The sequence below is a fragment of the Cydia amplana genome, chromosome 20, assembly GCF_948474715.1.
Source record: "Cydia amplana chromosome 20, ilCydAmpl1.1, whole genome shotgun sequence".
Lineage (NCBI taxonomy): Eukaryota > Metazoa > Arthropoda > Insecta > Lepidoptera > Tortricidae > Cydia > Cydia amplana.
In genome coordinates, this window is record NC_086088.1 from 3,730,108 (window position 1) to 3,979,549 (window position 249,442).

The following is a 249,442-nucleotide window of genomic DNA, read 5'->3' on the forward strand; positions in this document are numbered from 1 at the left end:
TGCGGGCAAACAATACATTATGACTTAAAACTGTTTGGGAAACAATTGAGACTCGTTACTAAAATTTCAACCTGTATATCTGTTGGTAGCTTGGTACCTAATTGTAAAATCTTGAGAGCCAGTTGAAAGTGCAAAGTTTTCATCAAATTACAAAACTAATGCCCCCTAAGTTGTTATTGCATATTTAAAGTTATTCAAATGATCTACGGAAAGTTGCTGAAATGGGTAAACTTGTTGAAAACTTTAACTGCTGTAGTTTCCATGAAAATGGCTCTGGAAAATCCAAGTTCTCAATTAAACACTAGGGAAATAGAAAGATGATTTAATGATTCATAATATAAAAGTAACTTTGCTATTTCCAAAGTTATGAGACGTTCAATCGGTTCATAGTATAATAATTAAATAGTGTTGAATAAACGAATACTTTATTATAGTACTTAGTCCCGTGAAACTAACTATGTAACGTCTTTTGAGCGTCGGTCGGAACTATGTAACGTCTAGTCAGCGCTATGGAAAATGGGGTCCTTTCCCATTATTTTATTTGTAAAATTTTGGAATGATTTGGCATGATTTTTTATTTTTCGTAATCAGTCGTTTAGTAGCTGTTACTCACCGTTCGTTAGGCAAATGCTTTTTTTATTCCAAATTTAAATTCTATCTCCATAGATAGAACCACCATTAACCATTAGATGAACCATTTAGGCCCACCGTTAACCCAGTGTCAAATTATATTGGTAAACATGGTAACTCCAGGTTTAACCGGTTAACCCCGGGTTAGGGGAATGGTGCAAGTGGGCCTTAGTGAGTTAAATACTTATAAGAAATGTATTCAAATAGGTATTCCATGACTATAATGATGATGATGACTACTCGAGCTATGTCATTCCGCAAAATACTTATTGTCAAGCACCGTTTTCAGCAATCTCAATAGGCTTCGTTAACTGCTCCGACCATTGACGTATATCTCAGGACGGGCCTTACGGGCACTAAAATGGTATTAGTTCAGCGGTGTTACTCACGAATTCGAGCCAATCGTGCAGTCTAACGCAACTAGTTGCGACCAATCGCGCACGTGATGCGAACTCCTCAACCAATCGCGTTGTAGCAGTGTCACACCGCTGTACTGGCCCCCATTCTTATTGCCGGCCATTCCTGAGATATACGTCAATGGCTCCGAAAAGTCCGCGCGCTGAGCCGCAGGAACAGCAAACAGTTTCCTGTCAAACTCCTGCCAGAAGCTTTTAGAAGAAAATAAATATCAACAAGTATGAGTAATATGTACCTACAGATACAAGACGCGGAAAGTCTCCAGAAAGATCCAAAAGTTCTCGGAAATTTCATAGAAAATACTAACATTTTGGAAAGGGGTGATGTCGACCTCAATACAAAATTTTAAGAGGTATACGAAAGTTTTCAATGCGAAATTTTCATAATTTTTGAAACTTTCCGACGGTAAATCAGTAATATTTATTTACATACTATGAACTACACTCCTGCGAGACTAAAAGGAGTCACTCACGTTTTATAAGCAAAAAATGCTTGATATGTTGTTGACGGGCTAAATATCGAATGATGGCTGACCAGCGTGAGTGACCGATTTAAATATATTAATCGTAATTACTATAAACCATAAGATGATGCATATGGATCAAATTTTTATCATAATATATAAGTACTATGAACCATACACATTGATAAAGCGCATTTTGCATATGGATTATATTTTTATCATAATTATGTAAATCTAATGTTGTATGTATGTATGAACGTATGTACTCGGCCACTAATGTTTTCTCATTCGCTATCACGCAAACAAAACCTGTAAAATAACGGTAAGCGTTGTTTCAAAACATTTGTAACACAGTGCCAGTGAACAATGGAACACAGTATTAGCAGCGTTCAGTCCAATTTACGTGGAAACAGTGAATAAATCCGTTTACTGTGAAATAAACAGCTGAGGTAAGTATGTTATAGTTTTCATTTATTAACCTCTTTTTAACAAAAATCCTGAACAACTTTTTAGAGTGTGTGGAAAGAGAAGAGTCGTGGAATGTATGGGAACCGGAAATTAAATGAAATGAAATTTATTAATGTATGATCAAAATGGGTTACATTTTAAGCTTAAATTAATTGCTTCTCTAGTAGTGTCACCAGACTCTACCTTTTCAGGCATACAAATACATTTCGCACACAATCACATTATACAGTGTGTAAGTCAAATACGGGCAATAAATTAAACCAGATATAGAATTTACCCGTCTTATCATTAATTAAGATGTTTTTTTAAGTTACACTTAATTATGACCCCGTGATTAATTTTTTCCACATGTACCGAGCAGCAATGTACTGTAAACATTAAGAAACAGAAGATGATAATGACATTACGAGATACGAGCTTTTCATAGTAACTGCCAACAAGCGTTGACAATTACTTTAAAAAGCTCGTATCCCGTAACGTGTGTGGTGTATTACATTGCGGGCCGAATTATTTTGTATGGTTAAAATTTTCAATGCATTTCTAAGTAAAATCTATCTCAATATACTTTTTAGGTCCTATGCTAACCACCGTTTAAATATTCGCCCATATTGGATTTACACACTGTATAATAGGTATCGATTTAAAATACTTATAACTAACTTAAATAAATATATTTAGTGTGTATTTATATTTAAGTTTTTGCAATAAATGTTGTTTTTTACTTAAATAAATAAAATAATATGGAATGGGAATAAATACACTGTATGCCTCTTCTCCATACAGACTCAAGTCATCTTTTTCTTCTTCCCTAAATGAACCCAGACACGATTTTAGACCGCAACATATATATATATGAAATATATTCGAAATATAAAATGTATCGTCAAGTTTCCAATTTTAGGTATTTCAAATGTAAAATGTATCGTTGTAACTTTTAAGCTTAGAAAGGGCCTAGGTTCGGATTTGGACTTATATCGCCCACACAGTTAACTGACACTTCGTAAACCTTATTACCATAATAGGCATAAGGTCCACCGATGGACAGTTAAGAGTGTTTCTGTTTGTACACTAAATAAGTACTTACCTAACTATAATACTTATCTTTCTCTATATGTTAAAACTTTTTAAAATTATTATATTAAAAGTCTATGTTGTATGTATGTATGCATTTTTGCAGGTAATATCTTCTGAATCACGGCCTGATTCTTCTAAAACTGCCCTCAGCTGGAAATGGGACAAATTCTAGCTATTATCCTGTTTATTTGTTTCATCGGCACTTCTGGTGAGAATTTGTCAAGAAATAAAGTAAGTAGCTAGATCATAATTATAACACAACTTAGTTTTTAGGGTTCCGTACCTCAAAAGGAAAAAACGAAACCCTTGTATAATAGGATCACTCGTGCGTCTGTCTGTCTGTCTGTCCGACCATTCGGCCCTTTATCTCCGAAACTACTGGGACTAAAATTTTGAACAAAATACACAAAATTGTTCTTTACCTATAGATGACAGGAAAACCTATTATAAATGTGCAGTCAAATGTTAGTCGGACTTAATGTACGGAACCCTTGGACAGCGAGTCCGACTCGTAACTGGCCGGTTTTTTTTGAAAATGCCAACCGTGCTCTAATGGAATTAAGCTCAAATTAAATAAAATGTAACTAAAAAAAATCCTTACAAAATTTTTGCCATGTTTAAGCATTTTACTTAAAAATATAACAGTTACGAAGAAAGTGGCACCCTCATTTAATTTCTACTCTTCCATGTCGCACTGTACCTACTAGCCAATCAACTTAATGAAAGGAAATTTTAATTTCAGGAGGACTCGTTGAATGAGATATTGACGGTCGAATCTAAATTACAAAATAATGGTGCTGCTTTGGAGCATGACAGAGTAAGCAAATATTTATTTCTGTCAAGCCCTCTCTGCAATTGGCGCCTGAGGTGAAGTCAAGTCAAAAGATTTTTCTATTCACGACGGCACATTGCAACTACATTTCAGGTTTAGCGACATTGTTATGACTGGGAAGCCATGATTACGGGAAATATTCAAATGTGCTTTAAGGATGACTCACGTTACACCGGGCCGTGTCCGGGCCGGAGCTTCCGGCGCTTATATTTCTATGACAGATGACAGGTGATCACGTGACGCTTTCCATAGAAAACGAAGCTCCGGAAGGTCCGGCCTGTACACGGCCCGGTCTAACATGAACCATCCTTTAAGTATTGAAAATCCTTGACAAATTGGATGACAGTAAAACTCCCTAACTTCAGATCCTCACTTTTTATCAACGACATCGAATTTTCTCGAGATAGTTCAGCCGAGCACAATGCGACACGACAATGTAGTTGAATCAGGAATATCACCTTAAATTAAATGAACTGCAGCTGCATTATAGTTGCAACGTTATACTGCGGCGGCGGCGTAATGCCGGCACTGTATCTGTCAGTTTCCTTGATAAAAATGAGTGACAGATTTAATATTATAAATTTATAATCGTGGCACTAATGCGGCGACGTCACTTTATTTCTCAAGGAAATAGATACAGCGGCGACAATAACGCAACAGCAATGCAGCTGCATTTGACATCTGAATGTCGCCTTAAGTCTTATTTTTCTTTTCAGTTTGCTCGTCACGCGGCAATGGAAATGACAGTGACAGAATCAGTAATCAATCATCTCATGAAAGAACTTGGCCGACGCTACCCCCAGGCAAAGAAACAACCCAAATCATTGAAAAAGGTCATCAGAAATCTCAAGCAGAAACTCGAAGACTATGTTCACGTGAAGAAACCACTACGTACGAGACCATTTGGAAGCATTAATGGAAATAAAGGAAGAAAAGAGAAAGGAAGAAAAACGAAAAGGATACGTAAAGTGAAGAGAAATAGACAGAAACCAAAGAGTGTCTTCAATAAGGTTTACAATTAAATATGATTTGTAACAATTTTGAGGGAATTTTAAAAAGAAGAGGAAACACATTAAGTGCAATAAAAAAACAGTGATTTTATATGGCTTTGTGTTCATTGCTTAACCTACACCTAGATTTCTATTGAGGTTAGATTAGAACGTTCAAATTAGACCAAGTAGACTAGGATAGCAAAGCCTGAGCTACTTTAGAAGATGAGAAGAAGTGTAAGCTGAATGTATTTACAGTTATAAATTCAGTTGAGAAAAGAATAACAAAAGAGGTTGGTAAATAGTTAATGAAGGAGCTAACGCTTTTAATTAATGAGGATGAATCACAATACAATAATAGGTACAATACAAATCCTCTTTATTGCACAACCTCAATAAAACATTTGTTACAAATCACATTTGTTATTATGATTTAGAATCGCTTGAAATCGATATAGATACCACTTGAATCGATATTTAACTAACCACAAGCACTAATACGTATTTGCCCCCGAAAACCCGGGTTATGTTGATGATTAGGTATATTGATCAAAGGTACAAAGTTAGTAGTTACTCGTCGTTTAACATTTTCTATGCTTTAATATGAACAACAATATCAAATAGATTCCTTTCTTCCACCCATTCCGCAGCCTTAATTATCTCTTTTCTCGGTTTTGTTTTCTCCATGTTCCTTGTTTTGTCGCGTTGTTGTATTTTGCCTCTTCTATATTTCACTGTTTTAGGCATTTTCGTATCTCTATTTTCATTCGTTTCTATCAGTGTTGGCCGTAATGTGTAATTCTAATTAACAATTAATCATTTCCATTAACCATTAAATCCGCAATTAGTCAATTGCATTACGCATCAATTTAAATTAAGTTAATTAGAATTGAATTTTGAGACGTTTAATTACATTGATTGTCAATCTAAATTAACGTTTAATGCAATTAAATCATTTTTTTCATAAACTAATAATTAATGTTACTATTGCTTAGAAACTTGGAGCTAGGTATTAAAATTAAAAATAAGCATATGAATACAAGCTTCAGTGAATTACGAGTCAGGTCGTGATATTTTAAAATGAGACAACAAAATGACCCTGAAACCTGGCAGTAGGTACCTACTGGAACTCAGGTTTGGTGCAACATAGACACACGCCGTTTAGGCTATTCGACTCGTCACAATGAGCACTTGGGAGAGCAGTACCCAAGATGGAGCTGATGCTGAACCTTGGCTGTACCTAGCGGAACTCAGGTTTGGTGCAACATAGACACACGCCGTTTTGGTCATCCGACTCGTCTTGATGAGCACTTGGGAGAGCAGTACCCAAGATAGAGCTGATGCTGAACCCTGGCAGTACCTAATGGAACTCAGGTTTGGTGCAACATAGACAAACGCCGTTTTAGTCATCCGACTCGTCTTGATGAGCACTTGGGAGAGCAGTACCCAAGATAGAGCTGATGCTGAACCCTGGCAGTACCTAATGGAACTCAGGTTTGGTGCAACATAGACAAACGCCGTTTTGGTCATCCGACTCGTCTTGATGAGCACTTGGGAGAGCAGTACCCAAGATAGAGCTGATGCTGAACCCTGGCAGTACCTAATGGACCTCAGGTTTGGTGCAACATAGACAAACGCCGTTTTGGTCATCCGACTTGTCTTGATGAGCACTTGGGAGAGCAGTATCCAAGATAGAGCTGATGCTGAACCCTGGCAGTACCTAATGGAACTCAGGTTGGTGCAACATAGACAAACGCCGGTTTGGTCATCCGACTCGTCTTGATGAGCACTTGGGAGAGCAGTACTAAAGATAGAGCTGATGCTGAACCCTGGCAGTACCTAATGGAACTCAGGTTTGGTGCAACATAGACAAACGCCGTTTTGGTCATCCGACTCGTCTTGATGAGCACTTGGGAGAGCAGTACCCAAGATAGAGCTGATGCTGAACCCTGGCAGTACCTAGTGGAACTCAGGTTTGGTGCAACATAGACACACGCCGTTTTGGTCATCCGACTCGTCTTGATGAGCACTTGGGAGAGCAGTACCCAAGATTGAGCTGATGCTGAACCCTGGCAGTACCTAATGGAACTCAGGTTTGGTGCAACATAGACAAACGCCGTTTTGGTCATCCGACTCGTCTTGATGAGCACTTGGGGTAGCAGTGCCCAAGATAGAGCTGATGCTAAACCCTGGCAGTACCTAATGGAACTCAGGTCTGGTGCAACATAGACAAACGCCGTTTTGGTCATCCGACTCGTCTTGATGAGCACTTGGGAGAGCAGTACCCAAGATAGAGCTGATGCTGAACCCTGGCAGTACCTAGTGGAACTCAGGTTTGGTGCAACATAGACAAACGCCGTTTTAGTCATCCGACTCGTCTTGATGAGCACTTGGGAGAGCAGTATCCAAGATAGAGCTGATGCTGAACCCTGGCAGTACCTAATGGAACTCAGGTTTGGTGCAACATAGACAAACGCCGTTTTGGTCATCCGACTCGTCTTGATGAGCACTTGGGAGAGCAGTACCCAAGATAGAGCTGATGCTAAACCCTGGCAGTACCTAATGGAACTCAGGTTTGGTGCAACATAGACAAACGCCGGTTTGGTCATCCGACTCGTCTTGATGAGCACTTGGGAGAGCAGTACCCAAGATAGAGCTGATGCTGAACCCTGGCAGTACCTAATGGAACTCAGGTTTGGTGCAACATAGACAAACGCCGTTTTGGTCATCCGACTCGTCTTGATGAGCACTTGGGAGAGCAGTACCCAAGATAGAGCTGATGCTGAACCCTGGCAGTACCTAGTGGAACTCAGGTTTGGTGCAACATAGACACACGCCGTTTTGGTCATCCGACTCGTCTTGATGAGCACTTGGGAGAGCAGTACCCAAGATAGAGCTGATGCTGAACCCTGGCAGTACCTAGTGGAACTCAGGTTTGGTGCAACATAGACACACGCCGTTTTGGTCATCCGACTCGTCTTGATGAGCACTTGGGAGAGCAGTACCCAAGATTGAGCTGATGCTGAACCCTGGCAGTACCTAATGGAACTCAGGTTTGGTGCAACATAGACAAACGCCGTTTTGGTCATCCGACTCGTCTTGATGAGCACTTGGGAGAGCAGTGCCCAAGATAGAGCTGATGCTAAACCCTGGCAGTACCTAATGGAACTCAGGTCTGGTGCAACATAGACAAACGCCGTTTTGGTCATCCGACTCGTCTTGATGAGCACTTGGGAGAGCAGTACCCAAGATAGAGCTGATGCTGAACCCTGGCAGTACCTAGTGGAACTCAGGTTTGGTGCAACATAGACACACGCCGTTTTGGTCATCCGACTCGTCTTGATGAGCACTTGGGAGAGCAGTACCCAAGATAGAGCTGATGCTGAACCCTGGCAGTACCTAGTGGAACTCAGGTTTGGTGCAACATAGACACACGCCGTTTTGGTCATCCGACTCGTCTTGATGAGCACTTGGGAGAGCAGTACCCAAGATTGAGCTGATGCTGAACCCTGGCAGTACCTAATGGAACTCAGGTTTGGTGCAACATAGACAAACGCCGTTTTGGTCATCCGACTCGTCTTGATGAGCACTTGGGAGAGCAGTGCCCAAGATAGAGCTGATGCTAAACCCTGGCAGTACCTAATGGAACTCAGGTCTGGTGCAACATAGACAAACGCCGTTTTGGTCATCCGACTCGTCTTGATGAGCACTTGGGAGAGCAGTACCCAAGATAGAGCTGATGCTGAACCCTGGCAGTACCTAGTGGAACTCAGGTTTGGTGCAACATAGACAAACGCCGTTTTAGTCATCCCACTCGTCTTGATGAGCACTTGGGAGAGCAGTACCCAAGATAGAGCTGATGCTGAACCCTGGCAGTACCTAATGGAACTCAGGTTTGGTGCAACATAGACAAACGCCGTTTTGGTCATCCGACTCGTCTTGATGAGCACTTGGGAGAGCAGTACCCAAGATAGAGCTGATGCTAAACCCTGGCAGTACCTAATGGAACTCAGGTTTGGTGCAACATAGACAAACGCCGGTTTGGTCATCCGACTCGTCTTGATGAGCACTTGGGAGAGCAGTACCCAAGATAGAGCTGATGCTGAACCCTGGCAGTACCTAATGGAACTCAGGTTTGGTGCAACATAGACAAACGCCGTTTTGGTCATCCGACTCGTCTTGATGAGCACTTGGGAGAGCAGTACCCAAGATAGAGCTGATGCTGAACCCTGGCACTACCTAGTGGAACTCAGGTTTGGTGCAACATAGACACACGCCGTTTTGGTCATCCGACTCGTCTTGATGAGCACTTGGGAGAGCAGTACCCAAGATTGAGCTGATGCTGAACCCTGGCAGTACCTAATAGAACTCAGATTTGGTGCAACATAGACAAACGCCGTTTTGGTCATCCGACTCGTCTTGATGAGCACTTGGGAGAGCAGTGCCCAAGATAGAGCTGATGCTAAACCCTGGCAGTACCTAATGGAACTCAGGTCTGGTGCAACATAAACAAACGCCGTTTTGGTCATCCGACTCGTCTTGATGAGCACTTGGGACAGCAGTACCCAAGATAGAGCTGATGCTGAACCCTGGCAGTACCTAGTGAAACTCAGGTTTGGTGCAACATAGACAAACGCCGTTTTGGTCATCCGTCACATCTTGACGAGCACTTGGGAGAGCAGTACCCAAGATAGAGCTGATGCTGAACCCTGGCAGTACCCGCAGGTTCAAGATGTGACGGATGACCTAAATAGCGTGGGCCTATGTTGCACCAAACCTGAGTTCCACTAGGTACAGCCAGGGTTCAGCATCAGCTCTATCTTGGGTACTGCTCTCCCAAGTGCTCATCAAGACGAGTCGGATGACCAAAACGGCGTTTGTCTATGTTGCACCAAACCTGAGGTCCATTAGGTACTGCCAAGGTTCAGCATCAGCTCTATCTTGGGTACTGCTCTCCCAAGTGCTCATCAAGACAAGTCGGATGACCAAAACGACGTGTGTCTATGTTGCACCAAACCTGAGTTCCACTAGGTACAGCCAGGGTTCAGCATCAGCTCTATCTTGGGTACTGCTCTCCCAAGTGCTCATCAAGACGAGTCGGATGACTAAAACGGCATGTGTCTATGTTGCACCAAACCTGAGTTCCACTAGGTATAGCCAGGGTTCAGCATCAGCTCTATCTTGGGTACGGTCTCCCAAGTGCTCATCAAGACGAGTCGGATGACCAAAACGGCGTGTGTCTATGTTGCACCCAACCTGAGTTCCACTAGGTACAGCCAGGGTTCAGCATTAGCTCTATCTTGGGTACTGCTCTCCCAAGTGCTCATCAAGACGAGTCGGATGACCAAAACGGCGTTTGTCTATGTTGCACCAAACCTGAGTTCCACTAAGTACAGCCAGGGTTCAGCATCAGCTCTATCTTGGGTACTGCTCTCCTAAGTGCTCATCAAGACGGGTCGGATGACTAAAACGGCATGTGTCTATGTTGCACCAAACCTGAGTTCCACTAGGTATAGCCAGGGTTCAGCATCAGCTCAATCTTGGGTACTGCTCTCCCAAGTGCTCATCAAGACGAGTCGGATGACCAAAACGGCGTGTTTCTATGTTGCACCAAACCTGAGTTCCACTAGGTACAGCCAGCTGTTCAGCATCAGCTCTATCTTGGTTACTGCTCTCCCAAGTGCTCATCAAGACAAGTCGGATGACCAAAACGGCGTGTGTCTATGTTGCACCAAACCTGAGTTCCACTAGGTACAGCCAGGGTTCAGCATCAGCTCTATCTTGGGTACTGCTCTCCCAAGTGCTCATCAAGACGAGTCGGATGACCAAAACGGCATGTGTCTATGTTGCACCAAACCTGAGTTCCACTAGGTACAGCCAGGGTTCAGCATCAGCTCTATCTTGGGTACTGGTCTCCCAAGTGCTCATCAAGACAAGTCGGATGACCAAAACGGCGTTTGTCTATGTTGCACCGAACCTGTGTTCCATTAGGTACTGCCAGGGTTCAGCATCAGCTCTATCTTGGGTACTGCTCTCCCAAGTGCTCATCAAGACAAGTCGGATGACCAAAACGGCGGGTGTCTATGTTGCACCAAACCTGAGTTCCACTAGGTACAGCCAGGGTTCAGCATCAGCTCTATCTTGGGTACTGCTCTCCCAAGTGCTCATCAAGACGAGTCGGATGACCAAAACGGCGTGTGTCTATGTTGCACCAAACCTGAGTTCCACTAAGTACAGCCAGGGTTCAGCATCAGCTCTAACATGGGTACTGCTCCCCCAAGTGCTCATCAAGACGAGTCGGATGACCAAAACGGCGTTTGTCTATGTTGCACCAAACCTGAGTTCCATTAGGTACTGCTAGGGTTCAGCATCAGCTCTATCTTGGGTACTGCTCTCCCAAGTGCTCATCAAGACGAGTCGGATGACCAAAACGGCGTGTGTCTATGTTGCACCAAACCTGAGTTCCACTAGGTACTGCCAGGGTTCAGCATTAGCTCTATCTTAGGTACTGCTCTCCAAGTTCTCATCAAGACGAGTCGGATGACCAAAACGGCGTTTGTCTATGTTGCACCAAACCTGAGTTCCATTAGGTACTGCCAGGGTTCAGCATCAGCTCTATCTTGGGTACTGCTCTCCCAAGTGCTCACCAAGACGAGTCGGATGACCAAAACGGCGTTTGTCTATGTTGCACCAAACCTGAGTTCCACTAGGTACAGCCAAGGTTCAGCATCAGCTCCATCTTGGGTACTGCTCTCCCAAGTGCTCATTGTGACGAGTCGAATAGCCTAAACGGCGTGTGTCTATGTTGCACCAAACCTGAGTTCCACTAGGTACAGCCAGGGTTCAGCATCAGCTCTATCTTGGGAACTGCTCTCCTAAGTGCTCACCAAGTCGAGTCGGATGACTAAAACGGCGTTTGTCTATGTTGCACCAAACCTGAGTTCCATTAGGTACTGCCAGGGTTCAGCATCAGCTCTACCTTGGGTACTGCTCTCCAAGTGCTCATCAAGACGAGTCGGATGACCAAAACGGCGTTTGTCTATGTTGCACCAAACCTGAGTTCCATTAGGTACTGCCAGGGTTCAGCATGAGCTCTATCTTGGGCACTGCTCTCCCAAGTGCTCACCAAGATGAGTCGGATGACCAAAACGGCGTTTGTCTATGTTGCACCAAACCTGAGTTCCACTAGGTACAGCCAAGGTTCAGCATCAGCTCCATCTTGGGTACTGCTCTCCCAAGTGCTCATTGTGACGAGTCGAATAGCCTAAACGGCGTGTGTCTATGTTGCACCAAACCTGAGTTCCACTAGGTACAGCCAGGGTTCAGCATCAGCTCCATCTTGGGTACTGCTCTCCCAAGTGCTCATTGTGACAAGTCGAATAGCCTAAACGGCGTGTGTGTATGTTGCACCAAACCTGAATTCCACTAGGTACACCCAGGGTTCAGCATCAGCTCTATCTTGGGTACTGGTCTCCCAAGTGCTCATCAAGACGAGTCGGATGACCAAACGGCGTGTTTCTATGTTGCACCAAACCTGAGGTCCACTAGCTAGATAAAAATTACGGGCGCCTTTATAAAATTACGATATATTTTTGTTAATTGATAATTATCAATAATATTTTTAATTGTCATTAAAAATTGATTTAATTTTTAATGGTTTGTGAAGCATTAACCATTAATTCTTTTTAATTTTTAATGGTTCGAAATAAATTAATATTAATGCAAATTGATGTTAATGCGAATTGACAATTAATTTTCCTTCAATGGTTAATGGTTAATTCGAATTAACCTTTTCAATGGTTAATTTTTAATGGTAATTGGGATTAACGTTCGGCCAACACTGGTTTCTATGATGTTATCTCTTCTTGATTCTGTCAGCTCATTCGATGACGAAACAGCTATGTCGTTTGTTTTAACGATATTATCTCTGCTTCTAGATTCCACCGGCTTAGGCACTCTTTTGTCATACTCTAATGAAACAACGTTTTCATTCGTTTCTACAACATTGTCTCTTCTTTTAGATTCCACTAGACTATTCACTCTTGTCTCATAGTCGTTTGTAATGGCTCTATTGTCAGGTCTTCTTGTGTGATATTCCAACGAAATAACTTTGTCGTTCGTTTTAACAATATTATTTCTTCTATTAGATTCCATGGGAACTTTTGGGTCATACTTTTTCTTTTTTCTTTTTCTTCTTATTACTTTCTCTTTCGTTTTCACGATATTATATTTTCTCGATTCCAACAGACTGTTCATTATTGTGTCATAGTCTAATGAAAAATCATTTTCGTTTGTTATTGTCATATCATCTCGTCTTTCAGATTCAGGTCTAGGCAGTCTTGTGTCATACTCTAAAGAAACAACTTTATCGTTCGTTCGTACGTCTAGTTCCTGAAACAATAATTATTTACGAGTGTCATAATCATAATATCATAAATCCTTTAAGATGATTTCGATAAAACAATATAAATAGCGTTCATATACATTTTCATAAATACCTCCAAATGACTCCCCGTTAATCCTTTGTTTTGCTTGTACCTGGAAAAGGATAAAAACCTCTTTATAAAGAATTATTGGCATCCTATACATAGGTAAATTTCCATTATGTTTAACACCATACTTAGGGTGTGAGCCCTAATTTCAAATATTTTTTTTTTTTGGTGTTTGTCGGTTATTTGCTTTGCTGTGAATAAAAATGGATGGTGCCAACTAAACAATTTCAACTATAAAACTCCAATGAGAATTAAACAGATTACAATTTTATAATTATGATATTTAAAAATGGGTCACTCACGGACTTTTAGTCGATTATCACTGTATCGTTCCGTATCCAAAAAAAATTAACTGGAGACCCACCTAGAGCCAGTACAGGGATAACCGCGAAAATCGGAGTTCGCACATTGCGGGCATTTTTTTCTGTCACTCTAATTACGCCTTCATTGGAGTAAAACAGAAAGATCCCCGCAATTTGTGAAATTCGGTTTTCGCGGTAGCCCCTCAGGCTTGTCTACTCGCTGCAGGCGCCGGCATGTCGAGCGATTATTGATTAAAAATACGTGAGTTACTTGACTCAAACTATTTCAATATAATGAAATAAGCACTGGGGTATTTTCTTATCTGTTACACATGTACCTAAATAAAATAAAATTAATAAAACTGTAACATGTACTCATACTTTACTTACTTGATAATCTTCATTATTACACAGAATGTATAAATTAAGCACTAAAATCGTTTCAAACACCTTTAAAATTGTCATTTACAGGTCTCCTTTGCAGTTACGAACGATACAGGAAAACCGTCATAAAATCAGGTTTAGTGATGTTTTGAAAACATCGAGTTAGTTCGGAAGGCGAATTCAACTTCTTTGAATTGGGGCGAGTGACATGCCCATATAAAATTTAATCAAATTAGCACTGTCACCGGTAACTGTCAAGTTCTGATATTTAAAATGTAGATAGACTAACCCGTTAACCGGTTAAACCTGGAGTTACCATGGTTACTAGTACAATTTGACACTGGGTTAACGATTTAACCGCTTAACCCCGGGTAGTGTGATTGTGCAAGTGGCCCTAAGCGCCACTTGCACCATCCCACTAAACCGGGGTTAACCAGTTAAACCTGGAGTTACCATGGTTACCAGTACAATTTGACACTGTGTTGACGGTTTAACTGCTTAACCCCGGGTTAGTGGGATGGTGCAAGTGGCGCTTAAGTTATTTTATATTAGCATAATTGAGGTAATTTCATGGATTTTTAACATATTTTTATATTTATCAGTGTCTATTGAACAAGTCCCTGCTGTATTTAAGTAAAATTTTACTGAATTTTATTCAATCGCGTACAAGATTTAAAAAGCGGCCAAGTGCGAGTCGGACTCGCCCATGAAGGGTTCCGTATTTAGGCGATTTATGACGTATAAAAAAAAACTACTTACTAGATCTCGTTCAAACCAATTTTCGGTGGAAGTTTACATGGTAATGTATATCATATATTTTTTTTAATTTTATCATTCTCTTATTTTAGAAGTTACAGGGGGGGGGACACACATTTTACCACTTTGGAAGTGTCTCTCGCGCAAACTATTCAGTTTAGAAAAAAATGATATTAGAAACGTCAATATCATTTTTGAAGACCTATCCCATACGTATGGGTTTGATGAAAAAAAAAATTTTGAGTTTCAGTTCGAAGTATGGGGAACCCCAAAAATTTATTGTTTTTTTCTATTTTTGTGTGAAAATCTTGATGCGGTTCACAGAATACATCTACTTACCAAGTTTCAACAGTATAGTTCTTATAGTTTCGGAGAAAAGTGGCTGTGACATACGGACGGACAGACAGACGGACGGACAGACAGACAGACATGACGAATCTATAAGGGTTCCGTTTTTTGCCATTTGGCTACGGAACCCTAAAAATAAAGACATTGTTTTGACACCTCGTAGCGATAAATTAAGTTTGGAGGTGCAAAAATATATACCCACGTCTCTAATTCATAAAATAATTTTAACTAAGCGGAATTGGGAAATGATAAAGCATTTTAAAGAAATATAATCACCCCGTCTCCCATAGGTCGCCATTAAGGAGTTATGTGTGTAAGTCAAATACGGGCAATAAATTAAACCAGATATAGAATTTACCCGTCTTATCATTAATTAAGATGTTTTTTTAAGTTACACTTAATTATGACCCCGTGATTAATTTTTTCCACATGTACCGAGCAGCAATGTACTGTAAACATTAAGAAACAGAAGATGATAATGACATTACGAGATACGAGCTTTTCATAGTAACTGCCAACAAGCGTTGACAGTTACTTTAAAAAGCTCGTATCCCGTAACGTGTGTGGTGTATTACATTGCGGGCCGAATTATTTTGTATGGTTAAAATTTTCAATGCATTTCTAAGTAAAATCTATCTCAATATACTTTTTAGGTCCTATGCTAACCACCGTTTAAATATTCGCCCGTATTGGATTTACACACTGTATATACTTTATCATCATATATATCTATTCAAAGATTGCGATTTTCTAATATCTTAAGGATCTCGTCATTTTTAGTGTACCGCACAAACTTTGTTCGCGGTACACTTATTTATCTTCAATGAAAACATTTTTCAGACGCCGATGACACCGGGTGTTATTCTGAAATTTTAATTTAAGTAATATCATGAATAATTTGAATAGTGTATTATTCGAGTAAGACTAACCTTAACTTTTAATAACGTACACAGAGCCCGCACCATGAGTCACTGACAGTGTCAAAATCAAAACTAATATAATATACGCCATCGACAACGTAATTTACTTTCTATACATCTCGCTCGCACTAATATGCGAGTACGAGCGAGATGCATAGAAAGTAAATTACGTTCTCGATGGCGTTTATGTCAGTGCCAAACTGGTGGTAGCCACACAGGTCAGACAATTATTATACTTACTTAAAAAGTAAGTTGCCTTGCCTGTAAGGTGGAGGTATTTCCAAAGTTGGACTGTTCCAGATTCTAGAGAGATACTCGTACCATTCCGCTATAAAAATTAGGACAAATTTTTTTTAGGAGTTATACATACTCGTATCCTGCCGCTGGATACATTCTACTGAGGGGGATAGAGACAGATAATATGTTATTTCAGTATTGTTCTTATTAGGAAGATAGCCGAAGGCATAGAGCAGAGCAGCATGCAGTTAGCATGAGTGGCATTCTCGCGCGCGAGGCCTACTTGAAGTCTCGCTAGGTGTACGGGAGAACGCAACTCATGCTAGCAGGTTAGGTAGATATAGGTCACATTCGTATTAGCGGCTGTATTCGTCATTGGTGGTTGGTGGTGAATTAGTGATCATTTTTCGCTGTATGGTGATCATATTTTTCGTCGTTTTGTGGATAGAGCGTCGAGTGTTGGCCTGCTTTTACTACTAGGCTTTATCCAATCCCACGATTCCTAGCACGATGACACCGTTTGAGTGGGGCCGGGTTTCGGACCGCAGTAAAGGCCGGATACCGGTAGCAAAGCTGTTGTGTGCGGCGTAGGGCTCTATTCAGTGTACTGTAAAAAGGGCGAACTAATACGGAGGATGTAGAAGATTAAATAGGTTTATGATGAACTTCGGTATATTCTTTTAATAGATTTAGCTAATTTACATCAATAACGACTATTCTGGATGGCTGTCTCTTTAGGAATGCCCATCAGCACACCCGTTCCATCTGACAGCGAGATCGATTCGACGGGTGGGCTCTCTAACACCCTTCCATATTAGTGTGACAGTGACAGTTGCGTTTCGTTCGCTACGGAGCGTTAGCGATTGGCATGTTGTCTACGGGGCGGGGCCAGTTAGACCAAATAGGTAACCCTTTTATACTAAGGTATAAAAGGGTTACCTATTTGGTCTAACTGGCTGGGTCTAACTACGAGAGAGGCTTACCTCTCTCGTAGTTTTTAGACTGAGTTAAATAACATAGCCGGGGTTTGTTCCTGATTCGTCGTATTCCTGTTTTGTCGGATTCCTGATTCGTCGAAATGTGCTAAGAATGCTAGAAAAAGTTCGATCACTGGTGATTACATTAAATATTCATATTTAGGTAGTAAATACTGGTTTACTGCACGACATATTTATTTATATGTATATAATTCCGACGAAACAAGAATACGACGAATCAGGAATCCGACGAAACAGGAATACGACGAAACAGGAATACGACGAACCAGGAACAAACCATAGCCGGGTATCTCAAAGTCCAACGAAATCGGGAACTGAACAAGATTTTGGCGATATTTTTAGAATAATGCCCTGTCCATTTGTATGATTAATCTGCTCCGAGCCAGTGGTGACAGTCGGATGAATGGATAGTCGCCGACCGAGACCGTTTTGGGTGTTTTAATCACGACTCTGTAACGCCCGCTAGATTGATAGCTAAGAAAGGAATTTAAAACGAATTGGGTCTTTGTTTTAGCCACCCACTTAATATTTGGGTAACCTATAAATAGTTATTTTTGTTTCTACTTCAGATTATGTAATAAAAAGTCCGTACTTGTTCTTTGTGTTGATATTGTTTGTAGTTAATTTTAATTTACAAGAACGCGTATCAGGGTATTCAGGGTATTGGTTCCCTACAAAAATACACACTATGGTGCGGCTGCGCAGTTTACTTGAACAGTTCAACTGCACAGGTACCTAAAGCTGGTTAGAAAACTGCACCGTCGAATGCTACGCTACGCTACGTTTTATCTGTGCAATTGGCAAAACTGTGCAGGCATACCCTATTGCAGGGGTCACCAAATAGCGGACCGCGGGCCGCATCCTGACCGCCGACCTATATTATTTATTTAGTTATTTAATAAACTCAAAAAGAAACGGACCGCGATGGTCATTTTATTCTAAAAACCGGACCCCTGAAGAAACTAATTCTCCCAGAAAGTTATCAGACTACGAGTGTGGTACTTTCCTATTAAACGTTCACGTTCATAAATCCAGTTTTAAACAATTTAAATTCACAACACGGGAGCGGTAAAGCGGGTTTCATAAGGTATGCAGAGACGGTTCCGGAAACTATTCCGTAAATTTAATATCGCTAGCTTAGACTTCGCTAGGCTGCCATTTTAGTACCTAGTGCCTAACTTTCTTATTGTGTTCTTAAGTAGGTACTATAAATGTGGGTCTCTATTGTTTTCCAAATAGTTTTAAGCCATAATGTATTGTTTGCCCGCATTTTCGTCAGTCATAATTCATTTGGTTCAGAAACGCGTCACTTTTCAGGATTACCATAAAACCAACCTAACCTTACCTAACCTACGAGGGGCGTTCAAAATATTCTCGGTATTGATATCTTACGACCTCTTCTAAAATTTCTTTCGTTACTGGCCGCTAAGGTTTATTCATTGACATTAAAAAAAAGTATAATTCGAACCGAGATAGTCTTTTGTTTTTCTGCAATTGCTGAACAAACATGAACATCCTGTGCGAATTGACAATGTTAACTAAATTAGAACATCGATGCGTGATAAAATTCTTGACAAAACAGGGTAAAAATCAAAAAACCATAAAAGAGGAAATGGATTGTGTTTACCGTGAGTCTGCTCCTTCTTTATCTACCATTCAAAAGTGGTCAAGCGAGTTTAAACGCGGAAGGGAGAGTATTGAAGATGACCCTAGACCTGGCCGGCCTGTAGTAGCTACTTCACAAGAAAATATTGATAAAGTGGAAAAACTTATATTGGAAGATGGTCGAGTGAAGGTAAAATCTATAGCACAAGTAACCAATCTCTCTATTGGTACCGTACATGATATTATACATGACCATCTTAATATGTCAAAAGTAAGTGCAAGATGGGTTCCGCGAATGCTGACTCGGCTTCAAAAAGACATGCGTGTAGCTTGTTGTTCCGATTTTATTGACCTGTGCGGTGAAAATCCTGATGAGGTGCTGCAAAGAATAGTTACTGGAGATGAAACCTGGGTTCATCATTATGACCCAGAGAGTAAACAAGAGTCCATGCAGTGGCACATTAAGGGTTCAGCTCATCCCAAGAAGTTGAAGGTCATCCCTTCAGCTGGCAAGGTCATGGCCACGATATTTTGGGATTGTGAAGGAGTATTACTAATCGATTATAAAGAAAAAGGTGTAAATATCACAGGACAGTACTACGCTAACATTCTACGTCAATTAAAGGATGTAATTAAAGAAAAGAGGCGAGGAAAGTTAACCAAAGGTATTCTGCTTCTGCATGACAACGCCCCCGTCTATACTGCTCATATTGCCAAGGCAGCTATTGTTGAACGTGGGTTTAAAACTGTTACTCACCCACCGTATAGTCCGGACTTAGCCCCCAGCGACTTCTTTTTGCTCCCCAATCTTAAAAAGGATCTGCGTGGAAATAAATTTTCTGACGATGAAGCATTGAAGGCGGCAGTGGAGGAGCATTTTTACACGAAAGATAAAAAATATTTTTACGAGGGATTAAAAAAAATAATTGATCGATCTTTTAAGTGTATGAACATAGGGGGGGAGTATATTGAAAAATAAAAATATCAAACTTTTCGTACTTGTTTGTTTTCATTCTCATACCGAGAATATTTTGAATACCCCTCGTATCTATAGATAGATATAAAATGACAAACAATACATTATGACGTAAAACTTTATGGGACCCCTAAATAACAACGGGACCCCTATAAACGTACGTACAAAGCCAGATCCTCAGTGACTAGTACGAAATTACGACAAAATATTTTTGACCGAGCGAAAACAAAGGTCTTAGTTTCAGGTTGGGCAATTGTTCCGAATTTTTCTCATTTTTTTCGACCGATTCTCCTGATTTTTTTTAGGGATTTTATCAAAATGGCTTAGCCGTTGGGGGTTCGCCAGGTTTACAGCTCACAGAGCCACTAGTAAATATTATCTGTGTAGTCTACATAATTATATACCGCAGACTGTAGTATATAGTATATACTATATACTCAGCAAAATTACTTACAATCGCGATGCAATAAAGTACCTACGCGTAAGTACACACACATAATTAATTACCATTAGCACCCATCACGCGTGTCCTCATTCGGATCCTGTTAGATGGGTACACGTTGTATAGGTCATACTGAGCAACTTTTACTATGGGACCACCCCGAATCCGCGAAAAATAAATTGACTCTCCCATACATTTTGGCTGGCTGATGTTGATATCTTGTATCGGAGAGTCAATTTTCTTATCGCAATTTCGGGGTTGGTCCCATAGTAAAAGTTGCTCAGTATAACCTGTACAACGAGTACCCACCCCACTTTCAGTGGCTGGTGTAACACGTTGTATATATAATCAGAATGCTTTATTTGTAAAACATAGGTATACATGGGTCTTAGGTTACATTTGAGCGCTATGTTTTGCCGGTTGGCATACAAATGTCAAAATACTGACTAGCCTAGGTCCCTAACATAATAAAATAACAGATGAAAAAATCTATTTAAAAGACTGTATTGATAAATGACAAAACAGAACAACATTCTTACTAGTTACATACAATAGGTATCCCAAAACTAACTAGATTGAAAATCGAATTTATATTTATTGGCCTCATTCCATCTTGTCTTATGGTGCTCCCACATTAACTGTTATAAAATGTTTATATCATCGTGTAAAAGATAAATTTCTGCTGTCACCATTAAATACCAAGATTATGCATGACCTCAAGCAAAGCTAAGGTGCCTACAATGTACAATCATGCTCGTTGACGGTAAACATTACTAAAATTTGAGGTTATGATAATTCACTCGAACTGACGTATGAAGGGCGGAAAAAGGAACACGTTTTGGTTCGATGTACATTGCCGCTTTTCTTAGCGCAATTCTGCTCTTTGAGTGTTACATGGTGTTACCCTACTTTAATTTGCAGTACATTGCTACTGACAAGATTTGCTTGACGCACTATACCTAACATTTTATAACAGCCAGTGTTGAACCACCAAAAGGATATAAATACCTATTTTAGATTATGTGAGTGTCAGATTTACCACCAGTATAATCATTAATAATTATTTTCCTAAGTCCAGTTAGTTATTGGTCAAAGTAATGTATTTATTATAGGGACAACTACAAGGTTTAGAATATAAAAAAGCGGCCAAGTGCGAGTCGGACTCGCCCAAGAAGGGTTCCGTATTTAGGCGATTTATGACGTATAAAAAAAAACTACTTACTAGATCTCGTTCAAACCAATTTTCGGTGGAAGTTTACATGGTAATGTACATCATATATTTTTTTTAGTTTTATCATTCTCTTATTTTAGAAGTTACAGGGGGGGGGACACACATTTTACCACTTTGGAAGTGTCTCTCGCGCAAACTATTCAGTTTAGAAAAAAATGATATTAGAAACCTCAATATCATTTTTGAAGACCTATCCATAGATACCCCACACGTATGGGTTTGATGAAAAAAAAAATTTTGAGTTTCAGTTCGAAGTATGGGGAACCCCAAAAATGTATTGTTTTTTTTTCTATTTTTGTGTGAAAATCTTAATGCGGTTCACAGAATACATCTACTTACCAAGTTTCAACAGTATAGTTCTTATAGTTTCGGAGAAAAGTGGCTGTGACATACGGACGGACAGACAGACGGACAGACGGACAGACAGACAGACAGACATGACGAATCTATAAGGGTTCCGTTTTTTGCCATTTGGCTACGGAACCCTAAAAATGGTAAACATTATTTAAGTAATATATTTATATAAGAAGATTGTAAGTAAAAGTATATTGTAGTAGATTTACTGAACAATTAATCGGCTTTATTTACCACACAATTCACAAAAATCTTAATATTGTATTGCTAAATTAGTCAAGTAGGTACGCTGCGTAATAGATATTGGTAGCTTATAGTTAGCACTGGCTACCTTAACGTACACACTGATATAATTCAAAACAGTAATAAAGATCTAGCAATAAGCTACATGATGTATTACCCCGTAATCAGTTGGAATATACGTTACATAGCAATTGTTAATTAAAAGGTCATCAAAGGTTTATATTCACATTAAAGGTTGTAACGTACATACCATCAGACTATAACACAAAGAAAACATACAAGTCATAAAAACACAATAAAATAAAATGGACACTTAGCTTCGTTTGTCGTCGTTAGCTCTCCAACTGAGAAGTGAGCCACAACTGTCAGACACCCGCTTATATTCGATCAGACTTCACCCCTTCCACCACTTCTTGGTAGGAATAACAAGTAAGATGTTTCCTGCACATCCGGTTATCATAATAATTCAATTTAACAAATGTATTTGCTACATTTTAATTTAATTTATTATAGAATAATTAATAGCAAATTAATATGAATTTAATATCATGGCTTATTATTATAGGATACTTTATTTACGTTACTAATGTTCTGACAGTTATGGTCAAGAAATATACATGGAGGGTAGTTGTGTAATTAAACAGCAGTTCTAACTTATTATTTCGATATACGTATTAGCTTAGCAAAAGTGGCCTATTTCGTGAAAATGTAAGTGTGATCTTTGTTTTTATACTACGTATCTCACATGAGCGTTTCTTTTATTTTTTGTCATTTTTATTTATTGTGACCTTTTTTGCCACTTTTGTGTTATTTCTACTCAGAATCACGAGCTCTTTCGATCCTACTAGGGTAAAAAAGTGTCCCTGAGTTTTTTTCCTATTGTGTTACCAGTTCCCCATATAGGTACTTTGTATGGTGGTAACAAAAAGGAAAGTTTGAAAAATGTATGGAAATTTTAGGACACTTTTTTTCTCCTATAAGGATGAAAAGGGCTCGCGATCCTGACAAGAAATAACGCTAAAGTGGCAAAAAATTTCACAATATATAAAAATGACAAAAAAAAAGAAACGCTCTTGTAAGGTGTAACGTACCTAGTTTATCTCTGTTAAAATATTTCCTAAACCCAGATTTTTTAAGTCACTTAGGTACAAATAGTAAGTGCCATATTATGCCGTGTCCAAAACTTCTAGTAAATGTTCGGAACACATTGGTTCTAGTTTGGACAGTATCGGCAGGTGTCCGGTTCCTTGCTAGACTGACCTTCCCACAGACCACTGTATTTTATAGTTTTTTTTGTTGTTCTATCATTGAATTTATTTTAGTATGTTAGTATTTTATTTTTTTATTTTTATTTTATTTTATTTTATTTATTTGGGGCATCAACAGCAATACAAAAAGTACATGATACATAGCACAATGAACAGAAAACAAAGCCAGTAACAGATGTCCACAATAATACAGCTAACATGCAATAACAAGTGGCAATAATATAAACATCTTTAGGAAAAATGAAGGGAGAGAAAAAAAAAATATACAAAGTAGGTGTGGGCTTGCGTAACGTGTGTGTGTGTGTGTGTTTACTTTGTGTGATTGTGTTTGTGTATGTGTGTATGTGTCTGTGATAGTGTGTATGATGTGAGACGAATGAGGTGTATGATTTACTTACCTAGTTATATTTATTCAAGTTGTCGCTCTTTTTGATTTCAGTAACAGTGATCGAACACGATTTTTTAAGGTTGATTTTGTGCAGTCGAACAAGTCGATGCTACTAAATTGTTTATTATATAGTTTAAGGATACGATTGATGGACGAATTTTGAGCATAATTGGTATGAGTTCTGGGTAGACTAAACAGGCAACGCTCTGCATTCCGCGTTCTGATTGACGGCACTGATAATTTGATCTCCGATAGCAAAGGAGAACTGTCAATGCGCCCCGAGAGTATATCGTACAATACAGAAATGTCTAATAAAACTCTTCTGTCCTGGAGACTTAGTAAGCGGTGACGAATACATCTGGACTCGTAATCTGATACGGATAATGATCCCATTGTCTGATACGGAAGCCCAGGTGGCGCAAGAAGGAGCGCTGAATTTTTTCTATTTTTTCTTTATGGATAATATACTGGTGAGACCAAACGCAGCTAGCGTATTCAAGGACGCTACGGACATAGGCATAGTATACTACTTTGATGCATCCGACATCTTCAAAGTCACCACAGACGCGTAACACGAAACCCAGATTTTTATAAGCACGGTTCACAATATCGTCGATATGTTGAACATATGTTAATTTAGAATCAAGGGTCACCCCAAGGTCCCTCACTGAGTATACACGCTCAATAGCTTCACCTCCGATGCTATACTGAAATTTAATTGGACACGGACTACGGGTGAAGGAGATCTGGGCGCATTTTGTAATGTTAACAGTTATACGATTGTTAATGTAATACTGAGATAAACGGTCCAGATCCCCCTGCAGCTGTTGACAGTCACTCAAACTACTAACATCCGCGAAGATTTTTTTGTCATCAGCATACATAAGAAACTTCGAAGATCCAAATACAGAGTAAATATCAAAGAGATATGCGTTGTAAAGTTGTAAACAACTTCCGTTAGACACACAACATTTTATTAAAAGCATAATAAAATCACTACACCTTTTAAAACAAATTGCCCCGCCGCGTCCGCCGTATACGTACCTATGTTCGCAATAAACTCAAAAATGACTGAACGGATTTTCATGAGGTTTTCACCTATCAATAGATTGATTCTTGAGGAAGGTTTAGGTGTATAATTTTTTAGGGTTTTGTGTAACCCGTGCGAAGCCGGGGCGGGTCGCTAATTATTTATAATACGTACCTGGAAATGAGATATTAACCTACATTAAAACATTAGAGAGGCAATTATGCTCTTAAAACATTCCCTGCTATTATTCTATTTCAGGCGTTAAGTTTATTTGAAGGCATTTAATGAATGTCGCAACTGACATGAATATTTGACTAATGACATTATATAAAATTAATTAATTAAAAATTAAAAAACACGACTGCAGTTTAAAAGCGAACTGAAAAGCTAAAAATAATTTTTAGTTATGTTAGGTACTCAACTTAATGAATGTAAAATATAATATATAGGTAAGTGTTCTGTCAGGGTCGTAAACAGCAAACGGAAAAGTTTAGGCTCATTTAGGATCGTGACTGTACCTGTATATTTTATTTCGATTGCAGTCGGGGACCTTGATATGTTGAATTTTTTCCCATTCACAGGTCCCCGACTGCATCGAAATAAAATATACAGGTACAGTCACGATCCTAAATGAGCCTAAACTTTTCCGTTTGCTGTTTACGACCCTGACAGAACACTTACCTATATATTATATTTTACATTCATTAAGTTGAGTACCTAACATAACTAAAAATTATTTTTAGCTTTTCAGTTCGCTTTTAAACTGCAGTCGTGTTTTTTAATTTTTAATTAATTAATTTTATTTTATACATTTTAGTGACCATCATACAAACCAACCACATTTTTTATATGATTTAAAGCACTTAAGTTGCTTCAAGGAGCTTTCATCATTATTAAATTATACAACGGGACTTAATCGCGTATCTAAGTTTTAAGATTTAACTCCGACGTTTCGAGGACGGCGTTGTCCCCGTGGTCTCGGAGAAGACTGGCTTAAGTTGACATCAGCATCGTCTAACCGCGCGAGTTTTTCGAACTACCCGCACTTGGTCTTGTTTATCCGCTTGAAACAAGACCAAGTGCAAGAGCAAGTTCGAAAAACTCGCGCGGTTAGACGATGCTGATGTCAACTTAAGCCAGTCTTCTCCGAGACCACGGGGACAACGCCGTCCTCGAAACGTCGGAGGTAAATCTTAAAACTTAGATACGCGATTAAGTCCCGTTGTATAATTTAATAATGTGTAAAAATCGTGAAAGTTTAAATCAGCTTTCATCATATTGATATTTTGATATGTTAGCATAAAACGTACTTAAAAACCTAAATAGGTCAGACCCAAAAACCAGACGTATTGAAAAGTGCTATGGCTTAATATCTCTGCAACTACATAATTATTGGCTTTCGGCCTTCGCAATTAAGATACTTAGGGAAACTGCAGAAAGCATGCACCTTTCTTACGTTCCGGGCCTTCGGCACTACGCGAAGCTCGGCCTTCGGCCTTTGTAATTAAGAATCTTGAGGAAGCTACAGAAAACGTGCACCTTTCTTACGCTCTGGGCCTTCTGCCCTACGCGAAGGTCGGCCTTCGGCAATTAAGAAACTTGGAAAAGCTGCAGAAAGCGTGCACGTTTCTTACGCTCCGGGCCTTCGGCCCTACGCGGAGCTCGGCCTTCGTCCTTCGCAATTAAGATACTTCGAGCTGCAGAAAGCGTGCACCTTTCTTACGCTCCGGGCCTTCGGCCCTACGCGAAGCTCGGCCTTCGGCCTTCGCAATTAAGATTCTTGGGGAAGCTACAGAAAGCGTGCACCTTTCTTACGCTCTGGGCCTTCCGCCCTACGCGAAAGTCGGCCTTCGGCCTTCGCAATTAAGAAACTTGGAAAAGCTGCAGAAAGCGTGCACCTTTCTTACGCTCCGGGCCTTCGGCCCTATGCGAAGCTCGGCATTCGGCCTTCGCAATTAAGATACTTCGAGCTGCAGAAAGCGTGCACCTTTCTTACGCTCCGGGCCTTCGGCCCTATGCGAAGCTCGGCATTCGGCCTTCGCAATTAAGATTCTTGGGGAAGCTGCAAAAAACGTGCACCTTTCTTACGCTCCGGGCCTTCGGCCCTACGCGAACCTTCGGCCTTCGCAATTAAGATACTTGGGGAAGCTGCAGAAAGCATGCACCTCTCTTACGCTCCGAGCCTTCGGCCCTACGCGAAGCTCGGCCTTCGGTATTTACAATTAAGAAACTTGGGGAAACTGCAAAAAGCGTGCACCTTTCTTAGGCTTCGGGCCTTCGGCCCTACGCGGAGCTCGGCCTTCGGCCTTCGCAATTAAGATACTTGGGGAATTTACAGGAAGCACGCACCTGACTTACGCTTCGGAGCGTTGACCCTATGCGGAGTTCGGCCTTCGGCTTTCGTTATTAAAATACTCGTGGAAGTTGCAGGAAGAGCCCCTCTGTCTTAAGCTCCCAGTCTTTGCTTCTCGTAAAATATTGTTTCACAGCAGTAGCACGTGTGCCCCGGGATTTGCAAAATTTGTCGTGCAAAATTAAAATCATCATCAAAGACCTGCCTTCTACAGTCATGATAATAGTGTCTTCTATTCAAAGTCTCAAGTTAAATCTTATAATAAACAGCACAATATGTTTATTCAGAGTACCTGAGCATTTCTCAAATAATTTGTACATTTCGATCACATCTTAGATTTCTATAAAAATTGGTATGCTGGTAAAGTACATGAAGCTGAACAATTTCCACCATATTTCCCAAAATGTCCAAGAAAGTTTGTATGAAACATTCCTTTTTTGTTACCAAATGTGTAAGGAAACCTGGTAACAAAAAAGGATACAAATATTTTGAGAAAGGCTTACCTAGTCAATCGTTCAAACCGTTCCTTTCGTATTTGACACTTTCGCAATTGAAAATAACGTAAGCGCCACGTATGACGTTGTCGTATATAGCTGCAAAGAGAAATGTCATTAGCGCGATGTAGAACATTTCGTATTTTCTCTCCAACGATACAATTAAACATATAACTTATATATATTCGTATGATCGCCTTAAAAAATCCTTTCTTTTAATATCCCATTCAATAGATTTAGACAATTCATTTATCTTTGCGTTATACTTATATTTTGTAAAATCTTGTCCTACCAAATGAATAGTTTAAACCATATTTTGTGTACAGTTTTAGAATCGTCTTTCAAAATCCTTTATTTTAATACCCAACTCGATAGGTTTATAAGTTTTATTTTTGTTTCGGTTCCACAATTTGCAGTGCATAATCCGCCATATTGGTTTTGTGATGACGTCACATAGCCTATGTTACTCGGGATGACGTAAGGATTCCAATGATATCTCAAACACCTAAATCGGTTCAGGCACTTAGCTGTTACGGTGTAACAAAGAAACTTACATACCCACATACAAACATGAACCCTGAAAACAATACACTCTTTTTTTGGGGCAGTCGTGTAAAAAGGCACGGTTTATAAGTAGGTACCACTCTAACCTACTTTCCCCTATCTATGAAATAAAAGTCTGGGAATAAAATCAATTTTATAATCTTTCTGCTAAGGCAGAAAATAAATAAAAACCGAACATAGAAGGAGACAATTTATTTACTTATCACCTTAATAAATCATTCATCATCATCATCATCATCATGAGCTCCTGAAAAATATGAATAATAAGATAATAAAATAATGAGTTATTTCATATTTTTTTCCAACCGAAAACATACATATTAAATTATAATAAAATATGGAGTTATTTGTTATCTATTTTGATTGATATTTAACAAACGTGTAGGTAATACTGTAAGCACACAAATATAAACATAAAAAAATATTTATTTAATTTATCATAAAAAAAATAAAAGAATAGTACCTATCTAAAAGTTAGCGTTTACGAAACTCCGCGGCATAGAAGCTTAAATTTAATTTAAAACGCTTTTTTGAAAAAAACAGCAGACATGTTTTTATTACAATTTAAATTAAGCGAAGATAAAAAGGTTAATTAAGTTAAAACATTACAGAAAACCTATTGAGTTTTTTATAAACCTACATGGAACACTGATAATTTGGAACTCCCCTTTTAGTAAAGACATGCTAAATTTAATTTAATTTTACTATTTTTAGGGTTCCGTAGCCAAATGGCAAAAAACGGAACCCTTATAGATTCGTCATGTCTGTCTGTCTGTCTGTCTGTCTGTCTGTCTGTCCGTCCGTATGTCACAGTCACTTTTCTCCGAAACTATAAGAACTATACTGTTGAAACTTGGTAAGTAGATGTATTCTGTGAACCGCATTAAGATTTTCACACAAAAATAGAAAAAAAAAACAATAAATTTTTGGGGTTCCCCATACTTAGAACTGAAACTCAAAAATTTTTTTTTCATCAAACCCATACGTGTGGGGTATCTATGGATAGGTCTTCAAAAATGCATGATATTGAGGTTTCTAATATAATTTTTTTCTAAACTGAATAGTTTGCGCGAGAGACACTTCCAAAGTGGTAAAATGTGTCGTCCCCCCCCCCCCCCGTAACTTCTAAAATAACAGAATGATAAAACTAAAAAAATATATGATGTACATTACCATGTAAACTTCCACCGAAAATTGGTTTGAACGAGATCTAGTAAGTAGTTTTTTTTTAATACGTCATAAATCGCCTAAATACGGAACCCATGAAGGCGAGTCCGACTCGCACTTGGCCGCTTTTTTTTTATTTCGTCATATCTAATTTCCGAATTTAATCGAATTCAAACTGTTGTGAGACATACTAACATTGAATAATTTTACGGTTTAGACTCACTTGTTTTAAGTCACTCGCGCGACATGTTTCGGAGAGCCTAGGTCTTTCTCAAGCACTAACAGTGCGAGCAGCGTTTACGACGGCGGTGTATCGCGTACCAATTTGTTCAAATTTAAAGTAGGTAGGTAAGTTTCAATAAGCAGGTACATAGTTATGGAAAAAATAGAGAAACTCTTTTGAATTGTTAACTACACAATTACTACTACCTAGCTAGACGTTAAAGTTATGAAGAATGCTAAAGAAATAAAAAGATTTTCATAAAAAATACGCTCAACTCTCCGTCACGCGGAATAAATTTACACACTCCGAAAACATTTGCGGAATTAATTAATGAAAAATAACACATATCTCAACCACAGTCAGGTGTTACAAATTCTTCCACTATAAGGTCAAAGGACCTTGTAAATCATAACAGAACATTTAGTTTTCTTACTTTTGATCCTTCGAAGCCTTCGGTCATTGACTGTCAGAATTTACACCTAAGCGATAATGATACTGCTTTCTCTATCGCACATAACTGTACTGAGTCATGCAGTGGCGTAAGACAGAGACGGGAGATCCAACGGTACTTTTTATTTTCTTGTAAGAGGATTTTCAACTGTGTATTAATATTAAGCCCGCGCGCATGCTCACGCGCACTTGACTTTGATCTCAAGATCTATAATAACTATAAGTAATATGAAACCGTGCGTATACTGGTTTTGCTTATATATGAGTTTGTAAGCGTATAGAATATCATTGGTTAGAAAACGAGCGTGTCACAAGTGAGACTGAGACAACGATATCGGCCTTAGACGAAAAAGGAAGACCGGCCGGTGCCGACGTTGGTACGCAATCGAAAATTTCAAATTTCGAATTTATCGCTTTACTATTTCAGTTTATAACCGGCCAGTGTTTTGTGTGCTATTTTAATATAGCAACACTGTTTTTAACGACTCAGCAGTGAGTACGTGTTGCAATTCCTACCGGTGTTCGTTGAGTCATGCATATTTAATGTCGTTTTTATCGTAAATTGTGATAATTAATATGAGATAGGACGTTCCTAATAATTATCAACAGTTTTAGCATCGGTGTTGTGTTAGCTGCACGAGCTATTTCAAGATTAGATCGATAATTTCGAAAACAAAAGCGAATTTGAAGGTGAGTTATTTTGTTTTGAAAGTTTTTTTTATGTAAGAATTCAAGTTTTTCTTCTTCCAGTTTAATTAAGTATAGTCTGGCAAACCAATTTGTCAGTGGTAGTAGAAAAAACACTAAGCACCCACGTATTCATCCCTTTTTTGGGGTGATAATTTATACTAGCCTAAGAAAAAGACTGATTCTTTCTATATATGCTCCAGTGACAAACGGCCTTTGCCAAACTACATAATATAATATAATTACAATTCGCTAAAGTCTATTTTTTTATTCGGTAGACTAAAATTACATTTCATAGTATGAAATGACACATGATGTTCATACTATGAAATGTCATTTTATTCTACCGAATAAAAAAATAGACTTTACCTTGATTTTTTTAATATTGGTAAGTACCTATGTTATTTAGAGGGTAGTTTGATTTTTAAGCTTGTTAGTTTATGGTTGGTATCATATCATTGGTACTTATACTTCCAACATAAATATATGTATTTTCACACGTCATAAAATTTGATGACTTTTCATTTTACATTCAATTTATATGCGATAGTTTAGTTATCGATTTTTTTTAAGCTGTGTCGTTCACAATAATATTTTAGCAATAGCATCGTTTTCTATCTTTATATCCCATTCAGCTATTTTAACCCATGCAAAGCATAAAAACCTACAAAAATAATATAACTAATCTATAAATGGTCTGATAGATGTAGAAATATACAAGAAATATAACATTTCGAGGTCCGAAATATGGCCTTTCTATTTAATACAAAATTAATTTCGCAACATCTTATTCGGCCTTAATGTTTTGAATATCGTCTTTATCGAAATTAAGATTTCGTGAGACATATTTTAACCCTTAAATGCATGTTTTTTTTTCTTTTTGCCCGCAATTAATATATGTATCACATAATTGTTTGCCGTTTCTAGGAAAAATAGTAAAAAAAATATATCATCGATTTTCACTGCGAAATCAGTGTTAAAAGTTGCATAGGCTAAATCATATTTATGGAAATATATAGCTATTAGTAAAGGGTATAGGAAAAATCTTAACTGCCATCAGAAAGGTACACTATTTATGATGTTCCTATGATAAAGTTTGTAAATATAAAATAATTACAAACCACGAAAAATCTGCCCGAAATCACATACTAAAAATTATCAACTTCCAGGTTTTTCCAAGTTTTCCGACATTTCGTCTATGAACAAATGTAATTTATATAAATTAAAATACTGCGTAAATTTATGTAATAATTCGGAAAATTTATTAGTTTTACTATTGAAATAATATACAGGAACAAATAGAATTTGTTTACGAGGGGCGTTCAAAATATTCTCGGTATTGATATCTTACGACCTCTTTTAAAATTTCTTTCGTTACTGGCCGCTAAGGTTTATTCATTGACATTAAAAAAAAGTATAATTCGAACCGAGATAGTCTTTTGTTTTTCTGCAATTGCTGAACAAACATGAACATCATGTGCGAATTGACAATGTTAACTAAATTAGAACATCGATGCGTGATAAAATTCTTGACAAAACAGGGTAAAAATCAAAAAACCATAAAAGAGGAAATGGATTGTGTTTACCGTGAGTCTGCTCCTTCTTTATCTACCATTCAAAAGTGGTCAAGCGAGATTAAACGCGGAAGGGAGAGTATTGAAGATGACCCTAGACCTGGCCGGCCTGTAGTAGCTACTTCACAAGAAAATATTGATAAAGTGGAAAAACTTATATTGGAAGATGGTCGAGTGAAGGTAAAATCTATAGCACAAGTAACCAATCTCTCTATTGGTACCGTACATGATATTATACATGATCATCTTAATATGTCAAAAGTAAGTGCAAGATGGGTTCCGCGAATGCTGACTCGGCTTCAAAAAGACATGCGTGTAGCTTGTTGTTCCGATTTTATTGACCTGTGCGGTGAAAATCCTGATGAGGTGCTGCAAAGAATAGTTACTGGAGATGAAACCTGGGTTCATCATTATGACCCAGAGAGTAAACAAGAGTCCATGCAGTGGCACATTAAGGGTTCAGCTCATCCCAAGAAGTTCAAGGTCATCCCTTCAGCTGGCAAGGTCATGGCCACGATATTTTGGGATTGTGAAGGAGTATTACTAATCGATTATAAAGAAAAAGGTGTAAATATCACAGGACAGTACTACGCTAACATTCTACGTCAATTAAAGGATGTAATTAAAGAAAAGAGGCGAGGAAAGTTAACCAAAGGTATTCTGCTTCTGCATGACAACGCCCCCGTCCATACTGCTCATATTGCCAAGGCAGCTATTGTTGAATGTGGGTTTAAAACTGTTACTCACCCACCGTATAGTCCGGACTTAGCCCCCAGCGACTTCTTTTTGCTCCCCAATCTTAAAAAGGATCTGCGTGGAAATAAATTTTCTGACGATGAAGCATTGAAGGCGGCAGTGGAGGAGCATTTTTACACGAAAGATAAAAAATATTTTTACGAGGGATTAAAAAAAATAATTGATCGATCTTTTAAGTGTATGAACATAGGGGGGGAGTATATTGAAAAATAAAAATATCAAACTTTTCGTACTTGTTTGTTTTCATTCTCATACCGAGAATATTTTGAACACCCCTCGTAACTATTAATTTGTGAGCTGTCTAATGCTTTGTGGACATTTGGCAACACTATGCATTTAAGGGTTAAACTGTTTAGTCGACAACTAATAACGAAATGCAAACAAATACCGAAATAAGCAATAACGAAATTTCGTTTTGCGATATTCGAAGTAGGCCTTCAGAGCTCTAGGGCCTTTCGGACCAATGATTTATAACTCAAGATAGGTTATAGGCGTTCCAAAATTGAAGCGCTTACCTTGTGACAAATTGGACAAGTTTCCTTTAGTCGCGGCTGGACAAGCGAGAAATCTGCACGTGCTAACGAGCTCCCGCACACCGAAAGAGAAAGAGACGACCTTATGTTTAACAACGAGTGTGACAAAGATGGATGGAATGAGAAACTAATCAAAAATAACAGATTTCTTCGTAGGCACAGAAATAAATATGGAAGTATTTTTTGTGCTCCTCAAGTATGAGTATAACCTATCTATGGTTATATAATATCATTGTTTCGGACTTACATTTTTCATTTTATCAACTATTCTACCAGATCTCCTTCTAGGTAATTACCTAATTCTTTACCTTGGTGTCTATACGTTCGTGTTCAGAATATCGTCTTTATCCTGAGCTAGAACATCGAGCATTGACATTTTGTTACCTGACTCTAATCGCTCGTATACCGAAGTATGCGATATAACGAAATTTCGTTTTACGATACTCGAAGTAGCTCAGAGCTCTAGGGGCCCCTCAGACTTTCATTTAGCATTTTATTTAATATCATACCTACTCTTCTACCTAAGTAGTACCAGATAATCTAATTAATTCTTTACCTAATATATACAATCGGCAACAACATTTACGTATGTTTGCACAGTTGTGTCAAATAATTACGTGTCCATATTTTATAAGTCGATTCGTTTACTTAGCTGAGACAGATTTAAATAAGTAGGCAAGGACATTCTTTGTCATAGATAAAGTACCTAGTTTACTTTATAAATATATTAATCTTGCCAAATAATTATTTAAATTCGAAAGCGACATTGACTTTGTACGCAACGACTATCTGATTTTGATTTTAATCTTGGCTCAATCATGTTTTCTTAACCCTTATCTTGGCATTGTAACACCCGTGATACATGGAACTTAAAAAAATCTAGCATGTTCACTTTATTACCTAACAAAATATGTAATTCTTCCATAAATATGTAGAGCTTGATTATAGAAAAAAAAATGGAGACAAGTGTCTTTATAAATTAATTAATTATAATCAACATGGCGCCGCAGAAACAACAGATTTCGTTTCGTACTGGAAGTTTTGCACTAATTTCTTAGATTATTAGGTATTTTTCCATAATCTACATTTTGATGCATTAACTATCCGTTAGTGCATAAATATTTCAATTGTGGTCGAATTTTAAAACATTTAATACACAGAATCTTTACATGAAACTGTTATGTATTGTATTTGATACATTGCCAAGAACTCAGATATGTACATGTCAAAAGGAATGTATTACATTTAATACATTGCCAAGTTGTCGTCAAAATAGGTTTACATGTTTTTTTATATAATTTTATATTTGTGGGGTTACAAAACATGTTTCAAATATGTCATATTAGTAGTCATATTGTTTAGTTATTGATCTTTGTTTTTTTTTAAAGTATTAGATGGTATTTAACTGAATATTCGTACGCTGTAGCATTATTGCTACGCCGTAGCCCGTAGCGCGGCAAAAAATGTTTATGTCAAAAAATGCCCCCTAAGTAAAAAAAAGTTTTTTTTTTCTTTTATTTATTTGTTTACTTTTCCTATTTTACAAAACTTTTTGATGACGACTTTTTTTAAACTTTACGGGATCAAATTTTTCTCCCATGTGATCAGGAATTCGTAGATATAATTTATTTTTACAGGTGTAATAGTCATCTGATGCTTTAGATTGCGTTTAATAAGCAATAAATGATGATTTCTGTTGCACTACATGTTTTATTTTTATTAAAATCAATATTTTTCTTCTAAAAAGTAGGTAACTGGTTTGTCGAAGGATTGTCATTGTATCAGATATGATACATATGATTTTCCGAAACTGGAAAATCCTGGATTTTTTTCTTTATTTTTTTATTGTCTGGTATGCTCAATAGGTGATCAAAAACTAAAAAAAAAAATTATATTTAAGATATTTTGAGCCTTGCCAAGATAAGGGTTAAACAATAATTATCATCGTTGCCTGATTGATAACAGATGAAAGAAAAATTTAGACACGAGTTTGTGTTAATCCACTTACAGAATGTCGGTAGATGCGAAAATCTTCCTTTCTGTGTCTAATTGTAAGCTACGTATACAAATATGATACGAGAGTTCTTGCAATATGGCGATCTTCTCAACAAAAACATATGTATAAGCCGATCTTCTCCATATTGATCTTACCTACTTTATAGTCCGACAAGAAACTGTAGAAAATTATTGAGGGCGCCACTTCCTACGTCACTGTCACATTTTTGACGTAAAATGCTGAATATGGCAACAATTTAGTATGATTTTTTTTCGTTCCATTTTATTTAATTTCTACTATAGTTGGTCAAACCAAATTGTCAGTCAGTAAGACCCAGGAAAACTATAGTCATCATTTTCTTTTGGGTGCTATAGTACGTGTAAGACAAAGATAGTATGATTCTCTCTGTTTATGTTTGAAATGAGACAGTCCTATGACAAACTGTATTTTATAGTCGCACTATACTACCTATTTAGGTTAGGTACAAGCATTTTCCACTTAGCTGAGAAATTGTGCCTAATTTACATGTACCTATTATATTACATTAAAGGTAATAAAAAACATTGCTTTCTCGTATCATCCCTTTCGTTGTCAGGTAAATATATACAAGACTCTTCTCAAGTTGAGTCTGCCGCTGATGGCTTTAATATCATAAACATAACTTGATTTGCATACAAAACGCGAGTCCTAGTTATCTTATCTGCGTACCGGAGGCCGATTCGATTCGTACGTACATTTTAATGACCAAAACGCCATTTGGTCATTAAAATGTACGTTCGGATCGAATCGGCCTCCGGTTTTTACCATATTTTTACACTTTTGACTGCACCTACCTACTATACAAACACAAACAAATTGACACAAACTATATTTTCACACTAAAAAACTATCCTAAATGCAACACAGTCACATGTTTTCTCTCGAATATTCTTTTCTCCAAAATAATTCAAAATAAAAATATTTCCCACAAATTATCAAATAACTTAAAAAGCAAATTATATGTATGACACAAAATGAAACGTAAGATTGACATATTACCTAACACAGTACGAAATTTGATAGAAGAAACTTGTACGGTCGTCGATGTACGTTGATGCACAGTTATAATACCACTAGGCTCCACTGGTGGTGTTGTGGGTGTCTATGGGCGACGGCAATCGCTTACCATCAGGCGGTTCATATGCTCGTTCGCCACCTATACTTATTATAAGAAAAAAACTGGACAAGTGCGAGTCGGACTCGCCCACCGAGGGTTCCGTAATTTTTATTAGTATTGGTTGTTATCGCGGCAACAGAAATACACAATGTGAAAATTTCAACTATCACGGTTCATGAGATACAGCCTGGTTACAGACAGACAGACGGACGGACAGCGGAGTCTTAGTAATAGGGTCCCGTTTACCCTTTTGGTTACGGAACCCTAAAAACTACCGGTACCGGCGAGCAAAGGAGTCAGAATTCGAGCACTAGCTTTATCCTCCTAAGGTCCAGCCATACAAACGAAACATCCATTGCCATTGAAATTTGAACCTAAACTATAGGAAAAAGAGTTGATTTTGCGTTGTTTGAAAATTGAACGAAACAAAGCAAAAGCGACTCTGTTCCAATTAAACATGGTTTAAATTACTTCAAACTGAATAGGTAATATAAGTAGGACCTTGGGCCTTAGAAGGTTAATATAATAATCATAACTTGATTTGCATACAAAACGAGACTCCTAGGTGCGTGCCAGTATGTAAGATTGGCACCAGTGGCGTAACTAGGGGGGTGCTGGGGGGGGCACGTGCCCCGGGCGCCGTCCAAGGGGGGGCGCCAAAATGGGCAAAAGACCTCCCATAGAAAATGGACCAGCCAAAATGTAGGAAACAGTCAAATTTTTTTTTCGCGACTTATGGGTTGGTCTCATAGTAAAAATTGCTCAGCATAATCCCAAAACCTCCCTGGCAACGGAAATGCAGCTATTTTTTAGCCATCCTGTGGCCTGTATACAGCAGGATGGTCCAAACCTTGACGTCCAAAAATTTTTTTTAGAATCCTCGTCGTTGGTTATCTGCAGAATATACCCCATGTATGTTAGCCGATATTTCGTAGTTTTCGAGTTTAACTTTTAACTTTTGTTAAGAAATTCCGGGGTGAAGCTTTGCGTTGCTTTTATGCCTTCTAATAATTGTTCGTGGTATTTGCACTGATAACATGAAATAGCGATGAGGAAGTGACCCCATAAAATAATAGTAGAAATAACAAGAGGATTTTTGTAATGAATTACTAATTTGGAAGCTTTCCACCTCAGTTCCTTTGACCGGCGACTCTGACAAATTATGACTATTAAGTATCACTTTTTGACCTTTTAAAAAAACGTAGGGTCTAGCAGTTTCTAAAATAACCAAAAGTCCTTGAAATCGCTTGTATTTTTTATTTATTTAGGTAAGGGCAACATCTAAGCTTGACATGCATGAACGTAAAAGTTTAGTCTTTTTTTCCCAACTCAGCCAAGTGAGGATGCTGATTTGTTTTATCAATTGCGCCGTTTGTGAAGGATTATGTTACAAAAAGAAATATTCAAAAAAGTTCAATAGTTTTTTAAAATAAATAATTGCTTCTCCCCGGAATTTCTCAACAAAAGTTAAAAGTAATAAAAATAAAAATTATAATTCGAAAACTACGAAAAGTCGGCTAACATACATATTCTGATAGCCCACAGCGTGAGGAATCTTAAAAAAATTTTTTGGACGGCATGGTTTGGACCAACCTGTATAACACATGCCGTGCCAACATCGCTCGTTCTGTGATACTAGAATGCCGTGAAAAACCTGTGTCAGGTATTGAGAGCATTCTATCCAGAGTTTCGGTGTGGGATCGGGAGAATTTAGTCCAATTCAATCCCACCAAGGCTTAATTTTGCGTGTTTACCGCTAAGAAAACCTCATTTTTCAAGGCACAAGTGGCACAACCCTTCCCATGTCAGGGAGTATTGGGAGCCTCGGTGTTGACATCTCCATCAGTGACGTCCAATAATTTCGTAGCCACCTTGCTGAGTAGGCTGCGCTCGTATCCAAAAAACTCGGTGTGCTCAATAAAGGGAGGCGATACTTTACTCTGGGGCAGACAGATCCATAGGGGTACCCACGGTGGGGCAAGGTGGGGCAGTTGTCCCACCCTGGTCTCTGACCATAAGCTAAGAATCTCTGTTTTAACCGTACCCTGTTACAACGTCCCAAGCCTCCCCTACTTCTGCCCCACCCGTTAAAAAATGCTGCGTATTTACGACCATGGACAGATCCCATATAATGAGTACTGCTGTCACCTTTGGGAAGGAGCACCTAGATGCCACCTTGATCCCTTCAAATCAGTCCAAAGGCGCGCTATGAATAGTCTACGATCCCAAACTTACAAGCGATATTGAATCTTCAAGTCTAAGGAGATCTCCAAAAAAGAAGTGTATAAGTTTTAAAATGGTCGGCAACGCGCATGTAACGCCCCTGGAGTGTAGACGTCCATAGGATGCGGTGACCGCTTACCATCAGGTGAGTTGTAAGCTTGTTAGCCACCGATGGACTAAAAAAAACACATGTCTAAATCAAAAGTAAACTTATAATAAGTAAAAAGTAACCCTTTCGTTAGTTCATTTCGTTTGGGGGAGGGGGGGGGGGGCGCAAATTTGGTGCTTGCCCCGGGCGCCGTATCCTCTAGCTACGCCACTGATTGGCACTATTGGCAGCACACAGAGTCATGACAGTAGGTAACTCGTCCTAGGCAGTGGGGAGACACTCCTACCTGACTTCGGGGCAAACTCGGCTCCGTTCGGCTCAGCATTGCTCCTAGCAATTATTAGAGTTGACACAACTTGACGTCCTTTTGCGTGCACGACCCTGTGCTGGTGTATCTTATATCTGTATAAGATAATGACTGAATTTTGACAACCCTAAATAGCCGAAAGGGATAGTGCCATAGGTTAGAAAGGGATATCAAGATTCGACCCTGAATCGCTGTCAAACGTCGGTCTTGTAGGAAGTGTCCTTTCTGTATGGTAGTACTATTACTTATTCTGCGTCCTAGGCAATCTAGGCACAAGTCAGAATTCTCGACATCGCGCGGTTACCTCGTAGTGTTTTATTTTATAGCAGTAGTTGGTCCCGTAGTAAAAGTTGCTCAGTATTTTAGAAGTACAGTTTCATTATACTGATCAGCTACAATATGATTGGTCTTACCGACTTTCTTCTCTTCTTATCAAATTAAATCATAATATTTCCAACTGCACCAAACCTGTCTACTATGACCAAGATCAGGTGCAAGGTCATCGACCCCGTGACGTCACACACCGGTACCGCTACCTCTACGACAGGGCGTTTACTCGCGACACGCCAATTTTATCCTTACCGTTAATAACTTACGGTTGATTTTAGATCGGATTGACAAAGTTATGATTTGATGACTTGAGGAATCTTGCGTAGTATTTTGCAATTTGCGTGCTAAGTGTTGTTTTCTATTATGTATTTAATATAGCAGTGATGGTTGAGAGAAAAAATAAGTTATGGTGAGTAAAAAAGATAGTAGTACTGAGGTACAGTCACCACACCATTTGTTAGGCCATTTAGGGTCCTAGCTAAATTGGATGTTCCATACTTACACTATGGAATGTTCAATTTGACTAGAACCCTAAATGGCGTAACGATCACGAAGCGTGACTGTACATCACTATCACTACATAGTATAAAACAAAGTCGCTTCCCGCTGTCTGTCTGTCTGTATGTATATGTATGCTTAGATTTTAAAACTACGCAACGGATTTTGATGCGGTTTTTTTTAATAGATAGAGTGATTCAAGAGGAAGAGGTTTATGTATAATTGTTAACCCGTGCGAAGCCGAGGCGGGTCGCTAGTATTTTATATTGTGTTGTGTTTAAAGCTAAGTACCTACATTAAGCAAGGCGCTCGGGTAGAACCCGAATGTTTTAATTTTAGCATTGTTAGCAACTATATTTAAAAAACAAACATTTCCATCACTATAGTTCGTTTTTTTAGCATTAGAAAGAACTTAAAAGAAGGTAAGCGATTTTGACACGTCTTTTAATTGAAAAACACTTTTTAAAAATCAATAACTATGTATTACTTATGAAAGCAGAAGACTATAAAAGATCGTATTAGATTCATAATTGTTACATATTTACCGTAACTTATTTTTAAAATGTGTTTTTCATTTAAAAGACACATCAAGATTGTTTACCTTATTTCAAATGCTAAAAAATACGAACTATGTATACATAGTATAAAACAAAGTCACTTCCCGCCGTCTGTCTGTCCCTATGTGTGATTAGATCTTTAAAACTACTCAACGGATTTTGATGCGGTTTTTTTTAATAGATAGAGTGATAATTTGTTAACCCGTGCGAAGCCGGGGTGGGTCGCTATTAGTAGTAAAACATAAAACGAAAAAATCTAGGTTGATAAAATTATGACACTGCTCAAAACCATAAAACGTACCCATACTGAAAGCGCCGATATTATTTAAATATCGTTTAATCAAAGAGAATTAAGTTCCCTTGTCTCTGGTTTAATCTACATACTTGAGGAACTTCCTAAATCTGCACACAGCTGTTTTATATAAAACTTACTTTGATCCATACTTACTGTTAGCCCGTTTCTACACTTGTAAGTTTTACTTACTTACGTCACAGCTATACTAGAGAATGAGAGATGAATATCGTTATCTCATTCTAACAAATAGCTTTGTCCCTACTTACGTAAGTAAAACTTGTAAGCAAGTGTAGAAACGGGCTTAGAATGAAGGAACAAAAATGAAGTTGACAATGCTCGCTTTGACCACCGACCGTGACGGTAGAAAGTATGGGAAGTCACATGCTTTGTTAGTAAAGTTAGTATCAAAGACGGTATTGTTACGGTCGATGATTTTAATCTATGACCGATTTTGTACCTTGTCACAGTGACATCAATATGAAAGTCGCTAGAGTTCCATACTATTGTCACTGTGACAAGGTACAAAAAAGGGTCAAAAATTAAAATTTTCGACCGTACCTACTAATCAGTCATTCGGGTACTCTTTATGAGACGTCAAAACGATTTTTTTTACATTATTTTGAAAGTAGCGCCACTTGCGCCATAATCCCACTAACCCGGGGTTAACCCGTTAAACCAGTGTCAATTTGTACTGACCATGGTAACTCCAGGTTTAAGCGCAAGTGGCCCTTAGTTTAGTCACACTCACACAATCAAATATACCTATATAGTAAAAAACTCCTATCTAATGTTACCCGTGTCCCAAATACCTACTAATCCCTGAATTGCTTAATATTTTTATTGACCTAAGCTGGTAAAGTAGGTAAAACAAATACTACATTCTCACTATGTAATTGAAAGATGACTCAAGAAGTGAGTGCTTTTATTACACCTTAATTGCTTTTTTCTATACATTTCATAGCCAAAAATGTCCAATTGGTTGTTTTAGTCACAATAAAAGATAAGATGCGTTTTGTCTTCCTTCGTCGGACATTAGTTTAAAAGTTATTGTTTATTTTACGCATTGTGAAAAGAATGTCTTTTGTTGTTTCTTACTTAGCTGAGTCACTGTTTTTTGCAGTGACTCGTATTTAATCTATTATAAGGGCAAACAAAATAATGTAAGAATAAAAACCCAGATAAGACTGTAATATTGGGATATTACAGTCTTATCTGGGTTCATGCTGACTGGGCAGTTACTAGAAGATTGAGAGTAATGGAATTGAGACCCTTAAAAGGTCATATCCTAAAATAGATTTATATTGGAAATCCACGTGCAGGCGATCTGAAATAAATGTAGGGTAGGCATTTCTAAAGAAATTGGCTACTTGCCTGTAAGTAAGTACTTAAAATAAATTATTTCACACCAGATAAATATTAGAAAAGCATAGATAGAAGTTATTATTAATCACAATTTCTATTTAATAAATCGGATTGAAATATAAAAAGTAGGTGAGTTGACCGTGGCGTCACTATACCTACACGTTTTTATATAAATTCCATATTAGCAAATCGTTTTGACAGTTCTAAAAAAGCGGCCAAGTGCGAGTCGGACTCGCCCATGAAGGGTTCCGTATTTAGGCGATTTAAGACGTATAAAAAAAAACTACTTACTAGATCTCGTTCAAACCAATTTTCGGTGGAAGTTTACATGGTAATGTACATCATATGTTTTTTTTTAGTTTTATCATTCTCTTATTTTAGAAGTTACAGGGGGGGGACACACATTTTACCACTTTGGAAGTGTCTCTCGCGCAAACTATTCAGTTTAGAAAAAAATGATATTAGAAACCTCAATATCATTTTTGAAGACCTATTCATAGATACCCCACACGAATAGGTTTGATGAAAAAAAATTTTTGAGTTTCAGTTCGAAGTATGGGGAACCCCAAAAATTTATTGTTTTTTTCTATTTTTGTGTGAAAATCTTAATGCGGTTCACAGAATACATCTACTTACCAAGTTTCAACAGTATAGTTCTTATAGTTTCGGAGAAAAGTGGCTGTGACATACGGACGGACAGACAGACGGACAGACAGACAGACAGACAGACCGACATGACGAATCTATAAGGGTTCCGTTTTTGCCATTTGGCTACGGAACCCTAAAAAGGAGCTGATTTGACTATAGTTCGTTTTTTTACCATTAGAAAGAAAGTAAGCGATCTTGACATGTCTTTTAATTGAAAAACGCTTTTTTAAAATTAGTAACCAATTTAGTAACTTATACTTATGGAAGCAGAAGGATATAAATGATCGTATTAGATTCATAAAATCATAATTGTTACATATTTGCCGAGACTTATTTTTAAAACATGTTTTTCAATTAAAAGACACATCAAGATTGTTTACCTTTTTTCTAATGCTAAAAAAAACTAACTATAGTAGGAAAGTACCCAATTGTGTCCAGGCTGGGGATGTTTGGCCAAGTTTAAATATGAATTTAGGATCGTTGTAGTTACAATACGCACGGTACATGTTACACAGTAAGCATAATAAAAATCTATGAAGCGGATTCATAGACAAAACTACGAGGCCAAAAAATATTCTGCAGTGATTCGTTTTTGTCTTTTGATTTACGGAACCCTAAAATTACTAAACAGCGTCACAATGCAATGAAAGCAGATTTCCTTTTTATGAAATCTCTAGAATTTCAGTGTGACGGACCATATCCAATCTTTTATTCATGTTACATACCGAGTTTTTCAGCTAAGTTCTTACTTTGATGTGTTTTTCTCAATATCGAGATGGATACGTGAGCATTGTTTCTGATAAGTTCGGAAAGGGAATACTTACTTATTTGGATTGGAAGAGAAAAATTTGGTTATTCTAAGAAAATACTCGGTAAATTGTATAATAACCGTACTTTAAGTTTGTTAACAAATAAATCCATAAAGGTCTAATGGCTCCTCTACACGATGGGCCAGCGCCGGCCACTCCAAGGGACGCAGCCATGCGGTAGAATGAGATAGCAATATCACTTGCTCCCTCTAACGCATAAATGCGTCCCTTGGAGTGGCCGGCGCTGGCCCATCGTATAGAGGAGCCATAATATACATACCTACTTTTTTGATATCATATCTAAACAATACCAGGTGAGGTGTACATGGTCCAACTGTATATTTTATACTACTTCAGTGGCAAACAAGCATACGGCCAGCCGGATGGCAAGCGGTCACCGTAGCCTATAGACGTCTGTCACTCTAGGGGTGTTAAATGCGCGCTGCCGGTGCCGACCCTTTAAAAACCTATAGGTAAACTGTTTTTTGAAGATCCCAAAATGTTATATGCCACATTCCACAGCCAGAGCGTGGGCTATTTAGATTCTTGGGTGTTTTTTATGATATAGGAGGCAAACGAGTAGACGAATCGCCTGATAGTAAGCCGTTACCGTCGCCTATGGACACCTGCAACACCAGGCCACGTAGACAACATGCCAATCGCTGTCGCTCCGTAGCGAACGAAACGCAACTTTGTCACACTAATATGGAAGAGTGATAGAGGGACACAAAGCGATTCGAGGGCGAAGCGCAAGCGATCGTCAACTTGGCTAAGACCCCTGAGTGGTTGTAAGAGCGTTGCCGGCCTTTGATATGGGAGTACGCTCCTTTCTTGAAGGTTTGAAGGTCGATATCGGTCCGGAAATATCGCAGGCGACAGTTCATTCCACAGTTTAGCTGTACAGCCGGCCTTACCAAGTTGACGATCGCTATCGCTTCGCTATCGAATCGCTTTGTGTTTCTCTATCACTCTTCCATATTAGTGTGACAGTGACAGTTGCATTTCGTTCGCCAGTGGCGTAGCTAGGCGTGGGCGAAGTGGGCCGTCGCCCACGGCCTCGCGCCCCAAAAGGGGCCTCGCTCGAGGCCCCTTCGGACACAGTGAAAGAAAAGGGCCCCGCAGATGAGATTTCGCCCACGGCTAGATTAGTTCATGCTACGCCACTGTCGTTCAATACGGAGCGTTAGCTATTGGCATGTTGTCTATTAGGCCAGGGCAGGAAGTGTCAGGATTAACACGCCGACGGAAAGCAATGTGGCACCTGCTTAATTTACGTTTACACCAAAATTTCAATTAAGTGTCGTGCCTATGAGAAGGTTACTTTAATGACGTAATTAAAAGTGTTACTGTCACGGACAATTAAGTACCTACTATCTAGCCCGTCGCGGCAGCTACGCGAGCATTACTAACATAGACTTACCACGGTTAGATTCGGCTTCGAGTGACATACACGTATTAGTGTCTGTGCGGAAAGAGACGAGTCGTGGAACGTATGGGGCCCAATACATTCCACGATTCTTCTCTTTCCGACTAGACTCTACACTTGATAATGATTGGGCATTCCACAAAAAGATCTACCAGTCGGGGCACTGGACCTTTCGGGCGCGCTCGGCTCCATTCGGCTCAGCGTTTCTACGAGCTGTTATTAGGGTTGGCTAAACTTGACGTTCCTTTGCATGCACAACCACAGATAAGATAATTACTTGAAATATGAGAACCCTAAATAGCCGAATGGGATAGTGCCTAAAGCCCTTGCTACACGGTCGCCGACGAGCCCCTCAGACCGCGTGGCCTTGGTCTGGACGGACCGAGTAGACAGTTGTTTCCAACAAAATTTGACCAAAACTGACCAAGGTCAGACCAAGGACAGACGGTTAGAAGGCTTGTCGGCGACCGTGTAGCAAGGGCTTTAGAAAGGGACAACATGATTCGTCCCTGGATCGCTGTCAAACTTCAGTTTTGTAGGAAGTGTCATTTCTAGCTAGTCTATTATTTATCCTGTGGGTCTACTATGTTGAAAGCAGGGAGGTTGCGAATATCCGCATCCGCATCCGCAACCGCGGAACTTCCGCATTATTTTCAACATCCGCATCCGCATAAAATCGATGCGGATTTAATGCGAATGCGGATGTGGAACAGGTCGGTACAGGAACGTCTTAGCATCGGCGTAAGTGCTAGACTGCTAGGTAATTTAGTCATTAACCAAAAAAACCTATTAGAAATCCGACTCGCACTTGGCCGGTTTTTTGAAATAAAAATTACTAAAATGTAATATTTGACGTTTTTTATGGTACTATCTTGACATCCGCATGCGCAAAAAATCGGCATCCGCAACATCCCTGGTTGAAACCTGTATTGTATGCCGTTTTTAAAGCTAAATTATACTGAAATGAGTACCTAATTGCTCAAAGATCGTTCTCGTCGTTAGGTAAGTTCTCAACAATCCAAGATATTTAATAAACTCCTTTTTTTCAGTCAAAATGAAGCTCTCCTTCCTCCTCGTCTGCGGCCTGCTGCCGTTCATCAGGACAGAGGAAGAGAACCCGTTCCTGGACCTGGCTTCCTCCTTCATCCAGAACATGGGGGATGGGGGTGACGGCATGGGGGCGCTCGGCAGCATCGTGGGTTCGCTGATGCAGGGGCAAGATGGAGGGAATGCCGGAGATGTTCTGTCAGGTAAATTCTTGACGCTTCAGTTTTTTAGGGTTCCGTACGTCAAAAGGAAAAAACGGAACCCTTATAAGATCACTCGTTTTTCCATTTCCCCTTTACCTCCGAAACTACTGGGTCTAAAATGTTGAAAAAATACACATAATAGTTCTAGACCTATAGGTGACAGGAAAACCTATTAGAAATCAGTCAAGCGTGAGTCGGATTTAATGGACGCAACCCTTGGAACACGGGTCCGACTCGCACTTGGCCGGTTTTTTGTATTACGTCGGTGGCTTTAGGGTATTGGCTCCTCTACACGATGGGCCAGCGCCGGCCACTCCAAGGGACGCATCCATGCGGTAGAATGAGATAGCAATATCACTTGCTTGCTAAATGCGTACCTTGGAGTGGCCGGCGCTAGCCCATCGTGTAGAGGAGCCATAAGGTAAGAGCCACTTATATACCCAATTCGACTATATTTGAGGAGTGTCTTTTCAAAAGGGTTTATTTTTTCTGGGAATCTATTTCTAAATTGGACCTTAAGTTTTCTTGAGCAAGGTTTGAGAAGTACCGCTAAGAAAAAAATAAACTCTTTTGAAAAGACACTCCTCATTTATTTACTGTACATACACAACTACATCTGACAGTTTATAGTCGCTTTCTCGACGCCTGTCGAGCTATTTCCTAGTTAGTTAGGCTGTGCATTTTCCGCAAACCGACATCCACTGTGCCTATTTTGCGTGAAACGAGGAAGCGCTACTCTAACCACCCCAGCTCCTCCACGAAACCTAGCAAAGTCTTCAGGTTGCTAACTGCCTCCTTCAGTGTGCACGGAGTCCCTAGGTATTTGTTCCTGTATATACTTATTATACTTCTACCACTTCTACCGTCTACCTATAGTTTAAGAGAATATGTTTAGTTGTTTCCTCTTCTTCCATGCACGCTCTGCACATGGGGCTGTCAGTTGTACCCATATTATGTAGGTGTTTGTTTAGTATGTTATGTCTTGTTATTAATCCTACTATTTTACGTAGTTGGCTTCTTGTGTTCGCAGTAGAGAAAGCGATCTAAGCAACTTCCTAGTGTAAATTATATATATAAACATTATAAACCAAATCTGCAACGGCTAGCTGAAACACTACTAATACAGGGAAAATTTGATGTTGGCTTTGCCTCTTCATTGCGGAAGTGTTTTCTCAGGGCAGGAGTATTGAAATCAGTAACTCGACTTCAAAGTGGATAAATAATAATAAAATCATTTATTTCAGGCAAGGCCCATAAAAGTGTTAATAATAGGTACCTACAAAAACATAGTTTACACAACTACTTATTGATAAAGATTATACAATAGGTACCCAATGATTAACCAGTCCGCCGGACGGTATCGGCCTGTCAGAACAAAAATTTGACAGTTCTGAACAACTGACAAGCCGATACCGTCCGCCGGACTATTAATCAGTGGGCCCATTCAGACTACACCAGCATTACTGCTGCAGGAATGCTATGCAAGCTTACTGCCGACTGCAATGCTGCCTCAATTATTTTAAAATTTCGGTGACCAACATCAATTTTGATATTTTCGGCAGTACTCCATTAAAATTTCATATATAGCTGGTCAAGCAGATCTTGTCAGTAGAAAAAGGCGGCAAATTTGAAAAATGTAGACGCGAAGGGATATCGTCCCATAGAAAATTTGAATTTCGCGCCTTTTTTTACTGACAAGATTTGCTTGACCAGCTATAATTACCTTATTGACGTTGCCTGCAGTAATACAATCGACAGCAATACTACAGCAGTATTACGAGTATGCAGAAATCCACCTAGTTTTATATAAAAAAGTTAGTCTTTACTTACATTTCTCTTAAAGTTGACACCTATGATCACAACTCTTGCTCGTTTAGACAAACTACTGTTATATAAAGTTTAATGTGGCTTTTTGAATAGTCGGGATTTCTCGGAATCCTCTTATTTATTTAGGCACGTCTCCAATTGAGCAGAAGTTCGCGTACAGTCATCATTCCTATCTGTCGGGGCGTGTTGTTTACTTTGGAACTCTGCAGTTCTAAATTGAAGTTCAATTATTTTGAAAGACTTAATCTATTAGATTTTAAGTTAATTGAGTTTAGACTACGCTAAAGCCCCATTTAGACGGTTTAAGAACTTGCAAGTGACTTTCGTTGCCCGGTATTCGGTCGAATGGTATAGTTAGCAATATATCGAATATTGCATGCAAGTGCAGTAGCTATATTAAAATACACGCTAAAAAATATTTGCTGACATTTATCGAACTAAGTCAATAACGCCGGTTTGTGATGTTTCCATTCAGTTCCTTTTTAAAAATTCAATACACGAAAAACGCAAACAAACGATGTTTCGAGTAAATATAAATATTGGTTCACTGAAAACAGAAAAAAACACGTTAGTAAGCATATTTACATATTTACTAAGCGTACTTACTATACTTAACGTATACAATTGTACATTTCAATTTAATTTACTTATACGTAATTAGTACATAGATAATAAGTTATTATGCGACTTTCCTGTGGACGTAATAAAATAAACGGATTTTAAAACCTAATTTTCGTACTTGTTTTTTAACCTTCTTCTTCATCTTCAAATTGGTATGATAAGAGACGTAGAAAAATGTATCCAAATCGTTTTGTAATGTCCGCAGAAGGCTCCGGTTTTCCCGAACGTTTTTGACCCATTTGGTTTTACTACTTATCATTTGTAGGTCTCAGTGACCTCAAAGCGCTAACTTTCGGCTAACTATGCGAAGGGGTACGATTAGTTCTAGTCCAACTACAATAAACTTCAAACCAACGTTGCACACAGAAGGCTACATGTCTTGTAGAAAAGCACACACTTAGGACGTTTCTGTCGTGTTCCAACACACAAGATACAACACAATAAAACAGAGCTGTATAAAAGTCGAGTAACACGCTTATAACTTTCGCAGTAAAGCAAAGCCTTGGAAAGTTTGTGGGAAAACCAGTAGAAGCCGTTAGGATTAGGACGTGTTTTAAAAATCGTAGCTAAAATGTTTGCGACTTACAGAAAACTCTAGGACGGAGTATTCTGATTGTAATAATAGATTATGAATTTAATCTGGATTTGTTATGAATATCACATCCTCTTATTACAATGAGAATACACCTGCAGTATGCACTGCCTATATATTTAATCTACATTTAAACGGTAACTAAAAATTATAGAAGGACGTTTTTAAATAGGTTTAGGTGTTTTTTAAACAAATTATTTTGTAATGTTTACAGATTCTTATAAATTGGTTAACATACCTAACATAATCACTACATAGTATATAACAAAGCCGTTTCCAGCTGTCAGTCTATCTCTATGTATGCTTAGATCTTTAAAACTACGCAACGGATTTTGATGCGGTTTTTTTACTAGATCTCTATCTAGGATTAAAGAGGAAGGTTTATGTATAATTTGCTAACCCGTGCAAAACCGGCGCGGGTCGCTAGTTTATAATAAATTGCAAAACATAACATCGCATCGATTGCGGTGTTTTAGGCTAACTACGAGTAACTTAATAGCATATTTTGCAAATCTGCAGTGATATAGTTCATAGCAACCTTAAACTTTCTGAATATACTTGTTTATTAATTCTTCTTTCACTGATGACTTAATTTATGTTTTAAATACTGTGTGTGCATGTTTAAAGTGAAACAAATGCCCACCTACTTTCCAGGAATCGGCAGCCTACTCACCGGGCAAGACGGCAAAATCGACCCCGCCATGATCGGCTCAATGATATCCATGTTCGCCCAAATGAACTCCAATGAACCCAAGCAGCGTCAGAAACGGCAAAATAACGAGAAGCCAGATATAAACCTGGACAGCATCCTGGGCATGGCTTCCGGTCTCTTGGGGAACAAGAATGTGGCGTCCCTGCTGCCGGTTGTCTTGAACGCGTTCAATAGCTTGTCCAACCCGGATAATAAGGAGTTGGCTGCTGGACATAAGGACCATGCTGACTTCTTGCCACCTTTCTTGGAGAAGCTGCATCTTTATTGGGATCTTTTCACTGAATCTGAGTTGGGAAAAGTAAGTTTTTTTAACTTTTTTTTAAACATCCAAGGATACAACTGTTTTAGGGATAGTTTACATCCAAAAGTAGGTGTACATTTATGCAGTGACATTTCACTGTGTTACCCCAAAGCAGAATTGCGTACGGCATAACACTTTTATAATAACCATAATAAACTGAGAGAGATGTTTAAAGAAGAATCTAATATCTAGTCTTTTTAGAAAATGTTGTGAAAGCTTTTTTTTCTAAACCTTTGTTTTGCGGCAAGGTTAATAATACTACCTATATGATTTTGATTCTTCTGTCAGTTCATTGCTTTTCAATCCGAACGAGTAGACATTAATATACATAATAATACAATAACCTGTGCTGCGCCGAGCGTATTCCTTAGCCAAGCGGATTATAGGTACAACCATTAGGACTGACGGGCAAAGCTTTATAGTACAATTGTAGGTACCTACGTATGTCTATTCAGAGAAACAACGTAGCCATTTATGGGGAACCTGATCAAGGCTTAAATTTAATGAATAATATAAATTCTACAGGTGATCTGGGAGAAATCAGGCCTGAAACGGGCCCTGAAAGCCTTTACTGGCCCCGACGGCAGCCTGAGCTTCGAGCTGATGATGAAGAGTTTCGAGAACCAATCCTTCCGGAGGCACTGGATCAAGGCGGCCGCCAGATACTTGACCGATGTGGTGATGCAGATCGCGAAGCCTGAGGTTTATCAGAGGTTGGCTTTTTTATATACTACGTCGGTGGCAAACAAGGATACGGCCCGCCTGAGGGTAAGCAGTCACCGTTATTTATACGTCATAATTTCATAGATGTTTTACGATTAAAATAACACTTGGACTGCGTGTGCTATCAAAATCGTTGAAGACACTTGGTCTAACTCTAGGTATATTATAATCCTAAAAACTTAACATATAGTTGGTCAAACCAATTTGTTAGTCAGTAAAAACTAGGAAAACTATACTTATCCTTTTTTTTGGGTGCTAGTACTAGTGTAAGACAAAGATAGTATGATTCTCTCTGTCTATGTTTGAAATGATACAGTCCTTTGACAAACTATAAATTGGACTTCACCTTTCTCGCAATATTAAATTCATATTTCAGTATTTGGGTTACTAGAGTAGGTATAAAAGTTTCCAGTTGACTCTTGAAAGTTTTTGTTCATGGCAACACCGAGCTGTATTTTAAAATAAGTTCCCCCGGTTGCAATTTCAAATAGAGAAGTTTGGAATTTATTTCGCGCTTCAACTAATTTCGCAAAAATTGGACTTTACTATGCAAGCTTTAATAATTTATGAGCACATAGAATGGCCGATTGAAATTTACAATTATTCAGATTATACTTTAGATTTTAGATGTTATTGTGAAAAAAAATTCGTCAGCCGGTTGTACCGCGGTGGAAACACCGTCAGCTGGTCACATGAACATGCAAAAAAACTTTTTTTTGCTATCGCATCCCATATTTATACATATGGTTAATCAATCAAGCCAGTACTGTGTTCAGTAACCGTTTATTTGTCTCTTGTCATTCCAGGTACATCGGCGCCGCGGAATACATAATCAACAGCTTCTTGGACGCACAGGGCCTGCCTCGCAGCACCCACTTCAACGTCAAGACCCCAGAGAAGTCCGTCACAGTGCTCCTCAACTTCGTGCTCAAGCGGTACCTCAACGTCGACGCGGATGTGGCGTCGTACGTCAAACCCGCCGTGGATTACTTGAAGGTTAGTTGAGCTGGTATTATGTACACCCGGTCGCAAAACTGTAACTTGCGTACAAACTTTACAGGGTGCCAATAAGATAACTGAGCTTCCAAGTAATTGAGCTTTCATCTTTATTTTAAAGAAATTTCCTGAGCCTACTAGGTACCCTTTTATTTTGCAACAACAATTCTGTGTAAGACTCGTATGTTTTTTATAAATGCCCAACACTTACAGATGTGTAAGTTACAGATGTGTAAGATGTGTAAGTTGCAACTTTCCAATAAGTTGGAAAAGTTCTCGGAAATTTCAGGAAAAATATCACAAGAAACAAAGGCAACTTTTGTTTTGGAAAAATAATTCGCTTCCCATACAAAAATATTTGATGTTTCCGTAATTTTGCCACGAATAAATTTTGCAATTTTGGTAACTTTCCGACGGTACAGTCACGCCTAAAAATATCGATATGGACAAAGTGCTAAATAAAGCCAACAAGACAAAATAGATACGAATACGATATGTATCGATAGGTGTACCTACCTACTTAGTAATTAATTGGTCGTCCTATCGTCAATCATTCCTTGTCCTTCGGGGCTATTCATAAATTACATTTCAATTTGGGGGGCGGGTCTGGACATCGGATGATGGTAGCATGATGTAGAAGGAAACGGGGTCATTCGAAGCATGATTTTTGGATGATTTTAGAGGGGGGCGGGGGTCAAAAATCGTCAAAAATAGATGACGTAATTTATGAACAGCTCTTCGACCTAAAAAAGTGTCACCCGGTCTTATCCGGATCCGGACATTACTCCGTCCTTAATCATACTGCTAAGTTAGGCTCAATAGCAAGTTTTTACAGTCAAAATTTGGGCAGTATCTTATTTTCACATTAAGCGGAATAGCATTGATTTTTTTTCTCCGCTCCGCTGGATTACAACCAAATTTATTGATTTGTGGCGTCTCTTCTGTCACTGTCGGCATTAATTGTGTAACATATTGCAGGTAACTGTACCACTGACAAATCTTCTGATCGAGCTAAATAGCACATAATCTTTAAAAGAAAAATATACCTACATACTTACTTCACAAAACAGTTCAAAATGCCGATGAAGTTATTTACGGCACTGTGACCGTAAATAACTTCGTCGTGGAGGAGTTCCATTCTGGTCTGCAGGAGCATAACTCTTTAAACTCCGAATAAACTAAAGATACATGACGAAACTCTCAATCTCATTCTCGGTAGTCAAAATACTGGCAATCGTGGCTATAACTAGTCGCAAGATCTAATGAAGTTAATGATGTTTATCCTCGTTTCGGATACGGGTAGGTACACTTCTAATATTCCGCGTGTCCGTTACAACGGACATTGACATTAGGGCCATGTTGAATAGGATTACGCCTTCAAGGAATAATTTGTGTAATATCCAGTTTCTTTACCTATTAATTACCTAATGTACAGTCGCTATCAGATATATCGGAGCGGCCATGGTGTTCACAATATCTGAACACGCACTCTAGCACCCTGACAGTGACAATAGAGGCGTGTTTAGATATTTGTGAGCGCCTTAGCCGCTCCGATATATCTGATGGCGACTGTACGAAAGCCAAAACTCGCATCCCAGCATACTCAACTGGGTAGAAAATAGAGCTAGTAGGTAGAAGTTTTGTAGGTAGGTACGTAAAACTTCTACTTGGTAATTTTTTTTTGTCATTTAAGGACGTAGAAACAGAGTTAAAAGAGCCTTTCGCAAACCTTCGTCAAACTATACACAACTGAGTTAAACTTTTGTTGTTGCTTGGTACACTTTTCTCATTTAGGAAGTTAAATGGACCCAGGGCGCGTAACGTACAGACAACTGCAATAATATCTTACACAACAAAACGTTTTATTGCGGCTGTTCTTTTGATATGGTATTTTTTACCTGAAGGTGACTTTCTCCAAAGTCTCCAGGAGCCCGTTTCTCAAAAGCTTGTAATTACTTGTAATACAAGCGGAAGTCCCTTTCTAACAAAGGCTGTCAAAAAGTGACATCCGCTTGTATTACAAGTTGAGAAACGGGCCACAGAACAACGTTATTAATATAATATTTAAAACCTTCGCGTTTTAAACACATATTAACTCACATTTATAGACGGGTCTAACGCGAAATTTATTCAATTACCTTTATATACCGACGTTTCGACACAGGTTTCACTGGTCATGGTCGCGGCCAACTGATGTCCCAGCAAATGTAAAAACAGAGATTTGTGCAACTACCCGACGAAAAGTTTATGAAAAAGTTTGGGGTAAACATCACATTTTCAAACCAGCCACTACACATAATGTTAATTATTGTCAATAGTCCGACACGCAACACTCACAATATCCACGCACACGTCCGAAGATAGATCCTTTGGCTTTAACTTCTGTATCACTGGTTCCCAAGTTGGCAGTGTTGGCCGAAAGTTAATGCGAATTGAAAATGTTGGCCATTAACCATTATAAATTGAACCTTAAACCGTATCGGACGATTATAGTTTACGATTCAATTTATAATGGTTAATGGCCAGCATTTTCAATTTGCATTAACTTTCGGCCAACACTGCAAGTTGGCGATAAGTTGAATCCATCCTCCCTATTAAAATTCCTGGGGTGTTTCTTGATTTCAATTGCTTCTCGCACAACTCGAGGATAATAATGGCGTTCAGTGGAGACAACTTTTGGTCTATGCAACTCAATCCAGTGATTTGTGCCAGATGTAAGAAGATGTTCGGCGATTGCGGATTTGTGTACTTGGCGATTTTTAAATAAATAAATAAATAAATAAAATAAAAAGTCATTTATTGTCGCTAAACACAGTAACAAAATAAAACAAAAGGAAAAAGAAAAAAGAAACAATAAGCACATAATTTTAAGTCCAATAGGGTTGCTGACTGTATAAATATATATATATGTTTAATTATAACTATGTAGAAGGAGGAGTTAATTTGAACGTGACGTCGTGCGTACGTTTCATATTACACTAGTATCTAACCGTTACGACAGTTCGAGAAAAAAAAAAGAACTTGATTTGACCTGACAGTCAACCACCCTATAAGGGCAATAAGCATTAATTACAGCAGCAGCACGGCTAGCACATGATGGGCGCGACAGTCGACAGGCGAGAAAATGCCGCGACATAGAGCTCTCTCGCGAATCGGTAGCATAAGAACCGCGCGACAACCCGCTGTCTCGCGGACAAATGTCAAAGCGACATAATTTTGTCGTTTGACAGTTCCACGCGGGATACTCTCGAAAATCGTAGCACTAGTGTACTATGGGAGACAAAATGTCCCGCGTTTGAACGTCAAAATGAGAGAAATTGTCTTCGAGGCTAGAGGGTCGCGACAAGCGCATTTGGTCGAAGTTTTGTTGACTTTTGTTCTAAAAGAAAGATAATTTTCCATATTTTATATTTATTTCATACTACAACACTTTTTTGTTTAAGTATAATTTGAATCTTGAGTTTCATGATCATGCCATTAATATCAAAATGATTATATTTTTTCACAATGACTTGTTTGTTCTCTTAAGTTAAACGAAAATCCGACAGAAAAAAATCTAAGCCTAAGATTGTACGATCACGACCACATCAACAAAGCAAACCTTTGGTGGCGAATTGACTGGGGGATAATTAATAGAAACATAAATAATTGATACAAAAATAGTACATTGCTAATCCGCGAAACAATTACGTGCTATCAATCAGTGCTAACCCGTTATATTTACTTACACGCGTATTTTTACATGCAATTATTGTTGACAACCTATATTATGTCGCTCCTTAGGTGTTTCCATTCATTGCGGGATATAAACAACACAATCCCGACCTGAATATTGCGATCAACCTTACTTATAATAAGTAAATGCAAAAGTAAATATGTACCTATGTACAGTCAGCAGCAATAGTTGCTAAGCGGGCGAGGTGTTCAAAATGATCTTGACGCGACTTTATTGTTAAGAGAATAAGAGCGCGTCAAGGTAATTTTGAACACCTCGCCCGCTTAGCAACTATTGCTGCTGACTATATGCTACCTCTTGACGCTTAATCCGCCGAACCGATTTAGACGAAATTTTGTGAAACATCATTCCACAAAGAATGCAAATAATGAATCTGGCAGCTCAACTCTACCTCCACCTCACAGAAGACCACAGCCGTAATACTTACTTTGTAGTGTACGAGTTGGTACTAGCCTAATCCTTAAGTTACGATTCCCACCGACCGGCTAGAGTTGGGCCGCGCCGGAGTGCTTTTTCAGTGTACCTATTACATAATGTGTGGCAGAAGCGATAGAATCCGTCCGGAGCCATCCGATCCGCAAGCAGCCGACCGGCTTTGGGCATACAAATGTGAAATGCGCTCCGACTCCGACGAATCGTACTTAAATCTGAGTACCTATCTCAAAAAGGTCAAAGTAAATAAAATCATTTAAAGTTTTTGGTAGTATTTATTTAAAAGTCACATTATTTGAGAAGTGTTATCAACACTCGACTGTCCTTGCACGGAGTAGGTTCCCAACTTGAGCCCTTCTATGTCCTCCGTGATGGCAGGAGGGCTGCGGTTAGCAGCAGCATGCTTAGGTGTAGAGAATACCTCCGTGTTTGATGACAGGCTTGTGCATGATTATCATTCAATCTATCTTCGAAGCCATAAGGGAGATATGTCGGGGATTAGCATAAGATATTTAGTCTGTAAATAAGATTTAAAAGGAATGTAATTTTTTTGCAAAAGACAACGGAAAAGAGCTTTATGAAGATTGAATTGTGTACGTACTTACAACTTGACTTCTTCGTAAAGATGGTATTTTGTTAGCCAAAACTTTTAACAAAACGCCAATTATTCGTAAGGAGTTGTATTTTAATGATTAGGTAGGTAATCTTTAGATAATTATAATAATATATCCCAACTTGTAACGACAAAGCGAATCAAATTTTGATTGACAGTATTGACACTGACATTTTCGACTTAAAAATAATATTTGCTATTTCTTATTCTTCATACTGCGAGAAAGAGACAAAGTTATCGTGACTAGGGACGCTCCGTTTCTAAGGCTGACTATTCATTACTTATCCGATTATTATTTTACCGATTCAGTGTTGCCACGAATGAAAAGTTTGTTCCATGTATAAATGGCCACATTGGCTAAGTCGCGCGCGGGATGGCTCTCTCTCGTGGAACTCTTTTCTCGATGTGCGAACTCATGCTGCCAAAATCGAGGAATTGACAGATAGAGATAGAAATTTGTGACGGGCGACTGCCGTCTCTCGCGGCGCGAGCTATCCCGCGGGTAATCATGTGCTAGCCGTGCAGTAAAGTAGCGATAAGTATAAATACATCTATTAATAATTACTTATCTAATAGGTATAACATTTAGAACTATTTGTTAACATATAAATACCTACTATTTAAGTGCGACAATAGGCTCGGGACTCAGCTTGTGCCGCGAGTCAGGTGACTGCACAGCGCTGTTTTTCAGCCCGTACCTGTCTCTTTGCGTATATAAAAGAAAATATGAATTGCTAGCTATAGGGGAATACATGCCTTCATAGCCTGTATTAACATTTAAGTAGGTGTTCATTTAAATCTAAATTTCAATTTTCTACCTATAGAAATATTTGTTCACGTCCAGCAATGGGGCCCTAATATGTTTTACTTTAATTTGATTTACATTTAGGTAAGTGTACATTGTTATGCAACTAATCATCGTTCACATTATTGTTCCCTTAAAAGAATTCTTTTAACATTATTTTTGAAGGTTGGTAATGACATATTAGTACGGAGAGGGGGTGGTAAATCATTCCATATTTTCGAGGCACGATAGCTAAAACTTCCTTGGAACCCTATAAATTTATGCTTTGGTACAATTAACTTATTAACATGCATACTTCGAACTCCTCGGTCTTTATCTTTTGGCCATCTAAGCTTTTTAAACAAATACTCAGGTCTGCGAGTTTGAACAATTTTATATACCTGTGTTGCTAGATGTACATGCCTCCGCGCCGCCATTTTTAGGGATTTCTTTTCATTAAAGAAAGGCGTGACATGCGCGCGCTTTGGCACGTTGTAACAGAATCTAGCACACGCGTTCTGTACCCGTTGAATAGTTCGTGCGGTCTTCGCATATAGCCGGGGCCCATAGACTATATCGCAATAGTTAAAGTGTGACAAAACTAAGGCTTCAACAAGGGTTTCTCGTACCTTTTCTGACAAGTGCTCCCTTAAAGTATAACGGGTCTTTAAACGATAAAATGCGTTTCTAACCTTATTATTGACATGCTCACAAAAACGTAGTTCGCTATCCATTAAAATGCCTAGGTTTTTTGTAACATTAACCTGTTCAATTATTTGATCATCAACTTTAACAATTAGATTATTTTCTTTAATTTTCATACATTGTCCGGTAGTTCCGAGGATCATGAATTTGGTTTTTAAGGGATTTAAAACGAGCGTATTTATAGCCGACCATCGCGATATTGCGCTTAGATCCAGATTTATTAGACTTTCAGCCATTTTTGTGTCACAGCTTTTGAAAGAGTAATAGACCTGGGTGTCATCTGCATACAGGTGTATCCTACAATTTTTAACGCACTTCAGAAGATCCGCCGTATACAGCACGGCTAGCACATGATGGGCGCGACAGTCGACAGGCGAGAAAATGCCGCGACATAGAGCTCTCCCGCGAATCGGTAGCATAAGAACCGCGCGACAACCCACTGTCTCGCGGACAAATGTCAAAGCGACATAATTTTGTCGTTTGACAGTTCCACGCGGGATACTCTCGAAAATCGTAGCACGAGTGTACTATGGGAGACAAAATGTCCCGCGTTTGAACGTCAAAATGAGAGAAATTGTCTTCGAGGCTAGAGGGTCGCGACAAGCGCATTTGGTCGAAGTTTTGTTGACTTTTGTTCTAAAAGAAAGATAATTTTCCATATTTTATATTTATTTCATACTACAACACTTTTTTGTTTAAGTATAATTTGAATCTTGAGTTTCATGATCATGCCATTAATATCAAAATGATTATATTTTTTCACAATGACTTGTTTGTTCTCTTAAGTTAAACGAAAATCCGACAGAAAAAAATCTAAGCGCTGTACGACCACGACCTCATCAACAAAGCAAACCTTTGGTGGCGAATTGACTGGGGGATAATTAATAGAAACATAAATAATTGATACAAAAATAGTACATTGCTAATCCGCGAAACAATTACGTGCTATCAATCAGTGCTAACCCGTTATATTTACTTACACGCGTATTTTTACATGCAATTATTGTTGACAACCTATATTATGTCGCTCCTTAGGTGTTTCCATTCATTGCGGGATATAAACAACACAATCCCGACCTGAATATTGCGATCAACCTTACTTATAATAAGTAAATGCAAAAGTAAATATGTACCTATGTACAGTCAGCAGCAATAGTTGCTAAGCGGGCGAGGTGTTCAAAATGATCTTGACGCGACTTTATTGTTAAGAGAATAAGAGCGCGTCAAGGTAATTTTGAACACCTCGCCCGCTTAGCAACTATTGCTGCTGACTATATGATACCTCTTGACGCTTAATCCGCCGAACCGATTTAGACGAAATTTTCTGAAACATCATTCCACAAAGAATGCAAATAATGAATCTGGCAGCTCAACTCAACCTCCACCTCACAGAAGACCACAGCCGTAATACTTACTTTGTACTGTAAAGTTTGTAGTGTACGAGTTGGTACTAGCCTAATCCTTAAGTTACGATTCCCACCGACCGGCTAGAGTTGGGCCGCGCCGTAGTGCTTTTTCAGTGTACCTATTACATAATGTGTGGCAGAAGCGATAGAATCCGTCCGGAGCCATCCGATCCGCAAGCAGCCGACCGGCTTTGGGCATACAAATGTGAAATGCGCTCCGACTCCGACGAATCGTACTTAAATCTGAGTACCTATCTCAAAAAGGTCAAAGTAAATAAAATCGTTTAAAGTTTTTGGTAGTATTTATTTAAAAGTCACATTATTTGAGAAGTGTTATCAACACTCGACTGTCCTTGCACGGAGTAGGTTCCCAACTTGAGCCCTTCTATGTCCTCCGTGATGGCAGGAGGGCTGCGGTTAGCAGCAGCATGCTTAGGTGTAGAGAATACCTCCGTGTTTGATGACAGGCTTGTGCATGATTATCATTCAATCTATCTTCGAAGCCATAAGGGAGATATGTCGGGGATTAGCATAAGATATTTAGTCTGTAAATAAGATTTAAAAGGAATGTAATTTTTTTGCAAAAGACAACGGAAAAGAGCTTTATGAAGATTGAATTGTGTACGTACTTACAACTTGACTTCTTCGTAAAGATGGTATTTTGTTAGCCAAAACTTTTAACAAAACGCCAATTATTCGTAAGGAGTTGTATTTTAATGATTAGGTAGGTAATCTTTAGATAATTATAATAATATATCCCAACTTGTAACGACAAAGCGAATCAAATTTTGATTGACAGTATTGACACTGACATTTTCGACTTAAAAATAATATTTGCTATTTCTTATTCTTCATACTGCGAGAAAGAGACAAAGTTATCGTGACTAGGGACGCTCCGTTTCTAAGGCTGACTATTCATTACTTATCCGATTATTATTTTACCGATTTAGTGTTGCCACGAATGAAAAGTTTGTTCCATGTATAAATGGCCACATTGGCTAAGTCGCGCGCGGGATGGCTCTCTCTCGTGGAACTCTTTTCTCGATGTGCGAACTCATGCTGCCAAAATCGAGGAATTGACAGATAGAGATAGAAATTTGTGACGGGCGACTGCCGTCTCTCGCGGCGCGAGCTATCCCGCGGGTAATCATGTGCTAGCCGTGCAGGATGAACAAAATTGGACTCAAAATCGACCCTTGAGGCGTGCCTCTTTCTATTGCTTTAACCTGTGATTTTTGCAACTCCCCTTCACTATTTTCAGTTTCTACATACTGGGTCCTATTGGTTAGATACGACTTAAACCATTCGCATGCTGTGTTTGATATACCGTAATAACGCATTTTAGCAAGTAGCAACTCAGGGCTCAAGCAATCGAAAGCGCGGGAAAAGTCCAATAAGACCAAAACGGTACCGCAACCCTCGTCGGAGGCCGCCAGCACGTCGTCCACCACATGCGCAAGCGCCGTGGCCGTGCCGTGCCCGCTGCGGAAGCCAGACTGCGTTACGGGCAAAATTCGCTTGTTTTCTAAATATTTAGTGAGCTTATTTAGTTAACTGCCGCTGTGTGCTCTTTCACCCTCTCTTGCACGCTACGTTTAGTTTGTCCAATGTACACACTTCCGCAGCTACAGTCTATTTTGTAAACGCCCGGATTTCAAACGTTATTAATATAAAAAAATCCCCCCACAGCAAACCTTGAAGATGGCACAAGCGACCTCCGCAAGCCTGACCAGCCGCGGGGACTATAACGCCCTCGCCGACCGCGTGACAGACACACTCAACTTGGAGATCATTGAGCCAGTGCTGAGGGTGTACCGCGCTTACAAGCATTCTGTAGCTGCGCCGCACTGCCAGGAGCATCTCATGTGTCTGGTTAACAGGCACCACGATCAAGACAAGCAAGGTAAGTTGGATAAAATTGTAGCCAAAGTATTCTCCTTAACACATTCATTGACACCCTGCCAAACAAGACATCCGCGCCAGGCCACAAAAAAATCTTCTATATATAAATGCAAGTGTCCTGACTGACTGACTGACTGACTGACTGACTGACTGATTCATCAACGCAGAGCCGAAACTACAAAAGCTAGAAAGTTGAAATTTGCACACTAGGTTGAATTTATAAAGTGTACAAGAGATAAGAAGCGATTTTGAAAAATTCAACCCCTAAGGGGGTTAAAAAGGGGATGAAAGGTTGTATGGGGTGCAAGTTTTATTTTAAGCTAGGAATTTAAAACTTTGTAAAAATGTACTATATTAAAAAACAAGAAAACTAATTTCTACGTTTTCGAAAATTCATCCCCCAAGGTGGTGAAAAAGGGGTTGAAAGTTTGTATGGATATCAAATATTTTTGGGAGTGTTGGACTTGAAACTTTGTATATGGAGATATTATTATAAGACGGGAAAAGTAATTTCAGCGTTTTTGAAAATTCATCCCCTAACAGGGTTAAAAAGGGGTTGAAAGTTTGAACCCATTACAAATGCTTTGAAACTTCTTAGAAAGACATAATAGCCGATGACAAAAAAAAGGAATTGCGACGTTTTAGGTAATTCAACCCCTAAGGGGGTAAAAAAGGGGATGAAACTTTGTCCTGGGGTGCAAATTTTATTTTAAGCTAGGACCTTGAAACTTCGTAAAAAGGTACTAAATTAAAAAACAAGAAAACTAATTTCTGCGTTTTCGAAAATTCATCCCCCAAGGTGGTGAAAAAGGGGTTGAAAGTTTGTATGGAGATCAAATATTTTTGAGAGTGTTGGACTTGAAACTTTGTATATGGGGATATTATTATAAGACGGGAAAAGTAATTTCAGCGTTTTTGAAAATTCATCCCCCAAGGTGGTGAAAAAGGGGTTGAAAGTTTGTATGGAGATCAAATATTTTTGTGAGTGTTGGACTTGAAACTTTGTATATGGGGATATTATTATAAGATGGGAAAAGTAATTTCAGCGTTTTTGAAAATTCATCCCCTAACAGGGTTAAAAAGGGGTTGAAAGTTTGAATCCATTAAAAATGCTTTGAAACTTCTTAGAAAGACATAATAGCCGATGACAAAAAACAGGAATTGCGACGTTTTAGGTAATTCAACCCCTAAGGGGGTAAAAAAGGAGATGAAACTTTGTCCTGGGGTGCAAATTTTATTTTAAGCTAGGACCTTAAAACTTCGTATAAAGGTAATTAATTAAAAAAACAAGAAAACTAATTTCAGCGTTTTTAAAACTTCTTCCCCCGAGGTGGTAAAAACGGGGTTGAAAGTTTGTACGGAGATCAAATATTTTTGAGAGTGCGGGACTTGAATCTTTGTATTTGGGGATATTATTAGAAGACAGGAAAAGTTATTTCAGGGTTTTGTAAAATTCATCCCCTAAAAGGGTTAAAAGGGGGATGAAAGTTTGTATGGAGTTCAAATTTTATTTTAAGTTAGGAACTTGAAACTTCGTAAAAATATATGTTATTAAAATACAAGAAAACTCATTTCAGCGTTTTTGAATTATCATCCCCTAAGGTGGTAAAAAGGGGGTTGAAAGTTTGTATGGATATCAAACATTTTTTCGAACGCGGGACTTGAATCTTTGTATTTCGGGATATTATTAAAATACAGGAAAAATAATTTCAGCGTTTTGTAAAATTCATCCCCCAACAGGATTAAAAAGGGGTTGAAAGTTTTAATCCATTACAAATGCTTTGAAACTTCTTAGAAAGCCATAATAGCCGATTACAAGAAAGTAATTGCTATTTTTTGGAAATTCAACCCCTAAGGGGGATAAAAAGAGGATGAAAGTTCGTCTTAGGGTGCAAATTTTATTTTAAGCTAGGAACTTGAAACTTTGCAAAAAGGTATTAAATTAAGATACAAGAAAACTAATTTCAGCGTTTTTGAAAATTCATCCCCTAAGGTGGTGAAAAAGGGGTTGGAAGTTTGTATGAATATCAAACATTTTTTCGAACGCGTGACTTGAATCTTTCTATTTGAGGATATTATTAGAAGACAGGAAAAGTTATTTTAGCGTTTTGTAAAATTCATCCTCTAACAGGGTTAAAACAGGGGGTTGAAAGTTTGTATAGGGTTTAAATTTTATTTAAAGCTACAAACTTGAAACTTCGTAAAAATGTATTTTATCAAAAGAGAAGAAAACTAATTTCAGAGATTTTGATAATTCATCCCCCGAGGTGGTGAAAAAGGGGTTGAAAATTTGTTTGGAGGCCAAACATTTTTTTGAGTGCGGGACTTGAATCGTTGTATAAAGGAATATTATTAGAATACAAGAAAAATAATTTCAGCTTTTAAAAAATCATCCCCTAAAATGATTAAAAAGGGGTTGAAAGTTTGTATAGGGTTCAAATTTTATTTAAAGCTAGGAACTTCAAACTTCGTAAATAGGTAGTTAGGTAGTAGGTTTTATTAAATAGAGGACATGAAAATCTTCTAAGGGGGTTTAGAGGGATTATATCGAGGACAATTTTATTCAGTTAGGGGCTTGAAACTTCGTAGGTTGTGAAAGACAAAGTCTCATGCGTTGTATAATATTAATAATTAACAAATGATTAACCGTCCTACCGCAATCACTTGCTGCACAATGTTCTAAGCTAATGTAGAATATATAACCACCAATATACAAATCCACGCGTACGAAGTCGCGGGCAACAGCTAGTCGTCATATAAAGCTGTAGTACCACGATCCCGACTATCAAGCGTTCAGTGACGATACCGCATTGCCAAAAGCATTTTATCCTATCTGGTTATTAGACACCATGAGTAGGTCAAGCAAAAGAAGACATAGGTAATACTAAAACTACTCGCAGCAGCTGCTAAAATCATCCTAAATGAGGAGAAACCAAGATCGCCATGCTAGAAGATACCTACTGAAACAGAATTATATTTTTAAAGGCCTAAAAATCAAATTTGTACCCGATATAAACATGCTTTTTTGTTGGATTCGTATTACAAACACGCCAATGATAATGTGATGTGACTTTCCCGCTTTCGTATGTGAGGAAATGAATCAAGTTTTTGTACGCCATCAGGCAGGGTATAGTGCTACAAAATTTATTTACCGCAACTGTTATCAGTTTGACACATAATACTCATAATAACACTTTGAACTTTCACGTAACTTGGCCATTTGTTGCAAGTAGATTTTGTCTGTTTGCATGTACGAGTAGGTACCTGTTATACCAAACGTAACTAAACCTAGCTATTAACTGTTACTAATTAATCGTGCTAATCTTATTTTAGGACTACCCGGCTTCAAAGCGGGTCTCACAAAGGTAGCCAGTATGGCCGCGTCGGCCGCGCTGAGCTTCCAAAATGGAAAAGGATTCTGGGACCTTTACAACGCGATCCAAAGCGATGTCAACTGTGAGGTAGGTTACCAAAGTCGTATTATCTTACCTTACACACATAAGTACATTCACTTTTCTATACGACTTTCCAAGATCTCGGTATTTTGAGAAATCTCGCAAATCTACAAAATAACGCTCACTAAACATCAACATTTATTCAGCAAATAGACCACAAGGGCACTTTTACACGTCAACATGGAATTTACATACCTACATAAAAGCAAAAAAAAAACAAATCAACATTTATAAAATACATCGGGTTAAGTAAATGCGAATAACACTAGTTAAAGTACTGTTTTAGCTATTTATACTGCATTTCCTTAATTTCTGAGAAATTCATTTAAACCCAAGATTGCTTGTGTCTCAGCAATAGGTACGGAACGGAAGTGGTGGAGTACAAAGATTGACTGAGCAAACTAATAGAGAGTAAATTAACCTTTGTGGAGCGAATTAAAATACGATGCCGCTTTATAGCGACGTTTCTGAGCTTTAGGTACTGTAAAGTTCTAGATATTTCCTGGCTTCTCATTAAAATATTTTGGTAGGGCCTGATCGGAAAGAGAAGAGTCGTGGAATGTATTGGGCCCCACAGCAGCCGTTTCTTACGAGGACACTTTTACGTTAACTTTTTTTTTCTATTTACAGGCTAAATACCCCGCAGACTGTGCTTCTTTCCACGAACACGAACTGAAGGTCACCACAGAAGTATACCACAGTGAATTATAGACTAATGTTATAAGTGGCAACACTCGCCGTCGATGCTTATCGAATTTAAACCTTATAGAATAGGACAAGAGTCTATATTCGCTTGCAAGTTTTAGTTTTTTTTAATTAAGTACAGGGGAACATAGTAAATTGAGATATACATATACATAATAATCATATTTATTATTATTTTAATAATATAAATCACTACTTATAATATATTTCGAAAATGTAGTTTTGCGATAAAGTAATATTACTTAATGGTAGATTTTACGTACGGTTAGGTACATAACTGACTCAAAGAAATTTTACAATCTACCTACAAATCCTAATTTTAATAGGTACGGAAGCATTTTATTATGTGACTGAAATAAATAGATTTAATTTATGTACTTAGTTTTAGAGTACCTACTAAAGTAAATTATATTTTTGCTGGACATTGGTGCTAAAATATCGGATATTTTCCTTTTCTGATTCTTATTTAAGAAATACCTTCATGCTCATTTTCACACATTCTATTTTTCTTCTATAAATTATCTCTGCTCAAACATTATTGTTTCTGGATAAAGACAAAATATACATATTTTAGGTAATTTCAATCAATTAAAAAAAATATTCATTCGTCACATCATTTTCAACATTCTCTGATATCATGAACCATGTCTGATATAGTATATTTTTTCTCATTTTTATCGTCTTATTTTTCATATCTGTTTTTAAGTAATCTTACTTAGTTATTAAGCATCATACATGGTCAATCAACTTTTGGTTGGCTCAGGACCGCTTCGGCCTCAGTTTCATTTCGGCAACTTCTTAAGTAGTTCTCATTCGCATTTGGTCTACTGTTCCGATTCGCCAGCATTCCTATATCGTCACTTTCTTATCTCGCCCGCTTTCTTACGTGGGCCACTGTAGTAATTTGGTTATATTCCTAATTAGACTACAGTGCCGATTCGTCAACACTCCTAATTCGTCCATAGTGCTTACTCGTCAACATTCCTATTTAGACCACAGTGCCAACTCGTCAACTACATAGCAGCCCTAATAGTACATCATCATTATCATCAAAGTTATCTTTATGGTTAAGGACAAGTGTGACAACAGCAAATACTAATTGTAACTGCCGCATACTAGCTGGAAAATAGCACTTAAGAAGATATGAAGTGCACATTGACATTAATTTTATCTATGATTCAATGACACACAGGGTTTGTGAGAAGCTTTCTTCTAACTGTGGCTGAGGTGTTTGTGTGCCACGATGTACGTACAGGTCAGGTGTAGAATCGGTTGATCTCAACCTGAAAAACTCTTGTGTTTCAGCTTGATAAGCTTCCTCTACAAATCCAAGTAGTATTGATTGGCTATATTCGTTGTCCATCTCTGAAAAAAAAAACACTTGTAACTACCTATTTATCTGTCTTTCTTAGATACCTATTGAGCTAGAAAAAATATTTTATTTGAATAAAATGTGTGCTGCTTCTGACAGTTTAAGTGACAATCAGTATTAATTCTACATTCTCAATTCAAATAAAAGAACGCGGACGAGTTGGCACTTTGGTCGAAATAGGAACGTAGACAAAAATGGTATATTGACGATATCAGATATTGGACGAGTTGGCACTATGGTCAAAATAGGAATTTAGACAAAATGGGGTATTGACGATATCAGAAAGTAGGCAAGTTAGGAAGGTGACGATTTAGGAATTGTAGGCTGACGACATGGCACTGTGGACGATTTATGGAGATGACGAAATGAAACTGAGGCCGAAGCGGTCCTGAGCCTTTTGGTTGATGTTATTCTATTCCGTTGTCTCATTTAAAATACGTAGCTACATTTATTTAAAAAAACATAATATGTGCAATAACATGTTTATATTGATTATGCATTGGAAAAATACATCTATTAAATGGCGCAAAGTGCTCAATTTTGTAGATATTCTTTTAATTCAAACTTTTGTTCATTAGATATTGTCCCTAATAATTTTGTATAATTTAAATAGGTAATAGCTAAATCTGTTTAAAATTACTTATTTTAGGTTTAAATTTTCACATACCTGTGCTGTGCCTTTATTGCTCGAAGAGTTGCACAGTTGTCCAGGAGACGTAACCATGGTAACTACGTACAAAATAAAGTTGATTGACCACAAATATTTAGATTCATATAAGCGGTTGTGATCGTGTAAATATGTATCAGTGTATCCCGTCCTACATTATAATAAGTTTAAATAAAATGGAATAAAATAAACAATTGACTGAAAAAGTTATTTTATTCAGTAACGCAATTGGAAGATATTCTAACAACTAAGTTTCTAAAAATATATAACTCAACTTTGCCCGACAAATATTTACATTATAATCAACTTTTCTGTTTTGAAATACTGATTTTAGAAGAAAGTTGTTTTACGAAGTATAGTATAATTACTGGGGTCCCCTTGTTTCCCATAAAGTTTGAAGTCATCATAATGTATTGTTTGTCATATTATCATTAGTCATAAAACTGAAACCGTTAACTTTTCAGGATTTTCGTTAGGTTAGCCTATAAACGGGTTAGGTTAGGTTAGGTTTTTTTAATGCCAATCCTGAAAAGTGACGCGTTTCTGAACCAAATAAGTTATGACTAACGAAAATGCGGGCAGACAATACATTATGACTTAAAACTATTTGGGAAACAATAGAGACCCATAATTACGCCGGATTTTAACTTAAGTACCACGAAAAAAAAAGCCGCGGCCATACAAATCTACTTAAGTCACGCTCTTATTGTAAAATTGTTCTAGGGTCGTGTGACTCTTAAATAATATATGATTTCAGTTCGATATGTTCAGTTGCAAAACATATCTGAACATAAGAAAATGGTATTTCTTTAACATTAGTCTAAATACTAAATATATGTGGCTTTCCATCACAAAAGGGCCCTTATGCTTCATGTACAGTCACGCTCCGTGATTGTTCCGCCATTTAGGGTTCTAGCTAAATTGGACATTCCATAGCGTAAGTATAGAAAACAAATTTAGCTAAGACCCAAATGGCGTAACAATCCCGTGTGGTGACTGTACAATAAGGTCCTTCCCATCTAAAATTCCAAATTATATTAATTATATTCTAAAAAGGCCCTTATTGCATATGAAGTATAAGGACCCTTTTGCGATGGAAAGCGACGTATTTATTATTTAGTCAGGCAAAGTTGAAACGCCTATAGGTAAGTGGTAATAGTGAAGATACATTATTAGATTCATGACCAAACCATTAACGGTGCAAAACAATTACTATAAATATATACATTTTATACATTTCAACTCGGATATGATATTATTGATAAAGTTCAGCCTTATACATATTTTTGTACTATAGATATTATAATGTATTATCCATTTTGGTAAATCTTCACATTTGATAATTTGATTTTCAATCATGATTAACACAAAAAAAATATTAAATTAAAACATTGTCTACTTTGGACGGATTTCTCCATTTATTTTATATATATTATTTATTAAAAAAATGACTAGGTATGATAATGTTTAATCATAATAGGTACCTTATGTAAACCTACTTATGTAAATTTTTAGAATTAAAAATGACAATCTTAAAAATTGTTAGCAATAAAGTGCTTCTCGTTAATTTAGATAACATTCGTCATATTTTACAGCTTGTATTTTCTCTACAGCAAAATGTGTCCACCTCTCGTGTCGTGAAACACTCACTACGCTTAAGATTCCAGTTTATACAATCTTTCACTTGTTTCAGACAATGATGAAATCGAGGCCTTAGCTCCGTTTTGAAACAGATAACTACTATTTTTAGTAAAAATACTAGTACTCAATATTACCCCTTTCATTTCTTTCGATCATTTGAAATGTTAGTTTCCACATTTAACTAAACTTAATACAAAAATAATAATATCTTATCTATATTAAGCCTTTTGTGACATGAGATCAAAAATGTGGCAACTTTCTATCTCTAGTGAAAATTACAAAGCAGATTACAAACTATAATATTGATTAAGACTATAGTTAGTTTTTTTAGCATTAGAAAAAAGGTAAACAATCTTGATGTGTCTTTTAGTTGAAAAACATGTTTTAAAAATAAGTCACGGCAAATATGTAACAATTATGAATCTAATACTATCATTTATATTCTTCTGCTTTCATAAGTATAAGTGACTGATTTTTAATAAGCGTTTTTCAATTAAAAGACATTTCAAGATCGCTTACCTTCTTTCTAATGCTAAAAAAACGAACTATAATATTGATAATAGTCATTTGATTACTTTTTTACTGGTATGTTCTTGCACACCCACTCCATACCTTCCTAAAACAAAAAATAAATTCATGTAAAAGCTAATTTTAAGTAATCTTAAAATGAACGTACGTCAAAAACTAAACGGGCTTTTTCTAAAATAAATACCGAAAACCCGATTCTTTCAAATCTGGACATTCTTGGGCTCATTCTACTCAGAATCGACAGCACTCTCCATCCTGCCATTGAAAAAAGATGTCCCAAAATGTCCATTCCATTACGTCACGTTTTTAGTATGAGAAAATTTTTCACTTGTATGCAACGTGACGTAGTGGAATGTACAATTTTCATACAAAATTTTGGGACAATTTTTTTTATCATCAGGATTGAATATGCTAGTGATTCTGAGTTGAAAGAACCCAAAAACACCAGGATCTGGGAGAATCGGGTTTTCAATATTTATTTCAGAAAACGCCCAAACACAACTACCAAAATTTTGAAAAATGTGGACCATTGTCAATTGTCCCAAATTTTATTTACAAGCTCCAACGTTTGACTATCCAATGAATGGTGATAATATGTGACGTCCCACGGGTAAAGTTACCTTATGGCGGTTGGCGCTTACGCTATTATTAACGCCGCTCCAGCGCTATGCGACGTAAGCGCCAGCGGCCATAAGGTACCTTTTACCGTGGAACATCACATATAGAGGAGAGAAGCAGGAAACGGGACTGCTTGGAGGAGATTTGGAGAGGCGTGTGCCCAATAGTGGGAGCATACTCGCTGAAGAACAAGAAAAAAAGCGGCCAAGTGCGAGTCGGACTCGCCCATGAAGGGTTCCGTATTTAGGCGATTTATGACGTATTAAAAAAAACTACTTGCTAGATCTCGTTCAAACCAATTTTCGGTGGAATTTTACATGGTAATGTACATCATATATTTTTTTTAGTTTTATCATTCTCTTATTTTAGAAGTTAGGGGGGGGGGACACACATTTTACCACTTTGGAAGTGTCTCTCGCGCAAACTATTCAGTTTAGAAAAAAATGATATTAGAAACCTCAATATCATTTTTGAAGACCTATCCATAGATACCCCACACGTATGGGTTTGATGAAAAAAAAATTTTTGAGTTTCAGTTCGAAGTATGGGGAACCCCAAAAATTTATTGTTTTTTTTCTATTTTTGTGTGAAAATCTTAATGCGGTTCACAGAATACATCTACTTACCAAGTTTCAACAGTATAGTTCTTATAGTTTCGGAGAAAAGTGGCTGTGACATACGGACGGACAGACAGACGGACAGACAGACATGACGAATCTATAAGGGTTCCGTTTTTTGCCATTTGGCTACGGAACCCTAAAAAGAGTCATAATTAGAGCCCGGAATTCTCGTGGCATTTTTGAGCTGTCATAGGGACTTCTCGTTTATCGACTTCCGATTAAACATATGTATATCGATAAATACAGAATACAATATGTAAAATAATTATGATTACGAGTAGAAGTAAACAACATGCAGTCTTAAAACTTATAAGAAACAATAAAATATTATTATTTTAATTTCTATTTATAATTTCCTAAAAGTTGGTACCTATCCAAAGGTTATCTGGAAGAGATCGCTCATTCGCGATAAGACTGCATGTTGTTTACTTCTACTCGTAATCATATTTTACATATTGTATTGTATTTGTCGATATACATATGTATAATCGGAAGTCGATAAACGGGAAGTCCCTATGACAGCTCAAAAATTCTACGAGAATAGGGAGTATTACTGCAATGTTTTTCCGCCAGAGTGCAGCACTAGTGACTTAAGTATACCATAGAGTAACTTACACATACTGTACCTTAAACTGTTTTATGACAAGTTTTCACAGACAATCAAATATGACATTGATACATCAAGGCGGTTTGCTTACAAAGGGCCTACCGGGAAACGCGAAATCGAAACTCAGCTATCTGCCTCTTTATCGCTCGAATATGCAAGAGTGATAGAGAGGTTAGATAACAAAATGTCGACTCTCTCGTTTGCGGTAGACCCTTAGATTGTTTACTTGTTGTTGATGTGGCGCCCCCTACGCAGACTTTCGCGTAATATTCCCTATTCCGGGCTCTGAACATAATTGTCTTATCTGTGGTAGAACTTACTTTAACTCCGGTGCCGTCAGTGGCCACACAGCCTTGTATCTGCCAAGTGCGGTCCCTGATCAGGTGGAGACCGAGATGGGTCGCCACCTCACTTGCAGGCAATGCTGAAATCAGAGACACCATGTCAGTTTCTTCTCTAATCTTTTAGGGTTCCGTACCCAAAGGGTAAAAACGGGACCCTATTACTAAGACTCCGCTGTCCGTCCGTCCGTCCGTCTGTCCGTCCGTCCGTCCGTCCGTCCGTCCGTCCGTCCGTCCGTCCGTCCGTCCGTCCGTCCGTCCGTCCGTCCGTCCGTCCGTCCGTCCGTCCGTCCGTCCGTCCGTCCGTCCGTCCGTCCGTCCGTCCGTCCGTCTGTCACCAGGCTGTATCTCACGAACCGTGATAGCTAGACAGTTGAAATTTTCACAGATGATGTATATCTGTTGCCGCTATAACAACAAATACTAAAAACAGAATAAAATAAAGATTTAAGTGGGGCTCCCATACATCAAACGTGATTTTTGACCGAAGTTAAGCAACGTCGGGCGGGGTCAGTACTTGGATGGGTGACCGTTTTTTTGCTTGTTTTGCTCTATTTTTTGTTGATGGTGCGGAACCCTCCGTGCGCGAGTCCGACTCGCACTTGGCCGGTTTTTTTTTTAAACTCTTTACTACTAGAACTTTACTACATTACTCTACAGCACTAGAACTTAACTATTTAAGATTATTTTTTTTGTGTTTTTAAAGTAGGTACTTAGTCTTTTTAGACAAGAGTGATTTAGATAAGGTTGCCAGAGCTCGATGAGGATACAGGATCTTAGGGTTGGCAACACATAGGTAACAGCTCTGGAGTTGCAGGCGTCCACAGGCTATGGTGACTGCTTACCATCAGGCGGGCCGTATGCTTGTTTGCCACCGACGTAGTATAAAAAACACTTTGTAATGCTTACCAGTAGACAAATCCTGCTTGTTGGCGTAGACTAGGAGTGGTACATTCCGCAGTTTGTCATCTTGTAGCAACTCTGACAGCTCCTGACTTGTCTCTTCTAGACGTTGGTGGTCTGAGCAGTCTACTACGTAAATCTGAAATAGTTATAAGAACAGATAAAATTGTGGCTCGCATAATTTAACTTTTATCTTTTTATTTAAGATTTTATTTAACTGGCAACAGTTTTTTAAAGAATTGCGAGATAATTAATAATTAATTTGGAATTGGAAGTCGAAGCAAAGAGGATAATTATGAATCTACAGTGGAAAATCTACTTTCGGTTGGACTGTAGCAAAGGGGGGGCTGGGACTTAGATTTTTTTTTGACAAAGTGGTGTCATTATGACACTATTTTTAAATGATTGTAATGTGTATATCACGTCAAAATAAGCATCTTTTATTGGAAAAACTTTTCTCTAAAATAAAAAATGGCCGAGTTAGACACCTCCAAAGATTGATATTTTTAAAGGGAGCTGGGACTTAGAAAATTTTCATTGAGAGTGGTGTCATTATGACATATATTTTAAATGATTTGAATGTATAGAACACATCGAAATAAGCAACTTTTACTTGGAAAACTTTTTACTAAAACTGAAAATGGCGGAGATAGAGCTTAAGGCAGGCCAGGCTTTTAAGGCAGGTCGGAGTAGGTACGACGACGAGCGAAGCGAGGAGGAGTGTTAGGTAGAACTGCGACCATACAGCGCGCGAGCCGAGCGAGCGAAGCGAACGTGCCGCGGCAGCGGCCGGCGAAGCGCCAGAACCGACGTTTTTATAATAATACAATTTTACAAGTCCCAGCTCCCTTTAAAAACATCAATCTTTGGTCGCATCTAACTCGGCCATTTTTTATTTTAGAGAAAAGTTTTTCCAATAAAAGATGCTTATTTTGACGTGATCTACACATTACAATCATTTAAAAATAGTGTCATAATGACACCACTTTGTCAAAAAAAAATCTAAGTCCCAGCCCCCCCTTTCGTACAGTCTGACCCTACTTTCTAGGCATTACTCTATTCAACATTTCAATAGGTGAACCACCAGCACCTGTTTTATCATGCCAAAAATACTTACCAAAATATCAGTATTTTCAAAATAATTCCGCCAGTAAGGTCTAATCTTCCTCTGCCCGCCGATATCCCACACATTGAGCTTAAAGCCACTGGACAACACCGATTTAATGTTAAACCCGGCAGTTGGAGTCACATGTGTCACATCTTCAGATGCTAACTGCTTCAGAAGCGTCGTTTTACCAGCATTGTCTAGCCCTAGGAGCAGCAATCTTAGCTCTTTCTCGGGGTTAGAACGCAACTTCTTCAGTATATTCAATAGGCCCTGTGAATTAAAGGAAAATTGAAGTTTACACATACTTCTGCAGCTGCTGTACGGCATTTCAGTAATTGGCCCAACTTACCATCATAGAGAACAAGTGTTAGAATAGCTACAATGACAATGGCACGAACAGTTGATACTTAATTAATAAATGTTTAAGGGCTCGGACATATTAATCGAATTACTACTTCGCGTGTAACAGAAAAATTGTTGGCGTATCGATGTTTCCATGGCAACCATGTCAAAGCTGTCAAAATTAATACGTTTCTTTATACGTGATTTTATCAATCTATAATAATATATGTTCTATAGTTTATAACTCTTTTAATAAAATAAGTTGATCGGCTAGACTTTATGAAAGTTCTCAACATCATTAAAATATAGCTGGTCAACCAAATCTTGTCAGTAAAAAAAGGCGCGAAATTCAAATGTTCTATGAGACGATATCCCTTCGCGCCTACATTTTTCAAATTTGCCGCCTTTTTCTACTGTCTAGATCTGGTTGACCAAGTATATTATAACGTTTATTGTATACCCATTACTTTCTACAACAAGCGTAGAACGTAACATTAGTTCGGAAATAAGCCTCTTTTTAAAACGTTCCCGTTATGGAGTTATAATTTCTGATCGAAACCTTCGTTTGACGTTTTGCTGCTGGCTGTCATTTTGTTTGACATTTCAAGACCCCATGCTCGTTGCTCGCACTTGGCTGCGGTGCGTTTGCTTTGGTAAACTAAGCACGTGTTTTTATTCATAACGCTTCTTCAAAGTTTTCTTTCGTGAACATGGGCAAAGTAAAGCAAGAACCTGCAGAACAAGAGGACATGGACACCAGTGTGAAGGCAGAACCTCAAAGTTACGATGATAAGGTCGAACACTGTAGCGTCATTGCGAAGCCTATGGCGCCGAAGAAATTGAGCAAAAAGATATACAAGCTCATCAAAAAATCCAGCGGACATAAGAATTATATTAGGAACGGCCTTAAAATTGTGCAAAAGCAACTTCGTCTTGGTGAAAAAGGGTAAGTAAATAGTGTTGTTGTTGTAATTTGGAGGTTATGTTATCATGGTTAGAGCTCAAAGTTAGGAAGGTTCTGTCGCCTAACTAGAGTAGACATACGTAATTAATTTGATTACGCGACGCGCGCGGATGAATTGATATAGTTGGTCAAACCAATTTGTCAGTAAATAAGAACAAAAAAACTAAACTCATCCTTTTCTTTTGGGTGCTAGTACTAGTGTAACACAAAGATAGTATGATACTCTCTGTCTATGTTTGAAATGAGACAGTCCATTGACATACTATAGTATAGCATAGAATAGATATCAAGAAACCTTGTATTGAGAACACATTCCTTCGTGTTTATTAGATCTAGTCACTACACAAGAGTGTAAAGATGTGATTTCATTCGCAAACATTCTTTAACATAATGTGTAGTATTATTCCTAAACTGACATTAAAATAATTCCAAACTCAAAAAACCTTACCATCTTTACAGCATGGTCTTCTTTGCCGGTGACATATCTCCAATCGAGATCATGTGCCACCTCCCCGCCGTCTGTGAAGAGAAGGACGTCCCATACTGTTACACCCCGAGCCGCAAGGACATCGGAGCCGCCATGGGCACCATGCGAGGCTGCATCATGGTCCTCGTGAAGGAACACGAGGAATACCAGGATTTGTATGATGAAGTGAGGAGTGAGATAAAACTGCTCGGACATCCATTATAAATAGTGTTAGTTTAGGTTAGGTTAAGGAAATATATGATTTAATGACATTTTGTTTTTTATTCGACTACAAACTGGAAGTTCTTGCAGCAAATCATAATAAGGCATCTTCTAGTGTATCTCATTTTGTAATTCCGTACATGGCGGGAAGAAGTTGATAACTCGAAGGGAAAAAATGGAAGAAATTTGAACCTTATGTAATTTAATTTAAAGTTCTAATTTCTTTAATAAAATATCTCGAGTTATCAACTTCTTCCCGCCTTGTACCGAATTTATCTCAGATCAGTGGGAGTAATTCCCGATTTGCCGAATTATTTGTTTTGCATCTACTTTCGCCGATTCTACATCGATAGGTTTGAGGAGACCCTTATTAGAGTTGGACAAAGCTAACTTGGCACTGATTTTGATAGCACAGAAGTTTGACTCTCTCTAAAGAAGGTAATTAAAACAATTATTATTTGACATACATTTATTACACTTATTAAAATCTAGGGGTATGTAAAAAATGGCAGATTGTCACTTATTGACAGTGAAGATTGGCAAAATACAATTACTTTAGTTATGCCCTAGTTCACTAGAATGCCTAAACTATCCACTAGATTGGCTTAGGTAATAGATTTCAGTAAATCACAAAAAAAAAATTGTATTTGGAAAAAATATGAAGCCACACTAGAAGTAAAGGTACAGAAGGTTCACTTGCCTTAGACTTAGGTACCTACTAGTTAGGTATGTAAGTTAGTATGGTAAAAAGTACTTGGCCTAAATACCAAAAATTAAAGACTATCAAAATGACGTACCTACGTTTTTACGAGCCTTGGTAAATTTACGGTTTAACTCACGTATTTTTAGTCACTCACGCAACATGTTTCGGAGAGCCTAGCCTCCATTTTCAAGCACTATTAAGTACTAACAGTGCATGAATAGCGTTCACGAGAGATATGTCGCGCGATAGACTAAAAATACTAGCTTAAGTTGTCATTATTTTTATATTACTATAGCTCAGCGCTAAAGCACGCAGCTTTCAAACCGGAGGTAGGGACTTCGAACCAATTAATAAATTACTTGGAACCATACGAAAGTTTAATACGTATACCTACTTGTATTGTATTGGTACAAGGTACAACATTAAAAGTGATACAGCAAGATACAGTCAGCAGAAGTTGCTAAGCAAGCGACGTGTTCAAAATGACCTCCACACACTCTTACGTCTTCTGCAATAAAAGCGTGTTTGAATCATTTTGTATACCTAGCCTGCTTAGCTACTGGCGCTGTCTGTATAGCGACTGTACAAGGTAATTTTGTCATCAGGATACGGATTTACTGAAACCTATAAACCTCTAGTACATACCTACTAGTAATTGAAGCAATTATCAACATTTATAATAGGTAACCCTGCTTTGGAATGAGTGCCGAGATCATAGTTAAAATACACGTCTTTCTCCGGTAAAAGGGACCACACAGGTGCGTGCGATCAAATTAGAAAACTAGACCTTATGAGCACACATTTCGAAGCTGACAAAAGTTTTTAAGGGTTCTTTTCCCAGAGAAAGACACATTTAATGTCCTAAAATAGTAAGAAAATACAGATCTTTTTTAATGTCTTCGAATGTAGCGATGTTATAAGAATTTGAAGCATTTTAAGTAGATGCTAGTCTGTTTGAAAGATTTTAAACGTTGAACTAAAAATTGTATGGGTATAGCACCGCAGTCATAGTGAAACATTTTTTGAACGACAGACCCGTACAGTTGCCTTTCAGATAGGTGGGTGGATCAACTATTTCTTGTTGTTACTAATTCAGTCCGGTCAGCCAAGAGACAATAGATAGTAGCGTAGTTTGTTAGAAGACATTGTCCACCACCTTCTTCCGTCACGCTTGGTAGATGACCCTCTATGGAAAGGGTTTATAAGTTTCACAAAAAAGCGTGTTTGGAGAATTTAAATGCCTAAAAATCAGGTTTTAAAAAGTGACCTAGGGAAACGTAACCATGGCAACGAGTGACAAGAAAAAGTTGATTCACCCAGGTATATCGGAGTGGCGAAGGTTCTCACAAATATTACAGAACAGAGGGCCAAGGTGCCAATCGGAAACGGTAATGTCTCTCAATCACTCTTCCATATAAGTGCGACAGAGAGATATTAGCATTTTGTTCGCTGCGGCGCAAACGATTGGCATCTTGGGTAGGCCCCCAGACCTCTATTCTCAAGGGGTTAGGGTGCATGCTTGATGGCCACTTGGCCACTGAATCATACATATTCGGGCTGTAAGTGACATAGTAGTGTTACAAGTATATAAGGTAAAAATATGTTTTAGGCGAGATTTTGAAGTTGGTTGTGGAAAAGCTCTATAACTTAATTAATACGCGTTACTTACCCCTTTTTCTGGGATAAATGGCTCCGATAATGGGATTATAAACCCAAATTATGGACCAAAAATAAATATGAACACGTATTAAAACTTTCAAACAGACAAGTTATTTAACATTTATCATTAAAATACGTTGACGAGACAATGATTATGAAATTTTGTACTTCAAATTCATTAAACCTTTTAAAGTGACCCACGACGCTAAGAAAACTATTATTACTAAAATAAAATATAAAATTCAATAAATGTGTCGCTGCCCAGAAAAGGGCCCTTAGTGCAATCGGCGTACACGTCAAGCATCATTAATAATTTTTGTGTCTCTTGCACTTTGAACTCTTTTCTGAAAACTCCATATAATAAATATCGAGTTTAAGGCCAAGCTCAGTTCATTTTCAATTTACAAAATCATATTGCCATGGGTACAGTCAAGTGTAAATATATGGGTGCACTCATCATATTCAAAAATATGTCTCATAGCTCTTATGTCAGCGAATTAAGAGCTATGGGACATATTTTTGAGTAAGTTGTATGCACCCATATTCTTACACTTGACTGTGCTATAAAATTAAATCTATATGTATTAAAATATAGATACCAGCCTATTCCATTCTGAACTTTAATACTTCATCCTACAGTCTAAAATTAGATTTAAAAGCATTAATTCAGGGCCTATGGAGGTGCATTCCATTACAGATAATAGGTTATATTTGCTTGCAACAAAACGCACCAAACTATAGTCTGCCAAACCCAATTTGCCAGTAAATAAGAAGAAAAAAAAACGGTATTCATTCCTTTTTTGGGTGCTAAGACAAAGACAGTATGATTCCCTCTATCTATGTTTGAAATGAGACAGTCCCTGGCCAAACTATATAATACGATGCGATTTTATTTAGGAAAATCCGTACAATTTAACTTTTTATTGTGCACCGTAATTTCCATAAAATATTTACACATTTATTATTCCTTTATTTGTAGCCACATTCGTTGATAAAACTTAATAAAATTGTATTAGGAAACACCTTTTATAGACATTGTTTTGATTGCATATCATTTTCACAAAGTAAAATACATACTAAATAACCATTTGACAATTCAGTAAACAGTCTACTACTCGTTTTTTTCTTAAATTGACATGACTATTAAACGAAATTTAGTACAACTTGAAATAAACATAATTATTATTCATGGAATTCTATCGCAAAAAGCGCACAAAAATATCTGACAGAATTTTATTTGTACTGCGACTGACTGTACTGGACTGACAAATGGCTACTTAAAATAATTTGTGGTTTCCACCTGACTAATTTCTTGGTCATTTGCGTCTCATATTTTGCTTAATGAGGGGGTGAGACGCAATGCACATTGGACCAATGAATTGGACAGGTGGAATACCATCCTTATGGACATGGAGCATAAGGACCCTTCTCTGCGGGAAAGCCACATTTATCCACTTTGTCCCGCTAACTGGTGCGTTTTACAACTATAGATGGTCAAGCAGATCTTGTCAGTAGAAAAAGGCGGCAAATTTGAAAAATGTAGGCGCGAAGCGATATCGTCCCATAGAAAATTTGAATTTCGCGCCTTTTTTTACTGACAAGATTTGCTTGACCAGCTTTATATACGAAACATCTTTACTAGTCGCAACAGTCTACTAAACCTCAACAAACAACATCTCTATGGGTTGGCCATTTCCAAATTTTTTATGCTTTTCTTATTTAGAAACGTTCAACACACTCTGTGATTCATTTTCAACGTGTCTCAAAAATACGTGAACGTACAGTCAAAGAATTTAGTCTCCGACCCATTTTGTACCTTGTGACAGTGACAATAGTAGTGCAATAGGGGTGATGACACATGTTGAATTTTATAACAAAATCTAGCAAGATAGATAGCAAACGAGCAATTTATCACAATAATGTGGATATTAATATAAAATATTGAAAAATTACAAAAATATAGGACCTGAAAGATTCAAAATTTAAGTTTTTTTTTTTAACTTCCAAAAACGATAAAAGTAAGGGTACCATTCGATTCCTTACATTTCACCCAAAAAAATATTGTATTAGCAACTATATAGGTACATAAACGCAGTATTTCACCGACAAAAACGCAATTTTCTTGTTTTGTCCATACTACAAGATGGGCTCCCAGAGACCTTGACGTCACGTTCCCTTGTCGTTTTATAATAATAATAAATAAATAAATATTAGAGGACATTTTACACAAATTGACTAAGCCCCACGGTAAGCTCTAGGCTTGTGTTGTGGGTACTCAGACAACGATATATATAATATACAAATACTTAAATACATAGAAAACAACCATGACTCAGGAACAATTTTGTTTAGAGCGTTTCGCGAGTGAAGTGCGACTGTCGGCCTTTGACTACAATTTCTGACTTTTGTGTTACTTTAATACAATGGGTCCCATATAGATATTTGATCCTAAAAACAAACCCGATCAATTGATACCATAAATGAAAATTAGTCATGTAGCCTATAGTATGAGGTCTACAGCGACTTTCATATTGATTGTCACTGTGACAAGGTACGAAATGGGTCGGATACTGAATTCTTTGACTACGTGCTGTACCTACTTCATACGTCTTTCACAAAAAAAATGCCGGTAAAAATTTAAACTACAATTATTTAAATGTAACAAAATGTAATTGTATCTTCAAAATATTCTCGAGATATTTGTTTTGTTAACACGAGATTGAAAGTGTTCTTTAAGTAGGAACTTTAGAAAAGATTGAAAATGAAAAATTTGGAAATCGCCCCCGGATACCTACTTTCCATTTATTCCATAGAACTGTAAAATCCATTAAAAAGACAATAATTATCAATCCCATGGATTAATTAGAAGTTTGGTAACCCATCATTATGCACAGTTCACATTATACAGGGTGTCCACAAATAGGGGTTTTAGTTTTACAGTAGGTATATTTTTAGGACGTACTGATTTACCCAATATTCGCTTATTAGCTTTTGTTTAAGACACTTTAATACACCTTTGGCATGATAACATTCAATTCCTAAAACATAATAACTGCATTTATAATGCAAAATCACAGTTTTACACAGGAAATTTTACCAAGGAATAGCAATTGCAGGTAGGTATTTTTATATATATACTCAAGTTCAATGAAACGGGTCATTATATGTTTGTAATTACCATGAAAGTGACCCAGTTACATTGCTCTCTCCTGTTTTTTCTTTATCTCAATCGTTAGCATTTCCTATTATAAAATTAAAAGGTTTATTTATTTATTTTCCAGTATGTCTGTCACGTGAACACGAACATTATTGTGTGTATTTTTAAGTAGTGATCAAGTGGCTAACGATTCCGAGAAAAAAAATCCAACACAAAGTAAAATACACTTATTTTTCCATACATTAAAACACCTATTGGTTTGGCAAGACATAAGTTATAACATGAACTGCACAAAATTTACATAACATTCGCGTGGTTAGACCATACCGATCACAGTTTTCGTTAAATATAACCTTATCACAGACTACGTAATACTTACGCTTACTAAGCCATAATAAATGCATAATAAATACGTAATATAAGAGTACAAATGATTATACAAAGACAAGCTAGTATACGCGAGTGTAAATAAATCAGAACCCCTAGTGTATCTAAATTTCATTCGCCATCGCTCGTCACGCTATCGTTACGAGCGTTCGCGTTGGCGTTATGTCTATTTTTGTATGGAATTTTGAATGACGCGCCAAGCGGGACGTTTTGGAAACTCAAAAACCCATACAAAATAATACTTAACGCAGATGCGTAAACTTTCCATCACGTTTTTAAAAATGGTTAATCATGTCTGACTTGCAAACATCGTCTTATTTACACTCGCGATTACTACCAAGTCTAATAAAGCGTAACTTACACAAATGTTATTATTACAAGTAAATAATATCAATATCAATTAATAACGAACGAAGGGTATTTTGTAACTGATCTGCCAATTTCATCACAAGACAAGGTTTTGCTTTCGATACTTTCATGTCACATACTTTATGTAATATATACACCTCCACGTCATCAGCTTTACAAGCTTAATTTAATTTAAAAATACTGTTGTAATATTTATAGAAATAATTAGTAGGTACTTACTTAATAAATTGTTGAACAAAATTCATAATATCGGTCCGATAATTTCGAAAGCAACAGCCTGTATATTTTTCGTCCGTCAAATACATTGTGACATTAAAATCTTAAAACAATTGACAGATGGCAGCCAATACATTTATAGTGATATTTAAATTATGATTCCAATTACTAACTTAAAACAAATTTTACCATTCTAATCCTTTCATAATCTAACAGATGGCGGTCTTCACATTTATATTAATTCCCTTGTCTATATTAAACTCTATTATTTAATCTACGCCTACAAGTGCAGTACATTCTAGAAATATAGAATACTCGTACAATAATAGTTATTTGTTAATTAGTAAATAATACATTAATTAATTAATTAATTACATAAGAGGTAGGATCATAATACAGGGTGTCTCAAAAATTGTGGTCATACTGTACGGTTGGTTTTTAATGAGCAAATTGTATGACTTCAAACGCTCGCATGATTATTTTCACTCTTTCCCAGGCCGCACCAATCTACAAGGTTTCCCCAAAAAAATCCAATTAATCCAGCTCTGATGATTCATTTGAGCACAATCAGTCAATCAATGTGCTGTGGATAGGCACATTTCTCGAAAGTGCAATTTAATTTGAACCTTAAATCGGAATGCTAAAGTTGAAAATATATTGACGCGTACGTGGTCGATAAATCGTACTATGCCTGGAAGAGTTAAAAGTGGTCAACAAAGAGTTTATAACTCCTTATTTCGTCTCGTCCTTTGACCGCCACGTAGCTAGTGCGTGTGCACTGTCCAGCGCGTGACCGTGAACCTTATTGGAATGCACGAAAGTTGATTTTGGGCTGTACCCGCGCGCGTCAGTTGACGTCTTGGGGGATCAAACAGGACCACCAAACAACAAAAACGAATTAAAATATATTTATTGATCCTTGCCATTATTTATGAGACAACCTGTATAAAGGAACACGAGTTATACCTTTATACATATCCAGGATGCTTCCTGTAACAGAGTTAAACTAAAGGCTGTACTCCTCAAACTGACCAACATTTGTTCAGCAACTTTAAAAAATTATGAATCCTTTAGAATTCCTCTTTTTCATACAAAATAAATATTGCCCTCAATGTACGCTGACATCAGTGGGTTTGACGTCGCTTGTCACGCTTTAAACATAACAAAATTAGCAATACATACATTACGTCTTAGAATAAACTTGTAAAGTGTAATAAAAATCAAAACATGAGTTATTTTCAAAAGTTGCTGAACAAATTCAATCTGACTACACAATACAGGCGTAGCCTAGTGTGGCAGTCATAGGTTAAGTAAAACCTGTAAACTTTTTGGCAAATAAAACTATTTTTATTTTTATTTTTATTATTTTATTTTAAATATTGGTCAGTTTGAGGAATACAGCCTACAGTTTAATTTATTGCTGCTGTTACAGGAAACACCCTGTATGTAGGTGACAGGCGTTACAAATTGTTGTAAAGGTACAAAGTGTCGGTTCCTTTGAAATTTAAATTAAGATAGGTCCTATAACCATACATTTCTTATCAAGTTCGATCCGTAGTAGTAAACGTCAAAATCCTGAATTTAATATAACACCTAAGAAAAAAAGCACCAAGCAAAAACCTACCTCCACACCTTTTGGATGATATATTAAGGTCAACGTGGCTAATTCCGTCATAGGGACTATTCCGTCCATTAGCGTTTTTCTCGAACAACGAACAAAATTGATAAATGAAATCATTGAGCAATCAAAATTTAATGGTTTTTTTTCCTACGATTGAAATATACGCTCGTGGACGGATTATGCCCTATGGGGCTGTTCAGATAGTATGAAAATGTCCCACGTACATTTATATTTTCGCCACGTCGTGCGCTGGCGTCGCATGTGTGTCCGCCCCACCACCAACTTCGGACATACCCAATAGAAATTGAAATATTCAATTTCCAAAATGAAAAAAAAAATGTTTGTTTTCTGAAATTTCAGAGTACTTAAACTTTTTGGAAACTTTCCCACTTGCACATTTGTAAAGTTCGAGTCAACGAAATTTTTTAAAACTTTCAATGTAGTGGACGTAGTGGTGCTTTCATTTTCTTTTACGCTCCAATATTTACAATACGTGACCGCTAACTTTGAAGGCAGCCAAAAACTAGCCTAGAGATTAAAAATCACACAAATGATCACTTTTCTTCGATTAATGGCGATCCTTACGCTAAGCATTAGGTGATAATGATAAATCGGTTTTCAAATAGGTAAGTATGATTGTTTGGGAAAGTCACTAGACAATCACTTTTGAATCAACTGTTATGTGAAATTATTTTAAACGGTACTCAAGTATTTACCTATTATTAAGTCAAACAAATGCTCGACAAGTTTCTATCCTTCTTTGAGGATCTTCCACCAGAGCACCGACTGCATGGTCTCTTCTGATCCGCGCGCGACGCTGTTTAATACGGCAAAAATTTTGACTTTCAAAATTACATCGTTCGAAGTTTTAGTTTTAGTAGTTGTCAATTCGTATGTGATCGTCTCGTGACCTCAAGGAAATGAACATTGTTATATCAAAAAGATCTAATTTTTTTGTTAAAAAAGTATTAAATTAAAGGAGTTTACTATTTTCTTAATAGGTTAAATTAGCTCATTTTGTATGTGCGTTTATATCGACAGTGGAAAGACAAAACAAATAAACAAACAATCTAGAAAGATCTAAAAATTATTTCACTTCTTGGGCTGATTCAATTTTTTTGTAGTTTCTGCCACAGTTGTGTCGCCAGGGTCACTCATTCAAGCCGTTATTTTCTTTTTGTTTCTTAGTATTACTAGAGATTGTATTTATTAAATTCGCGACTTTTGAGATAGTTCCACGCATTTCAATTGATTAGCATGTATTATAATACATGCTCCTATAGGAGTTTTTGAGAGAATCTTGACAAAAAACTCCCCTGGCTTACGAGACAGAAAAACCAACCCAATGTTCGTTTTGTCTACTTACATTCTGAAGCTAATTTTTGATTTACCTTTCCAATGTCGAAAACTTCAATGATTCTTAGTGCAATTTACACCTAGGTGGTGACATTGGTGACATAATTATAGCAGTCTGTGTCGCTAGAGTAGAGTGCGTAGTCTAGGTAAACTATGTCTACCGCGTGTTATATTAGTTGTAAAGGTGGAAAAGTATGAGTATAGTCAGTATGGTTGTCATAAAACACATTGACACTGGTAGTAACACAGCGTAGCGGAGAGACCTGTGGACAATACGTATATATGTATAAGAACTAATAGACAAAATACTAGAGTTAGATCAAGTTAAGTTGGCAGCGATTTTGATAGCCCAGACTAGTGTTATTTTAAATGTCAAACTTATATAAAATGATCTACAATCAATGAATGCAGGAAAAAAACAGTATTTATTTAAACTGCTATTTTCAATGATTAAATTAGGTACTTTCAAGTTTCAAGTTAGTCATTATGAGTACAGGCCGTAAACAGACGCAATTAAAGTAAGTATGAAAGCGCCAATATGTGGTGATTGTAATGTTTGTGCTACTAAAATAGGTGACTTAAGTATCAGTTGCACCAAACCGCCTGTCACTGTCAAAACGTCCGCAACTTTTTGTAAAGGAAGTTTCATACTACGCTAATCAGTGACATTGAATATTGATTAGTTCCTAATTTGTGGTTGGTAGAACTGGTTATATGCCGATCGCCTAACAGTTACCTCCAGCACGGCATGGGTCAGAGCGGCTGGTGAGGTGTTTCGCGGCGGCACAGCGCGCTTGACTCCGGCGTCGCGATATCGCTCTCACGCCGAGTCTTACCTGCGAGAAAATATATCAATACAAACAAATCTACTGCATACAACAACTCTCTTAGACCCCTAACAAGTTGCAGTCCGTCTGTACCGGCCCTTAGGCTTACATGAAGATTCTGGGTCACTTCTGGATGAGATTAGCTCAGGACCGGGACAAGTGGCGTACTCGAAGAAAGGCCTATAGGCTCAGTAGTAGGTGATAAAAGGCTGATAATAATGACACTTGTATAATAATTAATGACACTTCATAGACTGAAAATGTACCTAATACTTTACAATGGTGACTCAGGAGACAATATTTGCATGATAACAATTAAGTTAATCTACAATCATTACTCAAACCATACATTTAAATGGTTGATTGGTCACTTTAAAGTTATAGTTTTGAAAAGTGACCCAGGAGACAAATATCAAAATACAATCGATCTAATTTTCCCACTCTTAAATAATACTTCTTTTATCTGTTGGACTGCACACTCAAGTCATATTTTTCAAAAGTGACCCAGGAGACATTCCAATGGTAACAAGTAAGAGATTAAAGTTCATTAACCATATGTTCCTCGAGTTTACGATTGTCAGACTTTTAAGATTGTTAGTCTTTAATGACTAAAAATTTAAAAATTTAGTAGAACTCACTGGTGAAACAGAGACAGCCTGTCTGCTGGCTCGCTTGCACCGAAGTAGCGGGTCGAATCTCTTTCTGTTCTTTAGATTGCTCCGTCACACACTTCTGGTAGAAGTCGTATTCTTTCACATACCTAAAATAGAAATTTAATATAAGTTATTGATTTATAACATTCTTTAATATAGGAATAAGTAAAGACGAAATAAAAGTAAAAAATAAAATGGTATTACCGACTCGCTTCTTTATTTGCTGTTTTAGTCTGTTCCTGTTGTCTGTTATTGTGTATGTTATGTGGGCACTGACTTAATATAAAAGAAATAGACACACAAAGCAGAACAAAAACGTCAAGAAATGTGGATCCCAATGACGTTTCGCACCATTTGCATTGATGATAAAAACGCTTACGTAAATTTTGAGTCAAGATAAATGTTTCGTACAGAAAAGAGCTTAATGTCGTAAGCATTAAGTGTCAAATTTGCAAACATAAGTACCAACACTGTTAAAAAATTTAGTCCGATGGCACTAAACGTAACGTATTTACGTCAAACAACGTCAAACGAGAATAATGAACGAATGGAGTCACTTTGGTACACTTTAATATGTATTACTGTACAGGAAAACCAATTGAAGTAATAAATAAAACAAATTTAATTTAATCGGGAGCTCAAATAAAATTAATTCGTGGTTCAAATTCAAACAAATTAAATTTTTAATTCGTAAGTATACGTCTTTAAATACTAATTTCCTTGAAACAAATTCTACTTATTAAATAACTGTGTATTTAAGATCTACATTTACTCATAGCGCGGGTGCACGGGGACATTTAGATACTGATTGGATTTTTTTTATAAAGTCTACCTATACTTTATAAAAAAAATCCTGTGGTTGTCACTGTGTTCCGACAGGTTTAGCATTTACAGTTAGTCGATATAAGCCCTTATTGGTGGTGTATATGTCGGAAACAGGGAAATGGGCCGAACACACAAGTGCCGTTTTGCCTTGTTTAAAACTGCATCACCCCTATCTCTTGCTATAATTAAATAGCAGTCCACTTTGCACGTCGCATAGGTTTTCTTGGAAATCTTGAATTTAAACATAATATTATTTCTTATGAATTCCATATAAAAATATAAAAAAATATTGACCTCACATCGACTCATTAGATTTTTGTTCCTTAACATCCCTTCTTTGGTACTAACAAATTAATTTATTCAAAACCATAAAATTACCACCAGATTACATAAATTATGTAATGCTATCCAAAGAACTAACCGAAAGAAATGTATTCCATCCTTTTTCCTTGTTTTATCATTGTTATTTTTACATATTTTAACGGCACATTTCGTAATTGTTGACAACTTCACATTTGAGCGTTTCAAACAAGACTAAACGAAAAAGTAATGCATGATCTGTTTTGACATCACTTTTGTGGGGCCATTTTTGGCGGCTGATTGGGTATCCAGTTCTTTATACTATATCAATGTATGTGGGTCTGTTTTTAGTGTGTATTTATTAATGTATGCTGTTTTTTTGTTACATTCCTATTATAAGGAATTGTAGGGGACTCACCACACCGGCGGCCAGCGGTTCTCCGACAGGTAGTCCCTAGACGCAGCACCGATGTGACGTAACGCACGCGCGCGGCACACGCGGTCGTACGCGCCGCACAGACGCCACACGCACCAGTCTGCTAGGTTGTGTGCGTTGTGCAACTGGAAAAAAGTTAGAATTATCAACAGTATGTCCCACTGTCGCCCATATCAGATCATATCATTTATTCAGTAATAGTCATACATTGTCATGTCACACATCAGTCACACATAGGCACCAATATGAGGATATTCAAGTCCCAATTGGATTGGTTTAAGGCAGATTGAAAATTAGAGACAATATAAAATTTTGAGTCATATTAATTTAGGTCGCAAGTGTTGCAACACTTGCAACATTGTTAAAGTTCTAATAACTTAATTTATCCCATAAGCATAAAACAAAAACATAATGAATAAAACGAAAAAAGCCAGGAGACAAAATAAATACTTTCTGTTACATTGTATCTTAACCTGTCTTATGTAGGTACAATAGTGTGTTTACATACATACATACAAACATTAAATTCCCCTCAATTTAAGATATTTCAGCTTTTAACCATATCCTTTAACATAATACTTTTCAAATGTGACCCAGGAGACACACAGAAATATTTGATTACATTTTTGGCTTTTAATAACATAAAGTATTTTTTTTACCCTTTTTACCAACGTAAAAACCCAGTCATTTTTGCAGTCTTTTGCTTTTGTCCTTTTAAAAGTAACTCGGGACATGGAAGGTTAAAGTAACTAATGTGTACCTTGACAGGCTCCAACAACGAAAGTACTATTTCAACAATTTGATCGTCTTCTCCGCATAATCTGTGAACAAGAAAATTAATTTCAGCGCAGCCTATAATATGATGTATATGATTCAGTCATGCATGTTAATTACAAGATGTAATGTTTTGAAAAGATGTGTCCCGCCGAGTTTGTTGCCGGTCCCATATTGGGATACCCTCCTCCAATTGAGAGGGGATTAAAATCTTCTTGAGGCAGAGGTGTAGGGTTGGAGCCGGTGTAGCTTTATTTGACGTTCGTAAGCGCATTGTAATATGCCTACTTGAATAAACTATCTTTTATCTTATCTTTACCCAAAATATATATTTGATTTGATTGTAGTTACCTATCTTGATGCCGTAGTCGATCGATAACTCTCGCCTCCACAAGGTTAACCAGACGGTTCATGCACAGCCGGTTAGCCAGTTCCAGCAGTTCCACACAACGAGTCGGTTCCACCACGGGAATGTTGTTGCAGAGTAGGATGTGGAACTCGTACATTTTCAAAGAGTGGCAAATAAAAATTGATTTACCCAAAACAGATATTTGATTTAACCCGTGGAACGCCCCAGAATTACCGTAGTATGGAACTCCTATACTAGTTACAAGCACACGTGTCTTGGTAGGGCGCTCCACGGGTTAATTTTAGTTACCTATCTTGATCGATAACTCTCGCCTCGACAAGGTTAACCAGTCGGTTCATGCACAACCGGTTAGCCAGTTCCACACAACGAGTCGGTTCCACCACGGGAATGTTATCGCAGTAGATGTAGCAGAGTAGGATGTGGAACGCGTACATTTTCAAAGAGTGGAAAATAAAAACTGATTTACCCAAAACAGATATTTGATTTGATTGTAGTTACCTGTCTTGATGCCGTAGTCGATCGATAACTCTCGCCTCGACAAGGTTAACCAGACGGTTCATGCATAGCCGATTAGCCAGTTCCAGCAGTTCCACACAGCGAGTCGATTCCACCACGGGAATGTGGTCGCAGTAGATGTAGCAGAGTAGGATGTGGAACGCGTACACTTTCAAAGAGTGGCAAATAAAAAGTGATTTACCCAAAACAGATATTTGATATAATTTTAGTTACCTGTCTTGATGCCGTAGTCGATCGATAACTCTCGCCTCGACAAGGTTAACCAGACAGTTCATGCACAACCGGTTAGCCAGTTCCAGCAGTTCCACACAACGAGTCGGTTCCACCACGGGAATGTTGTCGGAGTAAATGTAGCAGGGTAGGATGTGGAACTCGTACATTTTCAAAGTGTGGCAAATAAAAATTGATTTACCCAAAACAGATATTTGATTTAATTTTAGTTACCTATCTTGATGCCGTAGTCGATCGATAACTCTCGCCTCGACAAGGTTAACCAGACGGTTCATGCATAGCCGATTAGCCAGTTCCAGCAGTTCCACACAACGAGTCGGTTCCACCACGGGAATGTTATCGCAGTAGATGTAGCAGAGTAGGATGTGGAACGCGTACATTTTCAAAGAGTGTCAAATAAAAATTGGTTTACCCAAAACAGATATTTGATTTAATTGTAGTTACCTATCTTGATGCCGTAGTCGATCGATAACTCTCGCTTCGACAAGGTTAACCAGACGGTTCATGCACAGCCGGTTAGCCAGTTCCAGCAGTTCCACACAACGAGTCGGTTCCACCACGGGAATGTGGTCGCAATAGATGTAGCAGAGTAGGATGTGGAACTCGTACATTTTCAAAGAGTGGCAAATAAAAACTGATTTACCCAAAACAGATATTTGATTTAACCCGTGGAACGCCCCAGAATTACCGTAGTATGGAACTCCTATACTAGTTACAAGCACACGTGTCTTGGTAGGGCACTCCACGGGTTAATTTTAGTTAACCTATCTTGATCGATAACTCTCGATAACCTTATTAACTTTGACATTTAAAAATAAACCTAGATATGTGTTTGTATAATATTAATAACCTTGGTAACCGAAAATGACATTTAATACAGAATTTAATTTCTCGAACATTATTTTAAGTGTTTAGTTAAATTAGATATGCATGCATTATAATTGGTATACTCACTAGAATAAAATACATATACATATATAAGTAGGAAATTGGGTACCTCATAAGTACTAACATTACGCGCCCTACCCGGGTGTCATGTACTGACTACATTCTACTAACATCTTCTGTAATGCACATGACTTTTAATGTTAAATAAATGAAATGAAATGAAATGAAACTCTCGCCTCGACAAGGTTAACCAGACGGTTCATGCACAACCGGTTAGCCAGTTCCACACAACGAGTCGGTTCCACCACGGGAATGTGGTCGCAGTAGATGTAGCAGAGTATAATGTGGAACGCGTACATTTTCAAAGAGTGGCGAATAAAAATTGATTTACCCAGAACAGATATTTGATTTGATTGTAGTTACCTGTCTTGATGCCGTAGTCGATCGATAACTCTCGCCTCGACAAGGTTAACCAGACGGTTCATGCATAGCCGATTAGCCAGTTCCAGCAGTTCCACACAACGAGTCGGTTCCACCACGGGAATGTGGTCGCAGTAGATGTAGCAGAGTATAATGTGGAACGCGTACATTTTCAAAGAGTGGCGAATAAAAATTGATTTACCCAGAACAGATATTTGATTTGATTGTAGTTACCTGTCTTGATGCCGTAGTCGATCGATAACTCTCGCCTCGACAAGGTTAACCAGACGGTTCATGCATAGCCGATTAGCCAGTTCCAGCAGTTCCACACAACGAGTCGGTTCCACCACGGGAATGTGGTCGCAGTAGATGTAGCAGAGTAGGATGTGGAACGCGTACATTTTCAAAGAGTGGCAAATAAAAAGTGATTTACCCAAAACAGATATTTGATTTAATTTTAGTTACCTGTCTTGATGCCGTAGTCGATCGATAACTCTCGCCTCGACAAGGTTAACCAGACGGTTCATGCACAGACGATTAGCCAGTTCCAGCAGTTCCACACAACGAGTCGGTTCCACCACGGGAATGTGGTCGCAGTAGATGTAGCAGAGTAGGATGTGGAACGCGTACATTTTCACGCCGGGGAATGAGATCTGAAAAAAGGTTGGATTGTTTATGTATGTATGTAAGTATGTATAAACTCTTTATTGTACAAAACACAGAACACAAATATTATGGCACAGGATAGGCAGTACAAAGGCGAACTTATATTTGTACAGTTGAAAAAAATAGCTCAAAACAGATTCTACAGAACGAGTCGGACTCGCCCACCGAGGGTTCCATACTTTCCGTACTTTTTAGTATTTGTTGTTATAGCGGCAACAACAACATGAACATTTCAACTTTCTAGCTATCACGGTTCATGAGATATTGAATGACAGACGGTGACAGACAGACGGATAGTGGAGTCTTAGTATTAGGGTTCCGTTTTTACCCTTTGGGTACGGAACCCTAAAAGCAACGCACCATTAAATGATTACAAATAACGACTTTAAAATGCATAATAATGACTTAACGCGCCATAAAAATTACTTAAACACCATAACAATTATTTATTGCACCACATGAATGACGAAATGCGCCAGGATAATGACGTTCAAACGAGAGAAACTTGGCTGTACTCCCGCTTAACCTGCGTCAAATACCACCGCTTGATGAGTATGTGTGATGAAAACTTTTGTCTAAATTACTAATTGTTTTTCCAACCGATGTAAATTTACTGTAATTCTGGATATGAGATTAGAACGTACCAGTCTGCTAGTGCTTTCTCTGAAGTGCCCCTGAAACATGGCTTTCATAGGGTCACACCGCGCCATGAGAATAACGCTGTGAGCCAGATGTATCCAGTTGTCCAGGTAGAAGCAGTTTGAATTTGTTTGTCTTTGTCAATCGCATTGATATTAGTGTTTGTTAGAAAGAGAAAACTTTTCTTAGCTGTTGTGACCTCAGCACGCCAAGTTTTACGTGACATCCATACTAATATTATAAATGCGAAAGTGAGATTGTCAGTCTGTCTAACTGTTACCTCTTCACGCTTAAATCGGTTAACCGATTTAGTTGAAATTTGGTATAGAGATAGTTTAAGTCCCGGGAAAGGACATAGGGTAGTTTTTATCCCAGAAGGGGGTGAAAAGGGGGGTGGAACTTTGTACCGAGAATCGATAAAAAGCAGATTGGATAAAAAATAAGCTACCCAAATTACTAACTCCACGCAGACGAAGTCGCGGGCAAAAGCTAGTGGGGCATATTACTTACCACTCTGCTAGTGCTTTCTCTGAAGTGCCCCTGGAACATGGCTTTCATGGGGTCACACCGCGCCATGAGAATGGCCCTGTGAGCCAGATGTATACCGTCGTCCAGCCCTAGTAGCACGGTCGCATTTTTATCGTTTATCACCGCCTGTCACGTTCTAACAAGTATGTAAGTGCGAAAGTGACGGGCATAGTGATAGTCGATAAAAATGTAACCGTGCTGAGCCCGCAGGTTGAAGCAGTTAGAATTTATTTGTCTTTGTCTGTCGCATTAATATTTGTGTTAGAAAGAAAAACTTTTCTCAGCTATTGTGTTACGTGAAATAGGGTATTACTTACCACTCTGCTAGTGCTTTCTCTGAAGTGCCCCTGGAACATGGCTTTCATGGGGTCGCACCGAGCCATGAGAATGGCCCTGTGAGCCAGATGTATACCGTCGTCCAGGTAGAAGCAGTCAGAATTTGTTTGTCTTTCGCATTGATATTTGTGTTTGTTAGAAAGAAGAAACTGCTCTTAGTTATTGTGACTACTAGCACGCCAAGTTTTACGTGAAATAGGGTATTACTTACCACTCTGCTAGTGCTTTCTCTGAAGTGCCCCTGAAACATGGCTTTCATAGGGTCACACCGAGCCATGAGAATGGCCCTGTGAGCCAGATGTATACCGTCGTCCAGGTCGAAGGTAATGTCCGCGAAGAGGTTCCGCTCGACGTACATTTCTCGCAGCCTTTGTGGTATTGGCTAAAAAAGACACATTACCTATAAGTAATTAGAAAAAGTACACTTATAATAGTTGAATACTCAGAAACGCGAGCTTTTTGATCCTATTAAGAAAAGCTTTTATTTTAAAAACTTCCATACATTTTTCGCACCTGCTTACGTTAAAACATGAAACGTTACAATGAATATTGAAAATGGGGAACTTATAAAAACCTTTTTTGCGAAACGATCACATCATACAAGACGATGTATATAGTTAAGTATAGGTATCAAAATCCATTAAAGGCGCGAAGATGCAAGGCATTTTTTTCGGCGCAAATGTCACAAAGGTTTCCGTAGCCAAAATGGCAAAAACTTTAGTTTTGTTATGTCCGTCTGCCTGTCCGTATATCACAGCCATTTTTCTCTTTTCGTCGTTTTTTTTACGTTTCGTTTATACAATGTATTATAATCATGATAAAACAGCGCGCCATGAAAATGTTCATAAGTGCATAAAAATTACTATTTCGCTGGGTCATCGTGTGAGCCATAAGATGTCAATGGTGTTGTATGTAGACTTACCATGTGAAACTTCTGCATGAACACCTTGTCTAACAGCAGGTGCTGGTCCAGTATGAACTGCGTGAGCTTCGTCAGCTCATGGAAGCCGAGCAGCTCTGCCGCTTGGCGTATCTCCTGTACAACATAACATACTTGTACACACAGACAAGACATCCTCCAGACTGAGCATAGTAGCGCTACCCACAAATATACGGTAGTTTTACTCCATTTTCGAGTCAAAGTGTCTTTGTGTGACGTCCGTCTTTGAACGGACCAATCACGGCACGGGACTCGCTCACCTCGTCCCCCGCACCCCAGTATTTTTGGCAGCATCGGTTTCATGAAATAATTGCTCTAAACTCCGTCTAGAGGATTCCTAGTCTATCCTCGTGCCGCCCACCATATTATAGCCAAGGAAGTTTGAATCTTGTTGTGTTTTCAATTGGGTCGAATTTCTTATGTTCGAGAATTTTACGAGACAAATGAAATGCTACCTACTTTGTTATTAATTAAGGTTGACATTCCATCGAAACTGAGTGTACATCCTAATGTACATTGAGCGGCACGAGGCTATATATTTTTGTATATGCGGCAGAGCAATATTATATATTTTCGCGCCGCGCGGCAGCCGCCATGTTTAATATTGAAAATATTAAAAATGGCGGCTGCCGCATGCGCGGTTGTCGGAGAGCGTCCATTTCGAGGTATATTGCCGCACGAGGGGGGTTTATAAAAGGGAGTTACAGCCATTCTTTAAGAAATACTATTTTTTATTGTCCATCTTCCTCCCTCTATATCACATTAAATATTGATCCTACCGAAAAAGTGTACAGAATCTTTTTTGTAGAAAATTTAATGTAGATTACTTATGCGTCAGAACATTTTTTGCTATAAGCCACCATTTACTAGTTATTTACGAAAACCTAAAAAAGGGAAGGGTTCCCCCACCCGATAGCTTCACCCCCACTAAACTTTTAGTAGCTATATTAAATCATAAAAAAACTACACCAAGATAGGGAATGAGGTCAATCATACCTAATGCGGTGTGGGGAAGATGTGTTTTACATTAGCAAAATACCTACTACAAATATGTATGAATCTTCATCCATCGATTGAAATATACTCATGGACAAATTCAGAGGAACGCAAAAAAAAAGTTTACTGGCTAGATTAGCATATTTAGAACCTAAAGTACATAATAACAAAATTAGTAATTAAACTTTTTTTGCGTTTCTCTAAATTTGTCCACGAGTGTATAAATTTCTAAGGGCTCAAATTGATGATTTTATTAACATGATGTCAATGATTATTAAACATCGAACTGATAAACTAATAACTTTTGTTTATAACGATAACTAGATGCTAAAACACTTGGCAAATGCAGATTGAAGAAAATATAAAAAAAAATATAAGTCTATTAAAACTACCTTCAATGTAAAAAAGGTAGAAACGAGAAACAGGTAATATTGAAAAATGGGGGAGAAAATACAGTCTCCCATAACATACAAATCCAAAAAAGGCGTGACAGGAGATACCTAATTCAGACAGCATCAGTAAAAAGCTTTTGGCAAAAATTTAATTTTTGATACAAGCTTTTATCGCAAATTCAGCTTATTCGGAAATCGGGAAGTTGGACAAATTTACAACGTGCAAGTCAAATAAAAGCTTGTATAAAACTTTGAGCGGCCAACCCCATTGCTTCCTCGGTGAAAACGCGATTTCATAGTTACGACTAATAAAGTTATAAAATGCTAAGGCAGTTGACTCTAAATTTGGGTTATAATATCAGTGAAATTGGGTTAAATGCGTTCACGGCAAAGTTGAATGGGTACTCAACCATAAATTATTCAATTTCTTTTAGCGCCACTTGCACGACCCCAACCCCGCTAACCCGTGGTTAAGAAGTTAAACCGTTAACCCAGTGTCAAATTGTACTGGTAACCATGGTAACTGCAGGTTTAACTTCAGGTGAAAACGCATTTATCCCATGAACGCAATTAACCCGGCTGACGTAGTGAAATTAAATGGGTAACATTTTATAAGCAATCGTTGAAGAAATAGCAAAGTTGCTGTGATGATTAAAACATGATAAAAACACAACACCAAACCAGTGCAACAACATAATTATATTATTAAATAAATATAATAAAATATGTGAACTATGTTTTTGAATGTTTAAGGCATAAAATTAAATAAATCATGATTTATGCGTTATTTATTATAATAATGTTTACCAGTAATAATCCAATTGCAGCGGACTGCAGAACAGTGTTAATAATAATTATATTAATAATTAATTATAGTTTAATTTTAATAACAGAGAGCTTAAGCACGTGTCAAAAGGGGCCATCCATTAATTACATCACACGCTTAGGTGGAAGGGGTCAAGGGTAAATAGGGTGACATGTTTATACGCGATATAATCCGTTTCCATAGTTTTATTTCACTAATACATTGTTTTTTTCTTAATTCGCTGTACAGTTAACTAATTAGTTTTTGGAATGACATATCGATTTTATTCGTGAAATTTTTATTCCTCATCGGTTTTGTATCTTTAAATGTATAATGTTGCTTTACAAATATTTTTATTAAAATTATATTTTATGATTTCGTTGAAAACTAAATTTCCAAACACGTGACGTCACACTACGACGAAAGGGGTTGCCAAATGTGACCAGGTGTGACAAGGAGAAGGGGTAAAATAAATGGCGTCACGTAATTTATGGATGACCCCGAATGGAGCAGAGTTTATTTAAAAATATATAGAAATCGAAGCTTAAGCGACAAAGGGAAACCAACTTTAAAACTTTAGTAATAGAGTATGTTTTAGTACCTGTTGTTTGAAGGCCGTTCCGTCGAGCGTGCCCGAGTATACGAAGTTGATGATTTCTTGCATGACTGTCTGCGAGATCAGTTTGCTCATAGTCACTATGGTCTGTGTTGCAGATGTTGCGTGTTGGATTTTGTCGCACTGGAAGTATGTAAGGTTATTTAGTGCATCTTAGCTTTATAAAATACCAATAATAAGTTTTTGGCACACACACTAAATATAGTAGTAGATATGACACATGCCATCTTCACGGGGTAACACACACATGAGAAATACCCCAGTATTTTTAACCTTTTGGACGCCAATGACCGATATATCCGCACCGCAGGTCCAACGCCAAAGACGGATTAATCAGTCACAGACCACAGAGCAACATAGACCTACGTGCATATGCATAAAGTTCAATTTCAGTTTTGACACTTCGGTGACGTGGCGTTCGAGTGACAGCTTTTGTGTTTGACACGGCGTCGAAAAGGTTAAAGTAAAGGACCATCTTAGCTTTCAATACTCGGCACCAGAATTATTATAAAACCCGTAGATTTTTTTTATTTTTGTTACCATTACAAAAATTAAAGGCGATTGCGAAAAACAATGCAATGTTGAAAAGATTTCATAATAAATGTTGGATTGGAAACAGTCTTTTTTAGGGTTCCGTATCCAAAGGGTAAAAACGGGACCCTATTACTAAGACTCCGCTGTCCGTCCGTCCGTCCGTCCGTCCGCCTGTCACCAGGCTGTATCTCACGAACCGTGATAGCTAGACAGTTGAAATTTTCACAGATGATGTATTTCTGTTGCCGCTATAACAACAAATACTAAAAACAGAATAAAATAAAGATTTAAGTGGGGCTCCCATACAACAAACGTGATTTTTGACTGAAGTTAAGCAACGTCGGGCGGGGTCAGTACTTGGATGGGTGACCGTTTTTTTGCTTGTTTTGCTCTATTTTTTGTTGATGGTGCGGAACCCTCCGTGCGCGAGTCCGACTCGCACTTGGCCGGTTTTTTTTTTGTTCTTCCTCTACTTGAAAGAATCACTCTGAATAATTTATATTACACTATGTAAGTACCTTGACCACTCGTATAGAGTTGATGGCGGGGTGGTTGACCTCCCTATAAAGGTCTGGCGGTTTCTTGCAGCTGTCGCTCAGGGTCAGAATCTGACAGGACGACCGCCGCTTTATTTGATCCCACACTCTGTAAACAAACAGCTTCTTAAAATAACCAAAAAATTTAATAATATGGGTGAATCAACTTTTTCTTGTCACTCGTTGCCATGGTTACGTTCTCCTGGGTCACTCTTTAAAACCTGATTTTTAGGCATTTAAATTCACCAACCACGCTTTTTTGTGATACTTATAAACCCTTTCCATTGAGGGTTGTCTACCAAGCGTGTCAGAAGAAGGTGGTGGACAATGTCTTCTAACAAACTATGCTACCATTGTCTCTTGGCTGACCGGACACAATAACAACAAGAAATAGTTGATCCACCCATATGTGATATTTTCAAGCAAATACTACCACTTTATCGCATACCATAAGGACGAAATTTGCTTGCATCTTGATACAAATAACTTGTCCGGATATCCTTATGTACAGCGACAATGTGGTATGTTTTACTTGAAAATGACACATATAATGTTTGCAGAGTTATCTTTAAAGAAATCGCCAAAGCCTGAACAGATAACAGCGGGACTAAAAAATTTTACCATAAAAATAAGTTTTTGGCAAAAATTTCATTTTTGGTCCAAGCTTTTATCGCTGACTGTACTTTTTTCCCACAGACAACTAATACTCATCGAGACAATTCTAAAAACCCCAAACACAATTAGGTTCCGTTGTTTTATCACAGAGTTCCTATGACTACCTCCTGTATCCATCATCAGATCAGCTCCATACCATACCATAATATTGCATTGTCACCCGACTTGCACATGTATGGAAATTTTCAGCTTCATCGGAAACCGGGAAGTGGGTCAAATTTAACTTGCAAGATTTGATTACAGACCGACAGACAACGGGACAGGTGAAACTAAATAAAAACTTGTAATAATTTATCTAACTGACCCGGCCTGAAATCTGCAAAAACCACCAAGCAAGAACTTCACCGTCTGAGTTAATTGATACGAATGATCTAATGTGTGTAATCACCACACAGGATTGTTAACCCATTTAGGGTCCTAGCTAAATTGGTTGTTCCATACTTACGCTATGGAATGTCCAATTTAGCTAGACCCCTAAATGGTGTAACAATCACGGAGCGTGTCTGTACCTCATTTGTTTGGCTTGATCTTGTCGGATCAGGTACTCTGTGTCCTCATTGAAGTCACCCGTAGTCGCTTCGCCCATACTGCTCACCTACAACAATACAAGTAAAGTATTTAAGACAGACAATAGCGAAAGAACCAGGTAAAAGTGGAGTACGAAATCGGAGGTGGGTTTGAACCCTGGTTTGTACTAATTATGTGAAAAACCTGTTTGCTCTATTTCATGGTATGTTAACAAAAGAAAACCCTAGACTCTTTTAACACATTAATTGCCACCCAGCCAAACAAGACATCCGCGCCAGGCCACAAAAAAATCGTCATATAAAACTGTAGTACCACGATCCCGACTATGGGGTCGTTCGGCCTGAGAACGGAATCATAAAATACCCGATAGTCGGGTTCGGCACTGAACGTGTTAAGGTCTATGCACACCGGATGCGTGTGCGTATACGCGTTGTAATGCAGGGATCCTTATGAGAGGCGACAAACCGCTTGCGTGGCGTGAGCGTGCACCCAACCGGTTTGAGCTGGTCTTTAAATCTTCTCAAGGCAGAAGTGTAGGGTTGGAGCCGGTGTAGCTTTATTTGACGTTCATAAGCGCAATGAATAAACTATCTTTTATCTTTATCTTATCTTATCTTATCTTTATGGATTACACAGGGAATTACACTTACCATGCTGCTCTCGCTGGAGGAGCGAGCTAGTTCAGCGGAGCGGCCGCACTCGGTGGTCAGCAGCCTGTGGAACGCCTCGCAGGCCGCCATCATGAACCGGTGCAATACCCTATTACACTCACCATGCTGCTCTCGCTGGAGGAGCGAGCTAGTTCAGCGGAGCGGCCGCACTCGGTGGTCAGCAGCCTGTGGAACGCCTCGCAGGCCGCCATCATGAACCGGTGCAATACCCTATTACACTCACCATGCTGCTCTCGCTGGAGGAGCGAGCTAGTTCAGCGGAGCGGCCGCACTCGGTGGTCAGCAGCCTGTGGAACGCCTCGCAGGCCGCCATCATGAACCGGTGCAATACCCTATTACACTCACCATGCTGCTCTCGCTGGAGGAGCGAGCTAGTTCAGCGGAGCGGCCGCACTCGGTGGTCAGCAGCCTGTGGAACGCCTCGCAGGCCGCCATCATGAACCGGTGCAATACCCTATTACACTCACCATGCTGCTCTCGCTGGAGGAGCGAGCTAGTTCAGCGGAGCGGCCGCACTCGGTGGTCAGCAGCCTGTGGAACGCCTCGCAGGCCGCCATCATGAACCGGTGCAATACCCTATTACACTCACCATGCTGCTCTCGCTGGAGGAGCGAGCTAGTTCAGCGGAGCGGCCGCACTCGGTGGTCAGCAGCCTGTGGAACGCCTCGCAGGCCGCCATCATGAACCGGTGCAATACCCTATTACACTCACCATGCTGCTCTCGCTGGAGGAGCGAGCTAGTTCAGCGGAGCGGCCGCACTCGGTGGTCAGCAGCCTGTGGAACGCCTCGCAGGCCGCCATCATGAACCGGTGCAATACCCTATTACACTCACCATGCTGCTCTCGCTGGAGGAGCGAGCTAGTTCAGCGGAGCGGCCGCACTCGGTGGTCAGCAGCCTGTGGAACGCCTCGCAGGCCGCCATCATGAACCGGTGCAATACCCTATTACACTCACCATGCTGCTCTCGCTGGAGGAGCGAGCTAGTTCAGCGGTGCGGCCGCACTCGGTGGTCAGCAGCCTGTGGAACGCCTCGCAGGCGGCCGCCATCATGAACCGGTGCACGGGGAAGCCTTTCGCGCCGCATATTATTACCATGTCGGAGAAATACTGGAACAAATTTAAGAATATTTATTTGAATGCTTGGCGTCGGCGACCAATCAAAATGTAGCCGGAAAACCTTGCGTGATTTGTGAACAAGCCCTTAACGCATTCACTGCCAGGGGGCGTGGCCTAGGAACAAACTTGTATGACGGTCGACGCACATGTGCGTCGGTGGCAGTGAATGTGTTAACTTGTCCTTTAATCCGTCATTTTGACATCCGTGTTTGTATGAAAGACACAAAATTTAACAGAGGTTTTTGTAAAATGTCATGAATACGGGTTAGTTGTTAAGATTTTACTCCAGGGGCCCATTTCTCGAACGGTATTAGACTAATACTATTAGTCCACAAACTGTCACATCGTATGGGTTGCTATGACAACACACTAATAATATTAGACTAATATCTTTCGAGAAATGGGCTGCAGGCTGGCAGCTATAGAAAGTGTAAAAACTTAATTCAAATTCAAAAATTCAAAATTTCTTTATTTAAGACAACAATGGTCCATACATTTGTTAGTTATAGCTGATGACTTAAGTATGTTAGTAATGAAACTGTATTAGTATTTGGGCGCCATTTGCTACATTTAGATCAGGGATGTTGCGGATGCCGATTTTTTGACATCCGCGGATGCGGATGCGGATGCGGATGTCAAGATAGGTACATAAAAAATGTCAAATATTACATTTAGTAATTTTTATTTCAAAAAACCGGCCAAGTGCGAGTCGGACTCGCGTTCCAAGGGTTCCGTACATTAAGTCCCACTCACGCTTGACTGCTCATTTCTAATAGGTCTTTTTGGTTAATGACGAAATTACCTAGCAGTCTAGCACTTACGCCGATGCTTCCTGTACCGACCTGTTCCACATCCGCATCCGCATTAAATCCGCATCGATTTTATGCGGATGCGGATGCGGATGTTGAAAATAATGCGGAAGTTCCGCGGTTGCGGATGCGGATGCGGATATTCGCAACATCCCTGATTTAGATGCCCACCTGTTGACGCAATAATGTAGCCGTATTTTCCAGATAGCTGGAGTTTACCGGAACCACGTCAGGCTCCAGGGGTCTCGGGGGTCTGAACGGAGCCTGGAACAAGCAACATTATATTATATTGGCTAAAAAAAACATTCCATTCATAATGTGAGTATGCACTTTTGTAGCTGTGTGTACAGTCGCTATCAGATATATCGGGGCGGCCAAGGTGTTCACAATATCTGAACACGCACTCTAAAGCCTTGACAATAGAGGCGTGTTCAGATATTTGTGAGCGCCTTAGCCGCTCCGATATATCTGATGGCGACTGTATATTGTCTAACACAATACCTGTAGCAAAGACCTCTGCACCCTCTTCAGATTAGTCATCTAGCACCTTTGCTGGATGCGAGCTATGAGTACCTCGTTCACGTAGTACGTCGACACTGACTAATGGAGCACCTTGTGTCTATGACAATAAGGTTCAGTTACCTGTAGCAAAGGCCTCTGCACCCTCTTCAGGTTAGTCATCCAGAACCTCTGCTGGCGGCGCGCTATGAGCACCTCGTTCAACTAATGGAGCACCTTGTGTCTATGACAATAAGGTTCAGTTACCTGTAGCAAGGCCTCTGCACCCTCTTCAGGTTAGTCATCCAGAACCTCTGCTGGCGGCGCGCTATGAGCACCTCGTTCGACTAATGGAGCACATTGTGTCTATGACAATAAGGTTCAGTTACCTGTAGCAAAGGCCTCTGCACCCTCTTCAGGTTAGTCATCCAGAACCTCTGCTGGCGGCGCGCTATGAGCACCTCGTTCAACTAATGGAGCACCTTGTGTCTATGACAATAAGGTTCAGTTACCTGCAGCAAAGGCCTCTGCACTCTCTTCAGATTAGTCATCCAGAACCTCTGCTGGCGGCGCGCTATGAGCACCTCGTTCGACTAATGGAGCACATTGTGTCTATGACAATAAGGTTCAGTTACCTGCAGCAAAGGCCTCTGCACCCTCTTCAGGTTAGTCATCCAGAACCTCTGCTGGCGGCGCGCTATGAGCGCCTCGTTCGACTAATGGAGCACCTTGTGTCTATGACCATAAGGTTCAGTTACCTGCAGCAAAGGCCTCTGCACCCTCTTCAGGTTAGTCATCCAGAACCTCTGCTGGCGGCGCGCTATGAGCGCCGCACGAATGGCGTTCTCAAAAACTTCATTAACACCGTAATAAGTAAACACTGACGTCTCGTAGTAATATATGCCGTATTCGGCCGCCAGGGCGCGCCCTTGGTCTGGCATTACTAGGTCGCTTTTTCGCGGGGTTCTGTAAGGAGAAACTTTATTTGAATGTGAGAAATTGGGAAAACCCCTAACACTAAAATAAACATTCATTTTTCCACCAATATTGTATTGCATAACATCAACCATGTCAGCTAATATAGCGAGAGAGATGGTGCTGTCATCTTTATACAACTTAGGGAACAAATCAAATTACTTTATTAAATATTTTAATTTATGTTTTAGGCACTCATTCTACTAGATAATTATAAAATTAATTGAAATAAATGTCAATCTGGGAGAAATATATTTTTTTTTGTTCTGGTTTGAACTGCCATCAGTCGGTAACGACTATAATCAGTTTTGCTGTATATAGTTATTAAACAATTTGGAGACCATCGTCTCTCTTAACCACTGCTTTCATATGGCACAATGTGCTTCCTTTTAAGTCTTTTTTCTACTCCCGTACTTTTATTTGTCATTTAAAAGGTCGTACACACACCTTTAAACCCCTATGTTATAGTTGTCAAGACAAGTCTTTAGTCTATTCCCCAAAAAAGTATTTGTGCATACACGCAGTATCTTTTTGGTACTTTTACGATACTTCGTGTAATCACCACTTAAAAAATATTGTATGAAATACATTGTTGCCAACCTAATTTTAATTGTCATCTCTGACAGATGAGTACTAAGTGCATTGCTGCCAATTTACAAAATATTCATTAGGTTCTATAGTAGAAACAATAAAATTGCTTCAGAAGTCAGAAACGCGCATGTGACACCCGTAATATGGCAAGATCCATAGACTACGAACACTGCTTGTTAGTCTCCATAGGCTACTGTGGCCAAAATCGAGAAAAAAAACTATCCAAAATTGTAATTTAACTAAGAGCAAGTACCAGGGCCTCATGAGTTACAAGAAGGTGTCGCTGACCAACCGGCCGTGGGGCGCGGGGCACGGTGGCCGGGTTTGGTTTGTTTACCTACATATATGTCCTATATGATTCCACTTGTTTAAAGTATTATTTTTGTTGAAAGAAAAATATTTGTTAAATTTACAATTTTTTTTTCAAAGTAAGTGCTTGGTCGTAGAAAAAGTATTGTATGCAATGTTGTTTAACTGAGTCAAAAAATACTCGTGGCGTCTTTATTAACAATTTTCGGCTTCGCCTCAAATTGTTACCCACGCCACTCGCCTTTTTTGACCCCTCTTAAACAACGGTTGCATAAAATACTATTTACTGTTTCTGTCTTGTCCAGTAATTTTGATGCCAGTGGATTATGATGCCATTCCAGGCGCTCAATGTAATTTTTAGTGAATCTTTTGATCTCTTCCTTTATGGTGGGCATATTGAGATAGTCGTGTACTTCATCGTTTCGAGTGAACCAGGGTGCACTCAATCACACGAAGGATGGCGTTCTGTGCTCTTTGAAGACACATAATGTTACTGTCGCTAGCAGTTCCCCATAGTTGGATCCCATAGGTCCAAATGGGTTTAATGATTGCGTTGTATAGGAGTAATTTATTGTCCACTGAGAAGACCGAGTTGCGTCCCATTAGCCAATGAAGATTTTTGTATTTCAGGATCATTTCATTACGTTTATGTTTTATGTGGGTTTTCCATATAAGGCGTCTATCCAGATGAAATCCTAGGTACTTGATGCTCTCGCAATGTGGTAGGATATCATTTCCAAGTTTGGCGGGAGGGCAATCTCCTCTTCTTAGGCTAAAGGTGATATGGTTTGACTACTTTGACTTATGAGCACTTGCCCTTACGCGCCATTTAGTTAGCCAGCTATAAGTATTATCCAGCACAAGCTGTAGCTGCTTACTAGCTATTTCAGGTGATTTGTCGCAGGAGAGGTAAGCAATATCATCTGCGTAGGTAGCAACGGTCACGTGCTCAGAAGTGGGCAAGTCATAGGTAAATATGTTGTAGAGGGTCGGACCAAGCACTGAGCCCTGCGGCACACCTGCTGTTATGTTATAAAAACTGGATCTCGCGTCACCATGCCTCACTTGGAAAATTCTATCGGATAGGTACGAAGCTAGGATGTGAAAGACCGAATGAGGCAGTTTTTCTTTTATCTTACACAACAGTCCCTTGTGCCAGACACGGTCGAATGCTTGTTGTACGTCCAGAAACATTGACGTATTGCGTCATGAACCCGATGTACTTGTTCAGTTGTGGAATGTGACTTTCGGAATCTAAATTGGTGCGGTGGTATAACAGCACATTCATCTAAGTGAGACTTCAACCGAACCAGAAATATTTTTTCCCATAGCTTGGACAGCACAGGAGTCAGGCTAATAGGACGATATGACCCAGTTTCGTGCGCCGGCTTGCCCACTTTATGGATCATTATGATCTGTGAAACTTTCCACGACCCCGGAAAACATCCTATTCTGAAGATCGCGTTGAATAAGCAAGCGAGGAAAGTAATAGTTTTCCTAGGCAGTTCTTTAAGAATCTTTGGTGTGATTAGATCATAGCCTGGTGCCTTTTTGGTGTTTAAGTTACGAATCTTCCTTGAGATCTCCCCTGGCGACGTTGGTCTTATAGGCAGGCATAGTTGTAGATCTTGGTCCAGTATTTTATTTAGTTCGCTTTCGTCGTCGAGACTTTCGTCAGGGTTGGGCTGGAATACTTCTGACAAGTGTAGTGCAATGGCTTCTGCTTTTACTTGGTCAGTTCTTGCCCAGCAGCTACCAGTTTTTATTGGAGGGCAGTGTGATTGTGATTTATCAACGGTTCTGGAGGCTTTCCACAATGAGTGTTGATTGCTGCCACTTGGTGACATCATTTCTAAAGCGTGTTTCATATTATTGTTAGAATATTCATGTACAGGGGTCGGACAAAAAGTGCGGATGACGTAAAAATGACGTAATCTTGCACACAGGATGATGTTTGAGTTTGTATTTAAACTTCCGTGTGACATGTAGTAACAAAGTAGTATTAATGAAGTAACAAAATAATCGTAAATAAATCCATGGAATTAATAATACAGGTGGTAGGGTGATGTAGTGAATAAAATAAATTTCACGAAACTTGCCACAATATTCGAGTAAAGATGACATTTTAGAGCGTTTTCTTATACATTAGTAAATATAAATTTTAGTTAAATATAATCGTGAAGATACAATAGCTAAACAATAACGAAGTCAATTTATTGTTCATCTGATTGACAATGTGTCAGTCAAAAACGTACTTACTCATTTCAAGTGGCGATATCGTTTAATAAAGAGGTTGATAAATGATAAGTGATAATTGTTTATGAAAATCAAAAATACTATTTGAAATCATCCTATAAGTGGTTTGACGTCATCCGCACTTTTTGTCCGACCCCTGTTCATGTAACAGGTTTTTAAGCTCCCTTGTTGCTCGATTGTAGTTTGTTTTATCGGCTGGATGGGAGAAATATATAAAAACGAAAAAATGCCCGATTTCCCAAAGATCCTAGTTAGCTCGATTTTTCGCCCCCAAAAACCCCCATATAGTAAATACCATCGAAATCGTTAGAGCCGTTCCCGAGATCCCCGAAATATATAAATATACAAGAATTGCTCGTTTAAAGGTGCTGGCGTTATTCATAAACGGCTGCTAACTTAATCAGTTGATGATCGTCGTTTGTCCCTATCTGTCGTTATGCCATAGAGAGGGACAAGCGATTCATCAGCTGATTAAATTAGCAGACGTTTATGAATAACGCCGTAAAAATGTATCTTCTCTTCGCATTTTACCTGATGAAAGGGCTCCGGTCCTTGCAGTAGCTGAGATATGTCTCATCTCTGTACATGTAGCGCAGGTCATTTTTGCACCCCACCAGAAGAATTGGTGTGTTTGGGCAGAATCGCCTGGAATTATTTAATTAAATATCATACACAATTGTTAAATAAATTATTTTAAGTAGAGGCATAGAGAAAAAAATACATAGAGTGCTCACTCCATACATCAGTTTTAGTACCAAAAAGACTATTAGCATCTAGCATCGAGTAGCGGAACTATCAGTACTGCTACATCTATTGTCAAGTAGCAGTACTGATAGTTCCGCTACTCGGAGCTAGATGTAGACACTGAAATTAATAGTCTGAACTAATGTATGGAGTGAGCACTCTTGTGTTACTATATTTCTCTATGGTAGAGGAAACATCCGCATTGCATGATATTGTAATTTTTGATATTAGTAACTCATTTGCATTTAGGTAGCACTTAAAAGATTAGTGATGAGCACACATCGGTAACTCATGGCACTTAGGTAACACTTGACTGTTTCTAACAGACTAGTGATGTGACAATGTTCTTCCTATACGAGTCGAGAACAAGAAACCACTAAAAAAAGGAATTAATTAAACTAATATTTTAAGTGCTACCTAAATGCCACGAGTTACCGATGTGTAGATATTACCAATGTACCTAATTAATAATAATGTATAGTACTTATAGGATAAGAAAATGACATGTAAATCTTTTTATATTTTTATCAATAAATGATCTACGAGTATCTATCTAGGTATCATACAGTGTCTACCACTGGGCGGAAACGCCATAGTACAGAAATCATTTAAGTATATATACTTATGTGCACGAGTCATGTCTGTATAGGTACAAATCAATGTATGTATATGTGCTCCTTTATTAGTGGAGTCAAATAAAAATATTTTGAGGCAGCGCTTGAGTTTTGTTTCCTTACTAATACAATTTATAATCCAGGAATCCAGAAGCACAAAGATGCTTAGAAAAAAATGTTAAAATTACCTTATTTCTGGATACCACATCGCTCCGCAATTCCTCAACGATATAGGGTTGGTTATTGAGAAGCATAGTAGCACTACATCCGACCTGAAACCAAAACATAATGCCTGTGACCCTAACCTATACTACCTATAGATACATAACCATGCCATCCGAACGTCACCTTTAAGCAGATTCATCTAGTGGCCCGGGGCGACAAGGTAAAACCGTCTTTGTGGCCCTATAAAAAGGGTTGAGTATGTCTGATATAAAACCGATGATCCCATACCTCCCGTAAGCAAATCTCCTATCTTTCTCATGGTCACCGAAAGTGTCCCACAGCCGGAGCGACACGTTGACACCGTCGACTACTTCCCAGGATCTTTCCAACACCTGAAACAACGAATAAAATGAGCACGTGCTAGGGCTTCCAATACCAGGATCCCGGGATCCCGACTTTTTAAACGCATTTTTCAATACCGGTATTTTTAAAGGCAATACCGGGATCCCGGTATTTTAAAAAATGAGTATAAACCCTTTAAATCCATTATATTCGGCTGTATCAAAAAGCTTACTAAACGTCAGACGCAACTAGAGTTAGACCAAGAAAAGTCTGCAACGATTTTGATAGCACGCGCAGTGCAAGTGTTATATTAAACGTCAAACTTCTATGAAATTATGACGTACAAATAACACTTGCACTGCGTACTGCGTATGCTAACTGGTCTCTAGCCCGCATTTTATTATTGAAACAAGATCGTTGCCTAATGCGTCAGATAAATATTTGGTGGTTGGTGGTGGATGAATCCTGAAGTTATGCGAGTGATGAATATGATGATAGTGACATTAACATTTACATAATTAGTTCTTATAATTTTATCAAAACATAAAACGAGCAAGGATAACTGTAATAATGGCAAACCAATTTTGACGGAAATTTGAAAATATGTTGTCTGGTTGGTTAAGTTGGACTACAAATGTGACTGGTTAGGTGAAGTCAACAAATTGGATAAAATTATTGCCAACCTGGAGTGTGAAATAAAATTATTAAAGGGGCGCGCCGCTTTTACATATAAAACGCTCACGCCCCGCCCGGCTTCTTTTCCGGCCTCGGCCGTCTTTTTATTAAATATTTGTCACCATGCCTGTCACGTTCTAACAAGTAAGTATGTAAGTGTGAAAGTGACGCATGACATGATAGGTGATAAAAACACGACCATGATACCGCTGCTGGGTATTTCCCGCAAATCGACAATTATTGTGTCTATTTTGCCTGAAAAATTAGTCCCTAGGTATCTGCTCCAAGCGGCCTAGCCAAGGTGACGATCGCTATCACTTCGCCATCGAATCGCTTTGTATCACTCTTCCATATTGGTGTGTCCGACCAGGGGCCTATTGCATAGTAAAATACAAGCTTTCCAGCTTTTGTGAGCTTTAGCGCAGATTATATAACAGTTGTTACGAATAAACACTTGTCTTTTATTGGAAAACCGTATACATGCGACCTTCAACGAACGGATCGTTAGTCGAGTGTGCCGGCCAAACCATAGAGAAATATAAGTAAAGAAAGAGTGGTAACTCCAATCTCCATACATCAGTTTTCTTACCAAAACGCGAGTTATTTCATAGTCGACATCTAACGTCAAGGTAGTGGAATTATCAGTACCGCTACTTGACACCAGATGGCATAAGTTTCTAAAGTTTCGCTACTGAGGAAAAATGTACTACTAAAACAATTTACAACTAATATTATAAGAAGAAGGAGTTGAAAATATAGTTCCGTTCCGGTTAATCCGGTTATAATATTAGCTAAAAATTGTCGAGCATTAGAGTTTTTGTTTGCCGCTACATCTATTGTCAACTAGCAGAACTGATAATGTCCACTACTTGACGTTAGATGTTGACAACGAAATAACTCGTGTTTTGGTAAGAAAAGTGATGTATGGAATGACCACTCTTTCTTTACTTATATTTCTCTATGGGCGAAACAACGCTAGGGTTTAGCCAACCCTACATAATTTTTTGACAAATAAAAAGTTATTAAAGGACTCACGTCTTTATAGATGCGGTACTGGTCAATAGCCCACACCGTAGGCACATGTGTAGTCATCAGCTGAGACAGCGATACGTGCTTGTTGCACGCCCGGGCACATATGAGCCGCGTCTTGCCAACGGCCGTGTCGCCGACCACCACGCATTTGACCAGCTCCTGATGTGGCTGCTCGTTATCCATGGTCTGGAACAAAGAGTTAATCCACATATTACGTCACAGCAACAGAGTTTGGGCAAGTCTGTCTATTGGGTAAGACCATCTACAAGCTCTTTCGTTGCTTCTAAATGTTATTGCTAAGCCAACTTTCTTTAAATGACTACCTATTTATAGTTTTGTTAGTGGACCAATTTGCTTACAACAAATTTAATAATAGATCAATTGAGCTTATTGTGGGACTAGGTTTCATTGTGTACGATTGACTAACATTTATGGTCATATTCGGCTGAACAACCAGTGATCATGCAATGACCACACATTTTTATTTTATTCATATGGCATTATGAGTTTTTCTACAATTTTATTAACAAATTAATGTCTAGGTTCTTCACCCATTGGGCTGCGTTATCACTAAACCCTATGAAGTCCAGAGGGTCACCAGGGTACATTCATTTTGGGCAGTCATGAATTATATGGTGGATAGATTGTATAGGCGCTCCACAATCGCATTCCGGTGAGTTTTTCCACCCACACCTAAACATGCACAACATTAAAAAATTTAACCAAACTACAGTTTTGTTTGTAATTTGATTTAAAAAGGAAGCCTAGGCAATGTCTAAGGAGCAATGTCATCATTTTATTCATTTAAATGGCCCAGGTACATATTTAACCAACTTCTAAAAAGGCAGAGGCAACATCTTTAACCAATTTCTAACTGTCTAGTACAGTTCTTTAAGTTCATTTTTATAATGTTAAATCTAAACAATGTTGAGCCACCTTTAAACAAGATTATTTATAAATACTTCAACACCTTGTTCTTTATTAAATCCTGAATATACCAGAACCTTTGACCTACATATTAGCGTACCAAGAACGCTGCAACCCACTCAGTTATTCATGTCCTAGATTTAGGTCACCAGGTTACAACTGTTGCATTCTTGCATTCTCAGGCTCCTGAAATAGTGAGATCACTCAGTATTTTCTACTATTGACTGACTATTGGAAATTGGTAGGCTGAATAATGTTGAATTGTTACTGTTATTTCTGATTTCTGATTTCATGAGGAAAAGGGAGGTTCGCCAGCCAAAATGAGCTATATGGGCAGGATTATACTTAGACACAAAAGCCTCTCAATGGTAATTACGTGACATGTATAATTATAGTTTAGATTTTTTTTTTCTATTGTATTTTTTGCATTCCTATTTTGGTACCTGGTAATGTTTTTTGCTAAAGAAAATATTCTTCTTCTTAGAATATTTTTAAGAAAGCATTGTAAGTACCCTGCTTAAATGAACAGTTAATAAATATTAGTATAAGCTAAATGAATCTATGTTTAATATCGATATCGCAAATCACACGCACATAACTATTTAACAATAGTTTAAGTACTTAGTTAAGTACACAAAATGCAGCCCTAGTAGCACGGTCGCATTTTTATCATTTATCACCATGCCTGTCACGTTCTAACAAGTATGTAAGTGCGAAAGTGACGGGCTTAGTGATAGTGGATAAAAAATGGAACCGTGCTGAGCCCGCAGATTCCATTCAGATATTGAAACCCACTCGAAAAATAACTTAGGAAAAGTAAAACAAACATTCTTACATTTTGGTTCCGTGGATAAGTCCTTCAATATTAATTATTATTCAAAACAATCCAAAAAAGCAATCAAACTTGAAGCAAACCAAACAATTTTTTAAACATTTTTTAAACTAAATAAAATAACAATAACAACAAACAATCTGCCAAAAACGTATGACAGTTGACATCCAGAATGAAGGACACGTTCGCAATTAAAAGATTTAAATGCGTTCATGAATACTTAATTTTAATTATAGTTTGTCAAAGGACTGTCTCATTTCAACCATAGACAGTGATAATCATACTATAGTGTGTCAAAGGTCTGTTTGATTTCAAAAATACACAGAGAGAATCATACTATCTTTGTCTTACACTAGTACTAGCTACTAGCACCCAAAAGAAAAGGATGAGTATAATTTTTTTTTGTTCCTATTTACTGACAAGATTTGGTCGACCCAATATATCTTTGTGTTACACTATAGCTGGTCAACCAAATCTTGTCAGTAAAAAAAGGCGCGAAATTCAAATTTTCTATGGGACGATATTCCTTCGCGCCTACATTTTTCAAATTTGCTGCCTTTTTCTACTGTCAAGATCTGGTTGACCAAGTATAGTAGGTACTAATAACATCCAAAAGAAAAGGATGAGTATAGTTTTATTTGTTCTTATTTACTAACAATTTGGTTTGACTTTACAGTACATATCAGGGATGTTGCGAATATCCGCATCCGCATCCGCAACCGCGGAACTTCCGCATTATTTTCAACATCCGCATCCGCATAAAATCGATGCGGATTTAATGCGGATGCGGATGTGGAACAGGCCAGTACAGGAACGTCTTAGAATGGGCGTAAGTGCTAGACTGCTAGGTAATTTAATTTGTCATTAACCAAAAAAACCTATTGGAACGCGAGTCCGACTCGCACTTGGCCGGTTTTTTGAAATAAAAATTACTAAAATGTAATACTTATTTGACATTTTTTATGGTACCATCTTGACATCCGCATCCACATCCGCATCCGCGGATGTGAGCCTTTAAAAATCATCGGATGTCAAAAAATCGGCATCCGCAACGGATGTTGCTGGTACGAGGGGCGTTCAAAATATTCTCGGTATTGATATCTTACAACCTCTTCTAAAATTTCTTTCGTTACTGGCCGCTAAGGTTTATTCATTGACATTAAAAAAAAGTATAATTCGAACCGAGATGTTCTTTTGTTTTTCTGCAATTGCTGAACAAACATGAACATCATGTGGGAATTGACAATGTTAACTAAATTAGAACATCGATGCGTGATAAAATTCTTGACAAAACAGGGTAAAAATCAAAAAACCATAAAAGAGGAAATGGATTGTGTTTACCGTGAGTCTGCTCCTTCTTTATCTACCATTCAAAAGTGGTCAAGCGAGTTTAAACGTGGAAGGGAGAGTGTTGAAGACGACCCTAGACCTGGCCGGCCTGTAGTAGCTACTTCACAAGAAAATATTGATAAAGTGGAAAAACTTATATTGGAAGATGGTCGAGTGAAGGTAAAATCTATAGCACAAGTAACCAATCTCTCTATTGGTACCGTACATGATATTATCCATGACCATCTTAATATGTCAAAAGTAAGTGCAAGATGGGTTCCGCGAATGCTGACTCGGCTTCAAAAAGACATGCGTGTAGCTTGTTGTTCCGATTTTATTGACCTGTGCGGTGAAAATCCTGATGAGGTGCTGCAAAGAATAGTTACTGGAGATGAAACCTGGGTTCATCATTATGACCCAGAGAGTAAACAAGAGTCCATGCAGTGGCACATTAAGGGTTCAGCTCATCCCAAGAAGTTCAAGGTCATCCCTTCAGCTGGCAAGGTCATGGCCACGATATTTTGGGATTGTGAAGGAGTATTACTGATCGATTATAATGAAAAAGGTGTAAATATCACAGGACAGTACTACGCTAACATTCTACGTCAATTAAAGGATGCAATCAAAGAAAAGAGGCGAGGAAAGTTAACCAAAGGTGTTATGCTTCTGCATGACAACGCCCCCGTCCATACTGCTCATATTGCCAAGGCAGCTATTGTTGAATGTGGGTTTGAAACTGTTACTCACCCACCGTATAGTCCGGACTTAGCCCCCAGCGACTTCTTTTTGTTCCCCAATCTTAAAAAGGATCTGCGTGGAAATAAATTTTCCGATGATGAAGCATTGAAGGCGGCAGTGGAGGAGCATTTTTACACCAAAGATAAAAAATATTTTTATGCAGGATTAAAAAAAATATTTGATCGATCTTTTAAGTGTATGAACATAGGGGGGGAGTATATTGAAAAATAATAATATCAAACTTTTCGTACTTGTTTGTTTTCATTCTCATACCGAGAATATTTTGAACACCCCTCGTACATATGGTGCTACTTTCCCCAACTAGTGCGGAAAAGAGCACTTTCCGTGCTTATGTCGAAAGTTTAAAGTACCATATGTACTGTAAAACGTTGTACGATACACGTGCGAATAGGTAATTCGCTACTCGTTTCGAATTTTCTCTTTTCCGAACTTGTATCGTAAATAACTATTTTTTAATAGTTTATAATAAAATAATATTCATATTTTAGACGTCTTCATTCAAGTAGTAGTTATTATAAGAATATATTACACGTATACTTTTCGGAGTGTAGTTGTCCGCATTTTACCTAAAGTCACTAAAGTTTACACTTTACATAAAGGTAAGGCCAGCAGCGAAAGTTAACAGTTATGGGGAAAAAATTAAATACAATTACTTTCGCGTCGTTGCATTTTAAGTACTTTTTTCGTACAGCTACTTTGCTGCTGACTGTACACAGGCAATTTATTGTTTTCCTATGGTTTTCCTCGATACTAAAAACTAGTTAATATTAATTATTGGCTTAAGGAATTTAATCGTTAAACATTTAATGTTTTATATCTTGGGGCACTTTTTATTTATTAAGTATGAGTGTTAAATTTACTTAATAAAAATATTAAGTTATTTTTGAATGACTATGCATTTTCCTAAACATCTGTCACAAATACGTTCAACTTCCCACATGAGCAAATTAAATCCTTTTAATCCATTTCGTTCTGTTCTGACCATTAATTAATCCCCTATGTGGTACTCAAAATTAATCAAAGGATCGATACCCAAAATTATGTAATAAAATATAACTTTTACTTACAATTCCGTTCACGAAAAACCAAAATGTTTATTCTCAAATCCTTATCTCATTTCGTAGATCACCTGAGCATTATCACGATTTTCACTGATTAACTGGCACTTTCAGGATATCCTTCGTAGCATTTACGTTGCTTTTACTAAATGATTATGGTGAATTATCTTTATGTATTCGAGAAAGGCTACGGAGTGAAGTTGATTTTGTAGCAATGCGGTGTTCTGCGCATGTTCCTTCAATGAAACTACGGCGCAGATCCGCAGAACTCGGGCCAGGTTCATTTTAATTTGTTATTGAGAATTTCGTTGATGTCAACGAACTCAAGGGAATCAATCTGTTCAATTTTGCGTTCTTATACGTGGTCGATCCTTCAGACAATTACAAGGAATTGTACTAAATGAATCGCGTCCTCTCGCTGTACAGCTATGTAGCTATTATATTAGGTATGCAAGGCTGCGTTCACAAACAATACAAAAGCTTGAAGTTCTGCCATTCATAACAGGATTGTTATATGCTATACATACTGCTTTATATTGAAAACAAGCGAAACAATAGCTTACAAGTACAAGGAAATATTTTTATTACGATATTTTAGATACGGGAAGAAGCGCCTACTCAAATCTTAATAGCAACGTGTTTCGCTTCTGCAATAAAATGCAACATTACAGGAGTTTGCTGACAGTGTTGTCCACAAGTTGTTGGATTTGGCATGGATACTGGCATTTCGCTCTCGTTTTAATGCATTTAATTACAATTGGCATTGCTGTAGGTAGTGTAGGTAGATACTTTGGTAGATACCTACAAGAAAAAAAATTAGAATAAAAACTTTTTTGATGTCCGTACTTTGTTATATCTATCTATCTAATACCTTTAAACGTGCTTTAAACGAGCAATTCTTGCATATTTATTTATTTATATATATATATTTCGGGGATCTCGGAAACGGCTCTAACGATTTCGATGAAATTTGGTATATGGGGGTTTTCGGGGACGAAAAATCGATCTAACTAGGTCTTATCTCTGGGAAAACGGTAATTTTTGAGATTTTATGTTTTCCGAGCAAAGCTCGGTCTCCCAGATATTTCCATTTGATATTATTACTTGGATTATTACCATATATATATATATATATATATTATACAGTGAAAGCATATAACTGGAAACCGCCTTTGGGAACATTACCGTTTAAATTCTCGGGCCAAATTAGCACACATACACAATTACGCCTACATTTAAATAAGACGATACGTTTACAGAGCCTGTCTCTATTACACTAACGTACACAGCTAAGTGTAGATGAAATGCATATAATGTCAATAACTACCAATCAGCGACATTAATCCGCTAATAACCTTCTTGCTGTACGTAGGGTAGACTGGGGGCAATTGAAACACATCATGATTGAAACAAGTCAAATTTCTCGAAAACTATAATACCTACGCGTCTGACGCAACACTCAGTACACGCGGTCGGCCATGTTTGAATCCTTGACCAGTAGCGCTCGAGCGACGGTGCGCGACGGAAGTGTCCACGCGCCAAACCAGTTTTTCGCGGTAAAAAGTAAGTATTTGTCCTCTCGTATTTTTTCTTATAACTTCGTTTACTCTTGTATTTTGACTAATCAAATTATGTTGGTGTTCGAGTTAGGAATAAACGAATGTTTTAATGGCCGTTGATCAGCGTTCGAGTCTTTTTTATATATTATATTTGACTTTTAAGTGAAAAACGAGGTGTGGGGACGATAGAAACAACTTGCTTGTGGACGATTGAAACGTTTTAATCGTCCCCAAAAGTAGCCAACTTCAAAATATAAGGAGGTTCTGTATTAGATGCACATTATGTTTGTTCTATTAATGTTCACTATTATTTATGTAGTTTTTGACCTACCTAGGTTTATTAGTTTCATATTAAAAATATAATACTACACTACTACCTACATCCTATTTCTGTAAAATACATTTATTGAACCGTTTTTTTTTAGATGCCCCGAAAACGTCCAGCAGGCGAGGAATTTAAGTGATCTCTGGAAAGACCTTCGGAAAAGCGGCCCAAATGTTTGATTTTTAATGTTTTAATTTGCAATGTTTTGTTTAATAAAACAATTTGAACTGATTATTTTATTGCGTCTAAGTATTATTTCATTTTACATCCCGGCGTTTGCAACCACATGCAACACTCGTCACAGGGTAGGTACACGGAATGGTTGTGATTGAAACATTGTTATAGTTGAAACAAGCACTTTTGTATGAAACATGATTATGCTTATTTTTAGCGATTTTATATCGTTATATATTATAAGTGCATTAAAACTAATTTGGTTAAGATAAATGTATAAGGTAGCAGCAACGTCGTCTCGTAAAAGTCGTTCACTCTTTTTTTTTCCCGCGTGTTTTGATCGAGATGTTCAGATGCTCATAAATTGAGAAATATTTATTTTATGCTTGCGAACTTTTGATGAGCTCATTGTATGCAGATGTAGTGATGGAAAAGATTAAAAAAGATATAAGTACTTTCATTGTGCCGAAGATATTTGAGTGTTTCAATTGACCTCACATAGTGTTTCAATTGACACACATGTGGGGTCAATTGAACCATACTGCCCCATTCTCTTTATTAAATTATTGTAAAAAAACTATGGATTATAGACCATCCAAATACACTTCATTTAGGAACCAGATAACTAACCTTGAAATATTTTGGGCGTACATCTTTCTACTCATAAAAATATGACGGTTACAGGCGGTTAAAGGCAAATTGTTTCAATTGCCCCCAGTCTACCCTACTGGCCGCTGAGAATTCGCGGTTCATATTTGATTAGAATATGACTTGGACAGGGATAGGTTTATGCCATACATTGAAGAACCAGTCAAATAATTCACGTATAATAATTTAATGCAGATTAAAAGATAACTACTTAGTTAAAATGTTGATATGAAATTAAATGACAGACTAACTCAACATAATTAAATATTCATTGTTGTATAAATGTATTCCGCTATAATAAGTATTTTGTATATTTTATTATCAATCTGTATGGCAGTGCGAAGTCACGTTCAGAGCCCGTACCATGAGTCACTGACAGTGTCAAAACTGACATTTACGCTATCGAGAACGTAACTTACTTTCTGACTTGCAAGTCGCAAGTCAAAAGTCTACACCTCGACATTGGCAGAGTAAAAGCCATGATAGGAAAAAAAAAAAAAAATTACTTTCTATACATCTCGTTTGCACTAATATGCGAGTACGAGCGAGATGTATAGAAAGTAAATTACGTTCTCGACGGCGTTTGTCAGTGCCAAACTGATGGTAGCCGTACTGGTATAGTCTGTCCGTTTTTCTAAGATCAAGTACGCCATAGTAAATGTATGGCGAACTTGATCTTAGAAATCGGACAGGCTATACAGCCTGCAAAATTTACATGGGTAGGTACACGAATCGGGTCAAAAACATTTGAACAGGCGGAGTCACAATAAATCCCCACTTTCAGTTCCAATGGAAATATTTTATATGTATATAGCCGGTCAAGCAAGTTTGTCAGTAGAAAAAGGCGCATAATTACAATTTTGTATGGGACCATAACCGTTCGCGCGCTTACATTTTCTAAATTCGCCGCTCTTTTCTACTGACGGAAATGGCTTGAGAGAGAACCTACATATATGTGACAGTAGAGGGTGGATTAAAATGATCAACATTTTGAGATAATGTGTGTATTTGTTAAATTAATTCAGTGAAAGCGTGATAGAAAAAAATGTATCTACATATAGGAGACCGGATATGATTATCTCACGGGTTATCTCATGAATAGAACATTATATATCTTGCCAGGCATCCACTCAATTTCATGTCTCTCTAATTGGACAGCTTTTTTCCATAGTTCTCTGCGAATAGCATATTGTGGGAATTTGAATGGAAAGTAATGTAAAATGACAATACCAAATTTGATTATTAATTTGAAATAACTAGGTAGTTTTTTTATAGCTCCATCTCATGAAATAAAAAAGGAAAATACAAATCTGTAAGAAGGAATTTATTACTACATTTATAATTACAGTGGAATCCGTTTATTATGACTCCGCTTATACTGACCAACCGCTTACTATGACGCAATTACTGTGCGAAGTTTGGTTTTCATATGAAATTCTTTGTGACAAAGTCGGATAAGATAACTTCGACCTATAAATACTATTTTTATGGAATTATGTCCGGTTATACTGACAAATTCGCTGGTTTTCGTGGCCGGCCCCACATCTTTCCCTGCGAGGACGTCTGTGGCGTTTAAATTGTTTTAGTTTTTACTCTCGGTGAAAGTTGATAATTGGTATAAGGTTAATAAAACTCATCTCTCACAAAATTGTTTGAGATTAATTTGGAAAAAATAAAATAAAAAGTTTATCAACTATGCTTTATATGACATCCGCTTAGTATGACATGTTTGTTACTTCCCTTCAATGTCATTATAAGTGGATTCTACTGTATATAGAAAATACCTAAACCAATCATAAGTTAATAAAATAGTCTACTTCATTTGGCATTAAACCATCCCTATTATCCTCGCAATTTAAAAAGTCGTATGTTGTTATGAAAGTCGTATGCAGTTGTTACGTTTTAGCTTAGCACGGTAGTATTGAAAAAATGTCGTCATGTTTATTCCAAATTTTACTGAAGTTATCTGTTTACTACAAGTGAAAAGTGATTCCACTGTCCTTGATATGAACTAAAACAATTTCTGCACCACTTCACGACACATGAAGACATTTTTAATTACAAAAAAACGTAGTTTTTATAAACCAATTTAGCCATCCGTCACTGACTGTCATCTCGGCCGCACTGAAGTTGCCAATCGAACACTCTGTAAGCACCGCCTACACTCGAATACTTTACGTTGGGTCATAATTGAGCGGACAGAATACTTCCATGGTTTATATGCGTTCACTGATATTATACTACTCTTTGATTATTACTCCGAGTTTAATCGCATATTAAAAACTTTTTATTGGGTAACAAGAACAAGACGGAAAAGTCACAAAATCCTTCTTGGTACTCATGTAAAAAGTCACAAAAAGAAAAATAAAACATTCTGTCTTTCACAAAACGAAATTGTTAAATTTTAGAATAATGAAGTCCCGAAACAAATATAATATCAAATGAGCACCAAAATCCGCCAAAATGGCGTATCTCGCTCTCCTCTGGAAAGCGCAAACTATAGAAAAATACAGACTGAAATATGAAAAAGAGAAAATGAATTCGATACATTCCAAGAAAGAATTACGGAGTACTCTATATCAAAAATGGACCGTGTACCGTAATGACTCGCAGAAGAAATTCGAACAAATTTATAGAAGCTTGTGCCCTGAGGGTTCGAGACTTGCGAATTCGTGCACTTTTCTGAAGGAAAATTCAAGTTTTATTTTAAAAATTGTGATTGGTATTGTCGGGGGAATTTTGACATATTCTCTTTATACTGTCTTCGTTTGTCAGCTGTCTGTTTGGTCTGTTTTGGGGTGGGCTATTGGCTTGGCAATAACTTTGGGCGTTGTTTTCAGTTCCACAGTCAGGTTAGTTCTCTTTATCAAAAATGTTAGATACACGTAGTCAACAACGAAAACACTTTATGTAGTGCTCAAAACGATAGTTATAATACTTTCAACATGTTTTTGTAGCTAGCTAATTCTGCTACCGGCTGTAGGTACTTAGGTATCTAAGAACTGCCGTCCACCACAATTAAGAATACATCAATTATAAGTTAAGTTCAGTAATTTTTTAGTTAATCGCGAACATACATCGCAAACAGACAGACGCGGCGGGGGACTTTGTTTTATAAATGTATTGATTTTGAACACTTCGCACGATTAGATACTTGTACCATCGCCCACACTGTTAACTGGCCATCGGTAAGGCATAAGTTCCACGAATGGACAGTTAAGAGTGTTGCTGTTTGTACTACTAACTGACAGTTTTAACAGGGTTGTCACTCTTCCAGATGCTTGTTTCTACTGTTAATACCTGGACTCTTCTCACGTGTCGGCCGGTACACCCTGGCCTGCTACGCCTTGGTTCTCATCCTCACTGGACCAGCCACCAACACTTTGAAGAACCTGGATACCCTCTCTGCTTCCTTGGCTTGTGGGCAGGTACAGTCGCCATCAGATATACCGGAGCGGCCAAGGTGTTCACAATATCTGAACACGCACTCTAACGCCTTGACGATAGAGGCGTGTTCAGATATTTGTGAGCGCCTTAGCCGCTCCGATATATCTGCGTGATGGCGACTTTACGTCTTATCAGCAAAAACAGGGGTGTTATGTGTTTGACGTCAATGTCTGTCTGTGGCATCGTAATAGCTCTCCAACGGATGGACCGATTTCGATGCGGTTTATTTTAAGTGAAAGCTAGGTTCCATGCGATGTTTCTTAGTCTTAGCTATGTTTGGTAGAAATCGATCCAGTTTGACATAAAAGGTTTTTATGGCATAATAGAGCGTAGGGATTTTAAAATTTTTAAAATTTATAGTTATCCATAATTAACTTAGGTATAAACTTTTCCCCTAAACCAGCCATACTCTAAATGTGTTCCGCGGAATCCTAGGGTTCCGCGACACCCCTGCAGGGGTTCCGCAAGAATTTAGAACACTATATGCTTTAGTCGTCTCGAAGAATGTCCCTGTGCCGCCATCGTATTGTAGGGTTCCATCAAGTATTTCGCTTTCCAAAAGGGCTCCGTCAAAAAAAAAAAAGATTGAGAACCGCTGCCCTAAACCTTCTCAATAGTAACTCCACTCTCTTGAAAAACACAACAATAATTATCTCTTTCCCTTTATAACAGAGGTACATAAATAACACTCGTAGACTCGTAAATATCAACACCACTTAAAAGGTTCATGACCTTAGGTCATTGTACAGATTGTATCATATTAATCTATACAAATTTCCATCTTACTCTAAGTATATAAGGTATTGTGTGACTAAATATTTTACTAATGCTAATAGAAAATTTATTCAGGACGCGTAGAAATTAAGTGATGGGTGGGGTGGTTGGCCTTGATATGTCTTGTTTTGAAGAATTCATTAACCTGTAGAAAATAAGGGGTTTGCGGTGATATTTCTGTCTGGTTAGGAAAAGCAGGCCTTCGTTAGATAAAGTTGTTTGACGTGATAAAATAATCTTATAAATCGATGAACACCGGTAGCATGCACGAAAAAGTGTCACGATGTGGACCGATCTCCGGCCATGGTAACGTATAAAAGTATGCAATTTTTCATTAATGTTTTCTAATGACGTTATCAACTTATCACGCAAAATTATCGTCCATAAACCGACTTTACAGAAAACCATATTTTTTTAAAACAGCGGGCACAATTTTTTTTATGTCTGAGTTGCTGATTGCACGCTCATTCATAATTCATTCAGGTGTGGCGACGTTTCTCTTGAGAATAGGTACACATGTTGCTCGCTTCCATTTATACTGATACTAGCAGAGCCCGCGGCTTCACCGGCGTGGAATTCGAACGTAGGTACGTAACCGACACTTCTAGAATGTCCCTATTATTTGAGATACTGAATGAACGGGCAGAATCTTAGAGGGCTTAGAGAGTAGAACCATCAACCTTGTAGAGTTGGACCAAGCTAACTCTGCACGGCATTTGCAATGACAAAGTGTGACAACGTCATCAATCAAGGTCCATTGAGTCGATTGATGTCGGCGCTTTACCCCAAACCAATTAATTTACAGCCTTAGGGCCATCCCACACTAGCGTCTCCCGAGCGTCGTCGTCTAGTCAACTAAATGACTGCTGCTCGACGCAACGTTGGAGCAACTGCGCAGCGACGCCATTGTCCATAGCGCTGACCAGATGCCGACGCTCAAAAGACGCTAGTGATGGGGTGGCCCTTTAGGCTGAGTAATTTAGGGGCTCTTTTTGTCGGAGGTATATAGTTTCAGCAGTAATTTGTATTGTGCAAACTTAAAGCCAGCAGCTGGCTTGTTTGTGCTACCTACCTAATACCTACTTGGAATAATATCTTTATTTCTTGTTTTGTACCACCACAACATTCAAATTTGGGTTTAAAATCACTTCCGTTTTCCAACGTTCTAGGAACACATAAAATCCAGTGTCAAAGAGATCAAGGAATCCAAGGAGAGCCCGTTGAATCTGGTCCAAGAAACGATGAGCGGGACCATAGAGAAGATCCAATATTTGGCTGCGAATATGAAGAGTTTGATGGTGAGGATACATCGCCTGGCCATAAGTATAGGTGAGTATTGTTTAAATATAGTGGCTCTGTGAGAACTTAGAACTAAAAACCGTCATAGTTCCCACATTTTGAAATCAACTAAGAAATTATCTAAGTGCTCAACAAATTTCACGAGAATCTGTTGAGAAATGCGTTATATCCGTCCGAACATTCCGAAGAATAACCTGTCAGGCAATCAAACATACCAATGCATTTTTGCCTAAGCTAGAACGATCTCGGCTCTTGCTAGAAGTATAAAGGAAGAAGATTTCAGCTCTCGCGAAGTAGTTATAAATGGGTTTGACTGTATTCCGAAATTATTTTAAATTTTAACCCAATCTGTTTCTGTTGTACAGCTCACGTCCTCCAATCGTCTCTATCCTGGCTAAATTCCATCGAACTGACCTGCAACGAGAAACTTGGAACACCATACGAGTACTGCACCAAAATCCTTGCACAAGGAACGGAAGATTGCTATGAAGAGTTCCCGGAACTGTCAAACCAGTGGGATTGGAAGGTGATAGTGAAAGCTGTGTGTTTTAACCTGAAGCTAGAAGAGCCATACTGCGTGGTCGGAGATTTTGCGAAGGGAAGCATTGTGGCTACTGTTAAGAAAAGTAAGTCCCTGGTCATTATGGTTAACTTTGCAATGTCCCAAATTAATTCGCTCCACCGGGGAAAAAATTACTATTCGGGAACAAATATGTAGCAATTGATGAATAAGGGATTGATAATTATGTTGTAGTGAGCTGAACGTCAATTGTTTTTAAATTAGTAGATTAAAAGAGAGACAGTGTCCGCTTACTAAATTGAAGTCCTTATTTTCTAAGTTCTACCTATTTACCTATTATCCCAGAACTAAATACATACTCAACCCGCCTGCAATCTCTGCTCTCCGTCGACATTCACATCCGCCGCTCCCACTCTTGCTGCAACGGCAGCCAGCCCGTGAGCCAAGCGGTCGCCGGCGTCATCACCGACCTGCGCAACCGCGCTGACACGCTGCTGGCCTGGCTGTCTTGGACCTGCGCGCTTACTGGCTTGTTCCTGATGCTCATTATACTTAGGTGAGTCAAGTGATATATCGTGCAGCGAGTGTGACAGAGATGGCACAGCGTGTGTGTGTGTGTGTGCTACAACGGCAGCCAGCCCGTGAGCCAAGCGGTCGCCGGCGTCATCACCGACCTGCGCAACCGCGCTGACACGCTGCTGGCCTGGCTGTCTTGGACCTGCGCGCTTACTGGCTTGTTCCTGATGCTCATTATACTTAGGTGAGTCAAGTGATATATCGTGCAGCGAGTGTGACAGAGATGGCACAGCGTGTGTGTGTGTGCTGCAACGGCAGCCAGCCCGTCAGCCAAGCGGTCGCCGGTGTCATCACCGACCTGCGCAACCGCGCTGACACGCTGCTGGCCTGGCTGTCTTGGACCTGCGCGCTTACTGGCTTATTCCTGATGCTCATTATATACTTAGGTAAGTGCAGTACATAGACTAGAAATCCTCTAGACTGAGCATAGTAACGCTACACCCTCTGCCACTTATACGGTAGTTTTACTCCATCTTCGAGTCAATCCCGTGCCGTGATTGGTCCGTGTCTTTGAACGGACCAATCACGGCACGGGATTCGCTCACCTCGTCCCCCCGCACCCCCGTATTTTTGGCAGCATCGGTTTCATGAAATAATTGCTCTAAACTCAGTCTAATGATGCAGTATTTGTCTGTGCCTGTTTGCCTGTCTGCCTGAGTGTCTATCTATCTGCATTTTTGTCTGTCTTTGGAGATTTTACACAAGCTTTAAAGAACTCTTAACAACTTCAGTAAAACTGGTAAAACTTACCTAATATATATCTGAATCGTCTCCTAAAGATGTGGGAACTATGTAGGTAGGTAATTAGAATAGAATACAAATAATTATGATCAGTTATAAATACCTACTTTACAGTTTCTAAAGTAAGGACACTATCACACTATTAAGCTCAAAGGTACAAAGAATTTCATAAATTGACCCGCGTCCCACGTTCGTTCCTTTGCTTAAGATCGATTTTCCTAGGATAGCGGTGCCGTCATATAGCGGCCGTCTCCATACTAAATAATACGGCTAAATATGGATGTCGTAGTATTTGTATGGGGACGGCCGCTATATGACGGTACCGCTTTCGGAGGAAAACAAAGCATTAGCGTAGGTACCTACTATAATCTTAACTCACGGATCTAACTCGTACGTCCAATTCTCTTCAATAGTTTATTTTTAGCGTTCAAAGGACTCGGTTGTTCACTTGGCAGTCTTAAATTGGTCTTTTATTAGAACGTTTACGTCATTAGAGTACATTGCTGCTTCATAAATTGACATCATGTGATACGTCATTACAGCTGTCAGAGTGAAAGGACTGCAGACAGTAACCTATTCAGGGCCACTTGCACCATTCACTAACCCGGGGTTAGCCAGATAGGAACAGGAAAATTCTTCCTGCTTATCATCCTTACCGTAGTTCAACACGTAACATCTTATGTTTCAGAGCAAAGTACTACCTGCACATGTTCAAGACTCGATCTCGATTTGACAACCGCTATGTGACAAAGGAACTTCGGGAGCTGGACCTGAGGAGGCAGAGGCAAGGCAGGGAGACAGTCCTGCCTCTGAATACTAGGGAGAGGGCTAAATACGTTGCGGTAATTAAAATAAAATCCTGAATATTATGGGAGAATTTGGGACGCTTTCTATCAACATGTCTGTGTCATTTTGGCTATAGGTCCCCAGGGCATGGTTGGACAAATATATGGTTCTGCCACTTATGCGGCGCAATCAGAACTTTTATCGATTTCACAATCTAACTGTGAGAAATTGTGTATTGGATAACTTCACAGCTGGGAGAGGGGTATGGTAGGCATATTTTATTGAGAAGGGACTTGTCATTGTAATACTTGGACCGTTTTAGGGCCGATTTTCTTAAATTTTAGAATAGGGAACTCTATCCATATTTACCGAAATCTAACGAAAAAAAATTCGACAGCGAAATAAGAATCGGCCTTTTTAGGAAGCCATGTTTTAACTAAGAGACTGACAGAATATACGTGGTATATTCTGTCGCTGGCTCTTAGAATATAATTCCGTAGTCTCTGGTTAATTCGATTCGTTTTTCAGACATCGTCGATCCGTCTGCTCCCGTCAGAGAGGATGTACCTGACCAGGTCCATAGTGTTCATGGTGATCACGACCCTCAAGCTGATGATCCACATGGTGGCCGACTACAGCCTTTATTGGGTGTTGATGAACGTACGGTTCCATGGCAGTGAGCAGAGCTTTCAACGTAAGATTTTTACTTGTCATCATCATTCGCTTGCCCGTATCCTTCTCACTTGCACTTGCACTTGGAGTTTTTTCCTTCCATTCTTCTCTGTCGCCCCCGTCATTTCATTATTTCACTTGTGTCCGATTCATATCATGCCATCCACCTTTCGCTCGGTTTTCCTTTCTTGTTACATCCTTCCATATTAATTCGTAATTCGATCATGTCTCGTCACATAGGTACCTACTGAAATAAAGTGTACTATTAGGCTTTTAGACGAAAGCGTTGGACTATGGATAAATAACTGGACTGGACGCCTGCCTAATTATTTATTCCTTTCTCTTCATGGGCCATTTGTTTTTAATTGTGCTCTATTTTCCATATCGATTCCTTTTTCGTTATTTCCAATATGTTACCTTTATATAGTGTATATGAAAGATGATAACAGAATGTAAATAAAAATATTTGGACACTTTTATTATCCTATTAAGAGCCCATCAACGTGCACACTAGCGCCACTGCCGAGTTATCGTGATTATTTAAATTTAACGAAATATATTTAAAAAAGGGGGCCGCTACGTACTGTATACTGTATCTTGTATTAAAGTACCTTTTGAATACATCAAACTAGTTTATATGTTGTTGGATTCGTCAATCTATGCGTCCAAAGTTAAAACGACCGTTTTTGTTTTGAGTTTATAGATTGACGAATGCAGCAACATAGAAACTAGTTTGATGTATTCAAAAGGTACTTTAATACAAGATACAGTACGTAGCGGCCCCCTTTTTTTAAATATCTTTCGTTAAATTGAAATAATCACGATTATTTAGCGGTGACGCTAGTGTGCACGTTGACGGGCTCTTAAGATTGAAAGAGCTCGTGATTCTGAGCTGGCACTGAATGTGTTAAAAATGGCTCTTATACTGCCTGCTTCAACGAAACTGTAGCTTAATAAAAAAATATTTCAGCTACCAACCGCACAGAGAGAATCCTAGTGTCAGGCTCGGGTCCTCTGGCGGCGACAGTCCGCGTGGTGCTGGAGGCTCTGAGTGTGCCTCTTATACTGCCCGCGGCATCCACGGCGGGCTGCCTGCCCGACCCACACCCGCCGGACTTACGACGATACGCGCACATTGGTGTGTCTTTAACACAATTATTAATAACTCAAGATAGGTTATAGGCGTTCCAAAATTGAAACGCTGTACCTTGTGACAAATTGGACAAGTTGCCTTTAGTCGCGGCTGGACAAGCGAGAAATGTGCACGTGCCAACGAGCCCGCACACCGAATGAGAAAGAGACGAGTGTGACAAAGATGGATGGAATGAGAGAATTAATCCAAAATAACAGATTTCTTCGTAGGCACAAAAATAAATATGGAAGTATTTTTTGTGTTCCTCAACTGTGAGTATAACCTATCTATGGTTATATAATATCATTGCTTTAACAGTTGACTTACCTTCAAGATCATCATCACATTTGCGTCTATTGCAGATGATTTATTATGCATTGCTGTTTAGACAACGGGTTTGGTGACTGTGGAGGCCGATGCGTGAGCGGCACGACCTTCCAAATTTTTGGCAGAGAATGGTCATGCCACCTGAGGTTCCAGACCCGATTTGGGTCAATTTCACCAAACGAGCATTTTTGTCTAATTCCCATGGAATTTTGAAATACCAACATTACACAAAAAAAAATATGCTGATAATTTGATAAAAAATATAATAAACATTAATTTTCTTATGGGGTAAAAATATTCATAAAACTATAAAAGTTATTTCAATTTAAAATTTTGGTCAGGGCACGGGAATTAGTGTGTCCATGGGAATTAGATTTTACTAGCACGGAAATTAGAACATGGCACAGGAATTGTTTTCTTAGCTTATTTTGGTAGTTAAAACTATTATTTATGTATATTTTAATCTACAATAATATACTTCAACCATACTGAAGCGGCATCGAACATATTTACCTACTTTAATTTTAGTTTCGGACGACAAATCTACGAAAGTATGATACACTAAAAACTACGTATTTGACTAATAGTTTCCTTGATTTTAATGGCAACTAATCTCTCTTTCTTAGTAAAATATATATATTTCAAAACAATACTTTGAGTAGTTGCGTAAACATGTCCGCCTTACATACAAAACTATTCATTAAAAAGTGTCATTATGTATCTGCATGTAGATAGGTACAAGGTGTATGATCTGCTTTATGGCCGTATAGGAAATGATACTAAGAAATAAATAGGGGCACAGAGAGAAGAAGTTATTGTGTAAGTTAATCTGAAGAAATCGAATATGCTGCCTTCATAAATTCATAACACAAACAATTGTTTAACCACATATGAGGTAAGGTGGGGTAAGACTATCACCGGGGTAAGACTATCACAGACAGACAGACATGACGAATCCATAAGGGTTCCGTTTTTTGCCATTTGGCTACGGAACCCTAATAAGGTATCTAATAGTATTACGGTTTTAATACCCCCCTGGCATTGTCTAAAATAACCGACTTGGTTTCACATTACATCTCAAAACTTTTTTTGTAGTAGAAGAACTGCGTTGCGAGACTTGCATCTTTTTACATGTAATGTTTTTGATAGGATCCCATCTCTTTTTGTAGGCTGTCCTTCTTTTCAGGTAATCATACCCATACCATACTGATACTATGTATACACATATCATAATTATATACATCTTTATTCATACTCACATCGTACATCGTAGTGTACCTTTACTTTCCCTACTAATTGTAAGAACTAAAAGGTAAATTTGTTATCGCATATATTTCTATAGGATTACAAACTTATTTATGCAGTTATTAGATCTTTAGAACGTGACTAATATTACACTGATTTAAACTTTCACGATTTTTACACATTATTAAATTATACAACGGGACTTAATCGCGTATCTAAGTTTTAAGATTTACCTCCGACGTTTCGAGGACGGCGTTGTCCCCGTGGTCTCGGAGAAGACTGGCTTAAGTTGACATCAGCATCGTCTAACCGCGCGAGTTTTTCGAACTACCCGCACTTGGTCTTGTTTATCCGCTTGAACGTTTTGCGCACTAGGGATGTCACTCTGTCGACACACAACACTAACGATATTCGATTTATCGACTGTCGATATTCGTTTACGCTTACATTTACTAATGACTGGATTCCATGTGGATGAGATCTTGAAACCCTCGTCCCGATTGAAATTTCTATGTTTTTTGATTTCAATGGCTTCCCGTACTTTCCTGCTGTAGAAATGACGATCCGTGGACAGGATTTTAGGGTTATGCAGCTCAATCCAGTGGTTTGGTCCTGACTCCAGTAAATGCTCAGCCACGGCAGACTTGTTCACCTGACGATTTTTGACAGCTGCAATATGTTCCTTAACTCTTACTGCTATTGTGCGCTTTGTTTCTCCGATATAGGAACTACCACAACTGCAATCAATTTTGTAAACGCCAGGTGACTGATACGGAATAACGTCCTTCGGTGACCTTAGGAAAACATAGAAATTTCAATCGGGACGAGGGTTTCAAGATCTCATCCACATGGAATCCAGTCATTAGTAAATGTAAGCGTAAACGAATATCGACAGTCGATAAATCGAATATCGTTAGTGTTGTGTGTCGACAGAGTGACATCCCTAGTGCGCAAAACGTTCAAGCGGATAAACAAGACCAAGTGCGGGTAGTTCGAAAAACTCGCGCGGTTAGACGATGCTGATGTCAACTTAAGCCAGTCTTCTCCGAGACCACGGGGACAACGCCGTCCTCGAAACGTCGGAGGTAAATCTTAAAACTTAGATACGCGATTAAGTCCCGTTGTATAATTTAATAATGTGACTAATATTGCAGTATTATTAGATTTTTATTGGCTTAAAAAGCTTAAACCTAATTACGTTTCAAATTTGGAACTTGTGGGTATGCTAGAAGTACCTTAGAATAATGATGATCGTGAGTGATTGTGTCAGTGACAAAACTAAGGGATTTTAAAGTGCATTAATTCTTAGATTACATGTTCAAATTAAATGTTATTTTGACCGTGCCACTTTGTTTTGCTCGACTTGGCGGCGGCACTGCCGTGTCCCCAGATCCTTTGTCCTTCCCCGGGCCTCAAACTATCTCCATGCCAAATATCATCAACATGATATTGGTTCAGCGGTTTAAGCGTGACGAGATAACAGACAGACAGACAGAGATACTTTCGCATTTATAATATAGTAAGAATAGGATATATTTAATTTTTCTTGTATTATAAAAGCTAATTTATAACGACTAATCTATTAAACGAGCAATTCTTGTATATATTTCGGGGATCTCGGAAACGGCTCTAACGATTTCGATGAAATTTTATCATATATGAGGGTTTTCTGGGGTGAAAAATCTATCTAGGTAGGTGTTATCTCTGGAAAAACGCGCATTTTTGAGTTTTTAGGTAGGTAGGTACCTATATGTTTTCCAAGCAAAGCTCGGTCTCCCAGATATTTAAACTTTATACGGCATACGCTGTCAGCTGTCAAATTTACAAAAACAAAACATTGCAAATGTGTTTCATTTTGTTTCATGTAACCTTAGGTACAGGTATTATAATATTTAATAATTCCAGAAATAGTTTTATGTTTATATTATATTTTAATGTTATAATATGATCAATGAATAAGGTAAGGTGGGGCAAGACTAACAGTACAAGGATTCCATAAATATACAAGTGATAGTCTTACCCCGGTGTCGTCTTACCCCACCTTACCTTACGTATTAAAATTGCCCGGGTTATTCGGGTCGATCCTGTATGTAAGTACTATAGTACTTATACTAAAAAACTATTCACAGATTTTTGTGCATTCTTTAAGATTTCCTTAAATGTAAAATAGAAAGATATACGTCGTATTATTATTACATATAATATATATTCAATGCCAATATATATAAGTAATAATAATATGACGTAAACATTGCCAATTAACTTACAGTGCCCCCAATAAAAGATTTGTTGACAATATATGTAATACTTTCTAATTCCCGTGCCACTTAATCAGCTGTTTTAGGTAAATTTGTTATGGGAATTAGGGCACGGAAATTAGAATTCGTAATAAAAAAATTCGCCAAAAATTTAAATCGTGTTTGACCAAACTGTTATGTTATCGCTTACATAAAGATACATAAAGGGCTCCTAAATATGACAATTGCTATTGAAAAGCTATGTGGAAAATAAAATTTATAAGGGGCATCGAAATTAGAAAAAAATTGTCGCCCACCCGGATTCCGAAATACTTACGCGATTTGCTCGAACACGCCGCGGCTTGACTTACATCCGCTTGCTTTGAGAGACAGCCGAATACTGCCAGTACAGGTGAGGCGGGACACGAGGCGGTTCAAATACAAACGTCGGCTGTCAGAGCCCTTTGAGTTTTGCCGACGAAATTTTACTCGCGCGCTCGGACAAAATTTAAACATCGATCACGAGTTATTTACCATAATGAAGTTAATAGTATATGTGCTCAGTGATAGTAAATATCATCTAGTTTAAGTATTTGACACTAAATTAGTGATACTAATGTAGAATTTTTCGTAGGATTTTTCATTATGCTCAAAAGTAGATTCCGGACAGGGCACGGGAGTAGTAATTTGAGCCTTTAGGTATTTTTATGTGTACTCTAAAAACCAACTAATCAGTGAATTCATATGGAACTCGGTGTGAAAGTGTGACTTCTTTATGTAAAAAAAAATTGGTAAGTATTGTCTGATGCTAACCCGCGATTTTCATCACGGACAGAAAAAAAATCGTGTTCAGAAATTGACCCATTTGCTTTCTGCGACATCTTCTGCTGTCTAAAGCATTAAAGTACATAACCCGTGGTATTGTAGGAAGAAAGGGACCAGGTTTACAGAAATGCAAGTTGCGGTTACCGAATATCCAAAAAGTTGGCAAAGTTTTTAGTATTTCAGACAATTTCACAGGCAACAAAAGGAATTTTTTATTTTGTATGGGTATACCTATACAAAAATATACGTCCCTTACATAATACAAAAAAATTGAAATTTTTTAATGTGGTAATTTCGCAATTTCGAGAACTTACAATCATGACACAGATTCATAAATTACGTCATTTCAAATGGGGGGGGGGGGGGGGGTCTGGACCAGGGATGTTGCGGATGCAGATTTTTTGACATCCGCGGATGCGGATGCGGATATTGAAAGGCTCGCGGATGCGGATGCGGATGCGGATGTCAAGATTAGGTACTTAGAAAACGTCAAATATTACATTTTTAATATTTTATTATTAAAAATTTTAAAAAAACGAAACGCTCATATAGAGCAAGAATATAGGTGCGTTATATTTAATAAACAGTAACTTGGCCTACTTTTCTGAATCTAGAGTTCTAGACGATTTCGTTATAGGTAATGACGTAATTAGCTAGCACTTACGCCGCCGCTAAGACGTTCCTGTACCGACTTGTTCGACATCCGCATCCGCATAAGCTCCGCATCGATTTTATGCGGATGCGGATGCAGATGCGGATGTTGAAAATAATGCGGAAGTTCCGCGGTTGCGGATGCGGATGCGGATGTTCGCAACATCCCTGGTCTGGACATCGGATGATGGTAGCATAACGTAGGAGGAGACGGGGCCATTCGAAGCATGATTTTTGGATGATTTTAGGGGGGGAGGGGGTCAAAAATCGTCAAAAATGATGACGTAATTTATGAACAGCCCCACATCAGAAAAGAGCCTTGAAAATAAATCTTCTCTGCCTACAGTTACCCTCATTTTGCCGCTGTGCTATATGGCTTGAGACTGCGACACGTGACTGTGCTATATGGCTTGAGACTGCGACACGTGATCTCAGGCGATTACGAGCCAGAACGAGCTACGGCTCGAGCGGCCTGGCTTTACTATCAAATCATCAAAACAAGTCTTCTCTGCCTACAGGAACCCTCATTCTGCTGCTGTGGCTGCTAGCGCTGTTCGAGCCTTACGGCTTGAGACTTCGACACGTGATCTCAGGCCGTTACGAGCCGGAACGAGCTAAGGCTCGAGCAGTCTGGCTTTACTATCACATTATTAGGACGAGAAGTGAGTCGTTTTTAATATTAGTAGATTGTTAACCAAGGCTCATGCCAAGGCAGGAATGAAAATGAAAATTAATTAATTACATTAGGTTATTTTCGTAGGTTCCTCGTCCTTTCTTCCATCCTTTTCGCTAAATTACGTCTAAAATATGTTTAAACAGACTTAATTCTCTTTGGTTAAAATCAACGATCTTCTTAAGTCTGATTTAGACGGCGCGCGAACTCGTATACGATTTTAGTTACATTGCGGACAATTTAGGTTACATCATTTCAGCCGACCGATCAAATGACGCAATGTAATGAATTCGCATGCGAGTTCTCGCACCGTCTAAATGAGCCCTTAATATTGTTTCAAAATCGAGTAGGTAATTATATTCAAAATTAAATACCCAAAAAAAATGGGTTAATATTATCCCTAATCAACTTTTTTTAAGAAATATGTGTTTTTTGCAGGCTGCTTCCTGAAATACGCTAGAAGGAAACTACACAGACAATTCAAATATATGTCGGAGGAGAAATACACATTTCAAAATTTGCTAAATAATTGTATACCGTTAGTTTTTCTCATCATTTACTCAGGTTTATATTTTTAGTGTAGGTAACTTAGCTAACATCGATTATCTTTAAGTGCTTATAGATACGAAAGCTAGTCATTGGCGTAGTATTGCATGTTTGATAGGATCGCTTGCATTTCATAGTATTATATTATTTTTATTTGTTAGCCTGTTGTGTCCTACTGCTGGGCAAAGGCCTCCCTCTCTTTCTTCCACGCGTCTCGTTCTATGGCAATATTAGGCCAATCTATCCGAAAGACGTCAAGATCGTGCCACCATCTCCTTCGAGGTCTGCCGTAACGCCGCACTATGTTCGGTGTCCACTCGGTAGTTTACTTGGCCCACAAGAGTATGTAGCATAACATAAAGTACATTGGATAGCGTGACGAGCATTCGTGTTTGGGTGTTGTCTATTTTTGTATGGGATTTGAACAGCGCGCCAAGCAGGACGTTTTGTAAACTCGAAATCCCATACACAAAAACGTCACGCTATCGAATGAAATTTAGGGGTACTGGGCTCACCATATGATGCCAAGTCAGTTAAAATGCTGAACTTTCGTTTTACCCATAAAAAAAATGTGATATGTCTCTACCACAGAACATATTGAAAGAAGTTAGAATGGCTATCGCGCGCAGAGTATCGGAACCGGTGTCGCCGCTCGTTCCTCTCCACATTTACTAACACTCGCGCAACGGTAGTAAAAACTAGCTAGCGCCTTGTGTGCGTGGTGAATGGATACGCCTCCTTTAGACAGATTTGATGTCTGGCTTCTTAATCTGAACGTTATTTTGCGCAAAAAGGCATGTTTACTTCGTTTTTCGGTCAGCGCGGGCGCGTAGCATGCGAGCGTTTGCTCAAAACCGGCGGCGACACGTACCCTGCTCGCATCGCCATTCTAACTTATTCTGTGGTCTCTACTGATATGCTAGGTGCCAGTGGTTACGGACTTTGCTGGGAGTGGGACCAGCCGAGCTGCATTGCTTGCTGTGCTGTACGAAACACCGTCAAGAAGATCTCGATCGACATCTGAAAAGGTACGATGACTATCGTTTCAGCCTTTTATCCACTGCTGAGGGCATTTCTATTTCATATTTAAAACTTTCGCGTTTTGAACACATATTAACTCACATTTATAGACGGGTCTAACGCGAAATTTTTATTTATTCACATACCTTTATTACACGACTGCCCAAAAAAGGAGTGTATTGTTTACCGACGTTTCGACACAGGTTTCACTCGTCATGGTCGCTTTTCGTCGGGTAGTTGCACAAATCTCTGTTTTGACATTTTGCTGGGACATCAGTTAGCCGCGACCATGACCAGTGAAACCTGTGTCGAAACGTCGGTAAATAAAGGTACTTATGTGAATAAATTTCGCGTTAGACCCGTCTATAAATGCGAGATTATATAGAAATATAATTGAAATAGAAATTTCAATTTGTACCAAAAAAAATAGCGTTAGAATTGGGGATGTTTACATTTCTTTCTACTCAGCTTTTTTCATTTTACCGGAAAAAAGTGACCTCAAAATTTTTTGGTCCGTTTGGTTACGGTGTTGCAAGTTCTATTACCGTAACATAACGGACAAATATTTTTTTATAAAATTTTGGGGACACTTTTATTCTCGTAATTAGGATCGAAAGAGCTCGTGATTCTGAGTGGAAATTTATACAAAAATTCCAAAATCTAAAATGCAAGTTGGGCCAGGCGAGCGTCAACTACTTTTGCAGTCAAATTCGAGATCTGATTTTTTCATAGACTGTATTGGCTCCTCTTCACGATGGGCCAGCGCCGGCCACTCCAAGGGACGCATTTATGCGTGTAGAGGAGCCATATGCCTATTCTTTGGGTTAATAACTCTGTTACTATCAATAGCTCTTTGCAATTGGATAGACAAAAAGCCATAGCCTCCATACTTGATACAGATGTGAAACCCCCTCGTGCCCCGGAGTGTACTGCGCCCGGTGCTTCATGGACATCGGACAGCTCTGCACGATCTGCTACTCGCCCGAAGACTACGGCGACTTGAGCGATGTCAGCCTGGAGAAGTAAGACCAGGCGGCCTAGCCAAGGTGACAATCGCTATCGCTTCGCTATCGAATCGCTTCGTGTCTCTCTATCACTCTTCCATATTAGTGCGACAGGGACAGTTGCGTTTCGATCGCTACGGAGCGTTAGCGATTGGTAATTTGGCTACGCGGCCTGAATCCTTTTTTTATCGTTGGGGAAATGCGTTTACGGATGCCACCTGGCCCGGGAACTAGGAGCGATGACGGACTAGCCAGTGGTACGACTACCGGTTAAAACCACCAACGAATGCCGACTCCGCCGCAGGATCCTATCAAGACCCTAGCCAATGTATGCAAAATTTTAGCTTCATCGGAAACCGGATAGTGGGTCAAATCTTGCAAGTAAAATTTAACCCAAACATTACAAGTTGCAAGTTAAATAAAAGGTACATTACAAGTTAAATAAAAGCTTGTAAAATAGCTGACAACAAGTCTCACTTTGATAACTAAATTGATTCATTGACTTTCCCTAGGTTTGCCTCTGATGACAATAGCAGTGACGATTCTGATTATGACGGTGATGATAATATACCTCTCATGGGAACGCAAGTAAGTACCACCAAAGATCAATAACTCTTTGGTACAGTCGCCATCATATATCAGAGCCGTGCTAAATGGGCGTTTTTTTGTTGTTGTCCCCTACACTTTTTTTTCAAATTTGGGATTTTCTATGTTATTTCTACTCAGAATCACGAGCTCTTTCTATCCTAATAGGAGAAAAAAAGTGTCCTAAGGTTTTTATTTCCATTACGTCACCATTTTTCATAGACTTTGTATGGCGGTCGCGGAATGGAACGATCGAAAAATGTATGGAAATTTTGGGACACTTTTTTTCTCCTATTAGGATAGAAAGAGCTCGTGATTCTGAGTAGAAATAACATAAGAATTCAAAATTTCAACATAAAACAACAAAAAAAAACGCCCAAATACTTTAAATACTTTAACTTCATGATCAAATGTTTATGAACACCTTGGCCGCTTTAATATGTCTGATGGCGACTGAACCACTATGCTACGTATGTTGTAATTCAAAGATTTCATCTAATCTGCTACCATTCCATTGGCAAGGATTATGAAATAAATGAGGACGAGAAAGGTACATGGAGTAATCGTAATAAGGAAAACAATAGTAGCGTGTTTTTGTATTCAAGATGTAGAAGTGGTAATGAAGAAGCAACACCGCTCTTAGATTTTGATTTTTTGAACAAAGATTACGCTCAACGAGGAATGATTAAAATGAAATGTAATAATACTTTTAGTACACATAAAGTAGATGGAGATTTTCCAATCACGAGCGAAGCCATATTTAAACCTAATCAGACTGATATGACAGATGAAATAATAGCAGATAAAATTGTTCAAAATAATGAAGATAAGGCAAACTTATCGCCTTTATACAAAAGTAGAAAAGCTCCAATTGTTTTTGGAGATACAGATGTTACAGTAAACGGCATATCATTTCCCAAGCGAAAATTAGGTGCTATTATAAAAATGATGATGCTCCTAACTACAAAGGATGAGAATTGTAATAAATACAAACGTAACCTTACTACCAAACACAAGCCATTCGAATATCTTTTCATGGAAATGTTTCAGCCTTCTAAGTTATTTCACAGAATATCTTTAGCGAGACGTAATAAACGCAGTTGCGTTGCGAAAACTAACGAAAGGAATAAAACCTCGGAAAAGGAAATTCGATTTTTGTTTGACAATCCATATTTCGCAAAGAAATCGGAAGCCACACTAAATAATTCACAGACAGACTTCAACTTTGAAAAATCTGAACCTATTTTGAAATATATACAAAGTGCCCAAGAAAGAAAAGAACACACATTGACGAAACTGACTAAAAATTTGTGGTCCGCAAGGCGTAATGTAAAACGTTTTTTGGAGATCAAGAAATCAATAACTAACAGTGTTATAGAAAGATCAAAGTATTTTAGAATAAATTGTGATAAGAGATTCATTTGCAAGAAACGAAAACGCAGAAATAGAAGTGATATAGGTTTAGGGCTTATGTCAATAGTCAGTAATGTTTTCAATAATAAATCGGTTGATAATGTCATAGGTGACATTGTAGAAAACAATTCCGGCGGTTTCGTGGAACGAAATAACGAAAAGAAACAAGCATCTCGCGTTGCGATGGGTTTTGACAGTCGTCTAAAATCCGCAAAGGAAGTGAATGAATGTAAAAATTACTCGCACAATTTAAGCAATTCTAGAAAAGAGAAAACCTTTGATATACAGGCTGCTGCAGATACAGGCGACGTTGAATGTCCTTCCAAAGAATCAAATGACGTCAATTATATTGAAAGTCAAAACAAGTGTGACCTTAAAAGTAGTGCAGTTCAAACAAGACGCCAACATACCAAAAAACTTGGATTTTGGGGAAGTCTTCGCGTAAGAAAAAGAAGGACTCGTTCACCACATTTATTTTCTATCAATTTGAAAAACGAACCAGCCTTTTATAACTTTTTCGCAAATCATAAAAAGAGGAAAAAGCTTAGATTTAAAAAAGAAGAGAACGCTATAAAAGGAAACGATAGTACTACGAGCTACAGAGAAACTCGCAGTCTTGAAGAGGAGGAATCGTATAAAAGGATGGCCAAATATAATGGCATTATGGATATGGCAAATACAGATATTTTGTTGGGTCCTGACTACAAAATGTCTAAATATCCGAAAATAGTGAGTATACTTACATATTTATATATTAGTCATTATAATCCATAATCCATAGAACTTACTATCCATTGGCATGCCTGTTATAAGATAGATAAGCTTAAGCGTTAGGAAAAAAAAATAAGTCGAGTTTATTTGTTTTTTTCTAAGATTATGTTGCACGCCCCGCTACTCTAATCTATTATGTAAACAAAAAAAGCGGCCAAGTGCGAGTCGGACTCGCCCATGAAGGGTTCCGTATTTAGGCGATTTATGACGTATAAAAAAAAACTACTTACTAGATCTCGTTCAAACCAATTTTCGGTGGAAGTTTGCATGGTAATGTACATCATATATTTTTTTTAGTTTTATCATTCTCTTATTTTAGAAGTTACAGGGGGGGGACACACATTTTACCACTTTGGAAGTGTCTCTCGCGCAAACTATTCAGTTTAGAAAAAAATGATATTAGAAACCTCAATATCATTTTTGAAGACCTATCCATAGATACCCCACACGTATGGGTTTGATAAAAAAAAATTTTTGAGTTTCAGGTCGAAGTATGGGGAACCCCAGAAATTTATTGTTTTTTTTTTCTATTTTTGTGTGAAAATCTTAATGCGGTTTACAGAATACATCTACTTACCAAGTTTCAACAGTATAGTTCTTATAGTTTCGGAGAAAAGTGGCTGTGACATACGGACGGACAGACAGACGGACAGACAGACAGACATGACGAATCTATAAGGGTTCCGTTTTTTGCCATTTGGCTACGGAACCCTAAAAATCGATGCTGAAAAAATGTTGTTTTACCATCTTATTTAATTTAGGAAGAACAAATGGATCCACACCGTAAAGTGAAATTTACAAATAATGAAGTACAGATTCAGAGGGCTGAACTAAAAGCAAAACCAGCGGAGGACATACACCAAGGTAAAAGAAGACGATCAGGCAGAGAGGTTATCATTTTATGTACGTGTTTGCTTAGTATTTGTATTTTAATTAATAGAGTTTAGACCATAGACTAGGAATCCTCTAGACGGAGTTTAGAGCAATTATTTCATGAAACTGATGCTGCCAAAAATACGGGGGTGCGGGGGGACGAGGTTAGCGAATCCCGTGCCGTGATTGGTCCGTTCAAAGACACGGACCAATCACGGGACGGGATTCTGACACTTTGACTCGAAGATGGAGTAAAACTACCGTATATAGTGGCAGAGGGGATAGCGTTACTATGCTCAGTCAAGAGGATATCTTGTCTGTGGTTTAGACGTTTAATAATTACAAAAAAATATCATAAAGGAATAGTTTATATTCAAAAGTTTTTGAAAAATACTTCGTTGTCCTACAAATACGTAGATATACTGATATTTTAAGAGCTATAGAAATTTCGATACTTAATACATAGTTACATTTGAAATTATCTTAGATACAGAAGACGTTAAAAACGTCAACGGTGACACCGCAGGTAAAGCGGTCAGCCTTGGTAAAAGGCTGAAGACTCGTATATCGCAAATAACATGCAACATAACAAAAAAAAACCGATCTGTTGCGTTTTCTGACGGAGTAGTGTTCAAAAGTTCAGACACAGATTGCGAAGAAGAAAAACATTTTATTCAAGTTGAATCGAACGATCAACTAGAACAAGAGCCACCATGTAAACACCCAAAGCTTTTCGCCTATCACTCAAACGAGGAGATAGATAGTAATGAAGAACCAACCATGCAGGCCGGAGCTATTGAAAATATAGAAAGTACACCATGTTTAGAAACAATAAGACACTGTACTAGGATCATAAAAATTGAACCTGTGGAACCTTGTGTCCATGAATGGACAGTAGAGCCAAAGAAACTAGAGGGTTGTCAAACTTCTGGAAGTGATTCTGAAGACGAAAGTTTGGAAGACTCTTCCCATACTACGGTTAATAGATGCCTCCAGGTTAAAACGAAAATAATGAATAAAAAGTATAAAAAAAACGATTCGACTGCTACTGGTATCAGTAATTCGGAGAATTCGTGAGTATGAAATGTTTCCTTAATGGGAGTTTTCAGAAAATAGTGTATCCAATTAGCGTAAATTGTTAAGAAAAGTTAAACACTGTCAGTTTTGTGACGATAATTAAAAGATTAAGCATTAAATTTCAAGGCGTTTAATTTCATAAATTATATACGATATTACAACGTAGGTAAAAAATAGGCAAATAGTTGATTCCCACAACATTAAGATTTCATAAACTATTTTCTGAAAAGCCCCTAGTACCTGCTTTTATAAATTGTTCGAGATCTTTGCTCAGCAGTGGGGCGGGGCGCTGAGCAAAGACCTCTGCCCTTGATCTCCACGATTTCCGATTTAATGCCTCTACGATTTCCGATTTAATGCCTCTTCTGGCCAGTTATTGAGGATGAGTGACTATATTTTTTTTTGTAGTTTAATAACTTAAATTCCTTGTGTGTGTTGGCGTAAGCTGTAAACTTATGAAATAAACAATTGGCAACTGTTCACTTTTGTACTGTCACAACTGCGTTCATTTTGTACCTATTTAAAGTTATTCCTTGTAATCTGATTATTCATTATTGCAGTTTGGCGAACTCTAAAAGAACTCAAATAATAAACATCTGCAAATGTAATACTCACTTAAGCCGTGACATTCAAAACGAAGCTGTAGCAAAATTGCAAGGTATTTATATTACCAAACTGTATTTAGCCTTCGAAGTATGTTCTAATTCGTCTCCTCTTATGTTACGTAATATTCTGGATGTATCAGCTCGAACATTTACGAAACTCGCTCTAGGTGCAATTGTTACAAACATGCCCAGTCTATCCTACACAAACCATCTCGTATACGACAAACATATGTCACTTGTGTCACTTATTTTCAAACTCTAGTAAATCCATTCGACCCTCCCCTCTCAGCAAATATCTACCCTATTACCTTTTCATAATACATTCCATAATCGCATAATCTAACACATGGATTTATCCGAGTTTGAAGTTAAGGGACTCACTTATTAACAAGTTTATGAGAAGTTTACTTATAATAAGGTCAATGTGAGGAAACTGATCTTCCAATGATATAAAAAAAGTGGAGTAAGAGCTTCCCACCTTATATTGCTTATATATTTTGCAAGAAATATTTAAAACAATAATTATACATATTTCCAGAACGGTGGTGTCATTGCGAAGCCCCGTGCAAGTGCCAGATGCAAGGGGGTTGTGCAATAGTGAAACATATCGAGACGCAAGCATCGGTAGCACCGCCAAGCATTCCGACGTACCGTAAGTTATTATTTATATGTCTTTCCTTATCTCAGCACCCGATGGTCCCGGACCTTTTGGAGGCGTGCTTAGGACCATAGCCAAGACCCTTTACGATAGGTTTGATGTCATGTAAAACGCCTGCTGGAACCCATTCACGGGTACAGCAATTGAGGCTCGTCAACCGGTCTCGTTGGGGCTATAGTAATAAAAAAAAGTGGAAAGAGTTCTAAAATGAACTTTGGCTGGAGCTTAAGATTGGTCTATTGTAAAGAGGTCCGGACACCTGTCATAACAATGCTAACACACGGTATCGAGGCAGGCCGTGACTTGCCGGTGACTAGATGGGTCCCCGAAACTGCCGTCGTAAAGACGACCAGGAGCAACACCGCAGGAGTGTCGAGAGGTTTCACTTTCTACCCAGTGGCTGTTAAAAGCCACTGTGCCAACTCGCCTCTTATGCATCTTTCACTTCCACCCCTTGAGCATATAGCTCTAAAGACTCCTCTCTGGACGGCCAATGAAGGCAAGCCACAGCTGAGAGTCCTTTCGGACAAAGACACGCCGGAGACGGAGACCGAAGGTTGTTATTGCGAGCTGACTGTATCCCACTGCTGGGCAAAAGCCTCCCCCCTCTCTTCTTCTACTCCTCCCGGTTTTGAGCTACATCTGGCCAGTTTCTCAAAAAGGAGTCCAAGTTATCCCGCGTTTCATTTACAGAAAACCGGTCACGTGAGAGTTCGTTCCGTACAAACTTTCAATTATCTCATGCAACTCTAAACATGACTGTTTATTTTGATATTCTTGGATTACAGATACTGCCGTGCAGAGTTATGGGACCTCTGAATGCGCCCCGAAGTACCGTGCCCGACCGTTGAAGGGCAAAGTTATAAGTAAATATAATATTATAATTTATAGGTCTGCCTACAACTTCGGCCGATTTTTATTATTTTGTCGAAATATTATTTAGTACAGGTTTTGATAAGTTTGAAGAGCTGTGCCTAATATGTGTAACATACAAACATGGCAGGGTTTGGAGGATTAGATTAAGTTACAAGAACTGCAAAGTATTATGAAGGTTACCTAAATTTAACACACAATAAATATATCATTTTATTTCATCTATTCCCAGAATGAGGATTCTGGGTAGCGATGGGCGAGTCGAGTTATCTGATTCGAATAATTCGAATCAGCCTACAGATGAGTTAATTCGAATCAAGACCATTGGCAATTCGAATCAACTCGACCACTAGCTCACTCGGCGAATGAATCGCCAATTCGCCGAGCCGAGTCAACGCTATCACACTGCTACTAAGGCCATTCAAAAATAAACCTTAATACCGTAGCCCGAAGGCTCTTTTTACAACAACTGCCGCTCGATTCGCCGTCTCAACTCGAGTTGGTACTATGACCATTCAAAAATAAACCTTAATTCCGTGACCCGAAGGTTCTTTTTACAACAACTGCCGTTTGATTCGCCATCCCAAGTATCCCAACTCGAGTTCACTGCTAGTATGGCCATTCAAAAATAAACCTTAATTCCGTGCCCTGAAGGTTCTTTTTACAACTGCCGCGTAACTCGCCGTCTCAACTCGCTCCGCGCGTGTGCCTGTGACCTTGTCGCGAACCACGCGAATCGTCGAGTCGAGTCAACTCGATTTTGTATTCGAATCAGCGGCCGAATCAATTCGAATGATTCGAATTGAAAAAAAGTGGACTCGTCACATCGCTAATTCTGGGCAGAATAAACAATGAACTAAGACTTATTTTGCAAACGTGTTTTTCAATAAAAAGACGCGTCAAGATTGTTTAAGTAACCTTTTTCTAATGCTTTAAACATGAAGTACTATATAGAATCACTATAATACCTTATCTAATAAAACAAAGTTCCCCGCCGCGTCCGTCTGTACGTATGTATGTTCGCGATAAACTCAAAAACTAGGTGCTGAACGGATTTTCATGAGGTTTTCACCTATGAATAGAGTGATTCTAGAGGTTAAGGTGTATAATTTGTTAAGGTTTTGTGTAAGCTGGGCGTAGCCGCGGGGCGGGTCGCTAGTTGGTTATAAAATTCAATATATTGTGTCATCAATATCCCAAATAATCGTTGCAGAGGAAGTTACAGAAAGAGTTATTTGGCCAGACAGTGATGACGTAATACTAGAATACGCAGATGAGACTACGAAACCAAAGAGGAACAGAAATGAGAGTGTAAAAGCCAACAGATCGACGTCAACCTTAACGAAGACGGTCGCAGATGTCAGCACTATCACTTCGGATTGGTGGAGCCCGCTGTTCGAGAGAAAAGTAAATTAAATACTTATTTTAGTCGTCATCATCATCATCAGACTCGGAATTAAACGTTCGTATTTGTCATATGCTACTACAACTACAGGTTTGCTAATTTTGGCTTTATTATTTTAGCCGATGCGAAGAAAAACGGACATGGCAATCGACAATAACTGGCATGAAAATAGATATAAAGGTCCCGCCGCGAAATGGGGTCCATTGTTATATCATCACGGTTGGTATAATCTACTATACTACTCGCTTAAAACGATCACATTTTTTTACGATTTCTCATTTAATAATAAGAGGAAAATTTATGATAGTGGTAATTTTTTCCATACAAACGTTCTCGACATTTTCTCTGGATTTTGGCCCTAGATTAATATTTTTTTAATAGTTCAGTACCTGTTTGTATTTTATTTTATTTTATGAGAACTAGGTTACTGCAACCAGCGCTAAAAACGGCCAAAAAAATGCGCCGTAAACAGACGCCTAGCATACAAAATCGATAATTTCTTTCTCATTTCGTTTCAATTAGTTAAGTTTTGGAGAAGGAAAATCTCCAGAACGAAAATTCGATGTTTTGGACGGCGCTGCAGTTGTCCTTTCGCATATTTTTGAGGCTCCGCCCCGCACCGCACCCCGCTCGCTATTTGTAAAGAGCCCACTACACACCATTGCTACACAGTTACACACCCGCACAGTGCTCACACACCGCCCAATTACCTCACACATCTCTGAAAACATTTAAAATAAAACATTGTTCCATATCCTCGCCACTACGCATCCTCGCACCTCTTGTCGCAAAGCTTTGGAAACCTGACAATCGTCTAGACTCTAGATCGAATCAAAACAAGATCAAAACCGTAAAAAAATCTTAATCTCAATCGGCCTCGAGTACTTGACTCAGAACTAGAAAGAGTAGTTTGATTTTATGGTGCGTGCGTGTGATTAAATACCACTTATGTTATTCCGTTATGAAATGGATCAGTATTTTGTATGATTAGTGTATTCATGGTACTATTTTAGACTATATAAAAGAAGAATTTCTGTTCACAGATTTAGGTGGGGCTCTTTCAGCGTCTAACTATTTATTACAGGTGAGATTCTTGATAGGTACTTATTTAACAGTGGATTCAACATCAGTTTTGAAAAATTATAGCGCTTTTTTATATCGTAATACGTTGGCCATAAAATATGATGTTGATGGCTATCTTGAGGCCTTTCTCTAGTAACTACATCGATTCGAAAGTTTCGAAACCTGATCAAACAACTTTCGCCCTATAAAAAAAAAACACGAACATAGGTCTAAAACGCACCATTTATAGTTTGTAACTATTTTTGTACAGAAGTTATTAACATGAATTTTGCTTCTAAAAATGCATAATTTTATTTTTGATCTTACCTACCTATTCATCAATTAGGTACCTACTTTATTTTGTTAATAATAACAATTCAATAACAATGATACCTATCCGCGATCCCTCGATTCGACTGGATTTTCGCGGTAGACCCTAATCACCAACATTGAGAGAAAATTGTTATCTGCCTTTCTATCGCTCTTCAATATTTGGATGATAGAGAGAGGTAGATAAGATAACACATCGAAAATAAATTCATTTTTAAACTTTAAACGTGCAAAGCCATATAAAATTTACAGATATCAATTGAAGGGATGTTTACAAAAACAACATAATTGACTACACTGGTTGACACCTGAAACGATTAACAATGTTCTTAACAAAGTGTCAACCGCTCTAAGCAGTTATGTTGTTTTTGTAAACATCCCTTCAATTAATTATGAAAGTACCTACTCCAAATTTTCTCTTAAATGTTTTTAAATGTGTCATTATTGATCTGATAGCTTTATATTTACATTCATTTTCAGTCGGAGGAGTACTACAACCAGGTATATTCTATGAACCTAGTGAACTCATCCCAATCACGTCATAAGGTAAAAATATGGGTGCATACAACTTACTCAAATGAGTCAAAAATATGTCCCATAGTTATTAATTCGCTGACATAAAAGCTATGGGACATATTTTTGAGTATAATGGGTTCACACACGCAATTCTTCATCACCATCATCATCATCCTGGCGTTGTCGATATTGGCCACGGCTCATGGAGGCCGGGGTTCGCTTGGTAACTTATCCCAAGACACAGAATAAGTACCTAATAGTATTATCATACAGAACGGACTCGCACCGCCCCGCCCCGACTCGGATTACCTCGCTCCGCGACTGACCGCGACATGAATGTGTGCGTAAGTCGCTCTACTGAGAGCATGCCAGAAGATACACAATGACGCGTGTACAGAGTACAGACGTGCCGCGTACACATATAAACGCAAATCATTTTTGATGTATGGCGTGTCCGCCCTGTGCCCAAGAATTCAAGTAGGCACTAGTTTTGACGAAAGCGACTGCCATAGAATAGGGTAGTCATACGTCCCCTTACACCGGGACATACCCCCTTTGAAGCATGTTGTCCCGGTGTCTCCGCCATTAAAAAAATTGTCTACGACAATGCTCAGAATTGCTCAAGGGTTGCCATACGACCTTATTGGGTTTAGTCTGGTTTCCTTTTCCTTCACCGAAAAGCGGATGGTAAATATTAAATGATGGGTACCTACAGTCAGCAGCAGAAGTTGCTAAGCGGGCGAGGCGTTCATAATTACGCGCTTTTATTCTCTTAACAATAAAGTCTTAGCTTAGACAAGATTATTTTGAACATCTCGCCCGCTTTGCAACTATTGCTGCTGACTGTACATAAGTCCCGTAAAATCAAGTCATTGATACGAGCCGGGCTTTGAACCCGCGACCTCCGGATTGCAATTATTAAGTCGCACTCTCTTAATTTTTCAAATTCATTTCATTTAAATATACCTAATTATACAATTATACATTTACAAGATTTTTTTTAAGTTTCAGAAATATTCCGTTAGCGAAAAGCCAAGTTTCAAAATGTATCGTCACTTGAGAAATGGTTAGTTTTATTTTAAGGTGCAGTAGATTCAGCCAACAGTACTACGATTTTTTGAGACATCGTAGCACTTTTTAGGGTACCGCAGTAAAGTAACCCTTATTGTTTCGCCATGTCCGTCTGTCTGTCCGTCCGCGGCTTTGGTCCGTCATTGTATTGTACCTAAGTGCTAGAAAGCTGCAATTTGGTATGGATACATAAATCATGTATGGGGACCTATTTTACATAATGTAAACAATCCAAAGAGGATAATCGGAATTACGTGTGTATGGAGAAACGGACGTCCCCTTTCCTCTTAAGATTTCAGGACTCTGTTTGATTTCAGGCCCCAAGGCAAAGAGACTGAAGAAATGCCACCAGCTCCGTAAAAAAGTGAGTCTTCACCTATTTAACTTAGTTATAGCCGGCCAAACAAATTTGTTAGTAGAAAAGGGCGCGAAATTCAATTTTTCTATGGGACGATAGCCCTTCGCGCCTACATTTTTTTTAATTGCCGTTTTTTTCTACTTACGGAAATTGCTTGATACTTCTAAATATTTTTAGAGAAAAAGCCTAAAATGGGCATTTTCTTGGTAAAAATATTTATAAAAAAATTATTTTGTCCAACAATCAACATAAAATTGAAGCGCTTACCTTGTGACAAATTGTACAAGTTTCCTTAAGTCGCATCTGGGCAAGCGATAAATGTGCACATGCTAACGAGTTCCCGCTCACCGCGTAATAGAAAGAGACAAGCTCATGTTTAACAACGAAATTAATGGAATGCGAAATTTTATAAAAAATAACAGATTTCATCGTAGGTATAGAAATAAACATGGAAGTATTTTTTGTGTTCCTTAATTATGTATGAATGTAACCTATCCCAATCATGCCTAATGCATTCTTTCATGGGTCTTTATTATTATACCTAAATATAATAATAATATAAGTATTGTTTAAGCATTTACAGGTGCATAGCAGCTCTGTGAACATAACGCCAAAATGGCGACCAGTCGTCAGTGAAGAACAGGCTCACGCCCTGAAGTATTACACATGCAGGTAAACTTCTATTAAAAACCGGCCAAGTGCGAGTCGGACTCGCCCGCCGAGGGTTCCGTACCTACTCTTAAGTATTCCCTATGGACGTCCAGTTCGAAATAAAGTTATTTAAATTTCAATAAGTAGGTTTATAAAAAACAAGAATTTTATACATTTCTTAGAGTATTCAGGTAAAACTGCTGGCGCCATCTGTAAAATACTTTTGACAGTCCAACCCAATAGGGAATATTACAATCTAAGGGTCTACCTCTATCTAACCTATCTATCACTCTTGCATATTCGAGCGATACAGAGGCATATAGCTGAGTTTTGATTTCGCGTTTCCCGGTAGGCCCTTTGTAGACAAACCGCCTTGATGTATCAATGTCATATTTGATTGTCTGTGAAAACTTGTCAAAAAACAGTTTAAGGTACAGTATATAATGTAAAAGTTACTCTATGGTATACTAACGTCGCTAGTGCTGCACTCTGGCGGCAAAACATTGCAGTAATACTCCCTATTTTTTAGGGACCCTGAGGATAAAGAAAAGAATCACAAACCCAGAAAAGTGAAACAAGAAAAGGACAATGAAAGGCTGTACTCGAATTCGCAAGTAATTAAAATTATTTATTATACTTAGGGCCACTTGAACCATTCACTAACCCGGGGTTAACCGGTTACACCTCGAGTTACCATGGTTACCAGTACAATTTGACACTGGGTTAACGGTTTAAACGTTTATACAACATTGACCTTAATTTTTGTTTCAGACAAACTCCAATATGTGTTCGCCCAGTATTTTTTCGAGCAGCTTTTGATTTATTTATAAAATGTGAAAGTTTTGTGTTATTAAATATAAAGTATCTAGAAAAACATTTTTTCTTTCTTTCATTAACCTTTCATGTGTATTTGATGGTCAATAATAGTGAGTTCGGACCTCGGTTGAGCTGTATATATAGAAGTACAAAAAAAATGCATGAAGATGACTAAAATTTCGGTCAGGGCGCCTACCGGGAAAATCGAAATTCGCAAATTGCGGGGATCTTTCTTTTTTACTCTCATTACGACATAATTAGAGTGACAGAAAAAAATACCCGCAAACGACGAATTTCGATTTTCGCGGTTACAGCCCAGGAATCCCAGGATCCTTATTATAATATAAACATATTAGACAAAATTATATTAGTGTTTGATCCTTTCGCATTTTCTCAAAGGTTAGCTGGAAGAGATCCCCTTTAGGGATAAGTTCGCCTTTGCACATAACATTTTTATTTTTGTTTTGTTTTTGTCCGTTTTATGTAAACCTGTTTATGTGCAATAAAGTGACATACATACATACATACATATTAGACAAAAGGTTAATAAAATCAATCCTACTAGGCTGTATAGCCTTGAGTCATTGATCTTGTTTAAATATGAAGGTAACAATAAGTATTATGTAATAACATAATGAGAATGTTTTTTTTAAACACCTGACCGAAGGATAAACATATATACAGTCTAGGGAAATTCTAAAAATGTATTCAGGTACATTTATTTCTATTCAAAGTAGGTAACACGATTTATTATTTGGGCCACTAATCTGACTGGCCAATTCTCCAAGGACCACTTGCACCATTCACTAACCCGTGGTTAACCGGTTAAACCTGGAGTTACCATGGTTACCAGTACAATTTGACACTGTGTTAACGGTTTAACCGGTTAACCCCGGGTTAGTGGGATGGTGCAAGTGGGCCTAACATGTTTTTTTCGGCTCTAACCCTTATTCTGTTAAACAAAAGGCGTTGTTTCTTTTATGCAGAGTGGTCAGTAGCTCCCGTTTTTGGTACCTAGGCTACCTACGCGTCCGAAGTAACAATGGTTTGTTTGTTCCTGGTTCGTCGTATTCCTGTTTCGTCGGATTCCTGATTCGTCGTATTCTTGTTTCGTCTGAATTATATACATATAATTAAATATGTCGTGCAGTATACCAGTATTTACTAAATATGAAGATTTAATGTAATCACCAGTGATCGTACTTTTTCTAGCATACATACGAAACGAGAATACGACGAATCAGGAATCCGACGAAACAGGAATACGACGAACCAGGAACAAACCGTAACAATGTCGTTTAAAAAGCAACTATCGTGCTGATAGTATTAAGGTTCAAATTTATGTAACAGCTCATTCGGAAATTAATGTAACAGCTCATTTGGGCGACATGTGGGTACATTTTTTGGAGATACCAAAACCGCATTGAGCTGTTTCATGGATTTGAAGCATATAAACAGGGTGGTAAAATCACTTTTTAATTTCTCACGCTCTGCAATTGGGTCAGTGTTTATCTATTAAGGGTGCAGAAAGTGTCACGTTTCTGCTCTAGGGCATTTTACTTTCCAAATACGTTTTTTTCATGTTGTTTTACGATAAACAATTAAAATTTAGATTGTTCTACAAATTCCACTCTGATATTCATAAATAACTCCACCCCATTTCATAAATAACGACACTTTAATATTAATACCACCTAAATTGTTACTTGAAAGAATTACTATAAATATTGGTTATCAATATATTATTCAGATTATTTTTAGTTAAAACTTTGTAATAGTTGTTTATGCACGGAATGTAGAGCATTGTTAATAATGATTGTAATGAACCGTAGGTCACGTAAACTAATCTCAGAAGATAAATATTTATTAGAATTATTAGCATTAGCATTGTAATGTTAGATTCGCTAGTTATAGGTTCAATTACTATTGAAGTAAATTATTCATAAGTACAAATTATAAGTTTTAGGCAAAAAATTATTTTTGGTATGACCTTATGTCAAATTTAATTAGAACCATAAATGGCGTAACAACCACAGAGCGTGAGTAGCGTGACTCTACATACGAACAGAGCAAGTTAAATAAATAAATATATACATACAAACATGAACGCTGAAAACAATACACTCTTTTTGTTTGGGCAGTCGTGTAATAAAAGCTTGTAAGAAGAATAATCCGAGCGTAACGAAGAAATAATTGCTCGCAAAGATTGCAGAATCGCCCCTCACGTCAAGATATGATAACGGCTATAGTGTAAGTGGTAGTATCGAGTAATACGGCAGCCGAGATGAACGGGTCAGCTGCTCTAATGTGGTAAGTATATTTTTCTCAAAAATGGACGGCAAAGTCGACGTTGCCGGTTAAAAAATAGGTCGCGAAGTGCGTAGTTTATGGTCATTCAAAAAATTAAAAAGTTAAAAACATTGCAGTCTCGATTTCGGGACTGCAATGTCGCATACAAATTCCATTATTTAACGAGTTCCAAACTTTTTAAAACTTTAAATGGCCATATCAAATGAAGGCATAGGTCCATTAAACAGCCAAACAGATGATCAGCACTTATTATTATAAAGCCTATAACAGACTATCGCACCGCACCGCGACCTTGGAGCGTCGCACCCATAAGTGAGAGCGAGAAACAGATATCTCTTTCTCGCTCTCACTTATGGGTGCGACGCTCCAAGGTCGCGGTGCGGTGCGATAGTCTGTTACAGGCTTAATGTTGGTACCGCGACTATTTAGGTGTCTCAAATAGGTTGGCGTATTTTCAGCAGAAAAATACACTTCTTTTTTTTTTTTAAAGGCGGCAAGCTAATTTTTTTAATGGTTGTATATTTTTCTGTGAAAATTAGAACGTTGCTTCTGTAAGTTCTGTAAAATATTTCTATTTCTTGCACCATTTTTGAGAAAAGCACTATATATGACTCGGCTGGAAGGCTACTTGCTGGCTTCGGATTCAATTAAACGGACTCCCAAGGTCGTCCGTTTAAAACGAATCCTCAGCCTGCAAGTAGCTACTTCCGAACCTCGACAATAATGTACTATTTATTACTAACGACTACTAATTTACTTACTAGTTTGGCGTGATAACCCAAAATGAAGTTATTGCGCCAAACAAAGTTCAAAGGTTTGAAAGGTTGACTGGAAGAGATCCCTTATAGGGATAAGTTCGCCTTTGTACATTGTGTACTTTCTTTTTAATTGTATCTTAACCTGTCTTATGTACAATAAAGTGGTTATAGTATAACATAAATACCTGAGTCTTGGCCTCCAATACAAGAGCACGCCATTTTACCCGGTCCTGCGCCTCTCTGCGGGCTCTACTCAGCATGGTTCCATTTTTATCGCCTGTCACTTTCGCACCTACATACTTGTTAGAAAGTGACAGGCATGGTGAAAAAGCGATAAAAATGGTAGAGTGCTAACGCCGCTGGACGTTGGATTATTTACATGTCATTTCAGAATGTCGTATGAAAACGAAGAGCGTAATTTATGGCGGCAGCGGCATGATAATAAAATTATATTGTGACTTGAAAAACCTAATTGAGATGTTCATGTTCGTATTTTTCAGTCTTCTTTTAATCTCATGGAGCCACCATGCGTCTTCCAAGAGCGAAATTCGTAAATTTCCGCCAGGCTTCCAATTTGGGGCCGCTACAGCGGCCTACCAAGTCGAAGGCGGTTGGGATGAAGATGGTAAGTCAACTGAACCTCTTTCGCACCCGGGGTGCCAACCGCAAACACTGCGCTGTTACGGCAAAAAAGCATAGGCTATACGTATGTTATTATTACACATTTCCTATACGCGGTTTAGCCGGTAACAAAGGCAGAAGCATCGAAAAAGCGAGACTCTTTAATCTACTTTTCTAACGCTCAGAAGGTATATTCAATTATTCAAGCGATTGAGATATTATGTCGATATAACGATGTTCGATATTGGCGGTTGGCCCTCTACAGCAGTGGTTCCTAACCTGGGGATAATTACCCCCGTGGGGGTAAAACTGGTATTTTACGGGGGTAATAAGCTAACCTAATATAACAATACAACAAACGTACATGTTTTATTTTTTATTACCATTGGGAGGAGGGGTAAAATCAGGTTCCCTAGTTAAGTCATAGGGGTGACCGGACTGAAAAGGTTAGGAACCACTGCTCTGGGTCATTCTCTCATTTCGTGCAAATCGGTGAGATTCTCTCGATTTGTAATTTTTGTTTTAAATGGTAAACTTTTGAGTTTCGTCAATTTGTGGATTCATTTATTAACATTTTTCTGCTAAAGGCACCTTTGTAACGTTATTACTTTTCATTTAATAAGGCTACTGGTAATGAACTACGCGCTGGTAATGAATTCGGCCGAGATGGTAATTTTATCAGTGGACGGTAATGAAACAAACTTATGAAATCGAACATATTCTATGTATATAAATATGTATTTATCTATATACGTATGTATATCGTCGCCTAGCACCCATAGTACAAGCTTTGCTTAGTTTGGGGCTAGGTTGATCTGTGTAAGATGTCCCCCAATATTTATTTATTTATTTATTTATTATTTATATAAAAAACTGTATTTCAAGAAAATTAACACCAATTAAAATCAACAATATTAAAAACATGTGTCTTAAGCACTGCGGAGATGATCAAACCGACTTGACATACACTTGGAGTTGACAATCTCAACTTATAATGTTCAAGCTAGATGGTACATTCACCATTTACTTATCATCATTATAAGTCGAGATTGTTAACCCCAAGTGTTTGTTAAGTCGGTTTGATCATCTGCGCACCATATCACATAAAACATAGTTTTCAAATTTTCAAAAATTAGCATAGACAAAATATATTTAAATCATTCGCGTTTTGTACCTATGTAATTTTTTTTTATCGTTTTAACCCTATAGTGTGGGGTGTCGTCGGATAGGTCTTTAAAAATAAATAGGAGTTTGCAAACAACATTTTTTGATAAAGTCAATCAATTCGGAAATAATAATTTAGAAAGAATAAAAAACGGTTATTCCTTCTAACTTTTGAAAAATCGATCCAAAAAATATGGAAAAAAATCATAAAAATAGTGCTTAAGGTGACGGTAGAGGTGGGTAAATTTTCAGATTCTGTCAATTTACCCCATTTCACACACAAGCGCACTTCACGCACACTACCTCACTTTACTGGGACAGGTCACTGACCCATCAAGTTTTTTTTTAAGATAGCGTTTTGAGTTTAGTGGCCTCCTTTTAGGAAAAGCGTTCCATTGAAAGAAGAAAGAGAAACAATACATTTAGTCTTGCTTTCCTTGTCTGTTCATGTCACACGTGACGTATTTAAATTCTAATAATTCATTTGGTTGTTGACAATTTTCTACATTATGGCTTTGTCGAGATACGCGTTTTCTAAAGTTAAACCGAATAAAACCAGATGTCATTAAGTCAGATGTAAAATTTTATTTACTACTCTATACGACTTTTCATAAGGCTCAAAATCAATTAAATGAGAATTTAAATAAATAAAGTTCCGGCAGGGTGCAAAATTTAATTAAGGCGGACAAAATAAAATTTGAAAATATATGGAAACAGTGTTGGCTAATGTACCCCTAATATCTTTACCGATTTACTTTTATGTGGTATATTCGCCTTTTGTTTCACTATTAAATTAATACAATTAAAATAAAAAATATTATACCTACCGGTATTCCACCGGTATTATTTCAGTGCTGAAGCGATTATCTTCGATCGTAGCCTTGATAATGTAGGTGTTGATAGTTACTTACGGCGGTAGGAGCGGCAATGAACCCCGTGCAGAGTAGAACGTGAGGTGCGTTGGGATAAGTGCATATATCTACTTATAATTCTTTGGCTGGTTGGTAACCCTCTATATTTTATTTTTTGTTTTACTGTTATTAGGTTAAGGGAGTTTTAGGGAGTGAAAAAAAAATGATTTTCGTTTTATGCGCTCGCGTGATTGCCGATGGATTATAATTAGACAAAAGAACTTGTTTTCCACGCATCGAATGTAGATCCCTATGACACTTCCTCCAAGTCTTCTCCAATAATGTTTATACCGTATTTTAATTACCTACCTTAAATGTTACATTTCTAAATTTTTTTGTGCTATACATACTTCAAAAAAATCGCTGGAGGCCTAGCGGTAAGAGCGTGCGAATTGCAATTCCGGCTCGTACCAATGAGTTTTTCGGAACTTATGTACGAAATATCATTTGATATTTACCAGTCGCTTTTCGGTGAAGGAAAACATCGTGAGAAAACCGGACTAATCCCAATAAGAGCCTAGTTTACCCCCTATGGGTTGGAAGGTCAGATGGCAGTCGCTTTCATAAAAATTAGTGCCCACGCCAATTTATGGGATTAATTGCCAAGCGGACCCCAGGCTCCCATGAGCCGTGTCAAAATGCCGGGACAACGCGAGGAAGATGATGATGATGTGACACATACTTCCAAAAAAATCTACAAATATTTTACGTGACAACTGCTTATAAGTAAATATTATGTAGGTACACTTATAAAGTATAAAGTAGAAAATATCTTATAGGTACATAATATAAAAACCGATCATGTACGAGTAGGATTCACTATGGGTTCCACAGTTACACATTTTTATTGCATATTTTTTGTTTAAGACCAACTCACCTATTATAGGACATAGGTCTTCCATTAATCTTTTGGCGTTGAACTATTTTTTGTATATGTATTTATGTAATACAATTCTGAGTTAGGTTATGGTACATTTTTGCTCACCTACTTATAATTATGTATTATATCTGATATGTCACATGATACCAAAAATCGCCGCAAAGTTAAAAGTTCATTTATTTACGTTACTCATCTTCGGATCACCGACCTACTACTTCCTTACTTGACATATGTGTACTAAATTTCAATTGAACTAGTCCAGTAGTTACGGTGAAAATTGGCTTTAACAAAATGGCAGACACACGAGTGATCTTATAAGGGAGATTATTTTTCTTGGGTGAATGGTATGCATTTACCCCAATGCACCTCACGTTCCACGCGGCGCGGCGTAATCTGGCCCCTATTTCACCACGGTGACAGGTACGACAAAAACATCACTGTTATTGACGCCATAGGCATCCATGGACTACAGTTACCGCTAACACTGATTTAAACTTTCACGATTTTTACACATTATTAAATTGTACAACGGAACCGCAAAACGTTCAAGCGGATAAACAAGACCAAGTGCGGGTAGTTCGAAAAACTCGCGCGGTTAGAAGATGCTGATGTCAACTTAAGCCAGTCTTCTCCGAGACCACGGGGACAACGCCGTCCTCGAAACGTCGGAGGTAAATCTTAAAACTTAGATACGCGATTAAGTCCCGTTGTACAATTTAATAATACAGTTACCGCTTACCATCGGGCGGGCCGTATTCGTGTTTGCCACCGTCATTGTACCTATTATTAAAAAAAAACTTTATTATATCGGATAAAACAGACATTTCTCTCGCGAAAAAATCTTGTGACAATTGTCACAAGATTTTTCAAAGAATTTTCGGTAAGTCTTGACAGGAAATGAGTTCTGTGTCGCAATTTCGATACAGTTGCCGTGTTTCTTGTGACAATTGTCATTAGCTTCGCAAAATAAGAATTTTTTAGTGGCAATATAATGGAGTTTATTTATTTATTAAAATGTTGGTGGCAAACAAGCACATCGCCCGTCCGATGGTAAGCGGTTACCGTAGCCTATGGAGGCCTGTGACGTCAGCAACAGTGATGTCGACAACTGTCGCACCTGTCACCGTGGTCGTGGTGAAATAGGGGCCAGTAAGTACCTAATAATCGCAGTGGTCTTAAGTGTCACAGACCCTACTGGCGCTTAAGTCCTTTATGACAATTTCAGCCTATTTTAAATTGTTCAAAAAAAAAAGAAACCGAATAATTATATCGGACTACCGAATTTTCACGAGAATCAGTTGAGAAATGTGATATGCAAAGGAGAAGAATTCGGACATACGAAAGCATTTTTGCCCAAGTTGAAACGGAGACCTTCGCCAACGCTCGGTCAATGATGGTTTAGGTACAGCTAGCTGCAGAGAAAAGGTACCACCCCTGCATACAATTATCTATCTGGTCGTACCTTTTCTCTGCAGCTGACTGTACACCTATAAAAATGGTTGTCCCTGCTGTAATTTTATACCGGTACCGTATTTTGTATTTCAACCGGTATAGTTTTACCTTCAAAACGAACCGGTATTGATAAATAATAACGGTACCATACCGCTTATACCGTAAAGAAAGCATGATGCAGTCTCTGCTTTGCACAATTATTGTGTGGACAAAATTCTTATAATCACCGAAACATACATACCTACGCACATAATGTCATTGAAATAAAACATTGTTATTTTATAGTAAATTTATATAATACTCGATATATACACATAACAATAACCAGACCGCAGCGATATTAGCCTGTAAGCTTCATCTCTTGTCTCCAAATCCGCAAAAACTAGTTAGTAGTAAATGCTGGTCTTGCTGTTATTTTATTCTTGAAGATTATGGCTTGTTTCTTGATTATTGAGAACAGCACGTAATCGCACACATATAGACGGAACGAACGGCAACAAAGTAGGTGTAGACACTAAGACTTTCAGGTATTAAACGAATTACGCTTCGTATTAATAGGTAAGTAATATTTAAATGAATATATAATATTCTCTAACGTAAATACAAGTTTACAATTGACATCAAATGTCATTGACGTACAGAAGTCATATACTTTTTTTAATGACGCAAAATTGATACCAGCATAATGAAAATCAATCCCAATCAGTAAAACGAGTCTTTAAACTTTTTTCATTTTAAGCGGGTTTTGAAGGAACAAGTTACTTAAATTCAATTGTAATCGTATTGTTTTAGGATAGTTTACTGCTGTTTTCGATCGTTACGACCTGTAAATAACAACAAATCAAATTTTAAATAAATTAATTTACCCTATTTTTTGAAATACAATTTATCTACTGGTATACATTTTCGTATGCGTATTTGATGAAATGTCTAAATAATGTCAAAAACGAGCTACGACGACGTACACGTCTGCTTCGATCCAAGGCCAGCGGCCATCTGACTCGAAGAAGAATTTTGAGTGATGTCGTCAATGTATGGAAATTGTACGAAAGTTTACATTTGGGATTGAATTTCTGTGTTGTATTTGTGAGTAAAAATATAAGTAGATAATAATTTGCTAGTTTAGTTATCTAGCTTTCAAAATCACACAACAACTCAATTACTGTTAAAGGCAAAACTGTAATGCGTGTTGCTCAAACGGAACTCCATATTTTGATTTTTGGATACTTTTAGTGTCGATTTGTAGAGAATTACAGCAAATAAAAAATATTATGCCGTGAAGAGCCGGTACACGGCTTCTTCGTGAACAAATTTACGTATAATTTAATGCAGTTATTAAACATTTCTTGAACAAATTGATTGCACAAAGTGAGCTCTAAATCGAAAACGTCATATACCGTCCCCTTAATAAACTCATTCAAACAAAATTAAAGCGAACTTGATAAGTTAAGCCGTTTATGAGTTATCGCTAAAAGTCTTCCCTTCTTATTTTATTTAAAAGCCTGGCAAACCTTATTTGTGACCGGATTTTCGCAAGCAACCCTATAACCACATAATAGTGACCGGAAAAAGATAGGCAACCTAGTTGATTTATATTGTACAAGTTGTATACTTTCCATTGGAACTTATTTCGTTTGTCAGACAGATCGGTGAAATTTGAAGAAAAAAATTTTTTTTTTCAAAAAATAATTAAACATAGTTTTGACCATATTTCTTTAAGCAACCCTATTTATTTATGTTCAGGAATATATTTTCTTTCATAATATGTAAGTTTCATCCGTCAGACATATCGGTGAAGGTCGACCATCTTAGACTACAAAGGCTCCCCGGTTGGGCTCCCCTATTATCATATACAGTTTTAAATGTTTATAACAACGTAATATTTATAATAACTAAGCCTCTTTCCATTAAATGCACTGCCTCGAATATATTATCATTACCTTCTTAAGTCATTCATTACCTTTCCCAGTAAAATTAGAAGGAAAAGAAGTGAATGAAACCGATATGAATGAAGTTTTGGAAGTTTTTGTCGCCTACATCAGTTGGCATCAGACCTTAATTTTGCAGAATAAACCATCTGAAAGGGGACACTAAAACACTTCATTACGTATAATTATAATAATGTACACTTGCTACTTACTGTATAAATCACGCGATGGCGATGAAGACTAACGAGAACCACACTCCTTCCCGACCCGAGAGATCGTATATATTTTCGCTAACAGCGGCACACGGGCGTCCGCTACGAGATCACGCGGCCAACTGACTGACGAACAATGTGTTGCATCGGCGGTAGGCGCTATATACCCTCGCTATATAGCAAAATATAGCTAATCTATTTCTCGCGTCGGTAATGAAGAAATTACTTGAACCATACACTTATAAGGCTGTATAGTTTTTATTATTTATTTCTAGCTTCTAATATTATACGATTTAAAACATAACTAAATAAGTCATTTATTGAACAAACAACGAATTTTCTATTTGTAGTATCTTAAGGTTAAAATGTAGGTCAAAGTTATATCTTCACGCGTTACATGTAGAGATGAATGAAAAAATTGGGTGTTAATTGTACATATAAAGAAAATACATATCTTTTTAGAATTGTTCATTGGAGTAGTGTTGAGTCGCTCACTCGTGAGGCACCTCATTTGTACCACTCATTTTGTCAATTTGTCGCAGTACTTCGTACCGCAAAAATGTCTTACTTCACTCCTCTATTCATTTTACTTGATTCTAAAATTATCTTTCTCCTAAAAGTTCTATTCTTAACCTCCAGAATTGCACTCCAATTAAATGTTACTATTTATTTATTTTTAAAGGAAGTGATGAATACATAAATATGTATATACATTAAATATTTTGTCGCCGTTGGAATTAATGGAATAGTCGACGCTGAAAATATGCTAGTACCTCACCTCATTTGAAGTAAGACATTGTAACACCTCATTTTATAAAATGAGGTACTCATACAAACTCATTTTAAATTGATGTCCTACCCATCACTACATTGGAGAGACATATACTTTAGGCCCTATGTTACAACCTTGCATTAACAGATATTTGAAAACGCCACCACATTTTTGGTAAATTTCCGAAAACACCGATTTGCACGAAATGCGAGAACGACCCCTCTACAGTCTAGGCAGGAATTCTGTGCATTTTTGAATTAAGGAAGTGAGTATGTATTGAGAGCGAGGATATGGGGGCATACCTACTGTATGTTTGTATGTACGGTCTATTTTCGTACATTCAAGGAATTTTATTTTGTGCCACTTCGTACCTTTTTACAAAGATAATAATATCACATCACTAGCTCAAACTCAACCTCATCCGCTTGCCAACACTGTACGAATGTAAGTTTATTTTTACAATGACATAACGAGAATTCAATTGTACGAAATGGTTTCCACCCAAAGTGTAATGCTGCAGTACATTTTAACATCGCACTGTTTTTGTGTACACCAGGCAAAGGCGTATCCATATGGGATGTAGCGACTCACATGGACCCATCCCCTATTGAAGATCAAAGCACTGGAGACATCGCCGCCGATTCCTACCACCACTACCAACGAGACGTCGAAATGGCTAAAGAACTTGGCCTAGATTTCTACCGATTCTCCATATCCTGGACTAGAATTCTGCCCAACGGATTCCCAAACAAAATCAACCACCTTGGCATCAATTACTATAACAACATAATCAATAAATTGCTCGAGAATAACATACAACCTTTAGTGACCATGTATCATTGGGATCTTCCTGAAAACTTGCAACAGCTAGGTGGATGGACGAACTCCCTTGTTGTGACCTGGTTTCACGATTACGCGAAAGTCCTTTTCGATAAGTTCGGAGACAGGGTTAAAAGGTGGATAACTATTAATGAACCGAAGCAGATTTGCTACGAAGGCTACGGCAGCGATGGAAAAGCGCCTTTTCTGAACGCTACCGGAGTAGGAGATTATATGTGCTCGAAGAATGTATTGCTGGCGCATGCGAAAGTCTATCATTTATATCATGACAAGTACAGAACGGAGCAGAACGGTACCATTGGTATTTCTATAAGCTGCACGTGGTTTGAGCCAAATACAGATACTTTGGATGATGATCAGGCAGCGTTTGATGCTAGGCAGTTCGACGTAAGTATCCAATTTAACCAATTTACTCAATTATTAGTGGGTATTGGCAAGTGGGTGGGTAAGTACGACCATAGAGAAAAAAATACATAGATTGCTCACTCCATACATCAGTTTCGGTACCAAAAATACTATGCTAGATGTAGACACTGAAATTAATAGTATTTTTGGTACCGAAACTGATGTATGGACTATGGAGTGAGCACTCTTGTCTTACTATATTTCTCTAAGGTACGACGTACGACAAACAAGCACAATCGAATATATGTAATTATTTAGCTAGGATAAATCCAACTTCGAGGAATTGTTACTCGTGGAATGATACTTGCAATATTAGGACTCTGAAATGTGCTCGCTCACAAGAGCCTCATGAGAATGATCAAGTCACTCAAAGGGCAGTGAGTCGCTTAACTTCAAACTTGGATAAATTCAACTGTCAGATTTTGCGATTTTGGTATTAAGAAAACGTAATAGGGAGGATATTTCCTAAGAGGGTTGAATGGAATTTTGCACACCTCAGTAAAAAGATACAAAATAAAAGGATCAATTGATTAAATGTAGAGGCAGACAACAGGCGGTCTTATCGCTACATACATACACGTAGACGTATATATCGCTATAGACATATATTGAGGAGTGTCTTTTCAAAAGGGTTTATTTTTTCTGGGAATCTATTTCTAAATTGGACCTTAAGTTTTCTTGAGCAAGGTTCTCTCTAGAAGTACCGCTAAGAAAAAAATAAACCTACATAATAAAAGACACTCCTCTATTATTATGTAATATAGCATTTTGGAATTCCAGTGGGGCCAATACGCGCATCCAATCTTCTCAAAAGCCGGCGACTACCCGCAAGAGCTGAAGCACAACGTGGCCTACAAGAGCGCTGAGCAGGGCTTCGCTCGCTCCCGCCTTCAGGAGCTCTCGGCCAAAGAGGTGGCCTACATTCGCGGCTCTTCAGACTTCTTCGGGGTTAATTCGTACACGACCAAGATGGCGTACAGGTAAAGAAACGCCAGCACAGCAACAATACCAACGCTTTTGTCACGAATATACTCGTAGATAGGAAAACAGAAAATACGAGATAGGTAAGAAAGCCAGACACATACTTAACAAAAAAGTAGAAATGTATCGGGATAACCGATCGAACGAAAAGTGACGTCATCATTTCCTACATACCAGGGATGTTGCGAATATCCGCATCCGCATCCGCAGCCGCGGAACTTCCGCATTATTTTCAACATCCGCATCCGCATAAAATCGATGCGGATTTAATGCGGATGCTGATGTGGAACAGGTCGGTACAGGAACATCTTAGCATCGGCGTAAGTGCTAGACTGCTAGGTAATTTAGTCATTAACCAAAAAACCTATTAGAAATGAGCAGTCAAGCGTGAGTGGGACTTAATGTACGGAACCCTTGGAACGCGAGTCCGACTCGCACTTGGCCGGTTTTTTAAAATAAAAATTACTAAAATGTAATATTTGACGTTTTTTATGGTACTATCTTGACAACCGCATCCGCATCCGCGGATGTCAAAAAATCGGCATCCGCAACATCCCTGCTACATACCTACCTACTTTACCAGGCTGACAGTTCAAAATCGTCAATCGAATGTCAGTCTTACTGATCGAAAGTAGAACTCATGTTTAAGTGCCGTATGTGGGAAATATATATCCGTATGTGGGAAATATATATCCCTAGCTTGGTTTTGTTTTATTTTATTTTATTTTATTTTATTTTTATTTTCATTGTGTTTTCCCTGGTTGCCCTGAAAACCAGCGCCATGGCTAAGTATCTTAGACATCGGCATATGCTGAGTGGCATCCATTTTGGTGTTAAAATATATTAGAATAAGATGTATTATAGGTTAAGTTTTATGTTTTACACCAAATAAAGTTTTTCTATTCTATTTCCTTAAGATCGGTTTTCCTAGGATAGCGGTGCCGTCATATAACGGCCGTCTCCATACTAAATAATACGGCTAAATATGGATGTCGTAGTATTTGTATGGAGACGGCCGCTATATGACGGCACCGCTATCGGAGGAAAGCAAAGTTTTAGTGCCAGTTGCACTGCACCATCCGCACTTGACAGACTGATCAACGTCACCCGGCGCGCCGCGGCGGTTAACTATGAAACTTTCCATACAATAAAATTTTGCGAACTCTTTAACGATGACAAACCGTTTGGTGCAACCGACCCTTAGCCTGGTAAAGGGTTAAGTTTTAATTGGCGTGTTCTATAAACGATTATCACTTGGCTTAGGTCTCTGGTCCGGCAGTACTTCAAAGTCATAATACTAGAGCACCTACACACCATCACCAATAGGCTACATGACTAATTTTCATTTATGGTATCAATCGATCGGGTTTGTTTTTAGGATCAAATGTCTATATGGGACCCATTGCATTAAAGTAACACAAAAGTCAGAAATTGTAGTCAAAGGCCGACAGTCGCACTTCACTCGCGAAACGATACAAAACGGCCAGAAGCCGTGACGTCAAGGTCTCTGGGAGCCCATCTTGTAGTATGGACAAAACAAGAAAATTGCGTTTTTGTCGGTGAAATATTGCGTTTATGTATATAGTTGCTATACAATATTTTTTTGGATGAAATGTAAGGAATCGAATGGTACCCTTACTTTTATCGTTTTTGGAAGTTAAAAAAAAACCTTAAAGTTTGAAACTTTCAGGTCCTGTATTTTTGTAATTTTTCAATATTTAATTTTAATATCCACATAATTGTGATAAATAGGTCGTTTGCTATATATTTTACTAGATTTTGTTATAAAATTCAACATGTGTCATCATCTCTATTCACCACATCACATCGCTAACTCTCTTTGCCTATAGACCGCGAGCCACGAACAGGTTTCCATGACCAATCGCCTCCCAGGCGATAACTCCTATAATGGTTAACGGCTACGTATGATGAATCCTCGTGGACGTCAGCTGCCGCTCCGTTGGTGGGTTGAGGAATGGCAGCAACCGAAACACGTAAAAAAAAAAATATTTTCAGTCATCGCCTCCCGTTTGATACTTTGCCAGATGATAGTTTAGGTGCTATTGTTAATAAAAAAAATCGTCAGCCGGTTGTATCGCGGTGGAAACACCGTCAGCTGGTCACATGAACATGTAAAAAAAAAATTTTTTTTCAGTCATCGCCTCCCGCTTGATACTTTGTCAGATGATAGTTTAGGTGCTATTGTTAATAAAAAACATCGTCAGCCGGTTGTATCGCGGTGGAATCACCGTCAGCTGGTCACATGAACATGTAAAAAAAATTTTTTTTTTCAGTCATCGCCTCCCGCTTGATACTTTGTCAGATGATAGTTTAGGTGCTATTGTTAATAAAAAAAATCGTCAGCCGGTTGTATCGCGGTGGAATCACCGTCAGCTGGTCACATGAACATGTAAAAAAAATTTTTTTTTTCAGTCATCGCCTCCCGCTTGATACTTTGTCAGATGATAGTTTAGGTGCTATTGTTAATAAAAATAATCGTCAGCCGGTTGTATCGCGGTGGAATCACCGTCAGCTGGTCACATGAACATGTAAAAAAAATGTTCATATGACCAGCTGACGGTGATTCCACCGCGATACAACCGGCTGACGATCTCTTTTATTAACAATAGCACCTAAACTATCATCCGACAAAGTATCAAGCGGGAGGCGATGACTGAAAAAATATTTTTTTTTTACATGTTCATGTGACCAGCTGACGGTGATTCCACCGCGATACAACCGGCTGACGATTCTTTTTATTAATAATAGCACCTAAACTATCATCTGACAAAGTATCAAGCGGGAGGCGATGACTGAAAAAATATTTTTTTTTTACATGTTCATGTGACCAGCTGACGGTGATTCCACCGCGATACAACCGGCTGACGATTTGTTTTATTAACAATAGCACCTAAACTATCATCTGACAAAGTATCAAGCGGGAGGCGATGACTGAAAAAAAATTTTTTTTTTACATGTTCATGTGACCAGCTGACGGTGATTCCACCGCGATACAACCGGCTGACGATTCTTTTTATTAATAATAGCACCTAAACTATCATCTGGCAAAGTATCAAACGGGAGGCGATGACTGAAACCAATTATTTTAAATTTTAGATTGTATTTATTTATTTGTTTTATAAATTCATGTGACCAGCTGACGGTGATTCCACCGCGATACAATCGGCTGACGATTTTTTTTATTAACAATATCACCTAAACTATCATCTGACAAAGTATCAAGCGGGAGGCGATGACTGAAAAAATATTTTTTTTTTACATGTTCATGTGACCAGCTGACGGTGATTCCACCGCGATACAACCGGCTGACGATTTGTTTTATTAACAATAGCACCTAAACTATCATCTGACAAAATATCAAGCGGGAGGCGATGACTGAAAAAAAAATTTTTTTTTACATGTTTATGTGACCAGCTGACGGTGATTCCACCGCGATACAACCGGCTGACGATTTGTTTTATTAACAATAGCACCTAAACTATCATCTGACAAAGTATCAAGCGGGAGGCGATGACTGAAAAAAAATTTTTTTTTTACATGTTCATGTGTACAGCTGACGGTGATTCCACCGCGATACAACCGGCTGACGATTGTTTTTATTAACAATAGCACCTAAACTTTCATCTGACTAAGTATCAAACGGGAGGCGATGACTGAAAAAAAAATTTTTTTTTACGTGTTTCGGTGGCTGCCATTCCTCAACCCACCAACGTAGCGGCAGCTGACGTCCACGAGGGTTCATCATATATGGCCGTTAACCAGTATACGAGTTTTCACCCGGGAGGCGATGACTGACGAAATTTGCGCCTGGCTCGTGGACCACTAGCCACATCCCATTTCATTTGGGGTCGGCCCTTACGCGGCATGTGTGTGAACTGTGCTTATAAAGAGCAGTTTCTCTTTTTAGGGTTCCGTAGCCAAATGGCAAAAAACGGAACCCTTATAGATTCGTCATGTCTGTCTGTCTGTCCGTCTGTCTGTCCGTCCGTATGTCACAGCCACTTTTCTCCGAAACTATAAGAACTATACTGTTGAAACTTGGTAAGTAGATGTATTCTGTGAACTGCATTAAGATTTTCACACAAAAATAGAAAAAAACAATAAATTTTTGGGGTTCCCCATACTTCGAACTGAAACTCAAAAATTTTTTTTTTCATCAAACCCATACGTGTGGGGTATCTACGGATAGGTTTTCAAAAATTATATTGAGGTTTCTAATATCATTTTTTTCTAAACTGAATAGAGTGAATAGTTTGCGCGAGAGACACTTCCAAAGTGGTAAAATGTGTGTCCCCCCCCCTGTAACTTCTAAAATAAGAGAATGATAAAACAAAAAAAAATATATGATGTACATTACCATGTAAACTTTCACCGAAAATTGGTTTGAACGAGATCTAGTAAGTAGTTTTTTTTTATACGTCATAAATCGCCTAAATACGGAACCCTTCATGGGCGAGTCCGACTCGCACTTGGCCGCTTTTTTTTTCAGTTAGAGGTTTCGCAAATGGTAAGATCAGCGCATTCGCTAGATCTGGATGCACCTTCATAAAATTAAGCTTTTACATCTTTTTTCTCTTCAGAGACGCGTCGCTGGACGGCATGTATGCTTCACCGTCGTATATGGACGACATGGGAGTGGCGCTCGTTAAGGATCACTCGTGGACGCAAGCGCAGTCTAGTTGGTTGCAGGTTTGTTTACTTAACCGCCGTTTCGTTGCGTGTTCCATTTTCAAAAACTTTTGGCTGTGGCGGCGAACAATTATTTCATGACACGACAGGCGTGCCTTATGCCATAGAATATGATGACACGCCTATCGTGTCATATACCACACGTTAAAAACATTGATGACACGATTGACACGCCTGTCGGTCGTGCCATCCGCACCGAATCGGTTAATTGAGTAAAATGCAGCATTAGTCGGTTCGGTTGACAGTTGATATATGTCAAATTTAGTCCATTTTTACCTTGTGAACGTGATCACCTTACGCTCATAGTCTATTGGCTAATTGAGGTGACAATTAATTATTCGGAATCTGAATGCATGGAGAAATTTGAGAAAAAATTACGAGCAGGAAAATTATATTTCTAATACGCCTATGTCTCCTTTCAGATGGTCCCCTGGGGCTTCTACAAATTACTAATCGACATAAAGAACCAATACGACAACCCAACAGTGGTGATAACTGAGAACGGCTGGTCGACGGGCCGTGGGCTACTGGACGAATCAAGAATACAGTATCACAGGAGTTACCTGAATATGCTTCTGGATGCTATAGACGAAGGCTGTGACGTGCAGGGATACACTGCTTGGAGTCTTATGGATAACTTTGAGTGGAAACATGGATACAAGTGAGTGGACCTTATTTTGATAAGAACCTATTTGAAGTATACCACAGGAGTTACCTGAATATGCTTCTGGACGCTATAGACGAAGGCTGTGACGTACAGGGATACACGCTTGGAGCCTTATGGATAACTTTGAGTGGATACATGGATACAAGTGAGTGAATCTTATTTTGAGATTGGTACTTATATAATTCGCGAGATGTTGGATAACAAAAGGATCTTGTACCACATGAGTTACCTCAACTTGCTTCTGGACGCTAAACTACTGAGTCAACTGACAGACATTGCGGCTATAAGGTTTTTCACCTATGTGCATACGTGTTTTGATTAAAATCTACGTAAATAATACGGTTAGCGAGTTGGGCATCATGAGCGTTGTGTGTTTCCTGAAGGAGGACTATGTCAACACCGTTGTCATGTTATATTTTGCTTAGGTATTCAGTTTTAGAATTGTTGACCACTGTCAATAGAACATGTTAGTTAGAAACTTTATTGATGGAATTTGATGGTCTTGGTAAAGATAAAGTAAATATAAATATTATTATCGTGGAATGATCTCAAAAAATCCAAAAAAACTTGCTTAAACTGCGTAAAATCGAAATCACCCAAAATACCGGAAACCCGGTTTTCTAAAACACGCACGGTTTTGTGACCCGTATTTATTAATTGCAGGGAAAAATTCGGGTTATACGAGGTAGACTTCCAGAGCAACGGCCTCACCAGGACTCCGAGGAAGTCCGCCTTCATCTACAAGGAGATCGTCAAGGCGAGGGCCCTGGACCCCAACTTCGAGCCCGATAGGCTGCCGGAGATTGCGCCACTCACCACCAGCCAAGAAACATGAGGATAGTAAAGGATTTAACCTTTTCCACGCCGTGTCAAACACAAATGCTGTCACTCAGACGCCACATCATTGAAGTGTCAAAACTGAAGTTGAACTTTATGTATATGGACGTAGGTCGATGTTGCTCTCTGGTCTGTGACCGATTAATCGGTCTTTGGCGTTGAACCTACGGTGCGGATATATCGGTCATTGGCGTCCAAAAGGTTAAAGCTTGCGATTCGAAAGTAAATTTTGAAAAATAAAAATTTGATGAAGTTTTAGATTTTTTTGTTTGCCAACGTCGTTGGTATCAGGGATATTGCGAATATCCGCATCCGCATCCGCAACCGCGGAACTTCCGCATTATTTTCAACATCCGCATCTGCATCCGCATCCGCATAAAATCGATGCGGATTTAATGCGGATGCGGATGTGGAACAGGTCGGTACAGGAACGTCTTAGCATCGGCGTAAGTGCTAGACTGCTAGGTAATTTAGTCATTAGCCAAAAAACCTATTAGAAATTAGCAGTCAGGCGTGAGTGGGACTTAATGTACGGAACCCTTGGAACGCGAGTCCGACTCGCACTTGGCCGGTTTTTTGAAATAAAAATTACTAAAATGTAATATTTGACATATCTTGACATCCGCATCCGCATCCGCGCATGTGAGCCTTTAAAAATCCGCATCCGCATCCGCGTCCGCGGATGTCAAAAAATCGGCATCCGCAACATCCCTGGTTGGTATATTTAAAAAGAACCGGCCAAGTGCGAGTCGGACTCGCGTTCCAAGGGTTCCGTAAGACTCCAAGTGTTCCGATTGAGCTGAAATTTTGCATACACATGTAAGTCGGGTGACAATGCAATATTATGGTACCATCGAGCTGATCTGATGATGGAGACAGGAGGTGGCCATAGGAACTCTGCGATGAAACAACGCAACCTAATTGTGTTAGGGGTTTTTAGAATTGTCTCGATGAGTATTAGTTGTCTGTCGTAAGAAAAGTACAGTCAGCGATAAAAGCTAAATGAAATTTTTGCCAAAAACTTATTTAGGTTCGTCATATGGAAACCATGTGAGACAGGTAAGTATGCACCAGATATAGGCGCGAGGAGTTAAAATTTGAAAGCTTACCCGTGAGTGCAAAATCTGCTTGTTATAAAGTATGTTAAAAAATCGTACCGCTTTTTTACATCACAATACGGTTGTCAGAAGTTTAATTAGCAATCTTGAGGATTTTCTCTAGTGACTTCATCGATTAAAACCAGGAATTTTTCACTTTCTAAATTTTTTCTGAATTTTTAAAATTGCTTCTAAAAATGCGTAAAGAGTGAGAGAAGAACACGTTCGTACGAGGCCTTAAAATATTTGTTTGAAAATAAAATACAGTGACTCGATTACAAAAATATGCGTGGAACAGAGATTAATTATGGGCATTATGGCACAGGATTCAAAGCTTAAAAGGAGGTTCCAATCACTAACTTTCAGATGATTATTGTGAAAGATATTAACATTTTTTATTTTACGCAAAAAATTGGCAGTTGAATTTGAAGTCAATAGTGTAAGAAATAAGGTTGATTATCTTTTGTTTTATGCGACAACAGAAATGCGCTACATCCTAACTAGAAATAATGTTCCAATCTAAAATAGTTTTTCATTTAAGTTATTGGCAGGTATTATAGAAGGTTAATAAAAAAAATCGTTATCAGTATTAAAATTATAATCCATCATAAATCAAATATATTTTTGAAAAGAAACCGCCAAGGCAGTAATTATCAACTGCCCGTTTCAGAATATCACGTGTTACCTTACGTTTCTATGTGTTTTACATTATAAAAGTTACTTTTAGTACAGCCAGCAACAAATATCGTCAAGATGAGCACTTTGTTCCCTCCGTTTATTGTTGACTGTATAAACTTTACCTACCTATAGGTACAGTAAGCTGCAGAGCTAAGTGACCCCCCTGAAAACAAATTTCTATGCAGGGGGCGTCACTTAACCTTTTCGACGCCGTGTCAAACACAAAAGCTGTCACGCTGACGCCACGTCACCGAAGTATCAAAACTGAAATTGAACTTTATGCATATGCACGTAGGTCTATGTTGCTCTGTGGTCTGCGAGTTCTGTGACCGATTAATCGGTCTTTGGCGTTGAACCTACGGTGCGGATATATCGGTCGTTGGCGTCCAAAAGGTTAACTCTGCAGCTTACTATATACACCCCAATAACGCATTTAAAAAATTAAATTTTAAAAACTTCTAAACCAAAAACATTTCTTATATAAACTTCGTTGGCACATACAACTCACAGATGTAGTGCATAATTGTTTTCCATCGTATTTTCTAGGAAACATTCGTATTTGTCATGCTACTTCAGTCAACCTCAGTACTTTTTGTACCGAAACTGACTGAAAAAATAGCAAGACACGTTCGTACGTTGCCGTGAAAATAGCGTTTTTTTTTTGTTGTCCTCTACACTTTTTTTTCAAATTTGGGTTTTTTTATGTTATTTCTACTCAGAATCACGAGTTCTTTCTATCCTAATAGGAGAAAAAAAGTGTCCTAAGGTTTTTATTTCCATTACGTCACCATTTTTCATAGACTTTGTATGGCGGTCGCGGAATGGAAAGATCGAAAAATGTATGGAAATTTTGGGACACTTTTTTTCTCCTATTAGGATAGAAAGAGCTCGTGATTCTGAGTAGAAATAATATAAAAAATTCCAACGTTGAAAAGAAAAGTGTAGGGGACAGCAAAAAAAAAACGCCCAATTATGCACTACATCAGGCGGTCTAGCATGAGTTGCGTTCTCGCGCGATTCCATACTTGAAGTCGCGCAAGATGTATGGAGTCGCGCGCGAGAACGCAACTCATGCTAGACCGCTTGTAATTCAAAAATCATCTATAGTAATTACTAAGTCACAACCGCATGTCACCATGTATGGTTTAAAATTATATAGCGAGATCTTTAACCTTTTCGACGCCGTGTCAAACACATAAGCTGTCACTCGGACGCCACGTCACCGAAGTGTCAAAACTGAAATATAACTATTTTTTTATTCGGTAGACTAAAATGACATTTCATAGTATGAAATGACATTTTATGTTCATACTATGAACTGTTATTTCAGTCTACCGAATAAAAAAATAGACTTTAGGTCTGTGTTGCTCTGTGGTCTGTGACGGATTAACCCGTCAAATCCCACGATGTGACGTCACCATAAGCGTTGCGGCTCATATATGAGCCGTGGGAGCGGACGGGTTTCGGTCTTTGGCGTTGAATCTACGGTGCGGATATATCGGTCATTGGCGTCCAAAAGGTTAAAAGTTGAGTATCAAAAATTTTACAGTGCACAATGCAAATATCTCCTTAACTTTGTACGCTGGTTAAAGCTCGCTGTTAATTCCCACGTACCTGCGAAGCGTTGTCTGCTTGTATGTGCCTGGAACAGACAGTTTTTCTTTAACACGTCTTGTTTAATGGTATGACAAACAACTGAGCTAAGTTAGTAATTTAGTATAGTAGTCTTAGCGTCACTTGCACCATCCCAGTAACCTGGAGTTAACCGGTTAAACCTGGAGTTACCATGGTAACCATGGTAACTCCAGGTTAGTGGGGTGGTGAAAGTGACGCTTACCAGATAAGAAGTAGTATCACTCCTCAGGCTTCATTCCGGGTATATTCCGTCAAATAAATTTAAGCACCTAATGAAAAACACTGTACGTAAGTATAATTTATGTATTGTCACACTTACATTGCAATAATACTAGCCCTAGTCCTCCTTCTCTTGCGACTATCTTTTGAAGAACTTTTTCCGGTTACATTTGTTGTATCTCGGCCATTTGTTATTGACCTATCTACGGGTTCCTTCTTAACAACTCGCAGTAAGTGTTCCTCCCATGCTGGTTCTTGTTTTATCTGAATAGGTTCTTTTTTTATATCTATGGGTTCTTGCTTTATTGATACTGGTTCTTGTTTGATTGTCAGGTTTATACTAGGTGCCCGGTTGTTGGTTGAAGTGTTTTTGAAGTGCCTCTTACGTTTAGGAGCATCTGGAAAAGAATAAAATATGTATGTTAATTAATTATGCAATATCTGGGGGACCGAGCTTTGCTCGGAAATCGTATAAAAACTCAAAAATTAGCGTTTTCCCAGAGATAAGACCTAGCTAGATCGATTTTTCGCCCCCTAAGACCCCCATATAGCAAATTTAATCGAAATCGTTAGAGCCGTTTCCGAGATCCCCGAAATATATATGTAAATAAATAAATAAATAAACAAGAGTTTATAATAATCACGATTATTTAGCAGTGGCGCTATTGTGCACGTTAATGGGCTCCTTAACAACAATATGGCATTATAAACCATTAAGAAGTACTTTCTAAGTTGCCGAAATTAATAAAAACTGCAGCTGTGTAGGTTTTTTTGTTTGCTGTTTTGTTGTTTTATTATCTAGCACGTGTTTACTTCGGCTGACCTACCTGAGATTCTAAGAAAGTTGGTCTTTTGTTTCTGTAAGATGAACTTGCACATGTTACCTCGGTCACTAGACTCTTGTCAAGTTGTTACACGTTATAAGCATTTATAAACAGACAGGTACATTAGAATAGTACAATGATCTTATTACAACTCACTCCATTTAACAACCGCTCGTTATAACGCCGAAAAATGCTAAGTCCCTTTAGTGGCGTTATATAGAGTTTACACTGCATATGATTTTTTTAAACTGTAAAAAATGTAAAAATGCTCTAACATAGAAGTAACACTGAATTGTTCATAAGCAGTGCCAGATTAAGAACTTTTGATCCCTTAAGATGACTTTCGACCATAAAGTACAGTCCAGACGAGCTGGGCAAATCAACCAATTTGATCAGGAAAATAATTGACGCCAATCGCATCTAGCCCACACATACACAATTAAATCATCAACCTGGCAGTAAGGAATGTAAGCATTCTTAAATTCTATACTTGGCATGAAAACTTTCTACATTATAAATTCAATCTACTTACAGTGGCCTTGATAACCATAGACTGGAGCTCTGCGACTGTTTGGATGCATGTTATAGCCACCATTCATTTGTTTATTGTAAAACCAACAATTTTGTATAAAGTGATTCCTTCTACCACAATAATCACAATACATTTGTGAATAAGGATGTCTGTGAATGTTTGTATTTTGATAGTAATTATTATTATTTGGCTTCCTCCTTTTATTACGACCGTTAGCATAATTGTTTGCCGGTCTTTTATTATTACGGACCAGACTCGATGACTCTTTTAGTTCTCTAATTGCATCAATTTCCATTTTAGCTTCATGATCTAAAAGGACAGTCTTTATGAAAGCTAGATTGAAGTGATCTTCTTGAAGAGGTTCTATTGTAGCAATAGTTTCCTTGTAAGAGGAAGGTAGCGTCATTAATAGATGGCAAATTTTATCCATTTCGTCCAAATTTACGCCTGCAATTTGCAACTTCGCAATTAATGTATCAAATGTTGTAAAATGCTGTAAAAGACTTACGTTAGGCTGCAATTTTAAATTGAATAAATTCTGTCGTAACGCTAATTGCGTGCTCAAGCTACGCTTCTCATATAACTTGTCAAGGCTGTCTATAATAGACTTCGCCGTTGCACTACCTTCAGCCAAATGTAAAAATGCGTCGCCCAAAAAGTTCACGATCGCACACTTTGCAACTGAATTTTTCGCAGCCCACACGGCGTCCGGATTTTTTGGCGGAGACTCTTCTATTACAAATAACACTTGGAGTTCCTCTAGAAGCGATTTTATGCGAAATTTCCACGTTCCGTAGCGGGTGCCGTTAAATTGTTCCATATTTCTTCCATTTAACCATTCCATGTTTTCGGCTGATAATAGAGGGAAACTTAAACCAATACACTTTTAAATAGCACTTTCAGAAATACTTATAAAGTGGTAAATAAAACTTTACGAGAGTCGTTTGAACTATTTGAAAAACTATGGTGTCGAAACGGAAAAGAAAGAGTGTAAATTCTCAAAAACAACCACAGAGGCACAGATAAATAATGACAGCATTGACAGTTGATAAACAGCAGTAGCCAAAAACGTCAGTGTGTGACGTTCGCTTAAAACCTAGTACTCACGGTTCTTAATATAGTTGGTCAAACCAAATTTGTCACTAAATAAGAACAAAAAAACTACAGTCATAGTCACCCTTTTCTTTTGGGTGCTAGTACTAGTGCTAGTGTAAGACAAAAGATAGTATGATTATCTCTATGTTATACCCAAAAGAAAAGGATGAGTATAGTTTTATTTGTTCTTATTTACTGACAATTTGGTTGGACAAACTATACACGCGGTAGCCCTCATTTGTTACATGTGTACTGCGCCTAAAAAGACCACTGAACTGAAGCGTTACCGTTTTCTCTTCTTGGAGGTCATCACTATTACCGTCATAAAAATTATAAAATCAATGCGAAGAGTACTGCACTAGCGTCAAAGTTGTTTTGTTTATGTGTCATATTTGCCGTTATTTTTCTGTATTTAGCTTCATGAAAAAATGTGTGATTTCAACGAGAGCCCTTTAAAATTAACAGTAAAGTGGAATGGCAAGGAGTTTGATATCCCGGAGTTTTCTCCGTCCGATTCCGTAGCGATGTTGAAGATTGCAATCGAGAATGCTACAGGCGTCCGACCGGACCGACAAAAATTACTCAATGTCAAGTTCCAGGGTAATTATGCATTTTTAGAATTAAATTTATTGCTGAAAACCCGGCTGAAATGTTAATCGATAGATATAGAAGTTAATTCATGTTATTTTTGAGAGGAGAGAGGTTGGTTTTACATAACACGATGTTGCATTATGATCGGCTTTCTAAATCGTTCTCCGAATCGTGCGACTACAATACACACGTCGCAATATGTCACTCCGTAAGTTTATGTGTATGGGTCCGACATTTCAGCCGGTTTTTTTAAGTACTCATTGTTATTATGATTAACTAAATTAGAAAGTTGTTTGCCGACAAAAGTTTAATTTTCATGAAACCTGAACAAGTATATCTCTAAACTCAGTGTGCTGCTTGGCAAAGGCCTACTTTAGCTCTTACCACTAGTCCTCTCATCTTGATAGGTCTTCTCTGGTTTGGAACTTGGGGTCAAAATTATTTTCTTTGTCTTGTGTCTGACCCTTGTCATACTTGTATTTGCGTCTTCTATCAAATAAAGAAAGAAAGTCGAATGCTATCACAAGTCTTTCTAGCTGTAGATTATACTATTTTACATGAGAAAATTTAAAAATAAATTTCTTCTCATACAAAAAGCGACCACTCCGTCACATTTTTTGACAAAACAAGACAACGAAAAGAATTTTGACCCACTTACTATACAATAAAAAAAAATTACAGGCAAAGTGGCAACAGACAACTACACCCTGGCCGAGTTGAACCTCAAGCCGAACCTTAAGATCATGATGATGGGTTCGCTGGAGGAGGCCATTCAGGGTGCGCAGACTAAGCCCGAGGGAGGGGACGAGGTGGTCAACGATTTGGATATTGAGGAGGAAGAGGTGGATGTGGAAAATCAAGAGGTATAGTCATAATAAAAAACGGGTTGCACTCCGGGAGTGCCGGCAGAAGTAAAATCTCAATTACTACTGCAAAATGTCTGCAGCACTATGTATAATTGAGGTTAACGCCATCTAGCGTTATTTTGTCGCATTACTTGAAACTCCTAAGCACATCACTGTTAGTACTCGAGTTATATTAATACCAGTTAAAGGGAAACTCAATAGATGGCATTTAAATCAATAAAGAAAAACTCAATGACATTTCGATCAGGTCACGTGTCCGTCTTACGGTAACCGGAAGACGGTCACGTGATCTGTCGCGAGTTTAACATTTTTTCACCACCTCAAAAAGTGAACAGCGCCGCTAAAGAAGTTTTCACTTCAATAATAAAATAATTCAGTCTATATACGTATTGCTGGGCACAGGCCTCTCATGCATGAGAGGGTTTGAGCTATAGTCCCCACGCTGGCCCAATGCGGGTTGGGGACTTCACAGACACCTTTTGAATTTCTTCGCAAATGTATGCAGGATTCATCACAATGTTTTCCGAGAAGCTAGTGGTAAATATCAAAACATCCATATTATGTAAGTTTCGAAATATTCATTGGTACGAGCCAGGATTTAAAAGTCGTACGTCAGATCCACTTGGCCACCATCGCTTACAAGAGCAAGAGGTATAGAAATAATTATGTTTTGTCTGGTGACAGCTAAAACAGTGAGTTTTAGCTGTCACCAGACAAAACATAATTACATAAAAATAATTTAACAAAAATCAACCTTGTTTTGTTACTAGTATTGTTCACTATGGCTTTGAACTTGTGGTAGTAATTACGAGTTTACCAGTATTTATTTTGAATGAGGGTTATTCCATGCCATAAATAATGCACTTCACCATTTTATTTCACATGCCTTGTTTTTATTCATTATGCAAATATTATGTTATGTTAATTATGCAAATGTGAATGAAATTTTGGAAAGAGCCATGATTCATGAGTAGTTTTGTGATTAACGCTCATTTCGAGGCTTAAAGACTCGAATCCTTAAGACTCTCGACGGCAAAGACGATTTCTTACATCCATACGCGTAAAATAAATAAATACAATTCTCAATTATAGTCGAGTCTTCAAGACTCACGAGTCTTGAGGGCTCGAGTCTTTAAGCCTAAAAATAAGCGTTATTCACAGCAATGTTCATGAGCCTTGGACAAATTTAAATATAATTAATCACGGGATATTTACCATTATGCTTTAATATTATTTCTTGCTTCTTATCATAAAAATAATGAAGCTCATTAAGAATTTTTTTTATGGTGAGAATGTTGGAGTAACAATTGAAAGGAAAAAAGAATGAAACGGAAGCATTTTTTCAAAAAGTTAACCCCCGCTCTAAACGTTTCTAAGCTCCACTTGCACCATTCCACTAACCCGGGGTTACCCGGATAAACCTGGAGTTACCATGGTAACCAGTACAGTTTGACACTTGGTTAACGGCTTAACCGCTTAACCCTGGATTAGTGGGATGGTGCAAGTGGCCTGGATTAGTGGGTGGTGGTAACTAAAGATCGTCATTAAACTTTTCAGGTATACCTAGCAAAAATAAACAAGCGCGTGAGAGACTACAAGATCAACATGCTCAATGAGCCTCGGCCGGACAAGAAACTCCTCGTACTGGATATAGACTATACACTGTTCGATCACAGATCAGTGGCTGAAACAGGTACGCTTGGCATATTTTATGTATATTTCATCTGTCCCGTTATCTGTCTGTCATCTTCCTCGCGTTGTCCCGGCATTTTGCCACGCTCATGGGAGCCTGGGGTCCGCTTGGCAACTAATCCCAGGAATTGGCGTGGACTAGTTTTTACGACAGCGACTGCCATCTAACCTTCCAACCAAGAGAGTAAACTCGGCCCTTATTGGGATTAGTCCAGTTTCCTCACGATGTTTTACGGTAAATATCAAATTATATTCCGTACATAAGTACGAAAAACTAATCTTACTCGTTGTCTGTCTGTGTCGTCTGTAATCAAATCATGCAAGTTAATTTTCTTATTATATCGTCGCTATACTTACTCAACCTCATATCTGCAACAATCATTTGATGGAAATGTCGCTTTTCTTTCATTCGGAATACGGGTGTTTTTGTCATCAAATGAGTGTTGCAGATACGAAGTTGAGTAAGTTAAGTATAGCGGCGATATGTCTTGTACAGAACTAAAAAGCGGCCAAGTGCGAGTCGGACTCGCCCATAAAGGGTTCCGTATTTAGGCGATTTATGACGTATAAAAAAAAACTACTTACTAGATCTCGTTCAAACCAATTTTCGGTGGAAGTTTACATGGTAATGTACATCATATATTTTTTTTAGTTTTATCATTCTCTTATTTTAGAAGTTACAGGGGGGGGGACACACATTTTACCACTTTGGATGTGTCTCTCGCGCAAACTATTCAGTTTAGAAAAAAATTATATTAGAAACCTCAATATCATTTTTGCAGACCTATCCATAGATACCCCACACGTATGGGTTTGATGAAAAAAAAAATTTTGAGTTTCAGTTCGAAGTATGGGGAACCCCAAAATTTTTTTTTTTTTCTATTTTTGTGTGAAAATCTTAATGCGGTTCACAGAATACATCTACTTACCAAGTTTCAACAGTATAGTTCTTATAGTTTCGGAGAAAAGTGGCTGTGACATACGGACGGACAGACAGACGGACAGACGGACAGACGGACAGACAGACAGACATGACGAATCTATAAGGGTTCCGTTTTTTGCCATTTGGCTACGGAACCCTAAAAACCAAAATAATAAAACTTACTAAATACTTAACCTATGTATAGGTAAAATATTTGGCCTAAATCGCCGTGCAGGCAGGGTGCCCAGAAGCCTGGCTGTATTATATTATTATTCGTTTCTATATTCCTTTATCTATATCAGGGATGTTGTGGACGCAGATTTTTTGACATCCGCGAATGCGGATACGGATATTTAAAGGCTCACATCCGCGGATGCGGATGTCAAGATTAGGTACTTAGAAAACGTCAAATATTCACATCTTTAGTATTTTTTTATTAAAAAAAAAAACGAAATGGTTAGTATTTGAGCAAGAATATAGGTGCGTTATATTTAATAAACAGTAACTTGGCCAACTTTTCTGGATCTAGACGATTTCGTTATAGGTAATGACGAAATTACCTAGCACTTACGCCGCCGCTAAAACGTTCCTGTACCGACTTGTTCGACATCCGCATCCGCATGAGCTCCGCATCGATTTTATGCGGATGCAGATGCGGATGTTGAAAATAATGCGGAAGTTCCGCGGTTGCGGATGCGGATGTTCGCAACATCCGTGATCTACAGGGTGTAATCTAAAACGTGATACAAGATAATCAAACCTGAATCTTTTCATGATTTTGAACAACTTTTACTATGGGGTCAATTTTGTAATATTAAAAAAAAATTGAGCTGTTCCATAGAAATGGTCAATGAGAGGTAGACAAAAATGTATGGCAAAGATTTTTTTTATTGTTAATTTACAAAGTTGACCCCATAGTAAAAGTTGTTCAAAATCATGAAAAGATTCAGGTTGATTATCTTGTATCACGTTTTAGATTACACCCTGTATATCCTGTCAAATATTCATGCCTATCATTCTACTCTGTTTCCAGGTTACGAACTAATGCGTCCATTCCTCCATGAATTCCTCACCTCGGCCTATGAAGACTATGATATAGTTATCTGGTCTGCGACCGGCATGAAATGGATCGAAGAGAAGATGCGGCTACTGGGTGTCTCGACACACCAGGAGTATAAGATCATGTTCTACCTAGATTACTTGGCCATGATCACGGTGCATACGGCCAAGTATGGCACTATCGATGTAAGTTTAAACAGAGGTCCATTTCTAGAATAATATTTAAAAAACCGGCCAAGTGCGAGTCGGACTCGCGCACGGAGGGTTCCGCACCATCAACAAAAAATAGAGCAAAACAAGCAAAAAAAACGGTCACCCATCAAAGTACTGACCCCATCCGACGTTGCTTAACTTCGGTCAAAAATCACGTTTGTTGTATGGGAGCCCCACTTAAATCTTTATTTTATTCTGTTTTTAGTATTTGTTGTTATAGCGGCAACAGAAATACATCATCTGTGAAAATTTCAACTGTCTAGCTATCACGGTTCATGAGATACAGCCTGGTGACAGACGGACGGACGGACGGACAGCGGAGTCTTAGTAATAGGGTCCCGTTTTTACCCTTTGGGTACGGAACCCTAAAAAAGCGCTAGTGGCCTAGCGGTAAGAGCGTGCGACTTGCAATCCAGAGGTCGCGCGTTCAAACCCCGGCTCGTACCAATGAGTTTTTCGGTACTTATGTACGAAAATTAACTACAAAGTCGCTTTCCGCTGTCTGTCTGTCACTATGTATGCTTAGATCTTTAAAATTACGCAACGGATTTTGAGTGTTTCAAGAGGAAGTTTTATTATGTTAACCCGTGCGAAGCCGGGGCGGGTCGCTAGTCATTTGATAAATACCAGTCGCTTTTCGGTAAAGGAAAACATCGTGAGGAAACACGCACATCCGTCTCGCTCACTCAGTGAGATTGAGAGAAGAATCCAAACCTACGGGGCCTTAAATAGATCAGCTTAAACAATATTTTAAGTTTTAAGAATTTTTGTCCTTTGCGCGGGGAAGTATTTGGGGGACTTGGCGCTGAAAGGTTTTAACCTCCTAAGACCCAGAAGCATTTGTTTCGTTTCTGAATTTGGAACCCTTAGTTACCCAATGAAAGTTCACAATATTTTTTGGAAAATGTACAAAAATTGGTACACTGGTAATTGGTATTGGGAGGATAAAAACATTAGGTATTTATTAAAATTGTCACCTCTTTCCAGGTAAAACCTCTAGGCGTAATATGGGGCAAATACCCCCAATACAGCTCAAAGAACACCATAATGTTCGACGACATCCGAAGAAACTTTATCATGAACCCGAAGAGCGGTCTCAAAATCCGACCGTTCAGGCAAGCGCACCTCAACAGAGACAAAGACCGGGAGCTGTTGCACTTGTCCACATATCTCCGGGACATTGCCCAGTATTGTGACGATTTTGATACGTTGAATCATAAGAAATGGGAAAAATACAAGCCGGATAAAAAGCATCATGCTAGTAAGAGAAAAGCTGAAGATAGTGCGCCCGGGACGCCTAAGGAATGACGGTAGGCGCGCGTTTATGATTTAAAGTATGATTTGATGGGATTTTACAAAAACAGTATGTATGCCTGTCAAAAAACCATCCCGGGGACCCGGTTAAACGGTTAATCCAGTGTCAAATTGTACTGGTAACCATGGTAACTCCAGGTTTAACCGGTTAACCGGGTTAGTTGGAGGGTGCAAGTGGCACTTACGGCGTTATTCATAAACGTCTGCTAAGTTAATCAGCTGATGATCGTCGTTTCTCCCTCTCTATAGCATAAGTAACGACAGATAGGGAAAAACCGGCCAAAAGCGAGTCGGACTCGCGCACGGAGGGTTCCGCACCATCAACCAAAAATAGAGCAAAACAAACAAAAAAAAAACAAGCAAAAAAACGGTCACCCATCCAAATACTGACCCCGCCCGATAAAATCACGTTTGTTGTATGGGAGCCCCACTTAAATCTTTATTTTGCTCTGTTTTTAATATTTGTTGTTATAGCGGCAACAGAAATACATCATCCGTGAAAATTTCAACTGTCTAGCTATCACGGTTCGTGAGATACAGCCTGGTGACAGACGGACGGACGGACGGACGGACAGCGGAGTCTTAGTAATAGGGTCCCGTTTTTACCCTTTGGGTACGGAACCCCCAAAAAACGACGATCATCAACTGATTAATAAACGGCTGCTGTTTATGAATAACGCCACTAGACTTTATACACATCTCACTTAATCAATGAATCATGAGTGTGGGGCTATTCATAAATTACGTCATTTCAAATTAGGGGGGGGGGGGGGGTCTGGACATCGGATGATGGTAGCATAACGTAGGAGGAAATGGGGTAATTCGAAGCATGATTTTTGGATGATTTTATGATTTAAAAATCGTCAAAAATAGATGACGTAATTTATGGACAGCCCCTGTGCTAATATATTGTTTTTGTAAAATCCATTTTTTATAGTTTACGCACCATAATTGATTTGGTTTATAAAACTATAGATTGTACGGAAAAGTAAAACCGGTGTTTAGACTGTTTAGTCACACGCTAGACCTCCCTATTATACAGTAAGAATCATAAACATGTGTACATTTTGTACAGTTCCGCTTTAAAAGGGACCTTTCGCCTTTTTCTAACGGCGCAGAGCATTTTAAATCCTATGTCATTCGCAATAAGGTTGGAAATGCACTGTCAAAGAATTTAATTTCCGACCCGTTTCGTACCTTGTCACAGTGACAATCAATATGAAAGTCGCTAGAGACTGCATACTATTGTCACTGTGAGGTACAAAATGGGTAGGAAATTATATTCTTTACCCCTTATTTATAAACGTTTGCTAAGTTAATCAGTTGATGATCGTTTCGTCCCTCTCTATGGGATAACGACAGATAGGTGGCTATTCATAAATTACGTTATTTCAAATTAGGGCGGGGGGGGGGGCTGGACATCGGATGATGGTAGCATGACGTAGGAGGAAACGGGGTCATTCGAAGCATGATTTTTGGATGATTATAGGGGGGGGGGGGGGTCAAAAATCGTCAAAAATAGATGACGTAATTTATGGACAGCCCCTAGGGACAAACGACGACTATCAACTGATTAAGTTAGCAGCCGTTTATGAATAACGCCATTTGACTGTACACATGTTTATGATCTTGACTGCATGTAAAGTATTACTGCATGTAAGCACGTAGAATTTCGTATCCCCATTTTCTATATCGCACACGCGTAATTATATTGCTGTTCCGCCCATTGCCGGCGGTCAACGCCACTGTGCGAGAGGGATATAATAGCGGGGCAATGTACGGAATTCTTCGTGTTTACCGTTCTTACTTTATACTAAAACACTCACTCATGTTAACTTTAAGTATTTGACTGCCGTCATTTTTATGCTGAACGTATAAAAAGCACCATTCTACCGTAAATAAGTAATTTAATAAACTTATTTTTTATGTATCTCAAATTCATTTTCATTCTTGTTCAATTTTATTTCGTTCAATTTTATTTCGTTCAAAAATAGTTGTTTTTAATTAATAAAAAAAAACAGTATTTTACGTATGATTTAACGCAATATTATGCAATTGATAATCTAAAACAATTCTACATAGTTTAGGACTGAATTGTACAATTTAACTGATAACATTACGTAATGAAAGATACCCATATACTAGTCGGATCTATATCTGAATCCCTAAAGTCTTTTCTCGCCTAAGGTTTTTATCTTTGCATTCCCTAATATTGTTAGTCATAATGATCAGTTGTCCTAACACTAAAAACCCTAATTTTGGTTTCCCTAATTATGATACCTTATCCTAATGTTATTAAGCATATTTTCTTTTTTGCGAGGGTCGCAGTTCTAACCCTAACCTAACCCACTTTTGTGGCAGCAAGTTCTAAAACCTAACCATTTTTCAGAAACTTACATTATGGAAAATAATTGTTATGACAATTGATCGTTAGGGCATGTGCCCATTAGGACAAACCAGTTAGGGCAAGTGACTTTAGGACAAACGTTGTTAGGGATTCAGAATGACACCCATACTAGTCTAATCCATTAGCACTTTTAAAATAATGTTAACAAACCAAACCACGTTATCAGTCATTCCGCCAATGAGATACAATTTTTGTATCTGTGGAATTATATCGACATGGTATTTGAGCTGATGGCCGTGTTGCCAATGCCCCAAATAATTAAAAAAAAAACGACATGGTATTGTTTACATTCTTTTAGGGCTCATTTAGACGGTGCGAGAACTCGCATGCGAGTTTCATTACATTGCGTCATTTGATCGGTCGGCTGAATTGATGTAACCTCAATGGTCCGCAATGTAACTAAAATCGTATACGATTTCGCGCGCCGTCTAAATGAGCCCTCTTAAGGTCCTAATGGAATAGAGAGAGTTATCACATATGATTATTTTTCGTTACACAAAGGATTCAAATTTAGTTGTGTATAACCAAGGCAAAGAGAATATAATGTATAGAGAGTAACTGTCATGATAAATTATGTGGCCACCCACAGTACATTTACTGCCATCTTTCGACAGAAGATTAAAACTGTTAGAACGCCGTTTGACTTTGATCCTTATTCTTTCACTGATAGGTGGCGATTTGTTAAATGTCAATAATTACAGGACATGGACAGTAGGCCAAAAGTACTGGCGCCATCGCTAGAAATTGCACCATACCTTTAGCCTAGTATAGATCTACTCGGCGTAAATTTTTGACATTTAACAAATTGACACATACATATCAGTGAATGAATAAGGATCAAAGTCAAATGGCATTCTAACAGTTTAAATCTTCTGTCGAAAGATGGCAGTAAATTTACTGTGGCTATAACTTTGACAATCCGCCTCTATTTCAAATTCTCTTTGATCAAGGCTTTAACTAAGGGCTCATTTAGACGATGCGAGAACTCGTATGCGAGTTTCATTACATTGCGGGTTTTCATCGGTCGGTTGAATTGAACGTAACCAGCAGTCCGCAATGTAACTAAAATCGCATACCAGTTCGCGCGCCGTCTAAATCAGCTCTAAGTATAATTATAGAAAAAAGCCGTTTGTAGATTACAATCTTATTACGATTACCTAATGCTCCTCAATTAATGTTATGTATGTAACTTATTTTGTGCATTTAATGCGAATTTTATTAGTCTTTCGAACAAGTGCCCGTGTACATAATTATTCGTAATAAATAATAAATTAAAAGTGCTCTATATCTAGTTGGTAGGCATCTAAAGAGTTACTTTGTATTTATAAAATAAAGGATAAAAATCTTTAAAAATCGTTTTATTTGTTGTTACGTCAAAACTTTAACCCAATATATCCCATTATATGGAACTTTATAAATACCTATAACTATCTTCTACTCGCGACTTCGTCCGTGTAGAATAAGTAGAGTCAGGCCAAGATAACTCTGCAGCGATTTTAATAGCCCAAACCATGAAAGGGTTAGTTAAACGTCAGAATATCAAAGAAGTTTGACGTTTACAATAACACTGGCACAGTCTAGGCTATCAAAGCGGTTTAAGCGTGAAGAGGTAGACAAATAGAGTTACTTTTATTTATAATATGAGTAGGACTTTAAAACATATCATGTGGAGAGGCAACAGAAAAACAGTCGCAATCGCATTTATAATATTAGCAGTGATTTAAAACATATCATACAAACTTGTACGCAAAAAACTAAAATTAGGCACTCTGCACACGCTTGAGCTGTTTGAAAACAAGCAATGTCATTACAACTACAGTTACAACATTTGCAGCAGTGGGTGGCACAGCATTTATTACGTACGTCACTATTTTGCACCATAACACCGCGTCCCGGCTGCTTAGTCACAACACTACCGTCGCCATATTCATCACATTTTGCTGGGACGTCATTATTATTATTTTCGGTCATCGCAATTAAAGTTCGCTCTTCAGGCTGATTTCTGACAGCACTATTTTCGCCATCGTTTTCTAAATCTTCGCGCAAATCACAGTTTGTTATGACGTCATTATTATTCTCTTTTTTTTCTACTAAACTCCGCTCCGGCTGTTGAGTCACATCACTATTAGTGCCGCCATCTTTAAATTGTTTACCCACACAACTTGATAATATGATGTCATTATTACTTTCATTCATTGCGACCAAACTGATGTCCACTGGGTTATTTAATCTATCAGTACTAAGGAGTTCTATTTCTTCTGTAATAACACTATTTGAAGTGACATCATTCGAACAGCTTTCCTTAGGACTTGGCACATCAGTATCTGTTTTGTTTCTCAATTGTTTTATGACATCATTTGTATTGTTTTGCACTGAATACAATCCGCATTCGCCATTTGTTTCTCTAAATGCACTCCCCGTTGAGTTATCCTTTGAATCTGTATCATTTTCGCGTTCACTCAATTCCATTCTGATTGCGAACTGTTCAATATTTTCCGGGCAAAAATGTAGTAAAACGATGCACCAGATCGAGCAAAATTAGGTCTTATGTCAATGTTAACAAAACTTAAAATTGTATATCAACACGAGCACAGCGCGGTTATTGTTGCATGTTCAAAAGAATTGTACGTCCTTGATGGTGATGTATTTTCCGTTATAAGGCGCGGAACCAAGGTAACAGCGCTACCGACCATCTCGCCGGGCGTATGACCTCACTTTACCAATTAGATTCAATGAAACATTAGTAAGATAGGTAGGTAATAGTGGTAACTATGCCATGATGCCAATCCAATGTTCTGTCCTATAATGGATATGACACCGTAAGATTGTGAACCCGTTAGTTTACAATCTAACGTAGGTTAGGTTAGTTTATAATCTCACTACCGTCAGTTTATAAACTGACGAGTGTTTATAATTTTACGGTGACAGATATAAAACGAATTGCATCGAAGTGACCAGAGTTCATTGCCATAAGAATATACTTATGGGAAGATACCAACTTCTCTTTTACATATTCGCCACAATTCTAGACGTCCATAAATACTTAACCACATGAACTACAAACGCACATCATTAGAAACAACACTGTATCACTGTATTATTGCGTTGCCGCTTATAGGATAATATGTCTTCTTCTTCTAAACAATCTTCCTCAGTGCAAGAAAAACTTGCCGACACTTTAGAGTTTGTTTTGTTTTCACTTTTTGGCCGATTGGCTAAAACGTCAAAGTCAGTGTCGGTTTTGGGCGGGTAGATTGGATTCCATGATTCGAAATAAGTGTCATTGCACTTTGTTTTTTTTAGGCGGGCATAGGCTATAACCGCGAAAATCGAAGTTCTCAAATTGCGGGCATTTTTCTCTTTCGCTCTTATACGTCTTCATTGGAGTAAAAGAGAAAGATCCACGCAGTTTGCGAATTTCGGTTTTCTCGGTAGCCCCTCTGAATAGGAAATGTTTTAGCATTTACGAGAAATGTGATGTGTTTTTAAGAACGAATGGAATCACTGCACGCTGGGCGAGAAAAACTACAAATGAAGGGATTCTATTGGTTCTGAACAAACACATATATCCCCCGCTACGTATCCTAGCACATCTCTGGTCGATATGCAGCCTAATTTGTCGGCGTCACCGACTAGATATATGGCTAAATAAGTTCTAGCAAGGTATTACATAATTTCCATATCAGTAGCTGTCATAAAACAAAGTCGAATACCGCTTCTGATATCTAATCACTTAAAAACCTCGCAAAAACACAAACAGTGCCATAATAGTTAGAAATAGTAGTAGGTAGTTGTTGTTTTGCCAACAGAATATAAAATAAATGAACGTAAACGCCATTCAGTCATGTTCGTTTGAAGACAAACCGCCATCCTACGAAGAAACGATACGACAACAACCAACGTTTCGCAGTGCAATACCAACTACGTTATATAATGATAATATTATTATAGGAACGTGCAGCGAAAACATGCCTCAAGAGAGTCAAGAGGAACCGGAAGGACAGCGAAAGAAAGATAATGGCTGCTGCTCATATCTAGATATAACTTACGAAGATGACCCGTTATGTTGGTACTTAACCCGTGGAGCGCCCTAACAAGACACGTGTGCTAGTAACTAGTATAGGAGTTCCATACTACGGTAATTCCGGGGCGCTCCAGGGGATAACTGGTAGATGTTTCGTAGACTGCTGTTTGTCTTGTTGCAACAATTTGGACAAATGTATTGAGTCATTTTATGATGGCTGCGGAAATTGCTGTAGTAAAATATTTTGTGGATGTTGTGACAGTGAAAGTGGGAATCGGAATGGGGACAGTGGGGAGATTCCGAACCTTGGAGTTCTTCCGAACAGTGGGGTAACTCCGAACACTAGAACGGCGGACATTGCAGTACCCGAAGATGTTGGAAGCGTTTATGTGGATATTGTCGCCATTGACATAGACGGAAGAAATATCAGTGTTCATTCTCTTAGTGATATAAGCATTTCGCATTGTGGGTGTTTTGATTAAGTAAATAAATAATAAACTAATTATGGACTAGTCATTGACTTATGTATATAGTTGTGTACTTCCGTGTATAATGAGACTTGTGTATTCCTTCATTATTGACGAAGATTTTTTAGCCCATTTTGGTAAAAAACGTACAGGAAAAGGGCATCTTTCCTGTAAATCTGGGGGCACGGCAGTGCCCCCGCCAAGTCGAGCAAAACAAAGAGGCACGGCCGTACCATCCTTTTCTCGAAGCGATTCAGGCCATTTTCGACGTCCTGTATATGACACCGTAAGATTGTGAACCCGTTAGTTTATAATCTAACGTAGGTTAAGTTAGGTTAGATTATAATCTCCCTACCGTCAGTTTATAATGTAACTAGCGATATTATAATATGACGAGTGTTTACAATTTTACGGTGACATATTAATATACAATAGTCACATTCTACTTAGGGTTTTCATCATTATGATTTTAACACGTTCTTACATATATAGCACCATGTATGTATATATGTGCACCTGCAGAAAGAAAATTAGTTTTTCAAATACAGTTTACTAACTCGTAACATTAACTAATACTAAACAAGTTTTTGACCCATTTCTAGTTTCAATACACTTTCAATAACAAGACTGGTGATGGATTTATTTAACTTTATTTGATAAAATGTACATACTAAATCTAATCTATAGTTATTTAGATATGCTAAAAAGGCAGTTTTTCATATAATGCGTTCTTTAACTAAATCCACACTTATTCAAATATTTTTTTCATTAAAAATCATCCATAATGTAAAATTATTAGTACATCTTTTTTATTATGACACTTTGGTATTCTTCTGACAGACAAACATACAACCAAAATAGACTTGTCGGAAGCATTATATTATTGGCCAATACTCTAAATCGCTATGCACATATTTTGTGGACTATATTAAATTATTGAATGTTTGTAAATAAATAGCACAAACCATACTCGCTAGCTAATCTATATAATTTTCAAATAAATCCAATTAATCCAGGCAAGTCAAAATCTAATTGTTTTTAAAACAACAATCACAAAACTTTAGTAAAAATATTTGGTCCTTTTCTAACAAAAACAGATGTGAAAGTGACAAAAAGGACCAACAAATTAGATTTCGCTGGTACGAATTTTATGTTTAAGTTCAATGTGGACAAGACCGTCTATAAGGGAAGACCGCTCTTTCGTCGCTTTTAGCTTTTCCGTTTGAACATATACTCCACTTACAAAAGTTGGAGCAGGAGTCAAGCCTTTCCTTTCAGGCAGAGAGGAAGAGTTTGATTCCTCCGAGGGACGTAACGTCAAATACGAGAGTTTTTGCCCTATGACGATCTTACCCACATTGACATTAACTGCAGTAATGTTTGGCTAAAAAGAGCCGAAAAATTATATTACTTTCATACTTTAATACAAAAGAGAAACAACTATCATTCTGCTACTGAGATTTTAAAACTTATACAAAACAAAATTAGAATAAGTGTGATTTAAAGTAAATAAACTTGACGGCATTCACTCAAAACAATAGTAACAAAAGAAAACATTTTTATTCTTTACATGTGTCAAACATAATTGTAACTATATACAAAATCCATAGAATTATTTACAAAATTAAACTCGAAAAAGTTACTTGATACATTCTTTAATAATATAAAAGCTGTCGACAAATCTTTGTTGGAAATTGAATCGTAATTTAATAGCAATAAGATTCATTTTAAATGTCTTTATATTATTAACTATGTTCAAGGCGTTTACTTTAGTATAACAACTAAATAGGTACTTTAAAGCCGTATTTATATTCTTATTATGATTGTAACAATCCTTGTTTGATTATTTGAGGTGAACATAGTTTACAAAATCCAATTTTTAGATTTTAGTCACATGTAAGTCGATATAATAAAGTACTATTTTGTTAAATACGTTCACCTTATAATATATAATTCGGTAAATCAAACTGTCATTTAGTAACTGGGATACAAAAACCGGCCAAGTGAGAGTCGGACTCGCGCACGGAGGGTTCCGCACCATCAACAAAAAATAGAGCAAAACAATCGTGTTTGTTGTATGGGAGCCCCCCTTCAATATTTATTTTATTTTTAGTATTTGTTGTTATAGCGGCAACAGAGATACATCATTTGTAAAAATTTCCACTGTCTAGCTACCGCGGTTCATGAGATACAGCCTGGTGACAGTCGGACGGACGGACAGCGATGTCTTAGTAATAGTGTCCCGTTTTTTACCCTTTGGGTACGGAAACCTAAAAACAGAGGTCGACTCTTAGGTTTTCATTGTAATGAAAAGCTGTGCTCGATGGCTAAATATAGACAATATAGGTTGTAAGCAATACTCAATGCAAATGGCTCTACAAGAACAACACAAACATGGATCATTCGGCGATTTGTATTATATAGGTAACAGCTGTTTTCAGCAGTTATTATTATAATAATCATTCATAAATTATTACAATAATTTAGCAAAGTCTACCAATAACATAAAACCTGCCAAAAGAATGTCGTTACTCCCCCGGCAGTGAGCTGGCTTTTGGCAGTATTGTAACAACATGATTTCATACGATTTTCATTCATTTTTAGTATTTTTACAGTCCATTTTTGATTCATTGAACACAAACTTATTTCTCTCCGAACTTGCCAACTTATTATGACAAACGCGAAAAAATACATGACACGCTTTTGACTATCCAAATTCGTGTCAGATATTTTTGCGAGTTTTCACAACGAATCATATTACTTAACCCTTTTCCACACCGCACCAATCTACAAGGTTTTCCCAAGAAATCTAAATATATTTCAATTAATGCTTTGATGACATTTCAATACAAATCGCATTTTTCGAAAGTGCAATCTAATTTGAACCTTAACTGTGAATACTAAAGTTGTGATTCTATTAGTGCGTATGTAACTTTCTGGAAAAGGGTTAAAGCTTTGGTTTCCTCCGATAGTGGTGCCGTCATATAGCGGCCGTCTCCATACAAATACTACGACATCCATATTTAGCCGTATTATTTAGTATGGAAACGGCCGCTATATGACGGCACCGCTATCCTACGAAAACCGATCTTAATCGCCACTTCAGGCAACTTGGTTTTCTTCCCACTTATTAGTAGAAAATGCCTGCCTAGATTAGGACTAAAGTCCCTTTCATATTAAATAACGGTTTACATACTAAATCCACAAAAGGTTCACATTAAACGGCATCAACTTCACTTTCCAACTTAGGTTTTTTTGAACCAATCTCGTCAGTAGAAAAACTGACCCTTTTCCTTTTCAACGCCTGAGGATTCTTATCCTCAACACTAAGACAAAAGGTTCACATTAAACGGCATCAACTTCACTTTCCAACTTAGGTTTTTTTGAACCAATCTCGTCAGTAGAAAAACTGACCCTTTTCCTTTTCAACGCCTGAGGATTTTTATCCTCAACACTAAGACAAAAGGTTCACATTAAACGGCATCAACTTCACTTTCCAACTTAGGTTTTTTTGTACCAAACTCGTCAGTAGAAAAACTGACCCTTTTCCTTTTCAACGCCTGAGGATTCTTATCCTCAACACTAAGACAAAAGGTTCACATTAAACGGCATCAACTTCACTTTCCAACTTAGGTTTTTTTGCACCAAACTCGTCAGTAGAAAAACTGACCCTTTTCCTTTTCAACGCCTGAGGATTTTTATCCTCAAAACTAAGTCTACTATCTCTTACCGATTGCCCTTCGGAATCACTCGACATCCCGTTGGTGGCATTTTTAATTATTAGTAAATCCTTTTCGATCTCTGTTAGTTCGCGCGGCTTGATGGGTTTAATTTTTATTTTCGGTATCTTTGGCTTTTCCTCGACCGGTTTTCGTTTTTTGTATGTGCGCTTGGGAAGTTTCGGTTTGTCCTCCTGTAACTGAGATAACGTTAGATTATTACACAGAATAGGGTATTTGACTGCTAGTCAAATCAGTTTCTTTTTTAGAACTGTCAAAACGATTTTGCTACTATGGAATTTATATGAAACACTAGCATGTGACGGTCCTATCAATTACCTACTCTTTATAGTTTTATACGGGTTTTAAAATAGAAAATGTGTCAAAAAATTACTGCTGTCTACGTTTCTCTATTAATTCTCTATCTTCTGGTGCTTTATTTCATGCATGGTGTAAACAAATTATTTTAAACTAGCGACCCGGCTTCGCACGGGTTAACAAATTATACATGAACCTTCCTCTTGAATCACTTTATCTTATTTAAAAAAATCTGCATCAGAATCCGTTGCGTAGTTTTAAAGATCTAAGCATACATAGGGACAGATAGACAACGGGAAGCGACTTTGTTTTATACAGTAGAATCCGCTTATAATGACATCGAAGGGAAGTGACAAACACGTCATACTAAGCGGATGTCATATAAAGCATAGAGGATTAATTTCTTATTATTGTTAATTTTTCCGAATTAATCTCGTATTCCTTTGTAAGAAATGAGTTTTAATAACCTGGAACCAATTGTCAACTTGTCACCGAGAGTCAAAACTAAAAATCAACTTAAACGCCACGCACGCACCAAACGTCCACGCAGGGAAAGATGTGGGGAAGGCCACAAAAACCAGCGAAGTGTCAGTATAACCGGACATAATTTCATGAAAATAGGATTTTTAGGTCATAGTAAGCGGTTTGTCACTATAAGCGAAGTCATCTTATCCGACTTTGTCACTAAGAATTTTACGAGGGGCGTTCAAAATATTCTCGGTATTGATATCTTACGACCTCTTCTAAAATTTCTTTCGTTACTGGCCGCTAAGGTTTATTCATTGACATTAAAAAAAAGTATAATTCGAACCGAGATGGTCTTTTGTTTTTCTGCAATTGCTGAACAAACATGAACATCATGTGCGAATTGACAATGTTAACTAAATTAGAACATCGATGCGTGATAAAATTCTTGACAAAACAGGGTAAAAATCAAAAAACCATAAAAGAGGAAATGGATTGTGTTTACCGTGAGTCTGCTCCTTCTTTATCTACCATTCAAAAGTGGTCAAGCGAGTTTAAACGCGGAAGGGAGAGTAATGAAGATGACCCTAGACCTGGCCGGCCTGTAGTAGCTACTTCACAAGAAAATATTGATAAAGTGGAAAAACTTATATTGGAAGATGGTCGAGTGAAGGTAAAATCTATAGCACAAGTAACCAATCTCTCTATTGGTACCGTACATGATATTATACATGACCATCTTAATATGTCAAAAGTAAGTGCAAGATGGGTTCCGCGAATGCTGACTCGGCTTCAAAAAGACATGCGTGTAGCTTGTTGTTCCGATTTTATTGACCTGTGCGGTGAAAATCCTGATGAGGTGCTGCAAAGAATAGTTACTGGAGATGAAACCTGGGTTCATCATTATGACCCAGAGAGTAAACAAGAGTCCATGCAGTGGCACATTAAGGGTTCAGCTCATCCCAAGAAGTTCAAGGTCATCCCTTCAGCTGGCAAGGTCATGGCCACGATATTTTGGGATTGTGAAGGAGTATTACTAATCGATTATAAAGAAAAAGGTGTAAATATCACAGGACAGTACTACGCTAACATTCTACGTCAATTAAAGGATGTAATTAAAGAAAAGAGGCGAGGAAAGTTAACCAAAGGTATTCTGCTTCTGCATGACAACGCCCCCGTCCATACTGCTCATATTGCCAAGGCAGCTATTGTTGAATGTGGGTTTAAAACTGTTACTCACCCACCGTATAGTCCGGACTTAGCCCCCAGCGACTTCTTTTTGCTCCCCAATCTTAAAAAGGATCTGCGTGGAAATAAATTTTCTGACGATGAAGCATTGAAGGCGGCAGTGGAGGAGCATTTTTACACGAAAGATAAAAAATATTTTTACGAGGGATTAAAAAAAATAATTGATCGATCTTTTAAGTGTATGAACATAGGGGGGGAGTATATTGAAAAATAAAAATATCAAACTTTTCGTACTTGTTTGTTTTCATTCTCATACCGAGAATATTTTGAACACCCCTCGTATATGAGATTTCGAATCAAAAAGTAAAACTTATAAAACCAATTACAACAAAATTATAAAACCAAACTTCGCACAGTAATTACGTCATAGTAAGCGGATGGTCAGTATAGGCGGAGTCATAATAAACGGATTCCACTGTACTATGTAGGATACAGTCAAATACCCAATTCCACGATATGCTACCTGTTTGGGTTTAGCACCAATGTAGCCAGAGCACCGCTTGGCGCCGCACAGACACCGCTTCTTCTCTATACCGGCACACTCCAAGTTGTAGTTGAAAGTCACTTCGCTGTTCTGTAATACATTAAAATGTGTTTTAGTGTAAATTCTCTACAGCACTGATATTTTGCATACAATGACAAAACACAACTTCACCGTCTTATCCATACAACTCTGCTCCTCCATCCATGCTCTGCTTTTATTAGGGTTCCGTAGCCAAATGGCAAAAAACGGAACCCTTATAGATTCGTCATGTCTGTCTGTCTGCCTGTCCGTCCGTATGTCACAGCCACTTTTCTCCGAAACTATAAGAACTATACTGTTGAAACTTGGTAAGTAGATGTATTCTGTGAACCGCATTAAGATTTTGACACAAAAATAGAAAAAAAAAACAATAATTTTTTGGGGTTCCCCATACTTCGAACATAAACTCAAAAATTTTTTTTTCATCAAACCCATACGTGTGGGGTATCTATGGATAGGTCTTCAAAAATGATATTGAGGTTTCTAATATCATTTTTTTCTAAACTGAATAGTTTGCGCGAGAGACACTTCCAAAGTGGTAAAATGTGTCCCCCCCCCCCCCTGTAACTTCTAAAATAAGAGAATGATAAAACTAAAAAAAATATATGATGTACATTACCATGTAAACTTCCACCGAAAATTGGTTTGAACGAGATCTAGTAAGTAGTTTTTTTTTATACGTCATAAATCGCCTATATACGGAACCCTTCATGGGCGAGTCCGACTCGCACTTGGCCGCTTTTTTTATAATATTGCCTACAATATTACGCCATACTACAGAATAAATAATAGCACAAGGTAGAAGATTCACTCTAACAAAACGCGTTTATTGCGACAGATATGACCGCTAGGTGGCGCCAGCGCGAGCAAGCGTCCGTTCCGTAGCGGTGCGCGGCAACTACTATGGCTAGACACCAAAATTGGTGTGGGCCGGATCCGGATGTACTTGTACCGACGCGACGAAATCGCGGAGTGAGCCACACCTGGCCGAGGGTAGGTGAAAACATTACATGATCAAATAATGTAAGCTAAAGTCAGGTCGTCCAATGCCAGAGCCAGACGGTTCTGTATTTGGTTGGTTAACCCAGCGGTTCTCAATCTTTTTTTTTTGACGGAACCCTTTTGAAAAGCGAAATACTTGATGGAACCCTACAATAAAACAATAGTTTTTAGAAGTGTATTTTTTTATTAATAAGCATAATAATTATGCTTATTTTATTATTCTAAATTATTCTAAATTCTTGCGGAACCCCTGCAGGGGTGTCGCGGAACCCTAGGGTTCCGCGGAACACACTTTGAGAATGGCTGGGTTAACCAATCAATGTTGTAATTACCCGAAAATGTACAAATTGTTTGTTTACTTTTATTTAAATACCTAAAGATACAGAGTATCTGCCGAGCGTCTTAGGGCGTTTTGGATTGGAAGATCTCCCAGGTACCGCTGGAGTGACGAAGCCCAAAAAGACCTGTCCGCCCTCGGAATACCGAACTGGCGTGAAGCGGCGCAGAATAGGGCAGTGGCGCTCTCTTGTGTCAGAGGCCAAGATCATTTTTGGGTCACTGAGCCAGTGATGTATGTTTATATGTATGTAAAGATACAGAGTATAGTTGTATGTAATTGTATGTAAACGCGTTTTCAATTTACCCATTCCAAGAGTAAATTCAGCATTTGGCAAACGTTTTGGTGATTGCATTCAGAGCGTCTACATACAATGCAATAAACAAACTATGTAACCTCAGGGATTGCACTCAAATGGAAGCGAAAAAACTACTTTTCATACTGCTGCACTCACAAAATTATGCCGAGAAAGAAGCCATATTTGACAGGATCTAGTTTCAATATTGTGTCTAGGGTTAGCTTTAGTTTGTAGTTAAGATTACTAGTCGTAAGTAGTTTCTTACTAAATGTTAGACTAAATGTAACAGCTCCGATATTTAATTGTAATTTGGTTCCCCGCGATACAGGCATTGCCTAGTGCGGAGACCCCTAGTATATCTGTAACCTATTGCTGAAATAAATGATCTTTATTCTTTATGTAACTCACAGCGGGTATGTCGTAGAGCGCAAACAGCCCAACGCGCACGTCGCCGAGCACCGTCCACTTCTGCGTCTCGCAGTTCGGCTCGCAGCAGTGGTTCATGAATCTGCAACCGAGTCAAAACTACATTAGTTCTGTCTAAGGCGTTTGAGTGTGTTCACAACCATTGTTTGGAGAGATTTAAAGTAGTTTGCAGATAAAGTGATGCTTTAGACGTTAGCTAATCATTATTTTTCAAGTAAATAGTTAAAAGAACTGTAACAGTTATATATCATCGATTAAAACAATTATTTCTCTTGGAGTACCTCAGGGTTCAATTCTTGGTCCGCTACTGTTTTTACCTGAATAACATGTTATTTGAATAGTATTACCTGGCAAGGTTGCCTTTAGGCCCCGCGTCGATCATCCGCTCCTTGTCTAGCGTGAGGAAGTAGAAGTTTTCGTCCCGGATCTCGTGTTTCCGGCACATCCTCCTGCGGAACTCCTCCATGTCGATCAGCTCGCCGACATACTCGATCACGAATTGACCTGAACAGGGAAGATATTTTTTTAATTAAGATGTAAAAATCATAAACAATTTTATAAATAGGCTTGTCCTGTAAATGACGTCGCCAGCTGATGACCCAGAGGGCAAGTAGATATAGCCTGGCCTGAGTGGACGCTCGAAGCGGAGCGTTCGGCGGGGCGTGCAGCGTGGCGTCGGGCTCACAAGTAATTTGAGCAGCGTGCATTAAGGCCGCTCCTATACGCTTGCATTTGTTTAACATGCACGCCGCACGCCCCGCCCCGCTGCACGCCCAACTCGAGCGTCCACTCAGGCCTTACACTAAGGCCCAATGGTGAGGAGGAGGGGCATACATTATAAGAGACCCCCTTTGCGACAAATACATACTTCGACCAGAACAGTAGGTGCCAAGTTGCCAACTTCGTGTTACTAAGGATGGTATTCCACCTGTCCAATTTGTTTTGTTCAATGTCATCGCGTCTCACTCTCTCATTAAGCAAAATGTGAAATGCAAATACACATTAGACCAAGAGATCGGGCAGGTGGAATAGCAACCTAAGTGACTTATAAGTATCACTATGACTACGAATCGCCATATGGCACACAAATCGCTAGAGAAGACTTATATCGCTAAGCTCGAAGTAGTGTAAGGCCTGAGTGGACGCTCGAGTTGGGCGTGCAGCGGGGCGGGGCGTGCGGCGTGCATGTTAAACAAATGCAAGCGTATAGGAGCGGCCTTAGTGCACGCTGCTCACATCACGCGTGAGCCCGACGCCACGCTGCGCGCCCCGCCGAACGCTCCGCTTCGAGCGTCCACTCAGGCCTTACACTAAGTTATTCTGGCTTGGTATAGTATCCGCAGAATTAAGTGGCGAGCACGGTCATAAATCATCGGAATCATGCTATCTCTTTCGCACCTGCACGGCCTTATGGAGCGTATATTTGGAGCTAAAGTGTCATTCAATAGAACTTGCTAACTATGTAAACAAAAGTTACTAGTAAATTGACATTCAGTGTCAATTTTAGTATGGCGGTTTGTTTAAATAGTTAGCAAGTTCTATTGAATGACAGTTTAGTTACCCCAATGATTTTTAACTCAAGATAGGTTATAGGCGATTCAAAATTGAAGCACTTACCTTGTGACAAATTGGACAAGTTGCCTTTAGTCGCGGCTGGACAAGCGAGAAATGTACACGTGCTAACGAGCTCCCGCACACCGAAAGAGAAAGAGACGAGCTTATGTAGTGTGACAAAGATGGATGGAATGAGAAAATTAATCAGAAATAACAGATTTCTTCGTAGGCAAGGAAATAAATTTGGAAGTGTTTTTTGTGCTCCTCAAGTATGAGTATAAAAGCGTAGCGTAGGTCTACGTTTTAACTCGGGCATTTTGCTTTTGTATGTCCGGATGTTCTCCTCTACAGGTCGCAATTCTTAACCGATTTTCGTGAAATTTTGTGACCGAATTCTATGACTAAATAAAAAAAATTTGTCGATCCGGTTTTTGGAAATTTTTCAAAATGGCGGAGTCGTGATAGCTCCCGCCTAAACAAATAGTCGTATCGGTATCATAAGAGTTTTTTTCTTTTTGAGATATGTTTATAGATTAAATGGCCAAAAATTCAGAAAATTTGTATCGCTGGTTTTGGCGGTATTTAGATATTTAATTTTTACTTGAGAATGAGTAGCTAAATTTCGTTAGCTTTAGTAAGAACTATAATGACGTATTTTGCAAACGTTAGCTTTTTTTGTTTGCATCGGGAGGTCCCTGGTTCCATCCCTAGTAACTGTATACTGCTACATAACTTTTTGTATTTTTTTTATACTTAAATTTCGTATAGTTGTTTTTTATTTAAATTTTTTAATTTTGAAAAAATTAAAAATTTCGTATTTTTTATTTATCAAGCGCGGGTTAAGCGTTGTTTGTAGCTTTATGTAATTTTTAATTTTTTGTTTATATTACATGTACTATACCTATATTTTAATAAATATTTTTGCCATACATTTATTCAGTTTTAAGCTCTGCTCGCGAGGTCTACAGCCATAGACTAGGAATCCTCTAGACTGAGCATAGTAACGCTACCCCCTCTGCCACTTATACGGTAGTTTTACTCCATCATGGAGTCAATCCCGTGCCGTGATTGGTCCGTGTCTTTGAACGGACCAATCACGGCACGGGATTCGCTCACCTCGTCCCCCCGCACCCCCGTATTTTTGGCAGCATCGGTTTCATGAAATAATTGCTCTAAACTCAGTCTAGAGGATTCCTAGTCTATGTCTACAGCTCACAGAGCCACTAGTATAATATGATTGAGTTACCCTGCTTGATGTCCTGCAGCGTGCGGAGCCCCCAGCCGCGGTGCGGCGTGCGGTAGGCCTGCAGGCGCGGGTAGGCGCGCCGCTCGAACGCGCGGTTGTGGCAGCGCTCGCCCGCGCGGCACAGCGGACCGCACTCCGTCAGCAACATCCTGGGAACAACACCTAGGCTAAAACTTGGGGTAAATACCTGCCCTATGGGCCTGGTGGTTAAACTCTTCTGTATTATTTGTATGGTTTTCTGTGCAATAAAGAGTATTTGTATTGTATAGTAAATAGTGTGACCTCGATCTAATTCTGTAAAGGCCAGTTCCACCGATCACAATAGGGATGATGACATATGTTGAATTTTATAACAAAATCTAGTAAAATAGATAACAAACGAGCAATTTATCACAATAATGTGGATATTAAAATAAAAAATTGAAAAATTACAAAAATACAGGACCTGAAAGTTTCAAAATTTAAGTTTTTTTTTAACTTCCATAAACGATAAAAGTAAGGGTAGGGTCGATTCCTTACATTTCATCCAACAAAATATTGTCAAGTATATACATAAACGCAATATTTCACCGACAAAAACGCAATTTTCTTGTTTTGCCCATACTACAAGATGGGCTCCCAGAGACCTTGACGTCACGTTCCCTTATCGTTTTGTTGAGGGCGTTTCGCGAGTGAAGTGCGACTGTCGGCCTTTGACTACAATTTCTGACTTTTGTGTTACTTTAATGCCATGGGTCCCATATAGACATTTGATCCTAAAAACAAACCCGATCGATTGATACCATGAATGAAAATTAGTCATGTAGCCTATTAGCTGACTGATGAACGTAATATGTATTAGAAAAGCGGCTGCCGTTTTAATATTTTAACTTAATAGCTCAGCTGTGTTCAAAATAAAGTCCCAACACAATAGTCGATTGTCTATCTCCCTCTTGTTAATACAGTCATATTTTGTTAATACAGTGAGAGTGCAACCCACATGGATCAAGTTCATTTGGATCACAATCGCAATGAGTTAGTGAGTTAGCATCTATGTATATATATCTCTTCGAAAGACATAACTTGTTTATACGACAACGGTTTCACTCACTTGAATTTTTTAGTCGCTATTGGCGACATGTAGCCTGAGGACAATGATTTATAACTCAAGATAGGTTACAGGCGTTCCAAAATTGAAGCGCTTACCTTGTGACAAATTGGACAAGTTGCCTTTAGTCGCGGCTGGACAAGCGAGAAATGTGCACGTGCTAACGAGCTCCCGCACACCGAAAGAGAAAGAGACGACCTTATGTTTAACAACGAGTGTGACAAAGATGGATGGAATGAGATTGAGAAATTAATCAAAATTAACAGATTTCTTCGTAGGCACATAAATAAATATGGAAGTATTTTTTGTGCTCCTCAAGTATGAGTATAACCTATCTATGGTCATATAATATTATTGCCTGAGGATGGACCCCCGAAGGGCCCGAAACATGTCGCCAATAGCGACTAAAAAATTCAAGTGAGTGAAACCGTTGTCGTATAAACAGTTTAAAATATGTCTCACGAAAGTTTAATATCGAAAGACATAACTTGACAAAAGTATGCACCAATATCAAAATAAGTGGCCGCCATTTTAATACTTTTCGATTGCGTTGAAATCAAAATAAAGAAAGCGTTTCTCTCTCTCTTACCTGTTGAGACAGTGAGAGTAAAGCCCACAAGGATCGGGTTGGTTCGGATCGCAGTCGCACTGAGTAAGCGAGTTAGCATCAGCGTCTCGTCGAACGACGTAACTTGACAGAATAAGTGGCCGCCATTTTAATACTTTTGGATCGATTGCGTTGAGATCAAAATAAAGAAAGCGCTTCTCTCTCCCTCTTACCTGTTGAGGCAGTGAGAGTAAAGCCCACAAGGATCTGGTTGGTTCGGATCGCAGTCGCACTGCGTGAGTGAGTTAGCATCGGCATCTCGTCGAACGACGTAACTTGACAGAATAAGTGGCCGCCATTTTAATACTTTTGGATCGATTGCGTTGAGATCAAAATAAAGAAAGGGCTTCTCTCTCTCTTACCTGTTGAGGCAGTGAGAGTAAAGCCCACAAGGATCGGGTTGGTTCGGATCGCAGTCGCACTGCGTAAGCGAGTTAGCATCAGCGTCTCGTCGAACGACGTAACTTGACAGAATAAGCGGCCGCCATTTTAATACTTTTGGATCGATTGCGTTGAAATCAAAATAAAGAAAGCGCTTCTCTCTCTTACCTGTTGAGACAGTGAGAGTAAAGCCCACAAGGATCTGGTTGGTTCGGATCGCAGTCGCACTGAGTAAGCGAGTTAGCATCAGCATCTCGTCGAACGACGTAACTTGACAGAATAAGTGGCCGCCATTTTAATACTTTTGGATCGATTGCGTTGAGATCAAAATAAAGAAAGCGCTTCTCTCTCTCTTACCTGTTGAGACAGTGAGAGTAAAGCCCACAAGGATCTGGTTGGTTCGGATCGCAGTCGCACTGCGTGAGTGAGTCAGCATCAGCATCTCGTCGAACGACGTAACTTGACAGTATAAGTGGCCGCCATTTTAATACTTTTGGATCGATTGCGTTGAAATCAAAATAAAGAAAGCGCTTCTCTCTCTTACCTGTTGAGACAGTGAGAGTAAAGCCCACAAGGATCTGGTTGGTTCGGATCGCAGTCGCACTGCGTGAGTGAGTTAGCATCAGCGTCTCGTCGCACCACGTTGCCGACCGGCTTGTTGACTTTCAGCTTGCCATAGTGCGGTGGTAGTAGGGAGGATGCGATGTCTAGATCTTCTTCTTCATTGGGTTGCATTTCTGAAAAAAAAAATGTATAAAAGAAGGCATTAGACAGAAAACTTCTATGTCTACTCAATTAGCGATATATTTGATTTATACTTGGTCAACCAGATCTTGACAGTAGAAAAAGGCGGCAAATTTGAAAAATGTAGGCGCGAAGGGATATCGTCCCATAGAAAATTTGAATTTCGCGCTTTTTTTACTGACAAGATTTGGTTGACCAGCTTTATTTAGATTAGCGCCACTTACTAACCCGGGGTTAACCGGTTAAAGCGTTAACCCAGTGTCAAATTGTACTGTTAACCATTGTAACTCCAGGTTTAACTGGCGTAACGTGACGTAAATAGATAGCACCGTACGGTGCCATACATTTTATGGTAAGTAAATTGTCAAATGTTAGCGTTTGATAACCTTTTTGACGCAAACGTTAAATAGGATACAGGGACGGGGCGAGCACCGCATCAACGAGTACAGTTGTCAGAATTTACATAATTTTACGCATCACTTAATGGGCCCACTGATGGTCAGTCTGCCGGACGACATCGGCCTGTCAGTTAAACGCAAAAGGTGAATGGGCCCACTGATTAACAGTCCGCCGGACGGTATCGGCCTGTCAGTTGTTCGGAACTGTCAACATTTTGTTCTGACTGACAGGACGATTCCGTCCGGCGGACTGTTAATCAGTGAGCCCCTTGACAGTTCCGATCATCAGTCGGCCCATTTAAAATCAAACTTCGTTTATTTGGCTGGTAAATTTAGAATAGAACCCTACTACAGGAGTGAATCATGATTTGACGATATGCCAAGAAAACGGGTACCTTCACACCTGATAAAACTTCGCAGTTTTATATTAAAGGAAAAAATGGAAAAAGTTACGCTTCCGGCAGGACTTGAACCCGCATCCTCCGCAATCCGTGCGTTGCTCTTAACCAATTGAGCTACGGAAGCCAACCAGGCCCCTATTTCACCAAACTGACAGGTACGACAATTGTCAAAAAAATTACAGACCTTTGTTTCACCACGCCGACATTTGTCAGTGACATATGTCGAGTGACAATTGTCAAGTGACAGGTGACAGATGACAATTTCGTAAATTGTTTTGTATAGAACTTCATATAAACATGACAGGTAGTTTGGTACAATTGTCCATATTAAATTTAATGACAATTATTTTGTGAAACAAGGGTAATGTTTACTAGTCGACATATTTATCAATTCTTCACAAGAGATCGTTAATTGCTTTCGATGTGCCGTGTTCTCATCACTAACATGATATTGATTGAGATCCCATCTGTGTCCCGACCCCATCTAATGCAGCGTATACCTACATTATTTGTTGACAAGGCGTCAAAGCATTATTTTTTGTATGTTTTAAGTAATTTTTTCTGCAAATGCAAAGTCAGTGACGTCAAAGTAGGAATATATTCGTACTTTATATATTCCCTTGTATAAGAATATCACCACTATTGCTTTCGCGGAGATTCATTTTCTAACTAACCAAAACCCTAACTTTACTGTTAGTGCCCAACTTCGCCTAAGTAAATTATTAAAAAAACAATACCTACTTAAACATACCTAATTACGCTACGGGTCCCCAACTTAGCATTATAATTTTTTTAAATTATGAAAACTATACTGAGACTTATTCCAAATCCTAAATGTTGAATTACTAAACGCCTTCATAGGCAACAATTACAATTTATAATGGAATTATGATTTAATGCTAGTACATAAAAATTTAAAAGCGATTTAAAGCCATTTTTATTTGTACCCTAAAGGCGAATTTAGGGTACACAGTTTTGCTAACGTTTATTTTCAATGAACTGCAACAATGATAACGGGGTTTGCTAACAACGAAAACACTACAATTGTCACCCAAACCTGACACAGCTCCGATCTCATGTCAAGAATTACCGACAAATTCACAAATATGTCGACTTATAAAAACTACTCTTGTTCCACCAAATCATTGTCATTAAATGAAAGATGGACAATTGTAACTAAATGCCTGTCATGTTTATAAGCACTTCTATACAAAAACTGTCACTTGACAATTGTCACTCGACATATGTCACTGACAAATGTCGGCATGGTGAAATAGGGGCCAGGACATCGCAAATCTTTCCATCCGTTCCTTTATGCATACACGCCACAGGCGTTACTTTTTCCATTTTTTTTCCCTTTAATATAAAATTTGGAATATCGCTCGCAGACGAAACTGCTTGTTAAAAAAACTTCGCAGTTAAATAAAGCAAAACAATCAGAGCCATATAGTGAACCATGGCACAAGTCAGCTGCCGGTGTCGGACTCGGCGGGAGAAAACCTCCCGCTTAACCCTCTCCGGGCAGCCGCGCTCGCGGTCTGTGAATGGTTTGAGTTCATCATTTCGTTTTGCTTTAAGGTGGTTCTCCTTTACTTTATTGGCATATTTTCTCGTAATACGTAGATTTTCTGCACTTTAAACCTTGATGTTTAGGTAGAACATATTCATTTGTCTGCGCTGTTTGTGCACACGAAGTACAGGTGCCAGTTAACACCGATTTAGGGCAAGTTGCACCAACCACATTTGACAGACTGATCAACGTCAGCCGGCGCGCCCCGGCGCTTTACTATGAAACTTTCGATACATAAAAATTTAGCGAACTCTTTAACGATATGAACAGTTTGGTGCAACCGACCCTAACCGCCAAAGACGTAACTATGACGCGGCTATAGCCCAATATCGACCTTTGTCACAGAATAAATAGTACTAAGTACAGAAGATTCACTCTCTAAAACGCGTCTATTACGATAGATATGACCGGTAGGTGGCGCAAGCGCGAGCAGGCGTCCGTTCCTTAGCGGTGCGCGGCAACTACTATGGCTAATTGGTTAGACACCAAAATTTGTGTGGGCCGCATGTACTTGTAGGTACTTGTAGCGACGTGATTAAATCCCAGAGTGAGCCACGCCTTTGTGCATTCATTCATACATGGTTCACGACGATGCGCCGTACACGATTAGCGTGGCGTTCAGCGGGTTACAGAACTTGTATATAACCTTATTAACGCAAATAAATGATAAAATGATAAATGATAACCTAATGTAAACTTGACTAGTTAACTGATGGTAGTGGTACCATGCATTATAAGAGTCACACTTACTTTTTAATATTTCGCAAGCCCGCTGCGCGTGTTCCATGGCGGTGGTGAAGGCGGCGTCTATCTTGGACTTCTGACTCGATATTCTGCCGGAATCACCTGAAAATAGAATAGATTGTAGAGTAAATCCCATTGAAAAAGCGCTGGTGGCCTAATGGTAAGAGCGTGCTGCTTTCAATCCGGAGGTCGCGGGTTCAAACCCCGGCTCGTACCAATGAGTTTTTCGGAACGAATGTACGAAATATCATTTGATATTTGCCAGTCGTATTTCGGTGAAGGGAAACATCGTGAGTCTACCGGACTAATCCTAATAAGGCCCAGTTTACCCTCTGGGTTGGAAGGTAAGATGGCAGTAGCTTTCGTAAAAACTAGTCTTGGGATTGGTTGCCAAGCGGACCAGGCTCACATGAGCCGTGGCAAAAAGCCGGGATAAATGTTCAGTAACTATTGTCAATTACTCTGAGAAGATTATCATTAGAACTGTGCTGAAATATCGGGAACTCTTAGAAATAAATATACATGGCAATCACCCCGTTTAGGTAAGAACAGCAAGACGAATTCCCCAGGCCAGTGTATGACTGCTAGAATGTTGTCAGGGATATGTATAGAAGCACACATAACTCACCTTCTTGGAAAAGAAACACTCAATCTGCCTCTGTTGACCCAGTAGTGGTCATACTGTCCGAAGAACCTCACTACGAATTCCCCTGATGAGTGTTTGACTGCTAGAATGTTGTCAGGGATATGTATAGAAGCACACACAACATACCTTCTTGGAAAGGAAACACTCTGCCTCTGTTGACCCAGTAGTGGTCATACTGTCCGAAGAACCTCACTACGAATTCCCCTGATGAGTGTTTGACTGCTAGAATGTTGTCAGGGATATGTATAGAAGCACACACAACTTACCTTCTTGGAAAGGAAACACTCTGCCGCGGTTGACCCAGTAATGGTCATACTGTCCGAAGAACCTCACTACAAATTCCCCTGGCGAGTGTTTGACTGCTAGAATGTTGTCAGGGATATGTATAGAAGCACACACACCTTACCTTCTTGGAAAGGAAACACTTTGCCTCTGTTGACCCAGTAGTGGTCATACTGTCCGAAGAACCTCACTACAAATTCCCCCCGTGAGTGTTTGACTGCTAGAATGTTGTCAGGAATATGTATAGAAGCACACACAACATACCTTCTTGGAAAGGAAACACTCTGCCTCTGTTGACCCAGTAGTGGTCATACTGTCCGAAGAACCTCACTACGAATTCCCCTGATGAGTGTTTGACTGCTAGAATGTTGTCAGGGATATGTATAGAAGCACACACAACATACCTTCTTGGAAAGGAAACACTCTGCCTCTGTTGACCCAGTAGTGGTCATACTGTCCGAAGAACCTCACTACGAATTCCCCTGATGAGTGTTTGACTGCTAGAATGTTGTCAGGGATATGTATAGAAGCACACACAACTTACCTTCTTGGAAAGGAAACACTCTGCCGCGGTTGACCCAGTAATGGTCATACTGTCCGAAGAACCTCACTACAAATTCCCCTGGCGAGTGTTTGACTGCTAGAATGTTGTCAGGGATCTCTGTAGGGTGAAGGACTATGCCCGGCCACCATCTGAAGACAAGTGAAAATGTTGCAATTCAAGAATGTACCTATATTTTGTCAAAAGACTGTCCTATTTCAAACATAGATCTTTGTCTTACACTAGTACTAGCACCCAAAAGAAAAGGATGACTATAGCTTTTTTGCTCTTATTTACTGACAAATATGGTTTGACCAACTGTAAATGCTTACGTAAACGGCTTTAGTAAAGATACTCGTTATGGTTTAAAATTCAGTTATAATATTCGAGTATCTTCTTTTTTTTCGATACAGAATATTCTTACTGTTAGATGGGCTTTGGGAATTGTCTTGCCATAATCATTTGCGAGTGCCTGCGCAAACGCGGAACGCCAAGTTTTGAGAAAAAATAATAGAGAAGCGTAAGTGACGAAAAAACTTAAAGAGTAACCAAGTTTTTATGCTAGTCTGTGCGGAAAGAGAAGAATCGTGGAATGTAAGGGGCCCGTATATTCTACGACTATTCTCTTTCCGCACAGGTAGCCTAGCCAATGTGCCAATCGCTTACGCTCCGTAGCTATCGAAACGCAAAGGTCACTGTCGCACTAATATGGAAGATAGAGAGACACAAAGCGATTCGATGGCGAAGCGCAAGCGATCGTCACCTTGGCTAGGCCGCCTGACTCGTGTACTAGTAACATACCGGTAGTGCCCCAATTTGACCCACACCATCTCCCCATACAGAGGCAAACGCCCCGTTTCACAATCTTCACACATGTAGCTTCCTTCAGGCGGCTTGATGTTGAGGCATTCAGCGTGGAAGGATGTGGGGCAGTACTCGCAGCATATAAGCGTGCCGCCGAGCGCGCAGATGAAACACCAGCCCGTGTTCACGTGGCACGGGACCTTGCCCGGTCTGGGGACGGAAATAAGGGTTACAATTCTGTAGCGGTTGAATAGTCGATGTCAATGTGTTTGCGGCTTTAAAAGCTTTGTAATTATTGTTGTTTCTGCGCTTTCAAATCTTGTTATGCTGTTACTTGCTCTTTAAGCTAAGATTGTTATATTTTAGGAGATTTTTTTGTTTTATCTAGACAATAGTTTAACGAGTACAGATGTAGTGGATAATTATTTTCCATCGTATTTTCACTGAAACGTACGAACGTGTCTTGCTATTTCAGTCTCTCGTACAAAAGGTCTCGGTACAAAAACTATTGAGGTTGGCTAAAGTAGCATGAAGAATACGAAGGTTTCCGAGAATTATGCACTATTTACAGGTCAGGTTTATCTGTACAGGTTAATTCACGAAAGCTGGCACGTATGGAATGAACGAAACTGTCATTGTATGAATGACACCTGTATCGGTATAGTCAGAGCCACCATTTTATTGGTTAATATGATACACACACACAGATATTTTCATTCACTCATTCATTCCATTCGTGGCAGTTCTTGTGAATCAACCTGTAACATCATCAAACAGAATTAAAGAAATAAACCAACACCAATTGGTTGATGGTTGAATAGAGGTGATTTTTAATTGGATTCCTCAATTCAACAGCTTTACTATGTTACGTTTCATTAAAAAAAAACCGACTTACCTATGCTCATAATGCCTTGGGCATATAATCTGCGACCCAGTCAGTATCTGCGATCCCGCCGGCAAGCACTTCGTGTACGAATGATACGTCGCGGGGCACTGCACGCATCTCGCCAGCTTATCACCACAAAATCTCGTCTTACACCCCCTTGGGTCATCCGACACACACGTATGGCATACATGTCTGGGGCATGACAACGCTTCTATGTATTCTATTTGTTTTTTATTAGTCTTCGACGGCTCCCACGAGTTAAATTGTGTTTGCGGCCAGTGATCTAAACATTCTAAGTGGTAGTATCTATGGCAGTGAGCTACTTGGCATTTCTGACGCACTTCTGTTAAAGCTTTAGGCGATTTGTTGGATTTACAGACGAAGCATACCGGAGTTTCATATTTTAGGCAATTATTACATTTGTAGTCTGAATAGTCTATAGGTTTTTCTTTATGTTTTAAATCGACTATTTCGCAATGACCCGGCTCGACCTCCCAATCAACTTCCTGATCGCTGGCATATTCATCTTGAGTATCAGTTTGCAGTTCTTTCATTTTGTTCTCCCATAATGTTTCGAAGCTATCCTCATCAAATACTATATGAGATTCGGCTTCGTCTTCAATGGATATGTTAATTTCTTCAGAGTTATTGGCATCTTGAGATCGCTCGTCGCTTTGGCTGCCATTGTCTAATGAAGGATCGTAGCCTTTAGGCTTCCGGCCTCGCTTTCTCTTTCGGCCTCTCGCAGATCCCGCAGGTCCTACTTCAGTAACTTCCGTTTCTTTTTTTTGTACACATTCTACATGATACGTTCCATGGCAGCTTTTACATTTGACTAAGTTGCCTGCGCGATAACAGATTTCGCAAACTCGCTCTCTGACATAACCTTTAAAAACATTAGGCTTCGGTTTCGTTAGTTGTTCGAAATACAATTCTACTTCATCAATTTCCTCGCCATCTGCGTACGGTTCGTCTCTGTCAAATATTTTAAATGTTTCTAAATCTTCTTCCTCCAAATCGGAATCATCTTCGTTATAGTACGGTGTCGATTGTGTCGCCTTCCGTTTTGGTTTTTGTATCATGTCCCGTATATCGGCGTTTTTCATAACCTTTTCAGATTTCTCGGCTTTGGTGTCCTTGACTTCGGTGCTTTTGACCTTTTCCACAGTCTCTTTTTCAACTTTAGGTCTCTTCTTAATTTTCTTTGGTTGCGGCAGCGGTTCCTGGTTCAAACCTTTCACCAAATTAGACTGTTCGGTTTCATCGCTCTTCTTCATGTCCGACTTAGTACTTTCTTCGTAAAACCAAGTTTGATACAAATACGTTACGATTTCCTCTTGAGTCAAATCAGGTTGTTCATCTATCAGAGCGTCTTGACGAGCTTCCAAGTATTTTAAAAATTCGGGATCGTCCATTGACTTCTCCGTGTCTTTTTCTTTACGTGCTTTACGTGTTGTAGTAGAGACTCCACTGTCTTCGGATTTGATAGAAGCAGTTTCCGGATCAAATTCTTCATTAGGCTTTGATTTTAAAGTTACTTCCAAATCAATAAAACCATCGATTATTTTGCAGTGTGTAGATTCTTTCGAGTCTTCATTATCTTTGTACTCAAGTTGATCTAGGCCAAACTCCACGTCTTCAATGTCATCAGATTTTTCAGAGATGTTATTTTCCGCGCCGGCAATATGTTGATCCGACATAAAGCTTTCTCGGTGACCAGAAATATGTCCTTGAAACTTTTCTGCTCCCTCTATAGGATTATTCAAGTTTTCAGAGCTTTCCTCTTTCAAAGTCTTCAGAGTTTTATCAAAATTAATGTCTGATCTATTTTCTTCAAGGCTAATAGTTTCTACCCTGCCAAGTGTTTCCGAATCAACAATATTATTTAGCTTGTCGATATTTTGGACATCTTTCGATTCGTGTGTGCCATTTTCATTTTTTCCACAAGGAATTTTGTCGTTTTCAGGAAGATTATTGCCCATTGAAAATTCGGAATCTCCCGGAGCTGATTTTGAGATTTCCTTATGCAACATATGTCTTATATCTAAATTTTTAGATACGGGCGCTTTTTCACTCATAGACTTCTTGATTTTCTTAAACTCTGGTACTGGCAAATTATTTAAACCTTTAACTAAATTGGACTGCTCGTTATCGTCCATTTTCTTCCTTTCTGTTTTATTACCTTCTTCATACAACCAATTTTGATACAAATAATGAATAATTTCATTTTCCGTAAGATCAGGTTGTTCATCTAGTAAAGCATCTTGATGCATTTCTAGATATTTTATAAATTCTGGCACATTCATTGCCTTCTTCGTGTCTTGTTTTTCTTTTGTGCGACATGTAGGTTTAGTACTCATTACACTGTCGTTAGAATTTATTGGGGATATTTCTGGTTCTGTTCTAATTATCTCTTTGGCATCTAGTTCTTCTTTTATAACTGGAATTTCACGGTCATTCGATGACGCCACTTCTAATACAATTTTTTCCGAGTCAGTGGTTAATGTCTGTACGATATCTAATTCTCCTTTAACCTGACTTGAATGTTCGTTGTTTTCAGTATTGGAAGTTTTACTGTTGTTAGGACTGGCTGAATTATTTTGCTTTTGCGGCGTCGGTACTCGATCATTTACTAAATTAAAATGTTGGTTGTTATTAATTTTCTTAAATATGGATTTGTTATCATTTTCGTAAAGCCAATTTTTATACAAATAAGTAACAAGTTCATCCCGCGTTAAATCAGGTTGTTCATCTAATAAACCATCTTGATGAATTTCCACATATTTCATAAACTCTGGATCGTCCATTGTCTTTTTGGAATCTTCTTTTAGTTTTGGCTGATCTGGACGATTAGTAAATGGAATTTCAATGTCATTGGAACTGATTTCAGTTTTTTCTATGAAACATTTTTCTGGGTCTGTATTTACTATCTGACTGATATCTTGTTTGTCTTTTGAAAGACGCAAACGTCTATTACTTGTCGTAGACACTTTACTGTTAATAGTATTTATCGAAGCTATAATACATTTATCTTCCACCTTTTCTTTTAATTCATTCATTGTCTTTTTGGTGTGTTGCTTATCTTTTGATCGTCTAGAACGTCTGATAGTGGATAAATCGTTATCATATGTGATTGAACCTGTTTCTTTAATATATTTCTGCGGTTCTGTAGGTGGATTCTTGTTACTTTGAACACTTTGTAAAACATTGTTTCGATGTGGCTCTGGTTCTTGATAGGATCCGTCGCTGGAAGCTATGTTGTGTTCAGTGTTGTTTAAAGGTTCACTAGAAAGTTCCGATTGATCAGGAAAGGATTTAGTTTTCCCTTTGTTCAACATCTTCCGTATGTCTACGCTTTTCAACTCTACTCCTTTCTCAACTTTAGGTTTCTTCTTCATTTTCTTCGGCTGTTGTGATTCTTGAAAACCTTTAACTAAACTAGCCTGTTCATTGTCATCCATCTTTTTCATATCTGATTTTTTCTCCTCTTCATAAAGCCAATTTTTGTACAAATATGTTACAATTTCATCTTGAGTCAAGTCAGGTTGTTCATCCAATAGAGCATCTTGGCGAATCTCCATATATTTAACAAATTCTGGGTCACTCTTTGTTCTTTCACTACTAATCAACATTTCATTGTCATTCGAAATAACAGGTGCTGGTTTAAGATGATCGAATACTTTGTTTAATTTTAACGGGCGATTTCTGGTTCTATTTAAACTGAGTCGCGGAGATTTTCTTTTTTTCTCTATATTGTCAGCTGATTGTGCATCTGCTGTTTTTGAACGTTGATCTAAAAAAACACACTTGTCATTATTGTCTTGAGTTACTTCGTTAGAATTATTCTCTTCTTTCACCATACTACTTACATCACCTGTAGGAACTTCGTGGTCATCTACTGTCTCGAAATCATTTTGTATATTCCTTTTATCTAGAAAAATGCAATTGCCTTGGATCCGTGAATCGTTTTTAACAATTTCATGCCCACTATCATTACTTAAACTTGATATTTTTTCAGTACTATTGTTTGTTTTATCTGTACCAGACTCTTGTGATGACATTTCTTTATTACTAATCAAATTTTTTTGAATTAAAATGGCTTTTTCAATTTCTTCATTAACAATAACCTGGGGTAAGTGACTATATTCATCATAACAATCACCATCAATATCAGCGTAATCTTGTGATAATGTCCTATCAAATATATATGTCTCTTCTCCAATAACAACATTGGTCTGAGCATTACTCTTAACAATGGCATCATCTTTCTTCATTGAAGGTTGTTTAGGAACTTCAATTATTTTGGTTTCTATTAATGCGGAAGGATCTAGAACTGTTTCCGTTAATTCAGTACGCGGAATCGAGCTGGTCGCAACGGCGAGATCCTTTTCAACAGCATAAGAAGTACAGTCATCAACTTCCACTTTCTCGGAATCATCAAAACTCACCTCAGTCTCCTGACGACCGTTTTTAGAAATATCTTCAGTTTTCCTGGGTTTCATGTCAGTATACTGACTTGATGTATCTGTATCAGTATTTGGTTTAACGTATTCTAACTCTACATTGACTGTGTTGCTCACTTCTGTTGCGTTCTTGATGTCTTTTAAAACATTACTAACATCATTCTGAACCAAATCTGATAATACACTTGCTTCTGATTTGTCTTCAAGGTTTTCTTTTTTATTTAAACTATCTAACAACCTATTTCGAATAAGTGGTTTTGACCCTTTAATTATGAATTGTGTTTCTAGACCTTCCATGTCAAGTGGTTCAATGACAACCACGGGTTTGGAACTCCTGTGAAATGCCATTAGCCCCATTGATTCAAGTGCGTTATTTTTAGATGTTTCTTTTTCTAAGTTTGCAATGAGCGGTGGATTACATTCTGTTACTACGTTTTCACAATAAAGTGGTTCAATTACAACGACGGGTCTAGATTTATTATTGAATAACATGAGGTCTATTGCTTCAGGTCTCTTGTTTTTGGTAGTTTCTTCTAAATAAGTACTTTGTAATATAGTACTTTCAAAATTAAGTGGTTCGATAACAACCACGGGTTTAGATTTACTACAACACGGCATAGGCTCTGTCGATTCAAGTTTCTTATTTTGAGATGTTTCTTCTTCAATATTTTTTACAATTGGCACATTACTCTCTGTTACCGTATTTTCTGAACTAAGTGGTTTATCTTTAATGTCATCTTTAGGTTTGTCACCACATATTTCCATTGATTCAACCCTGTTTTGAGAAGTTTCTTTTTCGAAATTTATAGTAGTTGATTCATTACTCACTGTTGCCGCGTTTCCTGAATTATGTGGTTTTATGTCTACCACAGGTTTGGATGTACTACTAACACATGAAATAATCTCAGTTGATTCAGCATTGCTGTTTAGAGATGTTTCTTTTTCAATTTTGGTTTCGGTTGGTAGATTATTCTCTGTGTACGTGTTTTCCGAATTAAGTGGTACATTGTCAACCACAAATTTAGGTATATTATCAGAAGCCGTGTCCGTGTTTTCAGAATTAAGTGGTACATTGTCAACCACAGATCTAGGGATATTATCAAAAGCCTTGTCCGTGTTTTCTGAATCAAGTGGTACATTGTCAACCACAGATTCGGGTATATTATCAAAAGCAGTGTCCGTGTTTTCCGAATCAAGCGGTACATTGTCAATCACAGATTTCGGTATATTATCAAAAACCGTACGGTCAGTTAATTCAATCTTGTGGTTTTCTTTTATATCTTTTTTTGTTTTCTTGGCGTCATGTTTTTCTTTTGAACGTCTAGAACGTCTGATAGTGGATATATCTCTACCATTGGTGGTCGTGATCGAAACAGTTTCTTTAACACATTTCTCCGATTCTTTGCTGTTTAGAGATGTTTCTTTTTCAATTTTGGTTTCGGTTGCTAGATTACTCTCTGTGTCCGTGTTTTCTGAATTAAGTGGTACATTTTCAACCACAGATTTAGGTATATTGTCAAAAGCCATACTGTCAGTTGTATCAACCTTGTTGCTTTCTTTTAGATCGGTTTTAGTCTTCATGGCGTCGCGTTTTTCTTTTGAACGTCTAGAACGTCTGATAGCGGATATATCCCTATCATTGGTGCTCGTAATCGAACAAGTTTCTTTAACACATTTGTCCAATTCTGCGAGTGCTTTTTTATGACTTTCAACAGTTAGGACATCACTGTTTCGTTGTGGCTCTGGTTCTTGATATGAACTTTCGCATTGAGCTATATGTTCAGAGCCATTTAAAGGTTCAATTGGATGATTAGACTGATCAGGAAATAAGTCTGCTGGTGCAACCTTGATGTTTTGAGATGTTTCCTTGTCTAAATTTTCAATGGTTGATTCATTACTAGCTATTTCTGGTATTTCGGAGTCCTTCTCAGTATCTTCTTTACTTTCTTGGTTATTGTTTATTTTAGGTACATTATTGGGAGTCGTTGATTCTTCATTGGGTTTATGGTTATGTAAATCTAACTTAGGCTCTTTAGCTTTGTTTTCTGTGATGCTATTATTTAAGCCTTCAAAGGTGTGTCTCTTTCTTTTACTTCGCCTAGGCTGAATAGAATTTGTTAAATCACAGGTATCGAACGAAGGTTCTTCTTTTATCACTACAAGTTCATTATTATCTTTGTTACCGGTGTCTAGAATGTGTTCATTGTTATTTTCTATTTTATTATTACTGTCTTTAAGGTTTGTTTCATGATTTCTTGTTTCATCTTTACAAATATTGACTGAATCTGTCATAACAATGTCATCATTCACTATAGATGTTATGATATCTTCTTGGCTACAGTCTTCCATACTGCTAGAAATATTTTCTATTTTTACGGTAACTCCAATATCACTAACAGTTGTACTAGTATCCAATGTGCTGTCGAGTCCACTGGCCGAGTCGGTATTTTTATTAGAACTGTCATTGATGTCATGATTTTCATAATTGACACTACTATAATCATGCTCATTTTGATATGGGAGCAAATTAGTATCAGAACCAAGAGATTCGTTCTTCCTCGTTTTATGCGTGCTTTTACCTTCTTTCTTCTTTTTGGCTTTATCCTTTCTCTTTTCTTTTTCTATCTTAATATGTAATTTCGGTTGTATTTTTTCTGGGGTTTTAGATTTTGCTTTTTGCAGCCACCTGTCCATGTGTGACTGTCTCTGAATTTGTATGATGCCGCTTCTCGCCGCCATATTGTCTAAGCAAGCTGTGACTACTTCGGAGACATCTAAAGACTTATTCCTTGCTCTATTGGAGCGGTTATCGTCTTGTCTGCCATCATCTTCATAGAACAGTGTATCGTATAAGCTTTCGCTTAAAGATACGTCGCTGTCAGTTCGTGTGATTTTCCCACTCTTATCACGTTTGCTAGGGGTACTTTTGGCAGCTCTCGCCTTTTCGAGCATGTCGTAGAGGGCATCGATCCGAAGTCTCTTGGGCTCTTTCATGAGGGTTTCTGCCTCTTCAACGGATATATTCCATAATGGTATTTTCTTCTCTGAGACGAAGTGCGCCGCATACAGACGTGGATCCTTCTTCTTGGACTGAAATTTGAATTTTAAAATAGAATATTTATGAATATTAACACTTTAAAATTGTATTACTTTGTGATAAGGAATGTGAAGTGTTATAGAATGAATATGAAACTTTGTAATGAAACGGATTATGGGAACATTAAGGGCATGTTTCAAGGAAAGCAAGCAAAGTTACAAAACTTATCAATCCTATCATACAAGAGTAAACCTTTTTATTATGACCCCTTTTATTAGAAATATAGTTTTGCTTCATATTACCATTTACACGCTTCGTGGGACTCCTGGTATTTTTCTTAATAGTAATATTGTCAAGCAATTTAAGTACAGTAAGCTGCATAGAAACTTGTCAGTCAGTTATCTTTTCAGCATACTGTACACATAATTCAGTGAAAGTATGCACATCGAATAATTTGAAGGCCGCAGACTGGACGCACGTCGCCGCCGCCGCTGTCGCCTGCCGTATAGCCTTTGTTTTATACACAACGGCCCTGCACCGTAGCCCGCTCCGTACAATCGAGTTGAGAGCGTGATGCGCCCCGCTCATGCCCAGCGCCAGTGTGGCGAAGCCTTAAAATAACTACCTCCGGTGTGAACTTGTTGCGACAGGCCTCGAACTCTGCCCTGCCGTGGTACTTGCGGAGCATGTTGTCTACGATCCACCCGCGGCGGCCATTGTCCCCGAAAAACGTCACATGGATCACTGAGCGCCCCACGCGGCCAAACACTGGAACATTTAGTAAATAAATGTTAAAAAACAAAGACAACAGAGTGCATTATGTGCAAAGTTCTTGGTTAAAAACTCATTTTACAATATAAAGGAGTATCTTAATTATAAGTCTTAATGATGTTAATTGCTAGTGTGTGCTAATTTCTAAGTATTAGTTTTTAAGTCTTTATGTATATATTGCTGTGCCCCAACGGGGTTTATGCTGGAACCATAGACTAGGAATCCTCTAGACTGAGTTTAGAGCAATTATTTCATGAAACCGATGCTGCCAAAAATACGGGGGTGCGGGGGGACGAGGTGAGCGAATCCCGTGCCGTGATTGGTCCGTTCAAAGACACGGACCAATCACGGCACGGGATTGACTCGAAGATGGAGTAAAACTACCGTATGAGTGGCAGAGGGGGTAGCGTTACTATGCTCAGTCTAGAGGATGTCTTGTCTGTGGCTGGAACATGTAAATACTTTAAAATCTTGTAAAACCCATAAAAGCAATGAATAAATTATGAAATTTTTCTTCCTTGTATGGGTGTGTTCCTATTTATCCCCGCCCCACATGACTGCTTCTTAGCGATAAGATCATGCGATTAATAAAATGACCATTCTAGGTGCAATAATTATTTACATGTTACATTTGAATAAGCTTATCATTACATACCTGCCTTTAAGTAATTATATATACAGTGTAATAATGACAAGGCTATTTCCTTTAGAAGTTTAGATAAAACATTGCTGGCATATCATCATAGATACAGTTGCCATCAGATATATTTGAATGGTTAAGGTGCTCAAAAGGTGTGTTCAAATATTTATTAGCACATTGGCCACTCCGATATATCTGATGGCATCTGTACCTATATGTTAGTTTAAAGTGGTACAATTGTTTTATTATGGTCAAAATATGTACATTTTGATGACAAAGCAATTAAGCATAAAAATGCTTATTCATGTCAAATAATAGAGGTAAAAGGCGAGTATGAATGTTGTGCCACTTAATATATAAACAAAAAATATAATTAATAACAAACTTACAATAAAAAGTAACCTAAAATTAAAACTACCTACAAAACTAAAACTAATACCTAAAAATAAATAAAACAATGTTTAATTTGAAACTAAGTAAGCAAAATTTTTTTCATAAATGTTTATTTTCAGTGTAGGTATGAGTTTCGGTATACCACGTAAAATGGTTGCCAATAAATGAATTTAAATTGTAGTGATTTAAATAAATTTGAGTTTGAGTGACAGGAAAATAATATAATAATATATGCATTTGATAAGAACTTAATTAAGCAACTTTGCCGATATTTGAAGACAAATATAAAGGACGAATAATAATTGAATGAATAAAAAAAATTACTTACATTTTTTCTTAACAAATGTGTCACTAAACGGTTCCCTAGTGACAATGCATGGCCAAAATGGGTAAGTGCCAACCCTCGCCCACGCCAAGTCTCCGACTTGGTAATTACAGGTTGCCTCCAGCTCAAACAACTCATTCTTAGACACCAACTTGTCTTTTACATCTTTAAATATAACTTTTTCTTTAACTTCTTTAGATAATTTCTCTTTGACTTCCTTTTTGATTGGCTGTGCAGGGGAAACCTGTTTGTTTTTCTTTTTACCATCAAAATCTAATGTTTTAACAACCGCAGAAGTGTCAGGAAAACCATTCATAGCCTTCCCATGTCCGTTTAAAGAATATTTCTCAGATGACCTTTCTAGGATATTGCTCAAATGGGAATTAGATTTGTTTGGTGAAAACATATTCTTAATCAAAACAACAGTATCTGTGTCCGGTTTCTGAATTAGATCCTTCCGGATATAAACTTTGCTGAATTTCTTGGCCGGGGACTGAGATTTAGCCTTCTCTTCGGACCCAAACCGGCTTAGAGATATGTTCTCATTATAAATGTTCTCTATCTGATCTTCAATGCTCGAACCCACTGAGATTGTTCTTTTAGGAGATTCCTTTTTAATCGGTGAATTAGATGCATGCATCTTATATGCCTGCGGTTGCTTAGAAACATCAACTTTTAGCGGCTTCATGATTTTCTCTGCATCCATATCTGAAGCAGCCTTGAGCTTACGGGCCCGGCCGTACCTGCTGGTGCTAGAGCCTTCGCCGGTGACAGGAGATGTCACTCGGGCTGTCAAGTTAGTTTCAAGTTCTCGCTCAACCAGCGACCGCTTCTTAGGTTTTATTTTGACAGACACAGGACTGTCAACATTATTGATATCTTCAGTACTCATATTCTCCTCAGACTCATCCATTTTAAATCAATTCAGGCGCTCAACACCCTCATTTAAAATGCTGTTTCAACTTTCACATATATTATGTAAAATTTCGTATTTCACAATTTCGCCTAATCATGGATTTGGTGAATATAAAAATGAGTGATACAACGCCAAACCACGGTAGTCGAGTAGCAATAGTCAAACTATAGCTAGGTTGGCATACTGAAACAAAAGAAATAAAATGAAGTTCACATTTTCGAAAAAATAGGTTATTCAATTATTTGCACAAATTAAATATCGTAAGTCATAAAAATGAGCATATCATGAATAAGACCAGCTCTTAAACACTTACAGAGGCATTATTATGCCAATTCAACGTCCAGCGAACGTAATAGGCACTCAGACAAAATGGGTGATAGGCGGTCTGTCTGGTACATTATCAAACTCAGTACATCGAAAAACTTAATTTCCTTTTTTGCTTAACACCTCAAAATGATACAATTATTCCAAATATCACAATCGGACCTACCTGCAACACTGATACTGAAAAAATAACCAGAAAATAGAACGTCCCGATATGATATGTGCAAAGTCCTATTTTGTTACGAGAATCTGCCTAGTGCATTAGGCCCAGACACGCCATGATATTTTCACAGGCTTGTCAACGATGAAAATCCATTGCCGTATAAGTAATGATAATATTTATAGACGCCAAAAACACACTGCTTTAATATATATACAAAAACACAGAAAATTATAGATAAATACACAGGTTTTAAATGAAAATAAGTTCAACGACGCTTCACTACCGCGAAAACCAACATGGAAACGGTTTATTAGTGGGAGTGAGATCTTGTCGTTTGTATGGTATATTACGCATGTGTGAGTGAGCGTGCCAAATTTTATTTTTAAACTATTTAAGACAGCTATAATGCTGACACATATGATTTTGAATTCATTTTTAGGGTTCCGTAGCCAAATGGCAAAAAACGGAACCCTTATAGATTCGTCATGTCTGTCTGTCTGTCCGTCTGTCTGTCCGTCTGTCTGTCCGTCCGTATGTCACAGCCACTTTTCTCCGAAACTATAAGAACTATACTGTTGAAACTTGGTAAGTAGATGTATTCTGTGAACCGCATTAAGATTTTCACACAAAAATAGAAAAAAAACAATAAATTTTTGGGGTTCCCCATACTTCGAACTGAAACTCAAAAATTTTTTTTTCATCAAACCCATACGTGTGGGGTATCTATGGATAGGTCTTCAAAAATGATATTGAGGTTTCTAATATCATTTTTTTCTAAACTGAATAGTTTGCGCGAGAGACACTTCCAAAGTGGTAAAATGTGTGTGTCCCCCCCCGTAACTTCTAAAATAAGAGAATGATAAAACTAAAAAAAATATATGATGTACATTACCATGTAAACTTCCACCGAAAATTGGTTTGAACGAGATCTAGTAAGTAGTTTTTTTTTATACGTCATAAATCGCCTAAATACGGAACCCTTCATGGGCGAGTCCGACTCGCACTTGGCCGCTTTTATTTTAAATGTTCATTTGTATTTAGAGCAGTAAAAAAAGTAATTCATATGCATATCAAATAGCATTAGCCATATCTTCACGGTAGAAGTACCCAATTTTAGGAAACTTGAGGTCCAGAAACATTAATAATTAGTGTTACACGCGTCTTTCTCTGCTACTTGAATAAATTTACTTTTGACAATATCTTGTCTACTTGCTGTCAGTGTCAATGTCATTTCTGACATTTCTGTGTCGATTAATTGACGAATTTGGGTAGCTGAGTCTTTATTTCTTTAATTTTCTAAGTATTCATTGAAAAATATTCACAATGGCTACTGTTGTAAAAACGAAGGATATCAAGCCGGAGCCCGTGGCATACAGCGAGGCAGCGCTCAGAAATAATGGCGCTGTTATCGAGTATTGCAGGACTTCGATGGCTGCGCTTTCGGGCTCTACAGCAGGTAATGTTCAATGAATTAACGCATTTCTCACGCTTGGCGCGCGGCTATGGTTATAATACTTATAATTTATATGAAAATAAAAACATTGTTACTTACCATAATGTGACTCTTATTACTGAAACCTATTTATTCGTCAATATCCTCAACAAGATAATGTTAATGTTGTAAAACGATGTTTTGAGTTTTTATTGTAAGCAATTAACGTCTACAATTGTTTTGAGTAGAGCATAGACTTCTACAATGTCTATGTTAAAACGATTTTTTTTTTTCAATACTCTTTTTTAATATAAAAACCATTGTCCATTCCAGGAGTCCTCGGCCTAACCAGCCTCTCCGGCTTCATGTTCTACGTCCTCTCTGTGGTGGTGCTGTTCGTCATGTTCATGGTGAAGACCGGGCCCAACTGGCACAAGTACCACATCTCCCGGCAGGCGCTGCTTACCAACAGCTTCTTCGCCTCGCTGTGCACTTACGTGCTGTTCTGGACCTTTATTTATGGGATGGTTCATGTTTATTAAAAATGGAAATGCAAACTTACTTGTAAACTTAACCTGTGACCGACAGGGAACCAGTAGACTTATATCGACTGGGAGATGAACCGTGATTACCTTTTGTATTGTTTTCGAGCTACCTATATTTCGACGCAGTCACCCGTGAACAATATAAGTCTAGTGAAACTAACCATTAATCAATCAAAACTGTTAGGGTACCAGTGCCCAACATTTCTATTAAAGATAAGGGTAGGAAGCTGATTTCTTAATGTGGCAACACTCTTTGGTAGCTGCACAATGTTGCCATATTAGGAGATCAGTTCTGTAGGTCACTGATGCTACTATGTTACTTGGAAAGTCAATTTTTTTGACGAATTTTAACTACGTCTTAGCTTAATCAGTAGTGACCCTATGAAGCAAGAGGTCCCCAGGTTCGAATCCTGGTAAGGGCATTTATTTGTGTGCTTATCACAAATATTTGTTCCTGAGTTATGAATGTTTTCTATGTATTTAATCTCCATTCAATGAGGTGTAGGTATGAGAGAAATATTATTTCTGTAGATATACAAGCAGTTTTTGTAATTAGCATCAACCAAAAGTGGTTTAAGATTAATTAATCTGAACCATTTAATTATGTTAATTTTGGACTCGAGCAAAAGGTGGCAGTAACAGGCGAAGTTTCCCGAAGACGCACGACTTGCCTGTCTTCACTACGGACATAAGTCGCGTGATTTCGCCAGATATGGCAAGCGAAATCGCTCGACGTGCCGCAGGACATATGTCCCCTAGTGTACCCTTGGCTTAATAAACATATTTTGTTACATTTATCAAATTATTTTATTGGAACTGTACTGTTTTCAGCTACATACTTATTTTTAAATCTAGGTAATACTTATATTAGTGAACTGGTAGGTCTTCGTTATACCTACTTCCCCAATTGATGAGATATTCCTAGGCATATCATGAAACGCCGCCATTTCATGATCTGACTAAAATTAACTTAGGCATATCACGATCTGTCTTATAAAAGATTCGGCAGATCGATGGGAGCAATGTATTCGTCGAATTCCTAGCTTCATTCATACCGATCGCATCGTAAAATAATTGCATTTTTTGCCACTGGTGGCGCTGCGTCCGAGTCCAGTGTTGTCAGATCGTACCTTTTAATACAAATTTACGTTCCTTTTGAGCCTTGAGGTTTGCTCGATATGGCTGGTGGTCGCTAGGCAGATCATGAAATGCCGGCGTTTCATGATCTGCCTAGGAATATCACCCATTGAGGTTTGCACGATATGGCTGATGGTCGCGCTAGGCAGATCATGAAATGCCGGCGTTTCATGATCTGCCTAGGAATATCACCCATTGAGGTTTGCACGATATGGCTGGTGGTCGCGCTAGGCAGATCATGAAATGCCGGCGTTTCATGATCTGCCTAGGAATATCACCCCTTGAGGTTTGCACGATGTGGCTGGTCGTCGCTAGGCAGATCATGAAATGCCGGCGTTTCATGATCTGCCTAGGCATATCACCCCTTGAGGTTTGCACGATATGGCTGGTCGTCGCTAGGCAGATCATGAAATGCCGGCGTTTCATGATCTGCCTAGGAATATCACCCCTTGAGGTTTGCACGATATGGCTGGTCGTCGCTAGGCAGATCATGAAATGCCGGCGTTTCATGATCTGCCTAGGAATATCACCCATTGAGGTTTGCACGATATGGCTGGTGGTCGCGCTAGGCAGATCACGAAATGCCGGCGTTTCATGATCTGCCTAGGAATACCACCCCTTGAGGTTTGCACGATATGGCTGGTCGTCGCTAGGCAGATCATGAAATGCCGGCGTTTCATGATCTGCCTAGGAATATCACCCCTTCAGGTTTGCACGATATGGCTGGTCGTCGCTAGGCAGATCATGAAATGCCGGCGTTTCATGATCTGCCTAGGAATATCACCCATTGAGGTTTGCAAGATATGGCTGATGGTCGCGCTAGGCAGATCATGAAATGCCGGCGTTTCATGATCTGCCTAGGAATATCACCCCTTGAGGTTTGCACGATATGGCTGGTGGTCGCTAGGCAGATCATGAAATGCCGGCGTTTCATGATCTGCCTAGGAATATCACCCCTTGAGGTTTGCACGATATGGCTGGTCGTCGCTAGGCAGATCATGAAATGCCGGCGTTTCATGATCTGCCTAGGAAATACCACCCCTTGAGTTTGCACGATATGGCTGATGGTCGCGCTAGGCAGATCATGAAATGCCGGCGTTTCATGATATGCCTAGGAATATCACACCCTACTTATTTGATATGCCTAAACGTCGCTAGGCAAATCGTCAAACGTTGATGTTTGAACGATATGGCTGGTAGTCGCTAGTCAGATCATGAAATGGCGGCGTTTCATGGTATGCCTAGGAATATCTCGATATGGCCGATTTTACGATCTGCCTTCGACATATATACTGACAACCTAAATACATACCTATAGTTAAAATTGGTTGAGGTTAATCCATGCACGCACTTACATTTAGAATACATTAACTGTTAGTTGATGTTTTTATGCATCTGGGCTATAACCACGAACACCGATGTTCGCGAATTGCGAGTAACTCTGTCACTTTAATTACTCCTGAATTGGACTAAAAGAGAAGGATGCCCGCAATTTGCGAACTCCGTTGTTCGCGGTAGCCCCCTGATTTTGTTCCGTGTGGGGCGTGTTTTAAATAAAGACTTTATTTTGTTTGTGTTAAGGTAAATAGTCAAATGACTACAACCATCTACAAAGTGAACGTATACAATTTGAAGTTTTAATTTAAGAAATAATTATGTATGTTTATAAAAATACAAGCAATATAAATGATAGAGCATTTGTTATTTAATATCTGCATATTATTTTACACGTCACCAGCTCACCTGCGGTATTGCCGAACCGATACGACCTTCAAACCTTCAAGAAAAGAGCGTACTCCCATCTTAAAGGCCGGCAACGCACTACCCCTCTGGTGTTGCGGGTGTCAAATTTTGCGTCCATCATTTTCGCTAGTACCCTAGACAAAACTTAAACATAAGAATAGTAAAACTTATTGTTAAATGGGCCTTATTTCGTGCAGGTAAGTACCTAAGGTTAAGGCTAACCTATTTTCTGCGGTACCCTAGCGTCCCTAGCTGATGAAAGCCGAGGTCAGTGAGAGGTAAACATGCTTCCAGTGTTGACTTAGTCGGACAAAACTACGCCATCTCATCCCGCGGTCAACACTTTACATTTTGTATGCAGGTTTTATAAATGGGTGGACTATTTTTTATTGGTATTCTGTCCGGTTAGCCAGGCGACAACAGTACTTATTTAGCATAGTTTGGTAATTATTATTATTCTTTAAAATATAGAAAATCGTCCGCTACCGGACACTTCTCAACATTTTTTAAATTTTTGCACCTAACTGCGACTTGTTTGCCGACAAACATCATAAACTTTATAAAGATTTTTTATGTTTTTGTGAATCAACATAGTCATCATCACTATATGTAGCTTAATTATTGTCATATTTTCATCATATAATTTTATTACTTTAGCTTCACTACCTATAACATATTTTAATTTTACAGCGCATTGGCGCCCCTATAAGCTGTACCTAATGCTGTAAAATTACCCCTGAATAAATATCAATATAGGTAGATCGATCTTGCGGGCTTACATTTTTCAAATTTGGCGCTTGTTCTTCAGAGTAGGTTATAAAACTGGCTTGTCACAGAATATATTTAGTAGTTAGGTAGGTATATAATATCATTAAGTGCAAGCCTTACGTTGACGTTGTTAATGTTACCGTATTAACACATACTCGCACCCGCAACCAGCAATTTTCCGACACGGGATAGCTATCAACCTTTATAAGGCCGTGTATTCACAATCACATTGCTAACCGAGCAGAGGAGTCGAACACGCAGAACAACTAAATGTCGTAATGTCACTGGGCTGGCGGATTTGCTCTAAGGCCAGAGTATATATTAGGCCCGGGCCTAGGGCGGCAGTACTGACTGGACACTGTAAGTTGAGCAAACACATGTTTCAAATTGGCAAGAAACAAGATGCGACATGCAGGTTCTGTCAAGAGTCAGAGGAGACTGCAATGCACATTATCTGTTCCTGTGGACCACCAATATCAAGCACGTATTGCAACCCTATAAGGTACAGAACGTTACGGCCCAAAGAATCTGTAATTTTCTGGATGCAACGGGCATTAGTATAAACTAAACATAAACTGTAAAGGGCCGTCACAATAGATCAATGCTTGGTCGATGCGGCACTCAAAGGCCCAGTACCACCCCAACAACAAAATAAAGCGGCAGCAAGGCGGCTGGTTTTCTGTAGTCTATTATGAATTATGATGCGTGCTGAGAAGGTGGCCGCTAGGTTACTACAGGGCCTGGGTCCTAGGGCGGCCAATAGTTCGCGTTCAAGACACTGTTGTAACCATGACCATGATGCAATAAATGATTGATTGATTGATATACATATATTCTCTTTAGTTCGTATTCAAAGGTATTCAAAGCCAAACTAACTCGACTGAAATGAGTGCCTTTTATCCCTTGGTTAATTGAACAATCTACTATTATGTACCTACATTGGTTATTTTAAGCGTTCATCTCAACTATGAAACACACCTTCAACAATATTTCGCTAGCGGTGATACTATCACATCACATCTTCCGCTTTATAAGATTACTTACAGGATACAGGCGTAGAGTTTCGTTTATACTATACGACTTTAGGGTGGCCTTATTCGCGACTTTCACTTATGGTGTTATTATTTACGAAAACGGGACTTAATCGTGTATAAGTAAAACTAAATAATAATACATTTTCGTAATAGTGTGTAAAAATCGTGACAGTTTAAATCAGTGCTTAAAGGTATGTTGGTAAACGCTTTGTGTCTCTCTATCATTCTTCCATATTAGTGTGACAGTTGCGTTTCGGTCGCTACGTAGCGTTAGCGATTGGCACGTAATCTACGGGGCCAGCGCCGACCGTCGATCGAGCACTATTTCTAGTCTTATGAAAGATCGTCTCGCTATCGTGTCGTCTCATCTAAAGGCGCCCAGAACGCTATCTAGGAGCTAAACAAGCGTCAGCTCGCTGATAGCTCGGTAATTGCTTCAACTATCTGATCTAAACATAGTTTGACAGGCGTTTTCATGTTAATGCAGTTATTAGGATGCCTCGATACGGGTTGGGAAGCAACGCTGCTAAATAGTTGGGAAGTGGCTATTAGTTTATAGAGTAGATTAGATAAGTATTTATAAACACTCATGAGCAATGGAAATAGGTCACATTTTTATACAAAATGAATCCATTTTCTTTAATAATCAATGGTCACATTTTCATACACAATGACCGCGTTTTCTCTCTAGCTGCTCTACTGTTTCACACGTTTTGGTTGATCAGATTGATTCCATATAGGTAGTAAAAGTTGCTTGTCCTATCTTCAAATCGTAAAATATTGCTAAGGGTTAAAAAAACATATATATAGGGCCCAAATAACAATCCTAATTTCTCGGACATTAGCTATAACATACAGTCAGCAGCAGAAGTTGCTAAGCGGGCGAGGTGTTCACAATTACCTTGACACGCTCTCGCGTCAAGATGATTTTGAACACCTCGCCCGCTTAGCAACTTCTGCTGCTGACTGTACCTAACCTAACCTAGTCCTTGACGGCCCCCGACCCCACGGCAGACCAAAAAAACAATGGCTCGATGTCGTGAAAGCAGATAATGAGCGTAATAAACGGGCTCACACGAGACAACAAGGGCTATAACCGCGAAAATCCAAGTTCGCAAATTGCGGGCATTTTTCTCTGTCACTCTAATTACGCCTTCATTGGAGTAAAAGAGAAAGATCCCCGCAATTTGCGAATTTCGGTTTTTGCGGTAGCCCCTCAGGATCGCGCAAAGTGGAAAGCAAGTCGGAAACCGGACCTTGGCAAAGGCCGGGATATCGCTAGGTAAAGTGTCATTCAATAGACTTGCTAACTATGTAAACAAAAGTTACTAGTAAATTGACATTAAAGGTGACAGTCCATTTCCAACCGCAGCTGCACTACTGTTCATTTTACTATGGAAATTGACAGTAACAGCGACGCGTTCAGTATCAGTAGGTAAGTAGTGCATCTGAGGAGGAATGTTACCCTTAGAGTCAATTTTAGTATGGCGGGTTGTTTACATAGTTAGTTCTATTTAATGACATTTTAGAAGAAAATACTCGTACTTAGCGCACTCAGTAAGGACGGGCGTTAATTCCTCTAGTTTGTCGTCCGCAAATATTTGCCGGCCACTCGCGGCAGCCACTCGCGAACATTCAACAACTTATCTACTGGCAGATTTCGAAGCAAGTAGGTAAGGTTTATTAATGAAAATTAGTTTAACTAATCCAGTTTTACCTACTCGGAACACTAACTTATACCAAATTGGTAAGGTTAGTACTGTTAGTAGTGTAAAAACTACTTTTATTTAAGTAAATAGGGTCATTGCTCATTGCTTAGTTTTCGTCTACTTGACGGAGCTCGGAGTAGCGAATAATAAATTCCATTTTTAGGGTTCCGTAGCCAAATGGCAAAAAACGGAACCCTTATAGATTCGTCATGTCTGTCTGTCTGTCTGTCTGTCCGTCTGTCTGTCCGTCCGTATGTCACAGCCACTTTTCTCCGAAACTATAAGAACTATACTGTTGAAACTTGGTAAGTAGATGTATTCTGTGAACCGCACTAAGATTTTCACACAAAAATAGAAAAAAAAAACAATAATTTTTTGGGGTTCCCCATACTTCTAACTGAAACTCAAAAAATTTTTTTTCATCAAACCCATACGTGTGGGATATCTATGGATAGGTCTTCAAAAATGATATTGAGGTTTCTAATATCATTTTTTTCTAAACTGAATAGTTTGCGCGAGAGACACTTCCAAAGTGGTAAAATGTGTGTCCCCCCCCCCTGTAACTTCTAAAATAAGAGAATGATAAAACTAAAAAAAATATACGATGTACATTACCATGTAAACTTCCACCGAAAATTGGTTTGAACGAGATCTAGTAAGTAGTTTTTTTTAATACGTCATAAATCGCCTAAATACGGAACCCTTCATGGGCGAGTCCGACTCGCACTTGGCCGCTTTTTCATTTCATTTCATTTATTTACTGCAATCCATGGTACATGGTATGGTGTTATATAATCATTTAAATTGTAACAGCATGGACCCTGAATAGGGTATAGCATGATAATCTTCACAACTAAATACTTAAAATTACCTTAAAACATAACATAACATGATTTTGATTTCTACACTGAATAATCCAAATATACTTCCGATGACATTACAATACATTATCAATTAAAATAATAATAATAGTGATAATTCATTTATAATAATATTTTTTTTAATTCACAACTTGTAAATAGGTATCATTATTATAGATGGTCAAGCAAATCTCGTCAGTAGAAAAAGGCGCCAAATTCAGATTTTCTTAGGGACGATATCCCTTCGCGCCTTCTGCTTGACCATCTATATGTAGATAGATTTATTGTTTAGACGTTAAGGATTGCAATAAGTCCAAATTTGTGCGACAAGGTTCTCACCTTGAACTTGCCTTGCTTTTCGTTTGGACCCATACGTCTCCATTGAGCAGTTAAGGGTCCACCTGAGCCCAAATTGCCGAGTTAACGGCCCGCCCAAGCTGTTAAGGCGCCGCTTACAGATTTATGAGTTTTATGGCACAGGTAAATTTACGCACTAGAAACTCGAGTGTTAATTATTGCGAATACTAAATGAGATTGAAATCGAACTATCCTGGGGGTTGGTCTCGTAATATTAAGTTAGTGGATGAAATATAGCATTTATTTATACCTAACATATAAAATCAGCCTGTCGAGTGTGGTAAGATCTTCAAAAGTTATATCATAATCGGAATAAGAAACCTACTATAAGATGATTGTAAGACTTGTAAGACGTTAAGATGGTGGAATGTACCTACCTACTAAAGGTGGCGCCACAGAATATAGTAGTTTATGCAACAGTGATATAATAAGGGTTCTTAAAATTCAAGGGTCGAAGTTACAAAACGAGACGTAGTCGAGTTTTGTAAAAAAAGACCCGAGAATTTTAAGAACCAATTATGAGCTGTTGCATACATTACTTTTTCTATGACAGCTGCAGCAAAAAAAAAAAAAAAAGATTTATTATTAAAAAAAAGAGTTATTATTAAAAAAAAAGAGTTATTATTTAAAAAAAATTGAGTTATTATTTAAAAAAAAAAGAGTTATTATTTAAAAAAAAAAAAGAGTTATTATTGTAAATGAAAACATACCTCTTTCAATCAAGATGATCGGAACTTGTATCTTTAAAAAAAATAAAGCAGTTGTATTATACTCATAAGATGACTGCTAGCAGTCATCTTATGAGCCTATAGACAAAGCATTCAAATGACATTGCTTTAGATATCACTGTCAGTCATTTAATTGACACATTTAAGTGCTGGAGTAGAAAAAATAATATGTAGTATTGAGTGGCGCGTCAAAATATTCTGGGCAGCCTTAAATTTATGAGTTTGTTTTCGTCATGAGTCTTTTAGTAAAAGCACTCAACTGACCGAAAACTAGGCAAGCCTGTGGAAATCGAGTTTTATAAATATGTGGAAATAAATATATCTCTCTTCTTCCTCGCGTTGTCCCGGCATTTTGCCACGGCTCATGGGAGCCTGGGGTCCGCTTGGCAACTAATCCCAGTAATTGTCGTGGGCACTAGTCTTTACGAAAGCGACTGCCATCTAACCTTCCAACCCAGAGGGTAAACTAGGCCCGTATTGGGATTAGTCCGGTTTCCTCACGATGTTTTCCTTTACCGAAAAGCGACTGGTAAATATCAAATGACATTTCGTACATATAAGTTCCGAAAAACTCATTGGTACGAGCCGGGGTTCGAACCCGCGACCTCAAAAAATAAATAAAAAAATAAATATATCTAATAAGATAAAATTTATTCCCATTCTACCTAGGTAATATTCAAATGTATTCATTTCTAACCTAGGCATATTGATCAAGCCCGGCCATTCTTCCAACATATGAATGTAGACCACGTTCATTCAGCTCTGCTTTTACAATTTCATTGAAATAACTGAGATCTAAAAATAGCGCAAGCTCTCGGGACGGGGAATCCGATATATTTAATGTCAGTCGTAGCGCTACGTCGTAGCCGATAACACGGATTTCCCGGTATGTAGCGAAGATGCTTCGTAGAGGCAAAACGACAACGTGTCGTTATTAGCGCTGAATGGCTTAGGTTGACCTTGTGTCAGATATCAATCACCTTCAGCTGCAATAAAAAAAATATTTCTTTACTTCCACTACCTATTTCAAAGTATTAAGCGGTAAGACCCATAAACAGTAAAAGTTTGATGGAAAGCGCAGCGAGGTGATAAATGAAGTGTGTTCTTGCAGACGATAGCCGACACTAAATATAATATGTCTTCTCCGCAGACCACAGAGTAGAAAGATGGTCAGAAGTAGGAGCATAAACTGAAATAGATTGTCATATATTAAAGAAAAAGTGACGAAGCCCTCCAGTGGTGAAGGCCGGATTCGAACCGGTGTCTTTAGCAATCCGGGCTAACGCCTTAAACCTAGGGGCCACCCCGCCACTCCACATCTATTTCAGTTTATAATTTCTAGTGTGACTACCTAAAAAACACTAATCAAAATATTTAATAAAATAACTAAAGGATTAAATATAATTACTAAACATTAGGTACAGACTCGCTATAAGTGCCTTATACACATACCCACGATACGATATCGTATTGTGGGTATTGGGTATCGTAGGTCTTTTTCAGATATATTTTGGTAAATTATTTCGCACGCGTACACACATGTACACTAGTGTATCGGTTTTGAGCCACACGCCACACCACTCATCCTCGAAAAGTTTTGTGTTTATATCGCGTCGCGTGTAAACATGAGGAAATCGGTGTTTTATGAAATATTAATTTTGTCTTAGCGATTTCTCTCTGCCTGGCTTTTAACTCTGTGGTCTTCGCTATATTATCAGCCGCAGACTGCGATTCCGTATGTATAAAACATGATTTCGTTCAGTTTTACTCGAGTATTTCTAGTTTCAGAGAGTCTTTGGTTCTCTCTATCCATTTTCAAGCACTGATATGATACCGTTTCGCACTAATGGTGCGGCGGTTAACAAAAAATAAAGGTAAGTAAACAGTTCAAATATTTGACTCGCTTTTTAGTGCCGAATTCTAGCAGAATCTTTTATTTCAACTTCTGTTCATTTAAATTTGTTCATGTTTGTCGCTGTGGCTCATACAAAGTTGTAGAGATCAACGGTTCAGTTATATCCCCAGAACAAAGCTTAGGTATCTAATCAAACTCGATTCTTTATAAAAACATCGAAAGCGCATTCCGCTAAAACCCGAAAATTAGGTTCTATGTACGTACGGCTACCATCAGTTTGGCACTGACATAAACGCCATCGAGAACGTAATTAATTTTCTATACATCTCGCTCATACTCGCATATTAGTGCCAACGAGATGTATAGAAAGTAAATTACGTTCTCGATAGCGTTTATGTCAGTTTTGACACTGTCAGCGACTCATGTATGAGGATTTTTACTTAGTGAAAGGAGCAATGAACGCCGCAGGACGCTCCTATGCTTCGATATCCCGGCGTTCGTTATAAAGCGATATGAAAAGGCCAGTAAATCTGTCTCGGGCACTAAGTGCCACGCGAGACGACATATCTGTACTTGTGAAATCCAACACTGCTCTAAAAGATTCTGCAGAAAAAATACAGGGTGTTTGGTCCATCGTTTGCCAAATTAAAATGGCGGATAAGTGGAGTCGTGTTCTCTCTTTTCACGCCCTTTAAAAAAATCTTATATTCGTACAAGTGCTCGTCACGGTCTCAGTACATGTCATCTTTTAACTTAAGTAATTGTCAATAGAGGTGACAGCAGGGTGTTATCTATTGCGCATTAGCATGTCGAGCGTAGTATTACGTTTAGGTACCTTAGACACCCTTAGAGCCCGTATCATATGCCGTACCGTGAGTCACTGACAGTATCAAAACTGACATTCACGCTATCGAGAACGTAATTTACCTACTTTCTATACATCTCGTTTGCACTAATATGCGAGTACGAGCGAGATGTATAGAAAGTAAATTACGTTCTCGACGGCGTTTATGTCAGTGACAAACTGATGGTAGCCGTATAGGTTACTTACTTAAAACTAGTGGCTCCGTGACCTCTACGGCTTCAAAAACTTAATGATTAGTAGGTTATTTATTTATGTATTTACATAGTGATTAGAACGAGTCACCCGTGACCACAGCGGGTGTAACTGAGTTGAAACATCGGATAAGGTAAAAATAAAATACAATACAATACTCTTTATTGCACACCTCACCAAACTCGTAGTTACCTATACAATAAATGTACAAAATATACTGGGTCAACCAAATCTTGTCAGTAAATAGGAACAAAAAAAACTATAGGTACTTATCCTTTTCTTTTGGGTGCTAGTACTAGTGTAAGACAAAGATAGTATGATTCTCTCTGTCTATGTTTGAAATCAAACAGACCTTTGACACACTTTATGTATGTATGTGTTAAAATAAAGAAATTATATCGCATTAAACCCCGTCTATTCACTAAATATGTGTTCAAAACGCGATGGTTTAATTAAAGTGTTATACGTATGTCTGTTTTTAGACTTAATCACCAAATAGTTTAAGCCTAGTTCCGTGCATGAACAATGACAAATTTAGTGTAGGCGAGTGAAATATGACAACAAATTAACTTGTAATTACTGGACACGGTGAAACATGTCTTACACAATGAGCTGTTTCGTAAGCTCCAGACAAAGGCAGGGTGGTGAATAAGTGGGCTCTGACCCTTACAATATTACATGAAATAGACATAAGAAAACAGTAGGTAGCCTTTAACAGGCCAGGGACCCGTTTCTCAAAAGCTTGTAACTTGTAATACAAAGCGGATGTCACTTTTTAACAGCTTTTTTGTTAGAAACGGACTTCCACTTGTAATATTACAAGTTACAAGCTTTTGAGAAACGGGCCCCTTTTCTAACAAAAGCTGTCAAAATGTGACATCCGCTTGTATTACAAGTTACAAGCTTTTGAGAAACGGGCCCCTGGGCAGATCCAGGTACACCGCAAGTAAAGGCTTATCTAGCAGATCTTTAAGAAATTTTATTGTTGGATCAGCAATGTACGGCAAATTGTCATTGTCAGATGTGAACACGTGTTGAAACAGGGGCCGGATGGTATATGTGGAGCCTTGAGAGTAGCGCGAAAATCGAATTTTACTGGAAGCAATATTTCCATTCGCAAAATTTACCCTTTTATTCTTTATCACTAGAGTCACTAGCTTCCTTTCCCGGAAGCATTTTTAACCAATTCGCATATTTTCCTATTATAATTATATTTCAATAGCTTATTTTCCTGATACGTTTTCAAACCATTCGAATATTATCTGTAAGTAATGTAAATCAATATTTTTCAATAAAATATGTTGTTTGGTTATTCGTCACCTTAACACATGTCATACGAGTCATACAAGTCATACTTACATAACACAATCCTCATTAGCATCATGTACTAACGAAGTCTCGTAACGCAATGGGGTTGGCCGGTCGAAGTATTTAGCAGATGGCGCCATCATAGCTTGCCCTGTCAAACCCTAGAATTGTGTCAAATATTTGTTTTTTTAATGCCCTGGATGCCAGCCCTTTAAGCCAAATCTCATAGAAAAAGAGGCAAGCTATGATGGCGCCATCTATGCAAACCTTTGACGGTTGCTAACCCCATTGACGCAGCACCTTAACGGTCAAGTATACATCGCTAACAACAAACGTAAGTAAAGGACGAACTTATGCGGAAGAGAGAAGCGGAAGTATGGATGTTTGTGTCCTGTGTTGCCTGTTGAAGCTCAGTAGCGCCCTCAATAAATTTCTTGTCAGTCTATGACGATGTGAGATTGTGAGACCTACTGTACCTTGCCTTCTAGAACTCACTAGTACTAAGACACTTAGACACGTGTCATACAAGTCATACATAACACAATTCTCATTAGCGCGGACAGGTGGCATCACTCATGCACTAACGAGACTCCGTTAACATAACTGATTTTCTAAAATTAATTATGAGCGTGTCTAAGTGTTAGTTGCGAAATTCGTATGAGTAATGTAACAATTAAGATGTGTTTAGGGTTCCGTACTTACCTCAAAAGGAAAAAACGGAACCCTTATAGGATCACTTGTGCATCTGTATGTCTGTCCGACCATTCCCCCCTTTACCTCCGAAAATACTGGGTCTAAAATTTTGAACAAAATACACAAAATAGTTCTTTACCTATAGATGGCAGGAAAACCTATTAGAAATGTGCAGTCAAGCGTGAGTCGGACTTAATGTACGGAACCCTTGGAACGCGAGTCCGACTCGCACTTGGCCGGTTTTTTTGCATATTGTGGCTAATAACTTACAAACCTAGCTAATATGTTTAAAATTACATAATTGCCTACCCAATTTAAATACAGTTTAAATGTAAATCAGTACTTATTAACTGTAAAGTTTGTCGCGTGCAAGCTTGGAACACGTGACATAAACATGTCAGCAACTTGTGAACCAAACGTATGTGGTCGCCGTATCTGTACACCCGAGAGCATAAAAACTGGTCACTTCGTTTGGAGCTTCGTTTGAAATTTACCTGTTTAAATTGCTCTTGAATGAACGCGCGGCATGCAAGAGTTAGGGCTGATTTAAACGGCGCGCGAACTCGCATGCGATTTTAGTTACCTACATTGCGGACTGTTGGTTACGTCCAATTCAACCGACCGATGAAAACCCGCAATGTAATGAAACTCGCATGCGAATTCCCGCATCGTCTAAATGAGCCATTATCGTGATTTAGTCGGTGAGTTTTAAAATAAGTGCCCAACTTTTATGTCGGATATGGGTTTTTATTTGTATGTTGAATAGATAAAGTTTGTTCGAGTTGGGTGTACAGTCGCCATCAGATATATCGGAGCTGCCGAGGTGCTCAAAAAATCTGAACACGTACCCTAGCGCCTTAACAATAGAGGCGTGTTCAGATATTTGTGGGCGCCTTGATGGCTCCGATGTATATGATGGCGATTGTACAATATTGAGTAGGCTCTCTGTCCTGACATACTTACCTAATATTATTTGAACTCAAAATCAAATACATAATACATATTATTATAACAATGGGCGTTTTTTTTTGTTGTCCCCTACACTTTTTTTTCAAATTTGGGATTTTTTGTGTTATTTCTACTTAGAATCACGAGCTCTTTCTATCCTAATAGGAGAAAAAAGTGTCCCAAAATTTCCATAAATTTTTCGATCTTTCCATTCCGCGACCGCCATACAAAGTCTATGAAAAACGGTGACGTAATGGAAATAAAAACCTTAGGACACTTTTTTTCTCCTATTAGTATCGCGTATCGAGCTCGTGATTCTGAGTAGAAATAACATAAAAAATCCCAAATTAAAAAAAAAAGTGCAGGGGACAACAAAAAATAAAAACGCCCCAATACTCACCGTAACTTTAGAACCGAGTGATGGCGCCACAGGTTTAAACGGTCGTAGCGCTACGTTGTAGCTGATAACATGGGTTTCCCGGTATGTAGCGAAAATACATTGTAGAGGCAAAACGACAACGTGTCGTGCTTAGCGCTGAATGGGTTAAAGGGTATGAAAAGGGGGAAGAATTTACTTTGGTAGTGGATTACATTAGAAGTACTTATTTTACGCAGACGTAGTCGCGTGCAGAAGCTAGTGTTTGATAAATATAAATAAACTGGGCTTACTTGGGTTCAAACATTGCATTGGGACTACCTACGAGTATTATTTTATATTTTTCGGCTTTAAAAATAACTTAGCTAATTTAGTTATCATAAATTACCTTTCTGGTTTCTGTTTTGTTTCTGACAAAATATACTATTAAAAAATACGTGGCCGCGTTAGGAGATAAATTGTAATGCCCCTAGGACCCGAAACTGCTATGAGACAAAATTAAACGTCACGCCCTGAATAAAATATGGTGCGAGTGTTTCGAACACGTGTACAGACGCGCGGAAAGAATATCTATACACAATTACACACACATGTATAGGTACATAATAGCATGAAAATATATAATAAAAAATCGCTGCCACTAACACAATCCGCCCGTGATCATGGCTAGTGCAACGTGAAACTTATGGGCTTCTACACATCATGCAGTTTGCGTCACATTGCATTTGATCTGTCGATTGAAATCGTTGCACCTACTAAGGTTGGTATTTCGACAACTGTCCAATTTCTTGATGTGCATTGTGTCTCACTCTCTCACTACCTAAGCAAAATGTGAGACACAAATACTCATTGGACAAAGAAATTCGACAGATGGAATACCACCCTAAGCCGGTAATTACATATATTCTAAAACCTAATGCGATTTGTGGCAAGGTTTGTGGAGGCCTTAATGTTCTATGTCGGAATTAAACATAAAAATCAATTCGTTAAAAGTTAGATCCTTTACAAATTACTCAATAAATAGGTAACGTAAACATCTTTACCAATGACATAATAAGTAAACGACATGTGACGTTATCTATGAAAAGGGACCTTATTGTCGATGGCGCTTACGCCATTATTAACGATGCTCCGATATAAATACAATGCCGCGCGACGCTGTGCGGCGTAAGCGCCATCGACAATAAGGTCCCTTTTCATAGATAATGCCCCACATAGACCCTGGATTTCATTCAAAATATAAAATTGGGGCTGAAATTTAACCTGCATTTTCAAAACTGTTCTCTAAAGTCACATGCGGAAAGGCGAAAATCCCGTCTTTCGGTAGAAATTTATAGAGACAGTGAAGCCTTAGAACAATGAAATGAAATTAGGCAGAAAATGGCGACGCATACAAACGATGACGGTTTTTGTGGCGGTTAATTAGTCAGTACACAGAAAAAATTAACAGTGAAACCACTGTGATAAAGTGGCAAGTTTTTATAGGAAGCTAGAGTTCGTGTAAATTAACTTTGTACCAAATTGCAATATAAATAAAGAATTCGAAGAGTTGTGAAAGTGATATGTACTTAGTTAAATAGATAATTGAGCTTTAAAAAAGTTGATTTGCTGTTATTTAACGTAGTGAAAAAGCGACAATGATCTAAGCCACGTTTGAAATAAATTCGAAGCCATTTTAGACAGCCAGGCCTTTATTAAGTGTTTCATTTTTTGTATTGTGTAGGTATATAAATATAGTACACGTTTTAATTTTGAGTACCTAACTTACCTATGGTTTTGCGTGGTGCAATTAGCATATGTTTATCTTTAGTTTTTGATTGATTAGCTTATGTACAATTTGTTTTCTATCTTGTTCGGCTATTAAAAAATATTAAATCATAATAATCAAAAGATTTCAGGCGTGTTTTAACCATCGACTTGACTTTGTACCTTTGGACATTTATACTGAAACCATCTTTAATCACAAACTAACTTTAAACACATACTCGTATGTAGGTATTTACTTAGTTTACAGTTTACACAATAGAGCGTTGACTATCCCAGACAGAAACTTGATCACATCGATTTTCTCGAAATAAAACCTTTATTTGAACAATATCCATGGAAGTAAAACTAGGAATATATTTGAAGTTTTTAAACAGGGAGTCCTTTTTTTGTATTGAATAGTATATTCGTATACGTACCTGTAGTAGTACCTGTAGGTAGGTACTACAATTGGTACAATGCCTACCTAATATCTGAGTAATAATAAATCAAGAAATAATAGAGAATAAATAATATATTTCGATGACGGCGACCCTAAATAAATACCTATTATGGACGTTGTCCAGCGTGAGCCCGAATGTGGCTGGCCAGGCCGACATATAAATAAAATACAGTCAGCAGCAGAAGTTGCTAAGCGGGCGAGGTGTTCAAAATTACCTTCACGCGCTGTTATTCTCTTAACAATAAAGACGTGTCAAGATCATTTTGAACACCTCGCCTGCTTAGCAACTATTGCTGCTGACTGTACATAGTACAATAATGCCCCATTTTTTGCCTTTAAAACAGTATCCATAAATTCAAATACAATCTCATAAAGTGGTGAAAATTAGTAATTTCTATAAAAGAACATTCATCACCAAGTTTCTGCGTAGAGTTTATGTAAAAGCGCAGCGAATAGTTCTGTAATAAATCTAATTCTGTAAGTGATACGTAAATCATATGCTCAATGGAAAATGCTGTTAGCCTAAAAATGGGGTGAATCTTGTGGTCGCAGTAAACGTATTAAATAGAACTATCTACTAGACTTTTATTAGATAGAGGCACGCAATAACTTTAAATAACATTTCACAGATAAGAAATTAATTCTAACAGTTTACTTATCTTTATGTTGGCCATAATTTGCAGTTTTTGAAGGCATGGTAGAGGGTTTATGTTATGTTTGTAGATAAAAATATTTACTTGCAAAATATTGATACTTTTATACCTTACATTTAACTAAAGTCTATTTTTTTATTCGGTAGACTGAAATGACAGTTAATAGTATGAAATGACATTTCATGTTCATACAATTAGCTGTCATTTCAGTCTACCGAATAAAAAAATAGACTTTATATAAACTACATTAAAGATAACACATTTTACTGAATGTTTTTACTTTATTTTATATACAGTCATAACAGTTTTAATTTCATATCATTTGCGCCTATGGACAGCATCACAATTATTTTTAAAGGTAATTTTTGATAGCAGCGTGTTTAGGGTTTGCGGTAAAAAAAAAAACTCAAATAATTCATATTATACATAAACAATTATAAAGATGATAAAGTATGATAAAGAAATAATTTTATGTTGAGGCATAGGTAACTTTATTCAAATACGTGTCATGTGAGTTACTGTTAGTTCTGTGAACTGTTCCGGAAGTGATCCCGGTAAAAACCGGGGCAGGGGCCGGGCAGCTGCGCCGACACCCGGTCAGTTGACTGATTGTTCTGAAATCGAATCGTTCGGGAAAAAGTGCGTTAAACGGCCATTTGTGCCCTAGGGCGGTAAGGCATGAATAGGTTTTGCAATAAAATTGTTCCAGGTTTTCTTAAGAGAGGGTGTAGAACTAGGAAGGAGCACGCCGCACGAAAACTGTGACGGAAGATATGGCCGACGCACGGGTTTTTAGTTTTTTAATTTATATCTTAATAACTCTTAATACGAGGGCCACACTGGAAGTTTTGCATAACTTTTAAATAAAACCATTTATAACGATAATAATACATTTACTGCTTCTCAAAATATTCCCCCTTACTTTTAATGCACTTATTCATTCGCTCGAACCATTTTTGGAAGCATAAGGCCCAATCACTTGACTGCATGGTTTCGACGTGGTGATTAAACGTAGTAACTGCCTCTTCGGGGGTTTTAAATGTCAAACCCCTCATTAAATCCTTAATTTTGGGAAATAGATAGAAGTCACAGAGTGCAAGGTCTGGACTATAAGCCGAATGAGTGACATTCTCAACGTTTTCGGAATTCAAAAATGCTTTTGTTTTTTTTGCGGTATGGGAGGACGCATTGTCATGAGGCAGGAGGATGCGGCTTCTTGGTCGTCTCTCGCGAACTTTTTCAATGACTGTGGGGAGACAAATGGTAGTGTACCACTCAGCATTTACCGTTCTTTTATTATTTAGCAGTACGGTACAAATATGACCCGTTTTAGAAAAAAAACAGGCGATCATTTGTTTGGCAACGCTTTTAGCTTGTTGAACTTTTGTGGGCCGACTGTCACCTTCAAAGACCCATTCACTGGACTGTTGCTTTTTTTCCAGATCGTAGCAGTAAATCCAGGTTTCATCTCCTGTTACGATGTTATACAGGGTGGATTTTTTTTTTGGGTCAGTGAGGGCAGCTACCAGATCCCGTGCTGCTACGAGAAAACGGTCTAAGAAGACCTTCCCTCGATTTCAAATTAATGAAGATTGGCTTTTACAGATTTTGGAAAAAACATACAGGGTGCGAGAAAAAGGTCATTTTTGACAAACTTTTTTTTTGATGCCAATCGATCCCATTCCTATTAAGGATCAAAAGCTTGTATGGAACCAAAAAAAATTTCCGGTTAGAAAAGCCACAAATCGAGGAAAACTTTTCCCATACCTACAATTTGTATGAAAATGAAATCTTATTTTTCACATGCTATTTTTGTATGCCAATCGATTCCATTCCTATCCAGTATCAATAGTTTCCTAGGGGTCAGCTTACGGTAATGTACTAAAAAGCCACAAATTAATAAAAACTTTTCCCATACATTTACTATGGAGAAAATGTGAAATGTTATTCTCAATTTTTTATCTCGCCCATCAGTCCTACAGCAATGTCTTCATACAGTATTATGGTCCTTAAATGTAACAGGACTGATTGGCCAGATAGAAAAATGAGAATTAAATTTCACGTTTACTCCATAGTAAATGTATGGAAAAAGTTTTCTTTAATTTGTGGCTTTTTAGTACATTACCGTAAGTTGACCCCAAAGAAACTATTGATACTGGATAGGAATCCTTAATAGGAATGGGATCGATTGGCATAAAAAAAAAGTTTGTCAAAAATGACCTTTTTCTCGCACCCTGTATGTTTTTTCCAAAATCTGTAAAAGCCAATCTTTATTAATTTGAAATCGAGGGAAGGTCTTCTTAGACCGTTTTCTCGTAGCAGCACGGGATCTGGTAGCTGCCCTCACTGACCCAAAAAGAAAATCCACCCTGTATACAGCATTTGAACTCCCGTGCTTATATTTTTGCACCATTTCTCGGCACCAGTCCACACGTGCCTGTTTTTGGACTGAAGTTAATTCATGAGGAATCCACCGACAACAAAGTTTCCTGACTTTTAAATATTCATGTAAAATCTTTTGTATTTGACTCATACCTATCCCCAATTGTCCACGAATGTCTTCATATGTGATTCGTCGGTTTACTTCAATGAGTCGTCTCACAGCAGCCACGTTTTCTTCAGTGACCGCGGTCGACGGTCGGCCTTCACGAAAGTCATCATTAAGAGTAACACGGCCTCTATTAAATTCAGCATACCAACGTCTCACGGTACTCAGATGTGGTGCTTCAAGCCCAAAAGCATTTTGAAGGCGAGCACTACACTCTTGCGGAGTTAGCGAACTTTTAAAATCATACAAAATCATAGCTCTAAAATCTTTTCGCGTTAAATCCATGTTTAATGCAAGTTGTTTACTTTGACAAGCCATTAAAAACAAACGACGATCGATTTGCCGCCAATTTTTGTCACATTCCATAAACAAAACCCTATATTTTTTTTATTTACGATTCGTATTTCAAATGTTTACGAGTGGCCAGTAGTGCAAAACATTCAGTGTGGCCTATGTAGGTATGTAGTTTTAAACTTTGCTCGTCAGACCCCTCGGCTATATCACTACTATCACTAGATAGCTATGTTATACAAAAGAAAATAAATGAAAAATATACATTATTATCATACACATTTAGACATGTTTTCGTGTTTTTTCTATCGACTATCGAGCCGGCCAGTTTTTACCTTTTAAGGTAGGCTGTATAGGGTAGCCAGTGTTGGCCACTTTAAGGTAGGCTGTATTGGGTAGCCAGTGTTGGACACTTTAAGGTAGGCTGTATTGGGTAGCCAGTGTTGGACACTTTAAGGTAGGCTGTATTGGGTAGCCAGTGTTGGACACTTTAAGGTAGGCTGTATAGGGTAGCCAGTGCTGGACACTTTGAGGCCCAATGAAACTTTTGTTAAATGTAAGTTTGAATTGACCTCCATGTCCACAAATCTATGATTATCTATTCAGTCCGTTCTAAATCCACTGAACCAAGCCGATTTGCTGATATGTGCAGAGGCGGAGATATCTGGCCATTCACTGGACAGGAACAACACAATACGCAAAACGTTTTGTCTCGACTGTTCGTGTAGGCTGTATAGGATAGCCAGTGTCGGACGAAGGACGAAAGGTACCTGTCCCATTGATTGACACATTGTATTTAATCAAACTGTTTTTTTTTTACTAAATGAATCGCTGTATATTAGTATTCTTTGTTTCTTTAAAACAAAAATAAAGAGTACTAAGATATCGGCACCAGCTGCCGTAAATTCGTCCATTGGTTACCATATTCTCGCGTAACTATACAAGTACACAGTACACATTATATAAACTATTATACATTAGACACAATTGTACAATTTCGTGGCAGTATCTCCTTCCTATATTCTCTATTGTATAATTTTCTCCTCTTCGTTTGTGCTTATTAATAAATTATTTCTATTTTTATCGGTTCAGGGTTCAGCATATACATGGGGCTAAGGTTTTAATATTCGCAACTGTAACTGGTAAGCCAGAGATGATGCGTTCAAAAAGCATTACGAATAGCAAATATTGGGCACATCACTCGAATACCACCGACTGCATCGGATTGAGAGTACCTATCTAAGGGAAATGTATGTTGGTGGATATAATTATATCGAATTTCATAGATATAGGATCATTTATAAACTCTGAATAACTTGAAATTAAAACGTCTCTCGTCTAAAATGTCCACTTTATCTATACTAGCGCCAAAAAAGGCGTAAAGAGAACAGTCGTAGAATCATTTTCCACACGCAGGAAAATTGCCTAATTGCACAGAGCAAAGTAAGTATGTAATATAGGTATATTATCCTTCTATTCTGCCCTTGGAGGATACAACTAAACGGAGTAGCCATTAACAGGCTTTCCCCTCTGTCGAAAATAGGCGGCCAACGGTCATACACAATGTATGGACTGACGTTTATCTGACATGGCTATTTTTACGTTACGCATACATTTGACGTTCCCCTCCCCCGCAAAAATCGGCAGACTGTTTTGTACAGAAAATTACAGACATGGCGTCTCCGTTTGATTATATCCTCCAAGATTCTGCCTAATTGGATTGCAAGGAAAGAATTTCCAAACCAGTGTGGTTACAACAATATTTCTGCGCATGTCGGTGAAAAAGTAATTACGAGTGGGTAATTACCTATTAAGCGTCTCGAATCCTGAAAACGAGAAATATCACAGAACATATTAAAGAGGTTAGAATGGCTATCGCGCGCAGTTAGTATCGGAACCGGTGTCGCCACTCGTTCCTCTCCACATTTACTAACACTCGCGCAACGGTGGTAAAAAATTGTGTGCGTGGTGAATGGATACGCCTCCTTTAGACAGATTTGATGTCTGGCTTCTTAATCTGAAGGTTATTGTGGCGCAAAAGGCATGTTTACTTCATTTTCGGTCAGCGCGGGCGAGTAGCATGCGAGCGTTTGCTCAAAACCCCGCGGCGACACGTACCCTGCTCGCATCGCCATTCTAACTTGTTCTGTGAGAAATATCATAAAGCATGTCAACCAAACAAATATGTATCAAAGACAATATGTAGGTAAACACAAAGAATAATCAACGGGAGCTCGTAATTCAGCTGTTCATGATTTTCCAAACTAGACTTTATGTTTGGAGCATGAAGGTTAAAAATTGAAGTTAGCAAAATGCAGAGCTACGAGGTTGTGAATGGTGTGTTTTAGCGAATTAATCCTTATTTCTGATTAATCTGATGATGTTATTTGCTCGTACCGTACCCATTACTAGCGGCTGACGTCTACTGAAGCCTATTATGTAACAGGCTGGAATATAGTTCTAATATTGTATAAGTAAAAAAAGCGGCCAAGTGCGAGTCGGACTCGCCCATGAAGGGTTCCGTATTTAGGCGATTTATGACGTATTAAAAAAAAACTACTTACTAGATCTCGTTCAAACCAATTTTCGGTGGAAGTTTACACGGTAATGTACATCATATATTTTTTTTAGTTTTATCATTCTGTTATTTTAGAAGTTACAGGGGGGGGCGACACACATTTTACCACTTTGGAAGTGTCTCTCGCGCAAACTAATCAGTTTAGAAAAAAATGATATTAGAAACCTCAATATCATTTTTGAAGACCTATCCATAGATACCCCACATGTATAGGTTTGATGAAAAAAAAATTTTGAGTTTCAGTTCTAAGTATAGGGAACCCCAAAAATTTATTGTTTTTTTTTCTATTTTTGTGTGAAAATCTTAATGCGGTTCACAGAATACATCTACTTACCAAGTTTCAACAGTATAGTTCTTATAGTTTCGGAGAAAAGTGACTGTGACATACACGGACAGACGGACAGACAGACAGACAGACATGACGAATCTATAAGGGTTCCGTTTTTTGCCATTTGGCTACGGAACCCTAAAAACGCCCATAACGCGGAATCTGTTAGGGATAGTCTATAAATAAAGTACCGTTAGAAGCAATAGATAATGTATTAAGTATGTATATGTATAAGGGCCATTTTATTTAAAGTTGTCCCCTACACTTTTTTTCACATTTGGGATTTTTTTATGTTATTTCTACTCAGAATCACGAGCTCTTTTGATCCTAATAGGACAAAAAAAGTGTTCCAAAATTTCCATACGTTTTCGATATTTCCATTCCGTGACCGCCATACAAAGTCTATGAAAAATGACAAAGACGAGACAGACAGACGGACACAGGAGTCTTAGTAATAGGGTCCCGTTTTTACCCTTTCGGTACGGAACCCTAAAGAAACTAGGTACTTGTCGCGGCACTGTCTCGGCCGGGCAAATATAAAGTACATAATAGGGTCCCGTTTTTACCCTTTGGGTACGGAACCCTAAAGAAACTACATGTCGCGACACTGTCTCGGCCGGGCAAATATAAAGTCATGTACCATGAGTCACTTCATTCGATCATAATATGCTACAAATGCTACAATACAATGATAAAATTAAAAAGCTTTTATTATTTTATCACCACACCACCTTGATACTCACAACAATCATCAACAAAACAATTACTCATAGAATTGTGAGTAAACAGATGAAATCATTCAATAACATTCGTTCAATAGAATTCATTCAGTATTTTCCCTCACAGATGTCACATGTAACGTGGGAACCACTTCCTGACACTGTGATAAGCTATAGGTCAATTGTGACTAATTTTATACATTCTTGCTATGAAATAATTAACTGTAGTAATATTACCCATGTTTTTGTGTAAAGTTTATTTTAATTATGTCTTAATACTCTTAATTACTAAGTTTAGTTACTTTTAGGGTTCCGTACCCAAAGGGTAAAAACGGGACCCTATTACTAAGACTCCGCTGTCCGTCCGTCCGTCCGTCTGTCCGTCGTCCGTCCGTCCGTCTGTCACCAGGCTGTATCTCACGAACCGTGATAGCTAGACAGTTGAAATTTTCACAGATGATGTATTTCTGTTGCCGCTATAACAACAAATACTAAAAACAGAATAAAATAAAGATTTAAGTGGGGCTCCCATACAACAAACGTGATTTTTGATCGAAGTTAAGCAACGTCGGGCGGGGTCAGTACTTGGATGGGTGACCGTTTTTTTGCTTGTTTTATTTGTTGATGGTGCGGAACCCTCCGTGCGCGAGTCTGACTCGCACTTGGCCGGTGGCCTTGCCAACAAGCGTTGACAGTTACTTTAAAAAGCTCGTATCCCGTAACTTGTGTGGTGTATTACATTGCGGACCATATTATTTTGTATGGTTAAAAATTACATTGTATTTCTAAGCAAAATTGATCTCAATATACTTCTTAGGTCCTATATACCACCACCACCACCGTTTAAATAATCGTATTGAATTTATACACTAGAGAAAAGCCCACAGACTAGATGAGACGAGACGTTTTGTGAATACTTGGGCGCCCAAAACGACCCGGTCGTTAGGGAAATGCTTTTATAATGCTGTTATTACCGGGGAATAAAGAATATTAAAAATACGGTCACCAGTGTTTATGTGAATAATGATTATTTAAATGTTTTTATCCGACTGAAACGTTTAATTATGTTAGTAAGTTAGCAAATTTTCTACTGCGATGTCATCCGTTTTGCAAAACGTTATTGTTATGTATAAGGCTCTCCGCATCACTTGATAAAAACTTTACAGTACATATGGTGCTACTTTCCCGCACTAGTGCATAAATAAGCACTTTTCGTTGCTGTGTCAAATATTTAAAGGGGCATATGTACTGTAAAACGTTGTAGGTACGATACGCGTGCGAATAGGTATTTCGCAACTCGTTCGGTCGTGTTTTAATTTATCGCCACTCGTTTCGAATTTCCTCTTTTCCGCACTTGTATCATAAATAACTATTTCAATCTACTAAATGCTCCTCTATGGATTGTAAAAGTAGTCGTCAGTAAACCCTAGTATTAATTTATTTCGAGTTATATTTATCAATAGTTGTAAATTATGACAGGACAAGATGTAGGTACTTGTCACTGTGGACTTAAGGATAACTTTGTCGATATCTTTCTCAATATTTCCATCATATAAATATCTTTGCATACCACCGCTTCCTCAAAGTTACAGCAAACACCCAACACAGCTCCTTCTCTTTCGCTCTCACCGTCGCAAGGTTTAGAAGAAAGGGATGGAATTTCGAAATCTGCCGGCTGTACTGACCTTGTTAGGGGGTGTCTCGGAAATAATGAGCGGAGGTGAATCTTGATGAATTATGCAAGAATAGTTTTACATACCTGCTCGCTGGCTAGAAACAGGAAAAAACATAGTAAGGATTTTCCTGGTGTTGAAATCTAGCAATAAAACGTTCTGATTCATATTTTTCTTTGACTTTCAGTGGAATGACAATGTTGTGTAAGTAATGGAGATATTTTTTCCTGTAGGTAATTCGCGTTCCAGAGCAAGGGCATCTTACGTGACGTGACTCTGACGATTTCAGGTAAAGGTACAATGTCGTTTGTCAATAAGGATACTTAAACAATCAATGAAACATTGATTAAACTTATACTATAGTTTGTCAAAGGACTGTCTCATTTCAAACATAGACAGAGAGAATCATACTATCTTTGTCTTACACTAGTATTAGCACCCAAAAGAAAAGGATGAGTATAGTTTTCCTGGTTCTTACTGACTGACAAATTGGTTTGACCAACTATACATCCCACACCATGGGGCTCGCAAATAGTTTGGCAAGAGTCTTATCAGTGTAGTATTAGTCAGCATAGCAGAGATAATAATATTGTCTTTAGCTTCTAGTATAAGCTTACCATTATGACAACGTCGACGTCCGTCCGGCAACGCGCAACGCTTGCTCCCGATGAAACTACTCGTTATAAAGTAAAAGTCGAGAAATGTTCGACTTAAATTAAGTGAGTGACGTTTTAAATCCTTGGTCTATACGTAGACTTATGTATGTATATATCTATTATATAATTAATACTCATGATATCTAATATTATGTAAATAAATTAGAAAAAAAATTGTGTGTGTCTGACGGAAGTTTTAATACTAAAATTATCGTTATAACCCCAAAGAGGAGGATTAGTAGGTAAATATTTAATTCTACATACTGACAAAATTGCTTTACAAGACTGCTAGTACCTACTACAGGAAAAATAAATAATCACCCTCAACATGACAGCAAAACTTAGCAATCGCCAAAAACAACACGCCATCTTTCACCAAGTTTTTAAACAATCGCTCCATTTCACGTTCCTGTTTAGTTGCGAGACAGTTGTTTACGCTGCGCTGATCGATGCGTGCTGAGAAACGTGCAGACAAACAAAATGATCGATTGTTATTAATTGAGGTTATGTTGTTGTCTCATATTCACC

The 249,442-nt window shown here is 38.4% G+C and overlaps 11 protein-coding genes and 1 long non-coding RNA gene across 12 annotated transcripts; 9 read left to right on the forward strand and 3 right to left on the reverse strand.

Annotated features, from left to right (window-relative positions):
• Positions 1 to 3,167: 3,167 nt before the first annotated feature.
• Positions 3,168 to 4,906, forward strand: LOC134657662 (uncharacterized). Its single transcript, XM_063513224.1, has 3 exons — positions 3,168 to 3,283; positions 3,795 to 3,869; positions 4,601 to 4,906. Exons 1-3 carry the CDS (start codon positions 3,209 to 3,211, stop codon positions 4,904 to 4,906), a joined length of 456 nt encoding a protein of 151 aa, XP_063369294.1. The 5' UTR covers positions 3,168 to 3,208.
• A 25,366-nt stretch (positions 4,907 to 30,272) lies between these two features.
• Positions 30,273 to 66,242, forward strand: LOC134657471 (uncharacterized). The gene is made up of 8 exons (XM_063513038.1): positions 30,273 to 30,788; positions 46,414 to 46,614; positions 50,309 to 50,664; positions 51,193 to 51,380; positions 52,197 to 52,386; positions 61,752 to 61,965; positions 65,298 to 65,425; positions 66,050 to 66,242. The coding sequence occupies exons 2-8, from the start codon at positions 46,419 to 46,421 to the stop codon at positions 66,128 to 66,130; spliced, it is 1,353 nt and encodes a 450-aa protein (XP_063369108.1). The 5' UTR covers positions 30,273 to 30,788; positions 46,414 to 46,418; the 3' UTR covers positions 66,131 to 66,242.
• Positions 66,243 to 70,080: 3,838 nt separating this feature from the next.
• Positions 70,081 to 75,030, reverse strand: LOC134657517 (ADP-ribosylation factor-like protein 3). Its single transcript, XM_063513092.1, has 6 exons — positions 74,879 to 75,030; positions 74,539 to 74,799; positions 73,428 to 73,560; positions 72,498 to 72,601; positions 70,347 to 70,420; positions 70,081 to 70,098 (listed from the first exon to the last, which is right to left on the reverse strand). The coding sequence occupies exons 1-5, from the start codon at positions 74,882 to 74,884 to the stop codon at positions 70,376 to 70,378; spliced, it is 549 nt and encodes a 182-aa protein (XP_063369162.1). The 5' UTR covers positions 74,885 to 75,030; the 3' UTR covers positions 70,081 to 70,098; positions 70,347 to 70,375.
• A 462-nt stretch (positions 75,031 to 75,492) lies between these two features.
• Positions 75,493 to 76,573, forward strand: LOC134657635 (H/ACA ribonucleoprotein complex subunit 2-like protein). Its single transcript, XM_063513200.1, has 2 exons — positions 75,493 to 75,817; positions 76,295 to 76,573. Exons 1-2 carry the CDS (start codon positions 75,582 to 75,584, stop codon positions 76,524 to 76,526), a joined length of 468 nt encoding a protein of 155 aa, XP_063369270.1. The 5' UTR covers positions 75,493 to 75,581; the 3' UTR covers positions 76,527 to 76,573.
• Positions 76,574 to 85,979: 9,406 nt separating this feature from the next.
• On the reverse strand, positions 85,980 to 116,532 carry LOC134657546 (rho-related BTB domain-containing protein 1). Its single transcript, XM_063513122.1, has 20 exons — positions 116,135 to 116,532; positions 111,224 to 111,406; positions 109,460 to 109,563; positions 109,195 to 109,278; positions 108,180 to 108,293; positions 104,276 to 104,483; positions 103,191 to 103,283; positions 102,049 to 102,201; positions 100,404 to 100,489; positions 99,202 to 99,328; positions 98,135 to 98,272; positions 97,536 to 97,559; positions 95,323 to 95,436; positions 94,612 to 94,782; positions 92,697 to 92,884; positions 89,793 to 89,853; positions 89,015 to 89,157; positions 87,457 to 87,578; positions 86,728 to 86,827; positions 85,980 to 86,254 (listed from the first exon to the last, which is right to left on the reverse strand). Exons 2-19 carry the CDS (start codon positions 111,401 to 111,403, stop codon positions 86,745 to 86,747), a joined length of 2,193 nt encoding a protein of 730 aa, XP_063369192.1. The 5' UTR covers positions 111,404 to 111,406; positions 116,135 to 116,532; the 3' UTR covers positions 85,980 to 86,254; positions 86,728 to 86,744.
• A 4,615-nt stretch (positions 116,533 to 121,147) lies between these two features.
• LOC134657705 (DC-STAMP domain-containing protein 2-like) lies at positions 121,148 to 139,258 on the forward strand. Its single transcript, XM_063513267.1, has 15 exons — positions 121,148 to 121,683; positions 122,109 to 122,259; positions 124,222 to 124,381; positions 124,717 to 124,977; positions 125,217 to 125,427; positions 126,877 to 127,030; positions 127,503 to 127,668; positions 128,617 to 128,784; positions 134,582 to 134,725; positions 135,175 to 135,274; positions 136,206 to 136,310; positions 137,202 to 137,324; positions 137,819 to 137,894; positions 138,414 to 138,990; positions 139,239 to 139,258. The coding sequence occupies exons 1-15, from the start codon at positions 121,295 to 121,297 to the stop codon at positions 139,256 to 139,258; spliced, it is 2,805 nt and encodes a 934-aa protein (XP_063369337.1). The 5' UTR covers positions 121,148 to 121,294.
• A 4,300-nt stretch (positions 139,259 to 143,558) lies between these two features.
• Positions 143,559 to 148,545, forward strand: LOC134657706 (uncharacterized). Its single transcript, XM_063513268.1, has 5 exons — positions 143,559 to 143,597; positions 145,302 to 145,568; positions 145,686 to 145,785; positions 146,610 to 146,650; positions 148,486 to 148,545. Exons 1-5 carry the CDS (start codon positions 143,559 to 143,561, stop codon positions 148,543 to 148,545), a joined length of 507 nt encoding a protein of 168 aa, XP_063369338.1.
• A 941-nt stretch (positions 148,546 to 149,486) lies between these two features.
• Positions 149,487 to 150,413, forward strand: LOC134657396 (uncharacterized). Its single transcript, XR_010097616.1, has 3 exons — positions 149,487 to 149,575; positions 150,084 to 150,168; positions 150,326 to 150,413. It is a non-coding gene; the product is annotated as an uncharacterized LOC134657396 (long non-coding RNA).
• Positions 150,414 to 152,641: 2,228 nt separating this feature from the next.
• Positions 152,642 to 169,820, forward strand: LOC134657454 (myrosinase 1-like). Its single transcript, XM_063513014.1, has 7 exons — positions 152,642 to 152,680; positions 153,939 to 154,063; positions 161,935 to 162,605; positions 163,404 to 163,603; positions 168,206 to 168,314; positions 168,737 to 168,975; positions 169,645 to 169,820. The coding sequence occupies exons 1-7, from the start codon at positions 152,655 to 152,657 to the stop codon at positions 169,814 to 169,816; spliced, it is 1,542 nt and encodes a 513-aa protein (XP_063369084.1). The 5' UTR covers positions 152,642 to 152,654; the 3' UTR covers positions 169,817 to 169,820.
• Positions 163,144 to 222,696, forward strand: LOC134657525 (ER membrane protein complex subunit 6). The gene is made up of 3 exons (XM_063513101.1): positions 163,144 to 163,159; positions 221,985 to 222,168; positions 222,478 to 222,696. Exons 2-3 carry the CDS (start codon positions 222,036 to 222,038, stop codon positions 222,684 to 222,686), a joined length of 342 nt encoding a protein of 113 aa, XP_063369171.1. The 5' UTR covers positions 163,144 to 163,159; positions 221,985 to 222,035; the 3' UTR covers positions 222,687 to 222,696.
• On the forward strand, positions 176,255 to 182,582 carry LOC134657412 (ubiquitin-like domain-containing CTD phosphatase 1). The gene is made up of 5 exons (XM_063512958.1): positions 176,255 to 176,498; positions 177,171 to 177,352; positions 178,913 to 179,048; positions 181,003 to 181,214; positions 182,229 to 182,582. The coding sequence occupies exons 1-5, from the start codon at positions 176,327 to 176,329 to the stop codon at positions 182,547 to 182,549; spliced, it is 1,023 nt and encodes a 340-aa protein (XP_063369028.1). The 5' UTR covers positions 176,255 to 176,326; the 3' UTR covers positions 182,550 to 182,582.
• LOC134657707 (uncharacterized) lies at positions 193,047 to 221,100 on the reverse strand. The gene is made up of 13 exons (XM_063513270.1): positions 220,539 to 221,100; positions 219,313 to 220,408; positions 217,806 to 217,948; positions 209,690 to 217,233; positions 208,792 to 209,004; positions 207,994 to 208,142; positions 206,528 to 206,623; positions 203,209 to 203,401; positions 200,590 to 200,738; positions 198,137 to 198,293; positions 197,772 to 197,871; positions 195,667 to 195,777; positions 193,047 to 193,372 (listed from the first exon to the last, which is right to left on the reverse strand). The coding sequence occupies exons 2-13, from the start codon at positions 220,220 to 220,222 to the stop codon at positions 193,055 to 193,057; spliced, it is 10,083 nt and encodes a 3,360-aa protein (XP_063369340.1). The 5' UTR covers positions 220,223 to 220,408; positions 220,539 to 221,100; the 3' UTR covers positions 193,047 to 193,054.
• Positions 222,697 to 249,442: the final 26,746 nt, after the last annotated feature.

Bases quoted from the DNA above. Each gene is read 5' to 3' on its own strand.
- LOC134657662 (XM_063513224.1), top strand. From the start codon at position 3,209: ATGGGACAAATTCTAGCTATTATCCTGTTTATTTGTTTCATCGGCACT. The intron at 3,284-3,794 runs GTAAGTAGCTAG...TTTTAATTTCAG, and splicing joins AGAATTTGTCAAGAAATAAA to GAGGACTCGTTGAATGAGAT. The intron at 3,870-4,600 runs GTAAGCAAATAT...TTTTCTTTTCAG, and splicing joins CTGCTTTGGAGCATGACAGA to TTTGCTCGTCACGCGGCAAT.
- LOC134657471 (XM_063513038.1), top strand. From the start codon at position 46,419: ATGAAGCTCTCCTTCCTCCTCGTCTGCGGCCTGCTGCCGTTCATCAGG. The intron at 51,381-52,196 runs GTTGGCTTTTTT...TTGTCATTCCAG, and splicing joins AAGCCTGAGGTTTATCAGAG to GTACATCGGCGCCGCGGAAT. The intron at 65,426-66,049 runs GTAGGTTACCAA...TTCTATTTACAG, and splicing joins AAAGCGATGTCAACTGTGAG to GCTAAATACCCCGCAGACTG.
- LOC134657517 (XM_063513092.1), bottom strand. The intron at 73,561-74,538 runs GTAAGTATTTTT...TAACTATTTCAG, and splicing joins TTGAAAATACTGATATTTTG to ATTTACGTAGTAGACTGCTC. The intron at 72,602-73,427 runs GTAAGCATTACA...CTCTGATTTCAG, and splicing joins CAAGCAGGATTTGTCTACTG to CATTGCCTGCAAGTGAGGTG.
- LOC134657635 (XM_063513200.1), top strand. From the start codon at position 75,582: ATGGGCAAAGTAAAGCAAGAACCTGCAGAACAAGAGGACATGGACACC. The intron at 75,818-76,294 runs GTAAGTAAATAG...CCATCTTTACAG, and splicing joins CTTCGTCTTGGTGAAAAAGG to CATGGTCTTCTTTGCCGGTG.
- LOC134657546 (XM_063513122.1), bottom strand. From the start codon at position 111,403: ATGGATAACGAGCAGCCACATCAGGAGCTGGTCAAATGCGTGGTGGTC. The intron at 92,885-94,611 runs GTAAGTAATACC...ACCTTTTTTCAG, and splicing joins GAGAAAGCACTAGCAGAGTG to ATCTCATTCCCCGGCGTGAA. The intron at 86,828-87,456 runs GTGAGTTCTACT...ATTTTCTCGCAG, and splicing joins AGGCTGTCTCTGTTTCACCA to GTAAGACTCGGCGTGAGAGC.
- LOC134657705 (XM_063513267.1), top strand. From the start codon at position 121,295: ATGGCGTATCTCGCTCTCCTCTGGAAAGCGCAAACTATAGAAAAATAC. The intron at 121,684-122,108 runs GTTAGTTCTCTT...TCACTCTTCCAG, and splicing joins GTTTTCAGTTCCACAGTCAG to ATGCTTGTTTCTACTGTTAA. The intron at 124,382-124,716 runs GTGAGTATTGTT...TCTGTTGTACAG, and splicing joins TCGCCTGGCCATAAGTATAG to CTCACGTCCTCCAATCGTCT.
- LOC134657706 (XM_063513268.1), top strand. From the start codon at position 143,559: ATGCTAACACACGGTATCGAGGCAGGCCGTGACTTGCCG. The intron at 145,569-145,685 runs GTAAATTAAATA...TTATTATTTTAG, and splicing joins GCCCGCTGTTCGAGAGAAAA to CCGATGCGAAGAAAAACGGA. The intron at 146,651-148,485 runs GTGAGATTCTTG...TTTAAGTTTCAG, and splicing joins CGTCTAACTATTTATTACAG to AAATATTCCGTTAGCGAAAA.
- LOC134657454 (XM_063513014.1), top strand. From the start codon at position 152,655: ATGAACGGGTCAGCTGCTCTAATGTG. The intron at 163,604-168,205 runs GTAAAGAAACGC...TTTTCTCTTCAG, and splicing joins ACGACCAAGATGGCGTACAG to AGACGCGTCGCTGGACGGCA. The intron at 168,976-169,644 runs GTGAGTGGACCT...TATTAATTGCAG, and splicing joins GAGTGGAAACATGGATACAA to GGAAAAATTCGGGTTATACG.
- LOC134657412 (XM_063512958.1), top strand. From the start codon at position 176,327: ATGTGTGATTTCAACGAGAGCCCTTTAAAATTAACAGTAAAGTGGAAT. The intron at 176,499-177,170 runs GTAATTATGCAT...AAAAAATTACAG, and splicing joins ACTCAATGTCAAGTTCCAGG to GCAAAGTGGCAACAGACAAC. The intron at 179,049-181,002 runs GTACGCTTGGCA...CTCTGTTTCCAG, and splicing joins CAGATCAGTGGCTGAAACAG to GTTACGAACTAATGCGTCCA.
- LOC134657707 (XM_063513270.1), bottom strand. From the start codon at position 220,222: ATGGATGAGTCTGAGGAGAATATGAGTACTGAAGATATCAATAATGTT. The intron at 208,143-208,791 runs GTATGTTACTAG...ACTTGTCTTCAG, and splicing joins GTCAAATTGGGGCACTACCG to ATGGTGGCCGGGCATAGTCC. The intron at 203,402-206,527 runs GTAAGTGTGACT...TTTTTTTTTCAG, and splicing joins GGCTTGCGAAATATTAAAAA to AAATGCAACCCAATGAAGAA.
- LOC134657525 (XM_063513101.1), top strand. From the start codon at position 222,036: ATGGCTACTGTTGTAAAAACGAAGGATATCAAGCCGGAGCCCGTGGCA. The intron at 222,169-222,477 runs GTAATGTTCAAT...TGTCCATTCCAG, and splicing joins GCTTTCGGGCTCTACAGCAG to GAGTCCTCGGCCTAACCAGC.